The sequence below is a fragment of the Xiphophorus couchianus genome, chromosome 23 (assembly GCF_001444195.1).
Source record: "Xiphophorus couchianus chromosome 23, X_couchianus-1.0, whole genome shotgun sequence".
In the NCBI taxonomy this organism is placed as follows: domain Eukaryota; kingdom Metazoa; phylum Chordata; class Actinopteri; order Cyprinodontiformes; family Poeciliidae; genus Xiphophorus; species Xiphophorus couchianus.
The window spans coordinates 25,794,112-26,005,126 of NC_040250.1; the positions used below are offsets into that span (position 1 = coordinate 25,794,112).

Here is a 211,015-nt window from a genome sequence, read left to right on the forward strand (position 1 = left end):
GGAGGGGACTAGTAAAATCTCCACCAAGGATTATTTTTTGTAAAAGAAAATTAAAGTTGTAATCCAGTCTGGTCTGTGAAAGAGTTAGTCACCTATAGAACAACATGTCCTTTTTTTTGGTAGCTTGTTGTAAATTGTTATTTGATGAAGCTCAACAAAAGCAAGCTGCCACAAGAATGTGACTGATGACATCACATAAGGCAAAGGCTGAAAAACCGCCGTTCTGTTGTGTTGTTTGTTGCATTTCTCTCATTGTTTGAATGCTTTTGATCGGATTACACCTTCAACTGTGTTCTTTTGTGTTTTGTATGGCCGCAGCAAGACATTTCAGCCGCATGGATTTCTGTAACGTTTGGCATCAACAAAACACAAAGAAGTGGTTCAAGAAATGCAGAAGATGCACGGGTATGTTAAAGAAGTCTGAGTTCAGGCTGCTTGCATTGTCCAGGCATACGTAGCTATTTAGTTTTTCACAATCTTAGCACGGGATTCACTCATTGTACGAGTGGAGAATACACACGGAGACCAGGAATGTAAACTGTTTTGTACCTGTTAAAGTTCAAAGGTCAAATAGACCAAATTCAGGCTCAACATCTTGTTAAACATTTCGGAACTCAAGCGCAACTTAAATTCTTCAGAGTTCACGTCAAAATTTTGTCAAAGGTCAGTGTATTAGCTTGCTGCTTGTACCTTTTGTGATGTCACTGACCCAAATGCAAACAAAGAAGAAGAGCTGCCCGTAATAACAGGGGCATTTTGTCTGATATAATCTTTCATAAACTTTTGTATTCTCTGAAATCTTGCAACAAAAATCCATTATTCATCATGTAGTTGTAAATATAAGTTTATATTTTTGGGGGTGAGAAAAATACATGATTAGGTTGCTCCTTTAAATATTTGGTACCACTTTACATTTTCATAGATAACTAATAAATAGTTTGTAGATATGTTAGCCATTCAGCTATAAACACTTTATAAATCATTAATAACTGTTTATTATGTATTAATTAAGAATGAAAAGGATACTATATAAAAAAATATATATGTTTACAAGTTTTATTGGGCTTATCTCCAGATAAAATTTACAGTTCAACTTCTCACCTTTAATTAATGCCTAACAAACAGTAATTTGTGAGTTATAAAGTGTTTAGAGGTTAATTAATAACATATATATATTTACTCTTTATTAGACATCTATAAGCAGAGACTCATTGCAAAGGGGTACCAACTATTTAAATCCCATATCACATAAAAAAACAAAGTTGAGCCACAGGTGATGGATGCTCCTCCATCATTTGTACAAGTTTCTGGCAAGAAATCTTTCACTCCAAAATACAGACGAGCAAATCATGTGACTGCATTAATGTAACGGCAGGGAAAAAAACAACTCCTGTAATCGCTGTTGGTTACATTATATTAGCAGGATTTCATAAGATTATGGGATTGTTTGGAACATCCTTATAAAGACAAATATTGTTAGAAAACGTTTTGCCCTTTTTGTCTTCCATAATGCGTATATAGCAAAGCTGCATAAAGGTTATTAGCCATCATTGTTTGATTGTGTTGTTTTTTTTCAAATGGAGGTTTTCACACAGTGGTTGTGGTTACATAGTGTGATCAACATGAAACCAGTAGCTGTTGGTTCATGGAAGGAGACGCTTTCTATGCGTATATGACAAACAGTGCTGCTGCTGCTGCTGCTGCCCTACGAATGCTGTCTGAGTTTGAAAATCTCAAGCAGCTCAGTCTGCCTCCACAGCTGCCTGACAGCCCGGCAGCTCTGACGCGGCTCTCGTGTTTGTTTCATGACAGCAGATCAGATTGATTCTTCTCTCTTCAGCCCGCCTTAAACCGAGTGCAAGACCCGAACGGGGCGAGGAGGGTGCGGGGAGGGAAATGGCAAAACCTGACAATTTCTCATTGACTCTTGAGCTGACCCAGAGAAAATGTGCCACTTGAGTAATCCATTCTTCTGTTTCTCCTGTCATTTCAGTGTTTTTTGGGGTTTTTTAACTTCATATTACAAGAGTTGGCAGGCAGATAATTGCTTAAAGGAAAGCATATCATGGCTGATTGTTTACAACTTATATAATCCCAAATGTCCATGAGCAGAGGAAGAACAATCTGTAATCCTCAAACCGCTGACGCATTGCTGTGAAAGACACCGGCTGCATTTATGTCATTTTCATAGATTATCAATCGTTTGTCTTTATTGCAGAACAATGATAGTGCTGGAAAAAAATAGCCTGCTGATAAAAGGTATTCAGAAGCAGAGCATGGTTGAATTTCACTGTCCTAAAAAAGACATGGAAGAAGGGAATCTTCAGATTCGGTTTCCTACATATGAATGTTTTCTTACACAACAACGTGGCCTTTTGCTGGCGCATGAGCCAACGCTCGCCCATATGCGTGCGTGTGTGTGTGTGTGTGTGTGTGTGTGTGTGTGTTCTTGTTTTTCCCCCTGCGTGGGGACATTGGCCTGACTCTATACCTACACGTGGGGACCTATTTACCCGTGGGGACCAAATTTGAGGTCCCCACCGGCACAACCCCATTTTGTAGCATAAAATGGTGTATAAACATGCCTCGTGAAGTTTTCCAGGAAGTCCCCATGAACTTCATTTCAAGACAAAATTTGTGCGAGTGTTTAAGGCATGCGCTCATAGTGGTCACACAGAGTATTGCAGTCCCCTTTAGGCTAGGTGTTCCGGAAGTGTGCTTCACTTACTGCTCACTCACTAGTCCCCCCTATTGGTCAGAAGGAGTTTTACAATTTAATGGCCAAATTCAACTTTAACTTTAAAAATCTAACTTTTTAAACTTAATTTCTTACAGTGTGGGATTATAGAGTATTTTTTTATGTAATTTATTTTAGTTTAATTTAAAGTGAAGTTTACCAATATTTACTTTTTTATTTAATTTATTGCACTTAGCTTAGCTAAGCGCTGTGAAAACCTATTGAAACTCAAAGGCTTATTATGATTCTCCTCAGTAAATAAGCACCAATTTGGAGGCCTAAGAATATTCGAAAACTCAAACTTTGGAGACTGCCGAGGAAGATGGCAGCACGCTAAGAAAGCTCCGGAAACCGACAATTTTCTTTCACATTTATCTGGAATATACACCTCTCAATTTACCCGGATATAAATACATCTGACATGCTAAAACCTAAAGTATTTCTAAGAAGCCAGATATTAATAATTTACCGACGAAATGTCAAGCAACAACAAAGCTAACTATTTCAAAGGTGCAGTAACGAGAAGCAAGCTAGCAGCGAGGACCAGCCCCACGCCTGACAGCACTTCTGCTAACCCGTTGACAGACTTAAGCTGCACTGAAGAGAAACATACCGACCCCAACTTCATTGAAGAAATATGGAACATGAGCGCAACACTACAAATTGTTGCAGCAGATGTTGTCTCAATTAAAGAAAGAACTAAAGAGCTTAAAGACTCTGTGGAAAATATTCTAATTAGACTGGGCGAGGTTGAACAGCGGGTGTTCCTCAACAGCACTCCCTAGAAATCTTTTTTTTAAAAATCTGTCCCCAAGCATTTTTCAATCAACAATCATGAATGTCTCTTGGAGCCATGGTGCATACCCAACAAGAAGTAGGTCATTTTGGATCAAAGCTGTCATTTAGTCTTTTTTAGAAACTAAGGAAACTCCTCCTACAGATGGGAAGAGGTAGAGACGTTGAGGAGGAGGGCTCAGGGCAAGGGTAAAACATTTCACTAAAAACCACCAAAGACTATCCCTATGCCACCATCTACAAAACCAAAGAAGAGCCGAATGCCACTGCAGCAGTAATCCAGTACAGGAGACTCTTGGGTACAGGATCAAGACTACCACATAGAGTAAATACCCTCCACAGAGAAAGGAGTTGGAAACTAAAATAAAGAAAGCTCACACTAGTGTTGGTGGCTTGGTGCAGCTATAACAACTTGAAGCTCAATACCCAGAAGACAGTGGAGTTAATGGTTGGCTTTAGGAAAGTCACAAACCCATCATCCCCTCTTGTTCTCAGAGTCCTTTCCATCTCCATTTTGGACTCATCCTGCTTCCTGGACATCACCATCACCCAGGACTTCAAGTGGAAACCAACCATCAGCTCCCTTATCGTGAAGGCCCAGCACCAGATGTTCTACTTATGGCAGCTGAGAGAATTCAAACTGCCAACTGAGTGTTGGTGCAGTTTAATACAGCCATCATCAAGTCAATCCTCACTACCTCTATCACTGGGTACAATGGAGCCACAACCAGGGACAAACAGATTACAACACATTGTGTGTAGTGATGAAAAGGTGATCGGTTGCAACCGCTGACCTTTACAGGAGATTGCACGACCTAGAGTCCTTCAAGACTCTAGGTCGTGCAGGTCGGATTGCAACTGACACTTCTCACCATGGACACAGTCTGTTTAAGCTCCTCTCCTCAGGGAGAAGACTATGGTCCACCCGGACCAGAACGTCCCGCCACAAGGACAGTTTCTTTACCTCAGTCATTAGACTGTTGAACAATAGATAATTGACTCTGGCATAACACAACCACTTTATCCACCTGCTACTCTTACTCTACTCTACTCTGTGTAATTTAATTAACAGTGTTTCAGTTTTGGTAATGGCATTTTTAAAATGTTCCTCTATTAATTGTCTTTTAAGGTATTTAAGATCTTTGCTGATTTGAGAATTATTGAAACTGCAAATTATGGGGACTGCATAAATGTTTCTTTTTAATTTATGTAGCAAGATTAATCAGTTGAAAATAAAAACATGATTTAAACAGTTGTCTTTGCTCTTCTAGACAGACAACAAACAAGCAGACATTACTCAGAACTAAATATTCATGTCTTTGATGTAGAAAAGTCCCTTCGTAAAGACTGAAACAGTAGCTAAACCAGAAATTAAATTAAAATAATTTAAAAATCCCTAAAGAGAAACTACAATGTAGTATTTCACCCCATGTTCATTAGTCAAGTCAAACAGGTCATGTTTAGGCCTGCTTCGTAGGAATGATTTCCTGAAGAGTTCTGTGTTACAATATTAAGTGCAAAAGTTTTCTGCAAAACAAAATCCTTTATTTGCTTTTCGTTTTGTGTAAAGGTTATGCAGTGTTGTCCATTTTAAGTGGCTTACCCATACAAAATTTCATATGAATAAAAATCAAATTTCAAAGATGATAGATAGACTGTTACTGTTTAGTAGGCACTGTCAGTTAGGCTGAAAATGTCTCATGCCTGGTTCCCAAAAATGTATTTGGGAGCCAGGCATGACACTTGAAGTAGATTCCTGAGGTCAAACATTGTCAATGGCCTTCAACCAACACATCAAAGATGGGCTAACCCAAGTAAGATCTCGTAGTTCCTTATATATTCTTCTTGATAGAAGAAATTATCTGTAAAAGCTAATTGAGATTTGACCAACACTCTATAAAGCACTTCATATTTATATCAATTAACAGCCTCTTGTAAATATTTCAATAACATATATGCTCAATATGATTGTACAAATTGGTATTATGTCTTTCTTAACTCCCCTCATCTTTTTCCAATGGTTTGCTCCACAAGCTCTTAAGTAGGCCATTGGTGACATTGTACCCTTTGGTCTCTCCAGGCCTGACAAGAAGATAACTGAAAGAAGGATTGGATTTGTTTGACTGACTCTGTTTAAGTTAGAGTTGTTAAAACAATAAACTGTAGCATTTTTGAACTTTTAATTCAAAGTGCTTGGTTGAAGACAAAGAATGGTTGAAGAAGAGGAATCAAGAATCAGCATGCTCCTCAAGCAGGTTGACTGGCTCACATTTATGTATTTATTTATCCACATATAGTTTTCCTTATCTACTACAGCCCTCCACCCAGCTTCTCCACAATGGAGAAACTGGGTGGAGGCCGTCTCACACACATCCTGAGATTTGATGTCCCCACCTCACCCATGCCCATAACTCCTCAACATTCCCTCCATGGATTGGAGGGAAACATACTGTACTATAAAGTGCCGCATGTTTGAACTTTTAATGCAAAATGTTTGGTTGAAGATAAAGAATGGTGGGACAAGAGGAATCAAGAATCAGTATGCTACTCAAGGAGGTTGGTTGACTGGCTTACAATTCTTCAGTCTCTTTCTGCAAACCTTCCTAATTTATATATTTATTTTTCCACATCCTAATTTTCTGATTTGCTATAGCTCCTCGCCAGTCTCTCTGTAATGGCTGCCATCTCACACACATCCTGAGATTTTGCGTCCCCACCTCACCCATGCCCATCCCCCCTCAACATTCCTCCATAGCTTGCTCTCAAACTTTGCAGATTTGACTGGTGTGGAACCTACAAAATGTCCATTACAAAGAATAATTTTTTCTCCTGAAGCATTACTTTGGGAGATAACACAAGTTAAGTAATTCATTTCCTAGTTTTATAACTTAATTGATGTTCGGTAGAGTTGTGACGCCAAAGTTAAGGTGTCATTAGTTATTAACACAGGGCTGGGCCGTAAGCCTCAGCTAGCTGCTTTTTGCAACCAAGCAGGAACTCCGGCCTGTGCCGGAGTCTAAATCAAGCGCTCCTTTTTTGACTGCTGCACACCTGCACCGAAGGAGGAGATTCAGACCTTCATGCTAACATCCGAGGAATGAGGAGCAATCTAGCTAAAGAAAATGGTAAGATTATTGTTATTTTAATGGACTCCCGGTTATTATCTATTATATCACTCAGTCAGATATACTTTTAAATGCTGTTTAAACGTGTTGACCTGTAAAAACTGTTTCAATTGTGTTTCACTAGGATGGCTAGCTGACATTAGCCTAGCTACAGCTAATGAGAAGCATGCATGTTTTATTTTCAATTTATTGAGGTCCAGTCTTACAGCAAATAAATAGAAATAAAAGTGACAATTAACCAAAAAAAGGATAAGTTATTAAAATATGACTGCTCACAAAAATGACTCAAATGCAAAATAAAAAAAGCTAAGTTTGAAACATGCAAACCTAATAGAGCAGAAATCATGAAATATGCAATATTTTCAGTGGCCCTGCTTGTGTGATTGAAAAGAGTAATAACTTAAGAGTAATAACTTTTTACATGTGCTCTGAATTGAGAGACGATAGACATGAGGAGCTAAAACATGAGGCAGAAGTAAATGGATGCCTTGTGCATAAAGGTTGATTCTGCTGGGAAGGGAGCCTTCAGGCCACATTACACCAGACTACATCCTTTTTAAAATAATAAAGATTGGGATTTATGGGGTTTTTGGGGGGGGTGTAGGAGTGGGGGAGGGTATATTAGGATGAATCAGGAGGTTTGAATTGGAAACTAACTTCAGCATCATAACTTTAGGTGGGGGGGATCTGTTTTGGCAAAATTAATTTCAGGCCTTTAACACTGACTTATAATCATTGAATGCTTTTTTTTTTTTCCTGGAAAATGCCAACCAGAGAAGTAGATCCAGTGATAGGAGTGACGGTGGAGTAGAGTCTACACCCAGCTGTTCCAGTTTAAAAGGTGAATTATCTCAGGGAAAGGTGCATTAGCCCACAATGTTTTTCCCACATTTAAGTTGTTTTGCATTAGTGTTTCCACTAAATCAATATAATGCGAGTTATAACTGCTCAGGTGAGAGAAGGGAGGTGTGACAAGAAGTCTATTAAAATTATAATTTTTTTAACATGATTTTAGTTGCCTAGAAGAAGCTACCACAATATCAGTTAATGTTTGATTTAAGAGTACCAAGTCAGGTTTTTCTTAAACAAAGAAAAGGCTCAGCACATCTGTCGGTGATTTTACTTGAAATGCCAGTTGTTTCTAAATGTCCAAGGAAATAGAGATTTGTGTTGGGGGGAAGCTTTGGTAGAACCCAGGTCAACTGCTTTCCTTTTTGCATTCGACCATTGTTGACTTGCTATAACTTTGATAATTTTATTTAATAACCCTTAGTCTAGTTGTTCCAATCTTGAGTATTAAATTGAAAAAGTTAGAAATTTTAAAGAATTGCTGAAATTATTGAATACTGAAGGTCGGATATTTATTTCTAATCCCAAATTTAACATTTGTAACCTAGTGATAAGACCCAAAAATATTTTGAGAAGACCAAATATAGGAGATGCAGAGCCTCTGAATTGTTTTAAGGTGATATTAACTTTTTTTCTTTTTAAATTTCAGCTACAGATGAGACATTTGGGCTTGATCCAGAGCAGAGGCAAATGGTAAGTGTGCCTATGAATAAGTTCAAAGGATGTGACAGTATTTCAGTTTCATTCTAGCTCACATGTACTCTTCATACTGCATAGCTAATTTAAATATTGTTCTAAATTAAAGTCTGGAAAAGTTGCTGCCCAGTTGTCTTCACCAATGAACATGTGCATTAGTATTTACAAATCCTACAGTGGTGAAAGTTATTTTCGCTGTAGAGAAGTGGCAAAAATGTTATGCAGAGAAATTCTTGAAAAAGATCATTTTGATATAAGCTTGTCGTATTGAGTTTGGGAGGAATGCTGTATCTTGACAATATGTCTCCATCCAAGTTGGCACCTTGTGTTTAACATGTCTGGATCATAGATGATGACTGAAATCAGGCCTGTTAAGAATTCTCAGATTTTCAAAATATTGTGAAAATGTTTTAATACCCCAGTGATTCACTTCTACTTATTTTAACTGATTATAAAGGCTGATGTCCTGCACAGATGTTTTCCTGTTCCACCACACTTGACTCAAATTAATGGATCATTAACAAATGTTTTATAACAAGCTATTGGAGAATGATTTGATTTGAATGAAGTGTGCTGTAGCAACCCCTAAACCCTGGGAGTTGCTGATTCTTGACTTAAAGTTTCACCTGGATGCATCATTCTCAATGTGGTCAGGTGCCAGTTCCATCTGGGGCCTGTGTCTCCAATTTGTTTAATTTCACAGATGTGGACATTTACAATGCTTGTTTTCTGTGTTTTATAGGATCAAACACGTCAAGCTCGTCGCCTGCAGAAACTTAAAGCCCATCACAATAAATGTGAGGCTCATCACAAGAAGCTCGTCACAAAGGCAACAAATGAAGTGAGGGAGAACACGTCTTTTCTCCATCAGAAGGGCTTAATGGTTAGTTTTGCTTCACCTTTTTCTTGATGTACCCAGAGATGAGAACTGTTAGTAAATGTACCATTGTATGTGTGGCTTGAGCTGTTTTGACAGTATTATTGTAAAAATATCAAGAAAATCTTCTTGCAAATTTCTTAATACTTACTATAATTATGTAATCAACACAAATTCATAGCTATCTTTAATGCTGGATAAAAACGTCTTTCAATTTTTAAAAGTTTTGTGAAACAAAAATACTGTCAGTTATTACAAGATTTCAAGTGTCCAACGTCACGATGCTTATCAGAGAAGAAATACATTTGGTGGTATTTGGCTGCTTTGCAAAATCATGTAACCTGAAACTTTAGACTGTGCACAGGAGCTTTCTTTGAGGGGGACTCACCTTGTCAGTCAATTCAAATTTATTTAGTGTCTATTACAATACAAGTTGTCACTAGATGCTTCCCAGAGACCCAGACATGGACTAATCAGGACTAAACCCAAAATACTCTGAAGCATTTATTATCTTCCAGTCTATGAAATTCCAATGGCCTGTCAAGTTGAAGTATAAAATAAATGTGCATAGTTTCAGTGTCATTTAATCTAAATTTAGTAGGTTAGATTAGGTGGTAATGGATACCAAAATCCAAAAGTAATTGGCCATGGTGTCTGATTTTTAACTGTCACATTTGAACACAGCAGAATATTAGCTTTAGGTATATTTGTAACAAATCTGGGTGGATCACTTCATGGTTTGTATTAAATCTGTAAGCAAGGCATTTGCTTTATTTATCCTCTCACCCACTCTATTAAGTACTGCGCTGTCATATTATACACCATGAAATGCAGAATCTCCAGTGTAATCTGAAGGAGCCTGTGCACTTTTGGTGCTGTTAATATGTGACATCTTTGGGATTTCTAAATACCTTGATTCAGTAGAAGTTAACTGTAGCTCTGTATTAAATTGTAACAGTTCATTTAGGCATGGACACATTTTAACAGTTAAACTTATAATTTTTTGGAGTCAAAACAGTCATCCGATGAGAGCGACGATACCATCATCCTTGGTCCAACACCAACTGAAGGGGACATGAGCGTGCCTGAGCTTACAAGAACTGACAGTGTGATTGTAAGTTTATTTATAAATATCATAGTCCAACCTAATGTTAAGACTCACTTAGGTTAGAAATTCTATTTTTTTGTAGTATTTAAAACCAAACTATCCAAGAACTCAGTTAGTCGCCATGTGCTGGTAAATCTGTCACTTTTTGAGGATGCTTAAAAATGTTGGAAAAACATTTGAGCTAACAAGCACCAAAAAAATTTAAAAGAAATCATACTAGTATTGGGAGTATTTCTTTTTTAATGAACTTTTTAAAACTAGTTGTACATATTTAACTTCTTCTGATTTGTTTATATGTTTGAGAAATAATCTGAAAGTAATTTCTCTCTTTTTAAAAAAAATAATTTTAGCTAAACAAACAAATGCTTTGCTACTCAGAAGCATCTCTATCAAGTTCTGACATCACTGAGGAAGAGTATGTTCCCGATTCTGAGAAATCTGAGAGTGGCAGTCTAAACGACAGTGACAGTTCAGTAGACGTTAAACAGCTCAAGAAGAGGAAGAAAAGAGCCCAGAAAAATACTTCTTCTCTGGAAGTCCAACCACTTAAGAGAATGCGTGTGACCACTTCTAGTTCCTTGACTGCAAAAGATCCTGGAGAATCTTCTTCAACTGATGCAAAAGATCCTGGAGAATCTTCTTCAACTGATGCAAAAGATCCTGGAGAATCTTCTTCAACTGATGCAAAAGATCCTGGAGAATCTTCTTCACTTGATGTGACAGTCATGACCTTGAAGAAGAAGGGAGATGGCAGTAGGGCTTACAATAAAAGGTACTTTTGTGCATTTTGTAGCAAACCTTACAGCAAAATGGCACGTCATCTAGAAGCAAAACACAGTGATACACCAGAAGTGGAAAGTGCACTGAAATGTCCCAAAGGTTCTAGAGAACGACGGCTGCAGTTGTCCTTGATAAGAAACAAAGGAAACCGTGCCCATAATAATAAAGTCATTAAAGAGGGAAAAGGAATGCTCATTCCCCGCCAACAATGCACTAAATCTGCAAAAGCTGGTGATTACTTGCATTGCATCAACTGCGAGGGTTACCTCAAGCGGAAATCCTTGTGGAGGCATATGCAGAGGTGTTATCTCAGTCAAAAAGTCAAAGGACTGAAGCCAGGAACATCTCGAGTCCAAGCCATTTGCAAATATGCAGAGCCAGTACCAGACAGCGTCAATGCACAGTTTTGGAAACTAATACATGACATGCACCATGATGATGTAGCAAAAGTTGTCCAAAGTGAGAAGTGCATCTTGAAATTTGGAGAACATTTGTTCAACAAACATGGTCAAGATGTTACAAGACACGAATACATCCGACAGAAGATGCGCGAAACCGCACGAGTTGTTCTGCAAGGGAAGAAAGATGGCAAGTTGGAGACGCTCCCAGACTTCTTTGTGCCAGCTAACTTCCCTCATGTTATAGATGCAGTTAAGAAAGTGGCTGGCTTGGATGAAAGAACAAACGTCTTCAAAACGCCATCTTTAGCACTCAAGTTGGGTCACAACCTCAAGAAAGTGGCAAATGTTCTTGAATGTGAGGCTATGATCTCAGGCGATGAGAATACCATTCACAATGTGCGAATTTTCAAACAAATCTGTGAGACCAGATGGAGCGAGTGTGTCTCTTCCCATGCTCTTAGGACTTTGAATGAGGCTAAGTGGAATGCTCCTCAGCTTATTCCCTTTGCTGAAGACGTTAGGAAAATGCACCAGTATCTTGACACAAAAAGGATGGAGTGCCAGAGGAACCTGAAGGAAGAAGCTGTAAAGAAGAACTGGGCTGAACTTGCCAAGATCACGCTTTGTGAGGTGATAATATTCAACCGGAGAAGAGAGGGAGAAGTATCCAAGATGCCACTGAACGCTTTCACCTTGAGAGATACCTCTGTCACCCATCCAGATGTGGAGCTTGCTTTGTCAGAACTTGAAAAGAAGCTGTGTAAACACTTCCAGCGAATTGAGATAAAAGGCAAACGTGGCCGAAAGGTTCCCATTCTCCTAACTCCTAATATGGCATCATCAATGGAGTTGCTTGTCCAAAATCGCCGCAATTGTGATGTATTGGATGAGAATCCATACATGTTCGGGAGACCACAGACTCTCAATCACTTCAGAGGATCGGATATTATTCGTGAGATGGCTCAAAACTGTGGAGCAAAACACCCTGGAGCATTGTCCTCAACCAAACTGAGGAAGCACATGGCCACCATGTCAAAGGTACTTAACCTAAAGGACAATGAAATGGACGACCTAGCTGACTTCCTTGGCCATGACATTAGAGTTCATCGTCAGTATTATAGATTGCCTGAAGGGACATTACAGTTGGCAAAAATCAGTAAAGTGTTGCTGGCACTAGAAAGAGGACAGCTCTCCCACTTCAAAGGACGAAATCTGGATGAAATCAGCATTGATCCACAAGGTAAATTGGTATATTTTTTTGTGAAGATTTAATTTGACCCCCTGGCATGGCACGTTCTATTTATTTTGATTTTGACTTTGTAAATAAAAAAAAAAAGATGACATCTATAAAAGTTTGAGTGTCAGACATTGACAACAGTAGGAAGAAGTAGCTCAGCAGGCATTTTTTATATTACATATTCGAATTCTTGTAGTTTTTTTGTTTGCTTGTTTTAATCTTTGGGAAATTCAATCATAATTTCCCATTGTAAATTGCTCACTTGAATGGCCATAGAACAAGGAAAAGCGCTAAGACTGTGCTGACAGCATATGCAATGCTTCATAGTTTAATATGATGGATATTTGTTACTTCATTTTCCAGAAAAAATGTCTGTGGACAGTGGATCAGACACTGAAGAAGAGGTTGACTCAGCTGAGAGGGATGCTGGTACTTCATCTTCCAGATCACCAGATATGGATGGCAACAAAAAAGTAGAAAATGGTGAGGAATCACAAATACATTGATTTCTGCCTTTTGTACAATCTGTTGTCAAGACAGCAGTGCACTTTTAGATTTGTGCTTAGGCATTTTAACTTACTCTCTAGTGTATTATATATAATATATTTCGATTACATAAAGTAGATTTTTAGAATAATTGTCAGAAAACCACAAGGTTAAGCTGTTGCCATCTTGTTTCTCACCTGGAAGTTGGAAACCAGATTTTATGACATTAAGTTGACTGACTATATCACATCCATCACTGCCAGGGATGTGGACATGTGAAAAAGTGCTTCCATGACACTTTAGTGAATTTGGGGATTATCGAATCCCCTGAAAAAACACCTCTTGGAATTATAAAAATGGTTTACTCGACATTAAGAAGTTTTTTCAAATAAGTGCCGTTTCCATTACAAGATCTTTTTTTTTTTTTTTTTTTTTTTTTTTACATTTGATGGATAGATACAGGTCATGGAAATGAGTCTGATAGTTTCATCCATAAAAGGAGAAATGTTTTAAAAAGTGTTGCTAACAGGGCCAAACTAAATGTTGACGGTAAAAATTAGATAATTACAATACCAGCAGCTTTTGATTTAGTGCTGTTAAGAAATTAGTACAAAGTTAAACTGTTAAGCTAATTATTTGAAATGCTTGTATAAAGTAAACATACTGACTGCTTACACTGTTGAATACGCTTTTACTTAATATACCTTTGTTTAGGTCAATTTGGGGTGACCAGGAGATGCACCACTGAAGTTGGACAAAGCAATGATCTGCCCTCAGCAAAAGGTAAGAATATTTATAAGCGTGAAGAAAATGAGATTGTAGATTTCTGATAAATATTGAACCTTTAGAGGCCACTGTCCTCTATCATTACTCTTTTTCATGTATGTCATTTTTGGGTTCTGTCATTTATACAAATTTTCAATGTACTCTGTAACTGATAATTTTGTCCAAGTCAGATATATTTTGAGATTTCTTTGGTTTAACAGAGAGGTCAGATGACGAGGTACTGGCAGACATGGAAGTCTCTGGCAACTCCAACACGACTAACGGTAGTTTCTCTTCCTCCTTGGAGATTATCAATGAGCAGAAGCTTTAAAAATGTTGCCAGACACATCTTTCAAACTGAAGAATTTATCTGACTGCAAATTTTTATTATAAAGAAATTATAACCACCGGGTCTAATGTCTCAACTGAATGTTCCTCCTGCAAGCCAGGCTTGAGAACATGTAAACCTTTAGTTATTTTTTACACATTTAGTGTTCATTGAATATTTCACATTATCAGGTGTAAACCTATTTCCAATATTTCCTTAATTTTTTTATTGAACTAAACAAATGGGTAAATAATGAACATTTCACAGCACTGTCTGTGTGGTGTCAAAATTAGGCTTCCTCATTTTATAATCTCATGAGGATTACATGATATCTCAACATATAAAACTTTAGAATAGCTCAATTTTCATTTGACTGCATACCCTCAAGCAAAAGTTTGGTTTTACTTCTTCTCCCCCTTCTCTCTTATTGCCACCTTGAACTGTCTTCAAACAGCAAACTAACTAGACTGATCAAAGGTAGTTTGGGTGATTATTTTAATCTTTCTGCTTAACTGCACCTATAAAATATTTCCAAAACCTATAGTGCTAGGAGAACTTATCAGGCCCTGCGAGTTTTCCCAGTTTGGACTCTGTGACAAAGGGAGATTTAAGTTTTATCCATTAGAGAGCCCCGCTTATGTTGATGCTCTCTTAACGTAGGCTCACCGAGTCTCCAGCCACCATCAAATCACTCAAAATCTTCCTTTTGGTGAAGTGTTTTTGAAATGGATGATATTTTAAACAATTTTGTCGTATTTTTTGAACATCCCCTTGACCTTAATTATTTATGCTTGTGAAGTATTTTGTACAATTAATTCTCTCTTGTACCTGCTGATGCTTCTATAAAGGATGGGGAGATTTATGTGTTCTCTCACTACCAGTTGTCAGCTTCAACAGTGACAACTATTGGAGCTGACAGCTGACCCTTAAATATGAAATAATGCTTTACTACAGCTGTAGTAAAGAAATGTTTTCATGATAGCTTTATAACTTGCTCTGTCATACAGACTGAAACATTTTTTCATTGAAGAACACTTAAAAGTGCCCCTAATTATTTTCAGGCCCACCACAAAAGAAGAGACTGAAGTGGAACCAAGAAGAAATCCAGGCAGTGGAGAAAACACTCATGGACTGTATTGACTCTGGAAAGGTTCCTGGGAAAGCCCAGTGTATGAAGTGCATTGAAACCTCACCAGTAGCCCTCAAGGACAGGACATGGCAAGGGATTAAATTCTATGTGAAAAATCGCATAGATGCATTAAAACGAGAGACTTTCAAAAGAAGGTAAGCGTTGACCTTTTTGTTACTGTGAAAGAAAACGGATCATTTGTTAGTGCCATTACCACGCCGATTCTGTTTGGAGTTTCTGCCGGTTTTGAAGTTTTGAGACAGCTGCAGTCAAGTTTTGTAATGCAAGTATGTATGCATACTGTATGTTCATGTTTATTGATACATATCAATGAATACATTTCATTTTAGTACATGCATGTTGGATTGTATGTATATTTTTTGCAACAAGATACTGTAAGTTATGCAATAAAATGGTTCACATAGAACCAGAAAATGTAGTCCATTATTGATGGTTGGCATTAAGCATGTTACCAGGCACTTAAAAATAACATTAAACAAAAACAAATCTGATATAACACAGTTTATTGACTTAAAAGAACTAGGATTGCTCATATTTGACAAACTGTGTTCCCAAAAATTACACAGTGCCACCTGGTGGTAGTTGGTGATGGACATGTCCCCACATGGAGCCAAAAACCTGACAGATTTTTGATTTTCTAAATTTGATTAATTTTTATGTTAAAGATTATATTTCATGTTCCAATATCCCTAAAAAAAATCCAAACCTAAAACCAAGCCTTTAGCTCATTTAGAAAGTTGGGTCCCCACGTGTAACCACCTAGTCACTCGCCAAAACAAGTCCTCACGTTTCGGGAAAAACAAGTATGTGTGTGTGTGTGTGTGTGTGTAGGTGTGTGTGTGTGTGTGTGTGTGTGTGTGTGTGTGTGTGTGCGTGAGTGAGTGATACTTTAACCCGACAATCTGACAGCGGGATTTCCTACAAGCAACTGTAGTGCGTGGGCTGCTATGTTGAGCAGAGATGCGCGGGGTCATGTGTGGATGCGTGGGATGCCATGTACAGTATGGTGTTCTACGTTTATTCACTGGCACACCGCACAGACTAAGACAAATGTTGGTGATCAACACTTTGAAGGAAGCGAGAACTGTTTCAGATTCTACTTATATAAAGAACATGCCGGTGTGTCCTGGTAGCAACGAAGTTTTTAATCTGGAATGTGCCTGAAAGCGGTGACTCTGTACACACCGAGGAGATTATTTTAAGTTTTGATGCAGTTTGAATGTAATGGTTGGCTGCCATCTAGTGGAGAGAGCGTGGTCCTCAAATGGCAAGCTTAAAAGTTTGCATTTCTAATTGCTGCATTTTAAAGAAATGGCACCAAGAGGGCGGTGATTTTACAAGTTGGTTTAATTAACTTTGTTAGACTTTCAGTTGACAGTTTTAGAGCTGCAGAAAGCATGGAGGTAATTGGCAAAAATTCCCGAGGAACTGCAAAGGCAGCAGTTGCTATGACAGCGGTACACAAAGTCTGTCTCACAACTCTCTTTTCTCTTTTTTGTTTCTTTGCTTAGGAGCAGCGTTGTGGTGGGTCTGCTATTTATTAACAACAAATTAAAGTAGTGTTTGAGGTAGCTTTCATTAATATATGCAGAATAGCAGCTTCTTCCTGTTGGTTTTTATCGAGAGACGTTTATTTTCGACTGACTTTACAAGCAAGCAGCATTTCTTTTTGACTCGAAAAAAAAAAGTCATTTATTTTTTTGTTATCCAAAAAAAACAGAAACGTAACAAGATGAAAGTTTAGCAGTACCTTTCAAATTATGAAAGTTTTATCAGGGATTTAAAGCATTTTCTTTCTTGCTTGTAAGTAATAATAATAATAAGGTTTGTCTTGTTCTGAAGTCACAGAAAACACGGAAGTAGTTGACAGAATTATACGCAAGAGACCGCAGAGGCACCGGTTGCCATGCCAACAGAACACGAGTCCTTCTAGAATCTTGGAGGTAAATTCTTCGGTTTGTAAGTCATTAAAACCAACCTGGTCACGTGGTAGGATGACTTTTTGTTATTTGCATCAAGCGTTAGACGTGTTCTTAATCTTGTTTTTTTTCCCTTCTGTTTGTTCTTCAACAAACTGCAAAAAATTTAGGCTAGCTTGGCAAAGCCTTGTATTTAGCTTACACTGTTAGCTGTTTTTAATGTTGTTTTAGGCAAGAAACGGTATAAACCTACTTCAATTTGCTAGCCTTTTTTTTTTTTTGCTTTTTGTCACATTTAAATGTTCTAGTCATATAATTGATTTAAAGTTTTCAAACAATCTCTTTTTTATAGGGGGAAAATTGTGAAAATGTATTGCCGTAATGAGTTAATCGAGATTTACTTGTGATTAACAAACATTTTAGGGGAAACCAAGTTCAGCTTTCTCTAACTACACCTCGGCCTGAATACTGCTGGGCCTGCTGAATAAAAATAATTTGATCTTGGGATGTTTAAGAATGGATGAGAAATCAAATCATTGACTCATTTATCATTCAGGAAACAATATCTCAAAGCCCATGGGACTTGAGTGAGCCACAGTGAGAGCTATTTTGTAGATTTAAGAAGAAAATATTTACATATGAGCTTCGCTACATCAAACGCATAACATGAAACAAAGTTATTCTTATCAGGCATCCATACGCTTTGCAACCAAAATACAACAAATAAATTGGCTACAAGGATGCAAACCTTGAAAAAAGATTTATACAAACAACATCAATACAAAACAATCTCAATAATGCTTTGATTAATACCAATACTTGACCTTTGATTTTTCTACCTTTTGTTTTCTGTGTCTTTTTTTTACGGCAGAATTAAGGGGTGAGCTGGTGTGGCTCTGGACAACAGAAATAAAAATGTCTTCGCCACATCCCTGTACGTTTCTGGTAGGATGCCAAGCTTTCACACTTGCAATATACCAGCACACCCACTGTACCGTTACGACATTTGTGTTTTCAGCTGACGGAGCAGACAGGGCTTTGGTTTCAGAGGCTGATGTTGCTGCTAAATTACAAAAAGCAGGTATAAAATGACAAATCTCCGATGAAAAAAAGTGAGCTAATTAAACTCCTATTAGCACATGTGTTCTTTTTTTCTTCTTCATTCTTGTGTGCAGAAATGAGGAGGAGGGCACAGCAAAGCCCATATAAAGTGCCAAACAACAAGACGGCTTTTGCACTGAGTTCAGAGGAAACGGCAAACCGTAGAGAGGTCTGTGTGTGCTTAGTCGCAAAAAAAAAAAAAAAAGGATTTAGTCGTGTCGAAGTCATACTTCTCTCCCCCCAACCCCTCTTTTTTTTTTTTTTTTTTTTTGGTGCTCAGGAGATGCGAAAATTTCTGGCGCTGCCAATTGAAGAAAAGGCAACCCACGCTGCGAGAGCCCTGGCCAAGCTGAAGAATGAGCTGGTGGGAGAACTGGAGGAGGAGGAGGAGGAAAACGAGAAGAAGGAAAGTCTGAAGCAAATCAGGAGCAAAGCAGCTTTCCCTAAACAAACACCGAGCACACACGAGCTGAAAATTACCACGGCGAAAGGAGGTAACGCGAGGAAAGGGTGGAGAAGTTCAGCTTTTATACAATGTTAATCAGTTGTGTGTGTATCTATTGACGCCCGTGATAAAATTGTGTAAAGAGCCTTGAAAAAAAAAAAAAAAAAAGAAGTCTTTCTTTTATGGCAGTAGCGTAATCTTTCATGGAAAATTTAAGGAAAATCCTGAGTTTTATTCAGTGGAAAAGAAATTCCACGTCATGAAAGGTTTGTTTCTAACAAAACAATAACCTGTGGCGCGATTACTGGAACAATAACAACGTAACGATTCAGTTATCACATGATAAATGTAAATCTCGTTTATCATCATCACATTTCGGCCACTAGGCAATTCAAAGTGCTTTTCATGACAATAGCATAAAACGTTGCACTGCAGTGTCATAATGAAGGAAAGTTTAAAAAAAAAAAAAAAAAAGTGGAAATATGGACTACAGTTGAAGATGTTCCAGTTATTATTAACCAAAAACTATTCTAAACAAATAGGTTTTGATTTAAAGCCTATTTGGCTTTAAATCAAAACTCAGTGTTCTGGTAGTTTGGGAGTTTTCTGGGAGTTTATTCCAGATTGGAGGAGCAGAAAAACTCCACGTTTGGTTCTGATTCTAGACCTGAACCAATAACAACAGAGCTTTAATGTATTTTGGTGCCAAGCCAAAATCTTGCTGGGACATGAGTTCAAGTTTAACTCCTGAAATGTTTCTGATATCTGATATATATATATAGTATTATTTTATTTTATAAAGCACTTTAAACTTTTATTTCACACCAGTTGATTATTTTTTGAGTTAACTATATACTTTACATTATTATTAAATATTTCTATTAACACGTAAATATAAGTGTCTCTTTGTCTTAAAGTTGAAGTTTCTGTGCCTCTGGCATAACTTAACATTTATTTAAGTTATGCCAGAGGCACATAAACTAAGGCCACATGTGAGAAATATGTGATCCCATGTTGAATAAACCATGGATCACATGAACAAAATACTTTATCACATGTGGAAAATGGGAACCACATGTGATCACATGTGAATTTCATGGGATTTTTTTGTAAGGGAAAACTTTCAACTGGGGGACTGGGGGAATCAAGAGAGAGAAAGAGATGTCAAGAGAAGTGGTCAAAGATCCACCTCTCAGGTCTTTGGTTAGGAGCTTGTCATGCATTTTACCGTGGGCGCCAACAAATTTGTCCGCATTTGTCAAAAATGCCATTTTTTGACTTCGTGCAGAACTCAGCTGTCGTCTTTTCCTGTCTCAACAGAGAAACTCACAAAAGAAAGCAGACATGAATTACTCCTCATGGAACGGCAACAAGCAGTCTTGGAGGTGAACTGTTTAGACGGTGGAGTGGATTTGGACTCCCAGTCAGAGTCTGTCTAATCCTGGCGCCAAACAAACACCATTCGTATTTTAGTTTCAATTAAGGGAACATTCTAAAGTAAACGGTGAAATCTCAAGAAGACTTCAGATTTGCCTTGAAATGTTCCCTATTAATGAGATGAGCGAAGCAAAGGTTATGGCTTTACTTACTTTTTTACAGAAAACAGATTCTCCGAATTCCAAGAGAATAATAGAGGCAGGTGGTAATATGTCCTCTTTGTCTTTTGGGTTGGTTTTTTTTAGTTGTCTCTGATGACTAAACGCTCTGAGATCCTGAAGATGGAGAAGGCCGTTGCAAAAGAGGAAAGGAAGCTGAAACAACTTGAGAAGCTCATCGAAAGGGACAACCAAAAGTTTGAAGAGTTCCTCAGGGAGAATGAGAGGAAGTCAGTGGAAGCCAGAGCTCTGTGGGTGCAACTGTGAACGTCTTCACTGTGGGACGACAAGATGTTGTTTTAGGATATTGTTCTAACAAACACGCGCATCTGTACGCTTCCAGTTTTGAGCGGGAGGAAAAGTCAAAACAGGAGAAGAATGCCGTGATCAAGAAGCTGACCGCTGAAATGAGGACCATTCAAAGGTAGCGGTGTCACATTTTGATACTTCACCTCTGGCCTGCTTCTCCCCCCCTGCTGAAATAAAGTGTGAACAGTGTTAGTTTTGTTCATGTGTGAATAACCAAACAAAACAAACAGCGTTAAGGGGGGAAATACAAATCCGCCACACACTTTTTAGACGTCTAGCTTGTGGTTATGAAGTGGCAAAATACGAAAAGGTCCGTAGAGTACGAACACTTGTTACGTTATATGACATTATTCAGTGCGCGGAAATATCCGACAGGTGAGAAAACTGCAACTAGAGATCTGTGTTGTGCTTTTTTTATTATTATTATTTCACAGTGAACTTGAGAAGTATGAAGACGCTCTGACAGACTACCTGAAATACAAGGACTTCCTGTTCAGGCTTTCTCCCGCAGAGTGGCAGGATGAGCAGAAGAGCAAAGACTCAAAGACTAAAACATCGTCCAAACAGAATGATGGACAGGAACCCACTGAGACGGGTATTTGGAATAACAATTTGGCGTTGCTCTGGTTGATTGCTAATTTAATTGTTTCTGCTCGCGAGATGCATTTTGCTGAATAAAAGCAATCCTTCATTTGTGTGTCTCCTGTTGGCCTATCCACAGGTTTGGAGAGGAAGCTTCCCCTTGTCAGAGCGACCAGGTTGTCCTCTACTCAAAGTGACACACTGTAACAGCACTTACACACACTTCTAACCATCTGCACTCTGTGCTGTACACCAGAACATTTGAATTTGTTCATGTTTTCCATATAACAGTCAATGGATGTGTTTAAGTTTTCACTGTTACACTCGGCAAGGTGTCTGCATGTCCTTAAAGAGTCTTTTAAAAAGTCTTCAGTTCATGTGGCTAACATGAAGGCCTTTAAATGTCTTAAATGGATTTTTAAAATGTAAGTTGGCCTTAAATAAGTTGATCACAGGTCTTAAATGGTAGGACCATTCAGTCTGGTATATTCTATTAACTTTATTGTTCGGCAAAAGACATTTTCATTGCGTTTTGTGGCTCGATGTGGTTGAGGCCACTGCCGAAATGCTGCCAGCATACTCTTGCTAGCTAGCCAGCTAGCGTTACTACATCTATCATGGATACCTGCAAATTTATTGGTGGCTCACAGGACGATGTTTGTCTTCACATCTGGCTTCACATCTGTTACCAACCAATGAGATGTTACAAAGACTACCGTAAAAGGAATAAAAATGAATCTCTTCAACTTACGTAAGAATCTGACAGTATCTCATAGTCAGTCTCACGAGGAGAGGCATTTCCTTCTCCGTGGTTTTCCATTCTTAAAGATATATATAAATATATGCGATTCTCTTTTGTGCATTTCTGTCGTGACACAGACAGAAATGTCTAAAAAGTCTTAAATTTGAGCTAGTGAAACCTGAAGAAACCCTGTCCAGTTACTGTAAAGTAACAGTAATGAATGAAATGAAACTCTAATCAGTGCCTGTCACATTTTAAAAGGCTTTTTGTGAGTAAAATAGCATCTTAGCCTTCATAAAGAGTCTGCAGCAGCAGCAACAAAAAACCCTGGGAAGTAAAAGAGATTACCACAATTATTATTGTCAGAAATCTTTAAACTTAATTTCCTATGCTGTTATTAAGAACATAAAAGGAATTTCTGAAAAATAAAGATATTTTTACATCTATCTTGTATTCATAAGATAGATGACTTAACATGGAACTTGAGTTTTTGTCAGATTTTTGCCGAGCTTTTTTCCCCCTTTACGTTCTTTTGCTTCGGCATTTTTAAACTCATGATTCTTGAGTACGTAGTTTAGATTAAACACCAAGATATGATATTTCTATTTTTTGGTAAATTACAGTATAACTGATCAAATACTGGAGTGTGTCTTGAATGTTACTAGCTGGAAAAATAGTTCCAGATAAATTGGTGAAAAGTTAGCAAATTGCACTGGCAAGTAAAAGTGGGACAAATTTACTTATGTTGATAGATTGTGGAGCAACAGAATCTTAAATAAAATTTTACTTAATCTTTTACTTAACTACACACATTGTTATTAAATATTGGCTGTAGGCTTAACAGATTTGTAGATATGTTTACCATTACCCAACTCCACAATTAAAACTGTTTATACTAATAACTGAATTCTGGACATGCGTTTTCTTGTGTGCAGCTCCCTCTTGTGGTAGAAAATCGGGAATGATTTATGAAACGTATTCATTTAAAACTCTGTCTTTATACATTTCAGAGAGAAAACGTGTTCACTGGATTATGACAGCTTAGAGGTCAGTTTGCCCTTCACCAGAACGTCATACCTTTGGAGTGTTTATCTGCAGTTTTCACCTTTGCCGTCCCTCCTCCATTCAGGATAAGCCAGAGCTTTACTTCACCGATCCCCAACAGCTACTGGACCTGATGTCGGAGCTGACGGAGCAGAACCTGTCCCTGATTCAGAACTCTGCGAGGGCGGGGGAGGCGCTGGCGAAACTCCGGCAGACTGTGGACACAACCAGGAGGAAGATGTAAGTGGTGCGCTCAGTAGCCTGCACCTTTTTCCAGCATCATTTAAACCATTCGCCAAGTTTACATTGCTGTGTGGGTGTGTATGTGTGTGAAGTGAAAACGAGGAGGAGAAGATAGCCCTGCAGATTAAAGAGCTGAACCAGAAACTCGACAAAGAGAAGGCGAGAGGCGCGAAGCTGGAACAGATGGTCCAGCTTCATGTTTCACTGAGCTCACAAGACCAAGTAAGGACACTAAATGTGCATTTCTGGCCCCTTTTCTGGAGAGTCTGCACTCATATTTGCATGCATACTTCAGAGTGATAGTGCTCTGAAGAATGAGAAAGTGCCAAATGGAACAGGGGAATTTTCTGTTCTGTATTAGGATGTTCACTGTAGGGGGAAACATAATAATTTCTTCTTTCCGATAGCTGTAGGTTTGATCCGGAGCAGTTGTGAAATTCAGCGAAATTCAGAAAAACAGAAGATTTTGCTTAGCAATTTGTCTTCTCTTGTTCTCCTTGGACACAGCTGACGGGTTTTTAATGTCAGATGTGGGATTAAATCGTCGTCCAACATCTGCTTGTAACTTTTTCTTTTCTTTTTTTTTTTTGACAAACACAAGAGTATTCATCTTGACCAGAGGTCTGAAACCTTTACAAAGAGCCACGTTTAATTCATTGACAAAACTCTCTTTGTTTTTTATAAATATCTACTGCTAAATACTTTGCAATTTTTAAAGAAGCACCATTTCATTTATATTTTAAAGTTTTAAAATAAAGACAAAACATCAAACTTTTGAGAAAAAAAAGAAGATGTATGTATTTTCTTCTACAGGATAATGTTTTTGGAGAACTGTAACACTGCAAAAACGACAAAATCTTTATTATAAAAGTATTTTTTGGTAAAGTTTTGTGTGCAAGTATCTTAGTGCATTTGAAATAAGACAAAAATAACATACAGGTAAACTTTTCAGCAAAACATAGGAGCTTATTTTAGTTAAATAATTCCTTAGTATTGATCAAAAATTACTGGTTCCATTATTAGATTATTTCACTTATAACAAGACATTTTTCCAGTGTTATAAGTGAAATAATCTACCACATGAATGAATACTTTTTCATCAATATTAAAGAATTATTCACTAAAAAGAAGCTTCTATAGCTTGCTGAAATGTTACTTGTAATTTTTGTCTTATTTCAAGTGCATTAAAATATTTGCACCAGAAATTAGACCAAAAATACCTTGTAAGATTTTGTGGTTTTGTAGTGAAAAAAAAAGCACATATTTTCTAATAAGACGTAAAATAGATGTAAAAAATACTTGAACTCTGGTCATTTTGTTGTGGAACTTTTATGCAATTGACTGAATGAAAAACATGAACAGTCTTCTGCAGTTCCATCAGACTCTCAAGATTCTGAGAGTCTGACAAACAACTGGTACTAAAATACCAGTTGTTTGTCGTTAGCAGAGCATTTATTATATTTAAACTCTTGGTGGGCTTTTTTTTTTTTTTGTATTTTTTTGATTTCCAGGACAAAATGTTGGACGCTCTCAATAAAAAGGTGACAGAGGTTTACAGCGGCTGTGTGGAAAACAGGATCACCGACCTCAGCACCTTGCAGAAGGTGGCAAAAATCGAGAGTCGCGTCTTCTCGCTGCTGCAGAGCCTTGAAGGCATGCCGGTAGAGAGACTGGCGGTGGTTAAGAAGGTCAAGGAGAGCGAGAAGAGGAGCAGGTATCACTGAGAGTATGATGTGTAATGAGACGGGCAATCCAAGGGTTTATTTAGCCCCTCTGTCCTCACACTGTGACTCAGGATGCGTGAGGAAAAGCTGATGGAGCAGAGAGAGAAACAAAAGGAACGGATGAGGAGGTATCTGGAGAGATCCTTGGCTGACTCCAAGAAAATTGTACGTCTGAATCCTCTAATTAGTCAGAGTATTACTGCAGCAACATAGAAATCCACAATAAGATCTTTTTAGAGAGAGAGAGAGAGAGAGAGACAGATGGAGTCACGGTTTTTGTCCTTTTTTTCCAGAGTGGGAAGAAGCTCATGCCTAGGTGCATGCCTGCTGTGAAGAAAGTCGAGGTCGCCGATGTGGACAACAAGCCCGCCGAGGACGACATCAACGATTACCTCTTTGGCTTGGATGACACGGAGTGACAAAGGCAACAGGAAGTGATGTGGAGGAATTGTTTTTACAGTACCAGAGAAAGAATGTCTTTTTTTTTTTTTGCCTATGCCCCCTTCTAAGCACGATCAGCTGATTACCAGGTTCTCTGACCGGGCCCACCAGTGTGCCTATCAGATAACGGCTGCCACCAATAATGCTATGCTAGAAACCAAAAGGTTTAGAAATCATGAATATCATTGGCTCTGGCTGTTTATTTGATGCAACACCTCACTGTAAATTTGTAAGAAATGTTTCTTTTCATTTGACCAAACATATCACTGTGCTATCACATCCCGACCAGTCAAGAACAATACACACCCACCATCTGTCATACAACCAAACCCACACAACTATCCTAATAAAACTTATTACATTAAACAATGCATACTGAGTGTTTTTAGTAGTCTAAAATAGAACTATCCATTTTCTTACACCTTTGTCACTAGTGGGGTTGGAAGGGGTGCTGGTTCCTATCTCCAGCGAGAGGCGGGGTACACCCTGGACAGGCCGCCAGTCTGTTGCATATACGTATATATTCAAATATTGGCAGCTATTTCGGAATCAGAGATAAAGTTTGTAATGGATGAACATGGATGTTGGACTGAATGGGGGAAGCCGGAGCACCCGGAGAGAACCCATGCATGCACGGAGACACTGTGCCACCGTGCAGCCCTTACTTTTTTTTTTTTAGAAAGAACTAATACTACTACAATTAAAACTAAGCAATTTTTAACTAATAATAACTAATAAAAATGAGCTAATATAAACTAATTAAAACCACCTGAACTGGACAAACAACAACTAAATAAAGCCAGATTATAATAATCAACCCAAACTAACCACAGACTTCTGTCACCCCTCAACTCTGATCAATTAAAATCACAGAGCCCATGTTAAAATTTACTGCAGCTGCTTTTCTCTTCCCTCTTTATGCTCAGTCCTTTATTACATGTTCATATTTTATGCTGCCGCAGACATGATGGAGTGATCGCCTTTTTGAATCTCCTCCACAATGAAATCTTTTCTGCTGGGCTCCTCTGTTCTTCTGAAATGTCCTGCTCAGCAGCAACTACTTCTGCTTTTTCTGATACCTCAGGAGAAACCGTTTTTATTTCTTCCATGTTTTCCTCCTGATCGTTTGGCATTTCAGCTGACAAAACAGTTTCTATCGCCAGAGTTTTGGCTTCTTTGCCTGAGTCTTCACTTTCACAGATGTTTATTTTATTTGATTTATAAGATCTTCCAGTTCAGCGGCAGCTTTAAATGCTGCCGTTCTCGTTTCCTCGAACTCAGATTTTCTGGACAGCTCTTTCTCCACTTTCTGATCCTCATCATGTCGGGTTTCAAGTGTCTCTTCTTCGGTCCTTTGGTGTAATTCAGACACCACTGTTTCATCGGTATAGATCTCATCTTCAAAGTTGGTGATCTGGTCCTTAAACGATTCTGTGGTGGAAACTTCTTGTTGTTCGTCGTTTTGTCCAGAAATCTCTTTATTTGGGGCTTCCTGTTTAGAGGCAGCTTTCCTGGCTGCCTTTCTCCTTTTCTTATATCTTCTCTTCTTAGACGGCTTTTTCTCTACTTTCCTCTACCCATTTTGTTGCTTTTCAAAGATCTTCTCTTCTTCGGTAACTTAAGAACTTAAGCCTGTGTTTGTGTTGCTAAATGCTTAGTTTTTTTTGTTTGGTTGCTTATTTGGTTATTTTTTGCTACCTGGCGTTTATAAGCCACAGGTTTAATCACCTTAAACCTGTTGCTGGGCAACAGTCAAACAGGGCAGCCATTTCCTGGATTCTTTTGGGTTTGGTTCTGTTCTGTGTTCTCTCTGATGTTTCTCAGTGTTTAGGCTCGGTTCTCTCACCCAGCTGATCCACATCCATCAGACTCACAGCTTTTTGGAAACTCATTCCTTCTGCTTTTGGATGGTGAGGAGCTGGAAAGATTTTTGTTCATATGTTTTTACATTTGAAAAGTTATTGTGATGCGTTACTATAGCAACAATGATTTTTTTCCCCCCAAGGATTTGGACAACAGACTGGAGATGCAACAGTGAAGCCGTCTATAAGAAGGGACCTGTCTTGGGAAGACAGAGTGTCTTCAGTCAGAGTTGAAAAGGAGGCATCATGAATGTAGAGCAGGAGCAGAGAGGAGGAAATTTAAACTATACCTTTTGTTATACATCAGCAGTAAAATTTGATTTTTAGTAAACAAATTGAATGAGTTCCAAGAGATAAAAAAGGGCCCAGAATACCAGAAATGCAGTGTTTTATGCTGTGCAGCATTGCTGCAAGTTCATATCCCTACCTCCAACATCAGGGATATTTCTTACCTGCGGTTTAGGCCGTTACTCCGTGGTCCCAAATCTTCCTTTAAATTAAAGTTTGCATTTCATTTAAAAGTCAAAGTCCCAGAGACTTGAGCAAGAGAAGAGAGGTGCAGGATCCAGGTTGCATGAAGTATGTGCAGAGTTCACACAATCAGTGATGACTGGGGTTGCTACTTTTGTGTTGGTTCTTTTTTTATTAGTAACACCAATTGCTAGGTAAACTCTTGGCTATTGAGAAATGATAACTCCCAATAACGTTTCTCAATATCGTTTCTCTGGAGGTGTGGACTCTGAAGCTTTAAACTCTACCCAACATCTAGGCAAACCTTGTGGAGGCTATGAAGCTTACCGCAAACTGCCAGTGCTGTCAACAACCATCCTCCCCATTTCAAAGGGAGAAGTGCAGAGCTGAACCATGGGAACGTGGGCAACACACACTGCTGAAACTACAACTTCTCCACCTGTTTTCTGATTGGCCCAGTTGAAATTCTGCTCCATAACAGAATTACTGTATTTTATAAGTGCATGAAGAAAGGAGAGCTGTATGGACATATTAAACCTGGGCCAGGAGCGGGGCGGTGGGGGAGATGATGTGTTCACATACACCTCAGAAAGTGTGTAGTTCCACCCCTGGTAACTGGGTAGAAAATGTAAAGAATCTGGGTCCCTTAACTTGTTGGGTTTTTGGTTGTTTTTTTTTACTAGGTGAAACAGCAGGTGGTGGTGTTTCCTCCCTGCATGGTGAGTTAGCAGCCAGAGAGGAAGGAGGATAAGGAAGTGGTTGGATCAGAGGACTGGACATGATGATGATGATGTCGCCGCCTGCTGTGATGCACCAGCAGCTTCCAGGAGAGCGCTAGCCGGACCCCCAGACTCCGGCCATTCCTGACAATGAGATGGGTAACTGCTGGACTTACTGCGTGGGGCTCTTCAGGAGGGAAGCCAACAGGATCCAGAGAGGAGGCGGGTAGGTAAAGTCAGGCTAGTAGTCTGCTAGCCGAGCTAACTAGCCTGGCAGCATCCCCTGACCCAGTGTATCCGGTTCCTGATAACGCAGCCAAGGTTTTTAAGCGGTAAGTGACACTGCAGAATGTGGAGGACGGCTTCAGTGCTGCTCTGTTCTGCGTCACTACCGGAAGTAGGACTCGGTTAAACATAGTTTGTGCGCTGCTGTTTGTTTGGGGTTTAACCTGCAGCCAGCCGGTCGGTCGGTCTCAGGGGGAATGCAGACCCCACCCCACCGTATTGCTGACAGCTTAGTCACAAATACATTCACGCTAGTCTAGAATGTATTCGAACACGTTCCCTTTCCCAAAGCAATTCTGAACTTTTACATGTTTTTTTGCGCTTTCATCTCGTCTTCAACGCCCTAACTATCGCTTGGCTGTCCCTTGTGTTGCGTTCAGGCTGCTCTGTCACCAAACTGAGGGTAAATAATTGATGTTTTAGCCCCATGTCGCCTTCTACACAGCTTCCCTCCTACTCATTTGCCCTTCTGCTTCATTGTAGAGCTTATATAATTGTAGTTTTATGTCATATTATTGTTTCTTTTGCAAGCCTCTACCTGTAGGTATGATTAGACAGTCATTTAATGAAAGTTTCAAAAGAGCAAAATAACTGACTTGTGTTGCAAATCTGTTTGCCATAGCTTTATCAAAGCATGATATATTCTCTGTTTCCTCTAAATATGTTTCAGGTCAAAGTACTTCCGAAGTTCTACTACCGGAGAGCATTACACAATAGAGGTATGACTTATGGACTTGATTAATTTTGTGAATATTCAACCCAAGTTTACTTTTATTGTCTTTATTTTTCTTTCTTCCGTTTTTCCAGTTTGAAAATCTGGTAGAAAGTGACGAGGTAAGTCAGATTTCTGTTTTTTTTTTGTTTAAAATTCTCAGTCTCACAAAAGTATTCAACGTCCCTTCACATTTTTCACCTCCCAACCACAAACGTTTAATTGTGGAATTTATGATAAACAAACACAAAGTCAATTCAGTTCAAAATCAAAAATACTTTATCGATCCCAAAACGAAATGATATGCTGTTGTGACTCAAATTATTCAAGACTCTTCCGAGAGTTACTGTAGATGGTGATGGCTGCGATCTCCTGTAGCGAATTGGAAGAGGCCTCCGACTGAATACACTCTGGGTTTTTATGACAGTCTCGGGGAAAGAAGGACGCGCAGGGTTGTCCGTAATTTTTGTGATTTTTATGTAAAGTTCTTGTGGAGACTCTCATGACTTTCTTTCAGTTGTGGGTTTTCTTCTGTGAAGGTCAGATGTCCGACTTCTGAACCCAGTTGGTTGGAATTTATTAGGGTGGCTTAAAACAAATGCATGCCACAGTTTTTATATTTTATTTCTAAAAAAAACATTTTACTTTATAATATATATATATTATGTCTGACATAAAATTACAATAAAATATGTTAATTTGTTGTTTTTTTATTCACAATTTTGCTAATTAGGAAGTAATGTCATTACAACATAGTGCCTAAGTTGAATAAATTATTTAAAAATTGGCAATGAGATGTCATTGCTTGGAGTTCACTGAAAAAAATACCTGAAAACTAAAACACACACAGAGATATTACTGGTAGAATAATATGGTAGAGGGAAGAAAGAAGGAGAGAACAAATCTAGAATAAACATACAAATAATAATATATTGATAAATATACACAACTTAGCATTTTCCATGCAGGCAGTCTGAGGGGACTTTTACTTTCACATTGTCATCGGTCGTCATTATCCTGATGGTTATTCTCATTTCATGATGAATAAAAAAAAAATAACAGGGATCCATTTTTTTACCCCAGAGTTTTCAAAGTGACTAAAAACACTGACACTGTTTGTCTGCGTTGCAGGCTGAGAGCCCAAAGCCCTGTCCGAGGTAAGCAATCGGGTCCGAATCTGAAAAAAAATAAATAAATAAAACTCACCAATATTCAAACAGCGACGTCGTTTTGTTTCCGTACCGCTTTGCTTTCAGGCCCATCAGTGAAGATGAGCTCAGTCACCTCAGAGAGCACCGCTACGCTGCTATCTCCGACACACAACTCCTCATCGACCAAAAGCTGCGAGTTGAGGTGAGACGTGATGTTTGTGTTTTATTTCTTGAGAGTTCCAGCTCCCTTTATTTTTTGTGTGTGTGTATGTGCTTTTAGTCTTTGTTTTTGGCTCTTTTTTTTTTTTATGTATATCATTATTTTTTATTTGCAGCATTGCTTTGTTTTCTGTTTTGTTAACTTTCTGTTTTGTGTTTGTTTAATTTTGTTTATTCCTGCTCAGTTAGAGGCACAGGAGGAGAAGTTAAGGCTAGAAGAGGAGGCTAGAAATGCCGCCCAGCGCGAGGCCGCCAGGGTGGCTCGTGAACGAAAAATGAAGGAGGTGAGGCGGCACTGAGCGCTCCCTTCTGCTAGTTTACCTTACTGCGTCTCCTCTGACCCGGTGTCCCTCTAGGTGGGCCGTCCTGGTTTTTAAACTCCTCCTTTTCCTTCTCGTTTGTGTGTTGTTTTTTCTTTCTCGTTTTAGCTGTGTGCGTGTTTTTTTTTCTTTTGTCCTCATCAGCCTGTTTATTATGTTGGAGCAATGAATATTTCATCTGCGTGGTTACAGTGCAGTTCTATTCAAATAGTTGGTTATACATAGGCAAATGATTCTTGCCTGCTGTTAAAGTAACACTTGGTGACAAGTTCTGTCTAAATGGGAAGGTCTGATTCACCATTTTTAGAGTTACATTCGCAGACCTTTTTAAAAGAAATGATGTCCTAAATATGCATCATTTTTGAAAACATTTACAGCTATTTTTGTCATTTAAGGCTAAATAAAGTGAAAACTCACAGTAAAATCAGACCGAATGGAGAAGCATGGCGGAGGGAGGAGCATCATGGGGCTGGGGCTGCTTTCATACACTGGAAAAACACAAAATCTTACCAAGTGTTTTTTTTTTTTTTTTGTCTAGGTTCCAGTTCAAATATCTTAGTACACTTTAAATAAGACATCACTAATTTAAAGTAACTTATTATCAACATATGAGTCAATAATTTCTTAATATTGATGAAAACGTGGTAGATCCAGTGGCAGATTATTTCACCTGCAACACCTGGGAAAATATGTTATTACTGAAATAATATGCCAGTGAAGCTAGTACTTCTTTTTTTTTAAAATCAGTATTAATAAATTATTGACTTAAAACAAACATCTTTATCATTCTGAAAAGTTACTTATAATTGTTTTTTATTATTTCAAGTGTACTAAGATATTTGAACTGGAAACTAGAAAATAAATACTTGGCAAAATTTTGTGTTTTTGCAGTGCATCTTCAAGACCTTGCAGTTGTTGGACAAAAATATTGAATTCAGGGCTACAAATGTGATCTACTGGGGTTTACAGTATTATTATAGAGTCAATTTGTTGTAAGTAATGATCCAGATATCCTTCGACAAGCAGAGCGTTGTCTTTTAGAGTTCAGATTGTTTTATTTGTACTGAGTTCATCATTCGACACTGTTGGTCATAATGTATCTGTTGACCATGATACATTACACAAGTGACTAGAGAGCTGGGTCTCTGGTTCGAGTCTTACCTAAACAACAGGGACTTCTTTATGTCAGTAGGTAACTTTTCATCAGTCACATGTGGGGTTCCCCAGGGTTCAGTTCCTGGTGCCTCTCCCTTTTAATATCTACAGGTTATAACAATGAATAAGATTAGTTTTACTACGCAGACGATATGTAGCTCTACATTACGGCGTCACCAGGTGAACACGAACCCATTCAAGGGACAAATCAAAGCGTGGGTAACTCTCTTCAGCTGAACAGAAACCAAACTGGAGTAATTGATTTTTTTGGGGACCTAAAGAGGAGCGGCCAAGAAGTCGACGCACGGCTAGAAATCACTGAACAGACTCTAAATCAGGTGTGGTGTGGGGATGGACTCAAACCTGAACCTTCAGAGTCACATAAAGACAGTTACAAAGTCAAACTTTTATCAGCCGAAACATGCTGCAAAGATTAAATGACTGATGTTGCAACGAGATCTAGAGAAACTCACGGCACAGTTTGCCTAAAATCTCCCAACAGCTTCAGCTGCTCCTGTTGCTGAAAATGTGCCACACAAATAAACTTGCTGTACCTTAAGTAAGTAAAACTTCATATACATTTCAAGGTGTCAAATCACAAAGTGCTCGGCAATACTTTGAAGCATAAGAGAAATTAAGAAAATGCTGATTTAAAAATTTATTTGTAATAGTCCAGAGGGTCCACTGATCTCAAACCAAAGGGAAGAGGGTTCCAGAGTCTCGGTGCCACTGAACACAATGCTGTGTTTTTGTTTGCCTTTGTCTTATATGGAAAACCATCAGCAGGTTCCTGATCACAGGACCTCAGGGGCCTGCCAGGCAAAAACCCCTCTACCTTTGTGACTCTCCATGAGAAGCTCTTCGAGTCAGTTGAGGAATATTAAACTGCACTCTAAAATAAATCGGAAGCCACTGTAGTCACACCAACGCTAGAGTCACGGGTGAAAACTTGTAGGATTTTGTCACAACACCATTTTGAACAACTTGGAGCCGTTTGATGTTTAAAGTACTTTGCAATAATTTAGTTGTGATGTAGCAAAAGTACGAGTTGGTAGACGATTTAAAGCAAGAACGAACCAAAGACGTCATTTGAGGATCCAAAGTAAAACCAGAAGCAAAGGTTATGCCAAGGTTCCTATTGGAGAGATTTTGCCAGAGAACCAAAAGGTCCGAGTGTCTCCTTTATCTCAGAGATCCATTTTTCTGGTACAAAGATAATCATTTCAGTTCTGTCTTTTATTTAGTTGAAGAGACCTATCAGCTATCTACTGTTTAACAGAGTCTGTGCAGCTTAACGGATATTGGCGAATCGAGGTGTACAGCTGAATATCATCTGCATAGCAGTGATTATGGATGTCCCTAAAAGTTGACTGAATGTCCCCCAACGGGGAGCAAATAAAACCTGAGAATAGAGTCTCCAGGACCCTGAGGGTTCCCCAAAATGAAATATGAATAATTACTTCAAAAAATATGTACAGACCACTTCCTGAAACCGTCTTTAACGCTGCGGAAATGGGCTTTATTGATTAGTGTAAGCAGGAAACCTTGGACTTATTTTAGGAACTGCGCTTGCCAGATTTGCGCAAACCTTCATGAAGTCGAGCTTAGTGGTGCAGAAGCAGAAAATGTCCTATCCTTGTTATTTGTCTTCCTTACTTTTACGGTCTAAAGGTTTTCAGCTTACTTAAAGAACGTGTAAGCTTGTTTGCTTTTTATTCTCCATCCCGTGGCTTCTCTGGTGTCGGGGACGCATCCGTCTACATGAGACCGACATTCTGAAACGTTTTCATGTAAACCCCGCCTCTCTGTTTTGCTAACGGCGAGACATTTGTCTTGTTTTGTATCTTCAGCTGTACGCTCAGAGGACGCGGGGGAAAGCAGGCGGCTCGGGTGGCGAAACGCAGCAGAGAAAGTGAGTTGCCCGAAGTTCTGTTGGCGGCACAAATGACATCGTAAGGTTCTGAAAAGGTTCCCAGGGTGAAACTGACATAGAAGAGGCAATTATCCGTATCACTTGCTGTCCAGACTCGTCTCTTAAAAAACTGTTTTGTTTTTGTGATTAATTTCACAACTTTTTCCAAGTACGCTCCTGATCATATTTTAATGCCGGTTGGAAATTGGCAAAAATTAACATTTTGCACTGTTGGGTCTTAAGAGAGTTCTAAGTAGACCTTCAAAATGCTAAAAAGAGAGTGAGTGAGACAAGAAAAAAGCAATAAATTGCTGAAACTCGACTAATAAGCAGATTGTAACTAGAACTGTTTGGACTTAAAAACTGACAAACTCAGCTGTCCATATTTAGTTTCAGCTCTGCAAGTACGAGGTTTAGGGAAAAGCCTTAGCAGATTTTTATTTAGGAGCATGTGTATGTGTTTTTTTGTTTAGTTTTTTTTCGCTTCTGTGCCCTCTTGAAACTCCTGTTATAGTGATTGTCCGCCCGGCTTTTTTTTTTACAGACAAACCTCTGGGGAGGATTTTGACGTCTACCTCCAGAACGTGAAAGCCCAGTCGGATGCTTTCAGGAGCAACAGTGAGTGACAGGGTTTTGCTCGATTCAAACCTATGCTGTGCTAAAACTTGGAGCCAGTTTAGAGCTTTGATTTTTTTTTTTAGAAGAGAAATGTGCCGTTGCGCAGCGTAGCTACCGCCTGTGTGTTTGCAGGACATCCCTCTGAAGCGAACACAGTGACGCCCAACACGGAGTACAGCTGGGATTTCACCACTAAGACCCGCTCCACCAACGACGACGGGACATCGCTCGATTTAGAGTGGGAGGATGAGGAAGGTAACCGGTCAACTTTTAGTGTTTTGTTTCACTTAATCTGCTGTTTTATCACTGGTACCTTAAAATGGGGTCTCTATTTGCTGTGAAAGTTTGCTAATTACCAAGATAAATGTGTCTGATTTTAGGTATCTGATAAACATCTAATTGCCTACATTAACATTTGTGGTAGGAGCGCACCAAAAATTTGTCAAAGACGGCTGCTCAAAAATTGGCGTATGGCGGTGCTGACCTGGGGTGGTGCCAAAATACGGCAGAATGTACATTTTTTGTTCAGCATTTTCTGTATCCAACAGCTGATTGTGCATTGAAAACCCCTGAGGTGGTGCGTATAATCTCTCTGCAAACTGATCTAATCTCTCTCCGCAAACGTCTGCAAATCAGCCACTGTCGCCTTTTGCTCTGCCGATAGAGGAGGCTGACAGACGGACCCGCCCATCAGGTCAAGTCTACACATTCTCAATTAACAACCATCACCCTGTTGTTGCCAACTTAGTAAACTTTGTTGCTTTACTTAGCAACTTCTCAGACAAAGCTATTTGTGTCGGCCAAAATCAAAATCGACAGGTCAGGCCAGAGAATTGCAACCGACGTAGCCCTAATTTGTGATTTTGCGACACAACGCGATGTGAAAACCTCAAGCCACTAAGTAATTTCTAAAGCAGGGTGTCCGTGCATCCTTAAAACATCTTAATTTTATGAATCTTAAGTTAAGGCCTTAAAAAGTCTGAAATGACATTTTAAAAAAGTAAACTGGCCTTTAGTATCACCTTCTTAAAATAATAATCTTTTTTTTTCTTTTTGCCTAAACATCTTTTGACAAAAAAGGACATGTATTTTAGGACCTACTTTGATTAACTTTGATGTTAATCAAAGTTCTTAAATATTGTCTTGACATGATTATTTAGTCTTGCATATTGTGTATTATTCATTTATTTTCTCGTGGGAGTTTTCTGTCGGGCAAAAGTTTGAGTCGCGGGCGTGCTGTGGTGGCGTAGCGGTTAGCGCGACCCGTATTTGGAGGCCTTCGGTCCTTGACGCGGCCATCGCGGGTTCGACTCCCGGACCCGACGATATTTGCCGCATGTCTTCCCCCCTCTCCTTCCCAGTTTCCTGTCAGCCTACTGTCATATAAGGGACACTAGAGCCCACAAAAGACCCCCTGGAGGGGTAAAAAAAAAAAGCAGACTGGAGACGGTAGAGGCTACCGCTAACTAGCTGCTGATATGTCCTTGCTAGCTAGCTAGAGAGCTTTTTTTTTGCGTCTGTCCTAGATAACGGCATATTTGTCGCCATTCGGCTGAATGGCGACAATACATTTCTGTGGAGATATAAGTCTTAAATTCTAATAATTAAGGTCTTAAAAACTCTTAAATTTGAGTTGGTGAAACCTGCAGAAACCCTTCAAAGTAATAATAATAAGGACTTGTAGATGTTGGAGTTAAAGACGTCGTCTTTCCTCCACAGGAATCAACCGAGCCCTGCCGGCCTGGGAGCGGTCTCGGACCGAGGAGGACATCTTGCGGGCGGCCCTGCGGCCCGGCAGCAAACAGGTGACCAGTGGGCCCACCTCGGCCTCCGAGGACTCGAACGCTCTGGAGTGGGAGAACGATTTTATGAGTACTCACCCCGAGGACGGTGGCGGCGCCGAATTCGAAGGGTTCGTCAACCCCGTCCTGGACACCCCCTCAGAGGACGCCTCGGACTCTGGCCTCAGGGCGGAGAACCAGGACAGATAGTGTCCGGCACCAAAGGAGACCTCACCAGCTTTTTGCCTCATGAATCCGAAATGTCACTTCGTCGTAATCCGTAAAGGATCTCTGATGCTGGAGAAATTTGGTAATGGATCCAACATAGCAGAGTCTAAAGACGATTTTTTTTTTTTTTCCTCAAACGTGTTTTCAGTGCCTTCATCTGCTACAATATCTGACCATTGAGCATTGTGACTGTCCTTCCTTTTACCGTTTTAAATGTTCAGAAAGTGCTGCTTTCTTTTTTTCTTTTTTGTTTTGATGATGATCAGTGCTTGAGTGACCGAACTGAAATCAGATTGTTGGCAGGAAACTTTAACATGACCGGTAACTGTAAAACCAAACGGATGCTGTAGGAGAACAAGGTGTTGGTTTAGCCAACAGAAAGACAAAGTGTCACTTTTACATCTCCGTGTCTGATGACCAAATGCAGCTCTGAGTCCGGATGAGCGTCACGCAATTCTTTTTATTATTATTTATACAAAGGGAATATCCAGAAGTCAAAATTTTACCCTCTCAATTTTGTTCAGTACAGTAAAACAAAAACTGCAGTCTCTGTTCTAGCAATACAGTTTAAATCAGATTCGTACTGAAAGTGTCAGAGTAAACCTTTCCGGATTTAAATTAGTGCAGAATACCAGAATTATTTACAAAAAATTCCCCCAAAATGTCAAAAGGTTAAGAGATAACTTTACTTGGCTTTTAATAAACTTGCCTTTTATTAACCTGTATGACTCGGGTCAAACCTTTTGTGGCCGTTTCCACATAATTCCCACAATAGTTTTACTGGAATTCTGGCACCATTCCTCCTGACAGAACTGGTCGCCATGCCAACATATTGACTGTGTTGTCCTTAAGCCTTTTGTAACTAATTTGGCAGTAGGCTTAGGATAATAACTCAATTGCGCCTTAACTTTTGTCTTCTCTGATGACTTTGCTTCAGCATTTCCACATGAATGTTCTTCCCGCAGACTTTACTATCTGCTTTGTAAAGCGCACCAGTCATTGGGACATTGAAAACCGGATCGATTTGTTTCAGAGTGCATTTTGGGAGCTGTAATCTGGGTTTTAACGTTGCCTTTGGGAGTTTTGGCCTCTTCCTCTCTGCGCGGCTTTTCAGCCCCGTGTCGGTGCGGGACTCGTTTGGCTGCGGACCGCGTCGCTCGGTCACCAGCTTCAGCCAGCGTCTTCAGAACGTCTGTTGCTTTCGCCGTGGAGTCGAATCAACAGATGTAAAATCGCTGCGCTACAAGGAAGACTGTGTTTTACATCCGACCAAGTACATAAAAAAAATACAAAACTACTCTCAGAATAAAAAAAACGCACTTGTTTTCACGTAGACTGTTTCGCTGCGATACTCCCAGCACACAGTAATTGCATTCAGCCCCCATTTGGAAGCAGTTCGCCCGGTTCACATCGGTTCACCCATGGAACGAACTGGGGAAACGGTTTGGTAACTTCACTTTCATAAACACTTGGTGGAGAAAGGATCTTCTGTCTCTAAATGTCAGAGGTCCAACCTGCTAACTCTGAGCAGAGTTACAGCCTGTGCTTTCCTTTCTCACTGGGTGGATGAGGCTGACCGGTGCAATCGATTTCAAGGCGCACAGCCAACGTTTGAAGGTTTGTTGTTGTTGGGGAGCAGTGATGTGAAACCGGAAAACATTCCCTGTAGAAGCTCTGCGAAAGTTTTTTGTCCTTTTTAGATTTTTACCAGGCTCTTTAAAATATCTTGACTGACTGGACTGCTCCTGCTACAATACCCAAAGATTACCACATAATGCAAGTAACTGCGTTTAGTCACACTATCAAATGTATTGGCATTCGTTGGTTGAAAAGAGTAACGAAAAAATAACAATACGGATGGTTTTGAACTTCATAAATTAGAATTTATTGTAATTCTTATAGGAAATGTATCACGATAAACTATAAGCGATACGATAAACGCCCACACCTACTTTCAAAGTGAGTATGCCTCGAGGATTCTTAGATGATTTAACCTACAAATGTTTGTGTTTCAGGGCAACCTGTGTGCAAAACTATTTGATTTCAGTGCCGTGTGAAATCCTGGCAGTTGCATGCATACATCTCTAGAAATCACAGGACGACGCCCAGGTTACATTCAGCTCTCCATAACATGGAGGCAGAACATTACAGATGTCTGAAAGCTCTAAAAACTAAATAAAACAGTCAGCAATTTCCATAAAGACATTTTTAGTTTGTTTTTTTTTCTCGCTCTGTATGCAGCCTTTGTGATGCGTTCAGCATCCGTGCGTGGCGCATGTTAGCCAGCTGCAATCAGACACGGTGTACCGACGGTGCGTGCCTTCTTCACGAAGAGGAAGCTCTGCTGCTGACTGCGACCTCTCATCAGAAGGACGGTGCTCTGAATGTTGGAACCGTCAAATATGAAATTCTGTTCGTCTTAAATGTTTTCCTTGTTGTTCGGCAGTATATCCTGAAAAATCTGACGCAAAGCAGGAATCTTAAAAACTAGCCTCTTTTAAGATGGTGTCAAAAATCCAAAGAGCAATTCATTAATATCAAATGCCAAAGTGAATTAGAAAATCTACGTGGGAAGGCAAATAAATTTTTTTTTTTTTAGAGTGGTGAACATCAAAACGGGACTTAAAACTTCCACTCATCCGATTCCTGTGACGTGTGGTCAATAGAGGCGCACCGATTCCAGGTTGTTGTTTTTCTGGCCAATTGTCGATCTTTTAAAAAGCCGATTTTAAGCAGATGTCAATTTATTTATTTTTTTTAATAAAAAAAATTTTTTTTTTCATTTAGAAAGTTGCTAAATATAAAGCGAAAAAGTCAATCTCGCACGTAAATATCAGGCCGACCCAACCGGCCGGTCACCCAAAATTAAGGAAGTCTGAGTCCGGTTCTTCAGTGCACCCCTGGCTTACAGTAACACTGTTGGTGTGTATAAAATCTGTTGTAAACAAGTTGGTCAGAAAACTGGTCATAACTGTTTCTTATATTATCTCAAGAGGTTTTGTTTAGTTTTCACTCTGATCACTTTCTTTGCTTGTTTTAGAGGATCTTGAAACCAACCCTCATGTCGACTGGTGGGGGGGAGACAATGACCCGGGGAATGTGTAGAAGACACACAGGTTCATTTTCAGCCTTTTTTTTTTTTTTTTTTTTTAAATCAGTTGTACTTTACTAAACCATTTAATAATTACATTTTAGGTTTTGTTGTGATTGTTGTTTGAAGTTGGCTTATTGTAAATTGTGAAAAAAAAAGAAGTATAATTAAACATTCCTTGTCATGATGAGTTGAAGAAAATAAATTCATAGTTTTAAATGCTTGTGTCCATAGTTTGACTCTGTTTGGTGTATTGTTGCAAAGCAGTGACATAGGAAAGTTCTTATTAACAGATTTTCTTTTTTATTCCAGAGTCAGCATTCATGTTTCGTCCTATTGTGTTCATATCTTAGTTTAATTATATGTAATAATGAGTTTTAATGAGTTTTCATCTAATGTGTCTTTTCAGTGTAAGTAGTCGAGATGCTTTCCTGAACGTTCCCCACTTTTGAATGCTAATTCTCTCTTTGAAACGGTTGAATAATAGCAGAACTGAAACGATTAATCGATTATTGAAGGAAGTAATCGCCAGCTAATTTAGTCACTGATTAATCGTTGACTGGAGCATACAGGCTCTGAAAAAGGCCATATTCAGGGCACTAATTAAAACAAAGCTGAACAAAAACATAAACATTTGAGATAAAAAAAAAAAAATCTCTGTAAATATGTTCTGGCGAAAGAAAATTCTCAAGTGACATAGCTTTAGCTTCACCTGATTAAAATTCTGTTTTAAAAATATCTCCCCATTAAGCACTTTTTGCATCCAATTACTAAAAATTTAATCCAAAACTAATCATCAGAACAGGCTGAGGTTTTCACATGTTGATGTTGGAAGTATTTTTCAGCTGCAGATGAATCCTGTGCTGCTAATCATCCGGCGTTCGCTACAGGAGTGTCGCGTTATTACATTTTCGGTAGTCAAATGTTTATTTTCTTATTCAAAAGAATAAAAGAATATTGTTTATTTGCACCTTTTAATGTACTTCTAATATTGCATAAAATAATCTCAAGTGTTTAAATGTGAAATCTGCTGAATCTTTTTACCCAATTAATCGATTAATCGATTACTAAGACAATTTTTACCTGCAGCCCTGAATAGTATCCTTTAAAATCCTTCCTTGAATCAAACATAGTTGGAGTTGCTCTTTCCAAGGTGATTGCTGATGGTTTTCCTGCTTGGCAGAGCAGCTCACTAATAACAACACTCCTACCTCTTCTGTATTGGCTCGCTCTTTCTATAGACGAGCGTTCCTCACTAAATTCCTCCAGAAGTGGTCCGGTTGTAAAGTGTCGCTCCACACGGTGCTTTCTCTTAGTTGCACATTTTCTACCAGGAATTGCTTTGTCGTTAGTGAATATCGAGTTGACCGTTTGTTCTCTGATTTGTGCGGCGGAAAGCAATTCCACGTAAAAGCAACGAGCTGACCTTAATATGCTGCGTGTCGTTAATGACTTGCGGAAAAAGCGTCACTATGAATTTAAATGCAGGACACAGTTTGTAGAGTACATTCGATACAGTAATTTAGAGGACACAGGTGTGTGTGTGTGTGTGTGTGTGTGTGTGTGTGTGTACATTTTTGTCCAGAAAGCTTTAATTTAATTTGTAAAGTATATGCTTAGAGCATCTATTAATAATGCAGCTGTATGTGGTTCCCATATGGAACAGAAGTGGCTGCAATATAAAAAAAAAAAGTGTCTTGGAAAAAGTATCTGCACCCTTTGAACTTTTGCACATTGCAACCATAAAGTGTTTATTTATTTTTATTTATTTATTTAGCAGATTCACTTTCTTGTTTGCACCTGTGGCTCATTGGACCTTCCACAATGGTTCTTAGTAACTGTGGCCTAAAAATGATTTTTTTTTAAATTCAAGTATCATTTTCAATATAAATTGAAAAACAATTTCAATTGGTGAGGAACTAATAACTTTTAGACCAATAAAAGGGTTCTATTCATGTGATAAATTGATTTTACACGACAGAATGACATTCAAAATATTGTTTCAGATCATGTTGTTTTTTTTTATCTTCCGTAAATTTCGACATCCCACAGAAGGAAACGAATCCGTCTTAATTCCTGTTAGTTCTTTTGTTTTTCTTTATTTTGAAACCTGAGGACAGAAACAACACGGGGTTCTTTAGAAATGACACATTTCCCGAAGTAGATGTTTATCGACAAATTTTAAGTGATGGTTATGTTTTAAGCAAAACCTATTTAGCTGGACTGAGTAGTTTATGTCAAAGCACACTTACGTGTTTGAACGGTTCAGTCAAAGTCTAGAACTAAATTAAATTGAGAATCTGAGGGAAAAAAACAACCTTTTAGTATCTACAGTAGTAGTAAAAATCGAAAACTCAATTTTCAGATTTTCTTTTGTCCAGATTTTTGAAAATCCGACTAATTTTCTTATTCTTTACAATAAATGCACTCTTTTGTCTAGCTATCACATAAAATTCAAAGGCAGCAAACTACAAATTGTGGTTGTTACGAGCGGTGTGAACACTTGAGCAAGAGATTGTGAATTTGTGTAATTTATGCACATATTTGAACATCGTTTTATGCTTTGAACCGTGTCTCTCGGTGACCAGTTACCGAGTTACACACACACACACACACACACCGCTTGCCTCTTTCCAGGACTGCAGCAGCGTTTATAGTGGAGACACTTCGCCTGAGCTGCCATCTCTGCCTGAAAGGCCCCGTCTGCTCTCATTGGCCGTGTGATTAATCGAAAATAGCAAAAGCAGCTGCCCATCCTTTCTTTGAGCAAACTGCTCGCTCAACAGCCATTATTCAAATGTTTTAACAAATGAAAGACAAGAGTAGAGGGCAAACGAGGCTTTGCAGACACCCGAGAGGATTCCTCCCAACGGTTTCAATGTCTACCTTCACTATTAAAGGCACTTCATCTGAATTTCCAAGCAAAATGGATTAAAACTCTCTTAAATCTGCACAAAACTCCTACAGAGAACCATGATGTCATTTTTCAAGAAGATGTGTCTTGATGCAAAATTGTATGTGAATTTTTGGCTTAAAAAAGAAAAAGGATTATTGCCACAGCTGTATAACGTAGCCACTCTAACTCATATAGATATATATAAGTTAGATATAATATAATATAAATATTATATCTGTTCACATAAATGATCTTAATATGTTCTGGAGTTTTGCAGAGACATAATCAGCCAGGTAAACGGTGCCGTTTCCCAAACTCTTACAGGAGAGTTGGCAAGTGGTCAGGTTGTCCCCATTTTCATTTGATTTATTTATTTTCTTTTCTTTTATTTTTTGTTTCATTCACTCAATGATAAATATGAATAGTTCAGATAGCGACTAAAAGAAATCACGTAAGAAAAGGAGGAGCATGAAGTATACAGAAGCATCAGGTGACGTCCACCCTGAGGAGGATCAACACCCACAAAGCTCCAGGACCGGACAAGGTGTCAGGCCAGACGCTGAAAACCTGCGCCGACCAGCTGGCAGGAGTGTTTCTGGACATTTTCAATCTGTCCCTGCAGCTCGCCACGGTTCCTGAGTGTCTCAAGTCTTCCACCATCATCCCTGTACCGAAGAAGAGGTCCATCACCAGCCTGAACGATTACCGGCCCGTCGCTCTGACCCCGGTGATCATGAAGTGCTTTGAGAGGATTCTTCTGAGGTACATCAGAGACTTTATCCCCGCAAACCTGGACAGCCTTCAGTTCGCCTACAGAGCGAACCGGTCAACAGAGGATGCTGTCTCCATCACTCTGCACGCAGCCCTGACCCATCTGCAGCATCCCAACACCTACGTCAGGATGCTATTTGTAGACTTCAGCTCAGCATTTAATACCGTCATCCCAGACAAGCTGGTGCTGAAGCTACTCGAGGTGGGGCTGCCCGCTTCACTGTGCCACTGGATCAGAGACTTCCTCACCAACAGGCCTCAGGTGGTGAGAATAAGTGGCTCAACATCGTCCCCACTGGTCCTCAACACAGGCACGCTGCAGGGCTGTGTGCTCAGCCCAGCTCTCTTCACCCTGTTTACACACGACTGCGTGGCCATCCACCCCACCAACACAGTCGTGAAGTACGCGGACGACACAACAGTAGTGGGTCTCATTTCAGACAACAACGAGACCCACTACAGAGAGGAGATTCTGCAGCTCACTCAGTGGTGTTCAGCCAACAACTTGGTGCTGAACACAGGGAAGACCAAGGAGGTCATTGTGGATTACAGAAGGTCCAGGAGGTCGGCTCACACTCCCCTTCTCATAGATGGAGAAGTGGTGGAACGTGTGGACAACATCAAGTTCATGGGCCTCCACATCACGTCTGACCTCTCCTGGAACACAAACACCTCCCACCTGGTGAAGAAAGCACAACAAAGGCTCTTCTTCCTCAGGAAACTGAGACGGGCTGGACTTTCCTCACGGCTGCTCGTGAACTTTTACAGGGCGATGATCGAGAGCATCCTCTGCCTCAACATGACTGTGTGGTATGGTAGCTGCACAGCATTGGAGAGGAAACAACTGACACGGGTGGTGAGAACAGCACAAGGCATTGTGGGATGCCCCCTCCCAGACCTGGACTCCATTTACACAGACCGGGTCAAGAAGAGAGCTGGATCCATAGCCATGGATTCCAGCCACCCGGGCCACAGACTGTTTGTGCCGCTGCCATCAGGCAAGCGGTACAGGAATATACGGACTACAACAAATAGACTGAAAAACAGTTTCTTCCCCACAGCCGTCAGAGCCATTACTCCCTGCCGCCCCCCCCTCCCACACATATCATAACCTCGCAGTCACACATACATATCCCCCACCCCCACACAGCCATATTGTTCTGCACTTTGCACTGTCACATTATCTGTACTTTGCCATAATTGGACCTGCTGCTACTTCTTTGGTGTGGTTGAGTGCCTTTAGTTCCTTTAGTTAATTTAGTTGTATATATTGTTATTATTATTATTGTGTGTTTGCTTATTTATACTGTATATATTTGACCTTTTGCACGGGAGCTGCAATGGAAATTTCGTTGAATTCTGTTCAATAACAATAAATGCTATCTATCTATCTATCTATCTATCTATGAACATAATATCTGGCCCCTATTCACATAAAACGAAAATTAGCTGTTCAGCTCAGAAAACTGTTGCAAACTTAACTTCATACACACCAAAATTACACAACAAAACATCTGCTGACTCAGTGCTGTGTCTTTTAAAAGCAGGAAGAGATTTAGATCATTTTCAGGAGTCTCAAACTCCAGGCCTCGAGGGCCGCAGTCCTGCAGTTTTTAGATGTGCCACAGGTACAAAACACTGGAATGAAATGGCTTAATTGCCTTCTGCTTGTGTAGATCAGTTCTCCCAGCCTTGCTAATGACCTAATTATTCTGTTCAGGTGTGGTGCAGCAGAGGCACATCTAAAAGTTGCAGGACTGCGGCCCTCGAGGACTGGAGTTTGAGACCCCTGGTTCCATAAACAGACACTGCTAATTGAAATGCATCTCTCCATTGTCACCATTCTAAATAATTTAAATAATTTCAGTTCCTTTTAGTTTGTATATGCGTTCTCTCTTTACAAATCTGTTTTGATGTTGCAAAACAAAAAAAAAATCTACCTTTCAATATTACCATACATTGTGAAGGACAACGTATGGAGGCATCTACGCCTCCAGACCAGCAGGGGGCTCCCAAGTGTGCTTGACGTCTTACAGATTGCAAATCTCAAAACTTCAAATCTGAGTTCATGACATCCATCCATCCATCCATTTTCTGTTCACCCTTGTCCCTAATGGGGTCGGGAGGGTTGCTGGTACCCATCTCCAGCTACGTTCCGGGCGAGAGGCGGGGTACACCCCGGACAGGTCGCCAGTCTGGAGTTCATGACAGTTTGGATTACATTTAAAATTGCTCTGAGAGTTCTGTTCTATTCAGTTTGGATCTATTTCTTATTTATGCACGAATCTCCTTTCATGCGCATAGAAAAACTGCAAGTAAATTTGAATAAATTACAATTATTTGGGTTTTCATGTGAGTACAAAGTATTAAGTGTGACCCCTCCTTTCCCTCGTTACTGAGTCGGAATTGAAAAGCTGGACAGTAGACAATATCAGCACCAAATGAGTAAGTCAGTGAAATAAACATACATACACAATGTATTTCCTGATATTTATTTAGTAAGCTATGTTAAGTAACAATTTTTACAAGTCAGGATAGACAATGGATGGATTGAATATCACATTTAGACAATCTTGAATTGGGCCCCCAAATCAAATTCTGCCCAGGGCCACACACAATTTTGGTCGCCTCTGTTTAGAAATATTTCCTAAGCGTTCAATAATTGAAACTAGAAAATTCATCAGATTCACACAAATTATTCACTTAAGTAACAGGGCGACGGTTGCCCACTAGTGGCGGATCCACAAACACCGCACTATATTCGGAGACTGAATGGAGAGTCCGCATTCCTAATAGCACAGTCCGTGAGAAGAGTTTCGTCTGCAGAAACGGGAGCGAATCTGGAGGAGCTAGTTGGAGTAATTCAAATTAAACGGATTAGCAACGTGGGAATTGTTGAAGTCTCGAGCAACTGACAACAAAGGGCAACAATACAACAAACCACAGCGCTCCAGACTGAGTGGAGCCAGCAACTTGTGCTCGACGTTCCCCAGCCTCAGCACGACCACCGTAAGACTTCACATGCAACACGGAAACGCACAAAAACAAACACTGCGCTCATATTATTGTCGCTTTCTTACGCATTACGCAGATATTGCGTTCGGAACTATTTTCGCCCTTACTCTCGCATACATGTAGTTGGAGGGAAAGCGTTTTAAGTTAGAGCGCCCTGGATCCTGCGCAAGATGGAGCGAGCAAATCTTATTTCAAGCGTCTGAACGTCGTATTTTTAGCAGGATAAAATATGTTTGATGCGGTTTATATGACCGGGCTGGAGATGTGGCAAGTCTCCAGCCCGGTTCACTCTAGTTCTTGCTAGAGTGAGAACTATTTTTTTTTTCTTCTTTTGGTGGCGGCGGAGGGATATGCGTTTGTTTCCAGTCTAGTTGTCTCCTGGATCTGGAGGACGCGGCGTGAAGAGTCGGAGATAAGAGTCGGCAGGAGCGAGGAGTAATTTACCAGTAGAAAAGTTGGGACTTTGGATTGAAATATTCTCAAGAACGACCATATGTATGGAACCTTAACTCCGTACGAAGGTATGTGGCTAAACCCCAGTTTTGCCATTTGCGGCGAACGAGTAAAAGTAAAATGTAGAGAGCGTCATCCGTGCGGCGTCCGTAGGCTCGCTGCTCGGTCCCATTGAGGAGGGCTAGGCTAGCAGCTAGCACACATTAGCCTTGCGTCACTTATTAGAAGTTTAAAAAGTTTCTGGAAAGAAGCTGACTGCGAAAGACAAAAGCAGCTTATGCTACACGTCAGGAGTAAAGCGACGTAGTTTTTAAATTAATTGTCGTTTTAAAGAGAAAATATAAGTCTTAAACGTTATTCTTTAAGCAGATAAGCTTACTTTTTGTGAAGCGTTTGACATTAACTTTATGCTAAACAAGTTCTGTTAACGAGAGCTAGGCTAGTTAGCTTATTCCCAAGGGGAGTTCTCATAGTAACTCTCAATTCAGCATTGAAGTTTATATACATATTTATTAAAAATATCTATACATATATTAAAATATAAGTATTGTAGTTGTGTAAAGTTCGAGCAGCACATTAGGCTTATCTTACTACAATTTTAGGGTTTGTGAAACATTAGATGAGCCTGGTTCCTGTCCGTCTCTGGGTGGAAAAGCCGAGGGTGCTCTCTCCTAAACCGACTCGTTGTTCCGTGTTGTCATTCCTCTCTACTTTACATTTGAACATTTAAGACATTCAAAAGCAAAACAGAGAATTAATGAGCTGGTAAGTGTTTCTTTACCCCTCCAGTTCTTGTTGAAGCGTGTAGCGTTTTTGCAGCAGTTCTGTAAGGAGCTTGTATTGCGGCCTTATCTTCTATAAATCTGAGATAATTTGCTTTATACCGCCTCTGCTTGGCCACTTCACCGACTTCTTGGCTTGGTCTCTTGTGTTGTTGAGGTTTCTCTACACGCTGTTTTTAGAACTGCTAATCATGTGACTGTATATATATATATATATATACGTATATATATATATATATACGTATATATATATATATACCTTCTTCCTGCTCAGAAATTCCCGATGATCTCTGCAAGGCCATGAATCATCTAGTGTGGTGGTTTCAGTGAATCAGGGGAAGAGTGGTATTGTATTCTCCTCCCAGCCATGTGTTTCAGAATGTGTCCATGAAAATGTGTGTTTAAGACCGATTTGATCTCGGCCTTTGATAGTTGAAACTTGATAAGCTATCAGGACGAACTGTAAAATTGAAAAAGATTAGCAATAGAGATGTGCCGATCAGGCTTTTCCTCCTCACCGACACCAATTTCTTTCTCTCTTTGTTTTTTTGTCGTTGTTTTTTTAAAAGTCTGATGGGGATAATAGATTTAAAATCCAACAACAAATGAATGAGTTAATTTCCCCAGATACTGTGACTCCCAACATGTAGCATCAAAATCACTAGCAGTGCACCGATCCCATGGCTAAACAGAACTGGCCCATTTTTTCTTATGCCGTGGGTTAGGCCTGTCACGATAACAAATTTTGCTGAGCGATTAATTGTCTCAAAAATTATTGCAATAAACAATAATATTGTTTGAAGATCTTTTTACTCTGATTTAATGGAAATGACGTAATAATGCATGCGATTTCCTGCCAAAGTTAGATACACTTTATTTTCGAAAGAATATTTAACACTGGAGCTGATAAACAAAATAAACAAAACAAACAAAATAAAATGGATTCTCAGTCTCACTTGAATAAAAACTAAACAACATAAAGCCAAAGTGGAAATAACCAAAAGAGTGCAGATTATGAAATCTGTATATTATGTTGCCCTTCAGTAATAATTAGATTTAAACAGAGAAAATGGGCACATCGACTACCTGATGCGTTGGCCGTTCTAAGATTGTTGCTTGCGATTTCATAACCAATCATCCTGTAGTGTGTGGTGTGTTAAGGTAGCTCTGAACGCAGCCTGTTGAATGTGACAGGTAGCCAATCAGAAAGCGCGGATTCTCCTCAGTGTTTTCTGAGGGGAAATTACGTCGGGGAATCCCAAACAGCTGACACGGCACAACCAGAAGTCCAGCAAACATTGGAGATGATATGTGGAAACAACATTAATGTTTATTCAACATGCAAAGAATATAGAAATGACAAGAGGAGGAGTTGGAGCGAAATTGCTACCACAGATGATAAACCCGGCAACTTTTCAGCTGTTCTTCGTTAAATAGGTTCTAATGATTTTCATTCAGTCAGGACTTTACGCTGACACTAGCCACATGCATTGCAGGAAGATTGTAGTAAAGCATTGATTAATGCCTGGTTTTAAAATTAGTTCACTGAACTTGTAGCCATTATTTTGTGCCCATTGTTGGACACCACACGGCAGGAACGAACCCGATCGAACCGATATACCTAGGATTTCTTTTTTAAAAGGTTTTATCGGCTCTAGTGGCCTTTATTTGATAGTTAATTGACAGGAAAGTGGGTAATGAGAGAAGGGGGAGACATGCGGCAAAGGTCGCCAGGGCAGGAATTGAACCTGCGACAGCCGTGTCGAGGACTAAGGCCTCCTTATGTGGGTTGTGCTTAACCCCTGCACCACCACAGCACATCCCATACCTAGGATTTCTGTCTGCTAATGTGTGGTCTCTCTCAGGTTTTGAAAAAGGACAGACAATCAGCCGGCAGCTCTAAGATCGTATAGTGTGTGCTGGGCTTTACACTAAGGAAATGAGGAAGGGAGGGTCAGTGGAGAGCACCGGAGTTGAGCTTTTTTTTTCATTTAGTGTCATTAACAGAAAGAGAAAAAGGCCGGAAGAGACGATAAAGCCGATAATTGAAATGAGGTCAATAGTTTTAATTTATTGTACGATTAATTGATTTATCGTTTATCATGACTTTTATGTGACTGAAACAAAAAATACCAAAGTACCTGCCATTGGTTGTCAAGTTCATAGACTGATTGTTGCGCATCAACAGGGCAAAATGTAGTGATTTTTTAAAAATATATAAATGTCAAAACTATATCTATAGCCTATATTTGCACAGTTATACTAACCATAATCAGCGTGTGAAAGGAATTTAAATATGAAACGTTAAAATTCACTTTATTTTGAAGATCCATCGCCACTACCTCCTGTCTGGTTGTGAAGCTGGCCACTGTGCACTGCACCGCTTTCAGGAGTGAAGTTAAATAGAGACGACAGTCTGAACTAGAGGGACAGAAAAAGCGAAAGAAAGCTGCTTGAGGAAGGTTAAGTTGAATCCATTTTTAGTTCAAACTTGTAAAGTTGACCCTAATGTCAACGTATGCTGCATTACTTTAAAACAAATGTGCATTTCGGTGCATGGAGTCAAATTATGGAATAGTTTGGATGGGGATTTGAAAAAATGGCTTACTTTAAACCAATTTAAAATTTTTGAAAAGAAAAAAAAAGATAAAGTCTTAAACTCATTTGAGTTAACAATGAGGAGAATGATGTGTTTGTAAGTTATATTCTTGATTTTTATGGCCATAAAAACAAGATTTATTTGTAATTATTCAGAAAGAGGCAGGTTTTTATAAGGTTTTTCTTCTTCCTGCTCCCTTTCACTCATTTAGATAAATTGTTCCAAGACAATGTTTTTGTACATTGGTGATGAAATGTGATTTGTTGAGTGAATAAACTTATTGATTGATATGAACAACAGTAAGGTAGCTAACTAATGTAGTTTGGCCATAATGCATCATGTTTCAGATATATTTTGAAGGCTCCTTAAAAAAACGTTTTTTCAACTGGTGTCACCCCCACCAGTTTAAAAAAATCTTAGTGGAAACCCTGACATGCATAAAGACTTCATTGATTACTTTTTATTTTTTTTAAAAATTCACCCTTGACCTCATCTATAGCATGACTATTTGTCATCATTGCTAACTGATTATTAGCAACGTTTAAGTCTAAAACCGCCAGGTCTGATCTAGCCCTCGTCAGCCTCCGTTGAAACATCTGCCTGCCTAGGAAACGCCAAACAAAACCCAGAACATTTTGGGTCCGATAACATCTGCGCTTCCCTTTTGTGTCCTCCTTCCTACGGCTCCCCCCTTCGCTTTCATGTGCGCGTAGAACAATGAGCGGTGGGAGTGGGCGCACCGCTGTCGTCCAGCTGTGGTCCGGGAGGGAGAGACCGGGCAGAGATGAGATGGAGGAGGAAACGGCCCTCGTGGTCACATCCTTTTCCACCGACTTAGTTTCACAACCTCCCTCCGTCCCCCCCAACCAAACAGCTGCTTGTGCAGCCGGAGGCGACATGAGTTTGACCCCGGTCCAGTCGATCCGAACGATGCAGAGCGAAGGGCGATGTATCTGAGCGTAGCTTAGGAAGGCTGAGGTTGTCGAGATTTTTGGCTACATGCGTTTTGTTTGTTTTGACTTTTAGCGTTTCTAATAACGGACAATAATACAAGTAGAATACACTACGGCAAGTATGCAAGCACAACGGATTGACAGAGTGCTTATTTTTGATCCGTTAGGTGATGGTGTTCTTGTATATTTTACCAAATATTCAAGAAACGAATTCCTTCTTGATTTTTACAGATCAATAAGACATTCTTATTTATCTCAGTGATTTCACGCAGGTCAGTGTATCCCTTAAAGTTGTTTTTTGTATGTTTTTTTTTCTCTCTCTCGTGCTGGCAGGAGCGCAGCAGATCAAAACCCCAGCGCTGCGCCGTGCGGGAAGGCAGTGGCCTCTAGAGGAGCCGGCAGCAATCCGAGCAATGTCGGCTTTCTTTTAGAGCACGTGTCAGACGTTCGTCGGTGAGACCTGCAGCCGCGTCCCGATCCCAGCACACACACGCCCCCCTCCTCCAGCCCTCTCTTCCCATCGTCGGCGGTGACCCTTCTCCGAACAGCTTGCTTGGAGGGCCCTTCCTGACCAGGAGCAGCTGCGTCCTGCTTGCTGACTCCCGTTCCTCCCTTGCTTCCTGTCCTTGGTTGGACAAGGCTGAAACCTCCTCTCCGTTCACCCCACCCATCATCTGTGCTTACATTCACACCCTCACTCACTCAGGCGCTCTTTTAGAGCTTGTTTTGGACTTCTCCCCCCCCTCTCCTCTAAAACTCTGAACTGACTGACAATCCTGACAGTCTCGCGTCCGGCAGCATGACCTCCATGTCCAGCCTGTTCTCCTTCACCAGCCCGGCGGTCAAGCGGCTGCTCGGCTGGAAGCAGGGCGACGAGGAGGAGAAATGGGCCGAGAAGGCAGTGGATGCGCTGGTGAAGAAGCTGAAGAAAAAGAAGGGCGCCATGGAGGACCTGGAGAAGGCGCTGAGCTGTCCCGGTCAGCCCAGCAAATGCGTCACCATCCCCAGATCGCTGGACGGTCGTCTCCAGGTGTCGCACAGGAAGGGCCTCCCCCACGTCATCTACTGCAGGGTGTGGCGCTGGCCGGACCTGCAGTCGCACCACGAGCTCAAGCCGCTGGAGGTGTGCGAGTATCCGTTCGGCTCCAAGCAGAAGGAGGTCTGCATCAACCCGTATCACTACAAGCGAGTGGAGAGCCCCGGTAGGTGCTACTGGTCCAACTGGTTTTGGTTTTCTGCTATAAAACTCACACGGTTCATACAGCTGATTAAAAACGAGTGGATTTTATTTGGGTGTTTTGGAAAGTGCTTGATTTCCGTATAAAGTCCTTGAAATTGTTTGATATTCAAACTGCACAGTTTGTTAATAAAGTGCAATCTAACGTGTGATTAAAAGCCTAAATTTGTAAGGCTTCATTTCCAATTGGAACCAGATATTTAAAGATGATAAAAGACTTATTTTTATTGCTGTCTGAAGTTAAATCAGACTAAACATTTCTTGTCTTGTCAGTTAGAATCACCAAAATTATTTCTATTTGCTAAATGCCAGAAACCATAACAAGAAAAATTTTTAGAGAGATTTTTATTGTCTGTAGGGTTTGTGTAGGAGACATTTTACATTCTCCTTGTTCCTTCTTTAGAAGATTTAATGAAAAAATAGTAAAATTTGACGTCATAAAATAGTGAATTGAAACTTCTGTAGTCTTCTGTAGTTCATTTATATTTTTTAAAATCTCCTAAGTGGTGCTGGACAAATGTGAAAACTTGCCTTGAAAATGTAAAAAAAAAAAAAAGTCCTTGAGTTTCACCATGGGAAGCCTTGGTCTCACTAAAAGAAGAGAAAAATTCACTAATCAGAATTTTTATGGCCGATTTTTGAGTTTAATCTGATTTGGGTTTAAAAGCTATTCTATAAGAACACCAATTCATCTTTTTCTTTTTTTCCTAGCCGTCCTGCCATTAATTGACCTTCAATTATTTATAGTTTGAACCAAAAGCGACGTCACATTTAGTGTGAAAGCACACAATGGAGAGGGTTTTGCTATTATTCTAAAACAATGGCAAAAATGATCACAAAGTCATGACTTAATTTTATTGATCCCAAAGGGAAATTCAGTTCCAGCTGCACAGCATCCAAAACTAGCGGGAATAATTGTCCAGAAAATCGTTTATTTTTTCTGCCAGAAACAGGGAAAAAAAAAAGTAACAGAGCTAATCCCAACATGCTGCCACCTTGAGAGAATGTAAAACCCCTTCCCACAAAGCTGCCAACCACAACATTAGGAGAATATGTGATTGCAATACTGACTCTTAAAATTGCTCTAATGAAATTAGGATATCTCTTCTGATTGATTCATATTTCCAACTGGCCAAATGCTTTATAAATATGCATGAGCATTAATATGTCCTGCATGTTCTGATTGCAATATTGCACACGTCGATATTCCTATTTGGATTGGAACGGGATCCTTTGTGCAGCTCGTCTTCAAACTTATGCTGATCCAGCATATTTTGAGTGACAGATGCCGAAGGGCCTGAAGTGTTAAATGGCACCAACTGTATTTTATTCCATACTTTTATCAGCTGAGAGTTCATGCTGCTTTTCCCTGTTGCAGTCTGAATGAGCCAGGCATGCCTGAACATGTAAACAAAATATAAAAAACTTCCTTTCAGATAACTTCTTAGGTTTCTGCGCGTCCTCTGATTTCATTACACAAAGCTGCTCTGTTACTGAAAACAGTTAACTTTAAAGGGGCAGTGTGATGTAAAATTGACTTTTTTGAGCACTACATCATGTTGTAATGTAATTACCGCATCAAAAACATACCTGGAGTGTTGGTTTGAGAAATCCTTTAATCTCCATGGCAACCATTACATTTGGGTGGACCTAGCTCCGCCTTTGAGGACGAAGCTCCTCCTCAGAGCTACAGTTTCCAAGCTTCCACCTCACAAAGCAGCCCTAACCATCGACTCCCCAACTCAGCTCCTTCAGACTAGCCAGCAGCAATTGGCAAACACCTGGTGGAACAGCTGCTGAGCTCATTAGCCGAGCTACTTCTGGTAAAAACGTTGTTAAAGAGTTGAGAGGAGCCATGTTGTGATGACTTCCTGAAGGCGGAGTTTCAGAATGAACAAGAGTTTTTAAAGACACAGAGGCCCAATTTCAAGCCGTTAAATCAGGGAGTCAAGTCATATCTTGTATATACAGCATGTTTTAGAACAGAGGGTGCCTTAGCTACTTGATTGTGCTATAAAATGGCACTATGTGCCTGGAAAACGCATAATACTGCCCGTTTAAAATCTTTTCGATCTCGTCTGAACTAAACATGTTCTTTACTCCTTGTGAGCATCACAAAACATGATACCTGGGACTGACATTTTAATCTTATGCTTGGCTTGATTTCTCTTTTATGAATTTATATATTTAATAAATAGTTAGCAGAGCTGATGTAGGGGTCTAAATTGAGCCCCTTTGTTGTATTTTGACAAAATTGTATACAAATTTTGTATATTAAAAATAAAAAACATTAAAATAATTCTGAATATTTTTAAGGATTTAGGTTTTAAAAGTGAAAAAAAAAAACATTTCTAGCCCTTTAAATGATTTTTATAGCTTGGTCTGTCATAATGACACATTTTACTGGATGATAAATTGTCCCGGAATTTATTGCATTAAGCAATAATGTCTTTTTGAGACCATTTTCAACTAATATGATGATAAATGACATAATAATGCAAGTTCCCACTCTTGAAACTTTGTTTTCCAAAGAACATTTAACACTGGAACTGAAAGACATTTTAAATATCCAAAATAAATAAACAAAGCAGCTGAAGCAATGATGAATGTACTATGAAGTGTCAAAAAATAAAACAAAAGTTTGACTATTTTGGTCAAACATGTAAAAAAAAACTAACAAACTTTATTTCAAATGGTTCAGAAAGTTCAATCAGAAATTACAAATAAAATGTAAAATAATTAATAAAGCACTCAGACCACAAAGCATAGAATTAGACTGAATAGATCTGCCCTTATGGAACAGACACGATACCTGATCTAGAATTTATTTCCGTATCGGGATACATGTAGTCGGTAGCTTTAAGTATTTATCGTTTTACTTCCAGCCACATCAACCAACAGTTTTACACACATACACAACGTATTTTACTCAAATTATTCCACTCTAATTGCTGCTTAGCACCTTGTGCGTTTCTAAATATTCACGTCTAACAGTGTACTTTCTGACATTCATCTTCTTTCCAAAAAGTGTTTGCCACAGGCTGTAAAACAATGTGAAATGAGAGAAATGGTTAGCAGACATGACTGTAGCCAGTATGTCGTATTTTGACCCGTTTAAATTAAACAGATAATTATTGCTTTGCGACAGTCTGAGCTGTTGCAAGTTAATTAAAAAAGAAAATCTTTATTTTAGAGCTGCAGAAACCCCAGCAGGACAAACCTTTTTCTGTCTTGGATGAACAGATTTATTTTTTTCCCCCCTAGAAGTTTCCAGTCTTTGCATTCTCATGCTGTAGCGTCGTGTTGAGATGCCGCAGCCCACCACCTGACAATAACCCTAACCCAGTAAAACAGGAAGCGGATGAAATATGTCGCTTTTGCAGTTATTGCTAACATCAATATGACTGTGACCGTAAATACAATTAAAAAGATTTCCTGCACTTGCATCCACACATTAACGGCAGTGTTTGTAATCAAGGCGATCGATAAGTGCACACACAGTAATTTTCTGAATTATTACACTACCATAATGTCGTAATTAAAATTTTACAACAAAGTCATAATTTAGGTTGGGTTTTTTTGTGTTCATTTTTAATAAATGGGTGACGAATGGTTCTCCGAGTCGTGCCAGATCCCTTGGAGCTCGGAATACTGAGGAGCTGGTAAACAAATCCACAAAGGTCAGCAGGCTGTCATCATGCAGGCCTGTTCAACCCGCCTCTTCCATTTCACAGAAAATCAATATCACTAGCTCTAGGAGTCTTATTAGATTATATGCCTCAGGCACTCCAGATTGGGTGTGGCATCAGAGAGCGGCTTTCTAAGCGCACAAACCACTCAGGCTAAACTCCCGGCACTTTCCCTGCATAAACCTCCACGCTCATCTCCTAATGTCATTCACACACCCCATAAACACATTGAAGGATGACCCTGACAGGACGGCCTTTCTGACACTGGGCTTGCTTGAGATTGCCAGCTCTTTATTGACTGGTTCAAGGATGTGGATCACATGTCGGTCAGGAGACATTTGCAGCATATCATCAAAGGCTTTCAGAAGGGTTTCGAACGATGAGGGAGTCGTTTGGATGAAAAAGTCTTGAATTAATGCATGTAAAATTAAGGTCTTAAAATGTCTGAAATTCATTGCAAAAAGAAAACGTTAGCCTTAAATACATTAATCACAGGTCTTAAATTTTGTTGAGGCAGGACTATTTAATCTATGTAGCTATTTTTCTTGTGAGACTTTACACTCATGCAAAAGTTTGAGTTGTGAACAGATGTTTCACTGCGTTCTGTAACTCAAGACAAGAATGCAAGCTAGTTAGCTGCTAGTTAGCAGCAGTAACTGCTAATATACCCTTTTAAAAGATTTTAATATACCCTTGTTTGCTAGCTAATATATGTTAAATTAAAAATCTGTGGAATGTGCCATTTGTTTTATCCAGTTGATCATCGGAATAGTCAATATATTACTAAAAATAATAGTTTCAGTCTTGATAGATATGTTTCCTTTATTTCTCCTGGCGTAATTTTAGCTTCAATGCTTATGAGCTTTGTATTTTCTATGATATTTTCTTAGTAATTGGCTAACGTTTTAATTGAGTCGTTTAGAGTGACAAGTCTTTAGGAATCTTATATATTTTCATGTTTTCTAGTCAAATGCGTAAATATTTAGCCTAGCCACTTGATATTTTACAGATGTGCGTTTCCTGTGTTAAACTAATGTTTCCGTCTGGACGTCTTTGCTCTCCACCATCCAGTTCTCCCACCGGTCCTGGTACCAAGGCACAGCGAGTTCAACCCGCAGCACAGCTTGCTCGTACAGTTTCGCAACCTCACCCACAACGAGCCGCACATGCCCCTGAACGCCACCTTCCCAGACTCCTTCCCGCAGCCGCACAGTGGCAGCGGCGGCAACAGCAACGGAGGTGGAGGAGGAGGAGGAGGAGGCGGCACTTTCCCCATTTCTCCCAATTCCCCCTACCCTTCCTCTCCAGCCAGCAGCGGTACCTACCCCAACTCTCCTGCCAGCTCGGGGCCCTCCAGTCCATTCCAACTCCCAGGTACGCCAAGCTCACTCATGTACCCGGCCCCGGGAAATACGCCAGGCTGTTGTTTTTCCTGAGCTGCTTTTGTTGTGTTACGCAAGCAGCAAAAAGCGAGGATTCACAAACGCATGTCTCAGAGGAGCTCAGATGATTTTATGTATATATAGAAAAATCTGTTTAGTGGAGTTAAAAGAAGACAGACTGTAATAAATGTTTGTGTGTACTGTTGGTATCTAGGGTTGTTAAGAAAACTATTTAAAAATATTAATTTGGGTTAGAATTGACACAAACGAAGACGCCGTTTTCATCTTCCCAAATTAGCTCAGAGGTTCACATTGCAGCTGCTGATGCTCCTGAACTGTCATGGCCGACCAGAACCTGCACCAGGCTCCCCCTGCTGGTTGCTGCTGTCCATTGTTTTGAGTATCAGGTGTTTTACTTGGTATCGGCTTCAATTGTAAAAAGATTGTATTGTGACAACCCTGTTAATAATGACACATTTTCTTACTACTTCTTTGTCATTCTGAGCTCCAATTCATTTTTTAGCTCCTTGCTTTCAAGTTATTTTCAAAGTAAAACCATGTTTACGGCCGGGCGATAAATCTATTGCAGCAATTCATAAAATTTGGGGGTTTTGAAGATTTAATATTAGGAAAATGAAGATTTTTTGTGGGGGATGGAGGGGCTTCCACAGTACAGAGTGACGTCAGCATGCCCAGAGGCGGCCATTTTTGTTTGATAAACGTTTTTTACAGCCTCTATTTATTTGAACTTTGAATTCAGGTCAACTCTACAATGAAGAACTAGGCCCAGGCCAAGATTTATATTTTTTATAACGAGAATAAAGTCATATTACCACACAAAAGTTGTACTGATACATAAAACACTTGCCACATTACCAGAAAGATTTCAAAAAATATAAAAACATCATATCACCAGAAAATAATAATAATGTAATAATAATAAGTTGTGATATTACCAGATAAGTCATAATAGTATGAAAAACATTTATCATATTAACAGAAAATTTTCGGGAAATGAGTCATCATATTACCAGAAGAGAGTTGAAATAATACAAAACAGTCATATTCCCAGAAAAGTTGTCATACAGAAAACAGTCGTAGTATTACCAGAAAAAAGTTGCAGCAATGCAAAAGATAAGTTATGTTACAATAAACATTGTAGTAGTGCAAAAACAAATTCAGTTGTAATATTAAAACTCCTCCACAAAATATAGCAAAAAAAGTCAAATGAGGAATGTTGAGCATCTTGTGAAGTTATGAGTTTATCAGTTTTATAAATGAAGAAATCCTGAATATTTTAACGCGTCAGCAACAAATTATCAATAGTTGGATTTGAAAATGATCCCGCAAAAGAGTCCATTTTAAAGAAAGAACTCCACCTACTGATCTGCTCACGTCAGTGCACTCTATCAAAGATCTTTTCTCATTAAAACGACTTTTTTCTCATCATTTAACATGCTCTTATGGCAAAATTTGGTCTTTATTTTGCTAATATTATGACTTTATTCTCGTAATTAAACAAAAAATTCTCGTAGCCTGTCTCTAATACTTTGTCGTTCCACGCACAGTAGGGACGACTGAAATAAAAGCCACTTTTTGAAAATATTTTGTCATTTGTAATTAAAAAAATAGAAATCAAGGAAAGAAATAGATTAAAATCACGTGATATGAACAAAAAACAGATTTTAGTTTTAAGCCATATCACTCTTACTGTGTGGTATTTTGCAGCTTTGTGCAAAACTCTAACCAGATGAGTTTGCCAGTTTGATCCTAATCAAACCACGTCTTAATGTTGAAAAAGGGAAATGCCAGCAAAGTTCTGTCTGCCAGAGCCAGGGCATCTGTCTCCAGCAAAGGCACCAAGTATGGCCACCAGGAAGCCTTTATCCTCCTCCATTTACCTGCTGAAATGTAGCTGCATATTTAGCTGAAAAAAAGCCCACTGAATTGTTTGGGTCTGGGCGATAAACAAAAAACCTTCTTTTTTTTTATCGGTGGATGTTACAGTGAAAAGTCCAGATTTGCTGCAGGGAGTCGAGTAAGAACACATTTTAATTTCAGGATATAAACCTGTTTGGTGTTGCAGACACATGTTGTAGTTCAGATTTCTCTCCATCTTTTCTCTTCTCCTGTAAAGACTCAAACACCTCGTTGGCTCTTTGTCGGGAATGGGTTAGCATGTGGTTCAGAAGTGAGGCGTACGTGTAATCTGACACCGTTTCCGGGGTACAGATCCTGTGATGATTGTCTGGGGAGATTTGTGTGTGTGTGTGTGTGACGATTTGCCAGCAGCAGCAACAACTGGTCCCATCCATTGCTAACTGCTCTTCATGTCTCAGCTGACACCCCGCCCCCGGCCTACATGCCCCCGGAGGAGCAGCTGGTCCAGGATAGCCAGTCCATGGAAACGAGCAGCAGCATACCTAGAGGTGGGAACTGCACACGATATTTGGAGAGTTACAAAATAAAATAAAAAGATGCAGATGCATTTTGGTAAACCTGAAATATTCTAGAAAGGTTATGTTGTGTTAGTAAATCATTTGAAAATACATTTATTGCATCCAGATTGATTTGTTATCCTTTAGTTATAATGGATAGCAAGAAAGTCATATTACCATATATTGCTGGCTATTCAAGGGTAGTGATAGCAGGATAATTAAACCATCAATTACAAATAAAGGTGAACATCTTCATCTTCAGCTAAAAATAGGAACATTGAGCCACAGTCCAGTTGATTTTTTTGTTGTGATTCAGGACTAGCTTAGCTGGAAGAAATTAAACAGTGGTAACCTTTGTCCTTAAAATGTCTAACTCCATTTCCACTAACCATAAAATTGCACAAATTGAAATTGCGAAAATAAATTTGCTTTATGGAAACAATTTAGGAAAAAAATCATGTTTTTCGGAAGGTTTTTACGTTAGAATGCTGTGGTTTTTCAACGTAAACCAGTTTTCACATCAAAAGAGTCTCGCGATCGACAGCCGGATGTTACTACTGGCAAAACCGCTGAAGAAGATGACAGGAAGTAGCAAGAGGATAATGATTTTTTTTGGTCAATGTGCAGCTGGATCCACAAGAGCTCTCGCAGCACCACAGAGTTCATAAAAAGTTGTTTTGTTTGAACGTGTTGAATCCATAGCTGTTCTGTAGAACCACAAACTGCAATTTCCCCAGAAGCGGGGGGGCTTGTCGCTCCAACGCCTGAATAAGACGCTGACGTCTCCTTGGATGGCTGGTAGATGATGAGCGTTAGCATCACAGCTGAATTATGAATATATCTCATTTAACTGTTTACATCCGTCGCTTGCATTATTTTTAATGACTTATTGTGTGAACAAGGATCCCCCAATCCAGCTAGAGATTGGTGATGTTGCCAAAACACTTGAGGCTTGACAACATCCCTAAGTCCAGACCAAACCTTGTGAATCTACCCCAGCTCTTGAATTGGCTCTGCTTCACAATCAATCTTTGTCCATGTTTGTTCTGCTCTGTTTTTTTTCCCTCCTCTACGAGTTTTCCTTCCTCTCAACGTTCCTTTAATTGATGAGTGTTTTCATTGATCTAGTGTAGCTTTATGCTTTACAGAAACACTGAATTTAGTGAAATAAGCATTTGAAATTTCTGCAGGTCCTGCAGTTTTTACCCATCGTGCTAATTGGCTTGTATTACTTTTCACTCTCTGTTTAAGAGAATGAGCTTGAATCTGCCTCTTTTAAAATTTAGTTATTACTACGTTTGAGAAACAGTAGTTTCAGGAAATAAAATAAAAAAACAAACTGAAGCATTTGTTCCAAGTCTGCCAGATTGATCTCTAATGTGACTTTCTCCAAGTCAAAATTGCTTTGATTTTGTGAGATTCTTCAAAGTCTTCAAAGATTTTAGCGTTGCGTCTCACTAAAAGCTAAAACGTCTCTCGATCCGCTCCGCTTCCAGACGTGCAGCCGGTAGAGTACGAAGAGCCGAGCCACTGGTGCTCCATCGTCTACTACGAGCTCAACAACCGCGTCGGCGAGGCCTACCACGCCTCGTCGACCAGCGTGCTGGTGGACGGCTTCACCGACCCGTCCAACAACAAGAACCGCTTCTGCCTCGGACTGCTGTCCAACGTCAACCGCAATTCCACCATCGAGAACACCCGCAGGCACATCGGCAAGGGTACGGCGGCAACGGGAAGGACGCAGTACACGCGGGACGCCCCCGCCGTTTTTCAGTCGCTGACACTTTGTTTGTGCGTTTTGCGCAGGAGTGCACCTGTACTACGTGGGAGGGGAGGTGTACGCCGAGTGCCTCAGCGACACCAGCATTTTCGTCCAGAGTCGCAACTGTAACTTCCACCACGGCTTCCATCCCACGACCGTGTGCAAGATCCCGAGCGGGTGCAGCCTGAAGATTTTCAACAACCAGGAGTTCGCTCAGCTGCTGGCCCAGTCGGTGAACCACGGCTTCGAGGCCGTCTACGAGCTCACCAAGATGTGCACCATCAGGATGAGCTTTGTCAAGGTGACGAGTCGCACGCTTTTACTTTGAAACAGTTCACAGCAGCAATAGAAGTCATGATTTACCTTTCTGTTGGTGTGTTTTAAAATTTCTCAGGGCTGGGGAGCCGAGTACCACCGACAGGATGTCACCAGCACCCCCTGCTGGATTGAGGTGCACCTGCACGGGCCTCTGCAGTGGCTGGATAAAGTGCTGACACAGATGGGTTCGCCTCTCAACCCCATCTCCTCTGTGTCCTAATAACAGACTTCTGGGAGATTTAGAAGACCTTTTTACCTTTCTGGTTTCTTTTATAATTTTTTCTCCTTTTGTTTTGTTTTTTATCCCCCTTTTTACATTGATTTGTAATTTAAAGCTGTCTTAATGGCTGAACTGTTTACACTTACCTTGGGAAGGGATATAAAGCTCTCGCAGGAACTTCATCAACGGTCTCAGCCAGAATCCATTTCATTTACATATAAAAAAAAAACCTAATATTTTTTTTAGGTCAAAGAAAACACCAGGACAAAGAGCAGATTGAAGTTACACGGACACGGACACACTACTGCTCGACAATGCCGCAGCATGGAACAACCTAGGGCTGAATCTGTCAAATGATAATTAGGCATGGGTTACATTGCTTTTTTTTTTTTTACTTTTACTTTATTTGTAGTTTATAATTAAGCAGAGAACGGTTTCACTGCTCTGCTTCGTCTGCCGGAGAGTCTGAAAATCTATGAAACAGTTTTCTTACATTGTCTCTGTCAGTTATTTCAGTTAAGAGATGGACACAGTTATGTTTACCAGTAGTCTGATATAACAAATGCTTTTTTTATAGTCTACTGCTAGAAATGAACACTGAGCTACTAAGTTCTGTATGCCAATGTGATAGTTTTTTTTTTTGTTTCTTTCTTTTGATATGGGAGATCACTGAACAAGTTAGACATGCCATAAGCTAACATTTTTAATGTTGCATCTGTTGCCATAGAGGTAGGTATTGTGAAAACACAACATGAGCACCACCGTTATTGAGGCTTGTTTGTACTCTCAAGTTTAAGTAAGAGTGGCTGTATTTTCCAGACTCACTGTATTAACAATATTGTGCACTCAGATTTTTTTTTTTTTTTTGTGGAGGCATATTAAATTTTGACTTGGGTACCAAGGCATTATGTTAATTCGCTTTATTGGCTCCATGAAATAAAAAAAAAAAAGGTATTTGTTAATGGTACTGTCTCTGCACTCGAGTCGGGTTTAATTTCCTAATGTGTGTAATATTAACACTATGTGGACATTTTTGGGTTTTCTTATACCACCTCCATACTTTGCTTTTAAACCTTACATCAGACGTTGTCATGACAGAGCCATAAAAATTTAAAGGTAGCCCATGTGACGTCGAAACACTGAGTACATAACGCTGAAGGCTTTTGTTTGCTGTGATCTAACCTACAAATATAGCGTCCTTATTGGTCAATAAAAGATTGTATTCTAGAGCATATGCCGTTTGGTTGACCAAACATTATTATGGTTAATAAAGTTACTAGAACCAGCAAGGGAGAAGTTCTGAGTTTATGTTTAGAACTCAGAACAGAAGACACCCATTCCTGTATAGGCAATTCTGGCCGATGCAAATCTACAAAGTTTTTATAAATAATATAGATAACTGGTGGATGAAAACAACCCTTAGTGTGGAAAACTATTGTTTAAAAAAATGCACTGGAGAACGACCTGGCAATCATAAAAGGGATTGCATATGACTCAGACTTCCCACCAAACAAACTGGACACCAGGTTTAAGGACTGGACATCCAAGGGAATCACTGCCCTGTGCACAATAATGAACAACAAAATCTTAAGTGATTTTGAAACACTTAAGAGAAAATATGCTTTGGACAAACAGGGTTTTTGTTGATATTTACAAATAAGACATTTTGTTAACTTAAAAAATTAGGCTAATTACTGGCAAGAATGTAAACCTAATGGAAATTTGTATTAATGCCTATAAATCAAAAATGAAAGGGCAAATTCACTTATCTATAAAAACATAATAGAGCTCAAAGAGGGCAATTCAACAATAACGGAGGAGGAATGGACAATAATGCGGAGACACCAATGGACATATAATAAATCTCTACAATGGCAAGAATTTGGATGGAAAAATCTGGTAAGATTCTTTATCACACCTGCCCAGAAACGCCACTATGATGGAAATCCTCCAGCATGCTGGAGAAAATGGAGAAATCAAAACGCAAACCATTATCATGCCTTCTGGGACTGCCCAGTTATAAAAGATTACTGGAAAGAGATAAATAGTTCCTTACAAGATATTTTCAAGCAGAACATTCCTTTGGAGATCAAGCTGATGTATTTTGGCATAATTCCTCAAGAAGCTTCAAAAATAAATTTGATGACTATTTTATTAACCGCAAGTAAGAAAAACATTACAAGAAAATGGTTATCACAAGACAAACCAACTGTAGACGACTGGATCGACATTTAACACGTATAAAATGGAGAAAACAATAACAGCCTCTCTCAATCACAGGACTGAATAATTCTGTCAGCGCTGGCAGATTTGGGTGGATTATGTAAAACTTAAAAGATCTGATTTCATTTTTGGAGACCAAACTTGATTAAATCTCCTCGACAATCCTCCTATGGCAGCCATACTTCATAATTATTTTATACTATGTTTTTCGTTGATGTATCTTTTTTTTTTTTTGTGGTTTGCTTTTTACATTTCTAACTTAATTTTTTCTCTTTTTTTGGTTTCTTCTTCCACACTCTCTTTACTCCTGGCTTTATAATCTTTCTCAGGGAAGTGAAGTTGCATTTTTGTTTTGACTGTTAGAATGTAATGGTCTACTTGTCCGCCCTATTTCAAATGTTGAAGTTAGTCTTGTGATGTGGAGGCCTACGTTTATGAAAACGATACTTTCTTGAGAATCAATAAAGATAAAATAATTTATTCTTTTAAAACTCAGGAAAGAAGGCAAGTATGGAAATTGACATAAGTGTTACATTTTGAAAGTTACCAATAATGAGGAACCCTAAACTAACCAGAACAAAAAAAACTGATTTAAAATGTTACCGTACTCTCAATCTTAAGTAAATGAAGCCTGGCGTGATTCTGCTGCTAACAGTTTATAAACACTCTTGAGTTGAACATTTGCAACAAATGACTAACATAATTGTTAGTAGGAGAATATTGTAATATTTCCATTAAAGGGGAAATCCTGAACTGGTTATATTTCACCTGAACTTCTGCCCATTATGGTCATTATATATATTTTTAAAAACTAAAAAAAAAAAAGGCAAATTCTATTAAACTGTTTTGTGGATGTTTGTTCCAGATTAAAAACTGAATGCTGCTTCTCCATGTTTGGTTCTGGTTCTGATGACGCAAAGCAGCCTTGAAACAGAAGAGCCGAGAAGACCGGAAGGTTTATGCAACATATAATGTACTTTGGGCTGCCGACTCTACTTTACTGAAACTTTCCAACAACACGTTGTCTAATGCGCAAATATGTCCAAAAGCCAAATTTTGGGTCAGGTTTCAAAAATGGTTTTTCAAAGTCTAAAATTGTTTGAATTCTTGTAATTGAAATAGTTAAAGACATCACACTATAGTGCTATAGTAAACTATAGTGACATCACACTATAGTTTAGACCAATATGCATATTACACCAATATGCGGTGCATGTTCGCCGCATGTTCTGCGGAAAACGGACAATATTCTACGCAGAATATTTTCATCACCAATAATGAAAAAAACGTTTTTAATTTATTTCTCTTTCGATGTCTGAAATGGACCGTGGATATCTCCTTATATAATTTGTAGTTACTTATTCTGTGTTTCCAATCTCCAGTTCTTTAGTATGATTGATTGGATTGTGAGGCACAGCGCGCTTGAACGCCTCTTTTGGCTGCGAGAGCCTGATAACTTCCGATTGGTCCACGTTTATATTTACCGTAAAACTCCGAAAATGCGGAACACGATATCTCACACACCTGGAGGAAATACGAATAAAAAGGCCAGTGGTAACTGAAATCACAATGCTTTGACAATGTTCTCTTCCTGCCTCGTTTGCAGCGTAGCTGCTAAACACAAAACACCGCGCATTTCTGTGGCGTAAAAACAAAATGCCGTTGCGTTAAATTACCATAACTACCGGATGTGAGGTGGCTTGCGAGGAGCAAGCCAAAGATAAACACGTAGACAGGCAAATACGGGCGAGGGGGGAATTAATAGCTAATAATTGGGAGAGTAAGGTGACATGTTTGAAATGGAGTAGCTGGAGACAGCGTAGAGGTTTTATCAGACGAGGAGGCGCCGTTGAATCAGCCGAGGAGCGAGCCGTCCTGCGGGTACCGAGTCGGTGAGTCCCTGACAGCTGGAGCGGTTGGAAGCTAACATAGGCTAGCATAGGCTTACTAACCCACATTTCTGTTTGACAACATACCTGCAGAATTAGTTACACTTATAACCCCAACAGAAGTCCATTGGAAGGTTTCGGTTCAAGAATAATGTTTCCATATGTCTTAGGAAGCTGTCACAACACTGAGGAGTTGAGCTTAATACATTAACTCTATACGGGATGTTTCTACGCGCCATGAAACAGTTATATAGTGCGAAAATACTTTTAAAAAAAATCAGTGGACTCAGTATGGTTTTATTTATGCTGAAGGTTTATGCTGCTCCTAGCAACTTCAGTATATATGATCAATATCAATAAATTTAACATATGCAAGATTTCAGCATTAGTTTAGCTACCATGGAGCTGTAAACAGTTGCCTCTTCATACGTTAGGTGTTTTATAAAACAAAGTGTTTACATGCCACGGACGCTTTCTCTTTTGAAATGCGTCACTTTGTGTTTCCTTCAGGTGGTTTCCATAGTTTAATTTGTGAAAGCATGGATTTAGACACTTTTGAATTACTTTGATTTTACTTTTCTCCCCCTAAATCATTTAAGGGTTGATCATTTTGACTTAATTCTCTGTTTTTGTATTTCCTTAATGATAAACAATAAAAAAAATAAATAAATGAATGTGTTGTGAAATAATTGTAAAACTTTTGACCCATTTAAGCGTCAAAGCGTATGTATCAAACATTTATGTGACTTTTTATTTTTATTTAAATGCATTAAAGTTCATGATTTTGGTCGATCTGCGGGATTTCTTAGTTTGATTCATAAGAAATTTGAGATGATGCGTCAAGTGAGAATTTGAGGACGACGTACAAAATTGGTATTGGTCAGGAAACGCCTGATTGTGATTTGTTTACACATGGCCTCGATGGAAGTGAAAATGTGATGCATAATATTTCAAAACGGAGGGAAGAAAAGAAGTGAAAATCTTGACATTCCTGAATTTTTACATTCTCATGTTGTTCTGTCTGTCTGGGCCTCAGCAGCATCTGCAGTCCACAATGGTGCGAGCAGCCCTGGTGACCGCCACCAGCATGGCGCTGACCGGCGCCGTGGTGGCCCACGCCTACCTGCTCAAACATCAGTTCTACCCGACCGTCGTGTACCTCACCAAAAGCAGCCCCAGCATGGCGGTAGGTCAGCCGTCTGGTCGGCCTGATTTTAGTTTTTGTTTGTGCTCACGTGAGCCGCTTTTAAAGTTTTTCTTTCTGTTTCCCTCCCTGTTAGGTTTTGTACATTCAGGCGTTTGTGCTGGTGTTCCTGCTGGGGAAGATCATGAGGAAGGTGTTCTTTGGCCAGCTGAGGGCTGCAGAAATGGAGGTGGGGGATCATCGAAGATCTGTCTTTTCTCCACGCTTCCATACATGTGTTATTGTGCGCATATCGGGGTGAAACTCGTATAAAATCAACACAAAACCTGTCTACGGGCTCCAAAAGAAAGCTATTCGAGTTATAACTGCGTCAGATTATTTTTATCCAATTGATGGAAATATTTCTCACATTGCATACTTTAAAATGTTGTGATTTTTGTAGAGCTCAGAACAGCATAGACGTGCACAAAGCCTATTGTAAACTCCTTCCAAGATTGAACAAGTGGTTCGAAATTAAAGACGCAAACTATCAGTTAGGAGAGAGAGGTTTGTTTAAAAAAAGTAAAGGTCAGGATAAATATTAAAACCATTTGTACTTCAATCAGAGAGACCCTGGTGTGAAATAATTGTGGAGAGTTAGAACTGTGTTTTTCACTCTTTTAATAAGACAAAAAGTATCAAAATAATTTGCTCAGCAAGTACAACAAGATTTGATGATTTGTTCATTTTCTTTTGAGTTTGTCTACAGACACATAAAAGGAAGTCTTTGGAAAAATGCTTTAGAAAAATATACAAGACCAATTCTGCTGTTTTGATGATTGTGTGTGTATAAAAAAGTGAAAGTGTAAGAAGTTTACGCTTTTACTTACACTTTTTTTATTTATTTTTTTGCCAGTGACAGGAATTGAAATATTATTTAATTCCGAAAAACCGATATCTGCTACAAGTTTGAATCATGTTTTTTTCTTTTACTTTTTTTCGTTCTTTTTTTTCATCATTGTAGGGTGTTTTTTTATTTGCGTATGGAAAGGTTAAAAATTGCAACAGCGTTTTGGGCCCTCACTAAGAAAGTAAAAAAAAAAACCCAAACATTATCAGAATAAAGATGAAATAACACAGGATTAAGGTCATGACTATTTCCATTATTTCGACTTTATTCTCTTAATTTTACGACCTTGTTTTCGTAATATAATTTTTGTAAAACAAAACAAAAAAAAACTCCCGACTGAAATAGAAAAAGACAACACTGTGAAATGTCGTGCTGTAAATGTAAGCAAAACTCGTTCTGCTCTCTCTCCCCCTCTGCCAGCACCTCATCGAGCGCTCCTGGTACGCGGTGACGGAGACCTGCCTGGCGTTCACCGTGTTCAGGGACGATTTCTCCCCTCGCTTCGTCGCCCTCTTCACCCTCCTGCTCTTCCTCAAGTGTTTCCACTGGCTGGCCGAGGACCGGGTGGACTTTGTGAGTTTCTCTCTGAGTGAATTTGTCGTGAGTGGGAAAAGGAAAACGGACAAATCTTTACCAAACAAACAGCCGTAACCCGAGAGAAAAGATGAGATCGTTTTGTTTTTTCCTGTCTTTTTCTCGTCAGATGGAGAGGAGTCCGAACATATCCTGGGTTTTTCACTTGAGAGTTTTATGCAAGTACCTTTCAGTTTGTTTTCTTTCTCTTTTTTTTTTTTTTGTACTGATTTCACTTGGCGCGAAGCATTTCATGAAACTGTATGCAAATATTTGTCGAAGCCAGGTGCGTCTTGGTTGTAGTCACAAAATGGTTCCAGTTCCTGTTCAGTTTTACCGCCTAAAACTGTCTGCATGTCACAGAAACAACTTAAAGTTCTCGCCTCAGCAGCTGCCCAGGGTTCAAAGAGTCACATTTATTTATTTATTTTCCTCTTGTTTACACTCTGCATACACACTTCTGTAATGAACGCTTCTTAATTTTTTCTGCAGCTCTTCTAGGACTTCTGGCTGTCATGGACTTCCTGTTTGTTAACCATGCCTGCCACAGCATCATCACCAGAGGAGCTTCGGTCCAGCTCGTTTTTGGCTTTGAGGTTTGTCCCGCTTCCTTTTTATAACCTTTAAAACTCGAGGCGTGTTAAATGCGTCGTGGTTCATTTTACAATAAAAAAAAAAAAAGAAGAAGAAGCAGATTTTTTTTTTTTCTTTTTTCATGCAGGTTCCTCTTAAAATAAAGAGTAATTATCATCACGTCGTCTTTTAAAATGGATTATTTTTCTCAGGAGCAGCGATCTAAACTGTACCAAAGTGAGCGTCTTAAAAAAAAAAAAAAAATCACATTCAAATTTTCTTAATGACTGGAAATCATTTAAAAGCTTTAGAAAAGGATTTAAATTCAGATTAAATGCAAGTTTTGAAATAATCTTGCAAATCCTTCAGCTGTGTGTAAAGAAAAAAGGGAAAAAATCGAAACCTTAATGCAGCGCTCTCTGTGGTGACGGAGCTGACGGTTTAAATGTGTCGATTAGACCATTTATTACAAAAACACAAAATAAAATCAGCTCCTGCTACTTCTATATAAAAACTCAAAATGTTTTCTACTATCCTTTAATTCTTAATGAAAAGTTGTATGTCTAGCAGGTAAATATCTTGCATTTCCAAAACCGTACTTTAAATAAGATGCTTTAACAGTGCTTTTAAGAGTGGGCGCCACCAGGGGGCGATAGAGGGCCTCAGAAAATTGGAAGGAAAATGAAGAAGAAAATGTAAAAAAGCATGCAATATAATAGATTTTTAAATAATACATTAAATTTTTTTTTTAAACAAATGTAATCTTTTTTCAGCCTTTATTGTAAAATATAAGCTTAAATAACTTATTGAAGATATAGATAGAAGATAGAAATAACCTATATTGTCTCACAAAGGGGGAAATTCAGGAAAATGTCTCATCTTTCTTATTGGCTGCTGGGATTAATATAAAAAATATCACATATTTTCTTAAAAGAGTGGATTGTGTTGGGAAAATTTTATGTGGTTATATATTCAACGTCAGATTAATGAAGTCACAGTACATTTTCAACCACAGAACTCGTCAACTAATATGAGAAGATATGAGGTTAGCATTTACGCTAAATGAATGCAATAATTATTGAATAGTAAATGAAAGTAAGAAAAAAGGTAAAAGTCAATGTTTCATTACATATTTTATATCATTGTCTTTGAGTTTTCACTCATTAGAGAATTTATTTTGCTTTAAACTGATGGTGAGATTTGTTTCATAAATCTCATTTTCCAGTCTCAGATATCTAACTTAACTGTGTGGGGTTTTTTTTTCTGATGCTAGGTCACCATGTATACTTTACATCTGACTGATGCTTCCCTCCCTGACACACACACAGATTTGTTCATAGTTTCCATTTGATTTTCTTCGTCCTCCTCAGTACGCCATCTTGTTGACCATGATCCTGACGACCTTCATCAAGTACGTCCTGCACACCGTTGACCTTCAGAGTGAGAACCCCTGGGACAACAAGGCCGTCTACATGCTCTACACCGAGCTCTTCACAGGTGCTGCAACTTGTCTGTGTGTACGACTGATTAAATATGGCGTCCACGATGACGATGTATGTGTCACACGGCGTGTTGTCGCCAGGTTTCATCAAGGTTCTCCTCTACATCGCCTTCATGACCATCATGATAAAGGTCCACACCTTCCCCCTGTTCGCCATCCGACCCATGTACCTGGCCATGAGGTGAGCAGCTCTTCTAATGAAATGTCTGTCTAGAACAAGGGTGTCCAAAGTGCGGCTGAGGGGCCCTTTATGGCCCGTGGAACAATTTTATGTGGCCCACTGTAGCTCAAAAATGCAAGACTGGCATAAATGAGGCCCTCTGGTGGACACTTTGAAGAAGTTTCTTTTTTTCTAATTTATTTCTCTAGCATAAAGTTATCTAAAAATATTTTTCTTTTGCCTTTGATTTCATATGACGTAGAACTATAAACATCCAGTGACTTTTTACTTAGAAAAAAAAACAAAAACTAGAGCACATCCATTCCTTTAAACTGGCTTAGAGAAGACTTTTGTTGGTGGAGAAAAATTTTCTAGACTACAAAAAATGACCTGAAAAGTTAGGACATTTTCAGCCTTTGCTTCATTAAATAGTATTGCATATTCAATTTATTGCTGAGCAGATTTTTACAAAATCCAACAAAATCATTTTGCGTTTTAATTTGTAAAAAAAAAAAAAGGTTTGGACACCTAATCGATTGAATATTTGAAATTTTTTTTATAGAACATAAAGAGTCTGGATTGCTGCTTCATGTCAACCTAAAACAAAGTTTATTTACCACATCTTTCAACTTTTTGTTTGTCTCTTTTCAGGCAGTTTAAAAAAGCCGTAACCGACGCTATAATGTCAAGGAGAGCAATCCGCAACATGAACACTCTGTGAGTCCATCAGTAGTTTATTTTTTAGTTATTCAGTTCATTCTTATTAATTCTAATATAGTTTTTGAGATATTCCAATAATGTGTCTGTTTATAATCTAATGTTCAGATATCCTGATGCGACTCCGGAGGATCTGCAGGCCTCGGACAACGTCTGCATCATCTGTAGAGAGGAAATGGTCACCGGAGCCAAGAAGCTACCCTGCAATCACATTTTCCACTCCAGGTGAGTCCAATGTGACCACATGCACACACACACGTCTGAGTTTAACACTAATGCTGCACTTAAACAGAGCAGGAGTTGAGGTGGACATTTAAACATGGCTGGAAACAAAAGATCCGTATGAAAAGTCGCTTTTTGGTTTGCCTGATAAGATCGATGTTTTCATGGTCGTTGATGCTCCACAGCTGCCTGCGCTCCTGGTTCCAGAGGCAGCAGACCTGCCCCACCTGCCGCATGGACGTCCTCAGGGCATCCAACAACAACCAGGCCCAGGCCCCTGCCCCGCCCCCGGCTCCAGCCCCGGCGGCGCCCGCCAACGCCCCGGCCGCTCCGGCCCCAAACGGTGACTTTCAGTATGAAACTCATCCAGGGCTGGGCAACAAATTGCTTTTATGGCTTTCGAAGATTTAATTTGTGGGAAAATCTGGATTTCTTTCTTTGGGTTTTTCATAGTTCAGAGTGATGTCAGGGCCTCCATCTCGTTTTACAAATGCTTTTTTAAATTTTTTTTTTATTTTACAAATGCTATTTATTTGGATTCTGAATTCAGGTCTACTCAATGACAAAATATTAGGGGTTATGCTAAGTTGTTTTTTTATTTTTACAAGAATAATCTCATATTACAAGACATTTTATTCTTATAGTAACACGAGAATAAAGTCACATGACAATAAAGTCAAAATAATACAAGAATAAAGTTGTAATAATAGGAGAATAAAGTATTAATTGTATGAGAACTCTAAGAAAAAAACCAACTAATTACCCAAGGTTTTATCTCACTAAAACAACTTTTTTCTAATAATTTTAAGACATTCTTCTGGTAAAGTTGCGGCTTCATTCTGTCAATATTCTGACTATATTCTCGTGATTAAACAAAAATTCTCTTTGCTTGGCCCCAATACTCCACCGTACACAGTTGTTAAAGGGTTAATAGAGGAGCCATGTGTGATGACTTCCTGAAGGCGGAGCTTCAAAAAGAGCAGGAACTTCTTAAAGTGACAGAGACCCAATTTCAAGGCATTAAATTACAAAGTCAGATTTCTTAAGTCACATTTGATATAGATAGCATTTTTATAACATAGTTACTTGATTATGCTATAAAATGGCACTATGTGGCTGGAAAATGCATAGTACTGTCCTTTAAAGAATATTTTATCTTTTAAATTGTCCAAAAAGACCCTGCGTTTTTATTTATTACAGTCGAGAAAGCTGTATTTTTCCTACATTCACCATTTGTCTTTTCTTGTTCATTGAACTCCTTTTTCTCTCTCTCTCTTCCAGTCGCTCCCGGCATGCTGCCAGGCTTCCCTCCAGGAGTTTTCCCTTTCTGGGGTCCTTTCCCTGCAGTTCCTCCACCTGCTGCTGCTGCTCCACCTGCAGCTCCTGCTGCAGCTGACGCTCCGCCAAGCAGCACGGACACAACGCAGGCCGCTGGTAAAACGCCCCGAGTTCTACCTTTAACTACAGTCATTTTAACTCGAGCGATTCAGCTTTTTCTTGATGTCATCAATTTGTGACTTGTCCGTTCCCTTTAGGCACCAGCCAGCCCACTTCAGCTGCTGCAGACGCTGCTACGTCGTCCGCTGCCGCCGCCGCTCCAGGATCAGCAATCCCAGGATTCCCTTTCTCCTTCCCGCCTCCTCCTTTCCCCGCTGCGCCATGGCTGCCGATGCCTCCGCCTCCTCCCTTCGGTAAGCTTCCACATCTAGAGACACTTGTTTGAGTAAAAAATCAAATAAAATCATCTGGTTTCGTTGAAGTGCACCTTCTCTCTACCCTCCCCCAGTGTCGTCCATGCCTCCTCCGCCTCCGTCGCTCTCTCGCCTGACGGAGGAGGAACTGAGGGAGCTGGAGGCCGAAGGGAGGAGGGGCCTGGAGGCCAGGCTGCAGTGTCTCCAGAACATCCACACCCTGCTGGACGCCGCCATGCTCAACATCCACCACTACCTCAGCACCGTTGCCACGCTCGCGTAGGTTACGCCCCTCCATCTGAAGCTGGTTCGGTCGGGAAAAAGCCTGCGGTCTTGATTTGCCTTTGTAATTTGAAGAGCCGCCACACGCTGAAACATCACCTCTCTCCTGTTCTCACCCCAGCCCTCCTCGGCCTGAGGGTGGCGCCGCAGAAGCTGGCAGAGCCAATCGGGAGGCAGCGTCCGCTGGCGCAGAAAGTCCCGCCACGGAGAGGGACTCGTCCACCTGTATGTAACAAATACAAGTTTCTGATCACAGAAGTTTTCACTGTTTTATTAATACAGTTTTGATAAACCAGCTAAAAATATTTTCACAGAAGAAGAATCAGTAAGTGTTTCATAATTTAGAAAGGATAGTGATGAATTCTGAATCTGGGGTGAAAAGTAGCTATGCAACACATGGGGGTGTACTGATACGACACAGAGTTTTATTAATGTACAGTGTCTTAAAGGGGCAGCATTATGTAAAATCAACTTTTTTTTTATTAGCTCTACATCATATTATAATGTCATTCCCTTATCATAAACATACGTGGAACATGGCCTTGATTCTTTCACACGTAGCTCCGCCTTCGAGGGTGAAACTCCTCCTCTGAGCTGCAGTTTTCCAGTTTCTAAGCTTCCAAGCTTCTGCCTCCAGAGCAGCCCCACTTAGCTCCTTCAGACTAGCCAGGAGCAATTAGCACACCTGTTGGAATCTGCTATGCTCATTATATGAGCTATTTCTCAGTGAAACGCTGGTAAAAACGTTGCTAAAAGGTTAATAGAGGAGCCAGGTAAATTGTAAATATTCAGATTAGCTTAAGTTACTAAATGACAGATCACTGCTGTCCTACAACTGCGCTACATGTAAATTATAAAAGATTATAGCAAGAAACGTAAAATAACTACTCTATTTTTTTTTTTTATTGTTCGACCAAAAAACACATAGATTATAAAACTTGGCAGTGATGAACTTGAGTTGAAATGTTTTCACTCAGTATAACGCTTACAGCGCTGCTGTTATGTAACCAGATACGTCTGAGCAGATGCAGCATCCAGCTAAAGTATATCATTTAACATTAAAATTTCAGAGTTTTTTTTTTTTTTATGTGGTTTGACTGCTGTATTTTTAAACATACTTAGCACAAAGTTGATGTCATTCAGCTGTGAGGATCAAGAGGAGGAAGAGAAGACAGAGAATCAGGACAGGCGGGGGAAGGCAGCAGGTTGGTGTAAATGATAGTCAGACATGTAGGAGCAGCCACTGAATCCCAAATGATTCATTTTACAATATATATATTTTTAAAGGATATCAGCAAGATCTGTAAGCTATTAAATAATGCTTGTTTGACCATATGACTTAGCAGAGAACAGGCATTACCCAGTTGTGAGTTCAAAGAGACGACATGTAACAATTCAGTGCTAACAGTGTGGAGTCCAGCTTGTTTCATCAACCAGGAAATTATTATATCGGAATAATAATTTCTCATTCCTGTAACAGAAAATAGATCGAGAACTTGGGTTGGGGGGTGTATATTGTGCCCTCATTCACAGGAAGCCTGGAACTGCGCCCCCTGGTGGAGGAATGGGAGCTCCTTCCTAACCAGGACTGTATTGTGTTTCCAGCTGATCCAGTAGGTGGAGCCACAGTCTCCTCTCAGCCCGCTGACTCCACCTCCTCTGCCTTGGACGCAGAGAGGAAGGAGAACTGGGACGAAGGAGCGGCGGACGACGAGAACGGAGAGCCCAGCGCCGCCGAGCTGAGGCGCCGCCGTCTCCGTAAGCTAGAGACGTCACCTTCGTCACCGACTTCGCCGTTGCCACCTCCCGATAACTGATACGTTATCGGCGAGAAGATGGGGCGGGGCTTATCGCTCTGAACCAACAGAAACTTTTGAGATAACTTATGGCTGCTTCGGCTCTTCGTCGCCTCTCTCCCTCGTCAACACGCTCAGGTCTCCCACAGCGACGAGTCGGACTCGAGCTAAGACGCAACCGCTTCTGTGTCGGACGGCGACGGCTCCTCTTCTGTTTTTCTTAAATCTCTCTTTTTTTTTGTTTTTTTGTTTTTTTGACTGGATCAACTCCGGAGTGGACTTATGCCATGCCAACGCTGCAGGAAATGAACTCGGTCAGTCGGCGTTTAGATCTAGTTTTACTGCATCTTCAGCGGGAAGGCGGTCCTGCTCACCATAGCAACACAACAGGCGGATCATTAACCTAATCTAGCATTTTCAGTTTCAAATAAAGCCAAACAGCTAACGTCTGCTTTTTATACATCGCCACCGCCCCGACCCTCTCCTTGTTTCCCAGGGCTCTGACCCCCGTTCCCACTGCTGACACTGTATCATACTGATTTATTGGAAACTGTATATACTGTATAAAGAGTTTTAACAGGATCGTCTGTACATGCTGCGGAATAAAGCGCCTGAAGCAGCAGCTGATGCCACAGAGGAACGTGTCGAAGCTCCTGGTTTTAGGGGCCTTTTTCTACAGGTTTTCTGCTGCCGCCATGTGATGTTGTCTTTAAGTTGATTTGGCTGTTTAAATTAAAACTTCTGACTGATCAGAACAAAAGAGATTTCTTCACAGAAGGAGCGTTAGTTTTCTTTTGTTGTGGTTAAAATGACTTTATTTTAAATTTAGGTTTGTAGTTTTTTGGGGGAAATCATTAAACAGTTCCAGCCACATTCGACACCAAAAATAGAAACAAATCTTAGTTATATTTGCAAGAATATCTTTCTTTACTCGTTCACAACAAAGGAAACATGCAATATTTAAATGAACAGAACAAAGTCATCTGATCGTTGTAGAAAATCTGTAGATCTCAAAGAATCTTGCAAGGTTCTTGTAAAGCTTTTCTACATTTGCATTTTTTCCTGACAGAGTTATTTTTGTCTGACCTTAGCAACAACAACGGGACGTGGGTCAATCTGTCTTCATCTGGTTTACTATTGTTTATTGAATGAAGTCAAATCTCTCCATTAATAAGTGTCTCGATATTTGCCATATTTATTTGTCATGTGATGGTCTCCCTCCAATCTAAGCTTGATTGATTTTTTTTATTTTAATTTTAAAATTAATTCAAAAGTTTTGTTTTAATGCTTATAAGGCTGTAATTCCACGTGGTTGGTTGTTTGGGAGCGCACAAAAGCGTTCCACGTTGAGTCGTGATTGGTTGTTACCGTGGGGGTCAGCAACTCACCGCAGAGCGCGCCTTTGGAACAAGCAGTTCCCCTCCAGAACAGGTGGTGGCACCAGAGTTAATATACTCTCATAATGTAACGAGGCCTTCAAGCAAATATTTTGAAGATGCAGCCTGAAATGTTTTCAGGCAGTGAAAGGCGTGGATACTTTTTCAACAGTTTGTATTTTATTTATTTCTAAGTATTTAATAATTATCCTAGTGAAAGAACCAACGACGGCCTAGTATTAATTGTAGAAAAAGCTCCACCTTAGTCTCATTTAATGAAGATACAAAAATCCGTAAGCAAACAATTTTTTTCCGTTTGATGTTGAGACAGAAAAATGATTTATTTATTTTTGACCATGTAGATGATGGTTGTTCTCGGGGCTCCTTCCTTCTCTAACACGGTTTTTGGAGGTTTCACCAACTCAGACTTCAGACTTTTTAAAGTCCATTATGAATCCTATTTAAGTTAGTAAGGTCAGAAATGTATAAACTTTGTCCATTCAACTGACCACAAATTAGCGCCAACCCACGAAGACACGGAAAAACCTAGCTACAGCATCAACCGTCTGGAGTCACAGTTACGCAACGGAGATGACTCAAACTTTCTCGCGGGACAGAAAAGTCCCGCGAGAAAAATACACAGGATACGAGATTAAATAGTCCTGTCAAGACAAAATTTTATATTGATATTTCAAAGTTCAACTTCCCTTTTAAAAATGAATTTAATACCGGTTAAAGCCTTAATTTTAAGAATTTGCGGACTAAAGAGCTTTCGTAAAGGTAAAATGATTAAGTAATAAATACTTTTAAACGTTTATTTTAAATGATTGTGCCACTGGTGAATTTAAAATAATTATTTCTGAACATGGAATAATTATTTCTTTCCTAACAGTGTAACTAGGCATCTGTGACAGATTATCCTCAATCTTTTTTTTTAAATATAATTCCTTCTCTTGTTAATATATTACTTTTCTAACTTCATTTTGATGGATTTGTTGCATTGAAAGGTTTCAATGCAAGTGCAGTGATGAGGTAAAAAAGAAAACTAGATTTGATCACAGATTCACCAGGAAGCTGTTCTGCCTAGCAACAAGACAAGCAGGTTTATGTCAAAGTGTTTATTGGGTTGTTGCAGATGTAACCGGTGTCAGTCCGGGCAGCATTGTTGCAAAGGTTCTTTTCAGATGAGATATTAATTAAAAAAAAAGAAAACATTTTGTGAAAGATAAATAAATTAAAACATCCAATCAAACACATGAACTCAAACAGGAGTAAAAAAAAAAAAAACAACCCTAAACAAACATGAGTTATTGCCCCAGAAACAAACTACACACAAGTATCTGCAGCAATGCCAAGGATGGAAATAAGAAACATGAACGTCAGCAACAATAAAACTTCTTCAGACAGTAGTAAATATCATATCCTTTGTATTGTAATCAGTTTCAGATGCACCACATCGTATTTAATAAATGCCACTTTTCTAAGCAGCTCTCCATGCTTAGTAGTTACCAACTAAGATGGTTTGAGTCCATCCAGGAATGTAATACGAAGTGTCAGTTTAGCTCCTGTATTCACAGTGAGTAAGCAAATAAATAAACAATGTTTGACCCTCACAAAGTTCACCAGGTCCTCTCCCACCAAAAATGTTCCCTTTAAGCTGAGATAGCGTCAATATATCTAAATAATAATAATAATAAAAATAATACAAGGTGCATCTTTTTAGCTTTCCTGAGGTTTTTCAGTGCAATTTCAACCACAGAGTGGGCGGTACTGCTGGGCGGCAGCTGCACACGCGGTTCTCGTCCCCCTGAGGTCATTGTCCAGGTGAGGTAAAAATTCGACAGCGAATGAGGGTTTGGTTTCAGTTCTGAGGGGTGGAGTAGAACGAGTGGTGCTGGTGGCTCTGGTCTGCAGGGTTGTTGGCAAACAGGAGGGGCGCAGTCTCCGATCCGTACCAGCTGGAAGTACCAAAATAAAAATAGCAACAAAAAAAAAAAAAGATGACTTAAAGCTCACACAATGTGCTGAGTTACAGCAGAGCTAAACTAGCATTTAGGTTAGAAATCCAAACCTCGACTGTTTTCCTTTTGGCCGAAATTATTGCACAAACATCTAACATTTATCTTTCAATCGTTTAAAATTAAAACTGGCTAAATAGTCCTAAAAAGGGCATTTATGCTTTAATAACAACAATACAAAGAGATTATAAAGCTGTCAGTGTTACATTTCTGAGTGACTTTGTCTGTTCACTCCTTCATTGTGATTTGAAGGGCTCCCTCCCTCAGGGGCGCCACAGCTCAGATATCTGTTTTCCCACGTAAACATGCAAACGTATACAGTTTTCTTAAATCTCCAGTTTGGTGGGAGTTTTTATGAATAATCGTTTTTAGTGATCAAACTGCGTTTTTGTGCGGAAGAAAGGCTAAGACGCAAAAAAACATATTCGTTTTCCCAGATATCCGGTTCGTGGTTCTAAAGTGAGCAAATACATTCAATCAAAAAAGAAAAAGCTTCTACTGTGTGTTTCTGTCGGTATCACCTTTGGTTCTGAGCGGGGCTGCGAGCCCACGGAGCCGGTATTTCATCATCGCTGCCTTCCGGGTCATCGAAGAAGTACGGACGAGGAAGAACCCTGTTGTTGATGTCCAAGCTGCTGGTCTGTGGAAAACGGACGTGTGAGGACTTGGAACAAGAGAAACGGAAAAGATTGTGGGTCTGGAGAGCAGAGCTCGACCTCCTGAGTGGGCCGGCGGACTCTAAAGAAGAGGATGAGGAGGCTGGTAGGGAGCAGCTCCCAGATGAAGAGGATGGCACCGAACGCCAGGTAGCCTCTGTCGCCAAGTTCACTCTGCAGGTCAGCCTGAAAATACAGGGAGTTTTTTCTAACAACTTATCCAACAGTTTGATGACTTGGAGGTTAAAATGCTCAATCGAGAAACAGGAACCAACCTGGTCGGAGACGTTGTACCAGTCGTAGTCGAAGGACTCCACCTTGTAGCTCTGGGAGAGGAAGAGGACGGTCAGGTTGTAGCAGGCCCGGCTGAAGAACAGTAAGATGACCGCGGCTCCCAGAACTGCAGTGCGGCACACCGTGGTTCCCTGGTGACAGGAAATGCGTCACTCACCGCTCCCGTTTACGCAAAAAAAACAACAACAACAACACTACCACCTCCCAGGAACACAACTTGTACCGTCGCTGAAAGGTAAACACTGATCCGTAATCCGACACACATCGATTCTAAACCAGCACTGCTCCGCTGGTTTTACTGAGCTAATCAGAGACACTGAAGGCATCCAGGGTTCTGCTCATCACTTCACAGACCTCAGGCAGGTTGAGAGACGTTTTACAACGCAGGAATACAAAGTTAGTCTGAGAAATTAGAGCAGATAGATATTTTTACTGAGGTCTGGCTTTAAATACGGAACCTGGAAAAGAACTGAGACCGGATGGTGGGAAGGATGGAAAAAAAGGGAAGGATAGATAGATGAATAGGAAGGAAAGAATGAATGTTTGGATGAATTAAAGGAAGGAAGGATGTGTTAAAAGATGGATAGAAGGAGGGAAGAAAGGAAGCAATGAAGCAAAGATGGATGAATGACTGGATGAGTAAAAGGAAGGATGGAAAAAGGAAGGAAAGACTGATGGATGGCTGACTGCATGAATACATAAATGGACACATGGATTGATGGATGGATGGACGGACGGACGGACAGGTGTCTGTACCTTGCTCATGAGGTATGGGCTGAAGGAGCGCGGCTGCCTGGTGAGCAGCAGCAGCGTGGCGGCCAGCAGCACGGCCTCCATGATGAACAGCAGGTCGTTGACGATCACTCTGACCAACACCAGCTTCCAGGTGCGCTTGCCCTTCTCTCCGCTGCTGCCTCGCTCCCCCAGAGCGGCGCACGTCACGTTGATGCAAAGGAAGATCACACTGATGGCTGCGTAGGCGCACCGGGCCACCCATCTGACAATTACACACACACACAAGTTGCCCACCAGGCTGCAGCAACACAGTACAACACGACCCATTCCAGTGGAAGGTTGTTCTTACAGCTTTGTGTCTGAGGCTGCGCTGATCTTCAGGAAAACCTGCGGAGCAGCAACACAACAGAAACCTTTCAACAAAGCCGAAGCCGCGTTGCTTCCCACAATCCTCCCCCAAAACTGACCTGGGTGAAGTAGAGGTTGATGAGGCTGAAGGTGAAGAACTGCAGACACACGGGGGAGCAGTAGAGCAGCCAGAAGGCAGCGGCGGGCAGGTGGTTGGCCTGGGCCGTGTTGTGGAAGTAGAAGGAGAAGAGTGTGGTGCGCAGTCCGGCCCAGAGCAGGCACAGGAACAGGAACAGGCTCTGGTAGCTCCAGCGCTTGTGCTTGTAGACGAACAGCAGCCACAGCTGCACGTACACCACCAGGAACAGGCCGCCGTACAGGGCGGTGTAGAGGGCGGTGAAGCCCAGCTGGACGGACGGGGCCACGGCCGGACGCAGCGGCGTCGAGGAGGAGCTTGGAGGAGGGGAAGCGGCGGTGACCAGAGCCTCCATCGGCGCGTCGGAGGGGTCACTGAGCGGCCATCGTCAACGTGGGACTTCTGGAGCCTTCGCACCGAGGATCTGGTGGAGTGGGGGACACGTCCACGGGGGGGGTCAGCAGATGACCAGGAAACAAATGTGATGCTACGGAGCCCGTATGTGGTGACACGGAGAAGAAAAAAAATCCTGTAGCCACAACTTGTAATGAAGTCGTTCCCCACAAGTTATTAAGTCATGGCCACAATTTTCTTTTCCTCCGATGTCACCAAATGGTCCCCGGATGCACTCCAGAGTCGGAGCCGCCACAACAGTGGAGACTGTTGTGTGTTCAGGTGTGAAGGAGTTAAACGCTGCCCCCCCCCCCACCTGGACAGAAAACCTTCCTACACATTTCATGTGCCTTACTCGCCACAAACTGCAAACCACATTTCTACTCTTTCATTCAACCAGGGAGGCAATTATCCAGTAAGCGATCAGTAATCGCTTATTCTATCAACTGGTCTGACGATTAATCGACTTATTGCATAAAGAAATTTGGCATATTTTGTAAATTTTTCATTTAACCACTTAAACCGTTTTTATACAATATTAGAAATACATTCAATATGCTGATAAAGAAAAATTCAGTTCCTTTTTGAGTGAGAAAATAAACATTTTGTTGCCTAGAAGTCAATGACAGCATTCCTTTAGTGAACGTCTGACTATTTGTAGCAAAGGATGCATCTGCAGCAATAAATAAATAAATAGCCCTTTCTGCTTGACTCAACATCAACACAATATCGGACTAATCTGGTGATTATTTTTTCAGATTAACAGATTAATGCCTGGATAGCAAAAGGTGCTTAACAGGAGTTTCTCTTTTGGCAGAATTTGAGCCAGGTGAAGCTAAAACTTTCCCACTTGAGGAGTTCTGGCTTGAACATATTTATACACAAAGTTTTATTTTTTTATTTTCTCTTAAATGTAAAAACGTGTATATTTTTTGTACAGCTTCTGGCTTAATTATGGCTCTGAATATGTGGTTCTTTCAGCAAATGTTAACAATTAATCAATTACTAACTGCTTCTCTGATTAATCACTCCAGGTGGACGGTCACGTTTTCTGCAATTGTGCAACGCTCTTTCCAGAGCAGGGTCTCTCACTCACACACACACACGCACCCCCCTGCCCCTACACACACACACACAACACAAAATCTAAGAGCTGCAGAAAATGATAAGGGAACAAAAGACGTTGCTGAAATGTGAGATTGCCACGCGCAAACCTCCATGACATGCAGCAAGGGAGATCAGATAGTGTATCAGGCCCAGAAGAGGAACTGGCCATTTTTGTCAAGGAAAAACAACACAATGTAAACACTGTCCCGTCCCGACTTAGGATAAGTAGTAAACAGCTGAATGTGATGGCTGTTTGCACAATCAGATTGAAGAATCCTCAGCACGAACCTGGGTGAGTTTAAAAAAAAAACCCAAAACGAAACACTACAGTGCTCAGCGTGTTCACTGGAAAATCTCCAGGTGAAAACACTGAGACAGAAGGAATGAAGAGCATGCAGAAGCAAGTCGGCGCCTTTAAAAACAATCTGAAATCATGTTGTTTATGCTTGTTTTTGGTGTTGGTGTTGTTGCTCCCGATATTAATTTCAATGTTTGTCTGTGAAATTCGACATAAACGATGCCGAACACATGATTATTTCCTCCATCAGTGGCAAAGATCAGAGTATAAGAGGTCCACTGGGGTAGAAAATGAAAAAAATATATATATTTGCTGTAAATGCACTCATTTTTCAGCAGGTGTATTTCTAAAGAGTTTTGTCTTTTAATGACATTTCCATGACAATCTTAGTTATTATAAACACAAACATTTACTCTATGGCTACATGCAGCAAGGTGACTCACTGTTCACTCTCACTAATCGCACAACAACATCAATGCAGCAGACGCTGATTCCTTCAGTTTCAACAAAATGGATTATATAACACTTTATAAATCGGTGTTTGACTATGTAAAAGTTTCATTTATCATACATTTAACAAGTGAGACACCCCTCGGTGAATTGCTGCAGCCTTTGAAACCCATATGACCCGAAACGACTGACTTTACTTTGCTGTTTATTACATAAACAACCCGACTGCTGCGTTCAAGGTACTGAACGTCAACCGAAGCTAACCGCAAACATCTACGTTACGTCTCTGCGCTTCCGCCTGCCTGCCAGTCACGCCATGCTAAATGTCGTAAAAAAAAAAAAATCAGAATTTCACCTGTAGATATAGAATTGACGACAATAACCGACCTTTTCACCTCAGGTGAGCTGAAGGATGAGCAGCCGACTGAAGACGGTAATCTCTTCCTTCCGTGTGTAACGTCAGAGAGGCGGAGCCTCTGTGACGGCGCACCGGCGCGTCCGCCATATTGTGAGTGGTGAACTCGCGTCGAAGAACGGGGAGTTTGCTTGGAAAAGGAAAGTAGGTTCTTGCCACTGAAATCGACTCCATCGTTTTATGCAAAAATAAGTGCTAATCTGCTTTTGATAACTTTGAAGTACAAAAAATATGTTACATTTTAGAACCAATTCTGATGATCACGGAGACAAAAGAAAACTGTATATCTGTAAATCAAAGTAAGACAGAACCACCAATAAAACCGTGAACTAAAATATGCTCCACTAGATTTTATTTACCATAATTCAACTGCATTTGACTGAGCTATTCTATTTGATCAAAAAAAGTAAGTGAAATCGGGTTTATTTATATGGCAGCAAGGGGAATCCAAAGTGCTTTGAAAAGGCAAAGGACAGACAAAACTTTCAGAATTTTATTAAAAGAGTTTAATATGCCACAAACTTCAGAACATTCTAGAAAAACAGACATTAAAATATATATAGTATAGGAATAAAAGAAAAAAAATAAAATGTGACAAAATACATATCAAATCAAATTGATAATATTTAATTTAATTTAAAGGCATTTTTCTAGTCAAATGTACAACAGACAAGCAATATATACAGAACAAACAAGGATACTGAACAATGTAATAAATAGGATGACATTTAACTATTAGAAAATAAAGGGATTCACAAATAACAAAAGGCTATTCTGAAGTGGTGTGTATTAAATCTGCATTTAAACGTTGATCGTGATTTCATATTACAGAGATAACTGGAAGTGTGTTTCAAAGATAGGAACTGAGAATTAAATATAGGTTCATATTTTTGTGTTTAGATGATAAATGTTTCAGGTTTAAAAATGCCACTCACAATATGGCTGCGACGTTCCCAACTGACGTCCGTGCGTCAACTACTCTTCTGTTCCAACCGCCAATCAGCGTTGACAGGAAATCGCGGTTACTTCAAGTTGTTGTTTATGTGCAGTATCTCCGTGAAGGACGACCCATTCAAATTCCACATGTCATCTCCAGACCGCTACTGACTGCTGCGTTTATAAGACAGGTTCTCTTGATAACGTTGCTTCTGCAGGCCGCTGCTTTGGCATTTGTTTCGCCGCCGTTGGCTCCTTCTCACTACTGTTGACGCTCCGCTCCGACCGTTAACGCGCCATCGTCCCACAAATCTGCTTTGCTACATTATTGAAACCGCTCCAGGATGCCGATGGTGCTGCGGTCCAGACGGTCGAATCGGGTCGAGTTAGAGCCAACGCCGAGGCGGAGGTCGACACGCCCGCATCTGAATCGGCATTATGAGGTGGGTGCTTTTATTACTCGGTCTTTCCGCCTCCTCTTCCTCCTCTTCCTCCGCCGCTGCTGCTGCTTGCTGAGGACTACAAAAAAAGGAGGACGGCCACGTAGCTCGCTCGTTAGCGTCAACGGCAGGAGCAGCGACGTTTATAGCAAACTACTTTTGTCTTTTCGTCCTTTAAAAGGGGTTATGTTTGTACCACTGGTGCCAGTTGCTTTAATTCTCTCGTCAGAACTATTCGCCGTTTTCGTATTAGTTTATTTAAAGTTTATTTAGCTTAAGTTAACTTAAGCGGAGCTAACCTTCCCTGCACCTTCAAGAGGGGGAACCCGTACTGCAGCCTAAAACTTTATACTCTATAGCCCGTACACTACAGCGTTATGGTAAGTTTGTTTTTCGTAATTTAATAAGTAATTTTCGCTTTAGAAGCTTAAACCTCAATATTACTAACTTATATTACTATTGCTTTGAACCCAGCCAGCGGGCAGCCTGTCAGTATCACCCTGTGGACGGCATGTCCAGCATATTTAGTGTCGTGCGGAAGCGCTGCAGCCCGTTAGCTGATTCTAACCGGTCCGTTTCTGTCAGGATGCCGATGAGTCGGAGCCTGAGGCCATCCCGAGCCAAGTGATGGAGAGACGTGAGGCAGAGCTGGAGGAGGAAGCTGCTGAGGAGACGGACCAACGGGTAAGAGGCCCATCACTGAAGGATGAAACAATTTATACTTTGTAACGTGGTCCGTTACGACAAAACAGACCAGTATCTGCTGGGGCTCCCTGCAGGAGATACTGGTCATTAACAGGAAATGTCATAAGGCAGCGGAAGTGTCTTTATCTATAACCCAGTTAAATATTAAACTAAGTGTTGTGGAGGGGGGTTTTTTTCTAGGAAAAGGTTGCAAATAATATTTCATTAGACCAGAATGTTCTTAAAGGGCCTTTTGCGAAAGAATATACTAATAAAACCCATTAAGAGAATGCTAAAATATTAATAAATAGCTGTCTCTGCATTCTTACTACTTAAAATGTAATAATATTGAATTAACTGATTAGTCCATCCAGGATTTATTGTTATTATTATTATTATTTTTTTTTTTTTTTGCAGATTTGTGGCGGTAGTTTAAAATTATTAACAAAAAATGTTGAGATATTTCTGCTTATGTATGACGGTTAATGTGACTTGTTGCTTTTCACATCAATCACAGACTATAACTCCACGTCAACTAAGTTTGAGGCAGCAGTGGGGTAGACGTAAAAAAAATACCGCAACCTGCAGGTGGGAGTTTGTCCGTTAAATCCAATGTTTTTAACAGGTTTTGTGGAGAATTTTAAATAAACCTTCAATTGGGCATTACCGTAAAAAAAGTGCGGGGGATCTGTCAATTTTGCATAAATTTTCACCAAAAAGTGGACAGACTGATTGATGTAATTTGGCAGACTGCAGATAAAAACGGCTTTGATTTGATTGATAAAATAATATTTGAGCAAGTTATCTTGAAGGCTGTATTTATGCGTCCCTCTGGAGTCTAGAGGGCTTCACTCAATTTTCCATTAACATGCTCAGATACGGAACTACAGTTGCTTTTTGTAATTGGTCTTGTATAATTTACCGATCAGAGAAACCGCGTTTCTCTGCATTTCCATGATCTGTAAGCCATAATCCTCAAAACAAACACACACATAAACATAATAAACTGCTTTGTGTCTGCTTAATCTGTATGATTTTTAATTTTTAAAACAAATTATTGAAGTGAACTTGTCACTGATACTTGCAGTCTTTATTTTCTTTAATAGATGCTAGTAGAAGAAGAACTGTATTGTGTGATTAACCTTCTCCCATTGGCTTCTTTCTCCCTTTTGAACCCTGAACACCCTGACTATTTGTTGAGGAAGCTCAGTGTTTGCTCGGCTCTCTGCTTTGTTTTGCTTCCCGTCAGATCTCAGCAGGTCAGACTCTCACCTGCTGGATGACTTCAGTGGGGAAGGATTTACCAGCTCTGAACCAGAGGAAGGTTAACTCTAAACACGCTTTTACTACAACAGGAAATGTAGACTTTGCTTGGCTTGAATTTAGTAAGCTCAAAGTTAGCGACGGGTGGATGATTTTCTGATTTGGTTGCTTCCACTTGCAGCTGCAAACCTGTCTATTTAAAACATTTATTTTATTTGTTTTTGTACCCTAGCATTTGTAATGCAGTGCTGCTTCAGGTATTACTCTTTTGTCATTTCTTTGGAAGAGAGGCTCATTAAAATGTGTTTTTGATATCATTGTTGAATCTGATTGGAGGGGCCATAGTTTAACGTCTGTCTGTTTTAAAGGTAAACATAAAACAGTAGTGGTGGTTTAAAAGTGCTGCATTGATTGTAGCATTATCTAGTAGTATGGCTGGATGAGAATAATACATTTTGTCCCAAAGTGTGGCTAATTGAACATGAATCATGTTGGTTTGTATGCTGATAAATGAACTTCCTTTATCAACAGATTCTTATTGAACTATTGTCGCTTCGTTCTACAGCAGAATGCTCCACTAGTACATATCATGTGGTAACATGGAGAATTCATTATTTAGTTCTGGTAAAAGCGTTCCCCTGTAATCCTCTCATTATAATCTCGAAGCAAACAAAGTAGTGTTTGAAAGTAGTTGAGCAAAATTATGCAATAGCTTCTTTTTTTTTCTTTTTTACAGAAAAGCAACAAACTTTTCTACAATTTCAAAAATTACATAAAGCGCAAAAGCAAAATTTTTTTCTTATCGCATTCATTTCTTGAACAGTTTATCGTCCAGTAAAATTTGTTATTGTGACGGGCCTATATGTAATCTTGTTTCTTTCTTACTGTTTAATGTTTAGCATTTACGGGGGAAAAAGCCTGTTTTTAAGTTGTTTTTTTTAGGCTATTTATATTCTGCTCAAAGAGACATTTCCAGCCATCTCTCCAGCAGGAGTAAAGATGTCAATGCAGCTCTGAAATAACTTGAAATGTGACCTCACACTGCCGACGCCCTGAAGGAACAGTGTGTTGCGGTTGCCATGGAGCCTCCTGCATATTTATGAAATGTTAACTGCAGAAGCAGAGCAGGTGGAGCTCTGAGTCTATGAAGAACTTTGAATGAACTGATCCTGTAGTCACGGCGGTGTCATGTGAGCAAACAAACACTCGCAGGCTGCGGTGGGCCAGTTTATGCAGCTAATTTGAATGGGTGTGCGTGCGTGCTAGTCGTTTCTGTGCTACAGGAAGATGGCACACTGAGCCAAACTTGGAGTGGCTGCTGTTGACGATGTTACGTAGATCTTAGTGTCTTACCATGGTGATATTCAGAGCCAGAGCCTTGCAGTCAAACGATGCATCTGTCTTCCTCAGGAACTGAAGGGTTGCCGGGTTGTTCTGGATCCACTCCACATAGATGAAAGGACCCAGAGGAAAGAAATCGAGGAGAAAGAAGATATGAACCGAAAAGGTTTGAAACCAGTCTCCCGAATCCCCACTTACCAGAAGCGACCGGGCAGCGGAGGTCAGGCCGCCGAGCGAATGGGCGGCGGAAGTCAGGGTGCTGAGCGACCGGGCAACGGAGGTCAAGCCGCCGAGCGAATGGGCAGCGGAGGTCAGACCGCCGAGCGACAGGGTGGAGGAAGTCAGACCACCGATCCTCCCTCTCCCAGAAAAGACGGCCCCGTTCACATAGCGCAATCTTCTGTCAGAGCCGGAAGTGTGAGCGTGGAAACTTTCAAGTCCAAACTCCCCGAGGTCGGAGAATTGGCGCTGCCTCCTCCGTCCGTCCGTGTTCCCAGCTTTATCACGCCCTCAATGTCCAGCAACGCGGAACAAGCTGCCGCAGCGGATCACACCTCTGCCATCGCCGCCCCGAAAACCAAGAGTATCTCAGAGTCTACTCAGGGTGTCATGATCGCCAGCCCCAGACCTCCTCTCAGGCCAGAGCAAGACAAGAACAAACGCTCCAAAACTAAAGTGGGTAGCACACCAGAAGGACTTCTGAGTTCCCTCCTGCAGGAGAGCGTCCTCAGCCAGAAGCCAGACGAAAAACACCCAGGGATGACCCTCTCCGCCTGCGGCGACACCGAGAAATCTGAAGAGAAGGCTGACGTCGCTGTGGTCGAGCAGACGGAGTGCATTATGGAAGAAGAACCGCCTTGGGAGCCGGTGAAAGCAACTGAATCCCAGAGCAGCCGATCGTCTTCGGACACCGACCTGGCAACCGAAAGATCCGATGGCAACGATTCAGAGAATGTCGAGGAACATCAGGAACCGCTTGAAAGCCAAACAAAGCTTCCAGATTCTGAAGTAGAAGAACCCTGTATGGATGACTCCACCTCTTATGTGGAACCAAAAAAAGCAGCTAGTGAGAAGACCACCCAGTCCACTAAGGTGAGTTCCACTTTCCTTCATAAAGACTCGTGGGATGCAACGAATAGAGCTTTTAAAGCAGTGTTAGCATCTTATATTAGCGTCTAGGTTTAGAGAGACAGTCTCCATGCCTCTTGCTGAGACAATACACAACCTTACCTTAACCCTAAGATTTCCAAATCCAGCATCTTCCATGACGAGACAGATGTAGAACTCTTCTGTACTCTCTTGAGTCTTTCTTACTCTCTCAACATGTGGTAAAAAAAAACAACAACTTCATTTAATCAGTGTATTCAACTATAAGATTTTCTTTACTTGGCAACAACTTCCACAAAGCACAACGTTGCCATCACCTGCATTTACAGATTGGGAAAAGATCACATTTTTAGAGTTTTGGACCCGCAGATCAGATTTAAGTCCGTCTATCAATGCTTTCATGGCCGTGTGAACTTCTTCAGTCATACTTGAAGGAATCTGGCCACACCCTGCAGTCAGAGCTGTGGAATGCAGGACGGTTGCACGCTGTGTTGGGTTTGAGTCATGTGCATCTCCTTCTTTGTTTGACAGAGGTCGATGTGCTCCGCCATTTCTCTCTTCCTTTTGCTGCTGGTGGGAGGGCTCGGCCTGCACTTCTGGTTCTATGGGCTTCCTACGTCCGTGGCTCAGCTAGCGGCGCAGCTGGAGCTGCACCGGCTGGAGGGCGTCGGCTTGGTGCCGGAGCACTGTAGCTCAGACTGCCGGTAAGTATCATCAGAAAAGGGGCTCACCAGTCAGAGGTTTGGTTCCTCCCAGCCATATGAAGTGAAAGATGACCCAGAACGTCCCTCTGTGCTCTGCAGAGTGCAGCTGGTGGAGAGCATCCCCGTCGACCTGTACCCGTCCTCCTCGTCGCTCGGTCCGAACATCGCAGACAGCTGGCTCCGTCTGCTGGACGAGGCCGACAGCTCGGTCCACATCGCTGCGTTTTACTTTACGCTGCGGGACAGCGACGTCCAATCAGCCAACCCCTCAGACTTCCGGGTGAGTATTGACCTTTTGCAACCATGTAACTTAAACACGCGCGACAACAGGGTGGATGTTGTGTTTTTGTCTCAAATCATGTTAAAAGTTAAAAAAATTTGGAGACGCATGAGCAGGCCTCATAGTGTGTGAGGCCATCAGGCAGGTGCAAAGACGGGACAATTCAATGTGTCGACTATAAACCTAGCTTAATTTGTCTTAGCTGTTACTGGTGTTTCAAAAACCCTGTTTAAAATAAACACACAGCACTTAGCCTGGTAGGGGGGTGGGGGGGGCAGCCTGGCAGCCCGCCAGGCAGCCCGCCAGGCTTCCAAAATATTTTGAATGTGTTGAGACGTTTTATTTGCAGTGACGTTCCACTGCTATGAAATTACGCGCAAAGGAAACCCTGAAGGGTTTCTTCATGCTCCCGTGTTTCTGCGTTGTACAGGGGAGGAAAGTCTTCGAGCAGCTTAAGAAACTTGAATCCAGAGGCGTGAAACTCCAGATTGCTGTCAACGCCCCTCAAACCTCAACGCAGGACACAGCAGAACTGAGCGCAGCAGGTCGGAACCCCAATCATGTTCCGGCTACAGCGCCACGTTGCTGTTTCAGAGCCGTGTCCTTAACGATGATCCACCATCTTGTTTCCGGAAGGTGCACAGGTCAGAGGGGTGAACCTGAGCGCAGTGACTGGAGGCATCGTTCACACCAAGCTCTGGGTCGTGGACCAGAAGCATTTCTACCTGGGCAGCGCTAACATGGACTGGCGCTCTCTCAGTCAGGTATAGCAGCATGGAGATTTTTCTCCCCTCCAGATTGTGCTGCAGGAGAAACGTGTTTTATGGCCATTTCGAAAGAATTTAACCTAATGTGCGGAAGTTTCCCATCCTTTGGTTGAAATGTAATTCAGTGGGCAGATCATTCAGCTGATTCATTTTGAGAAAAAAAAAGTCTTGCATAAGTATCCATACCCCTTTAACTCTGCAATAGAAATGCACGCCACACTTTTATTTTCAAAACATGCAGAAAATAACTTGTTTTCTTCCCCTTTAGAAGGGTGCACTGTTGTGTATGGAAGCCCATTTCTGCCACAAAAGAGAAAAAATAAAAGCCCAAGAGAAAGTCATAATTACAAGTATAAGTCATAATTTCAAGTTTTACAATACTAATTATGAAAATAAGACATATTATTGAATGTTAGTATCAAAATTACAAGAATAAAAGTCATATCAAGTTTTATTGTCATAATTACAATGAGTCATTTATGAGAGAAAAGGTCATAATAAAAGTAAATCAATTATTTGAATAACAAGCATTATTAGAATTATTAGAATAAATCATAATTACAAGTTTTAAAGTCAGAATTATGAGAGAAAGTTATAATTTTGAGTTTTAAAACTACAAAAGTAAAAGTCAAAATTGAGATTGAAAATTTAAATGATGACTTTTGCCTTTCTAAGTCATAATTATGATATATAAAATCATAAGGGAGATTCAAAGTCACACTGTCTCTCTAAGGAGGCTTGTCCCTGTGAAAGCATACTGTGTGTGTGTGTGTGTGTGTGTGTGTGCGTGTGCGTGTGCGTGTGCGTGTGGCAGGTGAAGGAGGTGGGTCTGTCAGTGGAGGACTGCAGCTGCCTGGCTCAGGATGCCTTTCGGCTCTTTGGGGTGTACTGGGCCATCGGGGGGGCCCAGAGCGGCTCCCTCCCTCCGTTCTGGCCCGCTCGTCTGTCCGCTCTGTCCAGCGCCGACCAACCTCTGGACCTAAACTTTAACGGAGTCCCTGCTCAGGTCTACCTGTCCGTGAGTCCACCGCTCGTCTGGTTTCTTATCAGCTTTTATGTTCCCAGAAGCCCAAACCTCCATGTTTTTGTTTTTTTTGTTTGTTTTTTTCCCCTCCTTCTCCCTGCAGAGCGCGCCGCCGCCCATCTCAGCCAGAGGTCGCTCCGACGATCTGTCCACCATCCTGTCGGTCATCGACGACGCCCGGAGGTTCATCCACATATCGGTCATGGACTACCTCCCTCTGTCTCAGTACACAGAGCCAGTACAGTGCGTCCAACCGGTTGATTAAACACATAAAACTTTTCTTTCTTTCTTCTTTTTTTTAAACTTTCTTTGTGTCTCAATCCTGCAGGTTCTGGCCCGCCATCGACTCCAGGCTGCGCGCCGCAGCGTGCACCAGAGGGGTGCAGGTCAGACTGATGGTCAGCTGCTGGGAGCACTCGCCGGCCTCCATGTTCATCTTCCTGCAGTCCCTGCTGGTGCTCAGCAGGGCTCCCCTCCAATGCAACATTGATGTGGTGAGATTATCATCAGCTCTGTAGCCAAAACCAGAACAGGTACTGATGATGATGACGATGATAAAAACAAAGTGACTTTAATCTTGCTTCTGTTTGCAGAAAATCTTTACGGTGCCGTCAACAGAAGAGCAGATGAAGATCCCCTTCGCACGGGTCAATCACGCCAAATACATGGTGACGGACAGAGTGCTCTATATAGGTATGCTGCACAGAATTCTGACTTTATGTTTAAGGTAGATCAACCTGTTTTCTGCTAAAATTTCTGCAACGAAATTTCGTTCTGTATACACCCTGTGCATGCAAAATGACAATAAAGTCAGTCTAAGTCTAAAAACAGCTGACAAGTGTTGCACATTTATATTCTGCCAGGAAGCAGAGCATTAAGCTTTGGCATACTTCATCCGAAGCCAAAGTGACACAAATTGTCAGGTGGTTTCAGGTCGTTCATATTGGCACTCACCTTTCGTATGACGGAAACTCCCGGTTCTGTGTACGTCGCGCTCCCTGCATCGTCTGTTTGGCTTTTTTACGCCTACGGCGGAGCTTTAGGGCCATTGTAAATAGAAAAACAAGAAGAGTACATTTCTGCCAAAAAACAGAGAAATCAAGAAAACTTCAGAAAACCGGAAGATTTTCTAGAAAAAAAGATGGAAATTTTTACATGTCAAAAGTTGCAGAGTTTTGACGTTTAAAACTTAAAATTTCCAAAATTGAAAAATGTTCAGCTTTTGAACCTCAGAAATGTCCCAAGTTTTTTTTCTAGAAAATTTTCCACTTTTCAAACTCTTAAGTTTCCATGGTTTTTCTAGAAAAAAAACAGCCAACCCCCCCGCCCCCGCCTCATCTTAGCACAAAAACTTGAGTTTTTCCATAATTTGCGCTTTTCTATTTAGCAAAAACCCAGCTACTGTTCTTCTAATGTTGAACAAAGACAATTTTGCAACTGCTGTGTTTCCATTAAATGAAAAATACAATTAAAATCATGTAAATAAGTTTGTTCACGCGACAAGTCATTAAAAGTCATGCCATATCATTATCTTCCCACCACTTTCTGTTGTCTTTTTCGTCATTTCTGCCAGTAGTAACATCCGGTTACTACTGATCACAGGACTCCAGATGTAAAAAGTGTTTCCATTGCAGTGTTGTGAAATAAGCCACAAAAAAACCTCATCCTAGCACAAAAACTTTTCAAAACTTTTTTTTGTTTGTCTTTTTAACTTGTGTTTCCATATGACACTTTTTTCTTTTTTTTTTTTTTTCATAATTCCAATTTGCACAATTTATACGGCCAATGGAAACACGGCTGATCCGTGTTTCGAAACTTTGGATGAAGTACATTGTTGTCTGAATCCCGTTTCCGTTCTCAGGCACGTCCAACTGGTCACAGAACTACTTCACGCACACGGCCGGCGTGGGCCTGGTGGTGAACCAGACCGGCCCGGCCGTAAAAGAGGGCCAGCAGACGCTGCCCAGCCAGGCGGAGCAGCTCTTCCTCCGGGACTGGGACTCCGACTACGCCAGCCAGCTCCGTGTGGACGACCTGGACGTCTGTCCCCACAGACGGGGCTTTGTCCACCAGTGAAGCACGATGCCTTTTAACACGAGCACTACGGTGTCTCTCGCCACTTGAACTTTCCTCTAAAATATACGGATTTGGTTCGCTTCCGACCAAACGACTGGATTTTAACGCTGCCTCTTGTGTTTTCATTGCCACTGGCTGCTGGCCCTCTCTGTATATAGTTGCTATTTCTCCTGTTTCAGAACTAGTTGTTTTTGACACTCGATTCGTCTTATGGGTTGAGGTGCAAGGGAAGCCACGTTGCACGATTAACATCTGGAGCTTTTCTGTAAATATTCGCAAAAAAAAAAAAAAGAAAGCCATTAAGCCAAGGTTAAATGAGCTAACGCAGGAAGACGACTTTCCAAAGAGGAGTATGCACCAAAGCACTGTTTACACTGCATTAGCTATCAACTTTAATGTGTGTAAGTGTAACTATCGTTTTTTGTTTTAAAGATGCTGTAAATTTTCCATTTCAAACACTTGGCCCAAAGAGAGAAGTCCAGACTGAATGTGCACTACACGAGAGCCTTAAATCGGATGAGTTTTTGCCTTGAACGAATGGCGGCCAGCTGTTTCATTGTGTTGTTCATCGCCGCGCCGTTTCCTCCACCAGAGTGTTGGCAGCGTTTACTATTGTAGGGCTGACCTCCACTTCCTGTCATCAGCAGACACATGGGTCGAGCCGTTGAAATATCAAAACAAAGGGAACCTCTTGGTGTCGCCTGGAACATTCATGGAGCAATTTGTTGAATGTTTCCCTCAAAATAAATTCTGTCCCAACGACTTGGTCATCTTTGAACGATTCATTGTTTTGTTTAATGTTTTTCATCCAGTTTTTAAATATCTTCCCATCAAAAACAAATGTTTTAATATCAGGTTCTATTCAGTCATTAAAAGTATATTTGTGTAAAGTTTCTCCTTAAGGATTTTCTGCTCCCATCAGTTACAGCAAAGTCTGATGTGGCCAATCTGCATCAGTGCTTCAACTTACCATCTCCGTGTTGGTGGATAGTGGCTCTTTGCTAGCGCCCCAAAATCGTAACCTTTTGCAGTCGTCGATGTTTGCGACTTTTTCTTGAAATCTGGGTGTGGTGTGTTGCTTTTTCAGATCATTTAGCCTACTTCATGATGTCAGACAAGTTCTTATTTCCATTGGCGATATCAACTAGTTTTGAGTGTGGTCCGTGAAACTGAACCGACAAATACCTTAACAGGATGAGCAATTGTATTTTCACACAAAGCCAGGTTGGTTTTGATGGGTTTTTGTAGTTTTTTTTTTTTTTAACTTAATCAATGACTTGTATTTGCTTAAGTTACCATTAGCTGATGCTCACATTATTTTGGACTAAAACTCAAGTGTGCTGAATATAAAGCCAACAAAAACGGGATAACCATAACCATCTTTTCAGTACAGTGTACAAAAGATCAAACATTTGTGTAATGTGGCCACTAGATGTCACACAAAACTATTTTAGCAAGTTACACCTCTGGTCAGACATTTAGAGTATTCATGGCCCGAATAGAGTTTTAATATTGGACATCTGCACTGGTGAAGTTGTAAAATTGCGTAATTGTTGCGCAACTTCAACATTTTTTTCATAAAAAACTAGGGAGCATCGCATAGCGTTTCACCCCTTTCCTCTTCAATTGCCTTCCTGTTGGATTACTGTCAAAATAAAGGCCACTAGTTCCGAAAAAACCAAATAAAACAAGGACCAGATGGACATGTTTAAATTTGAATGTAGACTTCCTGTAATCCACATGTGGCCAAAAGTACACACATAGGCTTATATATACATACACACACACACACACGTATTGGAATCATTGTTCTGAAGACCCCAATCCTCCTCAAGAGGAATGATCTTCAAATGCAGATAATCCCTTACATTGATGCATCGTCAATACTGTAGAGCTTGGTAAAAATCACAGCAGCAAGCAGTAAATCAGAGTAATATTTAATCTCTTCACAGCTTTAATGTTCTAAAAATTGAGTCCACACCATCTCAAAATGTCATTTTGGGAATATCATAGGGAGACTGATGAGCACATTTTTAGGGACCGTGTAGATCACAGTTGTCAAACTCCAGTCCTCAAGGGCCGCTGTGCTGCAGGTACAAAACACCGGAATGAAATGGCTTCATTTCCTCCTTGTGTAGATCAGTTCTCCAGAGCCTTAATGACCTAATTATTCTACCCAGGTGTGGTGAAGCAGAGGCACCTCTACAAGTTGCAGGACAGCGGCCCTTGAGGACTGGAGTTTGACACCCCTGGTGTATATGAACAATGTCTTCACGTCCATTACCAAAAGTCTCAAAACGAAATGCAGATGTGGAGAATCTCTCCAGGACAACCCGCTGTTGGGTCACCGAACACGTTCGACGGAGAACGTTCCCGTTACGTCTTTGAGCTCATCCTCTGGCATCACATCAGCGTCGTGATCTGGGCTTTATGCATGAATAAACAACACATTTCCACTTTTCTTTTCTTTACTTTAACAACCACTGGTTTAAATGTGTGAGAACATGAACGATAAACAAAATATTGACGTCCATTAAATTCTCCGCGCTCTCCCTCGCTTATTTGTGCTTTCCCCGCTGCAGGCTGAAGAGATGCCGCACGCCTTCACTCTCTGCTAATGTCCAATCGTCCATCCAGCTGTGTCCGCTCCTGACCATCTCTGATCCTGACAGGAGTCCAAGTCCACCTCCGTCTGGGAGACTGGAAATCATGAGAAGGGGCTGAAAACGTTGTTTCTCATTCCATGGAGAGCTGCACACTGTCAGTCTGCTGCTGCTGCTGCTGCTGCTGTTCAAACTTCCTAGCTGGAGAGAAAGATTACATCAACAACACCGGTGGCTGATTTCAAAAGTCTATACATGGTTAAGTCAAGGTTAAAAGTTTCTAGGAGCAGAAACTGATGAGAAGTAAAAAATAAATCAAGTTACCAGGGTTTCTGCAGATTTTTCCAACTCAAATTTCAGACTGTTTAAAACATTTTCAAGACCGTTGTGAATGGAATCTAAGACCTAAATCTCCACAGAAATGTACAAACTTCGTCCAGCCAACTAGCGATAAATTTGCACCATCACAGCCATGATAGGCGCAAAAAAAAAAGCTAGCAAAGAAGTATAGTTAGCCAAAACCACAATGAAGATGTCGGAGTAATACTCTTAAATATCTGAAGGAAAGAAAAGACTCGTGTAAAAAGAATCTAACAAATCAAAGGCCAACTTACTTTTTAAAAAAGGAATTCAAGACATTTTAAGGCCTTAATTTCAGACTCGTGATGATGCAACACTTTTCAAGGCTGCGCGCTCACCCAGAGAGTACATCTCAAGCTGCTGCCGCAGCCGCACCTTCTGCAGGCTGTCGTAGAAGTTGGGCTCCGGGCTGCTGCCGACGGTGGGAGGCAGCGTGAAGATCCGCATGATCTTCCTCTTGTTTCTGGTCGGGATCGCGACAGGTTTACATAAGCAGCATCACGACAACAACAAAAAAATGCCTTCATAGCGTTTCAAATCAATCAAATTTCAATCAAATTATATTTGTACAGCACATTTCAGCAGCAAGGCATTTCAAAGTGCTTTACATCGTATCAAACACAGAAACACAAGGCAACATAGAATCAACAATCAAAACACGACATTAATTCAGGTTCCATCAATAAATTTGTAATTGATTACGTTTCAGATACAATCCTAAACAGGTGGGTTTTTAGTAGAATTTAGTAGAAATAAAAGGTTTACCTGTTACACTCCTGTTGTGTTATATGGAACAAAATACCTATTGCTATTTTTATTCCCACTCACGCTCACAATCACAGTTTAAAACGATGTAGACAGCATTTTAATGGCCTTCTGGCACAAGCTCTGTACACGTCTTTCACAGAATTTCGAGCAGAGACTCTGCCGTGTCTAGAATTTACAGACACCAATGCTCTGGCTCCACGCACCACAAATTACATTTACAAGTTTGGTTATAAACAGCTGAGCGTGAATCCCGTTTTCCCTCCTGTGTCTGAGGTGCAGGGCTGGAAAACAGGAGCTGCACTTGCGAGTCCACTCAGAAATGGAAATAATTTTCCAGTTTGCATCCATGTAATGTAGGATAACCACTAATGTCTAGTTTGAAAGGTTCTAATATATATTTTGTTACCACTGCCTACAAACAAAAATTTAGCAATTTCTTTCTTCTTTTTTTTAAACATTGACAGCTATTATATTGTGCATTATAAGGTATATTGTTTAAAGGGGCAGTATTGTGTATTTTCCAGGCATTTTATAGCACAATCAGGTAACTATGTTACCTTCAGTTGTTTTAAAAATACTGTATCAAACATGATTTAAAAGAAATTTGACTTTGCAAATTCACATCTTGAAAATGGGCCTCTGTCTCTTTAAGAAGCTTCTGGTCTTTCAGAAACTCCGCCTTCAGGAAGTCATCACAACGTTTCTCCTTTAAAAGCCTTTAACATTTTTATCAGCGAAGTAGTTCGGTAGGATGAGCTCAACAGACCCGGTTCCACCAGGTGACAATTTTACATAGCACTGCCTCTTTAACGTCATTTTTCTTTGTTATGAAAAAGCAGAAAATATTGAATGCTATTCTTGTGTAAATAAATAACTAAAAACAAACAAAAAAGGCACCAATATCAAGGTAAATATATTATATCTTACTCTATTGTAAAACAAATTAGCATACGTGCAGTCATCAGTATACTAAAAATATCTGGAGTTCACTTACTAATGTATAATCAAAACTTTTAAATAAATAGATTCTTTTATGCACACGGTAGATACGAAGGAAAATGGAATTAGTGCGGAGTGATACACTGAAGTAGGACCTATATTTTCACTATTTCCATGAGTTAAAAGAGGTGCAGTGGTACGTGTTTAAACCCCGCGCTTACTTTCTTGCGTAGATGAGCAGGCCGAAGCTGACCAGGATGACGAGCAGGTAGACATTTGTAGCCTCGTTCCAGGCTTCATGCACCGAGTAGTCTATGGAGTCCGGCTGGTTCCCCAGAAGTCCGCGACCTCCCATTGAAAACGCGACGACAGCTCCAACAGCCAAGGAGTGGAAACAACTGGACCGCTCCGCTCACAAATACCGATAAAATACAGCAGAGACGCAGCTGGGAGTAAACAAGCACTGCGCCACTTCCGCATCGACACCCGGAAGCACTGCTGCCCTCTACAGGCTCCTGAGAAAACTGCAACGATAAGGTTTTAATGTAAGGTCGTTTGACTTTTCCTAAAGACAGAGAAAAACGCCTGTTGGGAGATTTTACCCGACATGTTTTGATAAAGCAACAAGCGAATACATCGTCTCACTCCCTTCTTCTTCTCTCTACTAGATTAAAAGACGTTTTTATCCTTCAAATAGTGATTCTTGCAGTGACGTTTTACATATTTAAACTACATCGCAAAATTAGTGATTATTGCAAACATTAAAATACTCCTTATTGTCATCAGCACATTTTGAACAGTGTTGGGTTGTCCAAAGTAAAATTTTTTTTTTTTTTTTTTTACTAAATTAAGGTTTTTCTCGTAAAAAATAAAATAAAAACCTTACTCTAACTCCAGTAGTTAAACAGCAATGACTCCACTCAGACTTTGATTTTAAGCTAATTTATTTTTCAGCAGTTCTTGGTACCTTATTCACACACACTTTTTATTTTAAATCATATTTCTTTCAAAATTATTTCAATTTCCAAAATAGAATCTTAATATTTTTCAACGCTGCAGAAGACATAAACCTGTTTTTAAAACATAACGGTTGTAATTTCGATCTTTATATATATGAACGGCAACATTTCAAATAAATGACAAACAGCAGACGTTTGTGGCAGTAACCGCAGCAGTTCAAACACCTTACAGCTCAGGAGGAGTGAAAGAGTCGCAACATAACGGAGAGAAACAAAAAAAAATATATAAACACAAAGCGGTTAAATCTAAAAAAATTAAAACAATAGCTTGAGTTTTCCAAAGAGGCTGTTTCTGTGGCGCCGCGTCAACATTTTGTTGAGCTGAAATGTGGAAAAAGTAGAATACAATTTTATGTCTGCTGACATTTTTGACTCAAATCATTGACTCACGCTCACCCAAAGACAAACGTCAGAGTTTCAGAACGCGATGAAACGCCACAAAAACGGCAACACAAGCATAATAAGGGACAAATATAAAGAGTCGAAGCTCTAATAACCAATAATTTTACCCAAAGCAAACTGAGCTGAAGCCGCCACCAAAGCAGGATGTTAGAGTTACTATTTACAAGAAACATGAGCCATTTTAGCAAGTGTAGGATATAAAATGAACTAATTGCTGGCCCATGGGGGGAGAGCGGTTTAAACATGCAGGGTTTCAGTGCTCCCTCTAAGCCTTGGCTCAGCAGAGAGAAAGACAGACCAGCTCACTTCGTTTGAAACCTCTAGAATGAAGAACCGTTTGTTTTCAACTCTGACAGAACAAAGGCTGAACAAAATGGAAATAAAAAGAACAGAGACCGCCCACATGTACAGTAAGTTGAACCCAGACTGACTGCAGTCTGGGTTCAACTTACTGTACATGTGGGCGGTCTCTGTTTTTCATGTCACAAAACGTGGTGCAGAAATTTGTTTGCTGCTGCAACCCAAGCATGCCGTTTAAAGACGTGATTTAAAGCTGCAAGTGTGGAACCTTTATAAAAATATTTGTACATGTTTGATAAAACATGTAAGTATGTTAGTATGTTGTGACAGTATGAGACGCATAACCTGTGAAAAAGAAAAAAACTCTTCTGCCTTTTTCCCCAGTACTCACTGCAGAAATACACCACTTAGAAACAACCAATCAGGACCAGGAGGAGGGTCTTAGTGCTGTCAATCAATCCTGTACTGCTTACAGTTCCCCCTTGCACTCTGTCATGAATGCTATCATTAGTTAGCATGGGCAATAATGAAGGTGGATAAACTGTTTTCCTGTCACGGTGCGTCATTTCTCTGCTATTAGCCCCAAGTTTTACTTTTATTTTTGATTTTAACTTAGTTTTACTGGGGTTGCTCAGTTTGCTATTGCCGATGTTAGTTAGCATGGCCACCAATGACAGCAGATAATTGATTTTTCTCTAATAGTAAGTTGTTTCTCCACCATAAACCCCATGTTCTATTTTCATTTGCTTTTAATTCTTAATGTTACTGTTTTTTAGTTAGTTTTTTTCCCTGTTCATTTACTTGCATACTCTTTTGTTAAAAGTAGATAGCCCAATTGTTTATACTTTTGCTAAGTGTATTATTAGTCAGTGGGGAATATTTAAGATATATTATCTAAAAATAAAAAAGTTAAATGTAAAATGATTGTTGCCATTACATTTGAATGTTTTTTATGTTATGAAGTCTATTGTTTAAAGAAAAAAGTTTCCGCCATTAGCACATTCATCAAGTGGATACACAAGCATGATTGACAGCAATAAGACCCTCCTCTGGCCCCTGATTGGTTGTTTTTTTGCAGATGGTGGGCGGACCTTGATTTTTTTCACGTTATCCGTCTCGTACCACACTGTCACGTCACAGACAGTTTTAACAAATATGTAAAAACCATTTAAAAAGTTACATACTGCAACTTCAAATATGTTGAAGAAAAGAAAAATAATAGAACTGTTTTTATGGAGCATTTTGTAGAAAAGAACAAAACAAAACAGTGATTCCTGATCTGCCCTCCTGTCTGTCGAGGTTCTAGTAGGATCAGCTGATAAATGCTTTTCTAAGCAGCAGTCCTCTTGTTGCTAGCTGTGTGTCAGCTAGCCTGTGGTGCTAAGCAGGCTAAACCGTGATCGGTATTTTCTCAAAGCGTCAGGAACGTCATTACAGCGTTGCAGTAGAAGCACTAACACGTCGAGCTAAAGTCGTAGACCACTGGAAGCGAAACACTGCCAAGCGCACGAAACGCGTCGGGTTAGGTTGAAAGCTTGCAGGCCTAGAGGGAGCACTGATTGGTTCACTGGTGTCACATCAGTATGTCCAGGTCGTCTCCGTGGCCGTCCTCCTCAGTCACCCGTAGCGACAGCACCTCCTCGTTCAGGAAGAGGCCGCTGAGGTGCTCCTTACGCGCCTGCCGCTGCTCCTTCAGCTGACGCTTGCGGAGCGCTTTCTGCTGAAGCTTCCGCTGCTTTGATCGCTTCTGGAGCAAGGAGGTAAATAAAATAAAGATAAAACAATATTCACAATCACAAATTGCTATAGCATGTTTCTATACACTTGAGTCCTGGCAGATTTAGGTTTAAACTTTAGCTTTAACAACATGCTTCATTTGATTGGAACATTTTGCACTTTGTGTTGCCTTGTTGCTGAAAATGTGCTATATAAATAAAATTACCGTTATCTTTGGAGCTCATGAGAAAAGATAGTTCAACAAAAATATCAATAGAAACATGTAAAGAAAAAAAAAGGGAAAAAAGATCAGCTATTACAGTGAATTATAAGTCTGGCGGGCCACCACTTGTGAGGAGTAGGACACCAGTATTAGAAAAACAAGCATTTTTAAAACCAGTAAAAGTTTCGTACTTTAGAGTCTCGGATGCGTTCGGCGGCGCTCGACAGGTTTCCGTCGCTGTGAGCTCTGCTGATGTTGCTCCCGCTGCAGGCTGAGGCGGTGCCACCTGGAACACGACGCAAACTGTTACCGGAAAAGTGCAAGAAGCTCTAAAGGAACTGAAACTGCTTTGACCTGTCGAGTTAAATCTGTTCAGGAAAAACCCGGAACAAGAGGCACCCGATGGAGGCTTTGGGAATTCAGGTCGGCCACGTTTGTTCCTGGGTCTCACCGGCCATAGAGTTGGAGGCTGTGGAGCCCGTGGAGGAGCTGGCGGAGCTGACCATGCTGGCGTTGCTGCTGCTGACGCCGCTCACCCCCCCGGTGCTGGCGCTGCTGTGGCTGCTCCTCTTCCAGCCCTCCCTGGTGCTGCTGGCTCTCAGCCGGGGGCTGTGCTCCCTGATGTAGCTCCGCACCTGGTACCGGTACAGGCAAAAAATGATCAGCGTTTCGAGGTCATTTTGTACTTAATAGCTAAAAACAAAACAAAAAAAATTCCCCTCTCTGCATTACGTTAGAACTTGATGGAACGACTCGGGAATGAAATGGACTGAAGCTATTAAACTGTCTTTCAATAAATAATAAAAACAATAAAAACTCAAGCCCACTATTACTATTTTCAAGAGTTTTCAAACTTTTCCAGCTCTGCACTTTAGAGATAGAAATAATACAGATTAACTATTGCATGATATCCTTTATTACTCTTATTAATAATATTGTTTTGGTAGTGCTTATGCTTTGAAATGTTTCACTTTGTGAACCTGACTGGTCTGAGAACAAAACACTAATTTGGAAAAGAAAAATCCTCCAATTTCAATAACTTTGACATAAAAAATATAAGTCAGAATTAATTTCAGTTACACAGATCAATTAGTCATTGATCCATTAGGAATAACAAACATCCATTACATTGAAACAATCCAAACAAATCGGGTTAAGTTAACTGACTTTCCTTCTCAAATTAAATGCTTTCAATTCAATTTTCAAAAAAAGCTACAAAATAAAAACATCTCTAAAAACGCTCCTGCTAAGTTTTCTGGCATTTAGCAAATAGAAATAATTTTAGTAGTTCTAACAAACCTACAAGGAAAGTTTAGTCTGACTGAACTTCAGAGAGCAAGAAAAAAAGATGCATGTGTCTTTTTATTACCTGTATGAAAATAACTGATTCCATCTGAAAGTAACATTTTTCAAATCTACACTTTGAATCAAATGTTTGATTGAAGTTGATTACACAATATCAAGGACTTTATACAGAAACCAAGCACTTTCAAAAGCTTTAAATCACCTAAAACTTGTATTTTTGGGAACTTTGTCGTGTTTCAGAGCGTAGTTCACCTGTTTGAGCTTCTCGTCGGTGAGGCAGTTGAGCTCGATGATGAACTCGCTGTCGGTGGGAGAGATCTGAGCGCACGGGTCGATGATCTTGATGATGTCCAGCTGCTCCCTCAGGCCCATCTCTGTGCTCACCTTCCGACTCAAATACTCTATGTACTCTACCTGGACGGGACCCAAAAACCGCACGTTTAGCTTTTTTGTTCCGACTGACAGGGAAACAGTTTTGTGTTTCTTTTCCTACTTGCTCATCGTTGGTCATGGCGCTCCAGGGCAGCTCGTCCAGGTTGCGGTGGGTGTGTGATTTCGGTTTCCTCTTGGAGAACAGACACGGTGAACTCGGCACGCTTGGGATTATGTCGGACAGGACGTCGCTGCCGCTGGCAAAGTCGCTTCCCGGCAACTGGTGAGGAAAACAAAAAGATCCACACGGAAACGTAAAGACAGCCTAAGAAATAAATATCTGCCCTCAGAGACCTCCTGAAAGCCCACCTGCCACTCAAATTCGCTGTCGGACCAGTCCCAGTACGTGCTGATGGAGGACGAGACGTCGCTGCAGACGCTGCCCTCCGGAAACAGATCCAGGGACGTCAGTTCCTGGTCGTCCAGCAGGGAGTAGCAGTCGTCCTGATCGCCGACCGACACGGAGGAGAAGAGCTCCTCGCTGCACTCTGAGCTGGCTACGCTGGTCCCACAGGAAGTGAGGTTCCACCTGCACAGAGCGACCCGCAGACCGTCACAATGCGACACAGGTTCTGACGGAACAAGGCTTCCTGTAAGGTATGAGCTTATAACGCAGAGAACATGCTAAACGGGACGCAAATAGTTTGAAAATTGGTTCACTAATTGCTTTATTGATTAGTTTAGTTATAGAAGTATAAAAAAATGAACAACGACATGTATCACATTAGAATCACGATCGATATGGATCGATAATACGTCTGATGGAATGGTCAAGAATTTCCTTGAACTCCAATCCAAAACCACAAAGCATTCTGGGAAATGTAGGCAGAGGAAAGCCCTTATCTGCTCAACCTCTCACTGTTAGCTAAGCAAGGTTCAGGATTTCCCACAATGAATTATAAGCCTGGAGGGCCACCAGGCTTTACTTGTGCCCCCACCAGGCTAAGAATTGTTTCTTAATTCAAGTCTTTTTAAAATGTTTGCATTTTTAAGTCTTTATAGTTGGTGTTCAGGTATTAACCTTCAATCTTTCAATAACACATGATTACCAAGTGATATTTTCATGTTTCCTGTCAACTTTAAACATTTTTTAACTCAAAAACACGACGGGTCACTGGAAGAATAACTGCCCTCGTGCCCAACTACCGAGCGTAGCAAGTTTTCTGGGGGAAACCTTGAGGTTGGTGGTGTCAACTAACTCATGGTTTTGGTTACCTAGCAACAACCTGTTGAGTAACTGGTGCAGCAGCAGTTTCTGGTTTCGCCACTGTGACTCATAACTGCTTAAAAATAAAAAAACACAACATGGAGGGAAAACTGCATAAAACAGGAACAAAAACACCACCAGTTTGGCTGTGTTTCAGATATTTATATTTATATTATATTATATTTATATTCAGATATTTAACTATCATAAACCCTTTTATAGTGATCGGTTTTTCAGCCCTATTTGCAAGAGAAACAGATCTAATTTACTTCCAGACATGCATAGACGTACCTTGGTCAAACATCTAATAGTAAAGCAAATAAAACAACATCATAAGAGAAGCAACCTTTCAATTCCTCATCTGAAGAAAATCAGTGGCTGATTTATACTCCCATTGGCTCGTCTCTATAAGCCAAGAGTTTCTCCCAGGAGCTCAGTAGACGAAACCTTTTCATTAATTTTAATAAGCAATTCATTCTTAGTCATCGTGTCTCTAATTTGCCCCTCAACGGTGTTTTGATCACAAAAGCTTTTCTTCCCAAGAACCAATAACACCAGATGACCTCACACTGACACACGTCATGCATGTTATGTAATGAGATTTTTATTGACGGCTCGAACGCAGGCCTCACTGCTGTGCTAGACTGACTACATGCCGGTGTTTGTGTTTGTTTACGTGCCAATTGACAAACTATAAGAATCAGAAATAATTCCACAGATAATGGAGTCGTCCTGATCAAAGTCTGCTTAAAAAACAAAAACAGAAGCAGCCAAACCAAAAAATATTTTTCACCAACGCACATGTGATAAAGCACTTAATGAAAATTGTTATATACCATCTTTTAACAGTAAATGTTATGTGGTTACTATTGTATATCAATTTAAAGAAGCTAAGCTAATGGGTGCAGCTGGAATGACTGAAGCTACATTTAAAAAAACGCAACAACAAACATAATTTGATGTGAGACTCACTGCTGAATATCACTTTATGGTTTGTTTACGTTCTAGTTAAAAACGAACTGTGGTAATTCAATGAGAAGATACAGGCACAGAGCAAAGACAACAAACACAAAATACTTGTTTGAGTTCAAGGTTAATGTGCTCTAAATAGGGAAGAACTGTTTTGTTTTATATAACACTTTCAGCAACAAAGCATTTCAAATTCAAAAATACCTTATTAGGAAATTAAATGCTGTTGTACCTCATTCATTTCTAAGTTTTTTTGCACGATTAAAAATAAAATAAAATAGCAAATGAGTAAAGCAGCGTAAAAATAAAAGTAACACACAGTTTATGATGTTCAGTTGAAATGAATCAAATGCAACTGTAAGCAAAAAGGTTTTTAACCTTGATTGAAAGGAAATCAGTGTTTCAGCAGCTGTGCTGGTTTCTGGACGTTTGTTCCAGAGTAGAGGATAATAAAAACTACATGTTTTTATTATGCAGTTTCAGTGATGTTGCTGCTGAATGGAGTTTTAAAGATTGTCCTGTAATTGTGCAGTAGCATCTTGTCCAGATTGCTCTTTTAGATTTGTCAATAGCTTGTTTAAAAAAATGCCAAATGAGGGATGAGTTCAGTATTTGAATCAGGCAGAATTTTCTTGAAGAAATCTGTGGATGTGAAGCCGGCAGGGCGAGGAGCTTAAACAATGGTCGACGTTTTCTAAGATTTTCTGGTTGAACATGTAGAATTTTGTCATTTTCTCCACATTGTTACCAAATCAGATTAAACATAACCAGGCCTGTCATGATAACCAATGTTCCTGGACAATACACTGCCCCAGAAGTCATTGGAATAAACGAAAATATTGTTGTTTTGAGCTCATTTTTAAGCAATAAATTAGCAACGGCGTAATGATGCAAGAGCACATTCTCAAAGATGAATAAACTTTAAATTGTAATGAACATTTAACACTGAAACTGGAAGACGTTTTAAATATCCAAAATAAATAAACAAAACAGCAGAAAAAACAACTAAAATCAACTATAAAGTCTCTGTAAAAAAAGTTCTTTAAAGAAAGAGCTGATTGAGACCAAAACACCAGACTGAAGATGTTTGTCATCCAGTTTTTGATAGAAAGAGAGAAAAGAGAAAAACAATAAATTATAAAAATGAAAATAATTGATGTCGATTTAATTAATCACAAGATTCATTGATTTATTGCGTATCTATAGAGACAAGTTGAATGTTTGTTAACTATAGACTTTCATCTATTGGAACTGTCTTAGTAATCATGTGACCGCTTTGTGATTTAACATTGTGCTGCGTTCGGTAGGCAGCCCATACCTCTCCGCGTACAGAAATACGCTTTCTCCTCACCTGTTGCTGTGGAAACGGTGCATAGGGTCTGTTCTGTGACAAGACGAGAGCTGACAGCTGAACTCGCTGACGTCCAGCGTTCCCACATCGCTGAGGTTGGCTCTTTGGGAGAGGAGAGGGAACGGCTCCTCTGGGGCCAGAAACTTCTCGTACAGAGATTCAGACATGGCCGGCTTTCTGCGCTGCACCTGATGCAAACGAGACAAACGTGAGCAAATCGCGTTTTGGCTGTAAAGACACCAGTCGGTCCTGTTCTGATTTGCATGTGGGAGTGAACCGTTTTAAAAAGACCAAGTGGCTGATTGGAGGATCAGGAATTTTTACAGATTTAAGTGATTTTTTTTTGGAGGGAGGTATCAATCGGAGCTCAAAACCTGATTGGTAATAAAAAGTCAAATGCTGAGAAAAAATATGTTTTTATTCCCATTTAGTAAATATATCATGACTAGGAACTCTCAATAACTCGTCAAAACAAGTGAATAAACCAAAGAGCATGCACGTCATTTGGTTAAAGTTTTAAAAATTACATAAAAATGAGAGTAGTCTTGTAATAATTTTACCTCCAGTTGTATTTGACAATATTTACTCTAGAAAAGCACCTGAAGCTTATTATAGTCACTACAGAATCAGTTATAATGGGTACAGATAAAATTTTTAAAAAGCCTGCTAAGTGATTTTCTAATATTTGACATTTGAATCTGCTTATTTTGAAAAATGAATCCTTGAAAATACATTTTTAAATCATTTTTACTTTTAATCTCGATGCAAATACTTGACAAGAAGAAGAAAATTGTTTGGGGAGAGCTGAAGGAAATAACTTTACCAAAACTTTAAGTTTATTATTCAACAAATAGCTAATGTAAAACCTTGACAGTATCTAATACTGGCTAAAAAAGACACAGTTAGCAAAAAAATATGATTTTATTGTATCCAATACGAAGAGTAAAACTTTTTGAATCATATTTTACACTATTACTAAATCTTCTAACTTTGTATTCACATGTCATAGCTTACAGGATGAACTGAATAATATCTATAAACTGGTTATTGTTTTGATGAGATGCGAAGAAATTGCTCAATAAAGCTACACTAGCATTCACATCGGCATCCTTCACGCCACTAAGTAAAAATGCTAAATTACATTAGCTAACTTCTCTAAATAAGGTGCAACTTTCCTTTAACCGTTATTTAAGATAAATTAACAACAGCGTTAAGCCTATGACAACAAAAACACCCGCTAACACCGTTAGCTGGAGGCTAATGTTTCACCTGCCAACGTAGCGCTTACCAAACAACACAACGACAGTTAAAAAAAAAAACTTTGTTACTGAACAATAATCATTTTAAACCGTAAACAAACCAAACTGGTTTACATAAAAGCTTAGACAAACATCAAAACGCCAACCTTTCAGCGTTCAAACAGCGACCATGACTGCCATCTCCATTTGCTAATCCTTTCTTTTCTCACGACGAATTAAGCTGTCCTCGCGAGACTCCGCTGGGAGCGAGAAGACGCAAAACCTGCCTCACGTGACCTAAACCGGAAGTTTTCACGTAAACACCAGGTAGCCTAAAAAAAAAAAGCAAGCTTTGTGCTTCTCTTCCTTTTTATTCTGCTCTTCTTTTAATCAACAAGAACAAATTAAGCCATGTCTTCAAGCAACGTAAAAGACTCTAGCTTCTTGGGAGGTAGAATACCACCGGAAATAGAGTCAATGTCGAAAAACCTGAAGGATGTGGATCAAGAGTTGTTTAGAAAACTCCTCAAAGGTAAATGAATAAAATGCCGTTTAAAACAACGTAGCTCTTGCTGTCTTTGTTAAACAAATTTCAGGTGTGAAATGCTCCTTATAATGTCGTACTATGAAACTGTGTTGTCACACGTTGCCAAATAAACATCACAACTCATCGCTCTTGACTTAGAAAATGCAAATCACTTTTTGTCGTTCTGCGTCCAGTTGTGGTCAGTGCTCTGGAGGGCAAAGACTGCAGGGAGGTGATGAAGTCAATTGCTGAAAGCAGCGTCATCCCACAAGAGAGGCTCAGTCACATCATCGCGGGGATGCACAGAGTTCTCTCAGAGGCCATCCGCATCCCAGCATCCCTACTGAAACAGGAGGCGAGTGTTACAGACTGAACTGCAGTCACACAGAAAACATGCGACACAAGGTTACATACTGCTACAGAATTACATCATTTGATTAAGAATGAATGCATACAATGGTTTATTTGATAGATAGTATTCAAGCCAATAATGGGTAATTATTTTTTTGAGTAAACATCTGAAGTATTTGACTTTAACATTATAAAAATGTTGCAGAAATGATCACCGGTGACAATATTTTAAGTGTAATTTCATGTTGTCTGAGTTCATTTGTTATCTTTTTTTGGCTGCAATTACCACAGATTGCCAACACAACAGGGACTGAGCAACAGTGGAACATGCCAATCCTCTATATAATATACCGTACAATGTATGGAGAGTGCCTTGCAAAACTATTCATACTATTTCAACTTTATCTCCATTCTGTCTCATCACAACCAAAAAATGTTTTTACTGGAATTTTACGTGACAAGGCAGCTCAAAGGTTGCATATATTTCACAAAAGGCTGTTTTTTTTGGTGCTGTGTCTCTGTCAGCTTTGCCCATCTAAAGACTGAACATTTTACCCCATCAGGCTCAGTCAAACCTGATGGATAGCTCTGATTCATTAATTATTTTGACTTGACTGAGAGATATTCTCCACTAAAGTGTCCAGAATGCTCACTGCAGCGTTTGAACACATGCTCCATCCCTAAACTATCCGGTGTCTCCCATGGTCTTCTTTAGTATTTGCCTTCTTTAGCCCAGTAGTTTCCCTGGATTTTATTAAAGGCCATCAAATTAAATGTTCTTCAGCTTTTCACAATTCCTTCCACTTTTGCAACGATGCACCACTTTGTGTTGGTCTGTCGCATACAATTAAATGAAAAATACTTTAAACTTAGTGGTTTTAATGTGATAAAATATGAAAAGCTCAATGTTTCCGCATTTAATTACCAGCCCTAGCTTAGCATGTAAATTTTACTTGGTGAATATTTCTAGTGTTTATGAACTGAAACTTTTCTGTTTGTTTTTGTTTTTTTCTGCTCAGGCCTTTAAGGAAGATCTGCGAGAGCTTAGGTAAGGACTGTCGTCTCGTCTCCAGGCATTGCTGAACTGTTTTCTGATTTTTACAGACTCTTTTTTTGTCCTTAGGATACCAGAAGACTTCATCACAGATTTTTCCAGTGTGGTTTTTGGAAATCGGTACATGGGTTTTGTGGCGTTTTGATTCAAACGTTTGCACATCTGATCTCACGCTGTACCCTTTAAATAGGACGCGTTGGAATAAGCCAAAAAGCAGGGATCCACCGATTTATCGGCCAGCCGATTTCCCTAATTTTGGGAAATCGGTGATCGGACGATTTTTACACATGAAGTCGATCTTAACACTGATTTTCTCTGTTTCGGCAAAGATATTTAAATCTTTGTGCTCTGCGCTGAGAGAGGTTTGACTAGCAGACTGGCCCATCAGATCAGATCTATATGTTTTCAGTTAACAATAGTCATCTCACTGTTGGCAACTCATCAACTATCTTGCTACAGTTAGCAACATTTTAGACAAAAAATAAGAAATTGGTACCGGCCGGAATCGGCAGGTTAGGATTTTTAATAGATCGGTAATCAGCAAGAAAACTGCAATTGGTGCACCCCTACTGAAAACCATCGAGACCCTTTGCCTTTATGTCAGAATTTAGCCGCATTTTTCCGTCTCGCTCCTCTGTGCGTGTGCAGACGTGCGGCTCTGGAAGCGGCTTCCTCTCAGAATGACCCTCACCTCCCCACGCTGGAAGAATTCAAATGGAGAGTGGACGTTTCCATTTCTACAAGGTAACGACAACAACTCTGTGGCAAACTTTCATACTCTGTGGGTGAAATCTCAAAGTCTAAACATTTAAGGATGACAAAAATTTAGCAGAAATGAAAGAAACGAGCTCAAAGCTGCATGGAATCCTTTAACTGTCTGTGTGTGTTTGTGTGTGTGTGTGTGTTCCCAGCTCGTTGGCCAGAGCCCTGCAGCCGTCCGTTCTGATGCAGCTGAAGCTGTCGGATGGGAGCTTCCAGCGCTTTGAGGTACTGAAATAACTCGTACAGTTTCTATTTCAACATCACACTAAAACAATATTATAAATGCACCCACAGTTGAACCCTTTGGCTCTTTCTACCTTCAGTGCTCTTTTAAATTGCTTATTTTGTTGACAAATTACGGCATTTCCTAATCCTCCTAGCCTTTTTGCTAGTCCGCAAAATGGCGACAGCAAATGTTGGGAGAAAACATCCAAACTCCATTGGTTGTTCAACAATAACTGAATAAGTTTTTTTTGATGTAAACATTATCACGGTACAATACTTTGACTTTTTAAAATTTTGGACCTAAAAAAAATAAATCACTGAAGTATGAAAAAACCAAAACTACTACTGCAACTAGTAAAAACGAAACTAAAACTAAGTGATATTTAACTAATAATGGCTAATAAAACACAGTCTTAAAAACTAATTAAAACTAACATAATTAGACAAAAAGTCTAATTATGTTAGTTTAATGAAGTAAAACTAATGAAGTACTATCTAATGAAGTAAAACTAAACTACAACAAAAAACCCAAAACTATTTTAACCCTGGACCGGAGCAGTCATTTGAGCTTTTAAGTTAACGTTAGCTTGTTTCCTCGCAGTGTTTTGATAAGACTCATTGGTAATTTGGCCCTTTACATTTCAGCCAACGTCGTCGGTTCCAGTTAATCATGTGCGGGTAAAACTTGGAGGAAATCTTCTTCTCCTGCTTTATAGACTTACAGCCTCACTTTGAATGTTTTCAATTTAACCACACGCGTTTCGGCTGCTTTCAGCGTAGCTTTAGCTGTGCGGCTCGAAAACACAGAGCAGGTCACCTGACAGACAGACTTTCTCTCTTTTACTGTCAACATCTTTTGCAAAGGGTGCTCTTATAAGATCAACAAAGCAAAGTGCAAACTTTTGGATCAAGTTAAACAAAATTTGGGGAGGTTCAAAGGATACAAATAGTTTTGCAATCCCCTCTTACAGGTCAATTTGGCCCCAAAACCCCCCATCTTCAGTTAGTTTTGCTGAGTTTTTAAGTGGCATATGATTCATCTCAAAACACTCTGCTCTTTTATTTTTCATTAAAATGCAACTAATATTTGCTGACAAGACATTAGATGTGGTGGGAAAGGTTACATTTTGACCTGAAAGTCGCTAACTGTTCAAATCAAAGGAAGTGTTTCAGTCTTAAATTAAGTCTTGATTAAAGTTTGTTGTTTCTCAGCTTTCATTTTCTGAAATGTGGCAAAAGTAAGTCAACTCCAGGTTGCATTCAGCTGTCCAGAAAGCAAAAAGTGATCATATGTTGTCTGTATGTCCATTGTTGGTTCTTCACTGCACTTAATTTAGCCTGTAAGTTAAAGAAATCTGGCTGCGGGCCAACAAGCTAATGTTAGCCTGTGTCTGTTGTTACATAATGGGATCACAGGCTAATAGCTGAAGTAACATTTGCTCAGTGCAGCACATATACTCTCCAAAACAATAGTTTTTCTCTCCTAATTTATTCCACCTGTTATGGTTTTTACAGAAAATACAAAAACCAAAAACGTCAAATGTTGCATCTCTGTCATTGATGTGACTTTTTTCTTTATGTCTCCATAAAAACCCAGTAGCCGAAGTAAATGTCAGTCACTCTAAATAGTGGAGTTTTGTTTCAATAAAGCTCTTAATTTCTTTCATAATGCTGTATGTAAGCAGTAAGATCTAAAATTAGATTTGTTAGAGTAAAGATTTGATAGTGACTTGTTGATTTATTTTGGTTTTAGCCAGCAGAGGGCGCCACACTGCATTCTTTTGGCTTCATTATCACAGAACAGAAGCTGCATCGACGCTTTCTGCCGCCGCTGCTCACAAACTAGATCACTAATATGATCTAGCGAGCTATGAGATTACAGCAACAACATCCGATTACACTGACACCTCTTGATTTATTTTCTTTTTTTGTTTTATATACAGGTGCCCGTATCAAAATTCCAGGAGCTGCGTTACAACGTCGCTTTGATTCTTAAAGAAATGAACGACTTGGAAAAAAGGAGCATCCTGAAGATCCAGGACTGACAAGAGTTTCACCAATGTCCTCAGAAACTCTTTAAACAAGAACCTGGAAGTCTGAACACAGTGTAGGAAGTAAAACAAAAAAAGCTTTCTGCTCTGATTGTGTTGGCATCCAACACACCACAGCTTTATTATTATTATTATTATTATTTTTGAAAGAACGACCAATATTTGAAATGATACTGTATGTTTTCTTTTTTTCTTGTTTTTTTCTAAACATTAACCACAAATATACATGAACACTGTTGGTGGTTAGAGACAGCTCTTGTGTTGTGCCAAAACCCAAGTCAAGAAACTCACCTTGTTGATTAAAATATGATAATATGTAAGTTGCCTGAGCTTGAACATGCTTGTGTTAATATATAAAATTTAAATCATACAGAAACAAAAAAAATCTTTCACTTGCATATATACGAATATACAGTACAGACCAAAAGTTTGGACACACTGTTGTGTCCAAACTTTTGGTCCGTACTGTATATTCTTAAATATATACATAGTTTTATTGGGCTGCACAGTGGCGCAGTTGGTAGCACTGTTGCCTTGCAGCAAGAAGGTCCTGTGTTTGATTCCCGGCCCGGGGTCTTTCTGCATGGAGTTAGCATGTTCTCCCTGTGTATGCGTGGGTTCTCTCCGGGGACTCCAGCTTCCTCCCACAGCCCAAAAACATGACTGTCAGGTTAACTGGTCTCTCTAAATTCTCCCTAGGTGTGAGTGTGCATGGTTGTTTGTTCTGTCTGTTTCTGTGTTGCCCTGCAACAGACTGGCGACCTGTCCAGGGTGACCCTGCCTCTCACCCAGAACGTTAGCTGGAGATAGACACAGCACCTCCCGACCCGACTAGGGACAAGGGTGTAAGAAAATGGATGGATGGATGGATGGATGGACATTGTTTTATTCCCTTTAACTTTATTTTCCTAACCATCCGATACCTTAGATGGTTATAAATTCATTTATGACATGATTAAAGACTCGGTCGTAATACTAGATGTCAAACTACTTGTGAAGCTCAGCCGATTCCAGCAGGTGTTTACTAATTGCTGGTGGCTAGTCTGAAGGAGCTGAGTAGATCTGCTCTGTGAGAGGCAGAAGCTTGGAAACTGCAGCTCTGAGGAGGGGCTGCGTCTCAAAGGCGGAGCTAGGTCCAACCAGGTGTTTTGCACTGTTGAACGGTTGCCACGGGAGATTAAACAACTTATCAAATATGCATAAAGAATCAAAGCAACACTCCAGGTATGTTTTTGGTGAGGGAATAACATAATTCATATAAAAACCTGGGGCCCTGGGTTACTGCCCCTTTAAATCCTTTCTAAAGTCTGGCTCAGTTCACAGACATTTTCCACACTGTCTAACTGAACTTTAGCTATTAAAAAAAAAATAAAATCAGTTGCTAGATGTGCAAAGAGGCATAAAGGTGGCATTTTTACTCAGATGTACACATCGAAGCACAAAGAAGTACACTTCTTAGATTTAATTTATAAAAAATAAAAAGCTTAAACCATGTCCTCTATCTTCCACTTCACAATTATTCCCTACTTTATCAGAGGAGTAAAATTTTCCAAATCCTACTGGAGTTCAAAATGTAAAAAAGTCCAATGACAGTTAACTAAAATTGCGAGGTATTCCTTTGTATTTGCAGGATGTGTCGTAATCCACGGTCCTGAACAAATCCCTAACCTAACACTTGACACATATAGAAGCCTTAAAATCCTTAGCATGAGCATCCATCTGTTAGACCTGGTGTGATGGCCTGACTCTGTCGGTAGCCGCTTGTTCCAACCCAGTCTGCAAAGTTCAGACAGTCTGTGACGGTTTGCCCTACATACAAAAACCTCACACTGATCAACTTTTAGGTGTGAGGGCAGGATCTCTGAGGGTGTCAAGTACATGCCTGACCATATGTGTGTGTGTGTGTGTGTTGCATAAGATTCTGTAAGTGTCCTCTTTTGCATATATGCCAGTCTGTCTGTTTCTCCATGTATGTCAGTCTGTCGGTATGTCAGTCGGCGTTCCTGTCTGTGCGTGGGATTGAGTTCACGGGCCAGACCGGCCGACCTATATTACCAGCAGTTACTGAGACGGGCTCTGGTGGACCGATCGCCGCATGTAATCCACACACACACACACACACACACACACACACACACACACACACACACACACACACACACATCTGAACTTCCTTCAGCAGACAGGCTTTATTTGGGGACTGCAGTAAGCACCACTGACTGGTTGTAGGAGAAGCTACTTATACAGTGTAGGATAGTATCTACACTAATTATTTGGAGGAAAATCCCTTCAGCTCAACTCTGATGTTATGAAGCCTTTATAGAGTTTCAGGATTTGCATTAAAACGTGGAGCAATACGAAGGACAACAGAGGTACAAAGGCAATAGGTTGGATGTGCAACAGCAAGCAGCCCCTTGGAAACTTCCACTGAGCTAGATTCAGAACTGTGCTTGTTAAGTAAGATGTCACACAGAGTGAGTGTTTTTTTGTAATTATGCAAACAGTTTTTATGCAACAAAAGACTGGCTGCACTTCAGAGCGCCAGAGAGCCGTTCCAGTTATAAAACCACCTGCGCTTCTCGGCCTCTATCTCAATTTGATAACTTGGCATTTGCTCCAGCTTTTCTTCCTTATATCGCCGTATCGGACATCCCAAACGCCGGCCAACACCTCTATGTGCTCAAAGTTACCCAGAATGTTATTCTGAATATTACATCCTCGTGGTGAAACATAGTGGCAGCCTCAGGCTTTGGGGGCGTTTTTCTTCATAAGGGGTCAGGGAAGCAGTTTGAGCTAAATACAGGAGAAGATGTTCAGCTTCCAGCAATGAATCTAAACCAGGGCTGTCCAAAGTGTGGCGCAGGGTGCCATTTGTGGCCCCCGAAATGATGTTGTTTGGCCCCCGACCAATACGTCAAGAATAACAAAAATTTGGCCAACAAAATAGAAAACAATTCATGACCCCAAAAATGTAGAATTTGTCTGTTTTGCCTTTTAATAAAGCAACAGTCCAAAGCCTTTCTTAGCAGAAATGTATAAGGACTTATAGATTTCATAAAAAGGTTATTTTTGAGCAGGTAAAACTAAATAAAAAGAAGAAGAAGAATCACAATAAACACATTTTTGTATTTTTAATTTAATAAACTTTGTGAGCAGTTTAAATTTTCCAGTTTGGACACCACTGCTCTGAACAAGTCAAATTTACCTTAGCCATGCAATATTCTTATGTGTGAATGGCTCAGTCAAAGTCCAGACAAATCTAACTAAAACTCTTTGGGAAGGCTTTAAAATTTCACCTACCGTCTCCTATTATCCTTAATGTCAACATGTGCAAAGCTTGTAGAGAAAAGGACACCTACAGATGTAGAGAATAATCTTTAAGGTATTGACTTGGAAGCATGCCACACTTTTCAGATGTTCCTGACCGGTGAGATGGTGAGATGTTCCTCCACTTCCTTCCACTTCACACTTTGCTCTACATTGTGTTTGTCTGTCATAAAAAATCCATCAGGACACATATTTGTGGCTGTTACATGACAAAATGTGAACACAGTGTTATCCAATGTGCATTATATGAACCCCACCCAACACACACACACACACACACCCTGCATCCCGTCTCTGCTGACTGACATCCTGAATGCAGGTCAGACGGGCTCCTAGAGGACCTGCTCGCCTGCCCCGGCAGACAGAAACTGTTACATGCCGGTTTGTTTTGTAACTGTTTTTTTTTTTCTCTACTCGTCCAATCAGAACAGCTACTCGGCGTCACGTGACCCAGTTGTTTTACATAACTTTTTTTTTCTCTCTCTCTCTCTCCGCTGAGAATCTTATGCGCTTCCTGGACTTGACCGCCAACATTTCAGAGCAGTCTGCACTTCAGTGGAGCCGGCGGCTGAATGGCAGCATCGGCACCCAGCACTCAGGCTCCGCTCAGTAGGTGAAGGAGAGGGAGACTTCCAGGAGACGCGCTCCGCATGGGGACTGAGTGCGAGAGCATGCTGCATCTGGCAGCGGAAGCTTTCCAGGCGAACAACTTCGAGCTGGCGGCGGATATTTACGAGTGCCAGCTGGCGTGTGCCCTGGACCCTGGGAGCCGGCTGGAGCTGATGGTGAAGCGGGCTGACGCGCTCGCCTTCGGGGGCAAAGTGGCGGAAGCTTCCGAGGTGTACCGACAAGCCTCTGAGATAGACAAACTCAAACCCGCTCACCTGTCCAACCTCGTCGGGTACCTGTCGGACAGTATCCGGAGGCAGGACCGGGGTGGGAGTCTCGGCAGCCGCTGGAGGACGGGCCCCGGGTCAGGCAGCGGGTTTGAGGACTTCTCCTGCGGGATATGTCTGAGCTTTCTGTTCGAGCCGGTGACTCTGCCGTGCGGACACTGCTTCTGTAAGAAGTGTCTGGAGAGGGAGAGGAAGGAGAAGGAGCGGCCGGTGGTGTGTAAGGAGTGCAGGGCCAGCTCCAGGCTGGCCGACCTCCAGACTTACAGGGTGAACGTGGTGCTCAGCAGCCTGCTGGCCAAGTGGTTCCCCAGCTTCCAGCAGGCCGGCCGGCTGAGGCGGGAGGGGAACGGGCTGTACGCCGAGAGGAAGATGGAAGCAGCGCTGGAGAAGTACAACCAAGCCATACTGACAGGTAATTACTACTAGTATGCCTGTCCTGACAAAGTTTGACCTCTTTAACTAGTTTTTTTACTAGTTTGTAACGCGGTGTGGTGTTATAAAACAACCCGCGAACGACACGACACTCTATGATTGGTACAGAAAGTGTGTCACGGAGTGAGTGACAGGCAGCGGTGCACCCTGAATGTTTTCCGGCATCTGAGGGCAGCCGCCATGTGTTGGATAACACGGTTATGTAGGCTGGGCCAGTGGACCAAACATTACGTAAGCACGTAGCCCGCCTCACTCATTGTGTAACGCGAAGCTATGAGACAGTAAATATAGGTCAAGGGTACCATTGCGGGTCACGTTAGTACAGAAGCGCCAGGTCGGACATGAAACAAGTGGAAACTTTATATATAAATGTTCAGTTCATTCTGTTACGCTCTAAATTTAATTCAGATAAATAAAGAAAACAACCCTTTTTTTTTTTTTTGGCTTAGTTTTCGTTTAGTGTTTTATAAGCGTATGACGCTATAGATGAACTATAACCTGGTTACACACTTTCAGTATCAACAGGTCTGTTTTTATTGTAAGCAAAGGTCCGCGGTGACTGGGACGCAGGCCCTGACCTCATTTAGCCACCAGCTTGTGTAAGCTGATATCTGGCCATGTAATGTGAGTCTAATTGCATGCATCATTCCGGTCTTTTCCTTTAGCAGATACGCTGGCATGTACATGTATTAGTTCTCCTCGAAGCTCGGCACAGTTTGTCCTTTTACAGCCTTGTCTTATCAGGATTTTGAGTGATAAGACCACTGCAAAAATAGAAGATATTCGTGGAGTTGGAGGCGAAGGATGCATAGTTATGTTGTGTTGAGACCACATTGTTTGAGACTTGGTCTTGTCTTGGTATTTTATTTTGGGAGTTTCTCTCTATGGCGGAGCTTTTTCTTTTGTTATGACGTTGTGTGAAAGTCAAACAGTAATGGGGGTTCACTGCTCCACTAATAAACTTTGACAAAAAGAAGGGCAGAGAAAAAGATAAGCACTTGCTCTACTGCTCAGCCACCCGATACAGCATAGTTAAACATTTTTATAAGACGAATACAAATCGGATTAAATAAAATAATTATTTATTTTTAGGATAACCTCTTCCCCAGTCTTATTCTGTATTGATTTTCCTCCACCACCATAGCAGGTTGCTGCCACAACAATGTTTCACCAGCCAATAGCAGAAAAGAAGGGAGTATGTGGTTCTAATTAGTCTTAATGTTGGTCTCTCACTTCAGACTCCGATAAAATAATTGAAGTTTGTTGATTTACGAAGGTCATTTGGAGAATAAAATAGTAAAAGAAAGAAAGAAAAATAAGTATATCTCTACATAATAACATGTATAACCCAGAAGTCAATCTTTGACTTCTGGGTTCCTAGCACTAAAGCGTACACCTCCCTGCTCGGACGGACGCAGATTTAACGTTTAACCTAAATAAACGTTAAAAACCACATTTTCCAACCTGTTGTTCATATGTTCAAGCATCGTCTTCGGGAGAGGATAATCCAGGCCTGAACCACAGTTGTTTCTCAGGAAATATTACATAAGATTGCAAACGGAAAGTTTTCCATGTAGGTTTAAGTACTTTTAATGTTTTGTGAAGAACGTATGTGCAGTTTGGACGTCAGTGGGATACCAGGACATAATGGTGCTAGATGCTCAGTAGGAGAGACAATGAGGTGGGAAAACATGAGCGTCGTTGAGGCCGTTGACCAGTCGGCGAATCAGATGCCGGCGTAAATCCATCAGCATTTCAAAAGGAATGGGCATGTCTGACATTAACAAAGAATAAGACAACCGACTCCATTACAGCCAATTTATCCGTGTGCTACTAGAGCGAAAACAGTTGGATTAATCATGATCAATCGATTATTGAAACAATTGTCAACTACTGTAGTCATCGATTAATCGTTTACCATTGTATATCAGAAAGTTTGGTATGTGTTCATCCTCTGTGAAGGTAGCTCTTTTTAAAGTTTTCTGTACTTCATTTTACACAGCCCATCTATGGCGAAGATATAAAAAAAGTAGCCTGCACAAACTTTATGTGGCATACAATGATGGCCTGAGGCTCCTACTCAAAGTGCCTAGATGGAGCAGTGCCAGCCACATGTTTGCACATAACGCTGTTCCCACATGTGCAGCTGCGCTCAGGAATCTCATGTATAAATGTATGTGTAGATTACCCGTGTCATACAATAATATAATAGCAATTTTAGTAAACCCTGTTTTTAGTACAGCGAGATTTTTCTCAAGATTGTGGAAACATTGGCGTCATCATTTATTTGTGGCTCAGTGACTGTCATGTTTCTTTTTTTCTTTTTTCTTTTTGTTTTACTATGGACCTCTTTTGTGTCTGAAATAAAGATTGATTGATTGATTGATTGATTGATTGATAGACTCAAAAACATCCAACATAACAACACCAGTCAGAACCGTTATTAAATCAAAACTGTACAAAAATCATACACATTTTGGATTAGAGGAAAAACCTTTTTTGTCTGGAAATATGTTCTACCCAGAACTCCTCAAGTGGCATCTTTAGCTTCAGCTGGTTCAGATTATGAGATGAAACTCTCTTATTAAGCACCTTTTGCTATCAAATTATTAACTGATGAATTGAAAAAAAAAATAGGCAACAGATCAGCCCTGCATTGTATTGATGGGAAGTGAAGCAGAAAAGGCTTAATTAAGTATTTTTTTTAACTGCAGATGCATCTGTTGCTACATATGAGAAAGGATATGCTTAAAGAACGCTGTTTACGCATTTTAGGTAACATTTTTATTTTCTTATTTTGAAAAAGCAATTGAATTATTTGTTTACGTGTACATTTTTAAAGATTCAAAATATTTAATAAAATAAGCCTGACTAAATGAAAAATCTGCAGAACATGACATTTTAAAAAAAATCTAATAATAATTAATCATCACAATAATTGATGGAATAAACGATTACTAAAATAATTGTTAGCTGCAGCCCCACAGCCTACCTGTTTTTCCAGATTATCTTCCCTGCTGTGTGACTCATAGTTTGCCACGCAATTATCACAAAAAAAAAAAGACTTCTAAAGTTGGCCTCCTGCTTCTCATTAGCACGTCTGCTAACGAGAAGCAGACGCCGCTAATCAATACATCGTATGTCCTACTTGGACAGAGCTGCATGTATAAATAATCCCCTTCGCCTATGGGCCTTTTCAGCGCTTCCACTCCTAAATCTTATTGGTGTGAGCAAATTAATATGCGAGCCAGAGAGCGGTTCGCTTTGATTCTCGAAGGGCCCGGCTGCAACATTTGCATAAGTTCTTATAGTTATGAAACCTGCAATATGGGTGACCTTGATAGTGGTGCGTGGTTTTGTAAGGCAGCAGTCCTTTTTCATAACACATTTTGTAATGTGGAAGCTGGTCCATTTTTTTTGTAGGATACCCTTCTGTCACATAACTATGGAGCATATATGACCTTCAAATTAAGCTTTAAGTGTAACAACAGTTTGTATACTGAGCAATTAGCCTTGTGTGAAGAACAGAAATGCTTTGGTGCGTTAGAAGTTAGAAGAGTTGAAAATACTATTAAAAAGAAAACGATTCATGGTTGTTTTTTTTTTTTTTTTTCCAAACTTTATTTATGCTTTAACATGAGGTACAGTGTAAAGGCAATGCAATGGTTATATAGTTACAGTGTACCTTTAACTACAAACATAATTGTGCTAGAACAAGCCCAATTATACCCACATATATACACCTACACAAAATACATAAAATGGATCAAGTCAAAGTAAACATATTGCGTTAGCGGACAGAAACAGATATATCATAAGATAAACAAAATAAAAAGGGACCACAGTACTAAATATATGTAAATTTCTTTCCCTCAACCCATACAAACATACACTCGAAAAACGAGAGAAAAAATAAATAAATAAAAAAAAATAAAAAAATCAGGTGCCAGGGGATACTTCTGTTAAAGTATCAACCAAACTTAACTCAAGGAAGAAGATGAAAGAAAGAGAAATATTGATAAGAATAATAAACATCAGCTACATAAAGTAGGTATTACCTTATCAGTCCGGAATATTAGGGAAATTAATCTTTCTAAGGGTTCTTAATAAGGGGCTCCACAAACCCAAAAATCTCGTAGAAGAGCCTCTTAAAGTAAAACGGATTTTCTCAAGTTTAATGAAATACAGTGTATCTCTAAGCCAGTGGGTATATGATGGAGGTTGAGGCGACTTCCATTTTATTATAATCACTCTCCGTGCCAAAAAAGTCAAGAAAGCCAAGGAGGATTTCTGAAAGGAGGACAGGGTGGACTGTGGAGGTTCAACTCCAAACAAAGCAGTCAAGGGGTCAAGCTCCAATTTCTTGTCAAAAATATCTGACAGAATAGCAAAAACTTTGGACCAATAGTTAGAAAGCTGAGGGCAAAGCCAGATAGTGTGGATCAAATTGGCTGGAGAATGTTGGCATCTATCGCAGGCAGGAGAAACGTTGGTGTAAAACTTGGCCAGACGTGCTTTAGTATAATAAGTGCGATACACAAGTTTGCATTGAATTAAATTATGTCTGGCACAATGGTTGTTTTTACAAATAAAATCTGAAAAGTGTGGTGTGCTTTTGTGTTCACCCCACCTGAGTAAATAGTTTGTACGACCATCCTCTTCCATCTTAGTGAATGTTTGCCAGTTCTAGTTTGCTCAGTCAAAGTGAGTTGGAAAACATCTGTGAACTGCAACTTGCAAGTCAAATGCTTGGACTTTGACTGGGCCGCTGCATTGATTGCCGCCCAGTTCTTCAAGTCTTTTGCTGCAACTAACAGGTTTTCTGCAAGGTTTGTTCTGTACCTAGAAGAGGTGAAATGGTTAATTGTGATTAATCGATTATTGAAATAATCATAAACTAATTTAGTAATCAATTGAGTGTTAATTGGAGTATACATACTGGAAAATAGGGCCAGTTGCTGAAAGAACAACACACTCAGAGCAATAATTAAGCCATAACTGTTATTTGCAGGATGTGGCAATTTATTATCCAATTAATAAAATAATTGCTAGTTGTAGCCCTAATATCTAGTTTGATCAACTTTGATCACCAATTTTCTGCCATCATAGCCGCTAACATGCAGGTGAACGGCTGCATTTTGGTCTCATCTGCATGGACGGCCTTCTTTAATTGAACAAGTGAGATAAAAGTAGTGTATTGCCCCTATCTACTATGTAACATCCCTTAACATTTTTGTCTGTTTCCCAATATTTCTGACCCAGAAAATGTACTTTTCCCTCAAACATGGCAATTATTGCCTGATAAATAGTTATTCAACTAACAGAGCAGTAAAAAAACATCCTCATCTCTAATTTGTCTTTGTGTTTGTCTCACAGCACCCACAGACCACATCCTGTTCAGTAACCGCTCTCAGATCCACTCCAGTCTGAAGCACCATGACTGGTCTCTGAGGGACGCAGAGACGGCCTGCAGACTGATGCCCTTCTGGTCCAAGGTAAGACCCACGTCTTTCTTATTTAGCGTCATTTCATCACGGTTGGAATGGAAAGTAATGGACTGTCTCCGTGGCGACAGGGTCATGTTCGTAAGGCCCAGGCCTTAGTGTCATTGGGCAGGACTGATGACGCTCTGAAGGAGTACCTGATCTGTCTGTCCTTAGAGCCGGACTGTAGACTGGCTAAGGCTGAAGCTCACAAGGTAAGCATATCTTTGGTCACTTCAACATGGTTTTACTGTAGGGATGAAATGATTAATTGGATTAAACATGATTAATTGGATTAATCACGATCGAATACTGAAATAAATGTAAACAAATTTTGTTATTGAATAATTGTTAAATAGAGTATACTGAAAATTGTCATTTTGTGAAACAAGAAAACATATGCAAAGGAGCAATAAAGCCAAAACTGCATCAAACATGTACACATTTTGCATTTAAGAGAAAAGAAGGAATGGAATTATTTGTTTATTTACATCTTTTAACATATTTCTAATGTTGTATGTAAAAGATAGAATTGGTTACATAAAAAAAACAACATCTGCAGAATGTGCCATTTAAAAAAAATCTGATTAATCGATTGTCAGAATTATCGATAGAATAATCGGTTTCTAAAATAATTGTTAGTTGCAGCCTTACTTCAATTTTAAGAATTTATCTTCATTAGTATGAATCTGTAGGGATTTACAACAAAATGATCACTTGAACGCTGCTCTCTGTCACCTTGCAGCTTCTAAGTGACTTCCTGGCTCCAGTCACCGATCAGGTTCCTGAACACATCTCGGGCTGCACCAACGTCCTGTCTTCCAGAGCACACATCAAAAGCACTGAACCCATCCAGGTAAAGGTGCTCCTCCTCCAAAATCAATCTGACATCTTTTCTTTCTACCACTTCCTTCATGGACTCTTGTGCTACTGCTCTTTCCATTTTTAGACCGTCAGTCCTGGGTTGCTGTTTACAGAGCTTCCTCCATCAGCAGCTGGGAGGTCCAACGGGAGTCTCAGAAAAACCGACTCAAATCTCCTTAAACGGAAACGAAGGGACGTGGAAGAAGAGGGGGAACCACAGGAAGAAATCAGCCACCAGAAGAAATCCAATTGTGGTGAGCTTACCACCCTAGTACAACCGTGCTGTTTCTCCTTAGAGAGGTTGTGTTGTTCACCGTCTGATGGTATCTCTTTGTAGAACCAACCCAGGGCCTGGATTCTTTAGGCGCTGTGTCCAGTGACCTCTGGGACCCAACGGATCTGGAGTGTTCCCTCTGTATGAGGTCAGCCTGTCAAATGCGTCTTGTACTATTCCACGCCAGTCACAAGAAAACAATCTGGAAAATAAGTTCATTAACGTGCTCTTGGCTTTTGGGTGTGTCTCCTGTCCAGGTTATTCTATGAGCCGGTAACAACGCCATGCGGGCACACTTTCTGTCTTCAGTGCCTGGAGAGATGCCTGGACCACAACCCCAAGTGTCCACTGTGCAAAGAAGAGTTGTCTGAGGTACGCGCTGGGTCACACATATGATGTTTCTCCCAATGTCTGCCTCTGCTTCCTCTGATTCATTAATTCTCCTTCTGTGTTTCCATCCAGTACTTGGTCCAGAGGCAGTATTGTAAGACAGTATTAATGGAGAACCTGATATCGAAGTATCTTCCCTCCGAGTTCATTGAGAGACAGAAAATGCATGAGGAGGAGATAGCTGAGCTCTCCAAGTACGTCAGTGAACACCCTCTACTCTTCTTCTTTCTGCTTTCTTGACTTTTTAACTGAATTCATCGTCTCGTTTTCCTGTTTTGGTTTAGTCTCAATAAAAGCGTGCCTATATTCGTGTGCACCATGGCCTTCCCCACCGTGCCGTGTCCCCTCCACATCTTCGAGCCCTGCTACCGACTGATGATTCGCAGGTGCATGGAGACGGGAACCAACTGCTTCGGCATGTGTCTGGGAGACGACCTCAAAGGGTTAGTGGCAGAGGCAGTACGTCATCTTGGCGCTTCTTGAAATTAAAGTAGACGCCTAAAACACAACGCAATCTTCCCTTTTTGCCCCACAGATTCGTCGGCTACGGGTGTCTGCTGGAGATCCGCGACGTCAAGTTCTTCTCGGACGGCCGATCAGTGGTGGACACGATCGGCAGACGGAGGTTTAAAATCATTCAGCACCGCGAGAGGGACGGATACAACACGGCAGATGTGGAGTATCTGGAGGATGTGAAGGTGGGATGGGAACTGAGAGGGAAGGAGCTTTAGATAGACCTAAAAAAGGAGGTTAAAGATCTAAGTTGTGTCTTTCCATGTATTTGCAGGTGGAGGGCATAGCAGAGCGTGAGCTGCAGTCGCTACATGATGCAGTGTACGACCAGGCTCTGGTCTGGGTCGACTCTCTGAAAGCTGAGCAGAAGCAACGCATCGAAGGACACTTTGGACCAATGCCTAGAAAAGACTCCGAACTCCAGGTACAAACACATTTTTTTGGGATGAACACAGCATCCTAGTGAAGACGGGTATTGCATGGACGTAGGATTGTATGTTGCTTTGTGAGGATTTGCTGGAACACCTCCTGATCAGAGCGCGAGGTTAGACACAGGAGGACAGCTAGCTTGACTTTAATACTCTCCACAGTATTTACAGTCTCAAAGGTCCGTTCTAAGGCCTAGCATGAACATGGACAGCCAGTTTTCTGACCTTTTCTTTTTTTTCTGTTAGCTGAAATAAACAATATGAAGTAGAAGGTACACTACATTTATAAGCTAATGCTAACTTAAACCTAGCTTCAACTGAAAAAATAATTGTTAAAAGGCTAGCCTGTTAACATCAAACAAACACTGTTACAAAGAGAACCCTTGCTCATATTAGACCAGAAATTAAAAACATTAAATAAACAAGTTACGAAGTAACATTAGCTAAAATTAGCGCCGAAAACCCTCATTTACGTATCGAAGTGATAATTAACTTAACTCACCTTTATCACAGACAGGAATCAATGAAACCCAAAAGTAACTGCTGCGAAAGGCTTATAATCCTAAAGACCCTCTTAGTTGCCCAACAAGGTGCCTGATGTAAAATACAAAGTTCAATAAAAATATATGTATTTGGCATTTATGATTAAAAATCCTTCTTTGTCTTTAAGAACTACTCAGATGTCCTAGTTTTAGCTTGACCTGGTTCATTTTTATTTTTATTTAACTCCTATTAAGCATATTTTCCTATCCAATTATTAGAAATGGCTGAGCTTTTCATTTGTTGATGCTAAAAGTACTTCTTTAGCCACAGATGCATCCTTTGCTACAAATGATCAGGTGCTCACTAAAGAATTGCTATGTTCATGCATTATGGGCATTGAGATGTTTTTCTTATTTTAATGTCGTATAAAATAGGCTTAAGTAGTTAAATAGAATAGAATAGAATTACTTTATTCATCCCAGCAGGGAAATTACTTCGCAGTTACAGCATAGAGACAAGACACACAACCACCACCACTGAGTAGCAATTGTAGACAAAATAAAAATAAAATATAACATATAAATGAAAAATATGCTGAGTGTGTCAAAATAATTTTTATCCGATGGCTCTATTTTTGTTAGACTAATCAATAGAACAATCCCTTTAATATAAAAATTAAACTGATTGTCTCACCAGGTGTTGCTCTGTCTCTGTTGTCCCTGCAGGCCAGCCCCAACGGCCCCTCCTGGTGCTGGTGGCTACTGGCTGTTCTCCCTTTAGAGGGCCGGGCCCAGTTGCCGTTCCTTGCCCTCACCTCCCTGAAAGATCGCCTCAGCGGCATCCGCAAGGTCCTGCTCTTCATGTCGCAGAGCAGGCCCCGGTGACCCGACAAACGCCGTCGACAAGCTATGCACAAGCGCACAACGCCCTCGCCCGAGAGCAGCTGACGACCAGTTCTTCCGTTTCTTTGCACAAATAACAGCCACCGTTGCACTTCGACAGCAAACTTCATAAAACAAGGAGTTTCTCGATCAAATATCTTCCTCGTGCTACTTTCACTCGGCAGGAAAACAACAAACAGCAGAGGACTCGCGGAGCTATGTTCGGTGAATGAACTGAAGTGTATCTCAATCATGTTTTGCCACAAAGTTGCAGCTCAGCGTAACAGTGCTCACTCTGATTTTCTCTCTGAATCCTGTGAAAAGCCTCTGTGTCATTCTCATTTGCCTACGTTCCACTGAGTTTCTTCCTGTTCCTGCAGCAGTCTGTAGTTTATTTGGAGCTCAGCAGGTAACGTCCCCCAAAATGATCAATCTGCTTTAAAGTGACACCAAAAGCAATTCCTGTTCAGATACGTTTGAGTTTGAATTAAAGCAGTCGTTAATCTGTTCAAATGGATTTAAAACTAAAGAAAAACAACTCAACGTGTTTTTTTTTTGTGTGTGTAAATGCATTCAATAACTATTTTTGATATCTCAAATAGCATTGCTATAATAGCAAAATAAACTTACCTTTTAAAGCTACTTACTGTAGAACCCCATGAAATAGGTGAAAACTGGTTTGGGTTATGACGGAATTATGAGTTTCAAAATCACAATTTTGACTTCGGAGGTTTGGAAATCATAAGCATGCGCTTTATGACTTTGATTTTCATAAGTACAGGGACTTTGAAACTCACATTTATGACTTTTCATGTCATAATTATGCCTTAGTATTGTTTCTTTTCTTCCAAGTAGCAGAAACGGGCTTCCTTCAGCTTCTGAACTTCCATCCTTCGTCCAGTTGTCTCTTTTTCATCCGTCTAAATAACATCAAACTGAACTGTCATATATGGTCTGCTTTAAACCTCCCAATCTTTTGTTGGACTGTGTTTTTTTGTTGTTGTTTTTTTAGCTATTATTTATTTGGTTGTTATTTATGCATGAAGTAACAATGTTTACATTATACATTGAATAATGGGCTGCTCACTTTCCTCTGATCCAACCTCTCGTCAATACCGTTTATCAGTGTGAAGCTTTAAAAAGGAGCTGCACTAGACATTTTTTCTTTTCTTTTTTTTTTACAAAACCACATTTTAGGGAAACGCATTTAAAACAAAATAAGAGTTTTATTGGACATTTAGCATATAGCGAGTAAAGGCCAGTGCCTTTTGTTCTCAAACAAACAAGAAGTAGATCAATTTACAAACCAGACTTGGATCCAAGTCGCTTTATCTGAGTTTTCCCCACAAGTAGGCAAAAAAATAATAATTTCGCAGCAGATTTAACAAAATGAAACAAGAGGAAACATACTTTTGAGAGAAAAATATGTCGCTAATAACAAATCTTGAGGCCTTGCTCTTGTCTGTGATATGATTGCTTTTACGTGCAAAAGCGAATCTTTGAACAATGTACGAGATTGTTAACCTCGTACATTTTACCTTTAAAAAAATCTTTTGTTTTGTACACAAAGGTTTGATTTCTTCTCCTTTCTTTTTCTTTTTTACATGTTTCTATGTCAACATAGTTCTTTGTATTTAAAATTTTCTTCGCTTATCGGTGTGTTTGTCTGGTGTGTCGGTGTATGTGAAGTAACTCGTCAATTCATCCACTAAAGGGCCAAAGCAATGTAATGCTGGACGTTAAAGAAAGAAGGATGCTGTACATGTACTGTACTGTAAATGAAGCATTTAGGCATGGGGTAGTATAAAATTCTAACAGCACTGAGTGAAATCACCATTGTATACTGTTTTTTTTTTAATTAACCAAAAATGTACATGACTTTATTAGGCGATTCTCTTTTAGTTTCCACACTGTGACCATCCATGTTTTTAATAAACAGAAATATTTCCAAATATCTGATTTTCTCTTCCTTGAGAGAGGAAAAAAAAAAATCTAACAGTCTTCACTCAGCCAGCTGACCAGCAGTGCGCAACAACAGGTAGGAGAGGAGCGGTCCGACACTGCTGGAGAAAATTCTGTATGATGGAAAATTTCTCAAACCATAACTTTTCAAGTTATACCTGGTATAACTGAATATTGGCCACGTGCCCATGCCTAATTTCAGATTGTTGTGTGACAGTTTTAATGGGAAACGTATAGAATGACATTTTACTAATTATAAATTATCCTGAATACATGGTAGTTGTCCCCTATAATTAGTATTTTTCAATGTTATTTATAGAAACAGAAAAAGATCAATATTGCTAATATGTGCAGTACATGAAAGGGAATACATATTTGTTAATTGTAGAAATGTCCAATGTAAGATCATAAGTGAGATATGTCTGATCTATTGACAAGCTTGTGTCTGGATTGATGTGCACAGACTGACTTTACATTATAATCCTGCCTGCTTGTACCAACATGTTCAGTGAGTGAAAATGGTAAAGAAATAAACACATGTAGCAATAATAAAGCCTGAATGTTTTACTAACGTTTTGGTTGGATTTTCTGCATTGTCTTAAACTGGACAGATCCTGTTTTGATGAATTAATGGAGCATTACTAATGCGCACAATAATAAAAGGGAAAAGACACCTTAGTGTTTTAGTTTAGTTTAGTTTTTTTTTTTGTTTTTGCCAATACTTCCCTCTTCATCAAAAATGTTTCAACGCAATAGCTGGCTTCCATTTTACGTATACACTTTAATATTGTATCATTAATGTAAATTTTGAACAACATTTTTTAAAACCTTGTCCTAGAGAAGCGGCTGATAAATGTAATTTATTTCACGGCTCCTGACATTAAGTACACGAAACATGAAAGCTAGTTAGCTGGATAGCCTAGCAACATTAGTTGTAAGTTGGCGGAAATTAGCGACAAGACTCAAAATTTAAGAGCCAAATGAGAAATAATATGTTCATTGGAGACAATTCAACATGATGGAAATTAGCAACAGTTGATTTAAATAGTCACTTAACGTTTGGGTTACATTTTAATTCGAACTAAATCAGCTTCGCTTTCCAACTTCCTGCGTAGCGATGACAGTTGACGTTGATGGGTCGTTCTGGAAAAACCAACACCATTTATCAAATTTGCTCCAACTTATACTGGAGTTGACAGTTTTATTTTTGGCCAACAAAACCTCTTTTTTCCCAGAAGATGAACAAGGAAAAATATATATATATTTGTCAAAAAAAATTACATAGGCCATTATTTTAGGAAAGTGACAAAATGTTGCTTTGTACTAGATGTGGTGTAAGGCTTGGATGAAATGTTACATAAAGTTTGGAGGTCTAAGTAGATTTTATTACTTGACTTATTACACAGGCGGCATGCTAATAATGGTGTTTGAATTCACTGAGCTAGTGTAAGTGTATTCTTTCACACGCGTTTGCAGTCTGCATGCTATAGCTGCTGGACTTCATCTAGACCTTTGCCCCTGTAGGTGAATGAAATGCCTTAATTTCATGATTAGACGGGTGTCACGCCATATTGACACAAATTGTGTATCTGTACACAGCACAAATGTTGCCTTTCCGAAGAGTCTCACAACTTTCCTTAGGACTCAAGCGCCCTTAAGGGACACAGATACAACCCCTTCTCTCGGCCCATCCTGCCAAGTTGGCTGGTTATATAACCCGAACATGAGAAGGTCAACAACTACCAGCCATCGCCATGGATACTTGGCACAGCCTCGCATGCATCGTTCGTCGACTTTAAGGCCTGCATGTGAATGCGACTGTGCAGGTGTCAGAAGTAGGCCAGGCAGCAGCAGCAGCGTTACCTAACTCACCCAGAAAAGACATCTGGAGAATCTTAAGCTCAGCCGTTACGGCTTCCTGTTCTGCATGTCAAACGTGCATCACACCAGGAGCAAACGCTGGCTCGAGTCCTAGATTCATTTATGCAACCAGGAACTCCCTATAGGTCAGCTTCCTATGCAGAGTAACACAAAACCAGACAAGAATGAGCATGTGTGTGTGTGCCAACACTAGTTTACGATAACTTTAAGGTAAAAAGGAGTTGAACAGATATCAGACTGTGATCATGTGTTGTTTTTCCTGCCAAAACCTTTCTGATCTGTGATAGGTGTCCAACATTGTTTAGCTAGGTGTGGCCTAATTACATCCATGTGAACAAGCAAGAGTATTCTCTACCAGGAGTGAAGGTGTTGTACATTCAGTGTCTGTATGTTACTCTTGAAGAAGCCAAGTCATATTTACATGTTTTAAAAGAGTTTTAAGCCGTGGCACCTTTAAACACCAACCACTGCAACTTTGGTTTCCTTAAAGGAGCAATATTTTGCATTTTCCAGGTATATAGTGCTGTTTTGTAACACAATCAAGTAACAATTTTGCTTATTTATATCAAATATAACTTTAAAGAAATACAATTTTGTAATTCAGTGCCTTGAAACTGGGTCTCTGTCTCTTTAAAAACTCCTGCCGTTTCTAAAACTCCGCCTTCAGGAAGTCATCACATCGCTCCTCTATTAGCCCTTTAACATTTTAGCCAGAAGTAGCTCGAATAATGAGATCAGCAAACACCCAGTTTAACCAGGTTTTTGCTAATTGCTGCTGGCTAGTCTGAAGGAGCTGAGTGGGGGAAGGTTGTTCAAGCTCTGAAGTTTGGCAAGTCCAGTTCAGAGGAGGAGCTGTGCCTCGAAGGCGGGGCTAGGCCCACCCAGGCATTTTGTACAGCTGAGTGGTTGCCATGGAGATTGAGGGATTTCTCAAACCTGCATGAAAGAATTAAAGCAACACTCCAGGTATGTTTTTGATAACGGAACATTATAAAATGATTTTACATAACACGGCCCCTACAATCACCTTTCAGGTAATGATCAAATATCATCTCATGCACTTCACGTCTCCGTCTTCAGTATCTCCACTTATTGCAGCTTTTCTCTTCTACTTCTTCCTCTGATTGCCTTTTTAATATCATAATGAAAACAGAAGCAGAAGTCACCTTAACAGTTCAGTGTTTTGTGGTAAATTTGGAAGAGGTTCTCGTTTTCTAAGAGGGTAAAGCTGCCAATTCTCCTCATCAAATCTGGGTCAGATAGCTTGAGTGAAAAACAAACAGTTCGTGCAATATTATTCATGTGGAAAAATAGGACAGAAAAAGATAAAAAAAATTTAAACGTGCTCATCTGTAACGCACCACAATGAGTCTGTCACGTAAACTCCTGTAATTCAGAGGTTTGTGGTTGCAAAATTAAAAAAATTAAAGTCTGAAAGCTTTTACAAGACACGATTTCCTCTCCTATCACACACAAAACAGACCAAAAAACCACACACACACACAGAAAAACATTGTTTCTATTGATTTTTTTTTTTACTGTACACTTTATGTACAAGACAAATTCTCCAAAGGCAATGCAAAATAAAACGTGTCACACATTAATAATTACTTTAAGACAAAAAGTAAATAAAAGTGAGCAAAGCTCGGCGCCGGAGACGGGAGGACGCTGACCGCTCGGTTCCGGTCCTGAACAGGATGTTTTGTTATGGATATCAAATGTCTGCAGGACGCGCGCTCGTCGTACCCTGCGGTTACGCACCGAGAAACGACAACAGAAGGTCTCAGGAAGCAGGAGAGGAGAGGAACCACAGAGTTTACACTTTCATTATCGCTGCACACCTGCTGAGGCGGCAATCAGTGATTAGTTTCGCCTCTGGAGAAAACGTTAGGTAGCTTCCTGGAGGACTTTCTTCATCACCGAGATAACAAAAAACAACACCTCACACTAGAAAAGGGAAGTGCAGAACACGTCCGCTCGCTGCAGACTGAAACAGACCGATTCTCTTCTACAAACTGGATGGCTTCTGCCACGATCCAGCGTTCTTAGCTGATGTTTGACTCTTAATTTAGATAAAAGTTACAGTTTCCTGATTTAGGCACCTTATTTCATAATAATGGAGACCGAGAGAAATATGGATACATTTACTTCTGTGATTCAGACAGACGTGGCTGTATGTGGAGGCAGAGCAAAGAAAGCTGTTTGTAGCTGAAGGACTGCACGTTAGAGACCAATCAGAATGCCCGAAGCCGGCGATACAACGTGCAAACAGTGCGGTGCTTTATAGTTTTTTACGTTTTGACACCCAAAAACTTTCTTTGGGTCGTGAGCACACGGAGCCGTCACTGGACGATCTGCGGCATCTCGCTCCAGGCTTTGGCCTTCTTCTTGGCGAGCGCCATCCAGGGGGGCTCATTCTGGGGCAGAGCGGCGGGAGGCGAGCCCCGCTGCGGGGGCGCAGCCTGCGTGGAGGCAGCCTTTACCGGGACAGTCCTCGGCGAGGCGACCGGCGGTGTTTTGGAGAGAACGGGCGGGGGCTTCGAGGGGGAGGAGCGGGGCGAGTCCGGTCGGGGCAAGGGTTTCGCTGGGGTGGCGGGCGCCTGCGGCTTTTGGAGCGGGGCCTTCGGGGGCGGAGGCGGCACTGGAGTTGGAACAGAGAAAGTCCTTCTGGTCTCCTTTTCTACCGACACTGAAAAAAAAACACACAATCAAATGGAGAATTTAGACTCAATTATTATGTATGCAGGAGACACTAGCTGTGTTTACGTCGACTACAGTTGCGCACATTGAAATTCTGAAAAACGGTTTCGGATAATGGAAACACACAGATTTCGAAAAAAGTTTTCTCCCTAGGGTGAGGTGGTTTTCGGCCGTGTGAAATTGGTTTATTTCTCAAAACTGCAATGGAAACAGTTTAATTGCGTCACACGAATCACGTGAACAACAACCGGATGGTACTACTGGTGAAAACGACAAAGAAGACAACAGGAAGCAGTAGCAAGATGATGGTTTGATTACATTTTTTTCCAGATGACATGCAGCTCCTCCAGAGGTCTCACATCGCACAGTTCATAAAAAAATTGCGTGTTATTCCAACTTGTTGAATTCATAGCTCTTCTTTAAAATGGCCGACTACAATTTCCCCTAAACACAGCATACGTAGCCGCTCCCAGTAGGCAGGGCTGGTCACTCTAACATCTGAAACAGACTCTGTCATCTTCTCTGATGGAGATGATGAGCGCTAGCGCCACGACTGAATTGTGAATATATTTCATGTAATTATTTACATCTGCCCCTACCATGATATTTAACAACTTATCGTGTGAACAAGCTTATTCACGTGATTGTAATTTCTTTCTTTACTTCACTGGACAAAACAGAATTGCAAAATTGTGTTTTTTCGACATCAGCAGAATATAGACAAAGATTTGTGATGGAAACACAGCTAATGTTCTGTTCACTCATGGGGAAAACTGATGTATAAGTTGTTTTAAGATTAACAGAACAATTCATGGACGTCACTGATTGGCTGCAAAAATCCAATCTCACATTAAATACAGGAAAGGCAGATGTAATGACTTCATTTTAAATAGTAGACATTTGTATAAATGGAGATTAAAATAAAAAATCTGGATGAATTTAGCTATTTAGGTGTCAAACTTTAACCTTTAAAAATAATAAAACATTTTAAAAGTCTTAAAAATTCAAGTTTGCTAATTTTGGGTGTATACGTGGATTTCTTACTTCTTAGGTTTCCCATATTTATCTAAATTCTTTTTTTTTTTCATGTTTTTTATATTGTACGACTAGGTGGTGGCAAGCACAGAGAACAGTTTTGAAACCTAAATGTGACATTTACTCAAGTTCGTCTTAAATGTTTTTCCCCCTCTTTCTGTTGCACTTTTTTAAACTCTGGAGCAACACGTAGTCCAGAAAATACTGTACTTGTTTGTAGATTTCATAATCATTATGTACGTCATGATTATGACGTACATAATCATGGTACGTCTTGAATACGGGGCTAGTCTTTGGTCTGTTTTACAGTAGCTGACTTTGGCCACGTGGGGGCAGTGTTGCCCCAGTAAGATTCCACGTCCATAAGTACAACTTTTGTTTACTTGAGCTCTACTGCAGAGCTTCCTGTATATCCCAGCGTTTTGCAGGTGCTGACCTCTGCTGGTGGGTTCAAGCGGTTTGCTGCTGCTCTGCTCCCTGCATGGAGGCAACGCCGGCTTCCTCTCCTGCTCCTCCTGATGAAGCATTAACACATTGTAAATGTGCTACATGTGTTAGTACTGTACAAAACAAACAAAAAAAGGATTACCTTCTTGACTGTAATTTCATTGAGTGGGGTTTCTTTGTAAACCTTCTGTTTCTGTTTGGCCATAGAGATCCAGCTGGGGGGATCGGACCCGCCGGGCGCACTTCGGGCTGCGGCCGGTTCTGAAGGGACACAACAAAGCAGATTGACGGCGTCAGACAACCGACTCGTGCGGACGGTGCGGGACGGGTCGGCGGCACAGACCTGAGATGCGTCTCGGTATGGCTCCGGCGTCTCCGTGGACCTCCGGTTTCCTGGGCAGAGCGGGCTTGTTGCCGACTGGATGGCTCGCGGGGGGCTTGCCGCTGATTGGCTGGGGTGACTCGGCTTTAGCGGAGGGCGGATGCGTCGGCGACTCGACTTGAGGCTGGATGACAAACAACGACGAGTTTAAAGTGGAATGTTTGCGTCGGATTCTACTTCCTGCTTTGTGTTTGCCTACCTCTGAGTCGACCTCTTCTGAGCCGAACCGGAGCAGAGCCGACGTCTTCCTCAGCCGGACCCCAAACGGACTGTCTGGGTTGGCCTCCGCCACCGCGGCGCTCTCTGCAGGCAGTGGCACGAACAGGTTAGAGTCACTCCCAGCAAACAGGAGTAAGAGAAACTAACTCTGCTTTTCTGTAGCTTTAGAGAGCGCAGGTGGTAAATGGCTGGCAGATGACAACTTGACCATACTTTTTCCTTCCACCAAACTTTCCGATAACTTCAGTCAATGACGGTGAGTCAAGATTCTTATCCATAGGGGTCTCAAACTCATTTTCATATTGGGAAATATAAAGATTATGATTGTCCATGGGCTGCACTGTGGCGCAGTTGGTAGCACTGTTGCCTTGCAGCAAGAAGGTCCTGGGTTCGATTCCCGGCCGGGGTCTTTCTGCATGGAGTTTGCATGTTCTCCCTGTGCATGCGTGGGTTCTCTCCGGGTACTCCGGCTTCCTCCCACAGTCCAAAAACATGACTGTTAGGTTGATTGGTCTATCTAAATTCTCCCTAGGTGTGAGTGTGTGTGTGCATGGTTGTTTGTCCTGTATGTCTTTGTGTTGCCCTGCGACAGACTGGCGACCTGTCCAGGGTGTACCCCGCCTCCCGCCCGGAACGTAGCTGGAGATGGGCACCAGCAACCCTCCCGACCCCATTAGGGACAAGGGTGCACAGAAAATGGATGGATGGATGGATGATTGTCCATGTGAACAAATGTAATGATAAAACATGTTAAACTGTTAAAATATGAACAAACAGCTGCCTGTGTATTCAAAGAGCACTTCTTATAATTAAATAATATTAAACCTCTTTTTACACTGCTGCAGTTTGGAACTATTCAGATAAGAACTGCTTCGATTTGATTGATAAAATAATATTTAAGCGCACAACAGTTTTTTTCTTTCTATGTGGAGCTCATAAAAATCTATGGCGGGACACATTTGGTCCCCAGGCCTCATGCCGGACGTAGACCGTAGAATTTTTTTTTTTTAAAAAGCATTTTATTTGAATTTATGTTATGCAATATCCTAATTTTCTGAGTAACTGAATTCTGGGTTTTCATTAGGTGCGAGACAAAGTGTTTTTCTTTTATCAACAATGTTTCTGTTTTCAGTGATTACACTTTGCTAAAACTAGCAAGTGCTATGCAACCCATTATTGCCAAGTATTATAAAAAAAAAAAAAGAAAGAAGCAACAAAGAGCAACCTCCCCCAACAAAGTCCTAGAAAATATTTACTTGTCATTTAATACAGAAACTGTGAAAGACCTTGATTGTATTTTGGTTCAACAATAATTGACAGATTCCTTTTCTACAACATTTAGACTACTTAAAATATTGTCTATTTAGCATATTATTGAGGAAATAAAAACCACAAATGTTTGGAGAAAGAAAAGTATATTTTCAGCAGGGCCGGTTTAGAAGAATGAGGGGCCTTGGGCTAGAACCAGTTTTGGTGCCCTGTCCATAAACAAAACAAAAGTCCGGCTCAGCTTTTCAGTTTAAATAGAAACTAAATGTGGCCCTAGAGCTAGGACGATAATGGCAAAAAGTTTGGTCATCCCTGCTCTAGGCTGTAACTTCATTCATATTCAGAACTTCGTATTTTGTTGTGTAGGTACCATGGCAACTACTTTAAAGCCCTGGTGTTCTCACCTGGTGTTCTCCCCGGCGCTGCAGTATGGGCCTCAGCTGGAGAAGACGCTACGTAGCTCTGCAGTTTGGAGGTGAAGCTCCCTGAACTCCTCCCTCTGATCGGACTCGGTGCCACCTCCGCCTCGGCCGGGCTGCCGGGTTCTGCTTTCACGTTCCGTTCCTTCCGGTCCGCTGCCTCCACCTCGGCTCTGCTGTCCCGGAGCGCCGGAGCGGCAGACGGGGAGGTGGGGTGGCTCTGTAGCCGCTGCCACGCCGGGGCGACGGTAAAGCGGACTTTGCTTTGATCCGTCGGTGTTGACGGCACTTCCTGTCCAGAGGAATCACCTTGTTCTGGTGCTGATTGCTTCTCTTCTACTTCTGGTTTTTTCACGCCCTCTATCCGCTCTGTCATGCTAAACTCTGTGGGTTCCTCGGTGGGGGAAAGCGGCTCTGTTACAGCAGCGAGCCGGAGCGGAGAGCTGGGTTTCTCTGAGGTGGGGGAAGCCAGATGGATGCATAAGGTGCTGGTCTTACTGGGGGAACTGGTGGGACTCTGATCTGAACAGGAAACAGAGCGCGACTCCGACAGGAACAGCGGAGGAAGTCTGGAGGAAACACAACCTTCTTCCTCAGGGTCAGCTTCCTTCTCCTCCATGAGGGGACTTGTTCCATCTTTTCCCAATTCCACGTCGTCTCCACTCTGATATCCATCAGGACTTCTTTCCACGTCTTCTGATTTACAATCCTGGAGCTCTTCCTCTTCCTTTTCCTCTTCCTCAGCTCCAGAGTTCTTATTTAAAACCTCCTGCTCTTCGTTCACTTTGGGAACTATTTGATCATCCATCTCTGGGGTAGCATCATCTCCTTCGCCTTCCTCTTGAATCGATGACGCATCTGGATCCTCCTCGTCTTCAGCGCCAGGGATCCCCTCTGCCATATCCTCTTCATCCCCTTTTGCTTCCTCCTGTGCCTCTTCTTCATCTCTCACCTCCTCCACCTCGACACAGCTTCCTTCCTCCCTTTCTTCCACCTCGTTCTCGCATTTTTCCTCAACAGCTTCTGGCTCCTCCTTTAACTCTACCGCCTCCTCCTCCTCTTCCTCGCCGCTATCCCATTCTTCCTCCACTTCTTCCTGGTTGATAGTTTGTTTGATTTCTTTCTCCGATTCAACTTCCTCCTCCTCCTAGAAAATACGAGTGTAAAAACGATGTACACTGTTGAACATTGTTGGAGGAACTTAGGAGTTTTCCAACGGTACTATTTCTTCCTGAATCTTTAGTTTGTGTAACACATTTGCTGATGACGAAGTATGGTGTTGGTTAAAGCCCACAAACATAGAAATGTTAGCATATAAAGCTACAGTATGTAACTTCTATAACAAATACATATTTATCAAAACTGTCCGCTGCAAGTAGAATATGAGACACTTAATCGGTGAAAAAACCCTTTGTCTTTTCTGAGCGCTAACTGCTACGCTACAGCTTCTTCCCAACAGCTAGCCTGCCATGGATGCTAATGTTAGTAAGCATAGCCACCAATGACGACGGATAGACGGTTTTTCTGTAATGGCGAGTTGTTTCTCCACCATTAGCACATTGAGCAACGTGTACAAAAGCATGACTGACAGCGCCAGGAACCATCTCCTTGCTCTGATTGGTTGTTTCTGACTAGGACGGCTGCATTTTTACAGATACAAATACTAGAGCTGGGAAGAAGTGGAGGAGTTAGATTTTTTTTTCACAGATCATCTGTCATATGTCTAAACTGTCACAACATTGCGACAGTTTTAGCAAATATGTTAAAAAAAATTGTGTTGTTTTATTTTAAAATAAAAGTTACATCTTGCAGCTATAAAAAAACAACTTGTAGCCATAACAACATCTTGGGCTTTGACTAATTTCTCAATGGAGTTTGGGTAGAACCAACAGCCAATATGTAAGCATGTATGTATATATATATATATATATCCATCTATCGGTATATAGAGATATCTATCTATCTATCTATCTATCTATCTATCTATCTATCTATCTATCTATCTATCTATCTATCTATCTATCTATCTATCTACTGTATATATATCCAGGTACGTGTTTTTCATTCATTTCTTTCAGATTTATCTTGTTCCTATAGTCCATTAAAAGCAAAAAACATCAGGCATCTGTGAAACATAAAACTTTCTGGCTTTTTATAAATTATTCAAATATGAAGCTGAAAATTAAGCAATAAAAATAATTGGAAAACTAATATTGACAGTATTCAAAAAGACATAAAGACTTACAGTGTGTTGAATGTGTTGAATGAATCGCTCCGAAACTTTGTCCTCCTCAGGTTCTCCCTCTATGCTTTTTGCTTCTTCTTCTTCTTCTACAGTGACCTCTTCCTCCTGTAGAGACTGAGGAAGAACCTCCTCTTCCTCTTGGGCAGTCCAATCAGACGTGTCAGGACTCAAGGCGGGGCCCTCACAACCAGCGGGATCCTCCTCCTCCTTCCTCTCGTCAACTTCCACTGCCTCATCCTCCGTCTCCATGACAACGCCGCTGACCTCCACATCGGGCGAGTAAGAGGTCTTTAAGGAGCTCAGCACCTCCTCCAAGAGCGAGCTCCCCTCCTCGACGTTTTCTTCTTCCTCCGACGAAGAGTCACTCTCAGAGTGGACGGTGCAGGAGAATCCTTCGGGGCCGGTCAGGTGCTCCGTCTGACCAGCAGGGGGCTCTGGTGAGACGCTAGAAAATCAACAGGTTTTATTTGAGTGGAGGAGGTTTAAAAAAAAAACACACTGAAAGGAGAAGAAGGAGGAAATGATGTGGGAGCACCTGGGACTGTCCAAGGAGGTGGGTGTGGAGCTGGAGCTGGAGGAGGGAGCGTGCCTATCAATTGAGGCGTCCTGTTCTTCCTCATCTTCCTCCTCCTCCTCAGAGAGACTGGACTCTAGAGGACAGGAAGCGTCCAGGGCGTGAGAAACATCCTGTTCAGTTTCCGCATCATCTTCTCCCTCGTTATCCCCGAGCGGGAACGTTGGGGAATCCTTTTGGGGTTCGTCCTCTTCGTCCTCCTCCTGTTCGGTTTCCGCTTTCAGCTGATCCCAACTTTCTACTGAGTCACAGACAGAAAAGAGTTCCTAAGAGTCACGGTTAACTTGAAATGGGAAAACACACTGACAAAAGTAAAAAAAACAAAACAACTAATAATCAAAACAAAACAAACAAACAAAAAAACACCATCACTAACTAAAGTTCCCTTCAGGTTCTACTTCAGATACGTAAAGGAAAAAAAAGCAAATAAATAAAAAAAGTGACAATTACAATTTGCTATTGGCCTTCAGAAACTCCTGTGTGTCTTAATGAAATGTGTTGAGCGATTAATGAACGGCGCTGACCTTCTGCCTTTTGCTGCTCCTCCGTAACGTCTGCTGCCGTCAGAGACACCGTCAGCTCCTCCTCCTCCTCCACTGCAGAGTCGCCCTCTGTGTTCAACTCCAGGCGCTGCACAGACATGAAGCGTCATCATCAGCTGCTACTTACTGTACAACGGGGTGAGGACGTCATCAAAAACGTCCTCAGAAGAACAAGACTTAAGATTTAGGCCAGGTCAGGTGTAAGTTCTGGGAGTTTAGCTTATATATTTTCTAACTGTGTACTGCAGACACAGTGAGATTACTTAAATATTTGTGTACAATAAATCCATCTGTACAATCTGGGTTTTTTCTTTTTTTTTTCTTTTTTGTAGGACTAATTGGTTCCCACAATTATGACTGGAAAAATCACATAAGGTAGCAAGCGGGACTCCTAATCACAAGAAAACAAAAAGCTAGCCTCCAAGCTAACTAAAACCTGAACGGGGAAGGGACGGTTAGCCTCTTAACACTACATACATTTTACACCTAAAATAAAAAGTACCAGCATTAAAAAATGTAAAGCAGCAGAAATAACAGGTGGAAAAATGATATCAGTATTGCTAAGAGGACAGAAATCAAAGAAATTCAGCTAAAGCTAAATGTTCACATCAGCTAGCATTAGCATGGTAGACCTGAGCAGGTTTATAAAAGTGTGAGAGTGAGAAAAGTAAACAATATTTGCTAAAATACAGTCTTGTCATGTACAAATGATCCCAGTGTGTATTTTCTTGTCTTGTGTGTATCTTTATACTTACATGATAAACAAAACTTTATTTTACACATTTGTGTTTCAGTGACTAGTAGAAACACAGGGTTTAAACAGGGTCTCTTCAGGTGTCACTAACTCAAATTTACGGCTTTTTAAGAGGCTTTTAAGACCATTATGAATTAAGGACAGTACTATGACAAAAATATACAAAAGAAAATGACATATTTTATATAGTAGCACTGCCAAGCGTTTCTTACACAGAACGCATATAGCATCATATGGGATGACTACAGTGGTGGAGATGAACATTGTCCAGCCAGCTGCCGATAAATTCACACTTACCCATGATGGATGCAAAAAACCTACCTAGCTAGCAAGTGTAAATTAGCAGGTAGTTAGCGGTAGCTTCAACTGCCCCCAGTCAAAAAACAAAATGACGTCTGAATACGACTCAAACATTTGCCTGACAGAAAAGTCCCACCACATCAAAATTTAAGACCTGTGATTAATATACTTCAGACCAACTTACATTGTTTTTATGAATGTAAAACATTAATTTTAGGTTAATTAACAGTTTTTAAGGATGCACAGACACCCTGTTTAAACAATTATATCAACTTTTTTTTGTCAAAACCTTCATTTCACCTATTGAAGCGACTCCATGTTTGTCACCTGGAACAGATTTTAGAAAGAACTTTCAGGGGCTGGAGCCCGGGGCCCCCAATTATTTGAGGGGCCAGAAAAGACTTTTCTTTTTTTTCTTTTTTTTTTCACAAATGTGTTTATGTATTCTAAAACTCCCAATTCAATACTAGACAAGTTGAATTGAGATTTTAAGATTTTCACGATCCAAACGATAATCAAGTATTTGGAAATTCTGATGTTATAGTAGATTTCCTGGGAAACAGCATGGAGCCACTGACCAGGGAGGGTGTTAAAATTACTATGCATCGGTTCATAAGCGCTGAGATGAGGGACAACACATTAATGTACCATAATTTTCATTAGTAAAATAATTATTCTGAGCTGGACGGGGAACCAAAACTGACTCCAGCCCAGGAACCTGGCCCTGCTCGTTACCACAAACAGGAAAATAAATACCAATAATTAAAATATAAATATATATACCAAACCTAGACCCTTCTGGGCCATGTAACTGGAGGATGTGTGTGGTTGTCTTACGCGGGCGGGTTTCCTCCTGTTGCAGGCCTTGTTTCTCAGGCCCAGCTTGTGCTTGGCAGCAGAGTTATCCAGGCAGACGAAGGGACTGGCCGGCTGGCTGAAGTCCCCGGGAACCGCCGGGGGGCTCACAGCTCTGTCGGACAGCTGGCGGGGGAAGGAGACAGAAGGTTCCAGCAAAGTGTTTCCCACATAACTTATTGACAAAAGCTTCACTTTCCCAGCACTTATCGGCATAAGAGAAAGGAACCGCTTGATGTTTTTGGACTACACTTCAGGGGGGAAACCCCTTTATCCTGTTGAGCTCAGATAACTCCATCCACATAGTCAGCAAAAAATAAAACAACCTTCAGAGTAATGTAGAAAAATGTTGGGTCAGCCAAAATCAGGCCACACTAACACAATTTTGGGTTTTTTTGTTTGTTTTTTTTAAAAGTCAGAGGTATTTTAGGGTCTCTAAACTGCGGTTAGCATTGAGGCGAAATGTAAAGCAGCAGAACGTCGTCTCGACAGAAACATGACGGCGTGAGGCGAGGAGGCGTGTCGAATCGGAGCGCTGTAACTAAAAGCAGACACGCTGACTGCAGAGCTAACCATCGGAATGCACCCCGAACACACAGACACACATACAGCAGGTCAGTGTGGCTGGAAGCGAGAGAAAAAGGGTCAGAAGTAGGAGAGGGAAAAAAAAAAGAGAGAGAGAGAGAGAGAAAGGTGACATGCAGAGAAAGAAGAGGTCAACCTGCACACTTCCATTTAAGGTCAGAGGAGCAGCTTGAGGATTGGTTTGAACAGAAACACGTATGAACACAATAAGCAGCATCGTCCCGTCAGCACATGATGGTTATTTACGGCGCTGCAGATGGGAGGCTGTGCTCTTTAGGAACGCATGAACTGAAACAAATACAGTTCTTAAATGAGAGTTTGTGCATTTCAGAAACATCCGATCCAACGATTTATGTTAAAATGCAAATAAACATAGCTAAAGATACACATAAATGCTGCTAAATGTAAATTGTAATTGGTAATTAGCCATTCTATTTATTTATGTTTATATATTTTTCCCCACATAGTGCAAATATAAAAATATGGATCCTATGTTCATGTACTGTCTATACCCGCCACACAGAGACAGAAACAGCACAAACAGCTGCGCTGGTACACGCACACTCTTAATGGCTTTTGAAAGGAACCAGTTAGCGTAGCGTGCATATTTCTGTGCTGTAGGAGGAATCCAAACAGAACCCGCGCATGACGGGGAGAAAATGCAGAAACATTCCACACAGGGACCATGGAGAACCCACAATACGGATCAAATCAGTTGGAACTCTGCTTGTTGGAGATGTTCTTTAAGCTCACTGCATGCAGAAAGTTCCTCTCCTCCTCCAGCAGCTGCCAGCTACCTAACGGCTAATGCTAAGCAACATGTAGCTGGATGTTTGGTGCTTCAGAATTTCAGCCTGGTTTGTGTATTTAACTTGTTACAAACTTGTTTCCAGAATTTTGCTTTTACCTGGAAAGATCATCTGAATAATAATAATAAAAGATTATTTTCTTTTCTTTTTTTTTTTTTTTTACCACCGTGCTCTAGGCAAACCATCACAATAGTCCAAGTTTATTTGCAGAGCACATTTCAGCAACAAGGCAGTTCAAAGTGCCACTATGAAACAAGCAACAAACAATAGATTTTGTCCAATGCAATCATTAAAATCATCAAGCATATAAACATCAAACACATTGATTAATGGTCCAGTTATTAGGAATGATTTTTGCATGTTTTTAATCTCAGATCGCTGAGGGACAAACATGCGGACGCTGACATTAACGTCATTTTCAATAAACATGAAACGGACCTGGAACTAGTCAGTCAAGGCAAACACCTCACAACTACAAATATCTATTTATTTCATTGTTTTCTACTTTTTCACAAATACAAAATCTGTGGGAAATATTAAAAATTAGGAGTTTGAATATTTTGATCAGTTTCAAACTCATTCCCCTTTGCAGAAAAAAAACCAACCTCTTCCTGTTTGCAGTTTTTAACTAAATCCAATAAGTCTTCCATCGTGTGGGCCAAAACAAGAGGAAGTGACATCACCGAAGCATCTGTTATTCTATTGTCTGACGCAGTAAACAGAATCTAGCACGTAGAATCCCAACTAGACGCAATGAAAATCAGACATGTAAAAAAAAAAAAAAACTTTTTCAAAGCGGTGTAACTCAAACTGGAAACATAAACTCATCTTAAATGTTTAACTGGAATCCTGAGCTTCACTGCTGTGAGGGCAATCTCCTTTAAAGGGCTGATTTTATACTTTTTGTGAGCACGTCTTTTCAGCCGGTCATTTGTCACTCTTTCCAGTTGGGAACGCGCGATTGGGCCGAAATGCTTCTGTAACGACCAAAGCTTCACTGTCATTAAAAGCTCATTTGTCCCGGTTTGCTGGCGGAGCCTGCAGCCGCCGCCAGAGTTGGGAAGGCTGAAAAAGACGGCCGCTTCTCGCCGCATCCAGGGCTCGGGAGTGCAAATCCGTAAAGCAGGGGTCCCCAAACTTTCTCCTGTTAGGGCCACATAACTTGTCCCTTCTCTGATGGGGGGCCGGGGTCAGTTTGTAACAGAAAAAGTGTGACGATTGTAAGAGTGCTAAACATAAAAATGTATTGTTTTTCAGAAAGCACAATCAAATAACCTTTTCTGGATTCTTCAGAGAACAAGTCAGAAAATAACACTATTTATGAAATAAATAATAACCAAGTAACACTGGGTTCTCCACATAAAAAAAGGGTTAGGGTCAATTATATGCATGTATAAAATAGTTACTAACTAGTAGTTAATAATAAATAAAGTTCATTACTAAGGAACATTTTATTGCAAAAGTCCAACTTATCAAATAAAAATGCACATATATGAAAATACTCTGGTATTGTTCAGGGGGCCGGACCAAATGTGGAGGCGGGCCGCATCTGGCCCGCGGGCCGTAGTTTGGGGACCACTGCCGTAAAGCATCGAGGGAAAAACTGAGCGGCAGGGACAGAGAAAAAAAAAGTAGAAAAAGCGACAGAAGGAGAGAGAGAGAAAGAGAGTGAGGTTTGTTTTACATGAAGAATGCTTTTATCTAGATCCAGGAGTTTAATGTGTAGACTCGGATCATGAGATGTTCATCACCGTAATCACATGAGCAGAAACGTCCCGTAACACAGACACACTCACACAGTACAGAGACTCTTCCTGCAGCTTTTTCCTTCGCTTTACTTACGGCAGCAGCTCGGAAGCATGTGAACGAGTTCAAAACGTGAAAATCAATGGAAGGACGGGAAGCTAGTAAACTGGTTACTAGCATTTTTACTAGTTCACAAAAACCCGAACTTTTGCTCTTACTTCAGTATTTCACTCAGTTACATCTGACGTCACATCTGTTAATGACTAAAAATACAATTAAATAAATAACACCATAAAAAAAGATTAGATTTTTCTGGTGTGTTTTTTTTCTATTCTTGAACTAGATTTGTCTTGTTCTTTTCTCTTGCTTTTTTCATTTTTGCCTTGTGTATGGAAAGATTTTTTAAAAAAGAAAGTAAAATTTGGATTCTTACTTGGGTATGTTTTGGGTAAAGTATTTCAATCAGTTACATTTGAAATCATAATTTTTATTAGAGTAAAACTATTTTCTTTTAAAATCCAGAAAGAAAGCTGCATCGCTCCTTCAGCTTTTATCTGTTGTCATCTATTTTTTTGTCTTATTTTATTTTCTTTCCTTTTGCTTTTTTTGTTTCATTTCATTTTTTCAGCATTGTGTGTGTGTGTGTGTGTGTTTTTCCTCCCTTTTTTTTCTTTGTGTGTGGAAAGGTTAAAAATGACCGAAATAAATAATTGATCAGTTGATATTCATGATGTCGTACTGGCTGCTCACAGTTGATTTTGCATTGCATTTTAACAGTTAGGGACCAATATTTTCTCATTTCTTTTGAGAAATTCACAAAATTTCTTCCTCCCAACTTTCACCTACATTACAGTACATTTTCCATGACGAACTTGTTACTTTTACTCGAGTAGCATTTTACACCCATAAACTCACTCGTATTTAAGGAAAACGTCATCAAATTAACTGCACTTCTACTTCAATTTCTGTACTTTCCCATCTCGGCTAACAAACATTAAAGTGTTTCATTACCTGCTCGTCGCTGTCTACTCCATGCAGGCTGTTGGAGCTGGACCTCTCAGCTTTACTCTGAGAAAAGCACAGAAAGAAAATTAAAACATTAGACCAAAAAAACTCCAGACAGACTGTAGGGGTGTGTGGGTGTGTGTGTGCTACCTTGACTGAATGAAGGGGTGTGTAGTCGGGTGGGCTGCAGGGCAGGCCGTCGTCCTCAGACGTGGCTCCGGCGTCTTCGGTCTTCTTCACACACATTAAGGACGGAGGAGAACCCAGCCTGATGGCCTGCTTCAGCTGGAGCTGCAGACCAAACATCAGCAGCAATAATAAACACATTTTATTTCTCTTTGCAGTGCCTGCAGAGTCCAAAAGCACCTTTTTTTTTTATTATCCCAAAGGAACATTTAATGTTGCAATTCATATTACCATGCATCTCCAAAAACTCATTGTGGACAGCGTTGCTGTGGGCCTCCTGTAGCAGTCAGCTAGCAGCATATCTAAGAAAGGTTTCTGACTGAACACTGTTGCCATGTGACGGTCTTGTGACTGTCGTCAGCTCAATTTTCAGGCAGCAGAAATGATTATTTCACAATGAAATTTTCTAGATGACACCATTAGCAAGCGCTGCTAATCCAACTCGTTTGCTTTAGCCGCTCCCCTTTAAGCCTGGCCGTACGGTTGGGAAACCCGACAGACAGACCGAGTTCTGGATGTGATTCTCGTCCGTCATGAACGACGGAGGACAAGGAAGCTCGCAAACCACTTGGGAAAACTTTTTACTTTCTTTTGTCTTTACATTTTTCTCACATTTTGGCAGCTTGTAAGTCGAATTAAAAAAACACCACGTTTTTTTTTAAATTTATTTTTTAATTTAAGGGTAGTCCACTTTTTTTATTCATCTCTTTGAATCAAACCTCTGGGGAATCACTTCTTTTTCTCAATGTTCTAAAATCTTTAATTCCCCCCCCCTCTTTCAAGTCTTGTGTCAGATTCTAATTTAGATTTAAGATTTGGACTTTGACTAGTCCATTTCTCGAATTATGTGCTCTGATCTAAACCAGTTTGTTGGTTTTTATTCACGCAACACCTGGAGCTGTACTTAAACTACAACACAGAGAGGCTCAAATAACTCATTTGAGGAATTTTGCAAACTGTTACTTGTGAATACAAATAAATGTTCCCATTTTCAGAATCTAATATGATAAGACAAAAAAGTTTCCTTCCATTCTACAATATTTGCAGGGCGCAGATCTGATAGAAGATGTGTTAATTCGCTTTCCAGAGATGATAGGAATGCCCAAAGGTTTCACTTCCCGTTTAATAATTACACATTGGTAATATTTTGAGTCAGTGTGGAGTATAATTAACAACGCGGGACTTTTGCGTAGGGTTCATTGACAACGGAGGGTGAAAGTTCTTGCACGTTCTGTCGGTATCACAGAAACTCAAACAGGTTTCTTATCTCCATGCTGCCCTCTGTCAGGCACTGAAGGGCTCATTTACTTGGGCACAAAGCAAACACTGGAAAACACAGCTTTCGTTGAGCGAGTCTGGACGGCCTGTTTCAATGATTAGAAATAGATACAGATATTAGAAAGGTTCAGAAATCAATATTCATGTAGAGTTGCTTGACTATTGAATATTAGTTAAATAATTGCTTCGTCTAGCTTTATTGGTTCAGAAAGATAAAGTTGTTTGAAACAGAACGTTGATTTAATATTGAGTTTCACTTGACTTAAGTTGAAATACATCGCCACATTCAGTTTTGAAAATTTATATGTTTCTGTTTTTGTTGTGCGGTAACTGTACATAATAGGACAAAAAAAATTAGAAACAGCTGGAAACACATTTTGATATAAATTGGCTAAAATTCCAGAAAACTGATGTGAGACTCTTGTGAAATGATACCTAAAACATCACAACTAATTCTGTTTAAAAGGTAATTCTACCACGCAGCTGCTAAAGACGTTTGTGTCTGGGAATAAGGCTAGATTAGCATACAATTTTGTCTTTAACCAAGACTGGGCTTAAAAAAAAGTCTGTTGTTTTTATTCAGTTCATCTCTAATATGAAGAAATTTTCTGTGTTTTCATTTTGTATATTTCACTGTGTCCTCTTAGTAAAAGCATCCGAAGCGCCCAGGGATAGATGCTAACGTGCTACTAGCATCGGACATACGCTAGCAGCTGTGCTAGCATACTTCTTTTGACGTTTCCTGGCACTCAGGTAAGAGTCTAAACTAATTTGCCAGCACTGAATAATAGTGATATTTTAGTTTTATGTATTTGTCCCATTTCAGTTGACATAGATGTAACACAATTCGTTTGGTAACATTTTTGGTGGATAGTAATCTTGTTTTGTGGATGTGCTGAATGTAAAAATACAGAACACCGCTAATAGTCTGAACGTGTTTACCTGGCAGCGCCGCGCTATTTATCCTGTAGGTCTCATTAGATATTGATCTTTGCATGGCGTGCTTATATTTAGCTCTGGAATGACCTAATTCCGCTCATCAAACAGGAAGCCCCCGCTGAGAGCGAGGATTAAGCTGGGAATATCTCCATCGGATCATTTTTCTCTCTAAACTCAGTTTATGCTAATGACTGTGTCTGAGCTCCCATCTGCCAGACATATCGCTGCGACTAACCCTTTGGAGCAGCTTCATATCTGAAGCTCCAGCTGCATCATCTGGCTTTTTTATTGGTCCGTAAATAGGCCCAAAACACTTCCTCTTTATTTCGACTGCAGGGAAAGTTTTCCTCTTTAGCAAATCCCCTTAAGGAGCAGCTTAATTCCTGCTGTCCGTAGCTGAGTAAAGCGGTTGCACTGGAGGTCACGTCTTCCCCTTTTAGACCGCTGTTGTGACAGACGGATATGTGCTTCATCTCAGTTCCTCCTCCTCCTCTTTGTCATCCAGTTACTTTTTCTTTGATTACCTTTTCTGCCATAAACACCTAAATTCTAGTAATTCACTGAAGTTTAGGGTCATTTCTGATGATTTATTCCCGTCTCTTACACTCTGTCCTCTGCTATAACAACTGGCTGGAAATCAAAAGGAGCAAAGGTCACGTGATATTAAAGGGACAGTATTTTTTTTTTTTTTTTTTTTTTACAACCATAGTGCCATTTTATACCACAATCAAGTAACTACGTCACTTTCGTTTGTTATAAAGTTGCTGCATATGACTTTAAAGAAATTTGACTTTGTAATTTAACGCCTTGAAATTGGGCCTCTGTCTCTTTAAGAAGCTCCTGCTCTTTCTGAAACTCCGCCTTCAGGAAGTCATCATAGCATTATTCCTCTATTAACCCTTTCACAACGTTTTTACCAGCGTTTGACTGAGAAGTGGCTCATACAATGAGCTCAGCTGATGCTCAGTTCCACCAGGTGTTTACTAATTGCAGCTGGCTAGTCTGAAGGAGCTGAGTGGGTAAGGTTGTTCTCGGAAGCTTCGTTGTCGAAGGCGGAGCCTAGGTCCATCAAGGTGTTTTGCACAGCTCGGTGGTTGCCATGGAGATGAAAAGATTCCTCAAACATGCATAAAAGAATCAAGGCGACACTTCAGGTATGTTTTGATGAGGGTAAAACATTATAACATGATGTAAAGCTCAAATGTAAATTTCACATAATACTGCCCTTTTAGCAAATTTTATTTTACTGTACTGAGGTATAAAATGTCTCTTTGGACAAAACATGTTCATGAGCGAGAATGATCAAGTTGTAAACATGTGGCAAAAGTTCAACCTATGGAATTGGAGCTGTAATCACAACACAAGAGGGCTGAATATAAATGCCCACCACACTTTTCAGACCTCACTTTCTAATTATACACTACTACAAGTTCGTCTTTGACATTAAATTCCTCTGGAAAAAAATGGTGAAAAAAACAAAGAATGAAGACATTTGCAGGACACCGCACCTTATCTTACCACGCCAGATGAACTGGCTCTTGATTCAGTTTTTAGCTTCTGGGGTCAAAGAGTAAAACTCAGCGGTTGATATTTACCTGTAGGGATTTAACTTTCCCGTGAATGCTGTCCTGAGACGCCCCAAGGCCCTCGTTAGCTTCTGATGAGTCGGAGACGAAAACAGAGTCATGTGACAAGGCCTTGTTGCCCAGACTGATCCTAGACCTTCAGGAACAACGGATAGGAAGAGAAAGAAAAGAGATTTTTTTTTCCCCCCAAATGTTTATAATAACAAAATAAAAGCTGTGAACACTATTATAACAATACGATTTTCTGTTACTTCTTATGATGACCATTGGAAATAATTTTTTTTTTAACAAGACACATCCTGCGACACAGACAAAAGGCCAGCGGAGGCAGGAAGTGGGCACGGCTTGTGAAAACAAAGAAATCCTGAACCTGTCGTCAGGAAGAGACGCTCCACTCCTGGTGGACAAAAACAGGAAGCGCCGAGCCTTCGCCGAGGAGATGAACCTCAAAACACAGTCTCTCCTAAATCAACTCTACACATGGGATTTTAAAAATAAATAAATAAATCTAATCAGGCAGCAGAACTCTGTGGGGCAGAAACACAACAGTAAGAAACCATTTTGGATTTTCAGTCATCTACAGGGAAATCAATAATATTGGTTCAAACTGATTGGAACTTCTGAAATGTTTTTTTTTTTTAGACAACAGGCGCAAGGGTACACTGACAATGATTTAGTAGTAAATATCCGAGACCTCAACTGTAGCAGTGAGTTTCCTTTTTAATTAACAGAAACCAATAAAATGATCTCTTTGCCTTGATTTTTTTATTTATTTTTTCAATCACACTTGGTTGTGGAAAAGCAATCCGAATCAGTTTGCTCCTATGAAAATACTGCTGCCTCGCTTGAAAAATTAGGATTTAACTGTTTTAACCACATTTCTTTGGTTCAGTTTCAATAGTCCAGACTTCCAGACTGAAATGTAAAAAAAAAAAGTCACTCAAATAGTACACTCTTCTGGCAACAAAAGCCTAAACTAACTCAAGAACAAAATGGAAACAAAGTCACTAGGTGCGTGCAAAACTGTCAATATTATGTTATGGCAGCAACACAAAGTTTCATAATTATATGTGTTGCCATTACATAAGAAACACGATTAAAATCCCACATGAATAAGTTTGATCATGCAATAAAGAATCTGGTCCCATGATCCTCCAACTACTTCCTGTCCCCTGCTTCGTAGTTTGCACCAGCGGCAACGTCCAGTTGCTGATCACGTGACTCGTATGATGCGAAATAAAGTGTTTCCATTGCAGTTTTGCAAAATAAACCAATTGTCCAATTTCCCAAAAAACAAAAAAACCCTCATGCTAATGCCGAAGCTTTATATAAAAAAAACAGGAGTTTTTTTCAAAATGGCTGCGTTTCCACTGAGCAAATGTATTGTCAAAACGTCAAATTGCGGAATTATATGGTCAATGCAGCTACTGATATCTATCGGTCTGCAAAGTGTTACAAAGCCATTTCTAAGTCTTTGGGACTTCACAGACAGAGGGAACATGGGAGAGTGGTGAACTTTTCCAGCAGTGGCTAAACCTACCAAACCCACAGGAGTTCTTCAGAAACTGATCCACAAGACCATAAAATACACCAGAACAACGTCAGAAGGACTTAAAAGAAGACAAAAGTCACATTTACCAAAAGCTCCTCTGATACAGAAAACGTTTGGGAAAACATTCTTGGGACTGGACGTTTAAAAAATGACAAGGTAATAGAAAGTATTTGCCCTGCTAGATCCCACAGTCCAACATGGTGGTGGTAGAGTGATGCTCTGGGGCTGTTATGCCGCTTCAGGACATTTGATGAAACCATAAATTGTGCTCTCTACCAGAGAAACTAAAGGAGAGTCTCTGGTCAACAGTTTGTAACTTTAAGCTAATGTGGATAATGGAGCAGAACAACTTCCTGCCAATTATCGCAAATAACTGATGACGGTTGTTGTCGCCATGAGTTTTTTTGGGGGGGGATTCCTTTAAATCAGACCCAGCCAGGTTGAATTGGACAGCTTTTTCCCTAATAAATGACTTGATTTGTATTTACACATAACCCAATGTTGATTTTATGATCTAAAACATTGAAGTGTGTGGGTTAGGGTTAGGTGGGGGGGTACAAATATATTTCCTGTGGCCCTGTGGTTCCTAAAAGTAAGTGAGTAGAACTGTATCGGTGTTTAAATGTGTGTGATCGTACCCAGAACCCTTCTCCTTCTCGGATGGGGTCAGCGTGTTGTTCTCTGACGTTTTGCTGACGTTGTCACTCGACTGGCTCCCCTTCAGGCCCTCCTCCGCTCCCGCGCTCTGCGGCTCTTTCCTTTTCTTCCGAGCAAACAATTTCTTGAACGTCTGGAACTTTGATTTCTTCTTTCCTGAAAAGAAAAAGAAGAGTAAAAGTCGTTTATTCCAACTAACTGTAAAAAGATGGCACAGTGACGTATGACGGTATGTCACAGAGGAACGTCTTGCAGACGCTAGAGCATCTAGATCACTACAGACCGTGGAAAGCTGCAGGTAGAAGTTCAGGAGGAACCACACACCAACACAAAAACACACACTCGCCCACACACACACATTTTAATACTTGCAGACCATCACACACACTAATGCTTGTTATAGCGATGCTTTGCAGTCATCAGCGGATATAAACTGCTTCCATTTAATGACAAACTGTTTATTCTTCTCATTTTGTCATGGTTACAACTACAAAAGTCAATGGATTTTTTTGGAGATTTTATGTGACAAACAAACAGAAAGTAGTGCCTAATTATATTAAAAAAACGTAATTTTCAAGAGCATGGTGGAAAAAACAATCACCTGACCTTCATCTGCTCCTAAAATGAGGTAAATACCAAACGTCGCACCATGTCGTTTCTTCCACTCTAATTTGTCGCCAAGCTTTAGTGACAGAAGTTGTAGATTTTAGTTGTGAATGCCAAAAAATAACAAAAAAATTAAGGCCGTTCTGAAAACTCTTGGCTTGGACCAGGTTTGGGCGATACGGACAAAGTTTAGTCACGATATTTTGTGGTAAAATGATAAAAGTGACTATAAGAACTATTTATAACTTCATTTTTATATAATGTTTTCTTGGCTGTGTCATAGTTGCATGACACAGTAATTATAGCTACACAAACACAAGTACTTTCCCATTTGTAATATTTTTCTTTAGAACACCAGTCGTACCGTGATTTGTGTCTCAAAAGTAAACGCAAACATTTTCAAATGTATTTAGCATGTATATTACATTGAATTTATATTGTAAATAATTAAAAAATGGATAATAAAAGGTGTAGAAAATAGTAAAACAATAATTCCGACAATATAGACAGTTTTGAGGGATTTAAAACATCATTAACTGGAATTGATCGATGAATCAAAATTCTTCTGATAAGAAATTTATTGCGATAATGATAAACGATACGATAAATGCCCACCCTTCGACTTCAAAAAATAATATTCTTTTTATACAAGCCCCATCATTTTTGCCCCGTTTCTGATCCGAGCTAAATCACAAATATGGAATTTTAAACGTGAACATTTCTCATTTTATCCAGGAACATTTGGCATTGCGCTACATGTATTTTTCCTTTTTGAAACCTTCCACGAACAAATTCTGAGCTGCAATAGCGCTTTCGGTACTAAATGATCATTTCCTATCCAAACAGATGAAAGAAAAAAAAAAAAATCTAAATCAAGTGTTACTTTATATGTTTTATTAATACGTGAAGCACAAGAAGCCTTTCTGCATGCCAGCAATAAATATCAGGGGGGAAGCACCACCCAACCTTGTCATTTACTGAGCCATTCTCCACATAATGTATCATTAAACCAGGAAAAAGGCCACCAAGCTGGTGTAAGGTCACTGCAGTTCTGCTGCTGTAAAGCTGGGTAAACCTTGATTTGCCAACATTCAGCTTCTAAAACAACAATAGAAGGCCTCAGAATAGCAGCACGGAGAATTCAATGGACGCTAAGGTCAGAAACGAAGGAGCTGATCTACTCTGACTCAGTGAGAAGGTGGTGACCTTTGAGGGGAAAAAGCACGCAGCGGACTGAAGGAGGAGAGAGGATCTACCGTGTGCACTTTGTTTTGTTGTATCCCGTGACAAATCGCTTATCCTTTCTGGTAACAACTGTGGTCACGACAAGTTAAAAAAAAAAAAAAAAAAAAATCACACGTATGGCTAAATTTGTGGTTCCAACATCTCCACTGGCCTACAGTTGGTAGAGACATGGAAGAACAAGAACAACAACAAAAGTATGAATTTGCCTAAGTTTATTCGTTTTTAAATCAAAACACGGGTAAAGTGAACAGCTTTAAAAGTTTGGGGGATGAGTTGACAAATAAAGGGTTGAGCTACTGTGACTGGGTCCATCTCTAAAAATCAAGTATCTTCACATGTTACAGAGTAGCTCAAGAAATGTTGAAATACTACCTGAAAAGCAAGAAATAAACATATTTGCAAGCTCAGCCACATATTACTAGGCTACAAAGTTGAATATTAAAACTTGTTTGTCTATAATCTTAGCAATTTCTTTTGTAATTTCTCATATGTGTTGCCGTATTTTTATTTCCTGGGAGTAGGGGTGGGCATTTATCGTGAAAAATATCTTATTGTGCCATGAATTTTGGTTTATCGTTGTCACGATAAATGATGTTTAACGTTTAAAACCTCCCAAAACTGCCCCTGTTGTTGAGTTTGATAGTTTTACTATTTCCTCCACTGTTTGTTCAACAAAATAAAAACCAATACATTTGAAAGGAAGGATGAAACCAGTCACACTTCTTTATGTGACTCGTGTCCTAAAGAAGCGTAACAGAAATGGAAATGTTTTTTCAACAGCATGTTTTGTGTTTGTGGGGCTAAAATTGATGTGACGCACAATTGCCTAAAAACAATTTAATGGCTCTTATTGTCACTTTTATAATTATCACAATAATAACACAAAATACAGTGATAAAACTTTAAGACCACATCATTAACTTGTTTAGTTTATTGCTTCTTTTTCATCCAACAAATACTCAGATCAGATAAAAAACAAGTCTATGATTGGCATTTAGTTGTGAATACAGTTGTTTGCACATAAAATAGTACTTTGCATGTGAGAGACGTCAAATGTTTTTGGCCCTCCTGGCTTTCCATACATAAGGAGCAGGAGAGCCAGAGTTTATCAGAGTTGAGCGCTTTAAATGACTAATTTGTTTGCTTAGATTTATATATGCGCTCACATCAGTCTCACTGCACACTCAGATTCGGTTTCAAAGTAGTCGTCCTAGAAAACCCTCAATTCACGTTGGAAAAAAAGGAAAGTTAAAAGCTAAATCATAGTCCTCTGCATATTTGTAGGCTCTATTAAATATAAACTAAAACGTCAAACAGACTCTCAGTTGTACGTACCAGAGCAATCCTCCTGGACCTCAGCAGGCTCCTGATTGGTGGGCACGTCTGGAGATCCTGATGCCATGGCAGCACTGTCACTGCTGAGGAGACACAGGGGCAGAAATGATGAGCATCACCTCATGATACAATTACATTAAGTCCCTTTATGAAAGGAGAGAGCGGTAAGGCAGGGAAACATGGGATGCATTAGCTGAAAGATGATGCAGCCATAAAATTAAAGCCGTTGTAGTTTGTTCAGCAGCAGCAGCAGAGCTGAAGGGCCTCTTAGCTGAAATAAATAATCAGTCATTCACACTGTAATATTGTGTTCCTTTTTCAGGCAGCAAAGTTTAAAATTATAAAATAAATAAATAAAAAAAGTAAGTGAACGTTTCAAGTTCCACTGATGTTTAATACCAGATCCGACCCGATCTCCCGTCCGATTCGTCTCCACGACCCAAACATCCTGACAGAGGAATCTCAGCTCCGCTTCCAGAGGTCTGCTTCTCCGCACTAAAATGTTTACGTCGCCCAAACAGCCGATACCCAGCAATCTCCAACACAAACTCAAACTCAGCCAGGAGATGGCTTTGTTTAGATGCACCTGGTTAGTGCACTCCGCACAGAGCGCGGACCTCGGGATGCTAAAGAAAGTGGATAAGCTAATGTCAGGAGAGTTGAAAAGTGAGTTTTTAAAAAACGTTTTTAACTGAATTACGGGTGTTTTTAACATTAAAGTTCAAATGAGTCACATTAAAGTTTCCAATCAAGTGCCGACTGTACTGTACAGCACTTCCTGTACAGTTTTGGCAGGAAGCTAATTCATTAGCTACATTAGCTTCACGGAAGAAGCTAATGTTTCATTATACTGGTGAAGTTATACTCAATACAGTTAGGTCCAAAAAATTATGTTTTTTTTTTTTTTTTTGACTTTACAACATGTACATTTATGCTTACACAGTCGGGTACGACAAATTAACAAGCTTGGATTTTTTAGTGTTAGTGCTAATTTATTTTATGCCCAATAAAGTGAAAGAAAACGGTTCTTTCCGGCACTTTCTCCTTGTAAAAGGACTTCGTAGGGAACGCTATGATAACATGTTCTAGTGATTTTGAAGTTGTACATTTTTAAAATCTTAACATGCTTCGATACCAGTAATCCAGGCAGACCTTCATAAATATAATCAACTTTTACTGTGCTAAAATCAAAGTAAAGTACAAGAATGAGCGTGCACTCCTTTTAAACGGTACAATGTTTGGTTCTTGGTGTTTTTCGCTGGACCGGAGTCTCTCTGGAAATCTTCTTGTCAGCTGTGTTTACTGTAAGATGTGTGTTATAGAAACAGGAGGAACATTCCAGCGGGCTAGCTGAGATGCCAGGGGCAGCGGGGGTGTTTCATCAGTGTTACCATTAGACAGTCGTATCGGCTACACAATCAGCATCTTAAAGTCAGGAGATTCATCATCGATCTCTACGTTTACCTCGGCACTCACAAACAACAAAACCAACAAAGTAAATTGAAATTATTTTTGAATTTCGGTGGTATCATTCTCATGTTGCAGCATTGGCATGAACCTGAATCAAATAATCCCGAATACCCTTGTTGCTGCTGCTGTGAGCTGCCTGCACTGGGTTGATCATTTCCTGTCTGATGCCACAGGGACACACTGTGAGCTCACACAGGCATAACAACAACACACAACTGGAGGGACTTAATAACGTCTCAAGGAAGCAGATACAGAGCCACGAACAGAAACAAACACGGACATTCCCGCCACATGTTCTCTGTGATATAAAAGGATGAGGAGCAAAGATAAGAAACGAGAGGAAATTAGATCATGGAGGTTAACACTCAACAGTTCAGCCACAACACAAGCCTTGATCCGAACGTCCGCAGACAGTTTCTCCCTTTTATAGTCATTGTCATTCGAACGTAAAAATAAATCTTTTTTCATTTTAAATTTTGCCAAATGAAGGCAGAAATTTGTGATCAAGCATTAAAGGCATTTAAAACGGTGCACGTTGCATCTAAACTACACTCGTACCAACTGTGTGGTAGGTTTAGCACCAATTCTCGAAGACACATTTCATATATTTCCAGCAATGCTGCAGTGATTCAGAAAAATAATCCAGGACAACACGTTTCACATATTCTATTTTGCATCATATGGGATGTTATAGTTTGTGCCTCTAATGTGGGAACTTGTATAAAGTCAATAGATAAGACACTGGCTGTATATAATCAATGGAAAATGTATTTTAAAAATCTGATCCATATCCTTAACCTATACTTAAAAATGTGTTTTATTTCATTTAGCATATTATTTTATGAACTGAGAATATTCATGTTAGATGAAAGTAAAGGGGAAAACTTTACTTTCATTGGTCCAAATGAGAAATGTGTGGGAAATTTCTTCGCTCACGGATGAGGTGATGAGGGTTAAATTTAAGATTAGGGGTCAGGGGTCAAAGTGACTGACCTGGGCCCGCTTCCAAAGCTGGCTCCCAATGGTGACATCCTCCGTTTCATCTGAGAGGACACACAAGAAGGAGGGAGAACAGAAACACAGAAAGAAAGAACGATGGATTTGAAACGTTTGGGGGGAAAAAAAGATCCAGATTTGAAAAATTTATTAATAAAGAGTGAGAGGGGAGGGGCGGGGGGCAGGGGGGAGGAATGAGACAAACACAAGACAGAGAGAGTAACAGGGGTCAGAGAGAAGGGTTGTGGGAAAGCAGTGTGAAAGGACAGAAGAGTTTGTTAGATAAACAGAAGAATATTTGGACAGAGAGGCTAAATGAAAAACAGACTTACAGTAAACACAGATCTGCTAACAGAGGCCAGCAGTGAAACTTACAAGCTAAGAGAAGCTCACTGAAATCTCCTTAACTTCTTTCTTATATATGAAAAGTAATTTTTTGTCTTCATTGTATTAGTGCAGGGTTTACTAACGCAGCAAACTGAAAACTGGGTCTAACCTACTAACTTGACCAATAACAAATGTGCCTAAAAACCAAATCTAACCTGACCTTTTTGATTAATTCAAATAGTTATATCAAATATAAAACACCTACCAAAAAATTAAAGTATTAGTTTTACAGAGCTACTTTTCTTAGTTCCTGTAATAGCTAGCTGGACTGCTAGTTTGATATTGTAACATTATTTTTCACTTCAACCATAAGATTTCTAAGGCTATAAATGTTTTTGATTCCATCTCGGCTTATGACAAAAATCTGATCGTCTTTGCTGTCAGTTTTGTTCTTATGTGCAAATTTTCTGTTCTGTTGAGAAGCTAAATCTGCTAGCTAATATGCTAGCATGTTCCAAGGTATTTTGTAGATTGTTTTCCGTTGACACAGAGCCTGATAAAGTAATATTAGAGAACACGGTAAACCCAAACCGCATGGAAAGAGACACTTTGACAAACACCGATGGGAAGAAAATTGTGGTCCAGTCCATACTTGGATACAATCTCCAGATGCCTGACGTGCCATCCTCATCTGTTTAATCCATTATAAGCCAGCATAAACACCATAAGAATGTCCAGTGATGTTACCCATCAGGAAGGAGACAGGTATGACACACACACAGACACAAATGTGGGTGCAAAATGTATCAATCAACTCCACCGCAAAAGCAGGAAATAGCATGAAGATGTTGGCTAAAGGTCCTGGGTGCTTTCTGATGTGTATGCAGCAGCGATGTGCGGTGAGGTTCATAGCTGGTGAGGCACTGACTTAATCATAATCATATTTACAAATGTAGACCCCCTGCATGTTATTGTTTACATAAGGAAATTTCGCGCATGCGGACAACGCTGGAGGGCAAAAAGACAATTCTTTTACATGTCATCCATAGCTGCGCTGCCGCCGTAACTCCGTTAACTCAATTTTTTATGTTATGCACTTGTTATGCATGTCATGCATGTTATACATGTTATGCACCTTAAAGCTAATGAAACGAATGAAAATATCTACCTTTGTGACCAATTTTAAACCCAGCATATGCAATAACAGCCTTTCACAAGCAGACACATAAAAAAGGGTGTAACGGACCTGGGAAGCGCCGCTGACTCTCAACACGCCCTCATTTCACCCGTTTACCAACGAATCCAAACTCCACTGCCAAGCCGCATCACCTGCCTTATGGGAGCAGAAACATTTGTTCTGTTGTAAACAGTGTTTACTTCTATATCATCTCTAATATCACACGCTTTTCTTTTCTTTTTTCCCCCCCAGCTTACGTTTCTCCACGACGGTTTCCTGGCAGCTTTTTATGAACTTGGTTTTGTTTCAGATCCTAATCCTTCAGTAGCATTAGTTTGCAGTCAGCGCGAACCCTCCCAAGTGCATCATTAGCTTTATTTGGAGATCCATGAGGATGTGCATATGGGAGACTGCCTGTGTGTGTGTGTGTGTGTGTGCGTGCGTCACATTACGTAAGCATGAATTAACACACTGAGGTATTCGGAGCAGTAGTGGGTGGGTGGGGGGTTCTTTTATTAGCGGGTTGTAAAAACCTCATTAACACCTGCGCACTCCACATTGTAAACATGTCTTTATACGCCTGTAAGTTGAAATCTGTGCAAAAACGAGGAATCAAAAGAGGCTTTTGCGATTCACGGTCTTATGGATCGTCTATCCAAGGGTGACACAAAATGGTCCAAAAATGGACCAATGGCATGCAAAGAAACGTTGAAATCCAGGTTTATGACAGAAAATGAGGAATGGATTTAGAAGTGAACTGTGAACTTTGCTGTCCCCGTTGACTTTAGCTTGACTTTGCCCACAGGATTTCTGTACTTATGACGTAAAGCAAATCCAGTCTTGTCGAGTCTTAATCCCTCAATGGAGCTAGTGTTACTAAACCCTCGGTAGCGCGGCTTTCCGGTGCCGACTGTCTGCTACAATCACCAGAGATATGCAAGAACCTGACGTGATGCCTGATTGAGGGTTCTGATCTCCAATTATAAAAAGCAACTCTCTAAGAAAGGAGAATAAACCTGCTGACAGCCACACCGTTTCTGTTTACACTGCAAAAACACAAAATCTTACCAAGTATTTTCTAGTTTCTACTGGAAATATCTTAGCACACTTGACATAAGACAAAACTTCTTATAAGTACATTTTGTGCAAGACATAGGAGCTTGTTTTAAATCAATAATTCTTTAATATTGAGGTTCACTGGCCGGTGATTTCACTAACAATACATTTTACCATGTTATAAGTGGATTAACCTGCCAGTTGAACCAGTCATTCCTTTAATTAATGTCTGCATTTGTTTACATTTTGTCAATGTTGAACTTCAACAAACTTTATTGATTTTTATGCAATGGACCAGCACAAAACAAAACTTACTGGTGTTCTTATGACGTGAAGCACTAGTACACCAGTATCAGATTTTCTTAAATATCAGAGACTTTTAAGGAAAGTCTAAGTTCTTTTTTAATTACCAAAAATTTTAAATAATCCCACCCACACCCCTTTGCCGTTTTGTCCTTAAAAATAAGTTACACAGACTAAGCGGCAGAAATGAGGTCGTAATGGCGCAATGGGACAGTCTTCACTCTTACAACCTTGTAACTGTGTGAATTACTTCGTAGACTGAAGTGTCTTGTTTACTTTATGTTTGTTGTTGTCGTTTCCTCTCTTTTGATGCTTTAAAATTTAAAACTTAATAGAAGGCTTTAATTACATAAAAAGAAGAAATTACAAATGACAGAAAGTATCTTTAAAAAAAACCTGGATTTTATTTCAGTCCATCCTTCTGCGAGTTGACACGAATTCAAAACAAACAGAAGCTGTAAAACACGCTTGTCTAATAATATGGTAGCTCTTGAGTGGGCTAACATCACTATGAATATATGGAAACACCAGGAGTGTAGTGGTGGGAGAACAAAAATAAATCCAGATTTTCCACAAATTCAATCTTCAAAAACAGAAAATTGGATTAACTGATCGTCTTTCTACTTTGGGTTCATTGTAATACTAAATATAGGCAGCAGAATATGAGCAGTCTGCCAAAATGGATGGCTTTAACATACCAAAATGTGAGAATTTAGACTTTGTTTAAGACACTGTATGTCAAAATGTTATTCAGCAGGAAAATTAAATTAACCTGCAATTAATTACCTGAATTAAATGCAGGTAATATTTTCAAGAAGTTGAGTACAGTAAACATGCTTGGAATAACTTGCTTTAAATCACTAGAATAATTAAAGAGCACAGAAAAAAAAAACCCAAAACAGACAGCAGATGGAAAGTTGCATAAAGAACAAATATAACCGAATACAGCAGAAGTCTTTAAATGGAGAAAAGGGCAAAATCCCCATGAAGCACCAGATAAATCTCAAATAATATTAATAGAAGCTCACTGACTGTTTTCTGTCAGCTGTGGACAGAAGACAGCCTCGGGTTGTGTGGCTGTTCATTCTGAAAGCGGAGCCATGTGAGAGCCGTTAGTGCTGAATTACCCGACAGCGTCGGTGAACGGAGAAGCTGCCGTCTGCCGTACATTCCTCGTTGGACGGGAGCGACTTTCACTCTTTTCATGCAATGTTAGCGGGGGAAAAAAAATCGCCACATTTCATCATGTGGATTCTATTTTTGAAACCTAATCTGAAAACAGTGGGAGTTTTTTGTTTAGCTGTCCATCCAGGAAGGAAATAAGGAATATTATTATTATTATTATTCTCAATAGGAGACACAAACCTAGTCTCAGAAGGAAAAGCTGAGCAGAGGAAGTTATTCCCAGTAGCATGGTGAGTTTGAGACAAGCTGACCGTCTTTAATTTTTAAAAATGTGATGCAGATATTATTAGTCAAGGCAGCAGAACCAATAAACTTGACTCACTTGGGGGAAAACACGACAGCACAGCTATGATTAGATCTGTTTCAAATAGAAACAATGATGGTTCATATCTTCTTTATCCTTGATTCAAAAAGAGTTACATACAAATTGGAACATTGGAAAACCATTAAAATATTGAGATAAAAGTGTAACTACCTCCAGAAATTAGAGTCAGAACTCTGGGCCCTTCCAGAATGCACCGTCAGCCAGAAGAAACATGTTGATCAAATTAAAAGATTACTTTTAACCTACATCTGTGAAAAGAGAGTGAAACGTCTTGGGCTTAACTGTAACATCTTAGTGACTGCTTGTTTATATCAGGCCGTAAACACCAGTGACCTGAATGTGTCAAGAGGAGACCGTGAGGCCGTTTCTCCTGCCCGGCTCCAGAACCAGCTGTCTCCAATCACCATCCACCCAGGAACACCCGGCCTCCACATCCACTCACCACCAGACCTTCAGATTCAGTGAAACATTTAGACCTCCAAGCTTCCTAAATATGTGAATGTTTCAGTAGCTTTACTAAACCAGTGTTCAACATGTTCAGATTCAGTTCTGTCAGAACTCAAGCCCTAATCTGCTACCTCCGATCTTCATCAACCCCCCCAACAACAATCATCATCTTATGTGGTATCTATTAAGACCTGAATCTAACCATTGACTCATTGCCTCAAAGAATGTCAATGAGACAGTAGGAAAACAATCACTCAATGTTTGAGTTTAATTTCAGTCATCACGATGTCTCCACTACTCTGTCACTTTTCAGTCACTAAACCCCCTTCTCCATTGTCGAGTCTCACTTTAGCCTGTTAATGTCTGGTTCGGTTCTAGTCAAGTTGAGTGTGTCTCCATTGGAAAGTCTGTTCCTCACTGCCTGAGAGGAACGTGGACGGGCAATGAGTGCGCAGGAGATGTGGTCGACATCTCCTACACAGGATGATGTCGTTTTGCGCATGTACCCTTGGATGGCCAGTTTATCCAAAATCTCTTGGCGCATTTGTTCTTTGCTGTCCAGTTGACTCTGTATGCGCGCTTCTGCCACAGTTGACAAAAGGTCTGGACCTCAAGGTGTGACCATGGGACTATCCATTTGCAAATCGCCAACTACTACTGTCTCATCAATGAACGCTGTCCGCTGCCAATCAAATCAATTTTGCCCAATACCTGGCTTAGCCTGCATCAATCTATTAAGAGTTTTATAACCTCCTAGTAGCCAAGTCTCTTCCAGAGTATGGATATTTACTATGACACATCCAGGAAGTAGTCAGTGTTGATTCATCTTTGAACAGTAATTAGAATTGTAGCAGTCATGCTAGAGTGAGTCATATCACTATGCAATATTAATATTACTGTTTGCATCGATGTGCATGATCTAGCCAGTTGGCTGTGTTGTAATTGCCTGTGACGCCCACAGTTAGGGTAAGAGATGATGGCTGAGATGTTTAAGCATGTCAAGGAGTATCGCACTATTGTTTGTAAATCTGGGGTCAGCAACTCCAGTCCTGCAACTTTTGAGTGCGTCCCTTCATCAACAGACGGATTTTGACTCCTTGGGATGTCATTAAGCTTTACAAATGTCTTTACTCATTCATTTAATCCAGGTGTGTTGGGACAGGGAGGCATCCACAAGTTTAAAGAAACCAGAAGACTGGAGTTACAGACACCTGTTGTAGATGTTCCAGAATGATAAACTAGAAAAAGACATTCAAACTAAAAAGAAAACTTACTGCAATCAAGACATTCTGTGCTTCCTTCAGAACAGAAGTTATGCAATACCTCAATTTGGAAAAGATGAGACACCCATCAAAGGTTCTGCATTCACTGAGATATTTGTCAATTTTACAAATTAAAAAAATGACTTCATTATCTATTAAAGAATTATCTGCTGAATAAACAGCACCAACGCTACAGACACAGTAGTACTCTGATAGTAAAGCAATAACTGCTCTTTAATCCAGTTTATTTTCATTGCCTTTTTGGGTGGTGAATGTGTTACTTTCTCCCAAACATCTCTGATTGTCTTCTATGAAAACATTCAATGCTAAAAAGTAGGTATCTGTTCCTCTTATAGCTTTTACAGAAGTTCTTCCAAACCCGTCTCTGATCCTCAATTTGAACCAGACGGCCGTAGAAGGACATAAAAACTATATGAAGAATGTGGAGCGATAAGAACTCCAGGCCAATATCTCCGGATCTCCACCTCGTCTTTTCTGCGTCGTTTTTCATAAGTTCAGTTTTTATCAAACTACGGTTTCTCCAGCTGTGCATTACTAACAAGGAACATGTTGTTTAGGACCTTGGTATTTCCTCAACACCCTTGGAATATGAAATTATTAATGACATATAGGGTTCAATTTCTCTGTAAAGTCAAGTGAAAGCTCTATAAATTGAAAGCTAAATATTCTATGAGAAATGCTATCTATTAACATCTATTTGTCATGTGTCTATCGCGATATATATTGTTTTCAATTTATTGTCCAGTCCTAAAATTTCTAAAGGAATGCAACTTTGACTCCAGTGCGTCTTATGTTTGCTCCAGTTTCAGTGTTTATATATAATATTTACTAGAATTTAAAGGTTATTGATCTTTGAGAATGTATTTGTGCATTATTACGCATTATTTCTGGGAAATGGTCTCAAAACAGCAATATCATCGTTTATCGCAATAACGTCTGGGACAATTTATCACCCAGCAAACATATGTTATCGTGACGGGCCTGGCACGGACTACGTCACCCAGAATGCCCTGTGGTTCTCAATTGACGTTCAGTGAAATTATTATCTATTGATATTGATCACGTGCCTATAGCAATATACATTTTCATTGATTTTTTGGTCAGGCCTAACCTAACAAGATAACTTTTGATGTCTGAGGAATGCCACACCATAAAATTAATTTTGGGTTTTCATTCGTCATAAAGTTAAAAATAATCAAAATTGACAGAAATAAATATGAAATGTATCAATCTTTATGTAATTAATGAATCAAATTCTTTTTGATCAGTCTATAAGGCCCAGAAGTCAGATTTTAGAGACAATCAGATGTTGGAGTCGTTGCTAACGTGTGCAGAGACCGTGTTTCTGAACATCAACTGAGATAAATCTCATAAGCAAGAATAAAGTGTTCAGCTTCTGAGGCCAGAATTCCCGACTGCATCATTCTGGATCCTGGTAATCCATCAACAGTAGGTAAACCAGTTCTGCAAAGCGACAGCCGTCGGGCCGATCACAGTTCAATTCAGGTTAATTTAGGAAAATCTTCTCTTTTACGCCAAGTCGTAAAAGAAAGTGAAAGAAGAGGAGGACAATTCAAATGATTTCTGTTCGAGCGTGACATGATGGCGGTCACAGAACTCTGAGAACGACACGGCCGTCTCGCCTGTCGGGTAAAACGAAGAGGGAAAATCGAGCTTGGAGTTTGAACTTTTGCCTCAAAATACTAAACAGTCCGAACCTCAGCGGCTCCTAAGTGAAGGATGTTGGTAGAAACAAACCACATGAAGACGGGGAACGCACTGGGGTTTTTTCAATTGCTAAAATAGAAACATGGGGTGTAATTTAGAGGACTCTCTGGAACAAGACCACTCATTGTAAAGTAACACAATATTATTATTATAATACATTATTTGCACTCAATTCTGTTCAAAATTGCAGGCCTTAACTGGTATTAGAATCTCACTGTGTCACGGTTACAGTATTAATACTAAAACATAAATGCATAACATGAATCAATTGCTTTTATATAAAACTAGAAAAAGATAAATATATGTGAGATATGTAATATTATTATTATAACATATGTATAAAAACATAAACACAAAATAAAGACAGTTTTTCTTAATTGTGGTTACCGCACAGAATATGATCAGTTTTAATTATTAATATTTAATTATTATTTTGTCAATATTATTTATACTTTGGCTCGATAGACAGCAGTGACGCCTGGACAACAGCTGTTCAAAAGTTTAACATTTTATACTTTTGAAACACATAAATCTTTATGTTTTTTTTTCTTGAATATTCTTTGAGATTAATTTAAAAATGTCCGGGGGGCGTTTCTAGCAAATGTTCGACTTTTCTAACTCAGAAATGTTCTTGTTTTTTCTTGTAAATTTCTGAGATTAATCTCAAAATTTCTGAATTTTATGGCAGAAATCTACTCCTCTTTTTCCCCCCCATCTACAGTGAGCCTAATATTTCCCAGCATAGTTCCTAAAATGTTACTTTGAAGCATTAAATAGGGTAGCATACTTTTGACAAATAGTTTGAGAAGCACCGTTAGTGATAGAGAAGTTCATTAGCCTTGTTTCAACCAGCTGACTGGTGGTGCGCAGCAACAGTTTGGCCGAACTCCCTGCCATCTCATTCAAAGGAAATCAAACTGCAGGAATGTTATGATAAAAAATGTTGCTTTTAAAACCTTGGTTAACTTCACTGTTGCTGTAAAGCATTCCTGAGCTACTCCAAAAACATTTGTTACACAATAATACTGAACACATTGATAGTTTTTGTCGCGTTTCAAATAAAACGTGATTCATGTTGGGGTTTTTCTAAAACCCTTTTAACTGACGCCCTTAAAATACGTCCATGTAAGTCAACGGGTCCTCCTGGCAGGTAAGGGGTTCATAAACTGTTCAAGAGAGTCGATCAGGCTCATATTTCCACAGCTGATACTATTTATTTTACATTCCACTCCTGAGTTTTGGTAGCAGCTCAGAGCCGGGTCCTGTGAAGCCCGGCGGTTCCTCCCTCCCCTGGAACGTCTGACTGAAGCGAGCTTTGCTCTTAGCAACAAGCCCTACATGGACTCAGGACAAAAACACCTCCATCAGTGTCTCTGGACAGAACGCATTCATCTGCCGTACGGACCGGCCTCTGCTCCGCTTGCATAACGACCCTTCGAGCAGAAGCACAGGGAGACGCACTAAGAAATTAAAAACAGAGATTTCGTAACTAGGCGAACTGCACCAGGTGAGCCTGACTTAAACGCCGCTCCGGGAATTTAGTTGCAGTTTTTAAATCAGCTGGTGAACTCCCTCATGCCAGGCATGCTGAAAACAAAATATTTATGCATTCATATCCATAAATATGCTACTGGAAGCTTTCTCTCCAAATATGATTATTCAATATGAACCACTATCCTGCTGTGGAAATTTGTAGCAGCGTGGCTCTTTCCAGGGACTTACCCGGTTTGTTATTCATGCAGCAGGTGAGAGCGGCTGCTGAAACAAAATGATCATTACAGCAACAGTGATGCTCTCTGATACTACTGAAAGTTAAATTATTATATTTATGAACATGACCCTTTAAAAGTAGAATATAGATAAATGTTGACCTGCAATGCTAATCAGAGTTATTGTCAAAATAAAGATCAGATTGTAGGAGTTGGCAATGTGGACTTAGGATTTTATCACGATATTTTGTAATACCATTGCGATATCGATAAAAGTGGTGATAAGAACTATTTATTACTTCTTTTTTAGGTAACTATGACTCTGTCTGTGTCACAGCAATTATAATCCCTCTAACACAAATAACTTAAAAACATTCCCATGTGTAATGCGCTGCTTTAGGACAACATTCATGTAAAGAAGTGATTTGTATAACTAAGCTGCACATTTTCATCGTATTTTTACATATATTGGTATTTATTGATATATTGATGGTTGTAACTAAAACACTCTTATCTACACACATAATTGTTCCCTTTCCTTTATGAATCGGTGCAGAAGGAGAGATTCTTGGATGCCTGTAATGTTTGCTTTTGATGATTGACACCTTAAACTGAGTCCTGCTAGTCCATCGTAGAACAGCATATTCCTGTGTTTACCATGTAAAACACTTTTAACTGCCTTGTTGCTGAAATGTGCTTCACAAAGAAACTTCATTTATCCACACAGTCCGCCAAAAAAACCTTTAGAAAAGAAAAAAAAACAATTCTGTCCACAATTGGATGCTGAATATTTGTTTAATCCAAAGGCACATTTGTGGCAAGTATTGAATACAGTCTCTTCTAATGCAGAAGTTTGATTTAAATGCATTCTGAAGGTTACGAGTTACTAAGAACATTGGAATAAAACCTCTTCAAACGCTTCACATTACGCCTGTCACAATAACAAATTTGGCTGGACGATCAATTGTCCCAGAAATTATCGCGACAAATGACAATATCATTGTTCTTGAGACCATTGCCAAGAATTATAATAGCAATGGCATAATAGTGGACTTTCGCCATCTCAAAAACCAATAAACTTTAATTTTCAGAAGAAAACTTTGCGTTGCAACGGGAAGATAATTAAAATAACCAAAATAAAACACGACAACCAAAGACAATGAATCATAAAAAGGAAATTAAAACCACTTATGACCGAAACCATAAACAAAATTGATTGTGATGTCACGGTGAACCAAATTGTCCTTCAAAAAGTATTCATCATCAGAATCTAAATGATTGAACTCAGTATAATTTATCACACAATTAATTGATTAATTCTCTATGGTGACATGCTTACATTACCCTACGGACGTATTGACCCGTTCGCACTCACAAGAGCAATTTGGGATGAAATTTCAAAGGTTGCCAAACCTGCAACTTTTCTCGACTGCAACTCGGCCACCGAGCCACAGTTTTCACTTTCTGGGTGCCACACATGTAAAAATGTTTGTCCGAGCCGACGCTGCTGCGCGAGCCACGAAACGTCACGCATTGTTGCCGCGTCCCGGCAGGAATGAAGACAAAGACGGTGGAAGGGGACATCTGCGGCCACCGGCACCACATCTACTAACTTTGCTACAAAAAAGGATCCTCCACTGGAGGCTGAAAACTCGAAGGCAGTCATTATGCTAACCCTCTGTGGCTGAAGCGCACTGCCAAGCCCGGAGCGCTAAATTTAGTCAAAGCGCTCAACCCCACAGAGGTTCTCCATCAGCGAGAGCAGAAATGAGCTCCAAAGGGTTAAAAACTAAAAAATGTCTGATTGGCGTTGAGTGCAGAACCCATTAGTTGAGCAACAGGACTTGATTCTGTGCCAAGAAAATTGACAGGAAACCACACTCACCCCATACTGTCGGATGACAGCAGAACACAACAAAAGCTATTTGCTTCTGAAACTCTCTGACTAACCATGAAATCCTGGCACATTCATTTGGTTCCTCAGATCAGTTCCTCATGCAGTTCAATACCAAGCCATTGTATCTGCCACAGTCACAGGGAGTTCAAATAAATTACTGCTGAAATCAAGATTCCCATTACAGACCAGCACTAGTCTGTTTTTTGTAATGCACATTAAGAGGATTGACCAACATGAAGCGGAGTCTGGAGTTACAAAGATGTGAATGAGAACTTTCTGGATGAATCAGTTCAGATGTTGGGTAAACAGTTCAGTAGGAAGATGTTGAACAAACTCTAATCTGAGACTTACTTCCTGCCCTTGAAGCATCCGTACATCCCCGCCATGGTTGCAACGTCCAAAACGATCCTCACGAAATCAGAACACCTCGTCTTTCGAGAGGTTACTTCCCCCTGGTTAGATACTCCAGTCCGGCGCTTTCCCTAAGGCGAGATGAGCTCTCTCTCGTTTCCGCTCAGGAGATGCTGCTCCTTAAGATCAGCTGGTCATCCAAGGCGAACTGTCCTCTCAACTTCCTCCCTCACAAGACGGCTCGTCCGTAGAAATGTGTCCATGAAACTCTGCCAACTGTCTGGACCGCAGAGCAGTGAGAGAAAAGTTTTGTACAGAACTTGTAGCCAGAAAGTTGGAGGAAAATCCACGGCAAATTCCTTCTTCTCCCTCAGTGCAGTGGTCAAAAACAACAGACTATGTGACTGAGCGGCTGTTGCATGTCTCCGTCCTCTCTTCCCAGCCACCACGACTGGCAATGCTGCACACAGAGGGGTGGAGGGAAGATAGAGAGGGAGGAGTGAGGGCGGGAGGAGACGTGTGTGAACAAGATACTGCCCTCTTATCACCTTATTGTTTCATATTTTCTGTTTGGCTGCTCTGTAAAGATACAGTTGTTGGGAAAAGCACAGGGGTTTAGTCAACTCAAACTTCCTGGTTCTTTGGATGCCAGAGAACCACAACGGCTGAAACAGCTTGAAGAGATGGTCTGTATGTTTTGAAGTTTAGTTCAGGAAAGTCATTTAAAAAGGATTCGCTCTTTCTGCAGATTTCTTGTTTTTGTCTTCTTTCATCCATCCATTCATTTTCTTTACACCCTTGTCCCTAGTGGGGTCGGGAGGTGCTGGTGTCTATCTCCAGCTAACGTTCCGGGCGAGAGGCGGGGTACATCCTGGACAGGTCGCCAGTCTGTCGCAAGGCAACACAGAGACAGACAGGACACACAGAGAGACCAATTAACCTAACAGTCATGTTTTTGGACTGTGCCTGGAGAGAACCCACGCATGCACAGGGAGAACACGCAAACTCTGTGCAGAAAGGCCCCGGGCCGGGAATCGAACCCAGGCATCAGTGCTACCAACTGCGCCACGCCACGCCACTGTGCTTTTCGCCTTTTTTTTTTGTCAAAATTAAAAGTTTAGCTCAAAGAAATATTCACAGAAGACACAGATAAAGCGACTTGAAAATATAATCTCCCAGCCCTCTCTTGTTAAATTACTATTGCAATTTAACACAACCCGGATTACTTGTCTGACCCAAATCATTAAAGTAGAAGCTGCCTGACAACATGAAGTAGGCTAAAAGATCTCAAAAAGCAATACATCATGCCATGTAATCTTAAGAATTTAGCTAAAAATTTAGCTGCGCTAACCCTAAAGCACTAATCATAAACATTAGCTATTGCTAAAGTGCTAGATCAACACGTTATTTAGCAGAAGCTAATGCTAAAGCGCTAAACTCAACCCCACCATGGGTCAGTGACAAAAGTATTACAATGTCTTACATCGCCCCCAACAGAGTTAAATTTGTTACTGCACATTTAACTGTACGGCTGCGCTACAGGAAGTGATTCTTTGGAATAAATCTTTCGCTCATTTTTAAAAGTATTGCTGACTCTGTTGCTGATTTTGCCTAATTGAACGCAGTAGGACTCCGGCCAGAAAACACACAGCATGTCAGTAAAGTGTTTACAGTAGGACTACAGCCTGAAGTAGCCAGACGTAGCCTGGATTACAATCTGACCTGTAGAATCAGCAAATCACTTAAATAGAACCGTGTTTAGCAACATGAAGTAGGCCAAAAAACACCACATCATCTCTGTTATCTAAAGAATTTCAAGAAAGAAGAATGTCGGCGGTATAAACCTGGAAAGGCTTTTCTAAGGCTTTGGGATGCCACTGAACCAGAGCAAGAGATATTATCTACAAACGGAGAAAACACGGAACAGTGGTGGACCTTCCCAGATGTGGTCATCCTACCCAAATTACTCCAAGAGTTCACCACCAAGTGCCTCGAACATGTAAAACAGAAGTCAAAGGCAGAGCTAGGTCCAACCAGGCGTTTTGCACAGCAGGATGGTTCCCATGGAGATTAAAGGATTTCTGAAACATACATGAAAGAGTCAAGGCAACACTATAGGTATGTTTTTGATGAGGGAATAATATTATAACATGATGTAAAGCTCAGAAAAATTGTTTTTACATGATACGGCACCTTTAAGATTTGCAACATCAAATCTTCCTGAACTGTGATTGACAAAAAGATTGAAGTCAAAGTTTCATTCTGATTTATTCAGTGAGGGAAACAGCACTTCACCATCCAAATGGACCTCTGAACTGAATCCTGTTACATAAACACACAGCTTTATCTTGGTCCAGCCACAACTATGAAACCTGGCTCCTAAAAAAAAAAAACTGAAAAAATGCAAAAATCTCATGAATCATCAAACCGTTCAGAGAAGAATGGTGGCAGTGGAATGAATTTCTCAATCCCAACATGTCCAGACCAAATATCGAGTGTGATTTTGCTTTTGCTTCAGACAAGCAGAAGCTGTCCAAGTCATGAGAATCAATGTGTGTGTGCGCGTGTGTGGGCGTGTGTGTGTGTCAGTGTAAATAAAGAGAAACAGTCTGTATCAGTTCCAGAGCCCCGCAGCTCCATTTCAACAGCATAATATACAAACACACAGTCACTCAGATGAGTTTTGGCACGCTGTGATTGAGAAATCTCCTCCCTCTTTCTCTGTCTCTATTTCTCACACACACACACACACACACACACACACACACACACACACACACACACACACACACACACAGTATTGAGTTCACAAGATGACAAAGCCAATAAACCATCAAGCATAATCTCAGGCAAGCCCAGTACTGATGGAGGATTTTATGGCTTCAATATATGGGTTAGTCGGTAATTCCACCAGTTCTTTCAGTATATCTCTGGCTTTGACGCAGATTAAAACCAAGAGCCGGTTTTCTAAGGATTCCTCCTCACTGATTGTATTTCTCCTACAAACAGTGGGACTTGACATTTTAACAATAGTATGAAAGGCCCGAGGCTTTGACAACAAAAGAAGTAGCTCGCAGCTGCCAAGTAGACAATCTAATCATCCCTGTCGAACACTCTGGATTCACTTTTAGTACACAGCTTTTGTTGACCTTTTGATAAAAAAACGAAAAAAAAACAACCCATCACCGTTAATTTCAGTTTACATTGAAAAGTTTAACTTCTGCAGTGGCTTATCAAGGCCAATCAATCGAATGCTTTTAGCACTACACGGATGAAGCCGCTGTGTCCCGGATAATCAATGTTCCTGATTTTGTGTCCACGGCTGGCCTGCTGCTTATACACACATCCAGCAGAATCTGACGTCTACATCAGCATGTTCCTAGTGGGGTTTGTTTTTAGCCGTCCTGAGTTGACACGGTTGGCTACAGTTCCAGGCGCAGGTCTTCAATTATGTTGAAGTTTTGGCTGCATATTTAGGTACGCGGTACAGCTGGGAGGTCAACCGTTGCCCCGGTTTCAAGTCTTTTACAGCCTTTGGGTTTTCATGGAGGTTTCCCCTAACCGTCTTTTCATTATGGATCAGTTTTAGCGCAAACGATTGATCACTTAGTGATACCTACTTCCTTGTCGCAACAGGCTATCTATTCTGAAGTCATCTACTGATCTGATTAACTATGGGCCGGCACCAGTAACCGAGTGCTAGCAAATGAAAAGGATGCATTCGCTTTGAAGGAGCTGGTGGCTAATGCGTTCGGCTATGCCAGCATTAAACTGGGACATGCTATGACAACCTTGGACGTGCTAGTGACAGACTTTGATATGCTAGCAACAAGCTTTTACATGCTAGTGACAGACTTTGATATGCTAGCGACAAGCTTTTACATGCTAGTGACAAGCTTGGATATGCTAGTGATAAGCTGGGATACCTACTGACATGCTGGCATATGCTAGCGACAAGCTTTTACATGCTAGTGACAAGCTTGGATATGCTAGTGATAAGCTGGGATACCTAGTGACATGCTGGCATATGCTAGCGACAAGCTTTTACATGCTAGTGACAAGCTTGGATATGCTAGTGATAAGCTGGGATACCTACTGACATGCTGGCATATGCTAGCGACAAGCTTTTACATGCTAGTGACAAGCTTGGATATGCTAGTGATAAGCTGGGATACCTACTGACATGCTGGCATATGCTAGCGACAAGCTTTTACATGCTAGTGACAAGCTTGGATATGCTAGTGATAAGCTGGGATACCTAGTGACATGCTGGCATATGCTAGCGACAAGCTTTTACATGCTAGTGACAAGCTTTTACATGCTAGTGACAGACTTGGATATGCTAGTGAGAAGCTCGAATATGCTAGCGACAAGCTTGTCACTAGCATGTCCAAGCTTGTCGCTAGCATATTCGAGCTTCTCGAGCTTCACTAGCGAGAAGCTCTAATATGGTAGCGACAGGGTTGGATATGCTAGTGACAGACTTGGATATGCTAAGGCAGGCTTTGACAGATTAGCCGCAAGCATACCTAGGATGGTCACTCGCAACTTGTACTTTTTTCTTTAAGAACACTTTATCAAGAAAATGGCAGGCGTACATTATCTGTACGCCAGTAAGCAACATATATTAGATACACTGATGTGTTCTTTCCATGCTAATGGAGAGCAGAGGAGGTACATCACACTTTCATATTTTTGTTTGTGGAAATAATTAGAGAAACCATGCACTCTTTGCTTCCCTCTTCATAATTATGAACTACTTCATGTTAGTCTGTCAAATAAATCTCAGTGAAAAAGATTAAAGTTTGTGGATGGAATGTGAAAAATGTCAGAAAAAAAAAGTTCAAGGTGTATGAATATTTCTGCAGGTCATAATAACCCATTTAGGAAAAATCCCTCTCTCCTAAAGCAGAAACAGGAATGTAAAACCCACTGCTTGAGGAAATTCACAACATCTGCAGCAATACCTGAGCCACCTGCCTTCAAACTATCCACCCTTATTACCAAACAGGAGAAAGTCTGGTACCAAAAAAAAAAAAAAAAACACCTAACCAACGCCTCTGAATGAATTTCCCAACGCTGGCGAGTCAAAACAGATCCACAAGCATGACGCAACAGCTCCAGTGCACACTTACACATGTGTATATGCAGATGTCAATCCCATGACTTTCTGTTTACAGAGCCAAGAGGAATGTCGGCCAGCTTCCCTTCAGAGCGAAAGAAAAAAGTGGATCTAGGCATTTCCTGGAACAGATCTCAGTCTGGAGCCACGGGGAGAGAAACCATAAATACAGAGGATCAGGAGGAATGAAGGGGAGAGTGAACTCTGAACTCCAACGGAGAAGGAGCTTAAGCTATGTCTGTAACAACTCTTGTGCTTCAATTTTTTAAAAAAAGGAAAAGTGTATTATGTTAGCTAAAAAAAAAAATCAAAGCTTGGGCTCTTGTGATTTTAAACCAGCCATAATGCCAGACATTAAAACATAACCCTGCAGTAAATTTGGAAAAAAATCAAAATAAAATAATGCCCTCTACTGGCAGCAGCTGCTAGATTTTCAGGTGACATCAGTTCCTAATGGAGAAATCACAGCAGATCATCCTGCAGCCTCACTTATCTCAAGGCATGGGGCAGTTACCATAACAACGTTAAAGTAGATTTACTTTTTTAAAAAGTGTTAAAAGCTTCAAAACCACAGAAATCTTCTCCAATAACATTTCTATGAATAAACTTCTTTAAGTTAGACGCCGCAGAAAGCGAGACATACCAAATACAGTGTTTCTCTGAGCGACTTGGGTAATAAACTACGCACAATCCTCTTGCTGTCGCTGATGTTACATGGTGAAACGCTGAGCGATGACTCAAATGGCTTCTTCCTACTTGACTGTGATGTTTGCATTCCCGTAAGGCCCCCATTATGTTTATTCCCATAGGCATAACTTCCTGAAGAACTGGTGTGGACGTGTTCCCACCAACTTTGGCCAGACGGGGACAGTCCCCGCCAATATTTCCTGCGCCTTTTTTCCTTTATGTGCCTTCATCTATTTGCGTACAGTAACTCGGCAGCAGCTGCACCCTGTATTCAAAGCATTAACAGCCAGGTAATGCTTTTTAAAATTTCTTTGTAAACCGTAAATGGCAAGTCCGCTCAGTTGCTTGACACAATCAAGCAAAGAATCTGAAAAAGGGACGCAATTTCTTTATTGGACTTTGACGTCTTTATTATTTGCTATATTAAAGACACATCATATATCATCTGCTATGTGTAAGTCAGCAGGACAAAAAGGTTTAGCCAACCTGCTGAGGGACAGCTGTGGAGTCAGAATCACATCATTGAAAAATACAGAGTTTGTACTGACAAGGATTCATTTGGTTTACACAGAAGTTCCTTATTCTGCTTTGAAATGTACTATTAATGAGACAACCCTGATCAGGACGTAAATCCTAATTTATTCAATACGACTGTCTGGCATTCACATGTAAGTTTTGGCCTTATTCTTAGCACTAATAAAAGAAAAGGCCTTCCAGTAACTGTGGGTGTATCAGCGCCTCTTTCTCGTCTCCACCAACTTGCAACACAAAGTTACACCCTTGTTTATTCCTCACAGCCCTGCACATTCCTCCCGTCTCTCCCAACAACGCAACATTTTTCCATCATAGTTTATCCGACGTAAGGCCGAAGTCTTAACTGCAAGATGCATGAAACTGGAACGCCGCCATCGACCACACGTTCACATAATGCGGCTGGAATTTGCTAAATCTCTTAAGTTTATTGTAATCATTAATTGTCTGACAATGTGCATGATCTGTAACAATTATCAGAAAATGCTTTCAACGTGGCATTGGTGTGATGTGTTATGATATATGTCTGTAACACTAAGCTAACTAGGCTAAGTGCCATTTTTCAGCACAATCAAGTAACTATGTTACCTTGAGCTGTTAAGAATATGACTTAAGAGAAATTTGATTCCATAATAACCCCTTGAAATTGGGCATCTGTCTCTTTAAGAAGCTCCTGCTCTCTCTGAAACTCAACAGGAAGTCATCACACCATCACTTCTCAATATGCCTGTCACGATAAATTTGCTGCTTGATACATTGTCCCAGAAGTTATTGCGATGAACAATAATATTGTTATTTTGAGACCGTTTTCAAGAAATGTATTGATGATGGCGTAAAAATGCAAAAACACATTCTAAAAGATCAGTAAACTTTAAACTCTAACAAACATGTGACCCTGGAAGTGGAAGACATTTTAAATATCCAACGTAAATAAACAAAACAACGGAAACCACAACGAAAATCAGTCATGAAGTCTCTGTATGTAAACAAAATTGACCTTCAAAAAAAAAAAAAAAGAGGATAGTTGAGATCAAATCACCAGACTGAACACTGCCGCCATTCAGGTTTTGGTAGAAAGAAATAACAAAATCATTCAAATGGAAATCATTGGGCTTGTTTGAACTTACCTTGCAATTAATTGATCTACTGCTTATTGTGACAGGCCTATAAAGCACCGTGTTTTTATTTCTTGTGCAAACTTCAGACGGGAAACCCAGCCTTTCTCCTCCTCCAGTCACTGCATCTCCTGCCCGATTCTCTCCTACAGAGTAAATCCTTCTCCTCTGTTTTGTGGCTTTTTCTCTGCGGATCCCACTCGCTCCATTACAGGCTGCTCCGGGTCCAGGAAGAGGAGGGGAGTCGCTCTGAATTCCTCCTCACATCTGGAAGCCATCTCTCCCTCCCACCCCTCTACACCCTGCCCTGCTCCTCCACCTCCTCCTTCGTTTGCCAATCTCTCTCCTGTCTTCCCTGTTGCTCTTCGCTGTATAATGTAAATAGCCCTGTAATCATGCTCTCCCTCCCCAAAAAGCCGGCCGCGCTGGGTGGCGTGCGAGGGGAGAGATGGAACCGCGCGCGGAACGGGCCAAGAGCTACGCTGCTTTCCCCTCCATTTTGGATTCCAGCTGAGCTTTATGAGCTGATAAAAAATAAAAAAAGAAAAGAAAAAACCCCCAAACTCTTCTCTTCACCTCAAACCCGCCGCGTGTGTTAAAGCAACAGGAGACCCGCAAGCAATTGATGCAAAGAATGTGACTGAGTGTGACCTGTGAGAGCCGTCAAACCGAGGCTGTAAAGTCTCAGCACACCTTCTGATCTTACGTTTAGCAACAACACTTAGCTGTTTTTATATTTATTGTACTTTAGTGTATTCTATTGCCATTGTTTTTTTTGTGAGATAAACACAAAATGGTGTTTAATCGCAAACAGGAAGAATGGAGGCCCAGTCAAAGTCCAAATTAAGGAACTGTGGCAAGGCTTGGAAAAACAGTAGCAACTGAAACTTTCCAGTCCAATCTGATTGAGATGGAGTTATTCTGCGAGAAGAATTTGCCCAATTTGTAAAAAAATGGAGGCATGTCACAGCAGCATAAGCAACAACACTTGGTCCTGCAAAACGACAACATGGCAGAATTGTATGCAAGTCTATGTGAAAAAACCCAATAAAACCATTCACAGTTTGTGATTTTAATCTGATATAATAGAAAATGTTCTGAGGGTATGAATGCTTTTGCAAGGCACTGGATGTTTTTAACTTGAGGTTTCTGGTCAATATGCTGAATGAGACTTAGTACAACCGAAGGCTACGTCTGTGATAAAATAGACAATCAGTCTAAATACTGATGAGCAATAAACAAAATAAAAAGAAAAAAGTGTTTGTCTCATATTTCAGAATCAATGACGAAACAGCAGACAGAGCCCAACACAGCAGACATATTAAAGCCGGCGTCACCTGCTCCAGCGCAATCTCTGCCGGCGCTGTCAGAACTCGTGTTTTGAGTTCGACACGCAGCCTCATAATCACTTCCTGAACATTCACACTGGGGTCACAAATTACGACATAATCGCAGTTTCCGATGACTAATATTGCTTTTTACTCATCTTCCATGCAGCACTCGAGAATATTCAAAACGAATGTTTGATGTTTACAAATCCACCCATGTCTGACTTATGAATCACCCAGGAATTCAAAGGAGCTAGGGGTGAGTCTACATGACAGACAACCTAGCAAAACAACTATTTTAAAGTGAATCTAAAGAACTTTGTTATCAGCAGCCAACATTTACAACAGTTACTGTTAATAAAGCTGCAAAAATGGCAATAACATAATACTAATATTTGTTGAAATCCTTGCATATGTCAACATTGTGTGCAATAAGGGTTCCAACCTTTCAAAGAACACCTACAAGATGGGCTAGCATCCATAATCTTTAGTGTGATCAAGTCGCCGTAGAACTAGTTCCAGAAGATCAACCTCAACATCCCTCTCTGTGGCGACATTTCCAGCTCATTCTGGGTATTCTTAAGTTGTTTCCATGTTAGATTGGACATATATTCCATTCAGCAAGTTCTGGGTCTGCCCCGGGGTCTCCTCTCTGTGGAATGCGCTCAAAAACCTCCCCTCCAAAAATGGAGCCATCGAGGAGGCAATCTGATCATTTTCTAAGCAAACAGACCTACACAAGAACAATTAAGAGAGACTAATTAACCCAACAGTCATGTTTTTGGACCGCGGGAAGCCGAAGTATCTGGTGACGGCCCACGTATGCATGGGGAAAACATGCAAACTCTATGCTGAAAAACCCCAGACCAGGACCTTACTAGCAGTAAGAATACTGCTAGGTAAAGCAAACGAGTGAGGCAAAACACAAGCATTACCACAAATGAAGGCTCCATCACTTCATCCATCTCCTGCTCCACCCTATCATCACTCCTGGTCAAGAGACCGCCTCCCCTTTCACAAAGCACATCAAGGCGTATTAAGGCACCTGTCTGAACTCTCCATATGTTTAGTGAAAGAACCAATGTGGCAAAAAGCATGGACATCATCTCTGTTACACCGCTGACTCACCAGGTCAGGTATTTACAGGCTGTCCTCATGTGTTGAAGTTATGTGGGGATGATTTATTGCTTCTGTGACCAGCCAGCCACAGAATTCGATGCACAAACAAGACTCAGAAATAATTTCCAAAGCCAAGAGTAAAAAGGTAAGATATAGGATGGAAATCTCAAGCATTTGCTTGGACAAAAACAGGGCAGCTACACTGAGTTTGTTCATTGTCGTCTTGAAAAGAAAGGCATGTGGAGACTTCTAACAGACATAGTACTAGTACTGCATAGTACTGCAGTCAAAGCTGCGCCACGTCTCTTGTTGTCCCACACTGCTCACTTCATTTCTAGAAACTTACATCTCTGAGGGAGATGATCATCTCCACTTGACCAGAGGCGGCTTGTTTGAAAGAGACTCTAGTAACTTGAATTCCTCCTTCTTGATGCTCTTCAACCTGAAGAGTCCGCCTTTGTCCTGGTTGAGAACCACAACCTCAGACTTCAAGCCCCGTTGAGAAGCAGTACAGTACCTGCTGATGGTCTTCGCTTGAAGAACCCAACAGAACCAAAGATGAAACTCTTGAGGTTATCGAATCAGACACCCTCTTCTCTGTAACAACACCTTGAGCTCCTGTCCATGAATACCATAAACACGTAGGAGACAAGGTGTTATGGGGGAGTCGAACATGTCCACCACCATCTAAAGCAGCTAAACAGACTTTGAAAATCTTCAAAAAGACATGACACAAGATTTGAGAGATACTCCACTCTTCAGTTGGTCATCTACCCTATTCCAGATTCTACATCGTCTCAAATTGAAACAATGCCAAGATAATGACCTGTCTTCCTCTGCCATAAAGCCAACAAAAGCATGGAAACACAAGAAGCTCTGTTTGGACAGTCATTGGTAAGACTACCAAGGGAGCAGGAATAAGTGAAAGTATGGCTATTATAAAGGAGTTATCACTGAGTCAGTTACTGACAGACGCACAGACTGCAAACTCACTGCTGACACTTGACCTGACCAGGCCTCTAATCACCCCTGTCCCCACTGAGACCAGTCAAAATCCATTCCTTCTCAATGACTAACAGCGCACAATTATTTACCAGCCCGTCCCCGTTACTTACAGCACAAAGAAGCCCAGCGATCACATCGTACACGATAAGATCATCGGACGTTTTCTCCCAGTCCCGCCGTCACACAGACAGCGTGACGTTGTCCTGAACCAGCCAGTGTCTCCGCTCGGGATTACAGCAGTTCTCACACTGTGAAAGATAACTGTTTAATCTGAACCGTCCTTGACCCGCCTCCAGCAAACACAAGAGCTCAAACACACACACCAACACGCACACACACACACGCTGGAGAGTGAGCGACTGTGTGATCTCACAGGTCTGACATCACAGCAGAGCGGCATGAGGGCCGACCACTGAGGATAGACGTGTTCATTCAATCAAATGATCATGTTACAGTTATTAAACATACAATTTATCCATAGAATCATCTGACACACAAACAAGGTTTAAAAGAGAAGAAAGTTGGTTCATTTTTCGGTCAAACGTTGACAGAAATATACAGTCATTTAAGTGAGAATATCGCTCTCCATGAGTCTTGTTTGTCAGATTAAAAGTAAGTTTTGAAAACAACAACCTTTAAGCAGGTGTTAAGCACACTTTTCATTAAGCCAACAGTTTTGTTTTTAAAAATATAGGTTTTCTTATTGCTCTCATGTGATATTATCATTTTAATTGTTGGGTTTTCATTAGTCGTTATGAGAAGACCATCATGTTTAAGAGGAATTAAGGTGTTCAGACATCAGTTTCTTCCTAATGAGTCTATATGATGTGTTTCACTTGGTGAATGAGTTCCTAAATAAACAGAGTAGAATATCATTTCCAATAATATTCTACTTTATGGAAAGGGTTTGTATTTCTAGGCTAGCCAAACCTCAAAAGTTGGTAAAAGTGGAGAGAAGCGCTAAATATGAAACGTTTTAATGCCTGACAGTTTTAACCAATCAGTGACGTCACATTTTAGAGGAGGATCTTCAAAAATAAGCTTCTTTTTTTTACGCTTGACAAGCAGAAACGTGTGTTTATATCCGTTCCACACCAGCCGGGTTGGAGTTGATTCAGCTCAGCCTTTAATGCTCGCTGTACGCTGATGGCTTTGGATATGTTTAGCATTTATGTTTTTAAGATCGTCTAAAGCATGTTTTGTTTTTTTTTTTTACCTGCAATTAATCCTACGTGAACACAAGTCGTTAACTCTTTGTGATACGCCTAAACAAAATCCAGTCCAGCAAAGCTGTCTTCAGGTCAACCGACTCATAAATTGAGTCCACCTGTACGTCAATTATTCCAAAGATAAATCTGTGAAGTTTGCTAGAGGACGAATGGCATCGTGAAAACCAAGGAACGCCGCAGACGTTTCGCCTCAACCCGAGTAGGGGAGAAGAGGAAGCCTTTTCGCCTGCGACGTGCGACGTTCGTGAAGCAAGGTGGTGGCTGAATCATGCTGTGGGGCGTTTTTTGTTCTTCAGCGAGGACAGCTGAAGCTCTCAGCTGAAGATGGGGACATGGATGGAGCTGAATGCTGAAAAAGAAAAATAAACTGCTACAGCTGCCAGAAACTTGAGATACACACCCAGAAGCAGCTAAAAGCAATTAGAGGACTCTCTGGCACAGATTGTAGCCATTCAATGTGACTGAGCCCGAGTTTTCCTGCAAAGAGACTCGGGCAGAACTTTCATTGTCTACAAATGCAAACGCAGACAGGAGCTATAGGCTGCAGCGAAACAGCTGGAACTGCAGCAAAATGTGGTTTGAAAATCTCTTAACTCTCCATTTTCACACACAGAGCCCTATATTTACTTTTTTTTTAAACAAAAAGAAAAAAAACAAAACATTTCCTATTCATAACGAGGTAAAATTTCGGGAAAAAAAGTTCAGTGGGCATGAGAACTTTTACAAGGTGAAATAATATGAAACATATGGAAACAACTTGCAACATTTCTTAAAAGATTTTTTTTTTTTTTTAAAACAAAACAAAACAAATAACTATCCTACTACGTGTTTGAATATCGCTAAAAGTTTGAGCCAACCAGCAAAAACAAGCCTCATCCAACCAGAGTCCACAGACAACAGCAGGATGACAGCGATGGATTTTTTTTAAATTTCATCCAACACATGGATCGATTTATTTCCAATCAACCGTCACCCAGCCAGCCAGCAGTCCGCTCGGTGAGCACCAAACGCGGCTGAAAAGCGCGGATACTCACGGTGTGTGGTGAATCTCAAACGGCCTCAGAGTGAAGTCATCCCGCAGAGACTGGAACCAAGACATCGGCGCGGTTAGTGGGCCGATGATTGGATTACTTGGCTCGGTCCTGCGCTGGCGTCCCTCTGCTCCGCGCTGCTGCGTTCAGGGCCGCCCCGGAAATCCCTCAATCTCCGTGTGACTTTGGAGAGAGGAGAAGTTGTTGTCGTTGTTGAAAGAAACGGGTGTCGGGACTTTTGACGTTAGTTAGCGTGATAGAGAAACACTTTATCCTGAAGTGTTGAAGACTAAGTTAGCGTAAAAATATCACTGAAATAGGCTACTCAGATTTGCTACGAAAAAAAAAAAAACACATAAAAAAATGACTATTTCTGTAGTTTAAAACAATTTTACTTTTTTTTAACCTTGTCCTTATTCGAATAAGTGTTTTCTTCACGGTTTTTTAATATTTTTAAAGTACTGAGCATCGGGATATTTTTTAATCATGTTATATTTATTTTTATTGTGTGTCAAATTTCCCATCTGACAAGAAAGCTGACTCAGCTCAATGTGACAAAATCTACCTACGTATAAATAAAGTTGATTGATTTGATTGACCCCTTTTCTTGGGTTACTTGTGATCAAAAACATTAAATTTTAACCATCTTCCTCATCTTTCCAAAGTATATTATAAAGAAACTGTAAAATATAACAAGTCTGAGCTCTATTTAAGAAACTTGGACGTCACCAAGCAACTTCAAATTGAGTATCTGATGTTTTTTTCCAGCACATTTGACACATAGTAAAAGTCGCAGAATTAAAATGTTGCACTATTTATCAGCAATTCTGATGGTTTGTATCTCACCAAGCCAGGGTCACACAGAGTGCTGTTGCAGCCTCTAATTATTCATGTGAAGGCTTAACGTGTGAGAATGTAAACTAGAGAGGTACACTGCAAAAACACAAAGTCTTACCAAGTATTTTTCTGGTGTAAATATATTAATAAGCTTAAAATAAAAGAGAAAACCAAGTTACAAGTCTTAGGAAAAGAGCTTGCTTAAAGTCAATCATTTCTGAATATTGATGAAAACGTCCCAGTTGCGTTAGCAGATTATTTCAATCATAGCGTGCAAAATGTCTTGTTGGTGAAATAATCTGAAAGTGGAGCTGGAACTTTTTCATCAATATTAATTAGGAAATATTGACTTAAAACAATATTTGACTCACCTGAGCAGAAGCAACATATGACTTCGCTCCCGAGCGAAAAGTAACTTGCAAGTTGTCTTTTTTTTCTTTTTGTCTAACTTCAAGTGGACTTAGACAGTTGCGCCACAACCATGAGCAAATCCCACCTGTTCCCTTGAGTGTGACATCATTTCCAGAGTTGAGGGTCCGAAGTCATTCTGACCTATGACCTTATGTGGAAGTTGGACTCTGCTTTGTGCAGCCTCAGGTCAACCCTGGCGGTGTTTAATTGAATGAGCGATAACCCTAACTTCGCTCTAAACAAGGCTGTCAGAAGAGACGACGAGGAGAAATTTTTTTTAAACTCTCATTAGCAACCAGAATTAGTTTTTCTCTTGTTTATTTGCGTTTCCTCCCCCTCTCTCACGCCTCCTCACCTCTATCCCACAGACAGATCAGCAGATAATTGTGGAAGACGCGTGGGCTGACGGCCAAGCGTCACTGTTATGACAATTAATGAGACATGGGAGTTTAAAAAGAAATTTTTTTTTAATTAAAGTTCAAGAAATAGGGAAGTGGATGCAGAAGGAAGGGTGAGTCATAAGAGAACCACCACCGTAAAACAAATGTACATGTCAGTCACTTTCCTTATTTAGATTACAACCAGAACAAAAAAAAAAAACTAAAAACAGATCTCATAATAATTTTTCCAATAATCATTTTTCTTAAACTGTTGTTTTTGAGAACTTTATGAGTATGAATGATAAATTTGTGCAACGATTTCATAATGTAAACTGAATAAAAAGACATTTTTTTTCTCTCTGTCTGAAGTTAAATCAAACCAAACGTCTCTTGTTGTTTTAATTAGAATTACCAAAATTATATCTATTTGCCAAATGACACAATGATGAGAGAGAATATGTTAGCAATTTATTCATTAATGTTCTCAAAAAATATAATACGTTTCCATACATTACCTCAGTATTTAGTAGCACTTCCTTTAAACTTCGCGGGTCAAACGCTTTGGGCTTCTTTCCGGTCAGTTCCGGTCCGTTCCTCCTGACAGAACTGACCGTTTCCTGCTTTACCTGAGCAGTCCGAGCTCACCTGAGTTCATCCAGAACAAATTACCTGCGGGGCAAGCTTCCTGGGCTCCTCACTCAGATGCCGGTTTTGTTCCCCCAGACGAGACGTGAACGCAGCTTAAAAACCCAAAGCAGGGAAACGCAACCCACCCATCAGGCTTTAGATGAGATAAGAGAGCAATGTCCTCTGTAAGCAGACTAACAACAAACATTTAGGAACGGAATCAGGTCTGAGCAGCAGCAACAAGCCAATAAAACATCTGGCCTGCTGTGTCTCACACACTCTCAGCTTTAAGAGAGGAGGACTGGCAGACAGGAACCCAGCTGAATATAAAAGAAGTAGCTAAAGTATGTCCAGAACTGATCGTCTGTGTATTAGACGTGTCTGGGTGTGGATTAGAAAGCTGTTGTTGTCACGACTTTTTAATATTTGCTCTCCGTTTTAAGAGAAAAAAGAAAGAAAGAAGAAAACCCCAAACTGAGGTTAGCGTCTGAGCTACAATAAAATGGCTCAACGCTGACACCTAGTGGTGTTTTCGTCTTTCTTTCAGGACTTCGGTTAAAAAGGTTCGAATATAAAATCACATAAACTTCATCATGCATATATTGCAAACTTAAAAAAAAAAAAGAAGTTGCATAGTTTGTATGCGTCTTGATAACTTTGGATGTTCTTTAAAGCTGGCCGTAGTATGCTATATAACTCTGGGGTTCCTCGTGTCGACCCATTCCTGAACCAAACATAACACCAGACATGGACTCGTCTGTTCCTCAGTGGTTTGGTTAATATTTCAGGTTGAAGTAAATGTCTCGTTTCGTTTGGAAATCAAGGTCAGGGAGGATGGGAAATGATTGGAAAGCCTCAAAATGCAACTTGCTTCAGATCCAGCGAAGTTTTCCAAGAGCAGCGACGGTTTAAGGAGATGCTGGTTTCATTTTCCAGGTGGTCTTTATATCTACCTACACAGCCAAAGGTTCCTGCTTTAATGGCCAGTGGTATCACAGACCACCGGTGGCCAGCAAACTGGACTCACTGACATGATGAAGCTTTTCAATAATACTTACATTTTATTGAGTCGGACGTTGTTCCAGAAGATGCCCCGATTTCCTTAACTTTTGGAGACCTGAGATCTTATCTACCTCCAAATGGTCTGAATGACTTTGAACAACTTTTCTGACAAAAAAAAAAAAAAATCTGAATTGGCAGATAGGACTTTTTAAAAGTCGACAATTGGCCAGAAAACTGCAATTGGTGCACCCATAACACCAAATCCTCTCACTTTTGCAATTTTAGCCTGATTCTGGTCATTTCAATCCTTTGATATGCTCGGTAACCTTCGCTCTGTGAACCCAGAACGAGAAAGCGTAAACAGAATGTTGTTTCTCTGAGGGATTTTGTTTCAGGCCCTTTACATCATGCTGAGTAAAAACACCTTCAGCAGAAGCTAGTCGTGGATCTTTGTGGCTGTGATGCAACAGTTCTGCTCAGTTTGAACCCGTGAGGATTTGCTGCCAATATTCTTTGAAAATCGTCTCAAACTCAGTCAGGTTGGATGGGGGAGGCGATGGGCAGACACTTTCAGGCTCTGACCGGGTGAGTCCGCTGATTTTTCTCCAGATGCAAAGTGTCAAACTGCAGCCAAACACTTCAAAGATGGTTTCATCAGATCCTATCACTCAACTCCTCCAAAGGTCTGAGAATCCTTTGGATGTTTTTCCAAGCCACTGATGTTTCTTTAGCCAGAGCCATTTTAATTAAAGGGGCAGTGTTATGTAAAATTGATGTTTTTGAGCTTTACATCATCTTATTCTCTCATCAAAAACATACCTGGAGAGTTGCTTTGAATCTTTCATGCATGTTTGAGAGATTCTTTAATCACCATGGCAACCATTGAGCTGTGTAATAACGCCTGGTTGGACCTAGCTCCACCTTCAAGGATGAAGCTCCTCCTCAGAGCTGCAGTTTTCATGCTCATGAGCTTCCACCTCACAGAGCAGACTCCACTCAGCTCCTGCAGACTAGCCAGCAGCAATTGGCAAACACCTGGTGGAACTGACATCTACTGAGCTCATTGTGTGAGCTACTTCTCAGAGGAACGCTGGTAAAAGAATATTGTTAAAGGGTTAATAGAGGAGCCATGTTGTGATGACTTCCTGAAGGCGGAGCTCCAGAAAGAGCAGGAGCTTCTTAAAGAGACAGAGGCCCAATTTCAAGTCATTACATTTCAAAGTCAAATTTCTTTTAAGCCATATTTCATATACAGATTTTTTTATAACATAACAAGTTATTGTGCTAAGCAATAGCACTTTGTGGCAGGAAAACACATAATATTGCTCCTTTAAAACATAGAAACATCAAAATAATCAAAAGAAATGGGAGGCAACAGAGATGTTCTATTATGTTTCATTTCATTTAAAACTAAAAAAAAAACAAACTAAAATTCTAATAAAATAATTCAAACTTATAAAAGCCTCAGTCTGCTGAAAAACAAAAGGGAAACTGGTTTCTAGATTCACTTCGGTCTTAGAGAGGTTTCTTAACATTTGAAGGGAAAATTCAGTAGAAAAATACTTGAATTCAGCCAAATAATACGAAAAATTTATTAAAATAAGCACAAGAAACTTAAAAAAATAAACCCTAGAGGAATCAGAAGAAGGTCACTATTTAAACCCATCTGAATTTGAGAGTGTGGTCTCAGTTAGAGCCTCCCGGCCTCCTTGAACCGGCCCAGCAGCCCGTCGTCCGCCCTCAGGGGGAACCACAGCGTCCTGGTTCTGTAGAACTGCGGGTCGGTCTGCAGGTTCTGGATGACGTCGGCCAGGAGGTGGGCCCGCTCCACGCCGCAGCCCGGCGCGTCGTGGCCCAGCTTGGTGAAGTGGACATGGAGGTGGTAGTAGGAGGGCTGGTAGTGCAGGTAGACTCTCAGCTTGCTGGCCGGAAGGTTGTAGCGCTCCAAGATGGCCGCCTGTACCGCAGATATTACCATCGTCGGTGTCTTGAATTTTGACAAAGCTCTTAATTAAGAGCTTTAATCGTTGTATTTTCTCCAACAAATCCACCCAAGAAGTTGAACTTTTTCATGTTTGTCCAGGTCTGGGGTCTTACCTTTCCCTTGTGGAAGATGTTGCGCAGCAGTGGGAGATGCTCCGACGACAAGTCTCGAAGACTCTTGATGTCTTTCTGACGAGCAATGGCGATCAGGTAGAGGTCGTCCACCTGAAAGAGTGAAAAATGATCCTGTGAGACTTGACAGAGGAAGGCGTGACTGAAAGTGGAGCAAATTACCCCCACAGTGACGTTATAAATTAAATAATCTGCTACTAGTACTCCTTCATCAATATTAAGCAATTAAAGCAAGATTCTATGTCTTGCCAAGACGTTACATGTAAGTTAGTTTTCTCTTATTTCAAGTGTACGAAAATGTTTGCGCTAGAAACTGGACCAAAAAAAAAAATTTACATGGTAAGATTTTGTGTTTTTGAAGTGCTGGATTTCCCTCCTTCTCTCTCTGCGCTTGGCACCCCGAGGTACCCGGTTGCCATGGCACACACACCATAACAACTGTCTGAAGAAAAGAAAAAAAAAAAAAGGAAGAGCAAAAATCCTTCCAGTTGTGCTGCATCCAGAACCGAAGGGGATAAACGTTCAACCAACAGCTGTACAGCGAAGGTTCGCTCTGGATTAAACGCTCAGTGAAACTCACGAAAAAAAAATCCGTCTTCTGTCAACAAACGCGCTTTTGTCACCCATGAATACATGGCGGTAAATGACAGACTAGGTTCCTTTTGGATATTTGTTGGAATTTTTTTTTGTGTGTGTGTGTGTGTAAAAAATAGTAAAATTGCCAGGAAAGTTCTGGTCTTTCACCTGTTTTTGGTCCCACTTCAGGTCAGGAAGCAGGACAAAGCCGACCTCGGGGTCCGGATCGTCGTAAACCACCCGCTCTGCCTCGGCCTTCTTCTCCAGGATGTTGTAGACCCACTGGACGAGGAAGACGAACGCAAACGATCGTGGCTCGCCACGCAACGTGAAATTGCAACCGAGAAAGTCGGCGGATTTTGGGGCGGCTTCCTCACCTGCAGGCTCAAACTCTGCTGCTGAACGTAGGGCAGAGTGACGGAGCGGTAGTCGTCCCCCGTCTCTTCCACCAGGAAACTCTCCTGCCGCCTGTACTTCTTCACGTGCTTCTCTGTGGCCGGACACACCACCGTGGTCTTGATCTCTACGAGACGAAGCAGAGCCCTGGAGAAAGCGTTCTTCACCTCTAAATGTTTGCGTGCTGTCAGGATTTTATGCAGTAAATCAACAGAAAGCTGTGGACAATTGTGAAGTGGAAGGAAAATGATGCAAAAAATAAATGTACAAGTTAAAGGGGCGGTATTATGCATTTCTCTTAATATGTGGCATTTTGTAAAACAATCAAATAACTATGTTGTCGTCAGTTGTTATAAAAAAGCTGTATATATCAAATATGACTTGAAAGAAATTTGACTTTGTAATTTAACGCCCCAAATTTGGGCCTCTGTCTCTTTAAGAAGCTCCTGCTCTTTCTGAAACTCCGCCTTCAGGAAGTCATCTCAATATGGCTCCTCTATTAACCCTTTAACAACATTTTTACCAGCGCTGCACAGAGAAGTGGCTCCTATAATGAGTTCAGCTGATGCACAGTTCCAACAGGTGTTTGCTAATTGCTGCTGGCTAGTCTGTAGGAGCTGAGTATGGGAGATGTGGAGGAAGGCTGGTCTGTGGAGCAGAAGCTTAGAAACCTGGAAACTGCAGCTCTGAGGGGTAGCTTTATCCTCTAAGACTAAAGAAGATTTAGCCTTAGAGGATAAAGGTCCTAGGACCTGGGTGGAGCTAGGTCCACCCAGGAGTTTTGGACAACTGAATGGTTGCTATGGAGATTAAGGGATTTCTCAAACATGCATGACAGAATCAAAGCAACACTCCAGGTTTGTTTTTGATGAGTGATAAACATTACAACCTGCTGTAAAGCTAAAAAAATTTAAAAAAAATTATTTTACATGATACTGCCCCTTTCAAAAAAGAAAAAAAATAGAATGGTGCAGCTAAAAATGTAGACCCAATTCAAATCTACATAATTCCATCCCACTTTGTGTGTTTATGAACGCTTTTGCATGCCGCCCTGTGTTTACCATTGAGGTGAGGGGGCGCCTGGAGGCGGTAGGAGCTGTAGATGTCGTTCCTCATGTCCAGCCTGAGCTTGGAGTCCCTGAAGAGCTCCGCCAGGGACTCCTCTCTGATGGGGGTCTTCTCCAGGACCACCACGGCCTCATCACCAGCTATCTGAAGAGGACATGCTCAGCACCTCTATTTCTGCGACACTATCCATCGCACTCACTTTGAAATAAATCAGTGCAAGACTTAAGAATATAGGACTACTATTTTGAAATAATAAACCGGAAGTGAATAACGCACCGCCTTCTTACAACTTCATCACACAGCTTTCAACAACTATCGGAGCTAAACTCGTACTTCCAGCCACTGAGATGATCGTAAACTCGTTCACTTAGCAAAATAAACCTATTTCATGTAATAGCAATAAAATGACGTTCGGTTAAATTAAAGAGAAAAACACCTTTCCGTGGAGAAACATGATTTTCTCCCGGGCAGAATCACTCAGCACGCTGGACGTTGTGAACGTAGAGAGAATGTTCTTCCATTCCGGTTCATTTCCGGTCTCCTCGCCATTCTTGTCGTCACCTTTCGCCCTCTTGGCTTCACGAGACGACTCTTCGCTTTCAGCGCTGGAAATGTCAAGTTCAGCCGCGACGTTCGCCATGTCCGAGCCGCCGCCGCTGCTGCTGCGATCAAAGATCGTCTCCGTCTGAAAGCAGGCCTTACTCTGCACAGGAAGTCTCGGCTAATTTTTCAAAGCTAATGCAGAAAACTCAGAGTATGTGCATCTGCTTTTTATTTAAGTAAAACACCTGCCAAAATGATCAATAATAATAATAATAATAATTCAGTACTTTTATTTTATTTTAAAAAACCCAACAAGTAACTCAAATGTGTTTATGTGTGATTTAAAGGAACATATAAGCTTTTCAGCTGAACAGAAAGAACGAATGACGGAGAAAACTAACCCAAATAATTAAAGATTGGCTAAACAAACAACGAATTAAATAAACATTTCTGAAAAATAATTTAGTCCCCCAATAATAAAAGAAAATATATTTAATTTTTGTAAAAAAAAAATTAAAAAAAAATCACACCAGATTGCAAGTAAAACCACAATAAGAAAAAAAATTATAAATAACTTGATAAAAAAAAAAACTTTGGTTGTGTTTTAACTGTAATTAGATATTGTGCTGATAAATGAAATGCATTTGTCTTCACTGTTTAAATTATTTGATTATTTAAATTAGAGTTTTGCAAGAATTAACTTTTAACCAGTACAATAATCATAATTGTGGCGTCACTCCATAAACAAAAGGACAAGGATGCAAACTGAACTTAAAGTTTCGCTCTTATAAGGTAAAAAAGGCAAGAACTTCGAGAAATACTCATAGCCTTTTTCTGTTTTCACAGACTGGCTGACATATAAATTTTGGACAGAGTGAGACCTCTTTGGGTTGTTTTTGCCTTTATAAAGTCAAGTTAGACGCAATCAGAAACAAAACAGTCAACTGTTACGTGTTTGCAGGTTAAAATTTCACTATCAGATAGTTATTCCTGTGGGTTTGAATAAAGAACAGTTTAAAAGGCAAAACAAAAACCGACGAGATTTGGTAATAAGATCATTACGATGATAATCATCGTTTTATGTTTTTTTATATATGTAATGTAAAAAAAAAAAACATGGTGTGCTATTGTGTCTAAGCACAATACGATGTTTTATTATTTTAATTGTTAAAAATTTTGAAGTAAATGAAGTCCACAAAGACAAGAATTAGTTAAGAATATTAAACTAATAAACAATACTTTGTCCACGCCGGACGGGAACGTTCTTTATTTCTGACAACCTGCTGCCCAATAAAGTGATTGACGGGCTCGCGCCAACATGGAAAGCTGAATGGACCAATGAGCGCGCAGCACCTCGCTGACTCATTAACAGGAAGTTATTTAACCAGCTGCCGTGAAGCTTGTGTTGTTAGTTCACGGAGCCTGTGGAAGGTGTCGTACAGCGCAGAAATGAACCCGGGAGTTTTTACGTGGCTTTTCCTGCTGTTACTTGCTGCGGCCACAGCAGGTAGATAACTCACCAGGAGGAAGTAACTCTAAAATAAGCTTTGTTCTCTTTTACTGAACAACGCGTTCATTTGGCAGTCGTTTCTGTGACGGCGTTGTTTGTTGTAACTTCACGAGTCTTAACCAAGAAAGTATCAAAATGTCATTTAGTCTAACGTTAACTCTTAGTATTTGTTCACTTAGTGCGGTGCTTCTGGATTCCAGTCCTGCTCTGCACGTTTTAGATGTGCCTCTATTCCAGAGCAGCTGATTCAAATGATTGCATCAAGTGCTGCAGAAACCTGTCAATCAGCCACAGATTCAATCCAGGTGCGGCAAAAAGGAAACACCTAAAACATGCAGGGCAGGAGGGCCTGAGGACCGGACTTGAGAACCACTGACTTAGTGGGTCTCTTTATGACGTACGAACTGGACATTAGGAGAAGTGAAAGTGGCTATTATCTGTTTGTTTCAAAGTAAACACTCTGCTTTTTTTTTCAGCTTCCTGGCCTATTACCTGCTATCAGTGTATGTCATTAAAGTGTCTGTTGGTTAAACTTTTAATGTCTGCTTGTTTTCAGAGAGGAGTAATGTCCTCTTCATTGTGTCGGATGATCTGCGGACATCCCTGGGTTGTTATGGAGACACACTCGCAAACTCTCCCAACATTGACCAGCTGGCATCCAAAAGCCAAGTCTTCCTCAATGCGTTTGCCCAGGTGAGAGCAAGATTTTGTAGAAAGATTTTAAATGATTTCCAGCTTCTTTATATATATATATATATATATATATATATATATAAATATACTGCTCAAAAAAATAAAGGAACACTTAAACAACACAATATAACTCCAAGTAAATCAAACTTCTGTGAAATCAAACTGTCCACTTAGGAAGCAACACTGATTGACAATCAATTTCACCTGCTGTTGTGCAAATGGAACTTTGTACAGAACAAAGTATTCAATGAGAATATTTCTTTCATTCAGATCTAGGATGTGTTATTTGAGTGTTCCCTTTATTTTTTTGAGCAGTGTATATACTGTATATATAAACAAGAAGACAAAACAAAAAACACTTTGTTTCCATTTTACCCACTTTGTTGGGGTAAAATTGTATGCTCTTATTAATAAAAATTGATTGCAAGCTACAAGCAGCAATTAGCTGCCGTTTTTCTCCTAATGTTTTTCTATTAAAAAGCCGAACTCCAAAAATATCTAATTCTGTTCAATATTAAACGCTTGGACCAATACTAAATGTGAGGGGTGTTTTATACATTTTCTTGATTCTCTGGATCAAAATAAAAATGCAAACGTATTGTTGTATGACATTATTGTAGGTATATACAACATTTTACCGGTAACTGAAGGTGTAACTGTTTCATTTCGGTGTTAAGTCATTGGATTATATAATAAATTTTGTTTTTAATGTGTGAATTATACTGGTCCATGCCCAGTTGGGACAGCTTGGCCTCACTGATGCGTTTGAGAGCCATTTTTTCCCCCCCTCTTTCTCTAGCAAGCCGTGTGCGCTCCCAGTCGCACATCCATGTTGACCAGTCGCAGACCGGACACGACCAGACTCTATGACTTCAACTCCTACTGGAGAGTCCACTCTGGGAACTACACTACTCTGCCGCAGCACTTTAAATCTGAAGGCTACTACACCATGTCAGTGGGGAAGGTGTTTCATCCAGGTATGAGCAACAATGTGTTTTACTGAAAGAAAAAAATCCTAAAAACAATTTGAAATGATGTATCACAAGTTTAGCCCCTTGTGCTTATATGTCCACTTGTTTCTTTCCATAGGAATTGCTTCAAACCACACTGATGACTACCCCTACAGCTGGTCTATTCCTGCATATCACCCATTTTCCTTTAGATTTGAGAAGCAAAAGGTAAGAATATGGAATTGGATGTTTAAAACATGGTTATTGCCCTGGATGGTAGTATAAGAGCTGGTCCTTCATCGGGAACAACTTATCCCTGACTAATATTTGACAGGACTCTCCTGTGGTCTGTATGACAAACTGTTTTAACAAGGTAAATTGATTAGCACAACATATAAATAAGGAACAATTGAATTGACTGACTCCTCAGTAGAAGAAGAATGCATTGTAAAAGCACTGCTGACCACTGAGCTGTGATATTGTGTCTCATACTTGTTATAATAAGGATTAATAGAGGGATTCAAACATTCAAATAAGTTATTTAGAAATTTAAATTTTTTTAGTAGGTTTCCTTGAGACAAAATTGAAATCAAAATATACCCAGTTCAATGTGGACGTAATTTGTATAAGCTGATGTTATGGTCCTTTGTGTGTCTCTATTAATGTTTACCATCATTGTGGAGGAATTCAGACTCAGCCATGCTGTCGTGGATTTTCTGCTGTTTGGGACCATTGTGCTGTTTCAGTTCACATAAATCTCTTACACATGGTTTTGCATTTGACTCTACGTACTATGGCTTACAGAGGAGTTTATAGTTGACTCAATGACTCCAAAGTGCCAAGGTTCTAAAAAAATAATATAACCAGTCCCCAATCACTGACTATGACGGTTGGTATGAGTTGTTTATCTTCTATCTTTTAAATTTTGTTTTGTTGATTTTAGAGCTCCTAAAATCAACAAAATCAAAGTAGCATATTCTCTCAGAGATATGCCACTTACTAAAGAGTGAATAACTCTACCCTGGAGGTATGGACTATGTGAAAACTATATGGTTATGTACAGGCAAGGGCAATCATATTACAGACCATATCTGATTTAGTGGGGGTTGATCAAACTGTTAATTTTTACAAAAAACATCACTATCGAATAAAACTACCATATTAGCGTCATCTGTGTTCAGGATCTTCTCAGTGGAGTTACAGTCGGTAGTTTAGGGAATGAAGATAAGGGGCACGACAACACAACCTTGTGGTTCACCTGTACAGATAATATGGATTTGCAGAGGAAGCCAGAAGCCCACTGGAAGCTTTAATCGGACTCCGGTGGGATTAACCTGCAGAAGCTTTGGCTCCGCAGGCTCATAGTAACACATTTTTAGGGAACCACAAGTTAGACACAGAGCAGACATTCAGAGATTTGTTTATAATGTCTGAAGACTGATTCTAGCTGGTCAAGTCAATGTTTTAGGATAAATGGTAAATTTTTTGAAACATTTTTGAGTTGGATGATTGCAGGCTGAATAAAAACAACTCCCATTAGGTGAAAGCTTGTTAAACTGGATATAAAGGAGTTTTACAAACATAACCCTTTCTTGAGTAACTTGATTAAAATAAATCCTGAGTCTACAATCTGACTCCATACTTGTGATGCATCTATATTATGTATTTAAGATACAAAGTGTTTCCACAGCCAGTTACTGAAGTTCAAACTTCTGGATTTGGTATTGCAAGTTTTCTTTCTTATGAAACAGCTTTGTTTGTTCCACTAACCTTCATGTACACGTCATGAAAAACACTTAAGATGCAAAGCCAAACTCTGAGCGAACATTTAAATTGCCCGTCTCCATGGCGTCACCAGAATGTTGAAAGCAGCGTAACATTCTGACATGTCACAAACCAAAACCCAAGCTGCAGAATTCCTTTTCACAGTCAGACAAACTCTGAACCTTTGAGAGAAACTGCACTTTTTTTCCGCCCTGCGATTATCTCGATCCACGATCTGGTCAAGGTTTTGCTAGCCGCATGGCTCCTTCCAAGAGAACAAACTCCGTCATGCAGTGGCATGGGATTGAGAGGCTTGGCATTCACAGTAATGTAAGTAATCAATAACCACTCTATTTAAAACTTTATTGTTGATGAATGTTTTATTTAGATTTAGATGGCTGATGTAATTCGATGAAATCTTAAAGCCAAAATGTAGATGCTGCCTAGTTTACAAGAGTTTACAATTTAAGAACTTTTTCAAATTAAGAAATATTTTTTGTTAACAAATACATGAATGTAGAGTTGCATTTGACTAGTTCAGTTATTTATAGTATTATGAATGATTTAAAATGAGTAGTAGTAATTGTTGCAAGGGATTTTTGTGAGCTGGAGCGGTAAAAATCTTTGTTTCACAGACCGCAGACGGCTGCAGCTACAACTCCCGGATGCTGGCGATGGAGAGAGTTCAGCATGCCGACGCGGTTGCCCTTGTTGAGCGCGTAGAGAGGCTATGTGACTCTGTGATGGCCAGGAACAACGCTGTTCTGAAGAGACTGGGCCACTCCATCCGGCAGAAACCCTCTCCCTCGCTTCGGCTCCTGGACTTCCAGCCAAAGTCCTCCGAATCCCCCCGCAGACGAGCGAGCAGCAGGAAGACCTGCCATTTTCCCCCTATAAATGGGAAGCAGATAAGCTGCCCCAACAAGGCCCTGGATGAGCCCTTCTTTGACACAAAGCTCCCACTGGGAAGTGAGCTGGTGGCGCTGCCCTGTGAGATGACTGAAACTCCGGGTCGAGCCAGAAAGCCAAGCCCCAACGCTTTGGTTGGATCTGTGGACACCCTGAGCACCATGGACACCCACACTCCCAGTGAGCTCACCTCCATTTCACTGGACCCATATCTGCCATTGACGCCGTCTTGTCTTCCTCCAGCCCCAGCAAATGGAGCATCTCAAATCCTGGTGAAAATCAAACAAGCAGGTTAGTTTTAAAGTCAATCAGCAAACTTTACTTATAACAGCAGCCTAAGATGTTAAAACCCCTGAAACATATAAAGCTGAGCTAACCAGACTGTTTTTGCTTTTGACAGAACCAGACCAGAACATAGTTGGATGCAAAGAGGATTCAGTTTCAGCCAACGTGGAGCAGGTGATAAAAAGACAGAATCAATTCCTGCTTATCCACCAACTCCCATCTATAGCTTCAGCTGATCTTAGAGAGACACTTAAAGTTTCTGCACTGCCTCTTCAATTTGCACATCCTCCTAAAGTTGCACCACTTCCTAGATCTGCACTTCTTCCCAAAGCTGCACCTCCGCCTGAAGTTGAATTGCTTCGTAAAGCAGCACCTCCCCCTATAGCTGTACATCCTCCCAAAGCAGCACCTCATCCTAAAGTCACAATTGTTCATATAGCTGAACCTCCTTCAAATGCTGCACCTCATGCCAAATCTGCACCTCATGCCAAATCTGCACCTCATGCTAAAGTCACAATTGTTCATATAGCTGAACCTCCTTCAAATGCAGCACCTCCTTTTACAGCTGCACCTCTTCCCAAATTTGCACCTCATCCTAAATCTGCATCTCATCGTAAAGCCCTGCTTCCTCTTAAATCCACGCCTCTTCATATAGTTAATGCCGCACGTTTTCCCAAAGTGGCACCTCATCCTAAATCTGCATCTCCCCCTAAAACCAAACCTCGTAAAGTGGCATCTCTTCATGCAGTTGCACGTGCTTCTAAAATTGTTCCTCCTTCTACATCTGCACCTCTTCCCATAGTGGCACCTCATCCTAAACCTGCACCTCCTCCTAAAGCCACACCTAAAGTCGCAATTCTTCATATAGCTGCACCTCCTCCAAATGCAGCACCTCCTTCTACAGCTGCACCTCCTTTTAAAGCCACACTGCCTCCTAAATCCCTTCTTCATCTTAAAGCCAGACCCCTTCATACAGTTGCAGCTCTTTCCAAAGTAGTACCTCCTCCTAATGCCTCACCTCCTCTTATGGCTGCATCTCTTCCCAAAGCGCCACTTCCTCTTAAAGCCCCACCTCTTCAAAGAGCTGCCCCTCTTTCTACAGCTGCCCCTCTTTCTACAGCTGCCCCTCTTTCTACAGCTGCCCCTCTTCTCAAAGTTGCACCTCTTCCCACAGTGCCACCTCTCTCCAATGTGCCACCTCTCTCCAATGTGCCACCTCCTCCTAAAGTCACGCCTCGTCCTACAGCCGCACCTCCTCCTACACCGACCTCTCCCAACAGAAGACTGCAACGAAAAGCCATTTACCTCCAGCGGTATCGCAGATAGGGTATGCCCTCTCTGTGTGGGACTTCCCAACATTTGCATCTTTTTTTTTTTCTCCCCCTGTTTTTGAGTTGTTGGGAAAGTTGCGCTTAATAAAACATTTACCTTCATACAATGTATATTGTGCATTTGTTTCTCGAAACCTGGACAAACTCAACATTTTAACATGTCGCACATTAGATAACAGTCTATGTAAGATAAATATTTTGTTGACGGTGCCACACGGCAAACCAGCCTGTAGGAGAGGAAGGGGAAAAAAAAAGGAAATGGGAACCACATAAACTCGGTTCACTGACGATACAATCCTACCTTAAGTTTAAACATCAAAGATTTCCTTCTGCTCCAGTGAAGCTCTGAATGCTACATTATGATTCTCTGATGAAGGAAAGATGACCAAACGCCTCCATGTTTTGTTTCTTCAATGGGACAAAGCATGAAGGGAAAAATATTAGACTGAAGAGAAACGTCTTACTGTTTACTGACGGTCGGTGTTTAAGCATGGACGAGGGCAGCAGATTAAATTTAGTGCAGCAGCTCAATGTAGGCTATTCTGCACAGTAGTTTACAAAAGGCACAAGACAGAAAAGCTGTGTATAAAAAACACAAACTTAAAGATTAACTTTGTCTACCAAAACAAATCTAACTAAAGTAATGTGCACACACCTACACTGGAATCTATTTAGGCCCTGATGGTGCCTGACATTGGAAGTGACTTATTTATTTTTTGCTTTATTAGTATTTACAGTTTTTCTAATTGTACATTTAGTTTTTTGTTGTATCCAGGAAAACACAAATGTTTTCTTTCCTCTTTTTCTCAAAGCTCACAGGTGTTAATTTTGCCTCTTCGTTTCTAGATTTGCTTTTTACCTCATTTTATTGTCGGACTTCTTAGAACAAATTTTGCCTTCTGCCTAAAGCAGGGGAGCCCAATGTCTTTCCTCAAGGGCCGGCATCCTGCATGTTTTAGTTTTCGCCCAACAACCTTCTCAGCATGTCATTGTTCTTCTTAGGCCTTCTAACGAGCCATCATTGGATTCAGGTGCGTTGAACTAAAACATGCAGGATGCCGGCCCTCCAGGACCCACTTTTTGCACCCCTGGTCTAAATACATTTTGTCCAGACCAAGCATCATATTGTACCTGCCTAGCGAGCATTTTGAACCCATTCCCTTTGGGGGTTTTTTTCTTCTCATAGTCAGAAGTCTGAATTTCCCATAAATTTGTCTCAAATGTATTGAGACATACATTTGTCACATACTGTGGCAGTATGCATGTCTCAGTACAACTGCAGTTGGTTGTCACAATACCCCGTCCAATTACTCCAAAACTAAGCCTCACTATTATTTCCATCTACCCACAGTTGTCATCTTCAAACTTTTGGACCTTCAGTGTGGAATTTCTGCCAATAGATTGGATTTGGATTAGGTGGGGACACAGTAACACAACCTTGTGGTACTCCAGTGCTGATGATTTGAATGTGGTAATTTCAAAACGAGCATATGGTGAGGAAGCTGATGGCAGACTGGAACTTGGAGTCTGCTACTGGTGCTTTGAATGGTTTTAACCTGCAATGTAAAAAATAAAATGAAGTGTTGGTTATTGCGATATAAAATGGTGCCGTCTGCTAAAAAAACCCCCATTTAATCCTGACCACACCTCACTTTGTGTATGCTTAGTGGATGTTTGTAGCTGCACCTAATACTGTAAATCATGTTTCTCTTGCACTGTTCATAACAACGCACTATTTTACATTTAAAAATTGAAGAAGGGTAACTTCATCTATCCAGCTTTATTTGCCACAAGTTTACATGAACAGCCCAGAAAAAGAGAAGTAGATTCTATGACAGAGTTGTGTTTAAAATAAGACAAACAAGAATAACTGGGCTAGAAGGCTGGCACAGTGTTTGAAATGGTTGTCATGACAACATGTGGGGTTCCAGTGTGTGAAGGAGTGAACAGTGTACACCTGCTTTACATCCAGCTAAGCCTGTCACAGTAAGCAGTTCAATTAATTGCATTAATTAATTAAAATGAGCTCCATAATTCCCATTCTGTTGATTGAAGGGCAGTTTTGTTTACGGAGACTTCATAGTCCATTTTATTTATGGCTTTGGTTTTATGAAGTTTTTTTATTTCCTTTTTTTTCTTATTTGTTATATTTATTGTATAACCTTGTGTTTTAAATATTTAAAATATCTTCCTCTCCAGTGTTCTTTACGAAAGTTAAAGTAGTTTATTGGTCTTTGAGAGGGTGAACTTCCATTATCGCTATATTACTTGAAAATGATCTCAAAACAATATTATTGTTTATCACAATTTATCGCCCAGCAAAATTTGTCAATCGTGACAGGCCTTCAGCCAGCCAGTGACTGAAGAATGACTTTTGGACCTGGAGTGGACAGGAAGAGGACGCACGATCAAAATGATCTCTGAAAGCGAATAAGTGAACATCTCCTCTCCAGATGTGTAAAGGCGAGGACGGTCGGCTCCATGCCAACCTGCTGTGTGCGGTCAACGTGACGGAGCAGCCTGGGGGAACCCTGCCGGACCTGGAGAGCACCGACGAAGCGGTGAGGCTACTGAAGATTCGGGCCAGCGACGGAGCGCCTTTCTTCCTGGCTGTGGGCTTTCACAAACCGCACATACCTTTCAGGATCCCACAGGTACATGAGTCTTTATTTATGGCGCAGCCTATACAACATGTCTTGTGTAAAACATGTAATTCATCAGAGTGGAAACGTACCTCATCAATCAGACTCAACCAGTCAACAAGCTTCCTGATGAATTGGTTTTAATTGAGCAGCTTCTGATGCATTCACCAACTTCATGTCCTCACATAAACGTCTCCCAACAAATGCTGCTGTTATTGATTTTGATCATGTCGAGCAGCTGGGAGAGACTGATGTGATAACATGCTAAACAGGAACATTTGCGAATTTAGTTTTATGCAGCGGATCGTGTAAAATGACAGTCTGTGGCAAATTAAACATTTTAGCTGTGCATTGTCAGATGTTGGATGAATGCAGCTGCATATCAAAGATATGGCTCGTCCTCTCTGATCCTCATTGTGTCAACAAAGCTGAAACTGTGTAGTTAAAGTAAAAATAGAAGTGATCTGGTGTTTAATTTGCCTGTTAAAGAAGATCTTACAGATAGTTAGTTTAGTAATGCTATGAGGTTACACAGTTTTCATATTCTTTTTTTATACTTGTTGCTTTGCAGCCACATTTTTTAATGTATTTAGTAGGATTTTATATGTCATAGTGTGGAATATTTATGAAACTTGAAGTAAAATGTTGGTCTTAAGGTTTTTCAAATGAATAAAAACAAAGGAATTTGCTTTTGCCCTAAATTAAAATCTATTTCAACCACTTATAGGTCACCTGATAAGTGACCTATCGGTTCTTAAAAATCACAAAGGATGGATCAGGGATTAAATTAGGAAGTTCCAAAGACTTGAACATTTTACGAAATACATCTAGGTCATCAACGAAAAATAGAAATCCATACCTATCAAAACATGGCCGCCATCTCAACTGACCGCCCAGCCAAGGAGGGCGTTGGCCAGGAGGCCGGTGGGAGGCTTATGCTACCTCTGGAGGAGCTGCAGAGATCCACAGGCGAAACATTTGAGGACAGTCATCATTTATGCTACAAATTTAGCATGTAAGAGTAGTAAACGCAGCCGTTACCCTTATGGGTTTTCTCAACAGTACATCTATTGTTCAGAAATCTGATTTCCTGTTGTCTCCCTCAAACATATAGGAGGCATGGCGAACATGTAAAAGAAGCTGCTTTGGTCAGAAGAATCCAAATTTAGTTAATGAAAGGCAGAAAATGAGCTGCTTAACTCCCAAAGCTCACCCTCCCCACATTAATGCAAGGTGGGGATGCTTTTTCTTCAGCAGGGTCAAAGAAGTTTATCAGGGATAAGAAAACGATTGGAACTACACATGAAAAAATTCACGTGTTTAAGTGGCCTAATCAAAGTCCAGACCTAGCTCCATCTCTGAATCCATGAGCTTGAGTTATTTTCATTTAAATCAAATGAGCAAACATTTCAGTCTCTACATTTGAAGATCCTTTAAGAGTCTTTAAGCTGTAACTGAAGTGAAAGGTGGTTCTGATCAGTATCAGCTCAGCCTGCATTAATCATTCATGTAATAATTTTTTTGGAAATGATCAGTTAAATCTCAGTTTTAATAAACTGGGATCATTTCAAATCTTCATAAAGTTGACAATCGTACTCAAAATGTCCATCTCGCTGCGTTTGGCTGGCCGCTGTCGTCGTTCTGGTCGAGTCTGTGTAATGCACGGCACAAGGACAGCGCTTCAGTCACTCTGAGTCGGATTCATTATAAACAATTCAGTCGGTCCCCCGGCCCCTGAATGAGCAGGCTGTTGTTGGCACAACTACGGCTGAGTGGGAGAGGTGGGGGGAGGTTATTGTCCTGTGAGAGGAGGCAGTTTTGCTTAAGTATGTTTTGGACAAATGCTCCCAAATCCTAGACAAAAGCAGACACAAAGCCTTTGTAAATGGTGTTGGGGAAATGGGGAGAAATAATGGCTTATAGAAAAGAGAAAGAGAAGAAGCATGGAAAAATAGCTTTTTGGGATAACTGCTGAGACCAAATGAGAAAGGAAAAGGAGAGTCGAGAAAACAAGAGGTACTGGACAGAAGTTAACGGCATTGATTCTTGAAAATCCTTGGTATACGTTTTATTTAGAAATCTCCAAACACCTTCCAGAGAGGTGTTTTGTTGGTGCTAGTTGGTAGTATTAATTTTTAGATCAGCGGTAGTGAAGAATTTAATGGCAAACATTGGAAGTGGATGATATTCCCATCAATAGACAGACTGTCTCTTTGTGGTCGTTTTATCCATATTTAACACTTGAATGCCCTCCAATGTTGCAGGAGTACCTGAGCCTATACCCCTTAGATAAAATGACTTTGGCCCCTGACCCAGATGTTCCCCAGCGCCTTCCTCCTGTAGCCTACAATCCCTGGACCGATGTGAGAAAGAGGGAGGACGTTCAGAAACTAAATGTCAGCTTTCCATACGGACCAATTCCTAAAGACTTCCAGGTAAAAAAAAAAAAAGAAAACCCCAAACCTTTCAACGTCTAATGATAGTGTGCTCCTTCTTCATTGATGAGGAAGTATGACAGTGTTGCTCTGCCATTGTCTTCCAGCTGCGTATCCGTCAGCACTACTACGCCGCTGTGTCTTACATGGACGCTCAGGTTGGGAGGCTTCTCAGCACTCTTGATGCTCTCGGGTTGACTGACAGCACAATGGTGGTTTTCACATCGGATCATGGTTAGAAGACTTTTATGCCCTAAAATTAGTGTTTTGTTTTCTTATCTGGAGCGTAACAGTGTTTCTCTCATATATTGGGTTTACTTGTACACCCTAGTGAAGATGTGCAGAAACTATGAAAGTAATCTTTTATAGCAGCTGGTCTTCACCTGTGATTTTTCAAAAGGTTGGATCAGACAAAGAAAGGGATCTATGGACATTTCTCTTGGCACTTTCTCTTTAGACCAGGGGTCTCCAACCCTGGTTCTGGAGATCTGCTATCCTACAGGTTTTAGATGCAACGCTCCTCCAAACACACCTGCATAAAATGAAGAACTTGTTGCCAGGTCTTTGCCAAGCTTTACGGCATGGTGAAGAGGTAATTCACTCATTTGATTCAGCTGGGTTGGAACTAGGATGGTATAAACCAGAACCATGTAGTACCCTTCGCTTCGTCCAGAGGGTCTGGGCTCTCCGCTCTTGAGAAACGATTGCCTCCTAAAGGCATGGACTTGTCACGTTACGTTTGTACCTCAGGTAAAAATAAGGTAATTTATTTACTATTTAAAGTTCCCAGAGACTACCAACAGGTAATAAATGAACAAAATAAGGTGCTTTAGTTACATTTATGTCATGGGAGATTTAGTTTAAAATTATTTCTTAATGTAAGGTTTTTCTGTGAGGATATGCTACAACAATGAAATATATTTTAAGATCTTCTGCACATCTTCATAAGCGGTGTCAGTAAATCATTTCCTCCCTGTACACTTTTAAGACGTTCCACTCAAGAATGACTTGCTTTAGTTCCTTTTGACCACCAGATGGCAGTGTTGTGACAGCAAATATCTTGTCATGTAAAACTGTGGCTCTTTGTTTGCATTACTTCCCATCTTTAACAGCTGTTTTTGTTTTGTCAAAGCTAAATTAACGTGAACATTATTTAAGTGGCGGATGACGTGGAAAAACGTGTACAAATATAATCCATGCTTTTATTTGTGCTATGTTGATTTATCTTCACCTCTGTCACATCAGTGTTTTTGATCCAAAACCTCAAATTCTTCCCCCCTCTTCTTAACACAGGTTGGTCGTTAGGCGAACACGGCGAGTGGGCTAAATACTCTAATTTTGACGTGGTGACACGCGTTCCCCTCATCGTGTTTGTCCCTGGGGTCACGGCCTCCCACAGCTCTCCAGGAGCGTCTACTTTCCCCTTTATTGACGTTTTAACCCAACCAGAGTACAGCTTCGCAAGTAAGAACCTTCTACTGGCGAAACCTTTTTAATGCCATAAAAGTCTCTTGCTTTCCACAGCCTTAGTGCATATTTAAACAGAAAACTTGTGGGTTTTTAAGTGCTCTCATAAAGCTTGTTAAAACATTTTCTAATGCAGCCATTAAACTTTTAATGAAGTCTTCAACGTACACAGGGAGCTTGAAAGAAACGTATTTAGACATGGATACTCTTGGATATATTGCCTAAGGATAGTCTTCTTTTTTCTGCAAGTAAAAGTGGTGCAATGATGATGAAATGCACCATTAAATAAAACACATTTTTGGGCTACCTTCGCTGGCTGTGGTTGGTTAAAACTTCAACTGTATGACTTTTTATTTTTATTTATTTTTTGCTCTCAGATGCTAGAGTTATCCAAAACACAGTGGAGCTGGTGGATATTTTTCCTACGGTTGCTAACATGACCGGCCTCCCAGCACTTAAGGAATGCCCTGAAGTTTCTTTCCAGGTAAAAAAAACCAAACAAATAAATTTATGCAACACAAGATGAGCTCAGAGTATCCAGGTATCAGGTTTGAGGTTTTATACTATAGATTTAATAGCTCAGATTGGAGATTGAGCTTTTTAATTACAAATGTTTTTACCCGACTTAATATTAAGCCATTTTAAGCCAAACTGTTGTACAACACAGATTCTTTTAGGTTCATCTTGATTGTAACTTTTTATCAATCACATATAGCAGTTAAATGTTGAGCAGAAATGTGTCATTAATACACATTTCTTGTTACTGAGAAGGAAATGTTCTGGAAAACAATGCTAAGAAAGCTAACAGGTGGCTTTTCCTGTGCCAAAACAGATGATGTACAGTGTACTTACTGACGTGGAACATCTGCAATATAGTTAATCTATTTTCAAAAAGTCCCCAACCTTGTTCTGATTTGAAATATTGCAAGAAATTTGGCATTCGTGGGAGGAAGGCTTTAGGAAAAGGAAGGCTACTTTAACCCAACCCTGCTTGATGTAAATGCTGCTAATCACAGCTGAATTAATTCATACCATAAGGCCAGAACTGACATTTTTAAGATTTTAAAAGCCTAGTAGATTCAAAACACTTTTTTAGTTTATTTTATTTTTTACGCATGAGTTCTACTTTTTTCTACGCTAGTAATATTAGCATGATAACTTTAAATTTCAAGCTACGTTTCTGCTAACGGTTGCGATAGGTTTCGCATTTAGGCCTAATTGTTTTGGACTGTTTGATATTTAAGACCATGAGAGTAGAAATAAGCTTTCCAGATATTTTGGGAATCAGTCTAAAAATGGCTTTTATTACCAGCTATTGATGGTAGTAATATATAATATTTTACAGATCCACACTAAATTAAAGTTTATTGGTCCTTGAGAGGGTGAAGCTTCATTATTATGCTGTTATCAAGATATGACTTGAAAATAGACTCAAAAACAACATCCTGGTTTATCACAATAATTACTGGGACATTTTATTGTCCAGCAAAATCGGTAATCGCTACAGGCTGAGTGTTTACTCCCTTCCTGTTCTGTTTCAGGTGGAGCTGTGCACAGAAGGAAGGAACCTGGCCCAGACCTTTCACCAGAAAGAACGAGGGAGGAACCCTGACATCCTGGCTTTCAGCCAATACCCTCGTCCCTCTGACACCCCGCAGGTAGGGCATTTACAGAACACGACATAAAGTTTCATCATGATGGTTAAATTACAGTTAATCTAAAAAAACCCCACAAAAAACAAGAAAGCTTGGTTATCAGCTGGAGCCTTTATTAGAGGTGGACATTTATCGTATCGTTTATCATTAATCTTAAAGAAATTCCTATGATGATGAGAATTTTTATTTATTGTCTTGATAAATGTCCATTAATGATGTTGCTGAAGAAACAAAACTAACAATATTGTCGGAAATGTTGTTTTATTTTCTCCATAGCTTGTTTCATAAGAGCATCAATAAACATCAGTATGATTAGATGTCATTACTATGTGCAATTAAATTATGTAAATCACAATTATTTAAGTAAATAAAATAATAATTTATTTTATTTTAAGTAAATAAAATAAATAGGAAGAAGCCTATTCCATGTGTGTATCGACCTGTGGAGTGACTTTGCAAAACAATTTTGCTAAAGTACTGAATTATTGTAAAACTATAAATGCATTCAAAAAAGATACAAGACATTATTTTAAATAGTTTTATGGAACATCGAGGACATACAGAAACTGTAAAATAATATGGGCTATTCTTAATGATTCAGTTAAATATACTATAAAATATATCAATATATAGATGTAGAGAGAGATGGAGATGGATATAGACGTAGAGATATAGTGTAAAATTATGTTTTCTATGTTGATATAATATATACTGTCACATGGATTTTGATAAGGATATATTGAAAAATAGTGTAAAGTAGTGGGAACTGCTAAAATGTTTGCAAAACAGCTTTTTGTGTGTATGTGTTTAAACGTATGTATATGTATATTTTTTTTTCAGGATTTGTTCAAAATAAATAATTATTGTTGTCACAAAATATGGCGGTACAGTTGTAATCCTGACCTTTACCCTCTCTGTTTGTACCTGGGCTGCCTCCTCTGTTCTCTCCAGAGCTGTGAGGATGCAACAGCCTCATCTCCTGCTTGATACAATGACTTGGCAGCTGTGCAGAGAAATGTGCTCAGATTAAGAAAAGAAAAACGCTTCATTGCTCTAAATTCTTCTTTTAGAACAACTCTGACCTTCCTGATCTCCGAGACATCAAGGTGATGGGTTACTCGATGCGTAACCGGGCCTACAGATACACCGTGTGGCTTGGCTTCAATCCCAGAACCTTCCAGGTGGGTGTGTCACATCCAGGACTCTCACGCCGTGACGGCTCTTTCTCCTGCCTCTTGTCTTCTCTTCTAAACGGGTTGGGTTCAGTGCGATGGATCCGTCCATCTTGTGCATCTCAGACGGATCCCGTGGCTTATGTTTGTCTTTCTCGCTCATCCGTCTCTCAATCTAGGTGAACTTGACGGATGTTCACGGGGGGGAGCTGTACATGTTGGAAGACGACCCCGGGCAGGACAAGAACATCTACGGCGACCATGACCACATTATGCTGACGAAGAAGATGGCCAGCCTTCCTCCTGTACGTTTTAATTGGCTCCAGTAACAAATCCTTAGTTTTTTCTCTGAATAGCATTTATTTACTCTGCTACTTATTTTTCAGGACGCGAGTCTGCAAACAAGAATGAGGCTCCAGCTCTATTACTACACAGCAGGACTGAAGACAAACGCAGGGAAGGTGTGACAAGCGTTAAACACAACAGATGGACTCACTGGGACAAGCTCAAAGGGAATATGGCCGCCTGAAAGGAATAAACACTGTGCATATATAGAAATATATATGCTTAAGTCTTGCAGTATTTTTCAGTTTTTTGGACTTTGTTAGTTTGGTTTATGTTACTGATTAAAAAGATGTTAAAACTTTTCTCTACACAAAGTAATTATTATTCCACAAAATAATCACCTTTTTCATAAAAAGATTCCATCAGGTCTGGACAACATGGCTGAAAAATGCATCAAGATATAAAGGTTGATGCATTTCAGTCCATAGACTGATATTCATATCAGTCTATGGATGATTATTGATCAGGGTTTTGTTTTTAATATCTGATACACTGCCAAACTGGCGGTGTGACCTTTTCTATTTTAGCCATGTTTTTCACTCCACACAGTAGATTTGAAATTTTTTTTTA

General features: G+C 40.4%; 14 protein-coding genes across 31 annotated transcripts; 9 read left to right on the forward strand and 5 right to left on the reverse strand.

The window, feature by feature from the left end:
* Positions 1-6,412: 6,412 nt before the first annotated feature.
* Positions 6,413-15,748, forward strand: LOC114139743 (uncharacterized). Of its 2 annotated transcripts, XM_028009835.1 has the most exons (10): positions 6,413-6,657; positions 7,432-7,498; positions 8,156-8,199; positions 8,945-9,085; positions 10,089-10,193; positions 10,538-12,608; positions 12,969-13,088; positions 13,806-13,874; positions 14,078-14,140; positions 15,246-15,748. In XM_028009835.1, exons 1-10 carry the CDS (start codon positions 6,655-6,657, stop codon positions 15,470-15,472), a joined length of 2,910 nt encoding a protein of 969 aa, XP_027865636.1. In that variant the 5' UTR covers positions 6,413-6,654; the 3' UTR covers positions 15,473-15,748. The 2 variants fall into 2 exon arrangements, with proteins under 2 accessions (XP_027865636.1, XP_027865637.1); XM_028009836.1 differs by lacking the exon at positions 14,078-14,140.
* A 1,036-nt stretch (positions 15,749-16,784) lies between these two features.
* On the forward strand, positions 16,785-25,850 carry LOC114138739 (cilia- and flagella-associated protein 100-like). Of its 3 annotated transcripts, none has more exons than XM_028008132.1 (17): positions 16,785-16,858; positions 17,177-17,277; positions 18,125-18,187; positions 18,272-18,334; positions 18,429-18,523; positions 18,635-18,848; positions 20,120-20,184; positions 20,482-20,645; positions 20,738-20,818; positions 21,138-21,298; positions 21,425-21,461; positions 23,038-23,074; positions 23,157-23,311; positions 23,407-23,536; positions 24,826-25,028; positions 25,110-25,203; positions 25,332-25,850. In XM_028008132.1, the coding sequence occupies exons 3-17, from the start codon at positions 18,169-18,171 to the stop codon at positions 25,455-25,457; spliced, it is 1,644 nt and encodes a 547-aa protein (XP_027863933.1). In that variant the 5' UTR covers positions 16,785-16,858; positions 17,177-17,277; positions 18,125-18,168; the 3' UTR covers positions 25,458-25,850. The 3 variants fall into 3 exon arrangements, with proteins under 3 accessions (XP_027863933.1, XP_027863935.1, XP_027863934.1); XM_028008134.1 differs by having other exon boundaries at positions 25,110-25,166; XM_028008133.1 differs by lacking the exons at positions 16,785-16,858; positions 17,177-17,277 and having other exon boundaries at positions 18,125-18,198; positions 25,332-25,483.
* Positions 25,851-28,530: 2,680 nt separating this feature from the next.
* ap1ar (adaptor related protein complex 1 associated regulatory protein) lies at positions 28,531-40,222 on the forward strand. Of its 2 annotated transcripts, XM_028009286.1 has the most exons (10): positions 28,532-28,757; positions 29,487-29,535; positions 29,624-29,650; positions 30,660-30,685; positions 30,785-30,881; positions 31,084-31,182; positions 34,224-34,285; positions 34,830-34,903; positions 35,036-35,158; positions 36,623-40,222. In XM_028009286.1, exons 1-10 carry the CDS (start codon positions 28,687-28,689, stop codon positions 36,892-36,894), a joined length of 900 nt encoding a protein of 299 aa, XP_027865087.1. In that variant the 5' UTR covers positions 28,532-28,686; the 3' UTR covers positions 36,895-40,222. The 2 variants fall into 2 exon arrangements, with proteins under 2 accessions (XP_027865088.1, XP_027865087.1); XM_028009287.1 differs by lacking the exon at positions 31,084-31,182 and having other exon boundaries at positions 28,531-28,757.
* A 6,195-nt stretch (positions 40,223-46,417) lies between these two features.
* On the forward strand, positions 46,418-64,768 carry smad5 (SMAD family member 5). 2 transcript variants are annotated; one of them, XM_028009172.1, is made up of 7 exons: positions 46,418-46,679; positions 51,806-52,674; positions 57,470-57,772; positions 60,120-60,209; positions 61,715-61,936; positions 62,025-62,281; positions 62,375-64,768. In XM_028009172.1, exons 2-7 carry the CDS (start codon positions 52,272-52,274, stop codon positions 62,516-62,518), a joined length of 1,419 nt encoding a protein of 472 aa, XP_027864973.1. In that variant the 5' UTR covers positions 46,418-46,679; positions 51,806-52,271; the 3' UTR covers positions 62,519-64,768. The 2 variants fall into 2 exon arrangements, with proteins under 2 accessions (XP_027864973.1, XP_027864972.1); XM_028009171.1 differs by lacking the exon at positions 46,418-46,679 and adding an exon at positions 47,039-47,206.
* Positions 64,769-66,425: 1,657 nt separating this feature from the next.
* Positions 66,426-77,222, forward strand: syvn1 (synovial apoptosis inhibitor 1, synoviolin). 3 transcript variants are annotated; one of them, XM_028009044.1, is made up of 17 exons: positions 66,426-66,633; positions 67,667-67,816; positions 67,911-68,003; positions 69,084-69,236; positions 69,367-69,415; positions 69,729-69,832; positions 71,180-71,306; positions 71,392-71,491; positions 72,122-72,187; positions 72,296-72,412; positions 72,595-72,752; positions 73,691-73,843; positions 73,945-74,100; positions 74,196-74,379; positions 74,504-74,607; positions 75,526-75,587; positions 75,988-76,145. In XM_028009044.1, exons 2-17 carry the CDS (start codon positions 67,685-67,687, stop codon positions 75,997-75,999), a joined length of 1,770 nt encoding a protein of 589 aa, XP_027864845.1. In that variant the 5' UTR covers positions 66,426-66,633; positions 67,667-67,684; the 3' UTR covers positions 76,000-76,145. The 3 variants fall into 3 exon arrangements, with proteins under 3 accessions (XP_027864845.1, XP_027864843.1, XP_027864844.1); XM_028009042.1 differs by lacking the exon at positions 75,526-75,587 and having other exon boundaries at positions 66,427-66,633; positions 75,988-77,222; XM_028009043.1 differs by lacking the exon at positions 75,526-75,587 and having other exon boundaries at positions 66,427-66,633; positions 67,670-67,816; positions 75,988-77,222.
* On the reverse strand, positions 76,431-84,506 carry gpr137 (G protein-coupled receptor 137). Its single transcript, XM_028009046.1, has 8 exons — positions 84,377-84,506; positions 81,725-82,165; positions 81,607-81,644; positions 81,279-81,519; positions 80,504-80,653; positions 80,289-80,414; positions 80,094-80,212; positions 76,431-79,512 (listed from the first exon to the last, which is right to left on the reverse strand). Exons 2-8 carry the CDS (start codon positions 82,094-82,096, stop codon positions 79,416-79,418), a joined length of 1,143 nt encoding a protein of 380 aa, XP_027864847.1. The 5' UTR covers positions 82,097-82,165; positions 84,377-84,506; the 3' UTR covers positions 76,431-79,415.
* An 889-nt stretch (positions 84,507-85,395) lies between these two features.
* On the forward strand, positions 85,396-95,788 carry pld7 (phospholipase D family, member 7). Of its 4 annotated transcripts, none has more exons than XM_028009038.1 (13): positions 85,396-85,783; positions 86,366-86,464; positions 87,714-87,788; positions 89,138-90,160; positions 90,707-90,879; positions 90,979-91,159; positions 91,590-91,704; positions 91,796-91,923; positions 92,741-92,944; positions 93,054-93,193; positions 93,279-93,444; positions 93,544-93,643; positions 94,812-95,788. In XM_028009038.1, exons 1-13 carry the CDS (start codon positions 85,685-85,687, stop codon positions 95,024-95,026), a joined length of 2,718 nt encoding a protein of 905 aa, XP_027864839.1. In that variant the 5' UTR covers positions 85,396-85,684; the 3' UTR covers positions 95,027-95,788. The 4 variants fall into 4 exon arrangements, with proteins under 4 accessions (XP_027864839.1, XP_027864840.1, XP_027864841.1 ...); XM_028009040.1 differs by lacking the exon at positions 85,396-85,783 and adding an exon at positions 85,844-86,160; XM_028009039.1 differs by lacking the exon at positions 87,714-87,788 and having other exon boundaries at positions 85,398-85,783.
* Positions 95,789-96,720: 932 nt separating this feature from the next.
* smim19 (small integral membrane protein 19) lies at positions 96,721-100,194 on the reverse strand. Its single transcript, XM_028009048.1, has 3 exons — positions 99,918-100,194; positions 98,328-98,452; positions 96,721-97,830 (listed from the first exon to the last, which is right to left on the reverse strand). The coding sequence occupies exons 1-3, from the start codon at positions 100,049-100,051 to the stop codon at positions 97,763-97,765; spliced, it is 327 nt and encodes a 108-aa protein (XP_027864849.1). The 5' UTR covers positions 100,052-100,194; the 3' UTR covers positions 96,721-97,762.
* Positions 100,195-101,431: 1,237 nt separating this feature from the next.
* Positions 101,432-110,146, reverse strand: fam199x (family with sequence similarity 199, X-linked). The gene is made up of 8 exons (XM_028009045.1): positions 110,026-110,146; positions 108,621-108,808; positions 105,403-105,622; positions 105,155-105,313; positions 104,914-105,075; positions 103,808-103,991; positions 103,548-103,642; positions 101,432-103,164 (listed from the first exon to the last, which is right to left on the reverse strand). The coding sequence occupies exons 2-8, from the start codon at positions 108,785-108,787 to the stop codon at positions 102,991-102,993; spliced, it is 1,161 nt and encodes a 386-aa protein (XP_027864846.1). The 5' UTR covers positions 108,788-108,808; positions 110,026-110,146; the 3' UTR covers positions 101,432-102,990.
* A 65-nt stretch (positions 110,147-110,211) lies between these two features.
* On the forward strand, positions 110,212-115,151 carry commd5 (COMM domain containing 5). The gene is made up of 7 exons (XM_028009047.1): positions 110,212-110,390; positions 110,579-110,739; positions 111,755-111,783; positions 111,859-111,909; positions 112,438-112,533; positions 112,701-112,776; positions 114,720-115,151. Exons 1-7 carry the CDS (start codon positions 110,270-110,272, stop codon positions 114,819-114,821), a joined length of 636 nt encoding a protein of 211 aa, XP_027864848.1. The 5' UTR covers positions 110,212-110,269; the 3' UTR covers positions 114,822-115,151.
* A 2,904-nt stretch (positions 115,152-118,055) lies between these two features.
* On the forward strand, positions 118,056-131,331 carry LOC114139761 (LON peptidase N-terminal domain and RING finger protein 3). Its single transcript, XM_028009862.1, has 12 exons — positions 118,056-119,462; positions 124,859-124,977; positions 125,058-125,180; positions 125,711-125,821; positions 125,915-126,083; positions 126,167-126,251; positions 126,361-126,475; positions 126,566-126,687; positions 126,778-126,936; positions 127,029-127,191; positions 127,281-127,430; positions 128,643-131,331. The coding sequence occupies exons 1-12, from the start codon at positions 118,805-118,807 to the stop codon at positions 128,799-128,801; spliced, it is 2,133 nt and encodes a 710-aa protein (XP_027865663.1). The 5' UTR covers positions 118,056-118,804; the 3' UTR covers positions 128,802-131,331.
* Positions 131,332-134,142: 2,811 nt separating this feature from the next.
* Positions 134,143-185,491, reverse strand: LOC114139759 (uncharacterized protein KIAA1211-like). Of its 6 annotated transcripts, none has more exons than XM_028009855.1 (16): positions 185,336-185,491; positions 157,912-157,994; positions 154,707-154,881; positions 152,526-152,652; positions 148,678-148,818; positions 148,534-148,590; positions 144,365-144,508; positions 142,456-142,561; positions 141,893-142,172; positions 141,358-141,802; positions 139,098-140,259; positions 137,405-137,508; positions 137,167-137,329; positions 136,966-137,084; positions 136,813-136,891; positions 134,143-135,330 (listed from the first exon to the last, which is right to left on the reverse strand). In XM_028009855.1, the coding sequence occupies exons 1-16, from the start codon at positions 185,398-185,400 to the stop codon at positions 134,984-134,986; spliced, it is 3,597 nt and encodes a 1,198-aa protein (XP_027865656.1). In that variant the 5' UTR covers positions 185,401-185,491; the 3' UTR covers positions 134,143-134,983. The 6 variants fall into 6 exon arrangements, with proteins under 6 accessions (XP_027865656.1, XP_027865657.1, XP_027865661.1 ...); XM_028009856.1 differs by having other exon boundaries at positions 141,893-142,169; positions 185,336-185,490; XM_028009860.1 differs by lacking the exon at positions 185,336-185,491 and adding an exon at positions 183,183-183,293.
* Positions 185,492-189,832: 4,341 nt separating this feature from the next.
* On the reverse strand, positions 189,833-193,429 carry dcps (decapping enzyme, scavenger). The gene is made up of 6 exons (XM_028009854.1): positions 193,181-193,429; positions 192,738-192,888; positions 191,658-191,803; positions 191,449-191,562; positions 190,687-190,797; positions 189,833-190,546 (listed from the first exon to the last, which is right to left on the reverse strand). The coding sequence occupies exons 1-6, from the start codon at positions 193,382-193,384 to the stop codon at positions 190,280-190,282; spliced, it is 993 nt and encodes a 330-aa protein (XP_027865655.1). The 5' UTR covers positions 193,385-193,429; the 3' UTR covers positions 189,833-190,279.
* A 1,214-nt stretch (positions 193,430-194,643) lies between these two features.
* Positions 194,644-210,753, forward strand: ids (iduronate 2-sulfatase). 3 transcript variants are annotated; one of them, XM_028009572.1, is made up of 13 exons: positions 194,644-194,794; positions 195,354-195,490; positions 196,290-196,467; positions 196,580-196,668; positions 203,183-203,383; positions 205,636-205,806; positions 205,914-206,040; positions 207,100-207,270; positions 207,651-207,757; positions 208,815-208,931; positions 209,999-210,109; positions 210,280-210,405; positions 210,487-210,753. In XM_028009572.1, the coding sequence occupies exons 1-13, from the start codon at positions 194,737-194,739 to the stop codon at positions 210,565-210,567; spliced, it is 1,674 nt and encodes a 557-aa protein (XP_027865373.1). In that variant the 5' UTR covers positions 194,644-194,736; the 3' UTR covers positions 210,568-210,753. The 3 variants fall into 3 exon arrangements, with proteins under 3 accessions (XP_027865373.1, XP_027865371.1, XP_027865372.1); XM_028009570.1 differs by lacking the exons at positions 203,183-203,383; positions 205,636-205,806; positions 205,914-206,040; ... (4 more) ...; positions 210,280-210,405; positions 210,487-210,753 and adding exons at positions 198,840-199,404; positions 199,514-200,838; XM_028009571.1 differs by lacking the exons at positions 194,644-194,794; positions 195,354-195,490; positions 196,290-196,467; ... (8 more) ...; positions 210,280-210,405; positions 210,487-210,753 and adding exons at positions 196,675-198,534; positions 198,840-199,404; positions 199,514-200,838.
* The last annotated feature ends 262 nt before the right edge of the window (positions 210,754-211,015 follow it).

Excerpts from the sequence above, each read along its gene's own strand:
- LOC114139743 (XM_028009835.1), top strand. Across the intron at positions 7,499-8,155 it reads CAGCTGTTCCAGTTTAAAAG|CTACAGATGAGACATTTGGG; the intron begins GTGAATTATCTC and ends TTTAAATTTCAG. Across the intron at positions 14,141-15,245 it reads CAACTCCAACACGACTAACG|GCCCACCACAAAAGAAGAGA; the intron begins GTAGTTTCTCTT and ends AATTATTTTCAG.
- LOC114138739 (XM_028008132.1), top strand. Across the intron at positions 20,185-20,481 it reads GGCAACAAGCAGTCTTGGAG|TTGTCTCTGATGACTAAACG; the intron begins GTGAACTGTTTA and ends GGTTTTTTTTAG. Across the intron at positions 25,204-25,331 it reads TGGCTGACTCCAAGAAAATT|AGTGGGAAGAAGCTCATGCC; the intron begins GTACGTCTGAAT and ends CTTTTTTTCCAG.
- ap1ar (XM_028009286.1), top strand. The coding sequence starts at position 28,687 with ATGGGTAACTGCTGGACTTACTGCGTGGGGCTCTTCAGGAGGGAAGCC. Across the intron at positions 30,686-30,784 it reads AGCCCAAAGCCCTGTCCGAG|GCCCATCAGTGAAGATGAGC; the intron begins GTAAGCAATCGG and ends CTTTGCTTTCAG. Across the intron at positions 31,183-34,223 it reads GTGAACGAAAAATGAAGGAG|CTGTACGCTCAGAGGACGCG; the intron begins GTGAGGCGGCAC and ends TTGTATCTTCAG.
- smad5 (XM_028009172.1), top strand. The coding sequence starts at position 52,272 with ATGACCTCCATGTCCAGCCTGTTCTCCTTCACCAGCCCGGCGGTCAAG. Across the intron at positions 60,210-61,714 it reads GAGCAGCAGCATACCTAGAG|ACGTGCAGCCGGTAGAGTAC; the intron begins GTGGGAACTGCA and ends CTCCGCTTCCAG. Across the intron at positions 61,937-62,024 it reads CCGCAGGCACATCGGCAAGG|GAGTGCACCTGTACTACGTG; the intron begins GTACGGCGGCAA and ends CGTTTTGCGCAG.
- syvn1 (XM_028009042.1), top strand. The coding sequence starts at position 67,685 with ATGGTGCGAGCAGCCCTGGTGACCGCCACCAGCATGGCGCTGACCGGC. Across the intron at positions 71,492-72,121 it reads CCCATGTACCTGGCCATGAG|GCAGTTTAAAAAAGCCGTAA; the intron begins GTGAGCAGCTCT and ends GTCTCTTTTCAG. Across the intron at positions 72,413-72,594 it reads AATCACATTTTCCACTCCAG|CTGCCTGCGCTCCTGGTTCC; the intron begins GTGAGTCCAATG and ends GATGCTCCACAG.
- gpr137 (XM_028009046.1), bottom strand. The coding sequence starts at position 82,096 with ATGGAGGCTCTGGTCACCGCCGCTTCCCCTCCTCCAAGCTCCTCCTCG. Across the intron at positions 80,415-80,503 it reads GGTACAACGTCTCCGACCAG|GCTGACCTGCAGAGTGAACT; the intron begins GTTGGTTCCTGT and ends CTGTATTTTCAG. Across the intron at positions 79,513-80,093 it reads AGCCCCGCTCAGAACCAAAG|CTGGTACGGATCGGAGACTG; the intron begins GTGATACCGACA and ends TGGTACTTCCAG.
- pld7 (XM_028009038.1), top strand. The coding sequence starts at position 85,685 with ATGCCGATGGTGCTGCGGTCCAGACGGTCGAATCGGGTCGAGTTAGAG. Across the intron at positions 85,784-86,365 it reads ATCTGAATCGGCATTATGAG|GATGCCGATGAGTCGGAGCC; the intron begins GTGGGTGCTTTT and ends CGTTTCTGTCAG. Across the intron at positions 90,880-90,978 it reads CACTGTAGCTCAGACTGCCG|AGTGCAGCTGGTGGAGAGCA; the intron begins GTAAGTATCATC and ends TGTGCTCTGCAG.
- smim19 (XM_028009048.1), bottom strand. The coding sequence starts at position 100,051 with ATGGGAGGTCGCGGACTTCTGGGGAACCAGCCGGACTCCATAGACTAC. Across the intron at positions 98,453-99,917 it reads CTGCTCATCTACGCAAGAAA|AAACAAGAGGAAGATCATGC; the intron begins GTAAGCGCGGGG and ends GATCCCGACCAG. Across the intron at positions 97,831-98,327 it reads GCTTGAGATGTACTCTCTGG|CTAGGAAGTTTGAACAGCAG; the intron begins GTGAGCGCGCAG and ends CTTTCTCTCCAG.
- fam199x (XM_028009045.1), bottom strand. The coding sequence starts at position 108,787 with ATGTCTGAATCTCTGTACGAGAAGTTTCTGGCCCCAGAGGAGCCGTTC. Across the intron at positions 105,623-108,620 it reads CACCGTTTCCACAGCAACAG|GTGGAACCTCACTTCCTGTG; the intron begins GTGAGGAGAAAG and ends CGCTCTGTGCAG. Across the intron at positions 103,992-104,913 it reads CCGACGAGAAGCTCAAACAG|GTGCGGAGCTACATCAGGGA; the intron begins GTGAACTACGCT and ends TACCGGTACCAG.
- commd5 (XM_028009047.1), top strand. The coding sequence starts at position 110,270 with ATGTCTTCAAGCAACGTAAAAGACTCTAGCTTCTTGGGAGGTAGAATA. Across the intron at positions 110,391-110,578 it reads GTTTAGAAAACTCCTCAAAG|TTGTGGTCAGTGCTCTGGAG; the intron begins GTAAATGAATAA and ends TTCTGCGTCCAG. Across the intron at positions 111,784-111,858 it reads GAAGATCTGCGAGAGCTTAG|GATACCAGAAGACTTCATCA; the intron begins GTAAGGACTGTC and ends TTTTGTCCTTAG.
- LOC114139761 (XM_028009862.1), top strand. The coding sequence starts at position 118,805 with ATGGGGACTGAGTGCGAGAGCATGCTGCATCTGGCAGCGGAAGCTTTC. Across the intron at positions 125,822-125,914 it reads AAAGCACTGAACCCATCCAG|ACCGTCAGTCCTGGGTTGCT; the intron begins GTAAAGGTGCTC and ends TTCCATTTTTAG. Across the intron at positions 126,476-126,565 it reads GCAAAGAAGAGTTGTCTGAG|TACTTGGTCCAGAGGCAGTA; the intron begins GTACGCGCTGGG and ends GTTTCCATCCAG.
- LOC114139759 (XM_028009855.1), bottom strand. The coding sequence starts at position 185,400 with ATGTCTTGGTTCCAGTCTCTGCGGGATGACTTCACTCTGAGGCCGTTT. Across the intron at positions 152,653-154,706 it reads GAGAAGGAGAAGGGTTCTGG|GTCTAGGATCAGTCTGGGCA; the intron begins GTACGATCACAC and ends TTGTTCCTGAAG. Across the intron at positions 136,892-136,965 it reads ATGAAATTACAGTCAAGAAG|GAGGAGCAGGAGAGGAAGCC; the intron begins GTAATCCTTTTT and ends ATGCTTCATCAG.
- dcps (XM_028009854.1), bottom strand. The coding sequence starts at position 193,384 with ATGGCGAACGTCGCGGCTGAACTTGACATTTCCAGCGCTGAAAGCGAA. Across the intron at positions 191,804-192,737 it reads GGCGCCCCCTCACCTCAATG|AGATCAAGACCACGGTGGTG; the intron begins GTAAACACAGGG and ends TTCGTCTCGTAG. Across the intron at positions 190,547-190,686 it reads ACATCTTCCACAAGGGAAAG|GCGGCCATCTTGGAGCGCTA; the intron begins GTAAGACCCCAG and ends TCTGCGGTACAG.
- ids (XM_028009570.1), top strand. The coding sequence starts at position 194,737 with ATGAACCCGGGAGTTTTTACGTGGCTTTTCCTGCTGTTACTTGCTGCG. Across the intron at positions 195,491-196,289 it reads TCCTCAATGCGTTTGCCCAG|CAAGCCGTGTGCGCTCCCAG; the intron begins GTGAGAGCAAGA and ends CTCTTTCTCTAG. Across the intron at positions 199,405-199,513 it reads GGTGAAAATCAAACAAGCAG|AACCAGACCAGAACATAGTT; the intron begins GTTAGTTTTAAA and ends TGCTTTTGACAG.